Source organism: Meriones unguiculatus, chromosome 16, assembly GCF_030254825.1.
Source record: "Meriones unguiculatus strain TT.TT164.6M chromosome 16, Bangor_MerUng_6.1, whole genome shotgun sequence".
Classification (NCBI taxonomy): domain Eukaryota; kingdom Metazoa; phylum Chordata; class Mammalia; order Rodentia; family Muridae; genus Meriones; species Meriones unguiculatus.
In genome coordinates, this window is record NC_083363.1 from 58,590,794 (window position 1) to 58,834,586 (window position 243,793).

Consider the following 243,793-nt stretch of genomic DNA (forward strand, 5'->3'; position numbering starts at 1 on the left):
AAGTGGACTGAGTCCCCAGAGCTCGTTTGGCAAGCTGACTTAGAAACAAAACAACTAGAGCTGGAGAGATGGCCGGGTGGGAGTTCAGACTGCTCCTTCAGAGGACTGGAGTCCCCTCTCTCATCCATAGCAGACGGCTCACAGCTGCCGGAAGCTCCAGGACCAAGGGCTCCTACACCCTCTTCTGGCATGTGTGGGTATCTGTGTGCATAACCCCCCCCCCACACACACACACACGAAAGGGTGGAGACAGAAGGAAAGACCACAGGCGAGCTCAGAGTCCTCGTAGCTCATACAGCAGTAGGAGTGCGAGTTCCTCTCCTGGCCCTCAGTGCACGGGACACAAGGACCACAGGACCAGGGCTGCCGATTGCTGGACAGCGAAGTCTGGCTGCTTCAAATACCTTTTACTCCAAGGCATTCATCCACCCACAAAAGAACACACACATACATACGTGTGTGTGTGCGTGTACAGATGCCCATTTTCAGAGCCCATCCTTTCTTTGGCTCACATCTCCCGGCTACATAAATGTTTTTTCAAGACAGCCAGCCCAAGGGCAGCACAGTCCAGTTTGACAGCAGCTCACTGTTTCTGCCTGAGCCTCCAGCTCCGGAACCTGCAATCACTCAACCTACAAGGCAGCTGTCTGAGACGCTAATGATTTTAAGGACACTGGTGACTTTCACGCCTTGAAGGCTGGCAAAGGCTACCGGGCAAGCCAGGACAAAGGGAAGACCCAACCCTAGCAACTGTGGGACCCAAGTTCAGGGCTGTCACAGTGTGAACAAACCCACATCTTAGAGTCGGAGAGAGGAGAGATGTTGGTGTCAAGACTAGAACACAGGAGGAGACAAAGGTCAAACAGGGAGACAAGAATTAAAATCTACCTCTTCTCCTTTCTCTTCCCAAAGCCCTCATTACTAGACCAGGCAGGACCAGGCCCTCTGCTTCCCTCACAGGTGGGGGACTGTACCTATGTGACTTCGGACCCCCAGGTTGGTGTGCACCCCGGGACAGTGATATGTTGCCTAGCACCTCCTCGTCCGTGTTAGTGCTTCCCCCAAATCATGCACAGCCAAGGCTCTCTCAATGCTTCATGTTGGTCTCACAGTGAGTCCAACACGTGACCTCTCCCAGCCCCTCTTTTTTCTGTTTCTTTTATTTTCCTGGCTTTATGGAAAAGAAAACAAGAATAGATACTTGGGGTGTGACTCTGAGGACAAATAAATATAGAAACTCCAATGCTCTTTGAGCATCAATGTCAAAACGGTCAAGATGATTGCGGAAAACTGCAGCTGCCTTGAGTTTCTGAATTCTGCCGTAGCAATAGCCTTCTCCCAGCATCATGTTTTATGTCTTCTTTTGGACAAATATTTACTGGCTAGGAATGCTGACCAGGGCAGTGGCTCTGGGTCAGGGAGGACTCAGCTCCAACTGGAAGACATTAAGGACAGGCGTGTCATCCTCAGAGAAACGTAAAGCAGAGCCCAGCGTCATAAACTCCACGTCCATCAATCAGAGCGGGGCCTGGGGAACCGCCAGTGTTCCCGGAAAGACAAACAACAACTAATTCTTATGCCCAGGGAAACATTAAGAAACAAAGTATACACACACACACACACACACACACACACACACACAGAAACAAAACACAACAGGCCGCACCACGCATACCAGAAGCTGGCAGGCCTCGGCGTAGGCCATGTCCTGTTAACGTGGGCTAACCTGAGCATGGGGTGGGGGGTGATGGCCTTCTAACGAGGTCTAACCCTGAGCCATGCGCGTCCACGGAAATTTTAGAATGGACCCAGGCCAGGGCACTAGACCCGCCTCGCAGGCCCCAGCCAGTGACGGCCGCGAGCGAGGCCTGGGTGGGCAAATGGTGTGCCCGGAGGAACTCACCGGTAACGCGAGGCTGTGGAGTGCGGGCTGCGATGGAGGCCTGGTCCTGGGAGCCCGGGGAGCAGGAGGCGGCGGCCGGGAGCGAGAAGGCAGTCCCGGGCGGCACACGAGGCTGGAGCGGGGCGCCAGGGCCCGGGGCGGCGGGGGCAGCGCGGAGGAGGGGCAGTCGGAGGAGGCGCAGGGCCCGCACGCCCGCCGTTACAGCCGGCGGGAGCTGCCCGCGTGCGCGCCCACGTGGGCTCCGGGCGCACGGCCACGTGCTCGCCAGGGTGTGCGGGCTTCCAACCGGCCCCTGCGTGGGCTCCGTGTGCCGACCGTGTCGCCAGATCCCGCCGCTGGGCACAGTGGCTTCCATTGGGCAGGTCTGGGGGGCGGGGGGCCTTGAACTCGGACCGGACAGTTGGCGTTCGGTGACCCGACCTCTCCAGAGTCCAGCCGGTGTGTGTGTGTGACCCGCAGGCTCGACGCCTTTCACCGTGAGCACTGGTCACTTTGAGGACAGATCTGTTCTGCGTGTACGTCCGCGTGGGCATGCGTGAATGAGTGAAGGCCCAAGCGGCGGCAGCCCTGTCCCCGCGCCCACCCGACAGGAGCTAGGCCAGGAGCCGGTGCTTGCTCGAGCTGGGATCTCTCGTGGCTGACTGCTGCGCTGTCGGCCCTGAGCTCCAGGCAGGAGGCCGGTAGAGCCAGTTTCGCCAGCCTGTCTCCGGGACTTGGGCAAACTCTGTCTCCTGAGGGAGCCAGCCCTTCTTTGGGGACCAGGATAATGTCCCCTGTGCTGACCCAGTCTTCCTGTTTGACATTTGTTTTTTAATGGGCCAGCTAATTCATCCGACTTCTGGTTGTCACAGGCAGTTTTACTTTTAGATTAATGAACTGTTTTTGAGACAGGCACCACAGGCTGACCTCCGACTCCAAGGAAAGAAAATCTCCAATCCTCCTGCCTCGGCCTCATTAGGGCTGGGTTTACTCGAGGAGTCAGCCCCGTCCCCTCTGAACTCCTTACGGGTCTTTGGAAAGCGCCTGCCACCTTAAATGTTGAGGCAGATCCTTCTTAACGAACACCGTTTAAAAGCTTAGTAGAAACAGAGTCAAAGCCGGCAAAAGAGAAAACGAAGTTGATAACGCGCCTGGACACACGGCTTCCAAAATAGGACCGTGCTGTCCGCTAGAGGGCGACAGTGCCCCAGCCGCTTTCCAGATAAGACCCAGACTCTAGAGCCACCTACTGGGCCCAGAGCCATCGCCACCTTAGGAGCGCCCAGCCCAGTTTGAGCCTGGGGCTGTTTTTTTTTACTGGCCTATCTTTGTCCACATCTCCCAGGGGATTCACTTTAGTTTCGTGTCTTTAGGACACTCGCATTCATCCAGGGGAAAAGGACTTCCTGGGGTCTAGGCTGTCCCTCTGGTAGAAACAGGGAGGGGGGTTGGCTCACACCAGAACCCCTTTCACCAGATGACAATCCTACTGTGCCCAGTGGGTATCGTAGCGGACTCAGTGAGGCACCTCAAAATGGGGTAGGGGCGGGCTCAGGCTGCCCAGCGGTCACACAACACTCCTTTTGTAAGATGCTTTAAATAAGAGTCTGACCCCCTGAGCCCTGTGGTAGCAGGCCCCATGCTGGCAGCAATTCCAGATGACCCATTTTGGATTTGTGGTGTCTGCATAAAAATGTTTCACTCTGATCTGAAAAGGTTTGGGCTCCAGGCAGACAACCAGAGGTTCAGCCTTGGGTCCTCCTCAGGCCTCCTCCCCCCTGCTGTAATTAAAAACTTACCTGCACACATTTTCGAAAGGTGCCCAGGGCTCCTGGGGCCCTCGAGCTCAGAGTTGTTTCATGGGCAGCAGAACTGAACCTGAAGAGCCTTTTGACCCCTTACTTCAGGTTTGGTGACTCTAACGATACCAAGGAGACACACACACACACACACACACACACACAATCACACCACTAGATTTAAGACATAAGTTATATTTTACTTCCAAACCAGCCTTGGCTTTGGTCCAAAAGACTCAATATAACTGCTTTAATATTCAATAAGAATCAGTAAAACAGGCTGGAGAGATGGATCAGTGGTTAAGAGCACTGTCTGCATTCCCCAAGGTTCAATTCCCAGCAACCACATGGTGGCTCACAACCACCTATAATGCGATTTGATGCCCTCTTCTGTCATGCAGTTGTACACGCAGATAGAGCACTGACATACATAAAATAAATCTAAAAAAAAGAATCAGTAAAACAAACAGCCCCCCTAAATAAGAATATCATAATTTCAGAATAGATAACATAGTCACTGAGTGAAACAAAATAAAGAGTGAAGATATGAGCTGAGACGTTTTTGTGCCCCTGCTTCCCCTCACAGTCCAGTTCTCCCCATGGCTACCCTTCAGCTTTGCTCACAAAGGTAGCAGCTTGTGCTAATTTGTTTCATGTCCAGAAGCCACTTCCTTTTAAAATTACATTCATTCATTCATTCATTCATTCATTCATTCAGCGTATAGTCTGTGGGCAAATTCACACTGAGTGTGGAGGTCAGGTGACAACTTACGGGAGTGAGTTCTCTCCTTCCCTGTGGGTTCCAAGCGTCAAACTCAGGCTGCAGTTCTTGGTAGCAGACATCCTCACTGAGCCGTCTCCAGGGCCCCCAGAATTTCCTTTTGCAAAGCGACGAAACTATGAGCACATGGAACAGAACACCCATAGGCTAACATTTACCGCTCGCTTACATTTGCTGGGTTTTAGGTACTTGTTCTGTCGTCTGCGGCACAGTGGTCAGCAGTAGGGGACACTGTGTCCAGTGAGAAGAGGGGCGTGGAACAGCAGCAACGCAGGTCTCCTCTCATGTGGAGGATAAACAAGGCTGCCCCGGCAGTAGAATAGCAAATGGAGAAGTGAGGAAGGATGAAGATGGAAGGGAGATGCAGAAAAGCTAGATTCAGTTAGTGCCTGCCCTACACATGTGTGGAAATATCACACCATAGAAAACTCCATTAATACTTCTTTCTTCTCTTTTTTCTTTTTCTCCTCCCTCCTTTTTTATTTTTTTTTTATTTTTTATTTTTTTGACAAGGCCTCACTGTGTAGCCCTAGCTGGCTGGGACTTACTATGTAGACCAGGATGACCTCAAACTCACCAAGATCTGCCTGCATCTGCCTCCTGGGATTAAAGGAATGTGCCACCACACCTTAATACATCTTAATAAAATAATAATAATAATAAAAGGAGAACTTATCTCAAGACCCAGCTATACCACTCCTAGGCATATCCAAAATATCAAGTATACAACAAGGACATTTGTGCAACCATGTTCGTAGCAGCTTTATTCATAATAGCCAGAACCTGGAAACAACCCAGATGTCCCTCAATTGAGGAATGGATACAGAAATTGTGGTACATTTACACAATGGAATATTACTCAGCAATTAAAAACAAGGAAATCATGAAATTTGCAGGCAAATGGTGGGAACTAGAAAAGATCATCCTGAGTGAGGTATCCCAGAAGCAGAAAGACACATAGGGTATATACTCATAAGTGGATATTAGACATATAGGATAACCATACTAAAATCTGTACACCTAAAGAAGCTAAGCAAGAAGGACCCTGGGGAAGATGCTCAGTCCTCATCCAGAAAGACAAACAGGATAGACATTGAAGAAGGTGAAAACAAGGAACAAGACAGGAGCCTATCACAGAGGGCCTCTGAAAGACTCTACCCAGCAGGGTATTAAAGTGGATGCTGAGACTCATAGCCAAACTTTGAGCAGAGTGCAGGGAATCTTATGAAAGAAGGGAGAGAAAGACCAAAAAGGGTCTGGAGCTCCACAAGGAGAACAGAACCAAAAAATCTGGGCCCAGTTGTCTTTTCTGAGACTGATACTCCAACCAAGGACCATTCATGGAGATAACCTAGAACCCCTGTTCAGATGTAGCCCATGGCAGCGCTACATCTAGTAATGGGAACAGGGACTGTCTTTGACATGAACTCAGTGGCTGGCTCTTTGATCCCAGGGGGGAACAGCCTTACCAGGCCACAGAGGAAGACAATGTAGCCAGTCCTGATGAGACCTGATAGGCTAGGGTCAGATGGAAGGGGAGGAGGACCTCCCCATCAGTGGACAGGAGAAGGGGCATGGGAAGAGATGAGGGAAGGAGGGCGGGATTGGGAGGCAAATGGTCGAGAGTAGGGGCTACAGCTGGGATACAAAGTGAATAAATTGTAATAAAAATTATATTAAAAAATAAAAAAAGAACTAAGGCACAGAGTTAGTGTAAGGCGGTTTGCCCGAGTGGCGGCTCACAGAAAATGCAAATGATTGACACATATCTGAAAAGATGTGCTGGGGGCCTCCGACAGGGTTCAGGCAGCTGAATGTTGGCAGCAGGAGCAGCTCTGCACTGCTCATTCAGCCAGAGGCAGACCACAACCTGCTGGTGGGGAGCTGGAATAGCTGTAAACTGTTGGGCAAACAGCTCAGCAGAATGTGTCAAAGCGTTTCACACACACCTGCGATCCCAGATACGTGACACGATGCCACATCACAGCAGACGAAAGGCTGGAATTCTGGCTTGGTGTTGTGGCACATTCCTGTTCTCCCATCACTCAGAAGTGGACAGTAGGAGGGTCTCGGGTTCAAAGCTAGCCTGAGGTATAGAGTGGGACTGTCTAAAACGGTGGTTTGCAGCCTTCCTGCAGTTCTTTAATACATTTCCTCATCTTGTGGTGACCCAGCCACAAAAATATTCGCTGATGTAACTGCAAGTTTGCTACTGTTATGAATTACAATGTAGATGTCTAATATGCAGTATATCTGCTTTGTGATCCCCAAAGAGGTCGTGACCCACCGTTTGAGAACCGCTGATCTGAAAAAGGGCTGGGATACAGTTGACCCCTGCGAGAGCATTTGGCCAGGATAGTCCTCTGCTGCTGTGGTCTGCATTGTGCTTCTGACTTCGTGTTGCATCTTTGGAAAAAAGAATCATCAAAAGCCTCAGAAAACTGGATATTCACCAAGGGCATAGTTGGAACCATTCTAGCACATCTATAAAAAATATTAAGCAGGGATTATATATTATATTAATATATATTATATAATATATTTTATATTATATAATATATATGTTTTTCTGGAGGGATGTCCACAAAATAGTCTGTTAAATTAGAAAAACAAATTATCATTTATATTTTTACCTCAGAAGCAAACACATCCCATGCATCCACTTTCTCTTTTTTGTGCACATACTCCAGTTACTTTGTGTACATTAAGGAAATGGGGACAGGGAATGAAAGAAGAGAGAAAACTGCACCGTGGTAGCCAGGATGTGATGGAACCAAACTCTGGCTTTCTGATTGAGAACGCATTCTTGGTCTGTAACACAATTCTGGGGCAAGCAGCAGGTTCCTTTTTCAGTAAACACCTCCTGTCTGCTGCTGGGATACTTCGTGTCTCGGTCCTCCCGTTCCAACTGTGCAGGTGTGTCTGTTTCATTGATTGGTGGCCCATCAACCTGGAATCTGATCGGCCTCGTCAACAAGCCCTGTCGTCCACAATAGGCTTTCCCTAGCTTACTAAGTGGTGTCGCCTTAAACTGCACCACAGAACCATCCTGCCCCGCCACCTTCAAATTAAAATGATCGGTGTTTTCAGTCTTGACTCATTGGGTTTCTGGTCAGCTATGGTGAGCGCAGGCGTCTCCTCAGCTGCTGCTTCATATAAGAGGCACCAGGTTGGCACTGAAGGAGCACAAGAGCAGCACCAGGAGCGGCCATATATGCATTTCTTTATACTGAGTCTTTGAACATATTTGCAGAAGCTTGAAGCCTGATCTCCAGGGGCTCACACACAAGGCTCCAACTGAAGACACTTTTGTTGTCACCCTGGAGACAAAAAAAAAAAAAAAAGGAAGAAAGGAAGGAAGGAAAGAAAAAAAAATTCTAGAAGGTAGAGTCTCCAAATCCACAATACACAAAGGAGAGCTCAGCTCCTCCTGCTTCAAGTAATTTCCAGACTCAAAATGTATTTGTGCCGATGTTGAGAAAATTTGGCTTGGAGTAGGGGGCAGAAAGAATAAATACCAAGGTGCCAGCTTTTTCCTTATATATTTGTGTTATGTAATTTGTCACAATGTGCTTCTGTTTTGACAGCTGCGGCGGTTTGAATAAGCATGGCCCCCAGAAGCTTGTATATTTGAAGGCTCGGTCATTAGGGAGTGATACAACTAGACAGGGATTAGGAAGTGTGGCCTTGTTGGAAGAAGTGTGTCACAGGAATGGGCTTTGAGGCTTCAGAAGCCCAAACCAGGCCCAGTGTCTCTTCCTGCTGCCTGCAGATCCTGAGGTGGAATTCTCAAGCTACTTCTCCAGCACCTTGTCTACCTGCATAGCATACTACTATGCCTTGCTCTGCAATGGAAACACACTAACCTTTTGAAGGGTAAGCCAGACTGTTAAATGTTTTCCTTCGTGAGCGTTGCCTTGGTCATGGTGTCTCTTCCCAGCAATAAAACCCTGAGACATCTAGTCTTAGTTTTCCTGAGTGTTAACAAAAGGAGAAAAGATAGCTGAGGTAGCTGAGGGGCCTGGCTTTTTGTTTCCCCTTACTAAACTCCTAATGCAGGTATAAATCAATATTAGGTCCATGGGGGAAAATTGTTGAGCTAAGGAATGTTTTCCAGTTTAATCTTGATGACTGTAGTGGAGGTAAGGAAGTAACAATGGAACCCACACAAAGTGAAGCCCATCTTCAAACAGAATCAAGAAATTTGGGCCCTCAGAAGAGAGTGAGGATACCCACAAGAACCAGGGTAGCTCCTTTGAAGGGAAGTTCCACCAGGTTTTTTTTTTTTTTTTTTTTTTTAATAACCTACAAGCTGGATGTGGTGCCTGTAATCCCAGCATTCAGGGAGGCAGAGGCAGGTGGAGTTTGAGGCCAGCCTGTTCTACAAAGTGAGTCCAGGACAGCCAGGACTACATAGAGAAAGCCTGTCTCAAAAAGAGAAAAAAAAAAAAAAGGAAGAAAGGAAGGAAGGAAAGAAAAAAAAAGAAAGAAAGAAAAAGAAAAAGAGAGAGAGAGAGAGAGAGAAAGAAAGAAAGAAAGAAAGAAAGAAAGAAAGAAAGAAAGAAAGAAAGTCTACAAGCCTACAAGGGGTAGGTGGCAACACCCAGGTATTTAGTTTTCCTTAAACTGAGCTTTGGGAGTCACAAGCTCTATAAGCTATATATTTGGCCCAAGAGGCCGAATTTACTAAAAGCCATTTAATATTATTACGTGCCAGGCCTCTGCAAGGTATTGAAGATCCCACTACTGGAACGGAATTAGGCAAGCATAGACGCTGTATGCAGCTATGGTGTTTCAGGAATGGTCCAGTGTGAATGAAATGCTAGGGCCCAGAAGAGGACAGCGTTTGAGAGTTCCCTGAAGTCCTGCCCTGAGTGGTCACACTACCTGTACGCCACGGGGAGCAATGGAAGATGCTGCCCGTCTAAATTAGAGACCTCCAGCCACCGTAGCTGTTGTGAATTCCACGGGCACTATTACCCTTCCTTCCTTCCTTTCCTCATTGGTCCTAGTGTCCTCATTGGTCACTGGGAGGTGTCCTACAGCTACCCTCCACCTCCTCGTCCCTGGGGCCAACACCTTCACCTCCTATGACTCTAATATAAGGGGAAATTGAGGGTGGGGCACGCCTTTAGTCAGCAGAGGTAGGCAGGTCTCTGAGCTCCAGACCAGCCTTACCTACATAGCGAGGTCCAGGTCAGCCAGGGCTACACAGTGACACCAAGCTTAAAACACACACACACGGGGCAGAGGGGGAATTGAGGCTAAGACTATGTGTGTGTGTGGGGTGGGGGGTATTGCCAAATTCTGACAGGGTGGGCCAATGCAACAAGTCGCTGACGGCTACCCGAACCCGCGACTAACAGGCCTAACAAACACAATAGTCTTCCTGAGCTCACGCCCAAGTGCATCATTTGTGCTGCATTCGGCTTCCATCAGCACTTCCACCACGAGAACTGGGACTCCGGGTCGCGAGCTCGCCAGCGGAGCCGCTACAAGCCCGAGAGCCGCTAGCTGTCACCGTGACTGGCGCCACGCCCCCGACACTGCGGGAGTCTGCGCGGGCGAGGAAGAGGCCGAGCTGCGCGTGTGCAGCACCTGCTCCGGGGCCGCTCGGGCAGGCGGGCTGGGGTGGGGAGAAGGAAGCGGAAGTCTGACTGGGCGTTGATAGCCCGCCACCACCGGAAGTCCCGCCTGTCTTGCCGAGCCCTCTCCCGGAAGTGCTCTGTTGGTCTCGGGCGAGATGGCTTCAAGGTTACTTCGCGGAGTAGGCGCTCTGGCGGCGCAGGCCCTGAGGGCCCACGGGCCCGGTGGCGTGGCTGCGACGCGCTCCATGGCTTATGGAGGTACGTGGGCAGCGGGGCGCGCCAGGCCTGTGTTCCTGGCCTTCGGGGTTGTTGGTGATGGGGCGGCCGAGCGGGGTCGGCCATTGAGCTCCCTCGGGCTCTGCTGACCACCTCAGGCTTCGGGAACCACCGCTCCTCGTAGTCTTGCTCCAATTTCAGCCGCCCATCCGGTTGACCCCGCTTTTAAAGTGCCCTAACTGGAAGGTGCCGGGTGACCTTGGGAGACAGGGGCTGTTGGGATGAGAAAGTGCTGGACCGACCTTCAGGTTCTTTGCCCACCTCCAGCCAATACACTCTCATTGACCAGATTTTGGAAAGAAGTCGAAAACCAAGCTTCCGCGCTTGGAGGGGAAAACCGCTACAGTTTTGGGAGTCTGAAAACGGGTAGCTTGGGAACCCACCAAATGATCATGTGTTCATCGCGTGATTTCAGTTGACATAATTCACTTTTCTTCTTATAGGGGGTGTTCCTACTGATGAGGAGCAGGCTACCGGGCTGGAGAGGGAGATCATGTTAGCTGCACAGAAGGGACTGGTGAGGAGAAACTCTGAACTTGGATGGGATTGGAGGAGCCTCCTTGTCGGCCAGCATTTGGTCCTGAACCCAGCTTGCAGGAACAGTCCATTTGCAGTGCGGTGCCAGGATTATCTGTCATAGTTAGTCAGCTCTTGTCTTTTTCAGGATCCATACAATATGCTGCCCCCAAAGGCAGCTTCGGGTACCAAGGACGACCCTAATTTAGTCCCCTCCATCACCAACAAGCGGATAGTGGGCTGCATCTGTAAGTACCTTGCCTTTATTTTCTGGCCCATTTGTTTATAACCTACTACACTATAAACTGCTTCAGATACGTATATGTATCTGACTATATGTACATAAAAATATGTGTATAACTTGTTGTAAGGGTTCTGTCTCAAGTTTCCATAGGCAAGACAAGCCACAGGAATCAGATGCCCCCAGAGCTGCTCTTACAGGCAAGGTTGTGGGCCACCTGATGTGGGTACTGGGATGTGAACTCAGGTCCTCTGGAAGAGCAGTCTATGCTCTTAATTGCTGAACCATCTTTCCAGCCCAGATGATATATATATATATATATATATATATATATATATGTTATATATATGTATGTGTGTATTATATATAATATAGATATATGATATGTGATATATATCATATATATAACTTGTATGCCAGGCACTGGTTCAGGCACTAGGGGTACAAATTAGTACAGATTCTGCTATGGAATTCTATGTCGGGACTGGAATTGTTACCCGGATAGAAGGTTTGCCATTTTTTCATTTGAAAGAGCAGAGCTTGAAGCGATCTCTTAGAGTCACCTGTGTTTTCTTTCTGTCTCGGAAGTGTGTGCAGGGAAGAGACGAGTGCTGAAAGTCTTCCAGTGTACACTGGGGTTGGATGACTTTCAGCTGCCTTTCCCCTTTCAGGTGAGGAGGACAACTGCACTGTCATCTGGTTTTGGCTGCACAAAGGCGAGAGTCAGCGATGCCCAAACTGCGGAACCCACTACAAGCTGGTGCCCCACCAACTGGCTCACTGAGCCCCTGCATTAGTCTTTCAGAATGTTTCTCTCTAATAAAGACTAGCCATTGCATTGGCTCCTCCCATAGGTGGCTGGTCTTATGTCTATAGATTTTTTTATATTGCAAGCACCTATCTCTTAATACTGGCTTGACCAATATGGAGCTGTTAGGTTTTTATTTTAATTTAATATACAAAGTTTAATATACAAATTTAACTTCTACAAATAGGCAGAGAAGATAAAATAAGGGTTTTTGTTGTTCGGTTTTTTTTTTTTAAGATTGATTTATTATGTATACAGAGTTCCGCCTGCATGTACACCTGCATGACAGAAGAGGACACCAGATATCATTATGGATGGTTGTGAGCCACCATGTGGTTGCTGGGAATTGAACTCAGGACCTTTGGAAGAACAGTCAGTGCTCTTAACCTCTGAGCCATCTCTCCAGCCCCTATGTTTTGTTTTTTGATACAGGGTTTCTCTGTGTAGCCTTTTTTGCTGTCCAGGTCTTGCTTTGTAGACAAGGCTGGTCTCAAACTCACAGTGATCCACCTGCCTCTGTCCCCCCCCCCCCCCAAGTGTCAGGACTAAAGGCGTGCACTACCATGCCCAGCTAGCAAGGGGGATTTTAAAGGATGAAAGCAATGGCAATATTTAAACCTTGTTTGGATCTTGATGTTTTTGTTTTTGCCCTGTTAATATTTGAATAACTGGGCTGTATGCTCCCGAGCCACTCTCTTAACCCTGAATCTAGATTTCTGGAAAGGCCAACGTAGGCCTTGAGTGCAGTCTGTTCCTCACTGAAGACTGTTCTGTGATCGCTGTGCCTGTCTATGGGTCCCAGTAAATAAAGTCTGTGCACCAAGTCTGAAGGAGAGAGACACTGCTGGACACAGTGCTGTCCTGTAGTCCCCGTTACCTGAGAGTCTGCAGTGAGGGTCACCTGAGCCTGGGCAGCCTAGACCTTGACTCAAAAAAATAATAATTTGAACTCAGTATTGGTATTTGAGTATTACTAAGTTTTTGTGTGTGAGTAGTTTTTCTTCTTTAGACATTCTCCTGGAGATACAAACTGTGGAGGAGGGCAGCAGCTCAAAATCAGTCGCCATGTTTATGTTAGTGAAACTCTAAGCAAATTTCTGTAAGATGGAAAGACCTTTTTATTCTGTGTTGGAATTTGCCAGAGGTGGCTTTGGTTACTATCTACTAAACTGGTTTACCATGCATAATTTGGGGTTTGAATTTGGGATGGAAAGCCTAGGAGAAAGCACACACACTCCTCCCCCCATCTTGCCGACTGTTTGGAAGGTGTAGTCTAAGCTTTGCTGCCACTCTTTGCTGTGAGTGATGATCTTTGCTTCCAAGTGCTCAGGCATTGATTGGTCACTTGAGGCCTTTCCTGTGGGAAGGGGATCCCACATCGCTATTAAATCTCACTCTGATAACCCACTTGAAATGCTATTTCCCACTACTTGTTCCCTGAAGACCCCGCATGCTTCTGGGGAGCTTTCCTGTGTGTAGCCTCCTGCGCTGCACTTTTACTTTTCATTCCTTCAGACTGTATAGAAAGTCAGGCTATGCTCTCCTGGCTTCTCACTGCCAAATCAGAATCGCTGCTTTCCTTTTTCTGTTCTTCATCTGAGAGCTGACAGCTGTGCCCCAGACACAACAGTAATATTTTCTTTGCTCAGCCTTTAGTTATTTGGATAAACTGAGTCATACAAAATACTATGATATTCTATAATGGCACACTATAAAAGATGTTTTTTGAGACAGGGTTTCTCTGTGTAGCCTTGTCTGACCTGGACTCACTGTAGACTGGGCTGGCTTTGAACTCCTAGAGATCCACCTGTCTCTGCTTCCCGAGTGCTGGGATTACAGGCGTGCAACACTGCAACCAGCTCAAGCTACCAGTTTCCTATGGACTAAAGTTAACTGCATTGATGGTTTCTTTTGATGCTGAAGGATCTTTAACTCAGATTTTAAAGGCTCAAACTTAAGAGGGATAGAACTATAAAACCCTAATCTTATTAAGGCTACTAACTTACTGTAAACTGTTGAAGACAATTTGACATGCTAGTAGTTAATAGTCACCGTATAAATGATCAAATGCTTTAATGTGTACAGAGCTAATTAGCAGTTGTAACCAGCACAGAAAGAAAAATCTCCATGGTAGGCAGAACAGTAATCCTCTCAAGACGTCTGCATCCTAACCCCCAAAACCTGTATATACCCTCGACCAACAGGCCTAACAAACACAATAGTCTTCCTGAGCTCATGCCCAAGTTTGCATCATTTGTGCTGCATTCGGCTTCCAGCGGCACTTCCACCACTACTACGTCACCTAGCAAACAGGAATTAAAGTTGTGGATGGCACTGAGGTTGCCGATCGTAGAACTAGGGGCAGCTGGCTGGCTGGCCACCTGTCTGGCCTCAGCAGGTAAAGGTGCCAGCTGCCCAGCCTGATGACCTGAGGTCACTTCTGGGATCCTCGTGGTGGGATCCCATTAGTTGTCTCTGCCTTCCGCATGTGCTGTGGCATACATGCACACGGAAGTAAGTGATCATTTAAAAATAATGAGGGAGACTGTTGGGTTTTCCAAGTGGAACAGAGGAGACCTAATGATACTGACTTACAATGGAGGACAGAGGACTCGAGCCAAGAAAAGCAAGTGGCCCCTGGAAGAGTGATGATCTAGCCTCCAGATACGAGGGCCCACGGCTGCTTTGATTTTAGCTCAGTGAGACCCATGTTGAGCTGGTGTGTAACATTTACACCCCAAGTCACTACATTTTTGATTAACTTTTTATAGCAGCAATAAGAAACTAAAACAGACTAGTAAATTCCTTAGTCCATAGGTCTTTAATTTAGCTGCACTTTGGAATCACCTGAAGCGTACCACTAAAGTGTAGTCTCTCGGGTAGGACTTGGCTAGCAGAGCTTCAGTTCCCTGGTGCTTCTACCTCTCAGGAGTTAAGAGAGAAATGCAGTGTTCTGCATGAATGAGAGAGGCTTTATCAAACTTCTGGTTCTGTCCCGTCACCAAGGAAAAATACAGATTTCATTGAATTATCTGCAAGTGCAGGAATAAACATTTCCAGGACCACTTGCAAATTGCCAATCTGATGCTCCGCTATATACATGTGTATGGGTTTTTGTTTTGAGATAGGATCTCACCATGTAACTCTGCCTGGTCTAGAACTCCTGCATAGACCAGGCTGGCTTAAACTCAGAGATCCAACAGCCTCTGCCTTTGAGTGCTGGGATTAAAGCCATGTGCCACCATTCCTGGCGAGGCTTTTTGTTTGTTTTTATTCTGTGTGCAACGCACACGTGCAGTGTTTGTGGGCACATGAGCCACAACACACACAAAGTCAGTCAGGACAACTTTGTGAGGTCCCTTCTGTCTTTACATTATGTGGGTTTTTGGGAGGTTAACTCCTGACATCAGGCTTGTATGAGCCCTTACCCACTGAACCCTATCTCTAGGCCCTCCTGTGGCACAGCTTACAGCCTGACCTCATCCCTCCGGTGTGACTGTCAGCCTCAGGAGAGTATAGTTTATATAGTTCAGGCACCTAATCTTAGACATCAGGTTTTCCTAAATGTTCATTAGGAGTGTGTATGTGTGTGTGGGGGGGGGGGGTCGTGGAGACCAGGCTGGCAGATCCTTCTGTCTCTGCCTCCTAGTTACTGGTGTGTCACCACACCCAGCTGTTCAATGTCTTTTCTGGCAAGAGGGTCCATTCACATGTCCTTCCACTGTGATATCTGGGGCAGTTCCTGCCTTACTCTTTTGACCTTGTCAGAGGTTTTTAAATTTTAATAACTTGACTCCAGTTTGTATGATTCATATACTTCTGAGTGTTAGCCATCTACAGGAACATGGTCAACTCACCAGCAACTCAATACACTGTCTCTCCCAGAAGCAACCACTGCCCGTGGTCCCTGAGTTTAGGGGTATGGGGTGATGGTTTCCACTCCATGCTGGACTGTTGACTGCCTTCATCTCACGCAGACGGCAGAGCTGCGGTGAGTTCCCAACTGCACTGGCCCTGCCACAGCCATAAGACTGTTTCCAGTCGTTTCCAACTGAGTCTCAGAGAGGGGGAGTAACACAGAAGTTTCATTTGTGGCTGAGCACTCTACATCACTTGTCTCTGCATGCTGACCACTTGTGAGCTTGTTAACCATCACCCTCTGTACAAACCAACTTTTCTAAGGTCTGAGCACTGCACTGATCTATGGATAGAGGGGAATTTAGAGGGAGCTTGACACTGACTTTACCCTGGCCAGTGAGCTTCCTGGCCGTAGGTTCTTGGTCAGATTTGCTGCACCCAGGCACGTGTTTCTTTGATCATAAAGTGTGTGGTTACTCCCCACACTTTGTCACGATTACACCCCTGGGCACTTCTTGCCAGGCCAGGCCTTTCAGTTCACTGCCGGGTTAGACTGTTAACTCTGCCGCAGCAGCCTGCATAGTAGCAGTGCCGAGAGCTAGCCAGCAGGAAGCTTCCGGGTCAGTTCAGGTTGCTTTTCAGATGCCCTGCGACCAATGTGTGAATATCCTCAGCAATAAGGTCTTCCCTTCAAGTACTGGGGGCAGCCAGAAGCAGGCAGCACACTGTACCGAGAGCCCCCGAGATACCCCAGCAACCTTAGGGGAGGGTTCTCAACTGAGCCGTCTCCCCCAGCCCTTACTCAGTCACGTCACTGAGGACTCACAAAAATGTTATTATGCGGTTTATCACACATCACAGACTGGAGCACTGGGGTTGCTTCAGGTTGTGCCATTGTTGCCTAAGTAAGTCACTTGGGCTCTTTACAACGCCACAAGACATAGGTGTGTCTTGTATAACTGAAGGTTAGTGCCGAGAAGCCACTGGCCTGGACACTGTGCTCATTGTTTCTGGGGTGCCACTAGGCCCTCCCAGCATGAGGTAGCAAACCCATGCACTCGGACCTGGCGCTGTCTCGCACACAGACAAGTGTTTCTATCAGCATTAGCAGAGCAAAACCAGTTTGTACCTGTAACTCAGAGGCAAGGCTTAGTCTAGCTGCTTCCTCAGCTGATGCTCTTTTTCCATTACAGCAGACTAGCTCTTACCAGACCATCCCTGCCAGAGATGACTGGGGCCATGCAGGGCTTTGTCTTAAGGAGATGTGGCAGATCTAAGGGGTCACTCCTGTAGCTGGCAGGCAGCACAGGACACGGGTCGGTACACTAGACCTAATGCCGTGCAGGGGCTCCCAGGAAGTGGAGGTCTACATGAACTGAACTCTATAGAACAGAGGGCTGCTGTTCCTCCCCCATGGCTGTATTTACTCATATCAGTAAGGACTCATGAATATTTTATTGTATGGCTTATAACTCATTACAGGTTTGAGGTGGTTACCCGCGCACAGTAGATTATGAGCAAAAATATACTGGGTGGGCAGATTGGAGCAGGGTCATGAGCTAGGCTAGGGGTGGCCCTAGTGGGAAAAGATGGGTAGCAAAGGTACTGCAGGAGACCGACAAAGCGTGGGGCGTATGAGGAGCTCAGCAGTAAGGTTCCAAACAAGGTGACCAGGAGCCAGGGCCCCTCAGCAAAGGTTTCTGTGTAAGCTTTGATGCTCTGCTGTGGCCACACGGCCGCACAGAATCCCCTGCACACATCCTCATCAGTACTTTGGCCTAAAGCTTTCAACCCTTGGTTCTGGGTCACTGTTCTGGTAAAAACTTGTCACGTAGCACACAGCTAACATCCTTCTCCAGGCCTTCCACATGCTAGCCCAGCCAACCTCTTTGGTTTATGTCTCTGTGCCACAGACCAATTTACCCTTCCTTGCCGACTCTCCCTGCCTTCCTGCCTCACTATCAAAGGACTCTCCCTACCCACCAATTGACTGGCGCTCCTAGGAGCCAGCGAGCCCACCTGTGGGTTCAGGTGTCTGCCCAGTGCTGCTCCAAAATGGCTGCTGTCTATCCTCTAAGCTGAATGCTCTGAGGGGGCAAAGCCGGATCCTGTAGGTGCTGACATTCGGCATGCAGACTCCCTACTTGCTGGGCTCCCACTGCCTGCAGCGCTCCCGCAGACTGCTCTGCTGCTTCCCTCAGACTAGTCCATTCCCGGGCTGGCCCTCCCTCCTCATCCTGCCCTAAGCTGACAAGCCTGCATCACTGCTGGCACCCGCACCATCCCGGCAGGCCTGTGGAGGTGCCCCCAACATGATATGTGAGATGTGAGGCCCACCCAGCAGCCCTGTCCAGGAGCATGCAGGGAAAGCAGCCTGGCTCTGCCTCCCCTAGCAGGTCACAGCAAGAGGGTACAGAGGCAGCTCTAGTTTGTCCTGTTGCCCTGCCAACCACGGAAGGCCTCAAACTCCTGAGCTATGCCAGTGTCATGCTGAGTTTCCTCTGGTCCTTTCTCTCAGCATCCCCAGAGATGGGTGAGCAAATGAGAGCACACAGAGCCACAAGAATCAGAGCCACACAGTGGGCTTTGTCCATAATTATTACTATAATGATTTATAAAAAGAATTATTTTTCAGGCAACTGTGTTAAATTATTGTTCAGATCTGGAGAGGGAGGTGGGACCCAGGTCCCAGCGAAGACCTTTCTTGAGGGAGGTTGAGGACCCACCTACCCTTTGGGCCTAAGTCCTGATTAAGTGGCTTTTCCTCAGCAAATACAGATCATTAACCCCTTCCTGTCCAGGGCACCGAGGGAAAAGCAGATCATTGTAGCGCTTTGAAAGGGAGTGGGGCAAGCCACCAGCTGTGGCCACCCATGGCTCTGACGCTCTGACCCTGGGCCACACTCCCTCATTGGGAATGGAGGACTGTTCCCCAGCCAGTCCTATCTAGGACATTTGCCCAGCAGGACTGGGTGTGCAAGGGTCTAGGCAGCCCTGTCAGGCCAGAAAGAGGAGGTGGCACGAAACACACCAACGTGCCTCACCACCCCACAGGAGCTCCCGCTGCCCTCCCTCCCTTCAGCCACACCAGGGGCTCAAGCCCCATGGGGAGCCTCTTAGAGCAAAGGGAGCGCGAGAGTGTCTGGTCTTGGAACTTCAAAGCTGGAGCACGGAACCATAGGCCAGTGGCTCTGCCTAGAGGGTCATCCACACCAACTCAATGTTGGGTTCAACTTCTATGCTCCAGCTGGGACTGCCATCCATGCAGCTAGACATTACTCTGTGTGTGTGTGTGTGTGTGTGTGTTGAGCACAGGGGAGGGGATGGCTACAGGTGAGCACGACTGCGCCACCTGCGCCGGGGTCAGGGCATGCAGGGGACCCTAAGCCTAGAACATGAACCCAGACCAAAAGGGGTCAAGGGCTCTGGCTCCCCTTTCCTCCGTCTCTCCCAGTATGTCCACCTTCCTTGGGCATTAGAAGGTTTTGCGATGAATCGCACGGGAACCGTCTTCTTCATATTCCTTTTTGGATACCCACATCTTCTTGAAGGTGTCCAGGGAGGCAAGGATGGAGCCGCTGTCAGGATGGAGAGACTATTCTTTCGTACCTGTGGGCTGGGCCAGCTGCCACCCCCGGGTCCTCAGGAGTCCCATCCTTTCACTTGGGAAAGACACCATCGTTTCCCCCAGCCGGACTCCCCTGACGCCCTTCTGCGTGAGCCCCATCTCACCCGATCCATGTGGAGTACAGCCGTTCCTGAGGAGCTGAGATCTAGAAGGAGGGCATGGTTTTCTAAGTGCCTGTGCCCACACAGCTGGCACCCTTACACCCCAGGCATCGAGGGCATAGACAGCAGGGCAGAGTAGAAAGTGGGAAAAGGGTTCAGGGGGCCTTGCCTCCCTGAAGGTCAGCACGACCCGGCATCCCCGCCCCAGAGGTTTCGGTCTCACCTTGATCTTGACGTCCTTCGGGGCAAGCTTCTTCACCTCACTTAGCAGCCTGTCTCCAAAGCCTGTGGATACAAGGACAGCCTAGCCTGGACCACAGTCAGCCTCTTCGCCACGGTGGCCTTCAGACCCTGACTGCTGCTGCCCCTTTTCTAGCCTCCTAGGACTGGGGTGGCATGATGCAGCACTCTGGCTGTAGTGGGTACAGCTTGCTCAGAGACTGACTCGGGCTATATGTAAGGCCACGGCAGCTCCACCTCACCCCGTGTCCTCCCTGAAGACCCTGCACTGAGTCTCACTGCAAAGTCACAAACTTAGGAAGACTTCATTTTAGTGGCTGATTATTGTTTTGGCCTCTTTCTTGCACACTGCTGGCTCCAGAGAGTGACCTGAGGTGCCGGCCACCACGGGCCGTCCGTTGGTCTTGCCCCCATCTTCCCAGCAGTACCTTTAAAGAGTGTTGAGCCCCCAGAAAGCACGATGTTGGAGAAGAGCGTCCGGCGAAGATCCATGTCGGACTTGTGGATGGCGAAGGCCAGCACTTCGTGGAGCCCCTCACTCTCGTCCCCCACCAGGTCTGGCTGGAACAGCAGCTCGGGGGCCCGGAAGCGTGCAGGCCCCACCTGTGAAGACGGCCCAGGCATGGGTTCTCCAGAGAAGCCAGTCCTTTGCCCTAGGTCAGCATTGGCCACCACCCTCCAATCAGGCCCGGCCACTTACGTCAAGCGTGCTGCCATCTGGAAGGGTGTACTGCACCTTCTCTGTCTCCAAAGCCTCGTCCTTTTGTGGGTTGATGGACAGGTAGCAGGCCCGCTGTATGGGCAGGGCACACACTTAGATAGGCAGTCGCAGGGACACTTGGAGCCAGAGCTCACTTTTCCGTATCTTGGCCTCCCCGGCCCCAGCCGTGCCCACATGCCCATGCTCTCTGTCACCTCTTTGATGGTCCGGACAACCTCAAACTCAGCCGAGGTGTGGAAGTCAGCCCCCTCCTTGCGCAGCAGCAGCCTCAGATACCGAGAGACGTCACGGCCCGCAATGTCTACCCGCATGATGGAGTGTGGCATGGCAAAGCCCTCATAGATGGGGACAGCATGAGTGACCCCGTCCCCCGAGTCCAAAACCACTCCTGTTGTGCGTCCTGTTGCGTACCTGCCACCAGGTCAGTGTCTTTTACTTCAGCCACTGAGGTGAGAGGTCCTCCCTCCACCCTGCAGAGGACCCTGGGGTATTATTTTGTACTAGTCCAGAAACAGGCCTGGAGGGGATGGGGGCTGTGCCTCCTGGGACATCAGGACTGAGGGCACTCACAGGCTGAGCACGGCCTGCATGGAGATAAACAGTGCAGGGACATTGAAGGTCTCGAAGAACACCTCTGCCGCCTTCTCTCGGTTCTTACTGGGGTTCAGCGGGGCCTCCGTCAGGAGAACTGGGTGCTAGGAGAGATGAGGGAGTCACATACATACAAAGACAATCTAGGCCCTGCCAGAGCTTTCAGGGGCTAAAAGCACCGGTGTACAGCTGCCTGTCCCTCCTGAGGACTCCATCCGAAGCAGCTCCAAACATCAAGCCCTGAAAAATTTTGCCTATTACTGACAGGCACACAAGCCCGTGCTCACTCCGCCCCCATACACACATGCACCCACGCCCACACAGAGAACAGAGGTCCTATCTATACGCAGACAGGCCGTGGGAAAGGACTGTCGGGAAAGCGGGTGTGTCAGGGAGGCGCTACCTCCTCCGAGAAGGTCTGCAGCTGATCCTTGGAGTACACGTACTGCCAGATGCGCTCCATGTCGTTCCAGTCCCGCACCACCCCATGCTCCATGGGGTAGCGGATGGTCAGTAGCCCCCGGTGCTCCTGGAGGACAGGGAGAAAGCCAGACATGGAACCCGGCCTTCATGGAGCAGCTGTTCCACACCGGGAGGTGGCCTCCTGCCTCTGCCTCTGCCTGCTGGGCTTCTCCCTGCTCGGTCCAGAGGCTCCCAGAGCTCAGCTGGCCCCAACACGCTGAGAACCAGGAAAATGGCAACATACCTTACTGAACAGTCTCCTGAGCAAGACAGAGCCATTTTCATCAGCTCAGCTGTGCCTGCTGGCAAGAAACCACCACGAGCAGCTCTGCCGACTGAGCGTGGAGGGTCAGGGGGCCCTCACCCAAGATTCCTGTCATTTGTATGTACTTCTGTCCTAACTGTATGTGCCCGAGGACCCTGACAGGTGCCAGAGTGCATAGGCTCAGGAAGGCTGAGGGGAGAACTCCATCACTCACAGTGGGTGAAGACTTCCCAGGTGCTCCTCTAAGGAGCTGCTCACCCACACTCACTGTTTCCCCGGGGTACACTGATGGGGTTGTACTTTGGTTTGATGGCAGGAGCCTTCCTTGGGAAGGAATCCTCCCAATGTGTTTGGTGGTCAGCAGGATATGACAAAAACAAAGATGAGTTTGGGAAAAGCAATGGCACTGTTCCTACTCCAGATGTTGAAACAAGCAGCTAAGGCCACACCAAAGGTGCGGCTTCTGCAGGCCACTGTTTCCCAGGCAGTATGTTAGAATGCCCCTCCTATTAGTAACAGCTGCAATGGCCAGGCCCTGAAGCCCAGAGAACCAGTCTGTGTGAAGGAGGCATGACGGGGTAAGGAACACACTAACGTGGAGCTCTCCACGTTAGTCTTGGATTTAGAAAGAAAGGTGGGGAAAAAGAGAGCGGTGCTGGCTTGCTTTTTCTTAGACACGTGCGAACAAAAAGTACAACTCAGACTATGTTGAAAAGCCCTTCCTGAGATGCTAGGACTTGGAGCCGGAGGGAAGCCCTGGGTTAGTGAGCGTGATGGTTGAAGACTGGAGAGGTGCCGTGTGCTACTCTAGTCACTAGGCGAGACAAGATGCTGTTGCCTGTTCACAAGGAGGTTGACAGTGGAGTGGGGTGCAGTTTTAGTGACGTCCATGGCCCACTATGCCAGCTGCTGTGGAGGAAGCTTTTGGGAGGGGGTAGAGAGCCCAACAGCCACTTCCCTAATGAGGTAGGCAGCGACACATGCAGGTGGGGACCATGCACAGGGTGACAGGAAGCCACAGGCTGAGATATGAACTTATTGGCTCTCCAACGATGTGGCCTGGTGTGGTGGAACACACCTTTAATGAGAAAGAGACAGAGACAGGTAAAGAGACAGAGGCTGCTTCAACCTCCCCTGATGTAGCAACTAAAATGGGTGTTGGGCTATATAATGTTTATTATTAGCCCTATAATTATTGTGGTGGTATTAGTTAACCTGCTACCACAGTAAGACATGATACCTGTTAGATTTTATAACTGCCTTATTTACCTTGGGCCAGGAAGATATTCTACCTACACTGTCTCAGTGACCTCACCATCCACCTCCCAGCCCCCATCCAATCCCATCTGCCCTAACCATCCTTCTCTGGACTACCTTCCATCCATAATCTTAAAAATACTTGCTTGAATTCTTCATCTGGCCCTTTCCACATTACTGGAGTCCTTCCTCCCAGCCCATGTGGTTTCTTCTCCATACTAACCCATCGTGGAGTCCTCCTTCCTCCTCTTTTCTCATCCATCTCTCTCTTTCCCATGATTCTCCTGAACACAAAGCCTGGGAACCTTAGTCATACCTACCCCATTCTGCCCTGTCCAGGTTTCAGGCCTTTAGTCAACCCATCAGGAATAATGTCTTAGGTTTTCATAACAAGGATAGGTGTATCTGGGCAGTAACCAGATCTTGAGGGCTAGTAATTAGCATCAAAATACAATCAGACCAAGCCCCAACAATCCCCCTTTTCTGTCTAAATAAAAAGGCCATTTTTATACAGTAAGAATAATTATGATGGGGGGATACAAAGTGAATAAAGTATAATTAATAAAAGTTAAAAAAGTATAAAAAAGGAATAATTATGAAACAATATAAAAACAAATAGGCAAGATTACAAAATGTCTAATTTAAATGTATTTGGCAACCTTGAAGAAAATATCCCATCTATGAGGGTCTAAGTTTTTATACCTAAGTTATTTTTTATAGTATGTATCTATCAACCTAAAAACATCTATCTAGATGTAGAACATCTCTCTTAATTTCTAAGCAACTAAGCTAATTGTAAAACTATGACTATCTGGTCTTCAGCCCCATCAGAGACTCGAGAAGGGATAAAATTAATTACCTGAGTAAACAGAAAGTGCATGCTAGCAGCCCAACACTCCAGGCCCCCCTCACAAAACAACAAAAAACAATCCAAAAAACTATTTGGGCTTGGATGGGTGCTGGAACGAGGTGTTCTGTGGCTCCTGGTAGCACCCAAGAATTTCAAAGGCCCCAAGTGTCAGGTAATGGAAATGGGCTAAAGCAGGACAGCAAAGTAGGATTAAGTTTGACCAGACCTGGGCAACTTCCTCCCCTGAGCATGCCATCTAAATTTTTCTCTTGGGGAAGAGAAGGACAGAGGGACCCAAACAGAAGCCCTGTCAGCAGCCAGGTGTGGCAGGAGAGGCACCATCTGGCTGAGGCAGTGTGTACTGTCAACCAAGAGTGCATCAGTAGAACAGCCCTGACGGTGAGGTGGGCAGCCATAACAGATCTTGTTCCCCTTGGCCTTAGGTCTGGTCAGCCTGAGCCACTTGAGACCCACAGAGTTCACCCAGAAAAGGAAAATGCATCAGGAATCCATAAATGACCCCTCCCCCCGGATGAGGAAGCTGGATAAATGACAGGACCAGTGGGATCTTCTGAGGCTGTACTGGTCCTCGCTGATACTGTACGCTAGCATCTCCTCAGCTGTGGATCTCTGAGAACTGATGCTCGCCTGGAATGGACTTTCACAGCACTTCAGGGTTGTCCTCACAACACTGCCATGAGACGGTGACCTAGGACCCTGCTTGTCATCCTGAGCACCCCCAGTGGAAGCTTTAATTATACAGATGACATAATGCTAACCTGTGTGCTTTGCGGGTTTGCAAGCCGAACTGAAAGACTGAACAGTGCACCTAGGGAGCACGGACAGGAAGGAAGCCAGTTCCCGGAGGGTGCGAGGCCAGGCTCAAGGGGGCTTTGTGGTTGGCTGAAGCATAGACCACACCCACTGTGCTGGCTGCTCTAGCTCAACACAGCCAGAGTCCTCCAAAAGGAGAGAGCATCAACTGAGAAAATGCCTCCATGAGACCCAACTGTAAGGCGTTTTCTTAACTAGTGATTGATGGAGGAGGGCACAGCCCTGCGCTGGTGGTCCTGGCTTCTAGAAGGAAGCAGGCTGAGCAAGCCATGAGAGGCAAGTCAGTAAGCAGCACTCCCCCATGGCCTCTGCATCAGCTCCTGCCCTGCTTGAGTTCCTGTCCTGACTCAATGGCGTGGTCCCCCCGACTGGTTAGACTTACAGCAATGTAAGGTGCTATGAAAGCTGCTGGAAAAATTATGGAAGCGTCAGGCCAGGTGTGCCAGCTAGTGAAATAATGGCATTAATTATTACGGATACAACCAACTTTCTGATTAGACTTAAGGCCTGATCCACAGACAGGTACTGAGTTCAGACAGAAATGCTCCATGGATGGAAAAGTCACAGGCCCTAACAAGGAAACAACTGCAATTATTTTGTTAAATGAATGTGATGTTCCAAATATGTGTTTATGACCTTAGGTTCCTACTGCTGTCGGCTTCCACTGGATGTCTTTGTGTTTCCCCTTGCCCCCACTGTTCTTGTGTTCTGCAGAAGGAATGCCACCAAGACTATGACACGGAGAGATGGTCAAGGTGCTATGAGGGCTTGCTACTCCACTGAAGGTGGACTATAGCCTGGTATCAAATTACCCCCTCCAAGGCTCAGGGAACATTGCTGAAGGGTGTGTATGTGTGTGTGTGCGTGTGTGTGTGTGTGTGTGTGTGTGTGTGTGCGCGTGTGTGCGTGCACATGCACTCGCGTAGACTCTTAGAGCTAAAGGGAGGGGTAGAGTGTCAAAGAATGCAAAAATCCAAGCAAAAGAAGAGCCATTTTCATCAGATTGCAAGAAACCTTTGGAGCAGGCCTGCTGGGGGTCCCTTAGCAGAGGGGGTGCACCTCCCAGCCACCGGCAGGCAGGTGTGTCCCAACTGCATATGGTCTCAGGGTCTGCAAGTGCTAGTGCATACAGGCTGGGGAAGGCTAACTGAGGAGTGAATTGGGCTGTGGGCTTCCCTTGCTTCTACACTAGTTTCTGATTCCCCGGGGGAACTTTGGTAGCATCCTAGTCTGATTTCTCACTGGGGCCTCATAAAGAGCCTCTGTTTACGACTACCCTGGGGAAGAATTCTCGAAGCACGCCCATCCCGCAGTCCCTCCCCTTAACCTACTCAGTGGCTCTCTCCAGTGTCTCCTGCACAGATCAGCGTCCCCCAGCCAGTGTTCCTGATAGTCCAGGCAGCCCGAGCCCACTGTTCCTCTAGAGAACAGCTGCAGCTCTGGCCTCTGGCCCTGCTCTCCAATCGGTCCTCACCTGTCTTCTTCAGGACGTGCCACCTCCACCTGCTCCCGGATCCCTCTAGGGAACACTTAGCCTCTCTCACAACAGTGGCTGGTACTTACCTCCCAGGGCCTCTCATCTTCCCATCTACTCAGGCCTCCCTTTCCCAGGACCTTTCCCAGGACTGTGCCTTTATTCCCCAGGTGGGGACCTGGCGCCTGCCATGCTGGACTGGCTCTTCTTTCACACCCTATATAGGCTCTCTATACAGAGTCTGATCTGGCTGTGCAGTCCCCCATAGAGGAATTTCAGTCCAGCATACTTTAATCCCTCTGGCTGGAATACAGACATGCCCTTAGTACACACCTTCAATCTCAGACAGTGTACGTAAGGTTAATTTGTAGAAGAAAGCAGCCATGTTTGAAAGTGATGTCTAATTGAGGGGCAGACAAAGTGATGACTGAGAGAAAGATTTCACAGAATAGGATATGTTCAACTCTCACAAAAAAAAAAACAAAAAAAAAAAAAACAAAAAAAAAACAGCAGAGGAAAGACAGATGACTTAAGAGAGAGCAGAGCAGAGGGAGAGAAAGAGGAAGCAGTTTTACTGGGACAGTTTTACAGAGACAGGTTGCAAGAGAAAACAAGCAAGACACAGGTGAAGAAAGAATAAGCCAGAGGTTGAGAAGGAGCCAGAAAATAGAACAAATTGGTAGTTAGTTTGAGGCCAAGCAGAGCAATTCAGTCAGAAGCTGAGAGAAGCTAGTTTCAATCAGTCAGCTTGGAGAGGCATTTGAGCCAGAACAGCTGACTTGACCTAGAGTTCAGAAAGAGCTAGAAAGTGTCAGCTTATTTAGCATTAAGTTCCAGAGGCTGAAAACATTCTAGGCCTAGATTAGATTGTATGGAGGCTAGAGGCTTCCAGGAGTAGGCCTAGGTTAGCAGAGGGAGACAGTAAGCCTCCAAGACAACACTTACTTCGGGTGAATAAAAGTTAAGTTTAGAGTACCCAGGTAGGCCAGCCTAGCCAGAATAAGAAATGGCCTCAGCCCTCCTCAAAGCAGGTATCAGGTCCATCAAATCTAGGTGATTCTAATTCTTAAATCACTTTCCAGCGTAGCTGAAGATGACTCTGAACTTCTGATCCTCCTGCCTCCACCCATCCTAAGTGCTGTGGCCACAGGCTTGTGATCTTAATCAGGTCTTTCTCCTGTAGTTTCCCAACCACATTCCTGAGGAGTGTCCCGTTTCGTTTGCATCTCACAGGACGCTGCCTTGCCACACACACAGCACCAAATAACTGAAGTGGAGAGGAAATCCCAGCTCTCCTGCGACTGGGGGCCTGGGCTTAGGGACAGTTACCTCTGCTTTCGGTCCAATGAACAGGTCTCCCTCCAGGGCTCCTGCCATAACCCGCATGTGCTTCGGCCGCCCCACACTGCAAGGACACAGAAGGTCAGTGAGCTGGGCAGGTACATGTCTGTGTCCAGGAAAACTGCAGTCCCATCACAGAGCTTTAGAGGATGACTGTTCTGAGCACTGGAAAGTGGCCCAGGGCAAAGGTCAAAACCTAGACCCATGGGAATCGGAACAGCAGCATGGATGGGTCTTAGAAACACAAGCAGTCCGGGTCTGAAGAAATGAGCCTCTCCCCAGGGAGGGCTGAGTGTGAACGGAAAGGACCCCTTCGTGCCTGGCTCTGTAGCCACACTGGCCGAGCCCACCCTCGTGTCTGCTGAGAGGCGGAGGGCAGCCCTGGACTGTGTTGTGGCTTTCTTGCGCATCCCTCTCACAGTGGCCACTGGCCCTCCCCATTGCCAGGGCTTCCAGAATAGAGATTCAGTTCTTGGCAAGCACGCTTCTGGTGAGCTGCCATTCCAAATCGTGACCCACATTCCCCCACGTACCGCCAACAGCCTCCCCCGATACCCACCCAGCGTTCTGGACGGAAAGCTGAAGGCCTCAGTACTCCTGGGATGGCTTGTCCCCAGACAGGCCTGTAATAAAGCCATGCCAGGAGACTTCGGGGTATCTGTAGGCCACTGACAGATCCTTCAAGCTGACAGGTGCTCCAGAGGGAACCTTCCCGGTGGGCAGACAGGGCCCAGGCTCTAGGACAGTGCCACCCTGGTATTCCTGTCACCACTAGCACTACCTTGGGATGTGTGGACAGGGCTAGACAGGAACAGTTCCTAGATGCTAAACATAAACAAGCCCTGATGAAAACATCTCTGGGAGCTCGGGGGTACAGCTCAGAATGTATGTTTAGTTTTCTGGAGGCTAGAGGTTCACCCAAACCCGATAATAACCAGAAAAACCTTTCCAGGGAAGAAGGGGTGGCTGTGTGTCCTCCCTTACTCTCTGTGGGAAAATGGCTCTTTCCCTGGAGAAAGGTCCCTTTTATTCCTGGTGCAGCCATCACCACACCCCATCCCCAGGGCAATGCTGGCTGCTTCTCCTCCTCTCAGCCAGACACAAAGGTAAGAGGAGGCTCTGAAGAAGAACCCAGCTCTTCCCTCAGCGCTCCACTCCACCAATCTGTTTCCTCTTACTGGGAGAGGGGGCACTTGCCCTCAGAGAAGGAAACAGTGAGACCACAGGGCCCACATTCTTCCCAAAAGCAAGAAAGGGAGGCGGGCAGGGAGGGCTGCTGCCCCAGCGACACTTACTAGTTTGGGAAACAGTACTTAGGAATCTGGTCTCCTGCAAAGCCAGCCTTGATCACCCCTGAACCCTGCAAGGAAAAGCAATGTTTACGACTCCAGATGAAGTCAGTGTCCCCAAGTGGAGAGGGCTGGCAGCCCCACCAGGGCTGGGCAGGAAGGAAGCCAGAGACCCAACCTAGAGAACAAGACCATTTACAAGTACCAGCAGCTCCAGTGTAGGTGGGATGCTACCTTTCCTGTCCTGGGAACTCAAGGCAGAGGAGGAGGAGCGCTCCTAGGGTCATCTAGTGGGTGGGGGTTATCACCAGGATTACCCACACCAGAAGGGCATCAGCAAGGAGAGAGAAACCCTCTGTAAATGCTGTGGCTAGTTCCTATGGGGGATACAGCTACACTCCCAAAGCAGCTAGGTGGCCCCTCTCAGGGTCATTGTAGTCAGAGGGGCCTATCTCACCAGCAGAAACAGACCACATACCGGACCGGGGAGACCACTTGGTGTGTGGGGAGGCTGGCATCTTTCTCAAGTACCTTCCCTGGGTAGTATGAGGAGAGCCTGTCCCTGACCCTGTTCCAGCCTGGAAGCTGGACCCAGGCTTTCCACAAGAGCCTGGCAGAACTTCCACTCAGCAAAGGCAACACCTTCTCACACCCTTTGCCCACCAATCTCTATCACAACCCTCTGGGTGTGCAGAGCACAAATAAACAGATCCAAGTTACTGGAGAGGAGCTCCAAGCCCAAAGGGGGCCAGGCAGGTGCCTCTGAGCTCATGAGCTTGTTGTCACCAGGAAGGGAAGTAGCCCGATGTTCACTGTAAGGGCACTGGTCTGCCGCAAGCACATCGCCAAGTCCAGGCCTAGCCTCCTCAATAAACAAGCTATGACTTAAGGGAGCCCACATGCATGCTCCAAAAAAAGTCAGCCACAAAGGAACTCCGTCAGGGGGTCACGTGGAAAGGAGTCAGCTCCCAGAAAGAGCACAAGTGTGTCACTGTCAAAAACTCCAAGGCCTACACACCAGAAGCAGCAGCTCTGGGCATAAGCACAGAAAACCCCAGGTAGCCACGGCCTCCGAGGGTAGACATCTCCTAGGGCGGCTGACGGCAAGCAGAACCCAGGCTCTGGAAGACAAAGCCCCTGAAAGGGGACCTCTTTCCTTTCAGGCTTGCAGACAACTACCCCCAAACTGCTACTGCTCCGTCCTGGGCAAAGTGGCCCTGCACTCTCCGAAACAATCATTTAAAGTGTGTGTGTGGGGGGGGAGGTTAAAGAGGCAGAGGCCACCATGTGGTGGCTGGCAGAAATTAACATGCAGTGTTTGCCGCGGAGTGCAGCCCCCTGGGAAGTGTTGTAAAGATCACCGGGCCCTCCAAGCGATAGGGCCAGCAACGTGCAAAAGGTCAACTGAGAGCCGACCTCCATCAGGCGGCCAGAGCTGACCACCAAGCAAAGGGCCGGGGGTCGGAACTTGCCCACTGCTTCCACCCCAGGCAGACGCGTCCCCCGGCCTAGAGCACCAAGGACCGTCTGGCTGTGTCCGGCTGTCCCGCACCTCCCCGAGGCCTCCTCCTGGAGCAGCGAGTGGGCACTGGCCCCACCGGCGCGGGACACTGGGCGCCGCCGCCTGCGACCCCTGGGCCGATCACAGCCCTCCCTCCCCCCCAGTGCCCGGCCTCACGTTGTCGATGACCACGGGCTGGTTGGCGATGATGTCGTAGGACTCCATGGCCCGGCCGAGCCGGCCCAGCCCAGCAGGCGGGCTGCAGGAGGACCGGCGGGCTACCGGGCGCGCGGGAGGACCAGGACGGACGCGACTCTAGACGCCGCGGCACACCCCTCCCCCAGTGCGCGGCCTACGCGAGCCCGACCCCGCGGCCAATCACAGCTGCCGGCTGACCTGATTGACGGCGGGCGCCGGGGCGCCTTGCCGGGGGAGGGGGCGGGGCCTCGAGGAGCAGGCCAGCCAATCGAAGCTGCCCGGAAGGACTGCCGGGCGTTGCCAAGGTAGGCTGCGCGGCGTCCGTAAGGTGATGTCATGGCTGGCTTCTTAAAGGGAAGGCAGGAACTGAGGAGGTGGTGGGTCCTCCGCATTTGGGAAGTGTTTTGAGTTCATCTACTGGAAACACGTCTTTTAATGCGACATCCGTGAGCGCGCCCTCTCTTAGAAAGCCAGCCCTGAATATTTCAGCGATGCATTCTTTTTTTTTTTTTTTGGCTTTTAGAGGTAGGGTCTCTACGAAACCCTGCCTCGCAAATGCTGAAATTACAGGCATGCGCTACCATACCAAGCAGCTGCTTTGAATCTAAAAAAAATTTAAACCGTAGGGGAATGATAATTTCTCTTGTATTTTATTCTAGTATTATTTATTTAACTTACATTTAGGCCTGTGTTTGAGGTATTTTTTTGTACATGTGTCAGGTAAGCATTGGGGCTCGTTATTTTGCACCAGCCATCAATTTATTCCACTATTATTGTTGAAAATAATATGCGTTCTGGTGATGAGGTAGCCCGGCATGGAAAGGCACTAAGGTTGCCTACCTGGGGTTTGATCCCAGAGTCCCACAAGGAAGGAGAGCACCAGCTTTCACAAGGTGTCCTCTGCTACAAAGCGCAGCATGGAATGTGTACAATCACACGCACATACTCACGAACAAAATAAATAAATAAATATATATATATATACACACACACACATATAAAAGGCGGGGGTGGCAGAGAGAAGCTGGATGTGGCGGTACTGTCTTTATTCTTAGCAACAGGATGGCAGAGACAGGACTGAGTTCCAGAGGTCAGCAAAGGCTACATAGTGGGATCCTGTCTCAAAAATTATATGTTTATATAAACTTATGATGTAATGCATTATATATATATATATATATGTATATTCATTGCATTGCCTTGGTTCTTTGCCAGTAGTTGATATTTTCTGTGGACCTTCTTTTCTGTTTCATTGATCCATCGGCCAATAACACATAGTCCTGTGGTGCCAGTGTTTTGTTGCTGGGCCCAACATCTGAGAAAATCATCTTAAGAAAGGCTGTACCTCCTAAGTGTTGATAGAGTTCACTAGTGAAATTACCTAGATTTTGAGTTGTTTTTTTTTTGGGGGGGGTTGGGGAGAGGCTATGACACAGAGATTTCTTTAAAAGAGATGAAGGATGGTTCTGGTGGTGGCAGCTTCCTCCTTCCTTTTGGGGGCTGAACATGGATCCTGCATCTAGGCAACTTCTCCACCACTGAGCCACTCTTCTGGTCTTGCTGTATCTGCTTGAGTGAGCTTTGTTACTTTGTATCTGTCATGGGATCTGCAGCTTTCAGTTCTTTCAATTGACCGAACATTGTTCCTAAGGGAACCTTGTTTTTTTCTTTCATTGTCTGAGGAGATATTTCCTCATTCCACACCTGAGACGCGCTCCTTAGTTTTTTTCCCCTCTGATCAGTCTGGCCAGAGCAGTGATTCTCAGCCTGTGGGTTTCGCCGCCTTAGGGGTTGCCTACCACCATCTGAAAGTAGATATTTACATTACAATTCATATTAATAGCAAAACTACAGTTATGAAGTAGAAATGAAAACAGTTTTATGGTTGAAGTATTAACTCAACATGAGGAACTGTATTAGAGGGTCATAGCATTTCCTCAAAACACCAGCTTTGGATTTCACTGGCTATTTTTCCAAGGGTGCTTGCTTGCCTTTTTTAGTGGACTGTAGCACTGACTACGAAGAATATGCTATAGAAGAATCTGTGACTTCCAGACACTGAAGTATTTCCTGTCTAACTCTCAACAGGGCATGTTTGCGGACTCCCACTCTATGCCTTCACAACTTGTGTAAAAGCAGATTTTTTTTTTAACCTAGGTTTAGTGGTGTTTGCTTGAAGTCCCAGCTGCTGAGGGGGGTAGGGCGGTCAGGAGATAGAAAGAGTCATGTAGGATGAACTCTTGGATGTTGGCCACAGCCTGGGCCACAAAACAAGACTCTGTCTCAAACTAAACCAAGCCAAACACACAGGTCCAGAAGAAAAAAGTAGATACTTTTTCCTGGTGCCTAGTCCCAGGCAACTCTGCCTGGAAATGAGAGAAAGCAGGGGGCAGCTTGAGGAGTCCACAAGGATAACTGGAAAGCTACACAAACACCTGTGTCCAGGAGCACACCAGGCCTCATTCACTTCCTTGAGCCATACAAGGGGGTAAGAGAGAAACAAGTGAAATAGGAGAGGAGGTGGCAGGATTTGGGGATAGAACTTGTTGGCATTGCACTACAACCAACCGTTGGTGTACTTTGGTGGCTTCACGTGATGACACCAGCAGAAAGATGAAGTTATGTAGGCCTGGTCTGCACTGGGCATGTTGGGGAAGACGTCAGACTTGAGGATGTGTGTGAAAAAACTGTAACTGAGATTTACTTAGAGCTTGGATGGGGATGGGATGGGATGGGATGGGACGGGACGGGACAGGACGGGACGGGAGGGGAGGGGAGGGGAGGGGATGGGAGGGGAGGGGATGGGAGGGGAGGGGATGGGATGAGGATGGGATGAGGATGGGATGAGGATGGGATGAGGATGGGATGAGGATGAGGATGGGATGAGGATGGGATAGGGATGGATTGGATGAGGATGGGATGGGATGGGGAGATAGAAAGCCAAACATGTAGGATGAAATACTGGATGTTGGCCAGAGCAAGGGGAAAGGATAGATTTGCTTCTGGTAGGGAGGATAGGAGAAAGTTGCAGAAGTTCAGGTGAGGATCAAAGGCCGCAGCTGGGAGCCAGGGAGCACTGTTTCTAGACTTTAGCCAGCCCACTTCTTCTTGTTCTGGTTTCTAATAGGGCACAGAATTAGGTCAGAAGGTGGCTCTGTGTATAGTGAATGGTGCTTGCTACCAAGCCTGACAGCCAGAGTTCCATTCCTGGGCTCTATCTGGTAGAGGGTAAGAAATGACTCCTGCAAGTTGGCCTCTGACCTCCACATATGCAGTATGACATCACACACACACACACACACACACACACATAAACAAATACCTGTGAAAACAAAACAAGGCACAGGATTGCATTAAATCTGAAGGCAAACGACAGTCTCAGCTATGCGCAGGCCCTGCCTGGGCTGCAGTCTTACCCAAATTTATTCCCAGGTCTTTTGCACTCAGAATTGTGTGTTCTGTCTACCTGGACCCACTCCAGCATTTCTAATGTAGCGTGGAGAATTTCTCTTTTAATTTATCCAAACTGGGGAGACGGCTCAGTGGGTAAAGTATTCACTATGTCAGTGTGGGGAGCAGAGTTCTGATCCCTGGGACCCATGTAAAAGTCCAACAGGCCTGCTGCAGTTCCAGCAAATAGTTAGGAGTCAGGGCAGGGGGTCCCCAGCAAGCTGGCCAGCAAGATTAGCCAGAATCTGCTACTCCGGCTTCAGGAGGAGACCTTGTCTCAATAAACAGATGCATGCCCCCAAATTTACATAATCATTCTTAATAAAAAAATCTCCAGTGTAAGCCAGGCAGTGGTAGCAACTTTAACGCCTTTCATCCCCGCAATCGGGAGGCAGAGGCAGGCGGAGCTCTGCGACTGAGGCCAGCCTGGTCTACAGAGGGAGCTCCAGGACAGCCAGGGCTACACAGTGAAACTGTCTCAGAAAAAACAAAAACAACAAAAAACAAAAATTTTCAAATAACTATGGAAACTATTCAAAATGTAAGAGCCCGATGCAGAGCTCGGCAGAAACAATGACACAGAACATACATTACTTATATCAAGAATATTACATATTACATATACTACACATCTCAAAAACCAGTCAGCCGGGCTTGGTGGTGCACATCTTTGAGCCCAGCCCTCGGGAGGCAGAGGCAGGCGGAGCTCTGCGACTGAGGCCAGCCTGGTCTACAGAGGGAGGTCCAGGACAGCCGGGACAGAGACACCTGCTAGAACATGGTCCAAGGATGGAGTCTTGCAGGGGAACTCTTGAATGCTTGTGAGAAAACTCCAAGAAAACAAGAGTCTTGGGACCTCAGTTTCTTCAAAATCACACACTTGGTCTGGGAATGTGCTCTCGTGCCCCTCCCAGGTGCGGCGAATAGGCGTGCGCTTCCTTGACTGTCAGTGTTTATGCTGCTTTGGGTGGCTGGCCTGCCACACGCAGCTTGTCCACCGGATGCGACTTGCCCTTGGAATTGGACACACTTTACTCACGTGACTCTTCTTAAGGGCAGAGCATAAACTGTCTGATGCTCTGAAGAAAAAACACTGGCTGTTGCATGAGACTTTAGTCTACCTTATTTTTAGGCCCTACTCCCCGAGGTTCACATGGCCAATTAGAACAGTAAATAAGAGCCTGTCCCAACAAAACAAAACAAAATAAAACATTTACTTCACATGCCCCTGGGGGGAGGAGGAAGCAGCTCTCAGCACTTGTTTCTCCAGTTTCAGGGCATCCTACAATCTTTTCAGCTCCAAAGACATCCACACATTTGGCGTTCACTCACATAGACATGCACACACACACACACACACACACACACACACACACACCGTTAAAATTTTTCACTTTCTATGATCAAAGGGAAGGTATTAGAGAAAAACTAGTAAACCCTTTGTGTAATATATTGTTTTTTTAAATATGTATATCATATTAAAATTACTTAATGTGCATCTTTAAAATAAGCACTTTTATATTTACATCTAAATGTTTGGATATTTTGAACTACATAAACATATACATGAACTAGAATTTTAAGCAGTAATTTCTTTTTACAAATTTTAACTTTAATCTTATTTTTTGAGACTTCCCCTTCTATCTCCTTTCTCAAAGCCTGTCATTTCCCTCCTACTCCTGAAATTCATGTCCTCTTATCCTTTAAATATTATTGGTTTGTGTGTGTTTATAGTTCTTTTTTTTTTTTCTTGAAAGTATTCTAGAGAAATAAACTATCCCTGCTGTGATGGATTGAACTGGTCCACATTTAGGTGCTGAAATCCTAACCTCGGAGCCGTAGAGTATGAGTGTATTTGGATTTAGAGTCTTTACAAAGGTAACAAAGTCAAAACGAGGCTATGAGGGTGGACTCCAGTCCAGTGGCAAATGACGTCCATGTAAGAGGCCATTGGACCCTGATCCGTATGCAGAGAAAGTGGTGTTGCAGGCACAGACAGGAAATGGTTGCCTTCAGGCCAAGTCCAAGAAGAGCTCTCTTTCTCTGGGCTTGCAGAAATACTCAGTATACTAGCATCTTGATCTCAGACTTCCAGCCTCCAGACTGGTGAGAAAATAATCTTTGTGCTACACTTAGTGACCCTAGCAAGCTAATACATCAGGGTTAGCAAGAGCTCTGTGGCTGCTATGTGTCATGTATGTGTGTAGTGCATACACACCTCTATGCCTCTCCCTCCATGCTCCTCTGAGGGGGTCTCTCACTAATCCGGGGCTCCCATTTTTTGGTTAGGTTGGCAGTGACTGCCAGCAATCTTCTCTCTGCCCATCTTAGTGCTGGGCGACACTGCGCTCAGCACCATACTTGGTTTGTTTGTGGGCGCTGAGATCTGAACGCCAGTCTGCAAGGGTGCATAACCTTGCACAGTGCTCTCAGCTGCTAAGACAGCCCTCCGGCCCTCCCTCATCCATCATGTAACTGTCTCTCTGAGCTGTCTTCAGAGGATTTCCTCCATCCTAGCCACTTCACACGGTTTATCCCTGGCCATAGTCACTGCATATCACAGAGGGCTGGCTACATAATTTGTGGGACTAGCACTAAAGGAAAATGCTTTTTTTTTTAAAAAAAAAGTATAGTTAAATTGTAAAAGGAGCTTTTAATTTCCTGTCATCGTGGAGGCTTATTGCCTCTGTCAGCTAACCTAGGCCTCATTCTGGAAGCTTCCAGCCTCTGTACAATCTAACCTAAAATGTTTCCAGCCTCTGAGACTTACTGTTTAATAAGCTCACCCTTTCTTGTTCTTTCTGAGCCCTGGGCTAGCTGGTTCAACTCAGCTGTTCTGGCTCAAACTCCTCTCCCAGCTGACTGATTCAATCTGACTTTTCTTTCAGTCTCTGAATTGCTCTGCTGGGCCTCAAACTAACTCCAGCTATCTTTTCTAATTTTCTGGCTCCTTCTCATTCTCGGGCTTATTCTGTCTTCACCTGTGTCTAGCTTGTTCTCTCATTCAACCTTTCTCTGTAAAACTCTCCAAGTAAAACTGCCTACTCCCTCTCTCATTCTCTGTGTTGCTCGCTTAAGCAGCTTCCCTTTCCTCTCGGCTCTTGTGAGAGTTAGGTGTGCCCTATTCTGTCAAGTCTTTCCCTCATTCATCACTTTTTCTGCCACTCAATTAGACATCACTTTCAAACATGGGTGCTTCCTTCTACAAACTAACTTTACCTTCATTGTTTGGGATTAAAGGTATGTACCACCACACTTGGATCTAAGCTTTTCTTTATCCGAAATTTGCTCTATACCAGGCTGGCCTTGAAGTCAGATATGTTTGCCTCTGTCTCCTGGAATAAAGGTGTGTTTGTATTCCAGCTGAATCACAAAGACCTAGAAGATTTTTAGATGTGATCTCTTGCCAGAGCAGCCATGTTCTGAATTAAAATTCCTTTACATTAAATATATTTAAATAGTCTCTTAAAATAGTCCAATACTTCTAAAACTTAATAAAGGACATAGTGGCCTATGAGAAATGACACAATTGCATCAAAACATTTATGCTTTATCTGGTGCAATCATTTTATTATATTGGGGAGGTTAGTTATTACCTTAGAAAAAGAGCTTAATAAGAGCAAATGTTTCCTTTGACTACTGGTTTAACAGGATTTAGTCCATGGATCCAGTGTTGTTAAGCCTGTAGAGAGACAAAACATCATGGCAAGGAGTAGGAGTGGTTGCTCCCCTTCCAATGGCCAAGAAGTGTCTTAGTCATGATTCTGTTGCTGTGAAGAGACACCATGGCCATGGAGATTCTTGTAACAGTTTGAGCAGGTGAGCATTATCAGCACGTTGGGGAGCATGGCGGCACACAGGCAACTGTGGTGCTGGAAAAGCAGCGGAGAGTTCTTCGTCTGGAGCCACAGGCAGCAGGGAGAAACAGACACTGGGATTAGCATGGGCTTTTGAGGCCTCACAGCCCACCCCCCAGTGGCACACTTCCTCCAACTGAGAGACCCTAATTGTACAAGCCTGGCCGACTCCATGACAAACCAGTTCCTTGCTAGGCAGAACAGGCTTAAACTCCCATTTCTCAGAAATGAGGTACCAGTTACAGGAAAAACTGCAGAAAAGGGGCAACCAACCAGAGACGGCCAAGGTCTTTGGCCTGGGGAAGAGAAGATGGCCCAACTGCTTGCTCAACCACCAGTCTGAAGTGGTTTGAACTGGTTTTAAAGGCCCCTAACTGGCTTTAAATTGAGTTTGCGAGCTCATTTCAGGGTCACCATTCTTCCTGGTGATGTCCGCATGCTGGACTTCTGCAGAACTAAACTGTCCCTGCTGTTTACCTACTATCCGAGTCTGGGTTATTCCTTCAGCAAATTCTGGACCCTAGCACAAGGTCACACCTCCTCCTGTTGGGGCCCGAGAATCACCGAAGAAAGACCCCAGACTCATGCAGTACGCAAAAGGAAGGAGTGTTTATTCTGCAGAAATTTACCTGCAAGTCGGAGCCACCATTCTTTAGAATGAGACCACGAAGTGAGTAGGCAGGCCCAATCTAACACCAATTAAGATGATTTCCAGAAGAAGTGAGGTATCCTTTCAGCTGATAGGTTACTAGTGACTCAGGAGGTATGGGGAATTTACGATTGGCTAAGCATTTAGGAACTTTCCAGAGTTGCTAAGGACTTTTCCTCAAGTTTGCTGAGTCATTATACTTAGCTGAAGCCCATGTGTTAAACTTTAAGTTGATTGGCTGTCTGCAAGTTGCAGGTTTTTGTTTGTTTTTTTGTTTGTTTGTTTGTTTTCCCAGAAACTGATGTTTTGTATTCTGGAAAAACAGAAACTCAGGCCTAGTTAGGCAAAGTTGAAAATGAAGCCTGTCATAGAGTCAGATTAGCCAAACAGACTGGGGCCTTCTGGGGGTCTCTGGGGGCTTTGGAGTTATTAGACCTCTCACCACAACAAGGCCACACCACCTAACCCTTCTCAAGTGGTGCCATTCCCTGGTGACTAATCGTTCAAATACAGGAGCCTATGGGGCCATTCTTATTCAAACCACCACACCCCTGCAAGAGCCAGCTTCTGGTGATCTTCCAGCTCAGGCCTGCGTCCTGTAGGGTCTACCTTTTCCAATAGCCTGGCTGGTGATTAGCTCTTTAACATGTGGCCCTTCGCGTTCCAGCCTGCAGAGATTACACTTCTACCCCTTGGTAATGTGACCCTTTTTGTTTTCCGGGTGTTGAGGATGCAACTTGGGGCCTCATGGGCTAAGCAAGCCCTTTACCACCGAGGTACAGTCCCTCCCGTTACTGTGATGTGTTGGTCAATACTGTATTCTTGTTGGTTCTAGCTACTTCTAGCTGGCCACAGTTGGCTTTATCCTGTGTATCCTAAGAGTCCTATTGATACATCCCCACCTTTAGATTCTAGAGCACCCAGAACCTAGATTAAGAAGGCCTCAGAGAGCCGAGAGTGAAGAGAGAGGCTGTATGAGGCCACTCTCATCCTTCTCGGGCCCTGACTGTAGACTCAGCCCTCTCCCAGTATGATCTCACAGAGCGTGGGTTCCACAGCATCCTGGAACCCAAGGCTGTCATTGTCTGCAGGAAATCTGGGAGAATGGCTCCTTCCTGATGCTGTACTGGCTGTGGCAAAGATGAGCGACGCTGTGCTCTTCTCCTTTGTTCTCTTCCTGGGCGGCCAGTGGGGCGCAGAGCCCTACTCTATCTCTGTGACCGAAGGTACCATCACAAGTATATTATCATGGCAACTGGAGGGATGGACGAGACTCACAGGGTGCCTCAGTCAGGCCTGCTGGTGGCCCCCTCCTGCCGAGGCTGGGACGGTGAGCCCTCCTCCTGTCCTCCTTTCTCTACCTTCCTCAGTTCCCCACGAGGCCAGGTACCTTGGGAGAAGGGCATAGCATAAGAGAAGTTTTCCTTCCTGTTTTGATTTCTGTCCTAATGAACTTAACCTCCCTGTGATGCATCTTCAAATTCTAGAGCTTTGTAAGATGATTCCATAAGACTTAGCCCTTCATTAAAATAAATCTTTTCAGGCATCTCAAAAATAGGAAGATCAATAGAACAGCTATGCACAAACCCCTAAGCTATGCACAAACCCCCTAATCTTATCCATACATATGTATTATAAAAATCAGCGCATACTAAGGTGGCCATGGTGGTATACACCTTTAATCCCAGCACGCAGGGAGGCAGAGGTAGGTGGATTACTGTGAGTTCAAGGTCAGCCTGGTCTACAAAGTGAGTCCAGAACAGCCAAGGCTACACAGAGAAACCCTGTCTCAAAATCTTCCCCCTAATTAGCATATACTAATTACACCCAACGTGCATTATCAAACTTCCGTGTAATGTATTTGTTTATATTCACCTCTTACCGTCTCTTGTTCTCATCCCACTCTCACCAGTTCCCTTCCTCGTCCCAGTGAGCCCCTCTTGTAACTTCATCTCTGTTTAAAAATAGTCCAGTGCGTTCCATTAGGCTGCTTAGAGTAGGAGGGTGAGGGCTTGCCTGCAGAAGTGGCTATGCCACTGAAGATGCAATCATTGACCGCATATACCCCCTCAGGGAGTGGGTGAGCCCTCGTCAGCTCATTCCCCCTCTACGACAGGGTGTCGTGTCGTTGGGCCTAATGCAGAGGTTTTGTGCAGATAATCATGGCTGCTGTGAGTCGGAGAGTGTGGTGGCTGCGTCAGACCTGGAAGTCAGGGTTCCCCACACTCCATGACTTCCTCCAGCTCTTCGTTCTTTTCTCCCCCTCTGCACTGTTCCCTGAAGCTGGGAAGGGGTGATGTGGACGTCCATGTATGGCTGAGAATTCGAAACTCACTTATCCTCATCACTGACCAGTGTCACTGCGGAAAGGGGCTTCTGTGGCTGAAGCGGACAGCGGCACTAACCTATGCACACAGCAAGGTCGCCCGACAGTTACGCCCTAATCGCTGAGCAGAGCAACAGCAGAGCCTTCCGCACTTGGGTCCACGACCTCCTTAGCCATGGGCCTTTGACCAGGCTTGAGGTACCAGACACGAACTTTCTAACCCAGGGTGGGCCTCAAATCCAATTAGAATCTGGTTGGCTGCCTCCTATAACGACTTGCCACCGTTGTGCCCGTGGGTACAGTTTGCCTGGCTGATTGGTAGGGTAGCATGCCCGGTCCACGTCCCAGCAAGACTGGGTGACACTGGCTGGAGAAATGGCCATGAAACCCAGGTTTGATTCCCCCCCACACACGGTAGCTCACAATAACTCCTAAGTTCGGCTCCAGGGGATCTGACACACGCTCACGCTCTATTGACATACACGAAGGCAAAACATTTACACACACAAAATAAATAAGTAAGAAACGACAACGACAATTTCTCTCCAGCAGCCTGAATGGCACCTTCCAATACTTTGGGGGCTACTGCAGAGAGGGTGCTCCAAGTCTAGGCCAGCGGGAATGCTCTGTCTCCCTGCCGGAACATGTGATGCCTTCACTAACAGGGTCTCACCATGACCGGGGTCGTCTTCTGTGCGGGACTGGAGTCTTATGAGAAAGTCCTTCCCTGTGTCTAGATCTTGCAGTGTTTTTCCTGTAGGGCAGTGGTGCTTCACCTAATACAGTGACCCCTTAATACAGTTCCTCATGTTGTGGTGACCCCAAGTATAAAATTATTTCTGTTGCTACTTCATAACTATAATTTTGCTATTGTTATGAATTTAATTTTTTTTTGGCTGGGGGAGATAGAGGTTTGCCAAACAGGTCATGACCCACAGATTAAGAACTACTGCTCTGGGGCTAGAGAGATGGTTAGAGGTTAAGAGCACTGGCTGTTCTTCCAAAGGTCCTGAGTTCTAGTCCCAGTTAACCACACCGTGTTTCACAACCATCTATAATGAGATCTGGTGCCCTCTTCTGGCCTGCAGAATACTACATAAATATAAATAAATAAATAAATCTTAAAAAAAAAAAAAAGACAAGAACCACTGCTCTGGCAGTTTCAGACCTTTAAGACTTTTTTTGAGACAGGGCTTCTCTGTATAGCCTTGGCTATAGAAAGGCTAGAGGAGTTGGATCCCCTGGGAGATGGAGTTACAGGCAGTTGTAAGCTGCCTGATGTGGGTATTGGGATTTGAACTCAGGTCTTCTGCAAGAGCAGCAAACTTCTTAACCACTGAGGAAATTTTGGCTAAAGGCGGACTGAAAAGAGAGGTAAAGATATACCATTACATAGCGTAGAACAAGCCTGTCTCACTTGATGCTGACCACAAAGACCTAACCTACCAGGACAGACTATGATCTTTGGGAGGAAACAGATAAAGGAAAGAAGAGGGTGGTGAGGAGGGAGTAGATGGAGGAAGGAGGGAGAGATAAACAAAGAGATACAGAGAGACAGAGACATATACATATATGTATATAAATGACATACGTATATATGTCAAGAGAGAGAACTCACTAGAACAGAGCAGGATCAAGCTGGCCTGCTCTGCTGACATTGGTTATCAAGTAAAGGATGGCATAGAAGGAGAGAGAGAGTTGCACGGAGAAAAAGGATGTGGCCTGACTGCTGGATTCCATCAAGCGGCTCTTGTGTTTCTTCCCTGACATTTAGAAGCTGCTCTCGCTGCTGCAGACAATGCTGTTCCTCCTGTGATGGGTATTCCTGGCTGTCAGGGGAAGCAAACCAGGAAGCAGCATGCTTCCATGGCTTCGGTTTCTCCCTAACTTCCCTCAAGGATGGGCTGTAAGCATGTCCTTTCCTCCCCACGCTGCTTTTGATCATGTTGTTTGTCACAGCAACAGAAAGCAGAGTAGGATGCTCTTCCCCCATTTTGGGGGTCTGGCATACCTGTGCTCCGTGAGCAGACCCCCCTGTGCTCTCGGATGAGGATGACTCGGTCCTGGCTCCACCAGGTGCTGTGTGAGAGGAGGAGGGCGGAATGTTCCTGGTGCAGGTACGGGGGAGCGGGGGTCGTAAGACAGCGCCTCATCATCCTAGCTAGAGTGCTGCTCTGTTCCAGCTTCCGCCGACCTCAGCAGTCGGGCGAGTGTGGGAAAAGCGCTTCTCTGCGATGTTCCGGGTGCTTCCTGGTTAGTGTGTGTCTGCTTGCTTCCCTGTTGGTTTTTGTGTTCTGAGGCAGGACAGCCTGGGCTGGCTTTGAACATGCGATCCTTCTTCCTTGGCTTCTTAAGTGCTGGGATTACAAGGGTGTGTACCATTCCATCCACACACACAGAAGTTTTAAAATGACAACCTTAGGGCGGTAGCAACAATAAAAGTCACCTGTTGACATGAATCACTTCTAATTCCATCAACATTGTTGTTGTTATGCCTCTGAGTTTAAAACCAGGCTGGGCAACATAGCAATACCCCATCTCAAAAGGAAGGAAGGAAGAAAGATAGACAGAAGGAAGGAAGGAGGGAGGGAGGGAGGGAGGGAGGGAGGGAGGGAGGGAAGGAAGGAAGGAAGGAAGGAAGGAAGGAAGGAAGGAAGGAAGGAAGGAAGGGAAAGAGAGAGAGAAAGAAAGAAAAAATGAACAAAAGAAAGAGAAAATTACCCTAAAAGCTATGTACTCCTGGGGAGTTTAGTGTGTGAACAGAGAACTAAATCACCAGTACCTAATTTCAGAACACTTTCATTAGCCCTAAAAACAACTGTGGTCATTACTCATTATCTTCCCTTCTTTACCTGTAATCCTTGACAAGGCCTGCAGTGTTGTCTGTTCTATGGGCTACTTATTCCTGATACTTCCTGTGAATGGCATCACAGGACACGTGGGCTTTGTGCCTGCCGTCTTTCCCTTAGCACACTTCCAGGCTCGTTTATGGAACGTGTGCTCCTCTGTGCTCTTCAAAGACTGAGCGACACTCTGCTGCCTTCATTTCTCTGTTTATCAGCTCACGGACGTTCGGCCTGTCCTCACTGGTTTTCATGAACAGTGGTATCGTGAACACGGCTTTTCAAAGCACGCGTCAGGTTTCCTTCTTTGATTTTGATGGTCTTGCTGGTTGCTAGACTGACAGGCTGACCACATTCCGTGGACGCCTGTCAGTGGGAAGCTGCTTCGTCTGTGAGCACATAGATCATAGAAATTAGTGGAGGAAGCTCCAGTTTTGGCTCCCGACAGTTATGTATGCCAATCATATAGCATCACCTGCCACGGAAGACAAGTGCTGCTCTGTACACACGGCTCAGGGAGGCACGGCTCTCTCTCAGGCACTTTATTTATCGGGGGGAAGTGAAGATGACCGACAAACATGTTCCCCCCTGGCATATGGAGGCCAGAGGACAACTCGCAGGAGTAGGCTCTCGCATTGCACCACGTATAGCCTGGAGACTGAACTTGACAGGAGCCCCTGTATCTGACAAGCCATCTTGTCGACCCCCACAGGAGGCATTACTTTAAGCCGTGAAACTTTCAATCAGAATGGCGGCTGGAAAAGAGGAGAAAGAAAGCACTCTCCCAGGATACACAAAATCCCAAGGGGTGAGATGGCTCAGGGGGTAAAATGTTTACCGTGCAACCCTGATGACCTGAGTTCAAACCCCAGAACCCCATGAAGATGGGACGATCGATCTGATTCCATAGCGTTGTCTTCTGACCTCTACACACACACACACACACACACACACACACACACACACACACTATGGCACACATGTGCACACACCATACACATACACAATAATGAGTGTTTAAAAAATGTAAAACCCTCCGCAAGGCTCCTGTGATCATTTGCTCCTTGGCTTTGTACCAGCTCTTAATGATGCTCCTGCCTCTCAGAGAAACAAAAGCACCTTTGTGTTACTTCCTAGAAAGCCATCCTACCTGGAAGCGGTGTCCCTGTGAAGGCCTGGCCACCCTCCAGGAGGGGCGGGCTGTGTCTGTAGCCCAGATTCGTGAGAAACTGAAGTGGAAGAATGGCTTGAGTCCAGGAACTAGGACAGCCTACATCAAGCAAGCAAGCAAACAAACGAAAAATCTCTTCACGGTTTTTGCAGTTGAAAGCCACATGTGCACACATGCTTGCTTCATCTCCTCTCATGTCCGTCAGGGCACTCTGTGCAGTGAGCCCTGTCACTAGCTGTATGTGGAGCGTCAGATTTTTAGGGGCATTTCATGAATGTTCGGTGACTCTCGGAACAGGGGCTGCCATGTCCTGCGGACCACTTTGAAAGAGGGTAGGTTTCCTGGTGGGCTTGCACACTCAGAAAGGAAAAGCTAGCCCTGACCTTGAATCAAGGAGATCTGTCCAGACACTGCTCGGTCACTGCAGGGAAGCCTCAAGGCTGGGAGGTAGCTCAGTGGCGGAGCACAAGGAGCATAAGGCACTGGGGTGGCTCAGTTGGTTGACCGTTTGCCTAGCGTGGGAAAAGCCTCATCACTGTAAGCCAGGCGTGGTGGCCCACACGTGAGGTCCCAACGTTTGGGAGGTGGAGATGGGAAGATCAGCACATTGGGAGTTTAAGATGAACCCCAACTCAAACAAAGCCCGAATAGGCAACCGTGAAATGACTCAGCTCTCCACAGGTTTCCAGACTCCCCCAGTGGGAGCCCCAAGTGCCAGGGAAAGTCTGGGGTGCAGGAGTGCCAAGGGCCATGAGTTAATCCACACTACCGGCATCTGCACCTTAAACTTCTCAGTTGGCCAGGTGATGGTGGCGCAGGCCTTGAATCCCAGCGCCTGGGAGGCAGAGGCAGGAGGATCTCTGCGAATTCAAGGCCAGCCTGGTCTACAAAGTGAGTCTAGGACAGCCAGAGCTCACAGAGAAATCCTGTCTCGAAAAACCAAACCCAACAACAAAACAAAACAAAGCACCCTTTTCAGTTGTTAATGGCAACGCCAGAAGCTCTTTGTGCCCGGTTAGGCTTGGCAGCACACTGCTGTGACCCAAGCACCTGAAAGCTAAAAGTGGTAGGATTAGGAGTTCAAGGCCAGTCTGCGATACATAGGGAATTTGCCATGTAAACCCTGTCTTGAAAGAAAGGAAAAGAAAGAAAGAAAAAGGAAAAAAGAGAGAAAAGAGAAAGAAAGGAGAAAGAGAAAAGGAAGAAGGAAAAAAGGAGAAAGAAAAAGAAAGACGAGATAAAGGCAGGAACAAGGAACTATCATCAACCCAGGCTACGTAGTCAAACCCGATCTTAAAACCCAAGTCAACTCTCTACACATGCACACACACCTACCTTCTTATGCCGAATGAACGGGCTAGCCTTGGGTACTCTGAGCATCCTCACATTGCAGGTCCACAGTGAAAATGTGTGTACAGTTAAATAGCATTTGCCCTCTTTTCCCAAACTGGCCAAAGTGACTCCTTATCCACATCATTCCAAACCCTTCCATGTAAACCAACCCACCTACCGAAATGACAAAAACTGTGAAATGTGCTTCCTTTAAATAATGAGACAAACGTTCTTGGCTACAGGAAGAAGGGAATTGGATGCTAGGATGTTCAGTTGGGATTAACTGAACTCAGACCTTGAACATGGGCTATGCCACTAAACCTCAGCCACAGCACCCCCGAGCAAATCTTCCATCCATGCAATTGTGAAGAAGGCAAGCAAAATTAGTGCCTGTTTGGTATTATACCACAGGTGGTAAAAGTTATGGCCGCCATGCATGATAAGTAACAGTTAAGTAGGAAAAACACATGGGGTTTGGTACTGTGTACGGGATCAGGTACGCACTGGGATCTTGGGGTGTCTGTAGCGCGGTGGGGGTGATGCACACATGAAAGTTTGTTTTGAGACAGGGTCATGTGGCTCAAGCTGGCCCTGAGTTTTCTCTGTAGGAAAGGTTGGCCAAGAACTCCCGTTCACCCCTAAGTACTAGGGTCACAGGTGAGCACCGTCATGCGTGCCTGAGCAGTGGAAGATTTAATCACAGTGAATCTCTTTTTTTTCCTCCTGCAGGTGTGGAGAACAAGTTTTCCTCAGATTCAAAGCATCTCGATGAAGATTTGGCTAAGCTCTTTGGTAAGTAGTCCCCCGTGGAAGCTGAGGCTGGACTTGAAGACGTCGCCTGTTCCTGGTGGTTTGGGCAGGAGGGAAGACAAGCATCCTGCCTGTGGTTAAGGAGCAGTTCCTCTAGGTATCCAAGTACCCCAAAATTAAGCAAACGGATCGATAAACCAAACCCTGGTAGGGTCTCTGCTTCTCAACATGAGGGCTGCTAGTGGAAGTTCCCAGGAGCCGTGGCTCCACCTCAGCCCCCCACACCGGCCCACCACACCAGGCCTGCCTGGATGATTTCTGCTTAGCAGAGGGCATGAGGCACCAAGCTGAGTTGGGGCCCACTGGGGGGACATTAAAGGATGTGTGTCCATGTCCTCAGCATTAGGTCCAGTGGAGGGGTACTGCTAGGGCCCAAACCTGGAGCCTTACGCTTGCCAGGAAAGTACCCTACCATAGAGCTGCAGCCCAGGCCTGTAAACTTGAGGTGTTTGTTTTCTTGCTTGCTTGCTTTTGTTTTTGACATACACACACATACACACGATTGAACAGGAAGTGGGACAAAAATCATAAACCTCAAAAACCTATCCTCAAAGATATAGTTCCTCTAGCAAGGCTCTGCCTCTTAAAAGTTCTATAATCTCCCCCAAAGAGCACCCCTAACTGAGGACAGGGGTGTCCAAACACGCAAGCCCCTGGGAGGCGTTGCCCACTTAAACCACGGCAGAGGAAAAGCTTAAAATGAGAAACTGACAGGATGATGGGGAAGGCCAGAGGAGAGCCTTCAAAGAAATCCTTCCAGCAAAAGAATCTGGCTTTTATATCGTGTGTGTGTGTGTGTGTGTGTGTGTGTGTGTGTGTGTGTGTGTGTATTAGGAAGTCCCACCATTAGTGGGATTCAGTCTGTTACAGCCTACATGACAGGAGCATGGAGGAGCCGGGCACTGAGTAGAACCGTTCCTTGGGAACTGTAAAAGCCATGGCACAGCATGGGACAGAACAGCTTAACTGTCCCAGGGCAGAGCTTGGGAGGGTGGGGTTTGCAGGGAAAGGGTTGACCTGTTGCTTCAGGCTGTGGGCTCTGGCCTGTTAGAGTAACTAGCATCTTAAGGGAGCAAGCCCTAGGAGAGGCAACAAGGTCTCAGACGTGAGTCTTGTAGAGGTAAGACAGAGGTTTTGCTTGTACACGGGGCAGCGTGGGACACCCGAGAGGTCGGTCAGAATGACGTCAGAGCAGCGGCTCTCAACCTTCTAGTGCTGCAACACTTTATTACATGCTGCTCATGTGTGGTGATGCCCAACCACTAAACTGTTTTCGTTGCTACCTCGTAACTACAATTTTGCTACTGCTTCAAATCATAATGTAAACACCGGTGTTTTCCTGTGGTCTTAGGCGATCGACCCCAAAGCTGCAACCCGCAGCTTGAGAACACTGAGCTAGAAGGAAACCTGAAATGTGGGGCAGAGTTGCCAGCCTTCTGGGCTTGGTGGGTGATGCTCTCTGCCCGGGATATCTGGTGCAATCAGGATGGCCTGGCATCTCGGAGCCCAGCAGCCTGCGTCACCTGGGTTTGAGTCATTCATCCCCGTATCCGTGAACGCGCTAGGTCGGCACAGAACAAAAAGTATCGCACGTGTTGCTGCTGTTAACGATTCTCGCTTCTCTTCAGATGAGATCCTGCTGCAGGTGTTTCCCAGAAATCTAGACGATGTATCAAAAGACGCAAGAACGGCTGGCAGATTGATGACAGGGAGAGACGTGAATGAAAGCAAGTATATGTCAATGGGTTCGCAGTGTGCGTGAGCTTTTTAAACAGGCTGTGTTGGACTGGGTGTGCTATGCTCAAGACGAGCATCTTAGAGCCCAGCTTTTGGTGGAGCCACACCAAACTGAGGTGTGAAGAAAGCATATCGGGAGCCTGCAATGTAACTTTATTTATGGAGTCTGTGATTTAAAATGCGGCTGTGGCTGGTTTTTGTTTTTCATTTTGGTGTGGGGTCTCTGTTGTGCAGGGTCAGGCAGGTCCTGTCGCTGTAGATGTTGTCCAGAGGGCAGGAGTATAATTTTCAGTGAGATACATTGTTCCTGGTAACACAAGCTAGGCATAATGCTACAACTTTCTTGTCGCCCACACTTTACCGTTTCCTGCCCAGGAGTGCCCTACCTAGTCTGGGGATACAGAACTTCCTCACTACTTCCTCAGCACCCATCCCTGCCTCGGTCTTTGTAAACTCTTTGCCCTGGGGTAGAACAGCCGATTTCTCTGTTGAAACCTGCGCTCCATGCTAATGCTAAGAGAAAACAGCTGGCCACCTGCACGAAACAAAGCAACATCAAAACCGCACGCACGCACGCACGCACGCACGCACGCACGCACGCACCTTGGCCCCAAAACCTGTGAACAGCAGAGGAGACCTTCTCCATTAAGAGAAATACTGAAAATGGGTCATCACTTATCGTAATAACCCAGAAGAATGTGCTGGGTTGTAATTACACTGTAAGGAAAGCAGTTTTGTAACTCATATAATCCTGCCAGTGCACTTCGGAGGCCGCTCGATAAAGCATCATCTTGCCAGCTTGCCCTGCAGCAAGTTTTGCTGATACAGTGCGACATGTTTTCAGCAAAGTGCTTAAGGACTAGGTGTATCTGGTCCTAACGACTCCTCAGAGAGAGGAGAGCTGCGTCTTTGCCATTTATTAGCTCTAAGCAGCCCTGCTTGACACCACTGGGCGCCCACCACCCAGGCCCTTCTACCAAGTTTCTTCTGGAGTTAGAGCCAGCGTGTGCACACAAATCACTCAGTGGCTGTGCATATTGTCTGTGAGGAAACTGTGGGAAATGGCCTCTGCTGGGCTCTGTGCTGTTTGAAATGGTTCTACACACATTTGTTTCGTGTGTGTGTGTGTGTGTGTGTGTGTGTGTACGTACGTGCATTTGCTATGGTGTGCACTTGGAAGTCAGGGGCTTGTCCTCCCCTCACTCCCCCTCGGGGCTGGGCAAGCAGGGATTGAACTCATCTTGCAGACCCAGACTTTAGACACTTGGAGATGTTTCACTGATGCCCCGTGCCACTCAGACAAAGAAAGCCCAGGGTCACTGTGATGGCTGCTTCTCAACTGTGCAGGATCTAGATGCATCTGAGAGATGGGCCTCTAGGAGTGCCTGTGAGGGGTCATCTTGATTATATTAATTGATGTGGGTGGGACCACTTTCTGGGCTGTATAAGGTATGTATAAGGCATGTAGAAGGTCGAGAAAGTGAGTGGAGCAGTGCAGAGCATACATGCATCTCTCGTTGCTTGCTGACTGTGGAAGCATGCACACACATGCATCTCTCGTTGCTTGCTAAGCGTGGATGTGGTATCACCAGCCAGCATCCTGCTCCTGCCCCCTTCCCCATGTCTTCTGCCCCGTAAAGGACTGTGTCCTTTTAGAAGCACGAGCCAACACAAATTCTTTCTCCCTTAAGTTGCATTTGCTAGAGTAACCTTTTTCACAGCAAGGAGAAAGAGCCCAAGATGCCAGTTCTGAGTTGCTCCTCTTGAGGAGCCTTGCAGAGGGGTGGGGTTTCAGAGAGACTGGGTGTGGGTGCAAGGAAAGATTTAACCACAGCTCAAGTTTGCTTTCCCACAGCTCATCTCCACTATATGGGCTTCAATGACTCTGAATTTGCATCAAGTTCACATCAAGTTCAGCAAGAGGAACACTTGGCTAAGCTATTTGGTAAGTCACTTCACGCTGTGAAAACTTGAGTTTGCATTTGAAGAAGTCTCCTGCTTGTCTCTGAGGCAACTTGTTCCCGCTGCTTCAAAGGGAAGGAGCACGTTGCCTTGTGGCTAAAATCGGTTCCTCTAAGTATCCCAGTCCCAGGAAGAGAAGCGGCAAGTGGAATGCAAACGCCCACAAAGGCTCTGCTTCTCCAAGAGGGACCGGGAGGTGGCTGCAGGGCCCGGGAGGGTGGGAACAGCCCAGGGGACAAGAACAGACCAGACCTGTCCAAGTGCTCACACCTGGGCTGTGGGAAGACCTTATGTGAGGGCTTTGAAGCCCTCCAGCGCTGCCTCATTGTTTTACTCTGAAACTGTTACTCAGGTTTTGAGAAAAGCAAAGATCCAGATGTAACTTGAAGGGACAGGAAAGCTCCAGGAATCTTTTCCGGTGCTCAGACATCAGCAGAGCTGGCAAGAAGTGTCTTTTTCCTTTTTTTCTTTTTTAGAACGTCTTATTTTGTTTTATCTTTGCAAGTGTTTTCTCTGAAGGGCATAAAGTTTGACATATAAAAATAAAATCTCATGTCAATTATACAAACCTAATTAATATTTAATACTAACTATAGATATACTAGCAGAATATTATGTGGGTGTTACATTTCTTTTTACTTTTTTCGTACAGTATATTTTGATCATATTTTTCTCTTTCCTAGCTACTCCTAGATCCCAGCTCCCTAGCCAACCAACTTCATGTTCTTTCTCTCTCTTTAAAAAAAAAAAGAAAAGAAAGAAAAAAAAAAAACCAAACAAACCAAAAACCAAAAACCAAAACCCAAGCCGGGTATAGTGGTGCACACCTGCAATTCCAGCAGTCGGGAAGGCAGAGGCAGGTGAATCTCTCTGAGTTCAAGGCTAGCCTAGTCGACAAAGTGAGTCCAGGACAACCAGGTCTACACAGAGAAACCCTGTCTCAAAAAAAACCAAACCAAACCAAACTAAAACAAAACAAAACCAACACACACACACACACACACACACATGCACAAAACAAACATTAAACCCATTTCACATTGGCCAACTACTCTTGAGCATGGGACCTGCTCTGTAGTGTGGTGGATACACCCAATGTCACTCCAGTGAAGAAAACTGATTTTTCCCCTCTGAGAAGGTATCAGTTGCAAGTAGCTTCTTGGTTAGGGATGGTTTGAACTTGTACATGTCTTGTGTGTGCTGTCACAGTCTCTCCGAGTTCATACATGCACCAGACCTGCTGTGTATGGAAAATAACCCTCTCTTATTTATCTACCTCCTCTGGGTCTCAGAATCCTTTCTTCTGCTCTTCTACACAGATCCCCGAGCCATGGGGAGAGCAGTTTGATAAAGATATCCCCTTTAGAGCTGCTTCTTGTGCTAGATGATAACTGACAGAGACCCGCAGCTAGACAGTGCATGGAGGCCGAGTCTTCGGAACACCCAGCCCTAAACGGGATATTTTTGTCAACCCCCTGCCCTCAGGACTGAGCTATCTGTGTAGAAGAGGAGGCAGGAAGACTGTAAGAGTCAGAGGTGTGATGACCCTGAGGAAACAGTGTTCTCCAGACACAACATGTCTGCTGCATATATGAACTCACAGATACCGTGACAGCACACATGAGCACCAGACAAAACCCCAGCATGGAGAAGGGGAAGTGGACGCAAAGTCTTACCCCTGACCAAGAAGCTGCTTGCGACTGATGCCTGCCAGGAGAGGGAAAACCAGTGTTCTCCAAAAGCAAGAGTGTCACGGGTATATCCACCGTACTTGAGGAGAGGGCCCATGCCCAAAAACAGCTGGCCAACACAAAACAGACTCTTTTATTTTATTTTATTTTTTGGTATATTATTATTATTTTTTTTTGTCTTATTGATTTCTTTCTTTCTTTTTTTTTTTTAAGTTTTTTTGCTTTTCATGCTTTGGGTTTTCCTGTCTTGGGGTTTTGCTTTTTTGAAAGAGACAGAACATGAAGTGGAGTGGGTAGGGAACTGGAGAAAATCTGGGAAGAGTTGGGGGAGGGGAATGAAAATGGTCAAAGCCAGGCGCTGTGGGGTGCATGCCTGTAATTTCAGCCCTCAGGGAGGCTCTTCGAGTATGAGGCCAGCTTGGTCTACAAAGTGAGTCCAGGACAGCCAAGGCTACACAGAGAAACTCTGTCTCAAAAAAAAAAAAAAAAAAAAAAGAATATAGTCAAAATATATTGTATGAAAAAAATTTAAAAATCACGCACATCTTGGGAGTGGTCTCAGAGCTCCTGAGGCATGAATGGGATTTTCAATGGTTGCTTTTTGTGTCTTGGGAAAGAAAGCCTAGTAAAGGGGTAAAATAGCCACATTCCAGGGAAAAACAGATGTCTTCGAGTGTTAAAAAGGAAAAAGATTAAAACATTAAAAAAAAAATCTATCCCCGAAGCATTACACTAGTTTTTAGAAAGCTTTATTTCATGTGGACGAGGGTTTTGAGTGTTTGCCTGCATGTCTGTGTGTCACATGTAGTGCCCAAGAACGCCTCAAGACGTCTGAAACAGGTTGCGAGGCAGCATGTGGATGCTGGGCCTCTAACACCTGGGAGAGTGGCCAGGGCTCGCTCGTCTCTCCTCACTGATCTCGGCGTCTCTTACTTGTGAGAGTTTTTATGCTAAAGCCTCCCAGTGACCTTTGCCTCCCAGTGACCTTTCACACGTTTTGCCTCATCTCTGGCTCGGAACCTGTTTTTAATATGTTACACCAGGGGAAGTCTGGGGGGGCCCAAAGAGGGGGACCCCAAATGCCGCTGGCAACGAGAAGGAGTGCTGTGTCTCCACATCTGAGGCCTGGGACAGAGTTTCTAGCTGCCTATGCTGGGAGGGTGATGCAGCTATGAGTGTGTAGTTGCGACAGCATTTTAGAGAAGGGCACCCTGAGTCCTCTGAGTTCGAGTCACTCCTTCTGGTCCGAGTCACCCGTGGAGCGAGTCACTCCTTCTGGTCCGAGTCACCCGTGGGCGGGCGACGTATGTACAGAGCAAAATACCACCCATGTGTGCTGCCGCTGTTAACGGGCTCTGCTTCCTTCCTCAGATGAGATCCTGATGCAGGTGTTTTCTAGCGATCCGAAATATTTATCAAGAGAAGGCGCAAGCACAGCTGATGAACTCCTTAGGCGGAAGCACTCGAATGAAAGCAAGTATCTGTACCTCGACTTGAAGTTCAGAGGTTTTCATAGGCCGTGTCTTACCGGGCATGCTGCGCTGTGATGTAAATGTTCTGGAAGACGGCTACCGGTGGGGTACTGCCACAGCAGAAATTGAAGAAAGAGTACATCTAAGACTCTTACTGTAGTTTCTATCACCTGTGGCATCTGGGGTCTGCAGGGTCAGGCATGTTCTGCCTTTCTGGATGCTGTCCAGATGAAATTAACTCATTTTGTGAGTAGAGTTCACTGTTCCTGATGACACAAACCCCAAGTAGTACTAATAACCTCCCCTCAGTGCATTTTTATAATTTCATGTACATGAATAACTTGGGAGAGAATATATGGTATTTCATCCTTCCTTAACTACATGGTGGGTTTGAGGTCATCCTGGGCCTCATGAGATCTTGTCTCCAAAAACAAGAGAAAGAGCTGGAGAGATAGTTTGTGGGTAAGAGCACTTGCTGCTCCTCCAGAAGTCTTGTGTTCGGTTCCCAGATCCTTCACCAGGCAGCTCTCAGCCACCTGTGACTCTAGCTCCTGGGATCTGACACCCTCTTCTCTGGCCTCCATTGGTACCACATATCACAGAAACACACACACACACACACACACACTATTAAGAAGCCCAAATCAACCAACAACAATGAGCAAAAAACAAAAACACAAAAAACCCTTTCTTAGTGTTTTATTGCTGTAAAGAGACACCATGACCATGGCAACTCTTATAAAAGAAAGCATTTAACTGAGGCTGGCTTTCAGTTGCAGAGGCTTACTTAGTCCAACATCATCATGGTAGGGAGAATGGAGGCATACAGACAGACATGTGTGGAGAAGTAGCTTAGAATTCTACAGATGTATCTATAGGCAGCAGGAAGAGCAGAGAGACATGGAGCCTAGCTTGAGCTTTTGAAACTTCAAAGCCACCCCACCCCTGACATACTTCCTCCAACAAGGCCACACCTCTAATCCTTCTCAAATAGTGCCAACTCTGATGCCCAAGCATTCAAATATATGAGCCTACAGAGATTAGTCTCTTTCCTTCCTTCCTTCCTTCCTTCCTTCCTTCCTTCCTTCCTTCCTTCCTTCCTTCTTTCCTTCCTTCCTTCCTTCTTTCCTTCCCTCCTTCCTTCTTTCATTCTTTCCTTCCTTCTTCCTTTCCTTCTTCCTTCCTTCCTTCTCTCTTTCATCCCTTCCTTCCTTCCTTCCTTCCTTCCTTCCTTCCTTCCTTCCTTCCTTCCATTCTTCCTTCCTTCCATTCTTCCTTCTTCCTTCCTTCCTTTTTTGTTTTCTTGGAACAGATTTTCTCTGTGTAGCCCTGGCTGTCCTGGAACTCACTCTGTAGACCACACTGGCCTTGAACTCAGAGATCTTCCTGCCTCTGCTTTTTGAGTGCTGCGATTAAAGGTGTGTGCCACCACTCCGGGCAAGGCCTTTATTCAAACCACCACAAATCTCAAAACAAACCCCTCATCCAATGGAAGAAAGGATCTTGGCCACGGCACACCTTCAAAAATGATAAAAGGAACATGTCTTTTCCTCAAAACAAAAACAAAAACAACTTTGCGCTGCTGGAAAACAGTAGCACATTAGGAATTGATCCAATTAATAAAGAGAGAAACATGAGTGAGAAATCTGCCAACAGTAACCTTGGTAGCATGGGAATGAGCTGTTTGATATGTTGTATATAGTTGTGTATTTTAGGTCATGGGGTCATTTCCTGTGTCTGTCTGGGCTCCTCTTTTGTCAGTGGTCAGGTGATATGTCCATGTCCATGTGGGACCTTTGAGCACTTCTTCATACACATTAAATTCTACGTTAGTGTTTGGACTTTTAAAAATGTGAAACAATGTAGCTAAGGGGGTAAAGCGCCCCCCCCCAAGCCTGATACCCTGAGTTTGAGGCCTAGGCCCCACATGATGGTAGAAAAGATCTGATGTCTACTGGTTGCCCTCTGACCTCCGCATTCATGCTGTGGTATAAACGCCCACCTCCAGCCACCTACACCTTAAATAAAAATACAACAAAAAAATAAGAAATGAAACAACATGGACCCAAATGCTCATAAGGGCACTGAATTTTTATTCTCTTTCTCTTCTTCATGTGTTTCATTAAGAGAAGCCAAGCTTCCTGGAATTATCCTTAATCAGAATGTTTTATTGGCACCATGGACAATTCCTGGCAGCCTTAAATGAAAACGAGTTGAAATAAATATATGGTAATTCTACTTGCTCTTGCTCCTGTTTAGAACAGCATGAGGGTGAAGCTGAGGCTCTGCCGTGTTGCTCTTCTGCAGGGAATGCATGGCTGGAGGCTGCATTAGGGCAAGGGTTCAGTCCCTGACTAGACTGAGGGTATCAGGATGCTAAGAAGATGGAGGAAAGAACTGGCTTTGGCAGCTGACTCTTCTCCTTGTCTTCCAAAAGCCAGGAGGTCCCTTCCTCCCCACAGGGTAGTGGAGGATTTTGAGGGGCTACACACATTTCTGAGGTGCCTCTCAGAAGTCTCTCTGTCCTGAGAGCTGTGGGAAGGTGCTCCCACCAGCCAGGGAGCAAAGGCTCATCTTAGCTGTGTGACTTGGGGGAGATCTGCCTCAAGCACAGGTTGACCCTCTGGCTAGAAGCCCAAGCAAGCATTTCTTTCTTGAAAATTTGAGGGAAACATTACAATCTGGGCTGATCAATATGTGTATTTCCTGGGTCAGAGTATAGGGGTGATGGGGTGAGCACAATGGCTCCCACGCCCCAGGATGAGCCATGGGGAGCAGGCTGGGGAATGGAAGACACTTATTGAAAGTCCTCCTTCTCACAATCCACCTTTAAAAGCAGAGCTCAGGACCCTGCGTATTTCTATGCATTTTCAGAGTACAGCAGCCAGGGACTACTTCCTGGCAACCAGAACCATTGAATTAGATGCTTTGAGACAGGGTTTCTCTTTGTAGCTCTGGTTGTCCTGACTTGCTGTGTAAAGCAGGCTGGCTTTGAACTTGGAAATTTGCCGTCTCTGCTTCCTGAGTGTGCCACCACTGCCCAGCTGAAATGAGTATTTCTAATACCTTTGCTTTTGTTTCCTGTAAACGTCATGTTAATGACACATTAAATGTAACTGGACACCTCGGGCATACCTGGAGCGAGGCAAGGAGACAGTGACCTACTAAGCAGTCGGTACAGGCTAGGATGTCTGCGCCTCCCTCGTTGCCTGTGTCTGCAATGCCACGTCTGAGAAATGGTGATCAAATCTGCCGTCTTGAGGATCAGTCCTTCCATTTCTATTTGCTGTGGTAGGATTGATTTTGAGATTCATGTATTCTATGTGTATGTTGAGTACCTGAGTCTGTGTCATCGCACTGACCCTATTAATTATCATTCTTGTAGTCTACACTTTGACACGACAATGAGGCAGATCACAGCACTATTTGGTACAGGCTAAGCTCTTGCCCCGTGGAGGCATTGGAGCATAGAAAAGTGCTTAATGCTACTTTAAGACTAGATGTGTGGGTGACTGGGACAGTAACAATTATGACTGTGCCAACAGTGCCAACGTTATGAGCACTTAATTGCCTGTCAGCTGGTGGAGTTTTCACTTGAACGTCTTCATTTAATCTCCACGTGTGGCAGCCTTGTAACTGTGCATGTTTTCCATCCGGGGGATGGTGAAGTAACTGGCTGCAGGTCCAGCATCCAGCAGGGGGCAGTGCCGGTCCACAAACTGAGGGTGGCAAACACCAGTCAGGTCTACAGTTGGTGCTGGTTTTTTCGGACATCAAATAGAGTGACAGCCTCCAGCTGCTGAAGCATTCACGGAGTGCAATAGTTTTTAAACATGGGAACTTGCTCCTTGCCCCCTGTTGGTACACTAGAGGGGCCAGGTGCCCTGTTAGGCTCAGTTCCCCTGGAACAAACTTGATAGCATATTTCAAACCTTAAAGGAGGTCCTAAGCTGTCATTGATAGATTTCTTTGTTTGTTTGTTTCTTTCTTTCTTTCTTAGGATCTGCTTTTTTGGTGGTGGTGGTGGGGGGGGGTAATTTATTTTTATAAGTGCTCTATCTGCATGCACCACCTGAACATCAGAAGAGGCCATCAGATCACATTATAGGTAGTTGTGAGCCACCATGTGGTTGCTGGGAATTGAACTCAGGACCTCTGGAAGAGCAATCAGTGCTCTTAACTGCTATGCCATCTTTCCAGCCCAATAGATTTCTTTTCTAGAATCTTTGCACAGTAGCAAAGAAGACAACACCTTTCAAAAAGCTGTAATAAGCTTTATTGATATTTTCCTCCCTTAGAGACTCTTGAATCAGGACCTGGCCACTCTCTAAGTAGAAGCTGGGCTTTTTGTCTTCCTATTTCTTCCCAGGACTCAAGGTCACCTACACTAGGTTTGAGGTCAATTCTGTGTTATTTGTTTTGTAGGAATGTTACTATAAATTGATTATCACCCAACTGGTTACCACTTTATAAACTGATTATTTGCGGGGCTAGTGAGATGGCTGAGTTGGTGAAATGCTTGCTCCACAACAGAAGGATCTGAGTTCGGATCCCCAGGAGTCATGTAAGAGGCTGGTCACTGTGGTATATACCTGCAAGCCAGTGCTGGGAGGCAGAGATGAGGACCCTTGAGTCCTTTGGCTAGTAAGTCTAGCCAACTAGTGATGCCTCAGTGGTTAACAACATGACTGCTCTTCCAGAGGACCTGGGTTCAACTCCCAGCACCCACATGGCAGCTCACAGCTGTCTGTAACTCCAGTTCCAGTGGATCTGATACCCTCACACAGACATACATGCAGGCAATACACCAATCAATGCTCATGAAACAAAAATAATTAAATTATTTTTTAAAATAATGTGGATATCTCTGGAGAGATGGCGTAGCAGTTAGGAGTGCATCCTGCTTGAACTCAGGTCATCATGCTTGGCAAGACACCTTTAGCCACTGAACCATCCCATGGGCCTCACCTTGCTCTTGAGACGTGCCTTTAAGCAGGCTACTCTGGTTGGCTGGCAGGTCCCAGGGATCCCCGTCTCTGTCTCCTCAGAAGACTGAGTTAGGAAACACACATCACCATGCCTGACCTTTCTTACATGGCTCCTGAGGAACAAGCTCAGGGCCTCACCCCTATATGCCAAGCTTATCTCCTCATGCAAAACCTGCACTCCCGGTGCAGGGTCCGTACCGCTCTCTCCCCCAAAGTGACTCACAGACCGCAGTTCAATGCAAAAGCAAGAGGCAGTTTATTCCGATCACGATGGGGGTCGTCCCTTCAAAGCAGGAGACGACCCCGAGCATACAAAGCACAGAGTTTTTATTCCTAAAAAATCAGGCCTTTACATTGATTAGTCAGCAGAAAAGATAGCAGTTATGCAGTTGGCAGCTGTAGCGGGGAGCTCACAGCTCCAAGGACAGTCCTCCCCTCTTCTCCCATCTCTCGGTTCTGTAGCAGGCCACTTACAGCTTCAAGGACAGTCCTCCCCTAAATTGCCTGACTTGCTCTTTCTTTTTAGCTGGCCCTTATTCAAGATCCAGTTGTTTTTCTTTCTAATTTGGGATGGTCCCATTTCTCACTCACACAGAAGAACACGCTTCATACAGCCCTGTCAGAGACTAGGCAGTGCACCCCTCAAGACTGGCTCCATGTTGGTCATGCTCTGTCTCTGGTGGCTCCTCCCTTTGATGGGCTGCCACTTTCAAAGGCAACCGATTGGCAGGCATATGAAATCGAACATTTTCTCACTTTTCTAGGCCAACTTTCAAAATTAATGAATCCCCCCTTTTTTTCTAAGAATAACAAGAATTTCAGGGGTCTTTCCCTATATACTTAACCCTCATCCCAGGGCAGCAAAGAGTCTTGTTCCCTTTGTGGACCTGCCCAAAGTTTCAGCAAGCTCACCCTTACTTCCTCTCTCGGTCTCAGAGGCCCCTCCCCCCACCTGGGAGCTGGAGCCCAAGCTTGGCTTGAGGTTGTCTGGGGGAGTCCCTGTTCCCCACCCTGCTCATTGGCTTTGTGGTAATTTTCCTCCCCAAGTCACACAGACCACGTAGAACTCTTCAGGGCCCCATCCATGGTTCTAGCTTGTTTATCTGTAACACTGTCTCTACGGGCTTGCCACATCTGCCAAGGGCAGCACGTGGCCTCCTAGCTCTCTTTACCAAGTGTCCCCAGGCATTTTGCCAGCCCTCTTCTCCAGATGAGTCCCAGACAGCCAATGCGGAGCCAGAATGCAAGTATTTCTCATTTCCAGACCTATTGTCTTCTAAAACCATTAGGTGGTTTGGAGGCACCGAACTGTCTCAGCCTGGTGCCCTTTTCCTATTTCGTGTGGCTCTTTGTGGCTTGCACAAACATTCTACAGCCTGTAAGGCAAAAGCTGTAGCATCAAATGGTGTCAGAGATGAGAGCTCAGCGGGGCTCAAGTCCAGGCAAAAATACCCTCCGTCCCCACAAGCAGTGGCAGTATCTGTGAGACACGCACATTCTCAGGTCTACTGAGACCTGCAGAGTCAGGAACTCTCAGGTGGGTCCCAACAATCGCGTTTGACAGCCTTCCCCACGAGAACCATCTCCTCGGCCATGAGCGAGCGAATGTGTCGGGTTATAAACAAAAGCAAACACTGCTGTACTTTAGAATACTCACCGTTGCCTCCCTAACACCCCTTTCTTCTTTTCTTGGACTCTGGAAGAGCTTCAGGGCGGGGATGATGCGTTTGCCGTACAATGTGAGGACCAGGTTAGAAGCCCCGGAACTCACGTTAAGTTGTATGTGGGATCATGCGTGTGTGTAATCGCAGTGCTCCAGTGGGGAGCTGGGAGGTGACGGCAGGAAAAGCTCTGGACATTCAGGGTTGGCCAGCCTGGTATACACTGTGGCTCCCAAGGAAATCCTGTCACAAACAGTATGAAGCGTGAAGACTTAAAGCTGTCCTCTGACTTCTATACATGTGCTGTGACATGTGTGTACATGTGAGCACACACACATGCATGCATGCACGTACTCCTGTATTGTGAAAACAGGATTGGCTCAGGCCAATGAGTGTAGATAAATGGGTTAATGTTTGCTTCCTGTCCTTTTAATCAAACACACCAGATATCAGCTTGTGAGGTGGTGGCTGACGCCTTAGAAGTTCTAGTCCATGACGTCCATGTTGCTTTGGGCCTGTGGAAAGGTGGAGCAACGTGGTTGATGTGCATGAGAGAGCAAACCTGCCTATTCCATATCCAAGGAGAGTGGGACACAGGGGGTAGCTAGGATCCCAGTCCTCTTGGCAGGCACAGCCCTGGTGACTCGGCCTCACCTCCCAAGGGTTCCTGTGCCCTCTAAGGGTGCCACCTGACCTTTGCGGGTGTTCAGGATCTAGACTTTCTCTCTTGTCTTCTATAGATCATCTTGCTGAGGAGAATAAGGAGTCATCTCTATTCAACAGGGATGTCAACCGTCAATTAACTACCACTGACAATGGAATACAGCAAAGAAACACTCAAGGTACTTACCCTCAAAACACGACCTAGTAAGAGTCAAGAGTAAGGAAGGTTCCAGAAGGACTCTTTTTTAGCTGAGTAGAGTCAGTGTACCTTTAATTCACCTGTAAAAAGGTCTGGTCAGCTGGTCACACACCTGCAGTCCCAATGCTTAGCAGGCTGAGGCGGGAGGGTCATGAGGTTGAGGCCAGCCTGGGCTACATAATGAGACTGTGCAAAAACCAAAACACAAAACAGGTGGTGCTTATGTTTTACACAGTATGGATTAAATACATTTCAAAAAAGTTGACCATCTTTTCGAAAGGATGGTCATGATTTTTCTAAAGAGCCAGGGTCATTTAGAACATGGGGTCCTCTTCTGAGCCCCCATCACTGCTGGTCCCTGAAGCTAACTAACTCACAAGAGGGATTGAATGTCAGAGGTAAACCTAGTCTCTTATGCCTCTGGCTTCTTCCTTCTTGTTGGGTGGACTGAGCTCAGGCTTGTTGATTGAGGGTGGAGACTGACCCTCTGCTGGCCCCAAGCCCCGTACGCTCCCTTCATACAGCCACTCCGTCAAAATGAGACCCTGGTGTCACCTCCCCACTTCCAGAAACTGAACACTGAGCCTGACAGTTGGACATGCCTGTAAGGCATGTGTATACACACATACCTATGGCCATGCACTCACAAACTAACAACTTTCCAGATGAATTACTCTAGCGCAGCCCTTGGAGAGACTTACCTGATGCCCCTGTGTACCTGGGATGAAGCTTTGGGCTCCAATTCTTCCCCATAACCCAAGAAAGCCACTGGGCAGTATTCTCCTGCCTGCATCGCCCGCTCTCTTCAGCATTTCTCATAAACTGTCTCATTTCTGTCATTGTATCCTTTCCCCTACTCCCAGTTCCCCCCTCTTCCTCTGGCTAGATTACAAATGGAATCACAGACGATCCTGGGTCCCCAAATGCCAGCTGGGATCTCCTTCCTTTGTGATCTAACCTGAACCCATGCTCAGGGGCACTCCAGGCCCCACCCTCATGGTTTCTCAAAGTGCCCAGAGGGTTGTCGGAAGTCATGGCCATTTCTGGCATCATCTACCACAGGATGGCGGTCACAGACCTCTCAAACACAATCTCAGTCAGTTTCCTATCCCTGTGGCAAAGAGGCCAAGTCAGTCATATGAGTCAGTCACAGAGGCCATGGCAGTCACAGACCTCTCAAACTACAATCTCAGTCAGTTTCCCGTCCCTGTGGCAAAGACCCAACACGAACAAATTCAAGGGGAAAGGATTTGTCTTGGTGCCAGAGGTACCAGTCCATGTCTTGGCTTTGACTTCAGAGGTCACAGAGTCCGTAGTCAGCTGCCCCCACTGTTTCAAGGCTTTGAAGAGGCAGAGACCATTGGGGCGGAAAAGCCCCTGACTTCATACCAGCCAGGAAGCAGAGGAAAATAACCTCCCCTCATTGGCTGGCTTCAACTTTTTCACACACACACACACACACACACACACACACACACGCACACACACACACACATGCACACACACACACACACGGGGATACTTATTCTAATCTTTTATGTGTCTCTCAGTCGAATCAAGATCACAGGCAAGGCCTGTGATCATGCCTACACCCACAAGGCAGACAGAATCCACAGTAGAATTTCTAAAAGCTGCTGGGCAGGGAGGAGGCGGCAGTAGGGGGACATTTTTGTCACTGCCCAGTGAGCAGCTTTGACTCAAATACTTGATACACTGCTGTCCTGTGCTGGAGATTTAACCCAGGGCCTCTGCACATTAAACAAGTGTGTCACCGCTGACCTATACCGCCAGCCCCACCTCCGTTATTCTCAAAGCCTCTGAAGTAGGGCGTCCCCGCCTTCTTTTTCACCTCCTCCATGCTCCGCCTCTTCCAAGGACCTCTCCTCTAGTCCTCTTGCATCCTACACACCACGGTTTGTTCACCCTTCTTCAAGAACATGTTGCCCTTGCCAGCCCCTCTGCCCAGCACCTCAGCGTGTCACCGGTGACAAGGCTAGTGGCTTCCCCAGCTCTCTGAATCCAGCGGCTGACACGCTGCTGTGTTTACTTCTGCTCTGAGCAAGGCCTTCTGGAATGTTGCCCTTTCTCGTTTGGGGGTCTGGTTGTGGGTCACGTGGCAGGATGGCTGCGGGCCAGCTCTAGCTACTCTTCTCGCGTGTTCTGGTTCAGGCGCCTACACCAGCAGTCTCCCCTGCGGGCAGCTGCTGAGCTTCCTCCAGAAGAACATCATTGTCGCCACCGTAGCTATGGCCAGCATCCTCCTGGCCACTGTGTTTACAGCGCTGGTCGTGCTCACGTGTATGAGGCAGAAGCAGCCAAGGTGAGTGGCTCTTGGTGTCCATCTTCCTTTCAGGAGTTCAGGAAGGGTGGTGCTGGTGGAGAGATGGCTCAGGTTCTGTTCTCAGCACAGGGAGGTTCACAGCTACCTGCTGCTCCAGTTCTAGGGGATCCAGTGTCCTCTGCTGGCCTCTCGGGACAGTGCATGCATGTGGGACACGCTGGCAAAACACCCATACATGCAAGATAAAATAAGTTTTGTTTTGTTTTTTAACCAAACAAAAAACTCAGGGAGTTTGAAGGGTAGTTGCTTTCTGCAGATCCCAGATGTAGGAGGAAAGCAGGGACGGTTTCCTGTAGTGCTTCAGCATCTCCCAGGTGGCGGGTTTCAGGGGCTCCCTGGTGATTCTGAGGTACGATGAAGCTAAGGTGTGCCTGACTTCAGCTATGCTTGCTTCTCAAGGCCACGGACATTAGCCAGGTCTGCCCCATACTAAGAGAAAACTGAGGGGAAGGTAGCAGAGCCTCTGGTAAGAAGGTTGGAAACTAGGGCCCTCTTCCTCCCAGACATACACACATACCTGAAACAGGGTTTCTCTGTGTAGCCCTGGCTGTCCTGGAACTTGCTCTGTAAGTCAGGCTGTCCTCGAACTCAGAGTGACACTCATGGAGAAGGGACGAGCAGTACCAGAGCAGGAGGCGGCCTGCAGGGGGCTGCTTTTCCTCAGCGTCAGGGATGCAGAGCACCCTGCCTCTGCCTCCGGAGCGCTGGGGTGACAGGTGTGCGTCTCCACGTCCAGCTAGGGCACCAGGATTCCAGATGCAGAGAAGCCAAGGCATGGCTGTAAGAAGGTGCGGAGGGTCAGGATGCGGTGGAGAAGGCTGCGTAGACTATGGAGGTGTGGCCCTGCTACCTGGCAAACAGCCGCTTCCAGGAATCGCTCCTGATCCTGGGGCGGGTTAATGCCTGGCACAGTAGGAGCCTCAAGGGGCAATGTGACAGACAGGGTCCAGGCCCAGATGTGAGCCTTAGGCAGACACCACAAGAAAATAACTTGAAAGACCAGAATGCCCTGCTCTGCTTTCCTGACGGCTCCCTGCAGGCCGCCTCCTGCTCTGGTACTCCTCTTGTCCCTTCTTTTGGGTCTGAGGTTACAGTAGTTAAATTTATCCGTAAGAGTGTCGCTGCTTTCTCTAAAGGCCAAACAAGGCTTCTGGATGGAAAGCCCAACCAGGCCAGGCTAGCCAACAGCTGCCTTATACCTAGCTTACTCTTCTGAGACAGGCATGTGGCTCCTGAAGCAAAATGGGAGCACTGATTTAAGGGCCTCTGAAAACACGCTTGGTCTACTTTACAACCCTGGCCAGGGCTCATCATTGGACCAGCCATTTTCTCTCAAAAAGAACAGGTCAGGACGAGCCAGGGATGTGGATGAAAAGCTGGCGATGGAAGAGTTTCCCAGGGACACCTATCCATTAGGCAGAAAGTGGCCATCCCGTGTGTTCAGTGTCTTCTTCGTTTCAGGTATCCTCCAGCGAGCACGACGTACAACATTTTTATAATGAGCGGGAAGGATTGGTGGCAAAAGGCCCAGGAAAAGCGCTTCAGAAAACTCTCAGGAAAGCAGAAGCACCTGAACAGTGGCAACTCTTTCGTCTAAGCCGGTGGAGGGGCCAGAAAACTGCCACCAAGCCACTGTCAGAGGGCTCTTGTGCTGCCGGGACCGAAGTCGAGGATAGGCAAGAAGCTCCTCAAAGGTTGCCCTCTAGAAGCTTCACTTGAGCGAGGCTGGGTGGAAGCAGTGGTGGGTGGCGCCCTCTAGCCGCACGCCCGGTATCGGCGCGCCGGGCTCTTGGTGTCTGAGGCCCTAGACCCTAAAGACTTGGTAGCAGCGCCTGCACTTCCGCTTCCCTTCTTCCTTCTGCTCCGCCGCCGGGGAGCTCTTTACTGCTCCTTCGGGTGTCGGTGACATCACCAGGAAGACTGGGGGGGGGTACGTGCCTTTGTTGGGGCATCATTTTGGAGCTGGGGCTGCATAGGGCCATTTGGAAATTGGATGCTGGGAGCGGCTGGAATCCTGAATGGGTATTGTCTCCCACTGCAAGCCGGATCCTGGCGGACTGGTGGGATTCCCAGCCTGGATCCTTGGCAGGTCCTGGTCAGCAGCACTCAGCTTGCAGAGCTAGGTTGGCTCAGGCCTGTGGGCGCTGCTAGGGAGTGGGTCTGCGGTCTCAGTGGGCAGCTTCTTTAGCTGCTGAATGGCACACCGAGGCCTCCACTATGGCACTTCTTCAGTCTGAAGCTGGGGCCTCCATCTTGGGAACGCGTACTGCACGCTGGGCAGTTTGGAAACCTGGTGTTAGGGATTGGGACTCAGGCACTGTCAGACAGTGCTGGGCGGGGCTGTGTTTGGGTAGCACCCATTAGTGCCACCGAGTGCTGTTGGGTTCACCTACCTGCCAGGATCATTTCTGATGAAGCCTTGGCCTCGGGGCGGTTGCTTGCTCAGCTGCCACACACTAGCTCTGCTGCAAGCTGCCGTCTGCTGCCTTGCTTCCTTCTAGCTCCCTTCACACTGCTTAAAGTCAGCGAAGCAAGACCACACAGAGGACCTTACTGGCTCTGACACTGTATTACCAGAAAACAAAGCACAGGAGACTTGCCCTGGGCCACAGTTGTCCATCTACAAGGGGAAGGGCTCCCTGGCTGGCCAAAGTGGAACCGGTTCACTGAGGCTGCGTGTGGACAACGCGTGGCACACACGTCCCTGCTCAGGGCTCGGTCCTCAGCAAGCGGTCGGCTGTGGCTTCGGCACAGTTGTCCCAAGGCGGCAGCGGGGTATTTAGGATGGCTGGTGCTGCCATATGTGTAGCTGTTCAGATTGACAGTCCTTTTGCTCACAGGGGCCTTGACCAACAAGAAAAGATGCCAAAGATGTTAGGGGTCAAATTGCCTCCTCCCAGTGTCTGCTTGTTGACAGGAAGTGAGCCTCAGGAGGAGGGCTGGCAATAGGAACAGTAACAGGGACTTTAGCGGATTTTAACTGTGCTTTCCACCTGCCCCATGCCCAGGGAGGGGTGGGCGCCTCTTCTCTGCCTCAACCAGGACTTTGGAATCACAGTGCAAGGAGTTTGTCCTGGAGAGGCGACTGGAGTTAGAGCTTCGAGGTGTATTCTACAAAAATGTTCCCTCCCCCCACCCCCGCCTCTGTTGGCTGGACCACCGGACGCTTGTGCTAATGGAATATGAAGGAGCAGGGCAGGGCACTTGGCATGTGTTTGGACACTTTCCCAGCTGAGCGTGCTGTCTTGGAGGATTGAGGTAATGCCATTGGGGAGGGTGTGGATCGCTTCGGGCAAGCTGTGAGGTTTTATTCATGTGTTTATTTTTAAAGATTTGTTCTGTGATTTTTCTTGTGGGGAGGGGTATGTACATGTGGGTTTGGTGTCCTGTGAGACCTGAGGCACTGGAGCTGGAGTTGCAGGTAGCTGTCAGCGAGTTGGATCCTCTATACGGGGCAGAACTCCCTTACTAAGGGCTGAGCTGTCTCACCAACCTCCGAACTGTGAGGTTTTATAACCAATTCTATTGCCTCTTCTCATGTCACTGTGACTGATGATAGCCCGGGAGAGCAACTTGAAGGCGGGAGATCTTACTTTACTCATAGTTTTGGAAGGGCCAGTCACTGATTGTTTGGGCAGAATATGGTCAGTGGCTCCTGTGGGGAAGGGGAGCTATTTGCATCATGGCTGACAGGAAGCAAGCAGACAGAGGGTGCAGACACTCAGCTGGCTTTCTCTTTTCTTCCCTTTCTGTTTTATTCAGCCTCCTGGCCATTGGAGGGCATCACCCACTTTGAGGGTGGGTTTTTCTTCCTCAGTTAATTCTCTCTGGAATCACCCTCACAGACATTCAGACACGTTAGCAGTCTCCCAGGGAATGCTAAATCCTCTCAAGCCAGTGGTTCTCTACCTTCCTAATGCTGAGACTCTTTAATACAGTTCCTCGTGTTGTGGTGATGCCAACCACAAAGTTACCCTGTTTCTACTTCATCGCTGTAATTTTGCTGCTGTTATGAACTGTACTGTAACTCTGATATGCTTAAAGATGCTGTTAGGAATCTTACAGCACACAGGAGAGCCCACCCACCACCTGAGGAATGACTCGGCTCAAAGGGTCAGTAGCTCAGAGGCTAAGACTCTGGTATAGCTCTGACCATGATGTCCCTTCTTTACTGTCACTCTAGCAACCAGTGAGGTAACTGCTACCTGCCTCTAGGTGGGGCCTGAATGTCTCCAGATTCCTTTGTACCCAGACCTCTTGTTACCCCTCAATTAGCTGATGAGAGGCCACGGAGGCGGGTGCAGTACAGACATTAGGACCACATGGTGGGGGAGTCTGAATTACCTGCTTACATTGGATAGCCTTTGGGGTCCTTCTGCCTGTTCATGAAACTGTTCATACACGTGTGTGCATACATGCGCCACTTACTGATGAGAACACAGCCTGAGACATGTGTTAGGTAACACCGTTGTTTGTCCTAGAGTGTGCTTATCCACACTAAGGTGGATGTGACTTCTGTAGGTGGGAAAACATGGTTTATGTGGTGCTAGGGATTGAACCTAGGGACTGATGCAGGCTAGGTAAGTGATCCATCACACACACACACACACACACACACACTGAGATATGCTCCCAGACTCATGGGACTGCTGCCATACACAACAATCCACTATTGACTGAAATGCCATGAGCAGTTTCCATGAACTCTGTGCCAGTTAGGGCTGCTGTTGCTGATGAAACACCATGGCCAAAGCCAAGCTGGGGAGGAAGGGGTTTATTGCACTCACAGTTCCATATCTCAGCTCATCATGAAAAGCAGGCAGGGCAGAAACTCGTGCAGGACAGGGACCTGGAGGCAGGGGCTGATGCAGAGGCCATGGAGAGGGTGCTGCTTACTGGTCTGCTCTCCATGGTTTGCTCAGCTTTCTTCCTTTTTAAAAATTTTGTTTATTTAGTTAGTTTTTGAAACAGTGTTTCTCTAGACTCAATTTGTACACCAGGCTGGTCTCCAACTCCTAAGAACTCCTCCTGCCTCTGCCTCCCTGAGTGCTGGGATTGCAGGTGGGCACCACTGTGCCCAGCTTCAGTTTGCTTTCTGATAGTGCCCAGGACTAGCAACCCAGGGACAGCCCAATTCACAGTGGGTGGAGCCTTCCCTTATAATCACTAATTAGGAAAGTGCCCTAATGCTGAGGTTCCCCCCTTCAGCTAATTCCAGCTTGTGTGAAGTTGACATAAAACTAGCCTGTACAGACCCCCATGTGACTCACTGGATAGGACATGGCCATTATGGGTGCCCTCTGGTTTAATGCACCTACTAAGAGTCCCTTGTGAGCCCGGAGCTGCTTTCTGCTGGAGAAGTGTCAACAGAAGCCGGCTGGCCTCCCCCACCTCCAGGATCCATGCTGTAGCTACTTCAGCGAGGCTTTCTGGAGGGTCCCTGGGCCTTTCTCTTCCATTAGCCTCTCCAGAATGCCTAGGTCTGCTCAAGGGGCAGCAGCTTGCGTCCGCTGCACAGGCTGACGGTCTGGCTGGGAGCCAGGCAAGAAGATTGGAAGACGGACCCCGGCTGCGGTCTCAACGGATGAGATGCCCACTGGGCACCCTTGCCTAGTGGACCTGCCACTTCCTGGGCCGCTGATGTGCTGTGGCGAGTCCCAGACTTCCTTGTTGTCTGTCCTCTGGGAGACGCCTGGCCTCCGAAGGGACCCGTGGGACTTGCTGATTCCCGCAGTTTGGCTCCCCAGGTGCCATGAGCCAGCCTGGTTCTCTGACGTAGCTAGTGCTCAGGTTTCTCTGTTCAGTAAGGCTCGGCCTGTGGAGATCTCTCAGCTTCCAGCTGGGATTGGCCGAGGTCCTGCCGGGGTGTGCCCGTCCACTCTGGCAAGCTCCCACTTCCTGCTCTGTTCTGCCTGTTAGGGTTCCATCGCTGTGAAGAGAGACCATGACCGCCACAACTCTGATAAAAGAAAGTGTTTAACTGGGGTTTGCTTATAGTTTCAGAGGTTTAATCTGTTATCAGCATGGCGGGAAGTATGGGTGCAAATGGGCAGACACAGCGTGGGAGAAGCGGCGGAGAGTTCTGCTTCTGGATCCAGGGGCAGTCGGTAGAGACCCCGGGCCTGGAACGGGCTCCTTGAAACCCCTCCCCCCAGTGACGCACATCCTCCAACAAGGCCACACCTCCTAACCCTTTCAAACAGAGCCACTCTCTTGTGGCCAAGTATTCAAATTTGTGAGCCTCTGGGAGCCATTCTCATTCAAACCACCGCAAGAGCCAAGATTCTTAGACTCCCTTGCTGGCTGGCAGGAAGCAGGAAGCCCTGGCTGAGAGAGGGAGGTAGGAAGAGGGAAAAGCAGCCAACATTCTTGGGTCGTCTCAGTGGGAAGTCTGCCGAAGCGGAGGGTGGCCGTGACCTGCCTTGAACGGCAGGCAGAAGAGAGAGGCCATAGTCCTGAGTGCTGCCCCGAGTTGTCCCAGTACCCAGAAACTCGGCTGCAGTTTCTCCCAAAGGCCACAGCTCGACGGCTGTATCCATGTCCCCGCAGCGAGGAGCATGCCCCCATGGGGACACAGATATAAGTGGGCCATGGACTACCTCACCGTGCTGGGACTTCATGTTTAGACACTTCGGAGGATGCAGTGATGGGTTAGAGGAATGAGGTGGTGTCCATGGAAGATATGGGCTCCAGCCCAGGGGCATGGCTTGAGCAGCAGAATGTATTAGCAAGGCAGGGAAGTGACACGCTGGGGTTGTTCCTGACGGCCAGAGGGAGTGACTGGAGGAGATGGAGAAATGACTTGCGTGGCTGCATGGATGTAGCCCGCAGGCTAGGGGCCTTTCTCTGCTGCTCTGGTCCCCAGGGCATGTGAGTTAGGTTGGGCTGTGGTGGGGAATGGGTATGAGCTCAGGGAAATGGTGGGGTAGGCGGTGGCAGGGCAGGGCTGAACGGGGGTCCCTGGTACTGTGGGCAGCATGCGTGGGAGCAGTGATGACACTGTGAGGTCCCTGCCAATTCTTCATGTAACAATAGAACACGGCAGCTCTTAAAGACGTGAGAAGAGAGGTAGACTGTGGGTCCTCCAACCACGAGTGGCCCTTGTGCACCCGGTGGCCTCAGGATGCGGAGGAGCTGGGGAGCACCCGGGTGACTGTTTTGGAGGACAGCCCTTGGCAGTGGGGGGGAGGGAGGCTAGCTTACATGGCTCCAATGGAAGGGGGACAGGAAGGTCAAGGAAGGAGTTATTGTTGGGTTGACATTCCAAGTGTACCGGTTGGATTAGCAGACTGCGGGTCACATGATAACTGAGGAGCCAGCTCTCTGGCTGGCTGGGTTGGGGCAGAAGCTTAACTGACTTTATCATTACGTGGCCTTTGTCTCTATGGAGCGGAGTAGGCCCAAGCCTGACTTGGGTAGGGAGTGGAACCCCACTTCTGTCTGTTCTCTGGGAGACATCAGGTTATGGGGCAACACTACCATCCCTCATTTGGCTTGGGAACCCACAGCAGAGAAGCCCAGAAGTAGGCTAATAAGAGTCCCGTGGGGACTGAAGCCATGGTGGCCTCGGAGGACACTGCGGTTCTTTGCCAAGTGGAAAAGTCAGCCCACCTCCAAAAATGTCTTTTTACTTAACCTGGCCATTAAGTTCAAAATCGTCCCAATAGTGGCCATGCCAGTCACACATGACCTGATGTGTGACTCAGGCTGAGGCGGCTCTGCCAAGATCCCAACCCAAGAGACAGCCAGCAGTCCTGGTCTGTAGGACATCCTGTGCTCTCCTACCTGCTTGATCTCCTGGGGTCCTCGGGCGTGAGGTGAAGGACAGGAGTGGGGGAATAGGAGGGGAGGAGCGCACATCTTTAATCCCGGCACTCAGGGAGGCAGAAGCAGGCAGATCGCTGTGAGTTCAAGGCCAGCCTAGTCTATAGGACAGGACAGCCAAGGCAACCAGAGAAACCCAGTGGGCGAACTTGAAGAGGAGGCAACTGACTCCCTGTCAGCATCAGTAGCTGTTAATGGAGCTGGCTCTCAGGCAAGCATCTGATGAGCACCCTGTGCTAGCCACAGTGGCTGGTGGCCTTCACTATGGCAGTCACCCCTGACAGCTGACCTGCGTGGGTCTGGCCTTTGTCTCTTCATCTCTGTTCTTCCTGTGAGGTGAGCGTGACCCTCCCCATTTCACAGTCAAAGAAGACAGAGAAGGAGGGGCAATAGTCCACGAGAGCCAGCCCATTTATCCCGTAGCTTGACTGCGCCTGTGAACTTGGCCGTGGCAGGACCAGGGGGTGGAGGTGACAGATGCAGTGTGGCCAGCCAATGAGGGACTGCCTGAGACTTCACAATCCTAGGTGTTTCTCAGATCGAGAGCTGGGCCCATCTGGATTCTGCTGCTGGTCCTGTCTAGGCCTGCTCTGAGCCTCAGTTTCCTCATTGGGACAACAGAGGAAACAAGTGAGTGCCTGCTATATGCCAGCCACTGTGCTGGGTTGGAGACCTGTGGAAAGTGGGTACCAGGACCCTTTGGAGCCCAGATGAGATGTAGCAGGCTGGCTGTGTGCATCACCACCCTGCTTCAGTCCAGCCTCTGGGCTCCCAAGCTGCCCACCCAGGTCTCCTGTCCCCTTTCCAGGCTTTTCCTTTTGTGGGTGTGCACCCCTTGCCTGTGGGCCTAAGGGAGCCGGCCCAGGGCTGTCTACTTCATTTTTGCCTTCACCTAGAGGGGGTCCCCTTTACCTAATCATTTCCCCTTCACTTGGTGGAATTCTAGCCCCCGTCTATCTGGTGAGCCAACAGATGGCACTGCCATTTAGAGTCCAGCTGTTTTCTCTGTGGGTTCCACCACGGCCGAGGAAGACTCGAGTCTGTTTATCCTTGGCCCGTTTCTCTCAATAACATGGGCTAGCCTTCTTGCGGGGAGGGGGGGCTGTTGTACCAAATAACCCTAGTAACCCGCATACACTATGAAAGAAGTTGTTTTTTTTTCTTTCAGCGTGATGGTAATTCTGCAGGATACTGGTTCTCTGCTGTCCCAGCATCCTCTGTATGCCTTTCCAACCACTCACGCCTGACCTGGCTGCTCCCAAATCCATCCGTTGGTTTCGGAAGCTGGTGGGGACTCAGCCCCCTAAACCAATGAGCTGTGTTGGGGACATTCTCTGGGGATACTGAGAAAAATTCTTTCTCTCTACACAGGATTTGAAGTTAACTCCCTATCTCAAAGCCCAGGAAGAAAATGCGACAGAGGAGCCAGTGGGTGGGAGGCGACAACTGTGGGGCCATCGTTTGAGCTCAGAGCAGGCTGTCCTGGAGCCCGTCCCTGCGATTTTCACCTGTTACCATAATAATTATCAAACACTATGCTTTATGTTTCTGTTCTGAGGCAGCCTCGTGTACCCCACGCTGACCTCAGGCTCCCCATGTAGCCAATGGTCACTTTGGCCATCCAAGATTGCTTTCTCTTATGTGTATGTGTGTGACTGTATGTAGGTATATGCATGGGAGGGCATGTGCCCGCAGAGGCCAGAAGAGGGCGTTAGGTGCCCTGGAGCTTGAGAGCTGCCTCACGAGGCTGCTGGGAACCAACCACAGGCCCTGTGCAAGAGCAGTGTGCATTCTCAAGCAGCCAGCCATCCTCTACAGCCCATGCTTTGCACTCCTGGTCTGTACTTTCTAAGTACCGGGACTACAGGCATGTACTGCTGTGTGATGCTGGGTGTGGAACCTGGGGCCTTGCGCATGCTAAGCAGACACTCTGCCAACTGAATTGCATCCCCTGTCCTTAAACACTGCAGTTTCCAGAGCTGGAGACCCCACCTCACAGCACATTCCTGCTTCAGGCTGGTCCCACCTGCTGGGCCCTCCTCCCCACACCTCTTTCATCGTCTCCGACACCTCCTTCAAGTCTTGACTCTAGATGTCTCCTCAGTGAGCCCTGCCCTGACCCAGATGGCGTGCTAATAGATAGACCTAACTCCCAGTTTTCTCCTCAGCATTGGCATACTCTAGGGAACACATCATCATTTTGCTTAGTGCGTCTCTCCATCTCTTCCTCAATGGGGAAGAGGTCAGCATCTGCAGTGTCCGCAGCGGGCCTTTGGTACCTTGGACAGGGCCAGGCTGGCTGCCGGATTCTGAGGCACTGGCAATGGCCATGATGGTTTGATGGCTACAAAAGGAGCCATCCATTTCAGAAGCACTCGGGAAGGGGACAGCGAGTGGCCGTTGTGACCAATCCGTTCTCTTCAGACGCAGCTTGGGTTCGGTGCAAGGATGATAGGCACTTTGAGTCTTTGGAGCTCGGCAGCCTTCAGTACCCCAGAGGTTCCCCTAGAGGGTGCAAGAGAGAGTGTGGGCTGCACAGCATAAACTGCAACGACTTAGAGGCTGCAGTCCAGCTAATCCAACAATGGCTGGCTGTGAGTGGAAAGTCCAAGAATCCAGGGGCTGCTCAGTCCACAAGGCTGGATGTCTCAGCTGGTCTTCAGTATGTGCTGAAATTCTGAAAAACCACGCTCTAATGCCAGTGCAGGAATGTATGTGCTGGCGAGGCCAAGCAGGCAAGGAACACAAGCTTCCTTCTTCCGTGCCCTTATCTAGGCTGCCAACAGAAGGTTGTCTTCCTACCTCAGAGGTCCAGACTAGAAGCTGATCCATGCACTTCAAGCCAAGCAAAAAAATATCTCACATTTGTTCCCTCCATTTGTGGATTGTTCATTCCACATGTAGTCAAGCTGACAACCAAGAAGAGCCATTACGGGCAGATGTGTTTGTTTTCAGGCCTGTTTTAATATTCACAACAGCCTCAAGAGGTAGAAAAGAAAGACGGGATAGAAGGCACCCTAGCCAGGCCCAGAGGGAAGGCAGCTGAGACACGGTGTAGGGATGCAATCTAGGAGGGCCCTGCTGGAGGAGGCTGTCTTTGTGGCTGGGGGGTGAGGACAGAGTTAAGTATGGTCTCTTTTGGAAGGCTGAGGCTCCTTCCCTTCCCCTCTCGTCCCCTCCCTTCCTCCCTCCCTTCCCTCCCCACCTGTGGAGGCCTGGTGTTCCCTTAGGTGTGGAGCCAAACCTGGCCTGCCCAGCTTCAGCTTCCTGCACACACACACACACACACACACACGCCCCTCTCGCTCAGTGTGAGGCCCAGGGAGGTTCCCTGGAGGAAGCCACATTGTCCCACTAACCTGGAGCGTGAGGGCCTGTGATCAATTCCTTCCCAGGCTCTGGGTCCAGGCCCAGTTCCGTTGCTTGGCCCTTCCCCCTGGAGTCCAGCACCTCCCTCCTGCCACCTTCACGGAAAATACGCCCTTATCTGCTTCGATCTGCGGTCTCCTCAGCGAGGTGGACACACTGAGGCTGCTGCCACCACAGAATTTCCAGTCGCAGGCCTCTGGGACAGGAAAGGGCTTGTGGCTTGCTGAGGCCAGGAATCCCTTTCTCCGGCACTGGAGAGTCCCCGAGCACACGGGAGCTCCGCCCATCCAGCCGAAGAGCCCCGCCCCCTCTCTGTCCCCGCCCTCTTCCCCCATTATTGCTCCCTGCCCCTTTTACACTCACATAGCAGGTGCAGCCCCCAGCTCCCATGGAGGCCGCTCTGATCCTCCAAGATAATTTGCAACGTTTTCTCCTCCCGTGTCCTGTGTCCGTGAGCCACGGGGACAATCCTGCCCGGCCGTTTTTTCGTTGTTTTTTTTTTTTTTTTTTTTTTTTTTTAATTGGTTTTTCCCTACTCACTAATTCTCCTCTCTCTCTCTCTCTCTCTCTCTCTCTCTCTCTCAGCTATTTATTTTGTGCGTGGGCACGATGTCTTGGGGGGCGGGGACGAGGGGCATGCTATGCTATGGCCGGATTGTGAAGCTCAGATGGCTTGTGGAGTTCTCTCTCCCTTCACTTTTATGTGGGTTCTGGGGACGCAGCTCCCAGATGCAAGCAGATTCCTTCAGCCGCTGAGCTGTCTTGCTGGCACTCTGTTTTGCTCTGATTATGTTTTAAAGTTATGTATGTATGCATGCCTAGGTACACGTGAGTGCATGCCGTGGTGCACCTGTGGGCTCAGACAACAGCAGGAGACCATTGCCTCCTCCTACCATGTGGCTCATGGGGATCACACTCAGGAGGTGGAGTTTGGCAGCAGGCAGGGTCCCGTCTTGCCTGGGCCCCTCTGTTTTGTTGTTGTTGATTTTCAGAAAGGGTTTTGCTGTGTTCCCATGACTGTCCTGGAACTCTCTGTGTAGACCTCAAACTCACAGAGATCTGCCTGCCTCTGCTGCCCAAGTGCTGGGATTAAGGCAGGGTGTCATACCTGGTCCTCTCTTGTTTTTGAGGCAGCATCTCCCACTACTTCAGGCTGGTCTTGCACCTGTGGAAAGTTTGTCCTTCCGCCCCCACCAATGCTGAGATCAGTGGCGCCGGCCATTACCTTCATCTGTCTGTCATTTCAATCTGGTTTTTACCTCCTTCACGGGAAAGTGGATTAAAAGGCACCTATAATTGTAAAGCCCTGGCAACGTCTGGCTGGCTCCTGCTTTACGGGAGTCCCACGGGTGAGTTCTCTTTCCAGTGTGCATGCTTTCTTCTCTGATTGCAGGGATAGAGTGCTACATCCAGAGAGCTCGGAGTTCACTGCGTCTGTGGAGAAAGGGGAAGTGGAGGGGGATTGATGTAAAATGAAAGACTCTTAGCCAAGAGCCTCCTCCTGAATGGAGAGGGGTCTTAGACGGCCTAGCGATCACAGTAGATCTCCTGGGAAGAGGAGAGCTGGGATGAGAAAGGATCACAGTAGATCCTCTGTGAGGAGGTTCTGAGAGGGAGGCATCAGATGTGGTACCCAGGAGCCCAGCCCACTGCCCATGTGAGAGGTTCTTTCTGGGAGGGTCCCTGGGCTCCCAAACACCTTTCCAGAGCGTGGTCCAAACAGCAAGAAAGTGTCATGGGGAGAGGCGCCCCCAGAGGCCTTGGGGCCCTGGAGTGGGTACTGTGAGTGTCCACTATGGGCTAGACAGGGGTAATGGCCCCTAGCCCAGGGTGGGTGGGTGCTGTGGTGGGGCTGGGCAAGCATTAGAGAAGGGAGGGCAGGAAGGAAGCCGTGGCCAAGATGAGAGGCCTGTGGGGGGCTGGACTAGAGTGTGGGGGCGTTGGGGGATCCCTGTCTGCATGTCCTGACTCCATAGCCGATTCTTCCCAGATCTCCTCTAGAACAGTTCTGCCATCTTCGGGTTTTCCAGGTGAACACCAGCCCAGCTCTGGAGTCCTGGTGGCCTCACTGCACAACACCAGTTTTAGGGCACTGCCCAGCCGAGTGGGGCTTCCCTCCAGCTCTAGCCTGCCTCTAGGGTCCCAGCAGAGGCCAGCCCCACTACGCTTCCCCTTGGGAGAAGAAAGCTGGGTAGCACGCTGGCTAGATTTATTTCAACTGAGAGGATAATTAAACCTCAGTTGAGAAAACGCTTCTATAAGATTGGGCTGTGGGCCAGCCCGATTGTGGGTGGTGCCCTCCCTGGGCTGGTGGTCCTGGGTTCTGTAAGAAAGCAGACTGAGCAATCTATGGGGATAAGTCTAAGCAGCACCCTCCATGGCCTCTGCATCAGCTCCTGCCTCCAGGTTCCTGCCCTGCTTGAGTTCCTGCCCCCACTTCCTTTGAGTAACCATATAAACCCTTCCCTCCCCAACTTGTCTTGGTCATGGTGTTTCCTCACAGCACTAGTAAACCTAACTAGGGCAGGGGCACTCTGGGGACCCCTTCTTTCCAGCGCTCGCCCCCCTCCCAGCACTCCAGGCCCCTTCCCCTCTCTCCCTCAGGTGGGGGCTCTCTGTGGGCAGCAGCCTGTGCCCAGGAGCCCTGGCTGCCTTGCTGCAATGTTCCTTGCCTTTCTCTGGTGTTCCCAACCCCTTGTGGCTGACGCTACAGGGCCCCGGAAATGCGCTATGCCCCGCCACCAGCATGGGGCCTGTGATTTTCCTTGAACACAGCATTTTGTCGCTTTGACGTCACCTTCAAACAGAGCTCTCTTTCCTGTGTTTGCATCAAGGAAATAGGCTGAGCCGCAGAGAAACCTGTTGCCGAGAAGAGCTCCCGGGGACACCAGGCCTTCTGGGTAGGCCCTGCTGTGATCTGTGAGCTGTGGTACTGTCAGGGGCGTCCAGGTGAGTGGCCATCCTCTGGCCTTTGGCCCATGCCTTGTCGCTATGACCATATGAGGTGACTAGGGACTGTGAGTGGACAGTCCCCCATCCCCTGTGAGAGTCACTCTCTTACTTTTGTCTCTGTGGGAAAAGGGTGGATTCCGGGGGGCCCCAAGGCTGGGTGAGGGTGGCCCTGGTGGTGGGGACTGGAGACTCCACAGGTGGCCTTCTGGTTTTGACCACACATTCCCTGGTAAGGCAGCAGGGATGTGCTTGGCCCATCCTGAACGTGGCCTTCCTTCGTGACTGGCCTGGGACAGAGTGGTAGCCATGAGGTCTTAAGGGACTGAACCTCTGTGGTGGTGTCCGGCTGGGGGTGGAGCTACAGGCACCCCAGGGGGTGCAGTCACCTGAGGGGTGCTGGCCCTGGAGTACATTTGGACAAAAGATGCTTTCTGGGTTCCTGGGCTCCTGCTGGAGCAGTTCTTTCTTGCCGGAAGCAGCGAGAAAGCAGGCTGGTACAGCAGGACTGTGAGCTCGAACAACGAAACGCCAAGATGGCGAGGGGCTCTGGTCAGGCTCCGCTTGTAGACAAGCCGTACTAAAGGCAGAGGCAAACCACCCGATCTCATGCTTTCTGCTCAATTTCCATGTGTCCTTGACACGTTTCTTGGCCTCTCTGAGCCTCGGTTTGTGTGCCTGTTGAAAGCAGATACAAATTCAGGTGCCTTTTGGGTGCTTGCCTTGTTTGTCCAGTAAGAGGCTGGGAGAGGCATCCAGACAGCGGGGGCTTGGCAGGAAATAGCAGGCTCCACATGCTAAACAGGTCACAGTGACGTTAGTTGCTCTTGCCTTTGCTAGGGCGTCAAGCACATGGTAGGTACTTACTAAGGCCTTGCTGAAACATTGGGGTCACTAACTCGCAGGATGGAGGATCTTAGGTGCCACCTGCCGAGGGCCCTCTGCCAAACCCCATTTCATTGTCATTTTCTACCTGTCTTTGGGTCTCGCCTGTGCAATGCTGGCAGGTACCCTGGTGGGCGAGCAGCCTGTTTGGTGGGCGAGCAGCCTGGATGGTGTTGAAGTTCACACTTGTAGGGCCAGGGGCCTGGTTCCATCGGGATCTGCCTGCGGCTTACTTGCTGCGTGACCCTGGGCAAGTCACTCCGCCTCTCTGTGCTTCCGTAGCTTCCGTATCCTGCAGATCACAGGGGACACGCTACCATTCAGGGACGTAGTAGGTGCTGTATAGGTGCCGTGTAGTTGGCTGTTACGGTGTTTATTGTTATCATTAGCTCTTGAAGGTCTCAGGCTCTGATCACAGGCTCTGGAAACTTCCATGGGGCCTGCAGCATCTGGCCCAGCCCGTACTGTCCACCCCCGCTCAGGTCCAAGGACCCTAGGAAGGAGGGGGCATTCTGATCTAGAACCACCTGACATTCCCTGTCCCCAGGCCAGCCACTGGTGTCTGGAGAGGTTTTGGGTACTGACTTGGGCAATCCAGGCATGCAGTGGAGAGATGCTAAGAACGCTGTCAAACATCCCTCAGCACACAGCACAGCCCCACCCTCACTAGCCCCTCAACTCGACAGGGCCCTGTCCTGTGCTGCCTCTAGCTGTCCTTTCACTGTCCTATAGCTTAGATCCAGAGAGCAGAAGCTGCTTGCTTAGAGTCACAGTCCCTAGCACCCAGGCACTGGCAGCTGGGGTTGGAGGTCTGACTGAACAGCAGGGGGTGAAGGGACATTGTCCCTTCAATAATACATTCAGAGTGCTGATCTAGAGACCATCTCTGGCCCCCAGTAGCCCAGCACTCTAGGCCTTAACAGTCCAAGTAGCCGAACGGCAATGTTGGGCTCTGGGGCGACATGGAGTCCCCAGGGACTTGACTCAGAGCTCTGCATTTTGTTTGCATGGGTGTTAGACAGGCATCGGTGCCAGTTTCTGCGGGGCCTAAGAGGCTGTGGGTCAGATTAGGAGCATGGCATCAGCCTCCCTGAGCCTCAGTTTCCCCAGCTGAGGGATGAATGTAACGTTTCCCGTGCGGCAATTGTGCTGAGCAGCAGGTTAAGTGGCGTCGATCCTTAAGGACGCTATACTGACCTGTAAGGACCCGCTGCCCTTGTTCTCACTGTGGGAGGGAGCCGGGGCTTTAATAGAAAGCTGACTGCTGTGGGCTGTGCCTCGAGGAGTCGGGCACAGACAACCACAGGCAGGCACGGAAGAGCTGACCTTTAGGGCTGGGATGTGGGAGGCGGGGGCTGTGGAAGCCCCCCATCCCAGGTACCTAGTGCAGGGCGGTGGGAACGTGGGAACCATGAGCTCTCTAGCAGGGAAGGGTGTAGCTGGAAGCCTGAAGCATGTGGCCAGGACAAGGGCATGGCTCGCCTAGGCCCCTGCGCCTGTGTTCTCAGTCCTGTGTGCCAGCGGCTGAAGCCCCCGGGCCTACTCCCAGCCCTTCTTCTGACCCTCATGCTCACCAGGCTCTTGAGGGGGTGTCCCTGTCCATCACAGCTGATTATATTCCTTTTTGGCTCCCCAGTGTTAGTGGCCAATAAAAATGCAAAATTCTGCCGGGTTCGGTGGTGCACACCTGTGATCCCAGCACTCGGAGAGGCAGAGGCAGGTGGATCTCTGTGAATCTGAGGCCAGCCTGGTCTACAAAGTGAGTCCAGGACAAGCAAGGCTACACAGAGAAACCCTGTCTTGGAAAAAGGAAGAAAGAGAGAAGGAAGGAAGGAAGGAAGGAAGGAAGGAAGGAAGGAAGGAAGGGAAAGGAAGGAAAGGAAGGAAAAAGGAAGGAAAGGAAAGGAAGGAAGGAAGGAAAAGAAAGAAAGAAAGAAAGAAAGAAAGAAAGAAAGAAAGAAAGAAAGAAAGAAAGAAAGAAAGAGGAAAGAAAGAAAGACAGACAGAAGGAGGAAACCAAAATTCTAGACTTGCTGTATTGGGGACAAGGATGTCAACATATTGATACTTATGTAGCCTATTTAGTGGTGAAGGACAATGCACTGGGTTTGGGCGGAGAGTCAAGGGGAGGCTGTGCTAGAGGGGGGTTGAGACAGATCTGTGTGGCTTGGAAGAGGAAGGTATATAAGCAGCCCAAAAGCCCTGGGCTTGGACCACGGTTGCTACACCCCACAGAGGGACCTGAACAGGTACTGAGGAGGCGCCCATGGCCCGAGAGAAGGCAGAGTGGGGTGTGCTAACAAGGAAGGAGCAAGCCCCGTGCTTGGCGCTTGGAGTCCTGCAGCCCCTCAGTTCTGAGCATCCCCGGGCCCGTCTCAGGGCAGTGGGGAGCGCAGCTTCCTGGCCAGGTCCGCTCAGCCCTTCACTACCAGATCTGAGACCCTGTGATTCTAGCCTATGTCCCTCCAACAACACGCTCAGTCCATGCAACTGCGGTCGCTGCTGCTTAACACGTAATCAGGATGGCACGGTGCTGAGCAACAAATACCTGTGCTGTGTCTGTTGTGAGGAGCTCGGTGTGGCCCAGGAATTAAGCAAACATGGCTTCAGGGGGACTCTGGGCTGTAGGGTCTGAGGGAGAGGGTGGGAGAGAGCACCAAGGGCCTAGAACAGGACTCAGTGATTCTGGTTAAGTAAGAGGAGGTTTGCGAGAGAGGGGGTGATAACACATGCCTGTGATCCCAGCACTTGAGGGTAGAGGCAGGAGGATTGGTGTATAGAGGGGCCTTGTTTCAAGAACTTGTATGTTTGTCTAGGAATATATTTGAATGGTTAAAGCTTGTGATACCAGGAGGTAAGCTTGACTAGCTGTTTGTGGAGGGCAGTGCCAGCCCCGGAGTCAAAGGCGGAGGAATGGCTCCCTCTGTTCAAGCAGCAGGACACAACCTGGTCTTCCGTATAGCCCAGGATGCCTTTCAGGAGCCCCCTGCTGTCTACTTCACCAGCTACTGATGTCTCTGGATTTGGCAACTTTTTCAGGTGGCAGGTGAGAGTCACAGCAGCAGACGTATTGAGGGTAGAAACATGGAAGGCCAGTGAGCTTTCCCCTCAGTTCTGTGATGACTTCCAGCCTTCATAGTGCCGCTGGACGCAGGGACATGGCCTTCATGCTCACAGTTTCCCAGAGGGACCACCATCCAGTCTTCCGGGTGGCGGTGACAGCATAGACTGTGGTCATGAATCCCTGAATATCACAGTTGTCGTGTGGTCCACACCCACGGTAGACATAGGGGCATCCATCTAATGACAACCCCCTTGGCTCCACCCTGCAAGTTCCTTCTTTATGGTGGTGAAGACACCAGTAGAATCCATGGCATACTTGGCACCAGCATCACCCAGATGGATGCTGGTGGGCTCTCGCTTCCAGAAGATGGAGGTGATTTTCCTGCCTTTGCTGCTGCTGCATTTCCTGCTCTCAGCCTCAACTGTGCCACGGATAGAGTCGTACTGGAATGTGTAGACCATGTAGTGAGGTCAAAGAAGGGGTCACTGATGGCAGCAATATTCACTTTGCAGAGTTGAAGGCAGCCCTGGCGGGGAGGTGCCCAATCTGGCCATGTCCATTTACTCTGGCCATCACTGTCATGTCTCAGAGCACTGCGTGAAAAGCTGTGGCTATAACCCTGGAATGGGAAAAACCACAGTGGGCCTCTTAGCCCGAGCCCTGGCCGCTTTCCTCCCCTGACAAGGCCCTTGGGTCAGCCCAGGCAGGGTCCAGGGTCCTGGTGGGCTTGAAGGACACAACTCAGGACAGACAGGTGTACTGAGTGATGGGTGATAGACTGGCCCCGGGTCTTGGTTTCCACCGGGAGGCTTCAGGTGAGCCAGCTCTTGGGAGCATCCATGCCACACTGGCCTGGCCTGGCTGTGGGTGGAGACAAAGATTTGCACTGACGTCTTCCTTTGGTCTCAGCAGCTCTGGCTACAGCACCCCTAAAGACTTGGTCACCATATTGCCTGACTAGGACGGGGATGAACCAGAAGGGCCAGGGAGGTGGACAGACACAGGGATCCCAAGCCCTGGGCTGTCTGTGGGCAGGACTGTCATAATGGCTGTCACCAGTAGTAGGTGGTGGATGGGGGAGAAGCAGGGCGAACTCCTGCCTCTGGACCACCTTGGCCTTCGGTCTGAGATACCAGTTTTGGCTTATTGCCTTGAACTGGACCCCGAGAGCCAGCCTTCCCCAGCTCCTCTTCTATAACCACCTTCTGCCTACCCAGGCTGCACCTGTGGCCATGTGGGGCTGAGCTGCTGAGACGGCTTCCTGCCGCAGCTTCCTGTTCCAGAGACCAGCCTCGTTACCGACCCCCCCCCCAGAACCCCCGCCTCTGCCGCTGCCTTATCCTGCAGCCTCATATTCTGTAAAGCAGCTTCAGGAGTCACCAGGAAGGGCTGGCTGGGTCTGGGAGATGAGGGAGAGGGTCGGGGAGGGCACTCAGTGAAGCCCTGCATGGATGGAGTCTGGAAGGGTGCCTGCAGGAGAGCGAGTGACCCAGCCTGGCTGGAGCAGGGGGCAGAGGAGCTTTGACCCAATGAGGGGGCCATAGCAGGTTCCTGAGCAAAGGAGGCCATGGTGAAGAATCACCTAGGAACAGCTTACACACCCCAGGGCTCAGCTCAAGTGGAAACAGACTGCAGGGAGCTCAGCTAACCACAGGCATTCTGCGAGTGAGATCTGGATCTCAGTTTGTATTAATAGAAATGGTTGGTGGAGATCAAAGGAGGTGATGAGGACACAAACCATCAGACCTGGCGTGTGTGTGTGTGTGGGGGGGTGAGGGTACAGCTGTGCAGCTACTGCAGGATGACCAAGGAAGGAGGCGAGACTTGGGAAAGAGCGAGAGGGAGAGGATAAGAGGGAGAGAGAGGAGAGAGAGGGAGAGGGGAGAGAAAGGGAGGAAGGAGATAAAGGGAGAGTGGGGGAGAGAGGGAGAGAGGAGAGAGAGAAGACACAAGCACATAGGAAGTATCAGGGCTAAAGGGGCCAAGCCACAAGTTTGTAAGGACCAGAGAGATCAGAGACCAAACAGAAGGGAGGGACATGATGCCCATTACTCAGGGGACCTGGCCTGGAGGGGCAAGGTGCTTGCCCACAACCTGTAGACAGTGTTGTAGCGAGGGGTGGAGCCAGAGGGGGAGTAGCCAGGGGTGGAGCAGGATGCCAGGTTGGGTGAGAGGTGGGATGGGAGTCTGCCGGGCAGAGACAGAAGCGAAGCCGACTTGGCCATTATGTTTTCCTGCTTCTGTTCTTGCTGAGTGTGTGAACATGTCCACCCCGCCCCCCCAGCTGCTTTCCCAAACCTTTGTTTCTGAAAAACGGAGGTGGCTTACATACAGTGACACCTTCAGACCACCCTATGGAAGAGCTTCAGTCGGAAGACTGCTGCCTTTGTCCCACTGTAGAGTGCTCCCCAATTCCTTCAGGCCCTTGGACTCCTCCACCCGCTGCTGCTGGCGTGCTCTCTACCACAGTTCTGACAGGAGCCCTGTTTGCAGCCACTGTGTCTGCTTTGCTCGCTCTTGGCATGCTGCTGAACCATCTGCTCCGAGGCACTCTCCATCGCTCTTGCCTCTCTCTACATCACTTTCAACTTTTGACAGTTATGAATAAAACTGGTGTAACACTCCCATGGAGGTCTTTTCTTTTCTAAGAATCAGCTTTCCTTTTTTTTCAAGGAGCCTGAAACTTGGTGACTTGTTTCAAATAGTCTCATGGAATGCTCTCTTAAAAGACTCCCTTCAAGAAAAAGTTCTCTTGGGGCTGGAGTGATGGCTCAGTGATTAAGAGCCCTACTGCTCTTCCAGAGGACCTGGGTTAGATTCCCAGAAACCACATGGAAACTCATAACTGTCTATAACTTCCATCCTCTTGTGCTCTCCCAGACCACCAGGCACATGTGGTGCACAGACATACATGCACACAAGACACTCATATTCATAAAATAAAACAATGTTAAAGCATGAAAGGGCCCTCCCTCTCTCCCTTCCCTCCCTTTCACTTTTCGCTTTCTGAGACAGGGTCTCCCTAGGGTCTCCCAGGGCCTCATCTGGCCTTCACTCTGTAGCCCACTGGCCTGGAACGCAATCCTTCTGCCCCAGCTTCCCAAGTGCTGGGATTGTGGGTGTGTATCACCATGCCAGTTTGGACAGCACCCTTCTCCATGCAGAAACACAAAGGCTGAACCATCAATCTTGTGGGTTTCTGATCATTGCTTGCCACTAACTGTTGGGGTGCTGAGTGGGGTCCCCGTCCATGGCTTCCCACCCTGCATTCACACTCTGTGATCCGCAACCCTGGCTGCCCAGACAGAGGCCTTGGTCTGATCCCATCCAAGTACCTTCATCAGCTTCAGCCTCCATCCCTGCCCATCCCTGGACACTCCTGGCAGACGCAGCCTTCCTCACTTACCAAGCCTGTCCTTATACAAGCCTGTTGCCTTTGTATAAGGACACTAAGTCCTCATCACAGTTCACGCCCAGGAGGCCTTCCTGGGTCAGCTCAGAAGATAACAAGTAATTGTTATGATGAACTAATTTTTTCCAACATTGCACAAAACCAAGAACAGAGAGAATGGAAAGAATGACTCGTCTTCTCGTGGTCACCCCTGGATCCCACAGTTCACATCTTGCTCCACTTAGCACACAGATTGCCCCTTCGTTATTCACAGATTCCGTATTTGAGAATTCACCTGCCGGCTGGACTGTGCAGCCTTCAAAATAACACGGTGTTTCCCCATGATTTGCAGATATACATGGCATGGAAAGGATATTGAGTCGCTGATGATCATATCACCATGGGGCATGAGCAAGATGGGGCTCTGCTTCTGTTTCCCTGGGGAGGCACATTTCTTGGGTCTTTCCGTGTTAGGCAGAGGCCCTTCTACAGATCAAGAGCCGGTCCAACAATGTGTATTCCATCAGGTGTTTTGAAATACACACCCACACTCACACCCACACACCGTACATCGGAACCGATGCTGTTATGAAAATGCTCAAGAGGATGAGACAGGAAGATCACAAGTTCAAGGCTGGCCTAGTTTAAGCCTGCTGTTTTGTCGCAGGTTTATAATCCTAGTACATGGGATGTGGAGGCAGGAGGATCAAGAGTTGAGACAGTCTCAGCAACATAGTAAGCTTGAGGCCAACCTGGACCACATGAGACCCCACCTCAACCTTGGCTCTTAACCCTCTCTCTATGGATGGATGCTCATAATAGTTGATGCTTTCTGAAATCAGCTCAGGAAGGCAGGGCACGGAGACTGAGGACACCCCCTGTGAAGCAGGGAAAACTCCCTGAGGAGCTGTTAGCCTTGCTCAATCTCCACTCTGATCTCATCGTTTGTTTTGTTTTGTTCACATGATTTTTGTTGTTCTGTTTTTTTGTTTTCTCTGTGTAGCCTTGGTTGTCCTGGAACCCACTGTGTAGAACAGGCTGCCTCTTCCAAACTTAGAGATCCACCTGCCTCTGCCTCCCAACTGCTGGGATTAAAGGCGTGTGACACCACCAACCGGCTTCCCCCTCACATTTTTTGAGGAGCTGGTTTCTCCTCATCCTTCTGCCCTGGGCTCACAGGAGATGGTCCTTTTAGCTATGGGAACCTCTTTTCTCTCTAACATCACTCTTAAAAATTCTGGCCTCATTCTGTAGCGGCAATGGGCATTTCTAGCCTACTACTGACTGCTGCTTCCTCATGAGGTGTGTGTGACCTTCGAGAGGGCAGGGAATGGCAATATTTTATGTATAATATCCTCAGCATCTGGCCAGAAATGCAGAAGACAGCAACGTGTGTTTGGGAAGTGAAGGGACAGCTCAGGCATAGGCCTTGGGGCGTGTGCACGCTCTGTGCATGGGTCTCTAAAAGTCAGAAGTTGGCTTCAGACCCGGGTGGGTGTCCGGGACATGGCTGCTCCGCTCTAGAACTGACTCCAGCGCAAAGATGAGGCGCCCTGGGCTACACCTCACGGACGCCCATTCTCGTGGGCTCTCTCCGGGCCCGACGGCCCAGGGTTCGAGAAGGGCTGCGGGCCCTGACCGTCCTGCGACGCCTTCCGCTCCCACAGGGCCCGGCGATGCCCGACCCCGCGGCGCACCTGCCCTTCTTCTACGGCAGCATCTCGCGCGCCGAGGCCGAGGAGCACCTGAAGCTGGCGGGCATGGCCGACGGGCTGTTCCTGCTGCGCCAGTGCCTGCGCTCGCTGGGCGGTTACGTGCTGTCGCTGGTGCACGACGTGCGCTTCCACCACTTCCCCATCGAGCGGCAGCTCAACGGCACGTACGCCATCGCGGGCGGGAAGGCGCACTGCGGCCCGGCCGAGCTCTGCCAGTTCTACTCGCAAGACCCCGACGGGCTGCCCTGCAACCTGCGGAAGCCGTGCAACCGGCCGCCGGGCCTCGAGCCGCAGCCCGGGGTCTTCGACTGCCTGCGCGACGCCATGGTGCGCGACTACGTGCGCCAGACCTGGAAGCTGGAGGTGAGGGCGTGGCCGGGGCGGGGCGGGGGCGGGGCCTGGAGGCAGGAGAGGGCTTGTGGGCCGCAAGGGAGCTGCTGCTTCGTCCTCGCTGGCCTGCAAGATGCTCCAAGGCCTGGAGAGTGCTGAGGCCTTGGTTGAGCCCAGGATCTGCGAGGAGGACGGGAAGGTCTGGGCTTGGTGGCCATGGTGGCAGTTTGTCTGTGCAGCCTGATGATGCTGTGGTGCTCTGCCGTCTGTGAGAGGCTGAAAGATGGAGGTGCTTCCTGAGCTATCGGTTCCCGAGAGGACCGTGAGGGGCGGGCTTGTGGCCTGCAGCGGGCGTCAGGGACTACGGGCTGTAGTTCACAGCATGTGCCATGCCTGAGGGAGAGACGGTGTAGGATCTTGAAGCTGCCGGCTAGAAGGTGAGGCCTGGCCACGCTGCCTCCCGGGTAGGAACAGAAAGGAGACCTCCGAGCTGGCAGATGCACCCTAGCGGTGCCTGGGTGTGTGTGTGGGGGGAGGGGGGTTCCTGGTGCAAGCGGGCTCTGGTGGCTGTCCGCTTGGCCATGCCTCCACCGCGCCTTCCCTCCTCAGGGCGATGCCCTAGAGCAGGCCATCATCAGCCAGGCCCCACAGGTGGAGAAGCTCATCGCCACCACAGCCCACGAGCGGATGCCCTGGTACCACAGCAGCCTGACCCGCGAGGAGGCCGAGCGCAAACTCTATTCCGGCCAGCAGACCGACGGCAAGTTCCTGTATGTGGGGCACAGGGGCTTGTCGGCTACGATCCTGGGGGCCAGGTGGGCACGCCTGAGTGTGCACGTGGGCCCGGAGGGCGACCGTGTCTGTGTGCGCATAAAGAGAGGCACTTTGACACAGGCCCTCACGGTGAATAGGAAGGACTCCAGAGTCGGCGCGCCTGCTTTCGCCTAAATCCTGGCATTTGCCATCTGCGGGCTGTGGGACTTGGGCTGGGTATCAGGCAATGATGGGAACTAGACAGAGGTGACCACCTCGAGGAGACAGGCACTGAATAAAACCCCCATCGGATGGTGAATGCTTGGTGAGCTGGGCGGGAAGGTGCCAGGTACTGCTGGCAAGCCTGCTGGCAGGAGCAAGGGCCCAGGGGCAGGAGCTGACTGGGCATGATGGAGAGCCACTGAGGGCAATGTGCCTGATGCCATCAGTGAGGGGCTGGCCCTGGCTTTTAGACTGTGGCTGGGGGGGAGGGGGAGTGTCAGCAGTGTCTGCCTGGGACCTGTCTAAAGGCCCTCGGGAATCAATATGTGTAAGGCAGTAGCATGGGCAAGATGGCATTAGATGCCAGCCCTTGTTCCTCCTGTGACTGTGTGTCTGTGTCTGAGCCGCGGCTGCGGTCATGCGGCTGGTGGTGAGTTTGCTATGATCAGAGGCGCCCTGAAGCTCTTTTAAGAATCCCGCTGGGCATTAGAAAGCCGGGCCAGGTGCTGCTTCCTCGATTGGGTGTGTTTTGTGTAGAGATGTTATCCACATACCAGCCATGCTGATGTGGAGAGAGCCGATGCCCACCTCTCTCTATGACCCTGGTTCACCAGTAACTGCTTCCCCGGGGGACCAGCACCTCTGGCTTCCACAGGCGCCTGCACTCACAGGCACATACCCACTACCCACAAGCACAATTAAAAAATTAATAAAGTAGATCTCAAGGAGAGGGGAAGCGGGGTGTGGGGGAAATGGGAGGAATGAAGGGAGGGATAGCTGGACTTGGGATATATTGAAAACAAAAATTAAAATAAAATAACAAATCTTCTAAAAATTTGTATAAATACACACATATACATACATACGTACATATGTATATACATATATATATATATATATATATATATATATATATATATATATATGCCGTGGGCCGACCCAGCCGGGAGTCCCTCAACCGCGGGAGAATCAGGTGTTCGGATATCAGGTAAGGCACAGATAGGCGAAATGACAGAGACCACACCAAGTAATGTTGGTTTGGATCTACTGCGATTTACTGAAGTCAAGCTAACACTTATATAGTGATTATTACATAAAGAAGCATCTTGAAGTTGACATACTTCCTGGAGCATTTAGACTTTTTACCAACAATACAAAGTTTACATTTTAACTGAAAGAGTAACCTGGTAGAAGCAGTGTCTACAAAAAATCTTGGCCTAAAAGCTTTTAATCAAAGCAAATACAAAACCTTAAACTAGTGGTGTTTACACAGTTTACTGCTACTAATTAGTGGAAGGCCAGGGGCTGTCATTGCCCTCCAAACCAACTTGGCTAAAGATTTACAATCCCCCTAGAGTTAAGCACTGAGGGAATTCCTCCTGTTTGTCTTGCTAAGGATTTACAATCTTTCCTTAGAGATAAGATGCTTGAGCTATCCTGTCGGTGAAACTCATAGCATAATATAAAACCTTCTGACCTCCTATGTTTGCCTATCTTCTTTCTGCCTCATCATAGACACCCATGTTTGTAATGGTTTTGTAGTAGTTTTACTGCAGTGGGAATATCCAGAGCATTTATCCTAACAGATCCTGATTAAATATTTTCTTTAGAAAGTCCTAAAACTCTTGTCCCTTTACTACCTACAATGTTTGGTTTTTCCACAAGCAATTCCTGATGCTGAATAGGTGAAATTTTATTTTCCTTCTACTCTTATTTGCTAAAGCTTTTAGTAATCTATTAGAAATGTGTTTCCTTGAATAGTTAATTGTGCTGTTCCAAGAATCATAGAGAAACAGCAAAAAAGCTCATCAATCCAATCTTGCAACCGAGTAAGCGTGGGACTTTCAGAATATGTCTTTTTGGCTTAGGTGGCCATGTTAGGGTTCTTGCTAGTGACCTCCAGGGAGCATATTTCTGAAGAAAACATATCTCCCGTCTAGTAGCACAATCTATTGATATGCTACACTGGCGACACTGGAGAGGGTGTAGCATATATATAATATAGTATAATATAATATAATATAATATAATATATTTTGTCCTACCTGACAGTGTTAGACTGTAAATTGGAGGGATATTTCTAATGCTTTTGAGGGAGGTGGTGTTTCCCCTCTTTCATTCTTCACTGTGGGGACTGAACCCCTGACTTTGACTATTGTAGGCAAGTGCTCTACTACGGAGATGTGCTCCCCGCCAGCCTTGTGATGTCTCTTAAACGCTGGTTAAAGATGTGCTGGGGCTGGGGATATGCCCGGTGCTAGAGTGTGCACTGAGCATGTGCACGGCTCAGAGTTTAGTCCCGGCGCCACAGTTTTAAAAGACATAATGTTCAACTAGAAATTTTTTAAATTTAAAAAGTATTATTTTAATTATGCAAATATATGTGTATCTGCATGCCCATGTATGTGTTATGCCCACATGTGAGAGATTCATGAGGAGGTGAAGAGACATCAGATCTGCCTGACACTAGAGCTATAGTGTTAGTTATAGTGGGAACCAAACTGGGGTCCTCTGGAACAGCCATATGTGCTCCTCTAACTGCTGAGGCATCTCTCCAACCAGAGAAGACAGTTTCTGAGTAGCTTAGATTAACGTCCTACCTCCAGCCTAAACCTTTGCATTTGTATCAGTTAGCTTTTGCTGTGTAACAAACTGTCCCCAAATTTACTAATTCTAATCCCACCTTATTTTCACAGTTTTGCGAGCCTGCTGAGCAGGTCTGTTTGGGTCAACTCGGCTGTGGTTCAGCAGGTTGGAAGGGTGGACTAGTCAGGATTTCTGTTGCTGTGATGAGACACCATGCCGAAAGCAGGGGAGGAAAGGGCTTATTTGGCCTCCACTTCCACATTACTGTTCACCACCAAAGGAAGTCAGGGAAGGCTCCAAGTGGGCAAGGCTTGGAGGCAGGAGCCATGAAGGAGTGCCGCTTACTGGCTTGCTCTCTCTGGCTTGCTCAGACTGCTTTCTTCTAGAACCCAGGACCACCAGCCCAGGGGTGGAACCTGAATGGCAATGGGCCATTCCCCCTCAGTCATTGAGAAAACGCTTTACAGGCTGCCTACAGCCGGGCCTCATGGAGGCATCTTGTTAACTGAGGCCCCTCCTCTCAGATGACTGTAGCTTGTGTCAAGGTGACATCAAACTAGCCAGCACGAGTGGCCTCCAGTAGCAGAGGCTGGCTTGCTCTTTAGCAGAATTCTACTGCCCAAAGGTGAGGTTTGCAAACTTTTTACACAGCAGAAGTACTTTAGGACAGGCGTGGAGCTAGTAAAATTGAGACAGGAGAAATCTCAAGAGAAACAGAGTCAATAGGTGAATCAAATTGGCTTGTAGGACCAGCACTTCGGGGGAGCATGGTGGGGAGGTGGGGTTGAGGGGCCAGGATTGGGGCTGGCAGAGAGACACAATTGAACAGGGGCATTGTGAGGGACAGTGGCTCAAGAGACTAAGAAAAACTACGAAGAGCCAGATTCCTGGACACTTAGGTAAGGGCAGCTTTGGGTGGAGAGTGGAGCAGGTTCTCTTTGCTGACGCTTATCATCAGATACGAGGATAGAAATGTCTGCGTGCTTCCTGGCCCCATTTGGTTGGAGTCCTTTTGTCCACCCTTTTGTTCTAAGGTGGTGCCTATCTTTAAAACTAAGATATATTTCTTGAAGGCAACAGATAGATGGATTTCATTTCTTGATCCATCTTCATTCTGTGTCTTTTGATTGGAGAATTGAGGCCATTTATATTTAAAATTATTGAAATGTGTTAATTGTGGCTGTTGTGTTGTTGAACTTTGGTGTTGCTTGTGTTCTCAGTGGTATTTTGTGTTTCTTAATTATGGCTTTGCATCTCTTTCCAGTCTTTCTCCTATGTTCATTCCTCTCTTTAGCCTCAAATAAGGTTTTCTTTTCTGTATTTTCTTTAACTTTGGCTATAAAAATTTTAATGCTGTTTATGAGGCAGGAAGTTTTTCTTTGCCAACCATGGTGGATAGTTTTGCTGGGTATCATATTTTAGGTTGGGAGTCATAGTGCTTTAGGACATGGCATGCATTGCTCCAGGCTCTTCTGGCTTTCCAATTTTTCATTGGGAAACCAGCTCTTATTTTGATACTTTTCCTTTACATGTGACTTGTGTTTCTTCTTCTGTACTTTTCACTGCACTTTCTTTGTTATGTTTTAACTTTGAGCTGCCGTGGGAACTTTCTTCTCTGGTCTTGTCTGTTTGGTGTTCTTTGTATTCCCTGTATCTATGTGCGTGTATCTTCTTTTAGTTTGGGATGTTTTCGTCTATGATCTTGTCGAGGATCTCATCTTTGCCATTGGCATTCTTCTCTAATTCTAGGGTTTGTTTTTTCATGGTGTCTCAAATATCTTGTTTAATTTTTTTTCATGTTCCTTATTTGGTCCATACCCCCTATTTTATCTTTGCCCATAGCATATGTGTTCGTAGAGGGAACTGAGGCACAGGAAGTGCCCTCGTGTTGCTGTAGGGGTGACACTCTTCCCCCCCCCCCAGGCTGAGGCCCCGGAAGGAGCAGGGTACGTATGCGCTGTCTCTGATCTATGGGAAAACTGTATACCACTATCTCATCAGCCAGGACAAGGCTGGCAAGTACTGCATTCCCGAAGGCACCAAGTTTGACACGCTCTGGCAGGTAAGGCCGCCCATGTTCTGAGGAGAACACTGTGATGGGGCGCTCAGCTTCTGGGGGAGGGTTGAGAAGGCTCCACTGACACCCCTTCCCACAGCTGGTGGAGTACCTGAAGCTGAAGGCGGATGGGCTCATTTACCGCCTGAAGGAGGCCTGCCCCAACAGCAGCGCCAGCACTGCAGGTGAGGGGGCAGAGGCAGGAGGCAGGCCAGCGCGGGAGGCCCGGCTCCCGTGCTCACTGTTCCTTCTGCTCCCCAACAGCTGCTGCACCCACACTTCCAGCCCACCCTTCCACATTCACTCAGGTGAGCCAGCGGCACGTCAGAGTTGAGACGTGGGCATTGGGTGGGTGATTTGAGGGAGGTCGGGGTGGCGGCAACAGTGGCCGGGGTGTCCTCGGCAGGCATAGGTCTCATCAGAGGGCTGGGTCTGGCTGACTGCTGCTGACCCTGTGACCTTTAGCCTCAGAGACGTGTTGACACCCTGAACGCAGATGGATACACCCCTGAACCAGGTGAGCTTGCGGAGGTTTGGGGCACCCTGGCTGGACTGTGGGGCTTAGCGAGAGATGACAAGGTCAGAGCCATTGCCAGGAGCCTGCCCCCTACACAGCCCTCATGCTTGCCTGTGTGTCCTGGTGTATGCTGCCACGTGGGGGCGGGTCGCTCAAGGCCTGTGGCCACGCGTCTGGTGCTGAGCACCCCCTTCCCCTCCATGCCCCTTCCCCTCCATGCCCCTACCCCTCCATGCCCCTTCCCCTCTCCCGTCCCCACCCTTTCCTGAAATGGAGCGCACGGCTGTGTGTATGCCCAGCGCGCATAGCATCCTCAGACAAGCCGCGGCCGACACCCATGGACACCAGCGTGTACGAGAGTCCATACAGCGACCCTGAGGAACTCAAGGACAAGAAGCTCTTCCTGAAGCGAGAGAACCTCCTGGTGGCGGATATCGAACTTGGCTGCGGCAACTTTGGCTCCGTGCGCCAAGGAGTCTACCGGATGCGCAAGTATGGCCGGCCACTTGTGCCTCACCGCAAGGGCGTCTGGGTTGGGCAGCAGCAGGAGCTGGGTTGTCTGTGTCACAACACCTTGTTTCTGGGGTGGGGTGTGTGTGTGTGTGTCTGGAAAGCCTGAAGACTCCCAAGGGGGCGTGGCCCGTGCCAAGGAGGGCGTGGCCACACTGAGGTTGCCGAGGAGGGGCTTCCCCATTCCCTGGGTTGACCCTCGGTTACGCAGGCGTAGGCACTCCCCGGGACCGGGTCCTTAGCTGAGGCGGTCCCGGGCATCCCTGGGAGCGGGTCACTTGCGTGCTTCCCCGGGCGGCACCTGCATTGCGCGTGTGGCCACGCCCCCGAGCAGGAAGCAGATCGACGTGGCCATCAAGGTGCTGAAGCAAAGCACGGAAAAGGCCGACAAGGACGAGATGATGCGGGAGGCGCAGATCATGCACCAGCTGGACAACCCCTACATCGTGCGGCTCATCGGCGTGTGCCAGGCCGAGGCGCTCATGCTGGTCATGGAGATGGCGGGCGGCGGGCCGCTGCACAAGTTCCTGCTGGGAAAGAGGTGAGCCGGGGGTTGCTCACAGGGCGGGGGGTGGGGGGCACAGCCACGCACACGCACACGCACACAGTGCACACCACCTGCCTTTTCTCCTTCCTGGAGATGCCTGCCCTCCGTGCGCTCTTATGCCCACACTCATACTGCAAAGCAGAGCCGCTGACTCAGTTTCCCCAATGTGCACCACGGTGTTGACCGTAGGATCTGTGCCCAGGGCTCCTGTGGGCGCTTGGCCAGCCCCCTCCGGGCTGCACGCGTGCCCCAGGGGAGGCTGACCCTGCCGTCCCCCGGCCCCAGGGAGGAGATCCCCGTCAGCAACGTGGCGGAGCTGCTGCACCAGGTGGCCATGGGCATGCGGTATCTGGAGGAGAAGAACTTCGTGCACCGGGACCTGGCAGCGCGGAACGTCCTGCTGGTGAACCGGCACTACGCCAAGATCAGTGACTTCGGCCTGTCCAAGGCGCTGGGCGCCGACGACAGCTACTACACGGTGCGTGGCGATCGCGGCGCCCGGGCGGGGGCTGGCACTGTCCAGGTGGCGCCCCGGCGGGGTAGGGGTCCTGGGCCCCGTGCTAGCACGCCTGCCCCCTCAGGCCCGGTCGGCGGGGAAGTGGCCCCTGAAGTGGTACGCGCCGGAGTGCATCAACTTCCGGAAGTTCTCCAGCCGCAGCGACGTCTGGAGCTACGGGGTCACCATGTGGGAGGCCTTCTCCTACGGCCAGAAGCCCTACAAGGTGGGCGGGGCGGGGTTCGGGGCGGCGGGATGTGTGTGTGCTCGGGGACGGAGGGTACCGACCTGAGGGGGGACCGACGGGAGGGTCCCCGTTCCTCACACGCGCCTGTGCCCCGCCTGGGCAGAAGATGAAGGGCCCCGAGGTCCTGGACTTCATCAAGCAGGGCAAGAGGATGGAATGCCCGCCCGAGTGTCCGGCCGAGATGTACGCGCTCATGAGCGACTGCTGGACCTACAAGTGAGTTTCGGGTCGCCGCGGCTCACCCAGCGTGCCACCCTTTTCACGGTCCCCCGGGCGACATCCCATCCCGGGCCGGCTCCTCGATGCAGGCGGGGCGAGCGCTCGGATCCTGCCGCTCAGACCGACCACTGTCAGCCAACACCCGGCATCTAAGGGGTGGGGTGGGGTGGGGGGCCGCTGCGGGACCCCGGTCACCCGGCGCCACCCCGGGGCGCCCCTCTCTGAGCTCGGCCTGGGGTCTCCCCCGCAGGTGGGAGGACCGCCCGGACTTCCTGTCCGTGGAACAGCGCATGCGCAGCTACTACTACAGCCAGGCCAGCCGGGCCGAGGGGCCGTCGCCGGCGAGTGAGCAGGCGGCCGAGGCTGCGTGCGGCTGAGCGGCCCCCCCGGCTCTCCACACCCCCCTCTAGCGTGCCCCTGGGGCCAGGAGGCCCCGCGCCCTGGAGCTCCAGACCTCAGGCCCACGGCGCTCAGAGGGTCCCCGCCGCGTCCTTCCCGCGTGGGCTGGGGCTGCCGCGACCAGGCTCGGCGTCTCGAGGCCCCGGGCGGAGAGGCCGTGAGCGGGGAGGTCTGGTCTGCTCTGCTTCCGAGCGGAAGTCCCGCAGGGGCCGCTGTCACTGGAATAAACCGCTCTTTGCTCGAGTGTCCGCAGCTTTTCTGGGCCGGGGCGGGGGCTCGGGCGGGGGCTCGGGCGGGGCTGGTCACCGGAGAGTTAGCCGACTCTTGGCTGGCTTTCCGGTCCCCTGCCGCAGCTTCATCCCCAGGTACACGAGGTCCCCCATGGCAAACTGGGCAATGGAGGCGGGGGCTGTGTGTGCCAGGGCCTCGGCATCCCCAAGCGGAATGCCTACCACCATCACCTGGAGAGGCTGACGGAGGTCCTGCCCTCCCCAGCCAGCTGAAGCAGGTTTCCTCAGCCGGCCCTCACACCCAGGCCTCCCTGGGCCCCGGGCACTCACAGACAGCGAGTGAACTCTCTCGCGAGCCAGTTCAGCCCCACTGAGAACTCCCCAAGTCTAGCTGCCTCAGTTTCCCCAACAGGTGAGGGGGAATGGGGCCAGGATTGTAGTGGTTCCGCCTGTGCCCTCCCCCAGGGCCTCCTTCCCTCAGCCGTTGTGAAGGAATTGTTTTGGAGGGAGGGGGCGAGCGAATCAGGCTCAGAGCCAGTGAGAGGTGAGATTCGCGGAGATTCCGGGAAGGTAAGCTTTGTTTTCCTCTGGGGTGGGAGGACAGGCGCCCTAAGGCCCGTGGAAGTTTTCTGGGGGTCACAGGAGAAGAGTTGTTGAACCAGGTTGAGAGGAGCAAGGAGGCCCCGAGCCTTGACGCGTGAGCAGTGTCAGGGCAGGAACTGACGCCGAGACGACCCGGTTAGTTTGGCACCGCGCTAACTTTGATTTAACTGTTCTCTCTCTCTCTCTCTCTCTCTGTGTGCGTGTGTGTGTGTGTGTGTGTGTGTGTGTGTGTCTGTCTTCGGGGAAAGGCTGCACGTGCTTTCAGGTGTCTGGGAAGGCCAGCAGAGGGTGAGGGGTTCCCTGGGGCTGGAATTACAGGCCTGACCTTGGCGCTGGGACTCGAACTCAGGTCCTCTAGAAGGGCAGTAAGCACTCAAACCTCCGCGCCGTTTCTCTGCCCCTCCCCCCAGTCGTGTTTTAGATTCAAACAACCTGCGTGTGGAGCCACGTGCCTGTTATCCTAGCACTTAGGGGGCCGGGGTTAGAGATCAGAAGTTGCACTTGAGTCTGGCTTCCAGGCTGAGACCCTGTCTCCACAACGCCTTCCAGACGGACAAAACACTCCAAAAACCAAGCAAAAAAACCCCTCGGCGGCGCCTGGAGAACAGGGAGGTAAATGTCTGTTACTAGAAGACGATTTTCTGAGTGTGTTCAGAAGCTGGGTTACTCATTCATAAACATGGTTAAAGCTTAAACAGTCCTTTTCATTTCTTTGAAACAAGCAAGAAAACAGTTTCCTCAGCGGTAGGATTTAGTGGCTGCTGGAAAGTGGTACTTTTTTTTCCGCTAATATTTCAGTTGTATTAACATTCACTTGTTATCGGATAATGATGCCTATTATTGCACAAAGGTCTAAGACACTTTTGGCTTATATGTATTTTGTGGTCGGCGTTGTTAGTTTGGTTTGGTGTTGAAAAGTCGCCCACGCGCGTGTCTGGTACACGGGGAACTGGCTGGCCAATGTTGCCGGAATTCTTCGGAGAAGATGCAGTTCCAAACTGCGACCACACGGTGGCGCCACTGCCACAGCAAAGGCGGGCTCAGTCTCTTGCTCAGGGCCTGGTGCCCTCAGCCCCGAGTTCAGCCTCTGGGTCCCGGATCCCACCCTCCTCCAGAACACGTGCTGGCTCTCGCCTCTTCTGTTTAGTGAGGCCCCTGCTTGGGCTGCTGTTGGCTGTGCTCGCAGCTTAGCCGGTTGCCCCCGGCGGACCGTCCTCTCAGCCTCCTGCCCCGCGGTTTCTGCGGGTGCTAAAAGGGGAAGGTAGACTTAGGAGGAGGAGTGGGAAGATCTCGAAGGCGAGGAACCCCCGGGCCTCCTCCCCAGCCCCTACCCTTCTTTTATTTGCTTTTGAGACGGTCTCATGTACCCCAGGGTAGCCTCAAAGACGCTGCAGAGCCAAAGATGACCTTGAACTTCTAATCCTCCTGCCTTCGCTTCCGGAGCACTGGGCTGACAGGCAGGTGCCTGCACGCTGAGTATGGGGTGCCGGGGGGCGAGCCCCGAGTTTTGTGCGTGGTAGGCAAGCACTCTGCCTGCTCAGTCTGGGGGACAGGGCGTCACCGGGCAGCTCAAGCTGGCCTTGAACTCGTCGCCGCCTGCCTCGGCCTCCTGAGTGGATGCCAGGCCTGCGCCGCCAGCTGGGCTCACGAGAGGATGATGTGATGAGGATGGGCCGGGCCCCAGACCCGGCTGGAGGTGGCCTGGCTTTAGGGAGAGCTGTCTTGGACTCGGGGAGACTCGGGCCTGCTAGGCTGAGGTTCGGCAGTGGGAAGATCCGGTCGGCGAACAGGCTGGGTGGAGCCTCCGCGGGCCCTCTGCCCTGGACCCTGGCGGCTGATCTGTGGGGCGTAGGGCACCGGGCCACCCCTGGGCCGAGCCGTCCCGCCATGGAGCCCGTGGCAGGGAGCGTCTGCAGTCTGCTGTGTGTACCATATCGTGGGGTGGCGTTTCCTCCTGCCTTTGTTTCTTATTTTCCCTGTGTGGGTGCCCCAAAGGCCAGGAGGAGGGTGGCTGGGTGCTCTTTCCCCCCCCCCCCCCGCCCTGCCTGGCACGAAGGGGCTGGACGTTGCGTCCTCGTCCCTCGCCGCTCGAGGCCCGGCCGACAGCAGCTTCTGCGACCCGAGTGTGTGGGGCCGGGGGCGCCAGGGGTCGGCAGAGGGCGCAGCCCCTCAGGTGTCCGCGGCGAGGAGGGCCGTGGGCGGCAGGAGCGGCACTTGAAAAGGCCCCGAGGCCGGGGGGGGCAGCCGCGGTGGCCGCCGAGAGTAGGGGCGGCACCCAGACGTGGGCGGGGAGAGGCGCCTCCCTGCCCCGCCTCCTCAGCCATCCTTCGCGCCTTCAGTGTGGATCTCCACCCTCTCCAGCTTGGGTGCCCGCGCCTGGGGCGTTGTCTGTGCCTTTGGGTTTCACGTGGAGGGCAGGAATACCAAGATGTTCCGTGCCGGGAAGGATGCCCGGAGTGCCGCGCGCGTGCACACGAGCACGCGCCCACACACACCTGCAAACCTTCCATCTAATCCTCGGAAGCATCTCCGCGGGCCTGGAGTTCTCAGATCCGTCCTGCCGGTGAAGCTCGGGGGAGGAGAAGGCCTAAGTGCCCGCCCGCGGCCCCCGTGCCCGCCCGGCGCCCCCGTGCCCGCCCGGCGCCTGGCTCTTGGCTGCCCTCTGCCGGATGTCACGGCTCTGCTCGGTTCACACCGCAGAGCGGAGGGCTACGCCGCAGCAGCGCCATCTCCCGCAGGAGCCGCTTCTCGGGCAGGGAGGGGTCCGGGAGTGGAGTCCACACCGGCCAGGGCCGAGAGGGAGAGGGAACCCACAGGCCGGTGGGTGCGGGCGCCCTCCGCGGACGCCCGCGGCCCCTCCACGCCCTCTCCCCCTCCTCTGGGCATCCCTCAGAGCAGCTGTGCGCTTCCAGCCCGAGCCCCGCGCCGTTTCCTGTCCTTCTGCCCGGCCTCATTGATCATCCTGTTCTTGTTTCGTGCCAGTCAGTACCGTTTGTCCCTTCGAATCACGTTAGCGACGTTTGTCATGAAAACCTTTGACAGCCAGGGGCGGGGCAGAGGCGCACGTTCTAAATCCCGGCACTCTGGAGGCCGAGGTGGGCATAGCTCGGAGTCCGAGGCCAGCCTGGTCTCCATTCCAAGTTACAGGCCAGCCAGGGCTACACGCTAAAACTGTCTTAAAAAAAAAAAAAAAAAAAAAAAAAAGAAAATAAAAGATGGAAAACCGGGTATACAGGCATACAGGTCCAATCACAGTGCTCTGCAGGCTGAGATGGAGGATCAACTCAGAACCCTGTTCTCAGTGAGTGATAGGTTGTGTGTGTGTGTGAGTGTGTGTGTGTGTGAGAGAGAGAGAGAGAGACTGTGTGTATGTGAGTGTGCGTATGTGTGTGTGTTGTACATTTTTATTTTTATTTTTATTTCATGTGCATTGGTGTTTCGTTAGGTCTCCCAAAAGTGGAGTTACACCTGTGAGCGCCATGTGGGTCCCGGGAATAGAACCCAAGTCCTCTGGAAGAACAGCCCATGCTCTCAACTGCTGAGCCATCGTTCCAGCCGTGTGTGTGTGTGTGTGTGTGTGTGTGTGTGTGTGTGTGTAGTTGTAACCTGGTGTTTTCAGGAGACCCTGAAAGGCCTGGAGTCTGGTTGTGTGACCTGAGGCAGTCACTTGATGTCCTGTAGCTCAGCTGCTCTATGTTGAAGACTGTCAGGCCTGGAGAGGTGGTTCAGGGAACAGGCGCTGCAGTACCTGTGTGAGGGTGTGAGGGTGGAGCTCAGATCCCCAGGGGCCACCCCAGGAAGCGGAGCGCCAGCTGGTTAGCTAGAGCATGAGATGAGCTGGGCTCTGCCAGAGTCCCTGCCTCAGGGTGCTGAGGAGTGACCAAGACAGACACCTGGGGTCGCCCTCGGGCTGCCACAAGCACACAGGTGAACGCGCATACACAGGCACCACAGGCATGAACGCGAGTTTATTTATCTGTAACTATGTGTAGGCGTGCCTGTCAGAGTGTGGCTTTGTGCACTTGAATGCAGTGCCCAAGCTGGCCTGAAGAGAGGCAGAGCCCCTGAGCTGGAGTTACAGGCAGGTGCGAGGGCCAGACAGGGTGCCCGGGACTGAACTCAAGGCCTCCGGAAGAGCATGCTCCTCACGGCTGAGCACGCCCTCCAGCCCCTCAAAAACTTAGAGACAGACATAGAAATAGATCCTCGCTCCCCAACTGATAACTAAGCCAAATTCACCGTGAACATAGTGGAGTGTTATTTGGCGCTAAAAGGAACATAATTCTATCAATACTATACTACAGTTGAACTCTGTAGCATCATGCTAAGTGAAGTGACCCAGGCCTTAAAGGACAGATGCTGTATTTCACTCACATGGATTGTCTGGACCAGGGTCATCTGTGGTCACAATGTAGGCTAGAAGGAGTAGGGTGATGTCCACTGACTTTCTGTTAGAGCTGACAGGACTTTTGAGACTGGACAATGCCCCAAGTATTCCTGTGCTCACACACAGTAACAATAACACCAAAAGCTAAACATACTTTAATTTTTTCTCTTGGTTCTTTGTCACCCCAGAAGTTTACAGGCGTATTTCTTAATTTTCAAATGTTAGAATTTGCTTTCCTGTCTTTTTTTTTTTTTTTTTTTTTTTAATTGCCCTTATAGTAAGAAGCTGGGTCTTACCAAATCAAACCCAGAAGTGACTTTTAAGTGTATTATTATCCTTTGGGAATTTCACACGTGCACAGTGTGTATTGATTGTATTCATCACTCACTTCTCCCTCCAGCTCCCCCTGGAGGCCCCTTAGCTCATTCCCTCCCAATTCCATGTCTTCTTTCAAAAAAGAAAAAAAAAATACTAACCTTACACCCAGAAATCAAAGAAAGGTCACCATCATGAATGCATGTGGAGGGGTAGTACTTCAGGAGAGGACATCCAGAAGAGAAACAGAAAAGCTCCAGCAGCGGGCCTGGCATAGCCCAGCTCATGCCCAGCTTTCGGGGCGAGTTGTGAGCCTCCTTTAAAAATCCCTTAGGAGGCTGTCCGCTGACTACAGGTTCCCTCAGGTTTAATGGTCTCGAGGTGCCCATTTCTCCTTGTCAGAGCCTTTCTGCCCTTTGTTTTTTTGCCCTGGATTCCTTGGGAGTCACCGTGTGGCTCTGAGAGCTCAACCCAGGTCCTGTGCAGGGGTAGGAAGTGCTTCTCCACAGCCTGGCTCCCTGCTTTCCTAAAATCAGGGTCTTACCGTGTAACCTTGGTTGGTTGGAAACTCACAGGGATCCCCCTGCCTCTGCCCCCTGATTGCTGGCACTAAAGGTATGTGCTGTTCTTCATTTCTAAGAGTTTTGTTTGGTTCTTCTTCTTCTTCTTCTTCTTCTTCTTCTTCTTCTTCTTCTTCTTCTTCTTCTTCTGTCCTTTTCAGAATATAACAATTTATCACTACTGTCTTTCTATCAGAATGTATACTTTTGGGGCTAGGCAGGTAACGCAGGGCTGAGAACACTTACTGCTCCTTCCAAGGATCCAAGTTCAGCTCCACCTTGGGAGACTCACAACTGTCTGTGGCTCCAGGTCCAGTGATCAAACAAATACCTCTGACAGTTTATAAAATGTTCCCTCTCTCTCTCACTTTCTTTCCCTCTCTCATAATAAAAATAAATTCTTTTAAAAAATGATGCTCTCGCCAGGCAGTGGTGGCACACCCTTTTAATCCCAGCACTTGGGAAGCAGAGGCAGGTGGATGTCTGTGAGTTTGAGGCCAGCCTGGTCTACAGAGTGAGTTCCAGGACAGCCAGGGCTACACAGAGAAACCCTGTCTTGAACAACAACAAAATGCTCATGGCCAATGAGACACACTGGTCAGTCTGTGAGCCTCAGCAGGTATGGAGGATGGCTTAAGTGGCGTGACTTTCTGACCAGTCTACACAGCCGTCTGCACAGCCGTCTTCACAGACATCTTCATGTTCTCCGACGGCTTGATTCTGACATACTTCGCTCAGCAGACAGTGGCTGCTGGGTTTCAGCGTCTCCTCGGCAAGCAGGATTCCTACTGAAAGAATAGACTAACTTTGTAACCCATGTTTCTTTTAATTGCCTTGTAACTTATATTTTCAAGTTTTAGGCCCATGTTAATTAAAGCCTCTTAGTGCTTCTCCAGAGATCAGAGGAATGTAAAAGTTCCTGACGTTGGCAATGTGGGAGGGGAGAGATAAGGAAGAGAACAAGCAGAGATCTCTACTAAGTGGAGAGAAAATCATCGTCCTGTGCCTGTGAGATGAGCTTTGTTTGGAAACTGGGCCAAATGGCCCCAATCCTTCTCCTGAATAGCTCCTGACCTTTGATCCAAAGCCTGTAGCCCCCACTCCTCAGAACAGACACGGGATGAGTTAATCACTCTCCCAGCGTTAACTATATCTCGTATGGCAGGAAATTCCAAACTGACTTGAATATCAGATATTTACGACAGGGCTGACTGGACCTAAGAGTGCCCAGACCCAACCAATTATTTTAAAAGTTAAATACCTCATCCAATCATGAATTGCCAAGACGGTAACCTCTGAAAATTCCCACGCCTTGTTTTTTAAAAACCCAAGGCCTTTGTCTCCCAGTGCCACTCCTTGCTGACCAGCAGGGGTGACCCCATTGCACAATGGTCAAAATAAACCTCATACGATTTTGCATTGATGATTAGTCTCCTGGGTTCTCTTCATACCTTCTTAAAACTAGGCTCATTCTGGGCCTACCACTACGGAAAGCATTTCCACCAGGGAGGGGCTTCGGCGCCGTGTCCAAATGCTCATCAGAGTATTATCATGCTGCCTCCTATCCCTATCTGCTGATGACTGTGCAGGTACAAAGACCGGGACACTTGCCGCTGGGATGAGCCTGGCAGGCGGCTGACTCTTCGAACACATCCTGGCCATCACTCATTCGACCTGGGCTGGGTAGTTTTTGCCCCGTGACAAGCTAGAGTTGCCCGAAGACTGTCCTGATTGACGTGGGAAGAGGCGCCCAGCTGTGGGCGCCATCTTCTGGTGGAAAAGGGTATTTCAGAAGAAACATTATTGTGCCTTTCTCCCTCGTGATGCTCCTGGGCACCGAGTTGACCTGTCACTGCTGCTGACCGCGGCAGGGAAGCGCAGCCAGCGTTCCCAGGCTGCCATCATGGGACAAGCCATGTTGGGTTTTAGAGACCAGTGCAGGGTCCAGTGGGATGTGTGATTATGAAGGTTTCCGGCTCCTAGAGCCATCTGGACTTGGGCATTAGCTCCCTTCGAGATGGCTTTCTGGGATGTGGGCCACTGAACGGCGACATGAGACCCTTCTCCAAAGCAGCGCCACCGTGCACATCTCAGGTTACCCTGGAAATGGTGTGAAGCCTGGGGGTTGAAATGCCTGCAGCGTGCTGGCCTTCCCCCACTCCGTCCCCTCCCCAAAGCGGCAGCCCCACCCCCTGGCCGTGAAGCAGTATGCCACCGGTATTTTGCCTGTTGCTGTATGTTATCCTAGGTCTCTGTCTGATTTTCGTTGTTCTCCCACCTCAAAATCTAGCTTGGCTTGCTGGCTTGTGAGTGCTGAGGATGTCTGCCTGGCTGCCCTGCTTGGGTGACTACTGTTGAAAACACCTGGGAAACCTGGGCAACAGCTGGAAGCCCTTTGCTTCCCCTGACGAGCTTATGGGGTTCCTCAAAGAGCATCTCAGGGGTGAGATGGGAACTTAGGGAATAATTTGGCAACCTCAGGGCATCCTTAGCAAGATGGGATCCCCATTGTACCCAAAACACAGTAGATCTTTGCTGTTAACATCTTTTTTTTTTTTTTTTTTGTAAAGATTTAGCTTTCATTTTTATGTGTATGTGTGTATGGCTGCAGATGACAAGAGGTTGCTGGATCCTTGCAGCCGGAGAGACCCGTGGTTGAGGGAGGCTCTGAAAGAACAGTGGGCCGCCTCTGGCCCTCAGTTTGTGAGCAGCTTACTTGTGCAGTAAGATTCTTTGGTGTAGATGGCATGCCTTATTGTTGCAGGATATTTGATCCCATTGTGAACCCCAAAATTGTGAACTGTAAATCCCTGTTTCTTTGGTGTGGTTGAGCCCTAGCACACACCTTTAATCCAAGAGCTTTCTGTACACAGGATTTAATAAAGTTTACCCTAGGTCAAGAGGCGGAACAAGAAACCAGCTAACAACCCAGGAACAAAAGGCCAAAATATACCCAAAGCCAATGGCTTGCTAGCTCAAAGCCTCAAAAGCCAGAGAGCTGAGGAGCTGAAGTCTAAGCTGAAGCCAGAGCTTGAACTAATCTCCCTTCTTTTCCACTGTCTTAAACACCCCTCAACTCGAAGTCCCTCCTGCTCTTAAATCCCTGTCATCTGGTTTCCTGCTCTGTCTCTTGACCTAGGGTTAACTTTATTAAGTCCCGTGTACAGAAAGCTCTTGGATTAAAGGTGTGTGATAGGGCTCAACCACACCAAAGAAACAGGGTTTTACAGCTCACAATTTTGGGGTTCACAATGGGATTAAATATCCTGCAACACTTTCCATTCGCTAACAAACAGGACTTATTCGGTCAGGAACCAGCTCTACAGCTCAGCTCTAGCTAGACGGGAAGCTTCTACCCCTACGGCCTCTGCTGGTTCCGACGGCTTTCAGGAAAAGCGGCGAGGGCCCTACTTGACGTCACACTCTAGGATGGTCCGTATATGCACAGCACTGGCCAAGAAGGGCGCTTTGATTTCTTCGCCTTGTAACTGGCCTCAACACGTGTTCAGCAGCTGCTGCCCAGCCAAAGTTGTTCGTAAAATTCTGGAAATGCAGACAAGAAAAGCACGGTGGAGCAGGAGGCCTCCAGGGAAATGAGAACCCAAACGGATGCACCACCGTGTGCTGCCACTGGCTACCATGACGACGGGCCCGAGACGGGGTAGGAGACTCGACGCTGGAAAAGGGCTGGCTCAATTTGCTAAAAACTCTTAGGTGCGTGCAAACCTTACTTCTCTGCCTTCTAGACTCGGAAAGTCTCCTGTGCAGTTGGTCCCGAGGACTCAGTTTCCCGATGGCATGGGCTGGCATTCCTCCCCGCCCTCTCTGAGCCATGTGGTTCTAGGCCTCAGCTTCATGTGAGTTCTTCCATTCAGCCACATTTCCTGGCTACCACGCTAACGGTTCTCTCTCTTGGGTAAACGGCTCCCTGCTCCCCAAATGCAGCCGCGGGCATTCCTGCACGCAGTCTGAGCCTTCCTGTGCCCAACGGCTCCCTCACACCTGCTTCCCTTGTGGTAAACACCTGTGGGTGTGTGGCACACCCGTGCATGTGTGCGTGGGGTTATGGCAGCCATCTTCACCGACCACTTCACTTGCTAAGGCAGGTTTCTCACGGAGCCTGGAACTCGACCACTGGCCAATGCAGCTAGCCAGCTGGTCCTGTGGCGCCTGTGTCCCTGCCTCCCAGCAGAGGGACTGCAAGCAGGAGCCACACCTGCCTTTATGTGGACTGTGGAAGTCCTGGGGCTTTGATCTCAGCTGCGAGGCTTTATCTACTCAGCCCCACAAGCCCCGCCTCTTTCCTTATTCCCTGTAGCCACAGGATTTCCTGTCATCAGACTCAGCAGAGCCGGCCTCAAATGCAGCGGCAAGCTGGCACAAGGCCCCTTTTGGGGAAGGGCGACTGCTGAGCGGGCCTGTGGCTGGCCTCCCTGTGGGTGCCAGGCCATCGGCAAACACTCCGCTGGAAACTTCACAGCCTCTCAGAAGCTGAGTGCAAGAAGGAGACACGGGAGGTCTCAGACGCATGCTGACACAGGGAACGGTCAAGAGGTGTTAGCCGTTCTGTTTAGGTCGGGGTGGAAGAAACGTATTCCTGGGTGAATCCAAACCGGCTTCCGGGTCATTTCCTATCAGGGACACTGTGTGATCACCAGGAGAATTTTAGGAGCCCACAGACGCCCGTGGCCCTGAGACCCCCCCCCTTTACCTGTCAACTCCAGAGAGCCACACAATGACACCAAGGTCCACCAGGCTGTGAAATGCATCTTGTGTGTAAAAGAGCAGAACGAAACAACTCGAGGCTTTTGAAAAAAGCCTCATTTATTTCAAAGTACAACACAAAGTTGTATGTTAAGAAATACACAATCTTGTAATGTCAAGACTTGGCAATGTGCATTTCAGTTTATCTTTAAAATAAACTCAGGTATACAAATGGTACATACCTCAAGTACAAACAGCACAGAAAATGTGTGTGGTCTCCACTGGGTGCTCACACGCAGCACTGCTTACTCGGCTTCCATTTCTGTAATCTGCTTTTACACCAAGATAGCCTTACTTTAAAAAAATACTCTGGATTTTCAGCACAAAGTCCTCATACATTTTTAAAATTAGATCTTGGCGCATAATATTGTGAAATTATTAAAAACCAAACTTGGTGATTTAGTAAAATTGTCACATGCCAGGACTTGTCAATCAACTCAAATTACTCCCTTAACTGTAATGCCGAATTTGTGTTCTCACAGATAAAGAAAGCAGAAGAGCAGGTGGGGAACTGGGAAAGTCAGGATTTCAGATGGACAGGTCGAAGTAGTTTGTGGCTGAGTCCAGACTTCTGTCTACAAGCACAACAGCAAATCTCAGAGTATCATAATTGCAAAAGATGTGAAAGAAGCGAGTGGAACAAGCCTGCCCTGCCAAGAGGAAGGTGGGGAGGGGACAGCAGTAAGGGCCTTCAGAAGATGTCTTGAAAACTGGCATATCATGATCTGGATGAGGGGCCCCCACTTTGTTTTCTGCTTAATTTTAATTTTCCTGAGGGAAGTGCGAATTAGACCAAGGGTCAGAGCTCCTCCTTCCGATTGTGGGGCTCCATATCCGCCAGGGGTTGTAGGTCTGTCCCAAGTCGTCAGCTGGACCGGAGGCGGAAGGAGCGTGGGCAGTGTTCTCTGTGCCCACGAGGCTGATGCTCGACAGTGTGTTTGTTGGAGTGGAGAAGGGGAGGGCGCTGTTGAGGTTGCTGGACCAGATTGAGCTGCTGAATGGAGTGGTGGACCACAGGCCACTGGTGTTGCCCAGGATGGACTGTGACAAAAAGAAACACCGACACTGAGTGTGAGGTGAGCCCGGCGCAGCCATGAGAAGATCAGATCATACACGAATGGAGTGGCCCTCGGACTTCTTTCATTTGTTTTTTTTTTTTTTTTTAAAGATTTATTTATTTATTATTTATATAGTATTCTGCCTGCATGTGTGCCTGTAAGCCAGAAAGAGGGCACCAGATCACAGTATAGATGGTTGTGAACCACAGTGTGGTTGCTGGGAATTGAACGCAGGACCTTTGGAAGAACAGCAAGTGTCTTAACCTCTGAGCCATCTCTCCAGCCTGACTTCTTTCATTTTTATTTATTAAAAAACTATTCCATATATTTAAGCATGGGTCTGAGCAGGTATGTTGGCCTTTTTTGAGAGCGGGTCTCTCCAGGGCACAGGCATCTGCATGGATCCCAGGCATGGGAATCCGGGTCAAGACACAAGACTAAACAAGAGCTGTGGAGGAGCGGCTTGCAAAGCCCCAGAGATGGACTGACTAGCTGGTGTGTATAATCTGCTGGCCTGCTTTTAAAAACGCTATAGAAACTGATGTCAGAATTATTGCTGAGACACGCCAAACCCATGAAGCTGCCATCACACACTTCTCAACCACCATGCATGTGTGACAGGGTTCTCTGAGGCAAAATCAGTCAGATCACATTTTGATGCTGTTCTGTGAAGGATGAGTCCATTCTTTTTCTTGGCAAGAGGATCTGGTGCATGGTCTCTGCAGACCATTAGAGTGGATGTGTCTCAGAAACAAAGTACAAGCACCTTCCCAGCTTCCCCGGGACGAGTGGGGCCTTGGCCCTGGGGCCTCGGATGGCTAGAGCCACACTTGTGGGAAGAGGATCTGCTAAGGAGGGAAGCCTGAGCCATAGCTGCTCCATTTCCTCACAATGTCCCGGCCCCTACAGCTCTGAAGAATGTGGCGGGCACCCTGACAACACAGCCCTTCCTATTCATGCTGTCCCTGTTGCCTGTCACAGTCCATGTGACAGCAATCCTGGTAATGACAAGAAGGATGGGGCCTGAGTACTCACAGTGGCTGTGTGGGTTGGTGAGCCGGAACTGGCTGGCCAGGAAGGACTGGGGTCTGTTGCTGGAGAGTCCCAAAGGTAGGAGGGGCCGCTGCTGAATTCATTCCAGCTTCTCTGGGAGGACTGACTGCAGGAGCGCGACAGTTTGCTGAAAACTGCTGAAGGGTAAGACAGTGGGTCAAGTTCAGCTGCAGTCACCGTGGCAGAGGTTCTCGGCGACACCCCCGTCTGTGGTCACCGAGGCAGAGGCTCTTGCCCCCCCTTGCGCCATGCACTTAAGCTGACGCGCATCTCCACCACACTCCGGCATGTTCCGGATGTTCCCAAGAGCTCAGGCACGCGGCACACAATCTGAACACCAGTTCACTCGTCACTGGGGGCACCCCGATGCAACCGTCCACCACCTTGTGGTCTGCGAACGCAGTCTCACAGTGCGCCTGGCAGCTGTAGGCGTCACTTCTGACCACAGTCCCTTTTAGCAGCTCTTAAGCATGCACTTTCACACTGTGCCCTGCTGTGCCCGGAGGACTTCCACATGGCGCTGGGCTGCACACTGCACTCCCAGCCCTCTGGCACAGCAGCACAGCCTGCTCCACACCCACACCCACACACTTAAACCACCAGCTGCCGATGCAAGCGAAGAGGAGACACTCTGCTCAGACGGCAGCCATGTGTCCTCCAAGTGTCCCTAACACGTCAGATGACTCTCCTGTCTATAGGCTTCCTATTTACACACCTAGGGTTGCATGCTTACCGCCTGTTAGATTGAAAGAATTTCCAAAGGCCGAGAATGAATTGAGGGGGGTGAAGTCAGGGCTGCCGGGGTTGCTGACAGGACTCCACAAACCAGAGCTGAACATTGCAGGGAAATACACAACATGGATGAGGGTTAGTGAGGGGGTGACCGGGCCCCAAGGACAGCCGCTTCAGAGGGCTCAGATACCGAAGCAAAGACACGGGAGACCGTCACCACGGTGCCTGTATTCCATTAGGGAAGACGCCCCCGCCCCCGGGAGCCACCCTCTGCTGCTGAAGGCGGGCCACACACCTGTCCGAGCCGTCGCTGTCAACAGGAATGTGTGAAATGCCAAGGCTGCTGGAAAAGTCTGATTTGTTTGAAGAAATTTTAGTAAAGCCATTCCCGCCTGCAACAAGGATTCTGAATCAGTGTGGGGTGAAGGTGAATCAAGGCCCCGCCCCTCGCCCACTGTCCAGGAGCGGCAGGCCGTGGGAACAGACCACTCACCCGGGCTCTTGTCATAGCCTGCGGCGACTGCAGCGAAGGTGGGGTTGCCGTTCTTGCCTGGGAGAGAGGCTGCCTTTGTCAGCTTGCTCTTGGTTCCGTTCGGCTGCTTTGCTTTTGTGTCACTTGAGCAAGGAGGAAAACAACACTCCCTCACTCGTGGTGGCAACAGCGGAGGAGTGTCAGGCACCTGTCTTGGGGTGGGGGTAGGGCTCTGCTGCTCCGGACCCAGGGGTGACCACCCAAAATGGCTCAGCGCATAGCTAAGCCCTGTGAAGTGTTTTGGGGTCCAAGACAGCTCCATCACAAGGAAAATAAGGGGTGACTGGGAACAGGTAGAGATCACATTGTGAGGACTCTGCAGGAGGCCACTTAGCAAAGAGACTGCCAGAATATCAGCCAACTGGTGACGTTGACAGGGCTTGGCTGCTCCTCAAGCCGCCTTCCCCTGGACTCATTCCAGACAGAACCCTCCGCTGGTCATGGTCTCTGCCCACAACCATGGGAGAAGCCTGTGTCTGGGAAGCGCCCGCTGAGACGATGTTGGCACCAGGGGGGCCACCTGCCTGGGCATGTGCCACCTGTGCAGCACCTTAGCCAACAGCCACACAGCCTTCTAGCTAGCAAGCCCAAGGGCTCTGAGGTCACAGGCCTGTGCACGCCACTGCTCTCCGCTTCGGTCAAGCACTCAGTGGCTGGGATGCTTGCCTGGCTCCTGGATGTTAACAGTGCTCAGGTGCTAAGAGACTTGTTCGTGGACAGGATAAGCCACTGCTGTGGTCAGGAGCCCACAACACAGAAAGAGCTGACCTCAGGTAAAGGGCTGAATAATGGAAAACGGTCAGGTGGAACAGGACCAAGCGTGTGGCTACGAAGTGTAACGATGACAGCCAGGGGATGTTGGGCGTGAGCAGGCCTACCTGCTGGGACTGTTGACAATGCTGCTGTAGCTGCCACGGGATGTGAGCGGGCAGGGAGCGGTGGGCACACACGAAGAGGCTGGAGTTGGCGAGGTCTGGCGTTGTTTTAAGAAGATGTCTGCACTGAGCGTTTGCAGAGACAGTTTGTAAAGACTGTCAGTAGCTGGGAACGAACAAAAGGCCCATTAATGTCACACTCTGCTCTGACGCTTCTAAATCAGTTATGCTTCATGTGTAATTCAAGTGCTTCTCTAAAGAAAATAAGTTAAGACTATTTAAAGGCTCTAAAGAGAAAGGGGAAATTCGAGTCTCTCTGTGCCCTTGGGCTGTCAGGAAACACAGTGCTTGTTCCCTGATACACGATGGGGTAGTCACCTTCTTCACTGCCACCCCACGAGCAGCTGAAGCCGCTGCTGCTCGGACCAAGGGAGGCTGCACCTCCATTCAAGGCTTAAACCTGACCCGAATGCCCTCAGGTCAAACAAGATTCCTTGTGGTTAGCCTAGCTGAAGGCCTGTCTGTGGCCACGGATTACAAGGCCGTGGCTCTCCTGTGTCTTCCTGGGTCTGTAAACAACTACACAGCCGCTTTAAAAAACTTTATAAAGGTATTTTGATGTCATGTCTGCACTCAAACTAGAAAAAGGAGCAATAACAGAACATCTGTCACCCACACCTGCTGTGCGCCTGGGTGCTGCTCCTACCAAGAGCTCAGGAGAAGCTCTGCCCAGCTCTTTGAGACACCCAATGTGACACCTGGACAGCCTCCAGTGCTCCCTCCCCAGCTGCCTGCTTCTGAACCAGTCCACCCATGTCTCACCCATGCTGCCCAGCATCAGTTGCCACTCTAAATCCTCAGGGTCATGTCAGGACCCCAGTGACGCCAGTGCTAAGCAAAGCTCCTTTCTCCTGAAGCCCACGGTCCCCATTCTCCATGGGGACCTTCCTTCTATGCCCCTCAGTGCACCCCACAAACACCGTCCTCACTGTCAGCCTGCCGACTCTCGCTCTCACCACAGAGGTGGCCTCCGACTCTCGCTCTCACCACAGAGGTGGCCTGTCTAGCAGCTGTTGCTGGCACAAAGCACACATCACAAATGCCATGCTTGTCAAGCTTTAGGACGCCTTAGCACACTATGCCTAGCCAACGCACTGACGTTGAAGGGTGATTTTCTGTGCCAATGCCCAGACCCTTCCCTGCTCACTTCCTGTGTGGCGCCTTCTCTGACCTGCCCGATGGAAAAATCAGTCCTTGGGAGCAGGCCATGCTCTGGTCTGACTTAAAGGTTGGTGTGTTCAAGGCTTGCTCCAGCAGCAGTGTCCAGACACAGCTGGCTCCTGAGGCCTGTTAGTGGATCAGCAGCTAAACAGGCCATGAGGAAGTTGGGGTGGGGCCTTGAAGGGCACATCTCTCCTGGACCCTCTTCTCTCTGCTTACAAGCTTCGAGTTAAGCGGCTTTGCTATGCCACACCCTCCGACCATGTTTTTTGCTTTGCTACAGACTGAAAATCGACAGAGCCAGCTGGCATTGGGCTGATGTGGGCTGACTCTGTCACCTGTGAGCCCAAACAGTTTTCTTGCTGGGTTGTTTGTGATAGTGGCAGAAACGCTGGTAGCACCCTCTGCTCCTGAGAGCTGTTCTGGGGAAGCTGTGTGCCTATGCACTTGAAGAAGACAGATGGAAGGAGACTGAGGAAGCCGTAACAGGCCTTCTGGACTAAGGCCTGAAGCCTGAGAACAGAGAAGGCCAAAACTCACATTGTTTTGTGTAGTTTAGAGACCCTCTCTGGCTTCAGGCACTACTACTGCCTGGGAGGTACTGGCCTTTTCTTTGCATTTTATGCCTTTTAAGCCATGAGGAATATTCTTGGTTTCCTTTGTTGGTACAGGGTATGGACTGGCTGGCTTCCTGTCAACTTGACACAAGCTCTAGAGTCATCTGAGAAAATGGAACCTCAATTAAGAAAATGCCGCCAGCTACTGTGGACAGGCCACCGTGTTGGTCCTGGGTGCTATGAAATCAGGCTGAGGGAACAAGCCAGTAAGCAACATTCCTCCATGGCCCCTGCATCGTTCCTGTCCTGCCTGAGCTCCTGCCATGACTCCTTCTGAGGACAGACTGATGTGGAAGCATATGCTGAGCGCAGCCTTTCCTCCCCAATGGTCATGGTGTCTCCTCACAGCAAGAGAACCCTAACAAGACAGCGCTCCAGCCAGCGCTGCCAAATGGACACCGTCCCTGTGAGCACTGCTTTGTCCTGGCTCAGTCTCAGTGGGACAGACCTAAGACAAACAGCTGTGCCCTCCCAGTCCACACTAAGAAGGTGGGATCTAAGTGTGACAGAGGTCAAAGGGAGACACAGGAGAATTAAGAACTGAGGTAGTGGAGGTGTCCAAAAGGGACAGTGACAGGGTGAGCTGGACACTCACTGGCTCCCTCTGCACACGCTGCTGGCAGTGCAGCCCTGGTAGAGCTTTCCAGTGGGCTCGTGGGGAGAGCCGAGGTTCTAGGGCACGGGACCAGGCCAAGGTATTTTCTAAGCAGGAAAGCACTGAAAGGCAGCACAGACATGGGCCTGGGGATCCTCCAGTCACACAGGAGCTTGGCCTGAGGAGGACTTGGCAGAAGCTGCAGCCATCTTCCTTATTCTCCCTTTGCCCCCCTCTGAGGCATGCACCTGGAATACCATGGAGCTGGAGCCTATTGCCCTTTCTGCTGTGGACAGCTGCTGGTTAGGTTCAGTGACTAGAAGGCTGGCACCCTCTTCTCTCACACTCAGTTCCAAGAACTTGTTCAGTTCTATCAAAGAGCTTTCTTGACTGGCCTCAGACAGCCTATGAGATTGGACCTGGGGGTGATGATACTGCTTCCTCAGCTAAGCTGAGGCCTACAGGGGACCCCATGAGGCAATCATTCTCCTAACCTGTATGTACCACTAGTTCAAGACCTCCTGAATGACCAGACTTGTGAGAACATCTTGCTACCTTTGAAAAGGTGAGGCTGGTCTGATGGCAAACTGTGGCACTAGGCTCCACGGAACATTTCTGTCTGATTTGCACACACAGGTGCAGAGGTAAAGGCAGCGGGCTTGGCAAACAGCTCACGTTCTTGACTCGGGTCCTTGACGGCTTCTTCCCACTGGGCTGGTGTGATGCTTCAGCACCGACAGCTCCCGGGAACCTTATCCCTCTCAGCCTGGCTGGTCCAAAGCAGCCCCTGCAGGGCCACTCACACCCGAGGGGATGCTTGGTCTAGACAGCCTGACTCCCCCATGCGGACATGCTCTTGGCACAGTGGTTCTCAACCCTCCTAATGCTGGGGGACCCCCAGCCGTAAAGTTACGGTTAGGGATCATAACGCAGATATCTGATACGGAGGATGGTCCTAGGCGGCCTCTGAAAGGGTTGTTCAACCTACAAAGGGGTTGTGACACACAGATTGGGAGCCCTGTCTTAGGACCTCCTTCACTTGGTTCTTTTGTCTCCCATGTCAGGCTGAAAGGGTTGAGGACTTCCAGCAACTTTAGCACAGTAGCTTGGCAAATCTGAGACAAGGTCAAGAAAGGAGTGAGAGGCCTCCACACAGGTTGTGTAAAGAAAGCTACAAGGAGTTTTTATCTTCCCAGAGCCACGGCCCTCTACATGGGAGTCACACTGAAGATGGTCACTGTCCTCTCTAGGCACACAATCGTACAGTGACACACCAGCAACTTGGAGCAAGAGCCCTACCACGAATCTCCCATTACTCTCTCTGCTGGAAGTACCCCAATCTCCAACAGCATTCCTTGTCCCTGGCCAGAGAGATGGACTCTGGGCTCTTGCTGGCTAGCTGAAGTTGGCTACAACGGGCCACCCACAATGGTATTCTGGAAACCACGGCCTTACCCTGCAGCACCTGCAACAGGACAGCCCACGGACCACAGTGGTTTCTAAATACTCACAGCTGCTGGGCTTGTGAACTGGCACGGCATCCCACTCTGGAGGAGGAGAGTCCTTTTCACCCTCTGAGCTACTGGTATTGCCCAGTTCTTGACTGTTGGGGAGGAATTTCGAGAGAGCAACTGGCCTGTTATCCAGTAACTTATTTGTACCTGCACAGAATTAAGAAAGGGAAGTTAAAGGGGAGGGTTTTTCTCTGCTTCAACCAACCCTCAGCACAGCCTTGGCTTCATAACACAACTACCAGCCACCGACAGCCAGGAAAACTGAATGATGAAAATGAAACTATCTGTGATCAACATGACAATACCTTTTGTTTTCTGGGAATTTCGTGATTTGGATCCACTTGTTAGTGTAGCTGGAAGAGGAATCTTGGTTGGGAGATTTCTACGCTGTTTATTTTCCAGTGAGGGAGTATATGGTAGTTCGAAGGAACTGAAAGACAAACAAGGACGTAGACACCAATCTCTCCTGTTGTTTGGAGCAAGGGTGTAAGTCACTAAGAACGCACCTACCCTGTCGTTCAGGTGCATGCCTTACTGATAGGCTTTCCTAAGGCATTACCTGCCTAGCTCTAAACCTGCACTCCGCTCTAAACATTCCGGGAGTGTGTGTGTGTGTACACTTGAGAATCTGACCCCTGCTGTCCTGAGTGTGGTACCTGCTTCAGGAAATGTGTACGCAGACTCACTGCATGGTGCCAGCGATGGCAGCTGTGCTGCAAACGAGCCTTTCCAGGATGTGCACCAACAGAAATCCTGGCAGACAGGAGCCAAGTTTTAACCCCTGCAGAACCAGGCATCAGATCAAGTAATGGAACATGAGCAGCACTGCCTGTAAGGCACAAAGGTTCTTCACAAAGCTGTTTCTGTGATGCCCACCAAGGTCAGTTAGGCCCTGGACGTGGGTGAGCTGGCCACAGCTGGGCAGTGGCCCCTGTGGGAGAACCATTGGCGTTGGGTGCTAATGGCAGAAAAGCCATGCCTTTTGGCACAGAGCTGCAAAGTCAGCAAATTTTACTGTATTCTTTTTCAGTGCTGGGTACTAAATCTAGGGCTTTGAATATGCTAGTCAAGTTCTCCACCACTGAGATAAATCTTCAGCATCTTCTTTATTTTGAGACACAGGCCTACTAAGTTGCCCAGGTTGGCTGTGAAACTGCTGTGCAGCTCAGACTAGCCCTTTTGAGTTAGTATTTATTTATTTATTTGGTTTTTTTGAGACAGGGTTTTTCTCTGTATAGCTTTGGCTGTTCTGAACTTTGTAGAGATCCACCTGCCTCTGCCTCCCCAAGTGCTGGGATTACAGGTGTGTGTCATTGTGGCTGGTCAAGCCCTTGAGTTTTTGAGTCTTTGAGTAGCTAGAATTTCAAAATGCCCTGCCATACCCAGTCCTGAGCGGGTATGTTTAGAGCTGTGCCTCTCTCGTTTTCTCCTGAGTGTGCTTCCTGTCCCCAGCGCTTCTGCGTGTGGCATCAGCACGTCCCTTAGAGCCCCACCATCCTCTGGCCTTCCGACAGGTGAAGCGCCACTCTCCCCAGGTTCTCACTCCTAGGACACTGCCAGTGTCTGCTAGGCTCCGGGTGAACAATAAACCACTGCATGCGTTACAGCAGCCAACAGCAGAACAGGTCCAGCTTCTCAACCCAGTGGCCAAGTATGCACTGCTCTCTTACTCCTGGTAAACCAAGAAACTGCAGAAGGCAGAGTGTGACCCATGCAAGAGCACACACACGTTAAAGGGACCTGTCTAGAACTTATAAGGTACTGGGTTCAAAGGACGCTTGTCTTTTGCATATTTCACAAAAGTGCCCATCTTTTCCTTTTTGGAGACAGGGTCTCACTATGTAGCCCTGACTGTCCTGGAACTACATTATGTAGACCAGGCTGGCCTCCAACTCACAAAAACTGCCTCTGCCTCCCAAGTGCTGGGGGGCTAAAGGCGTGAGCTACCATGCCAGGCTCCATAAGTAGTTCTGCAGTTAGTTAAAGAGATAACCAAAGGGTCTCTGTTGGCCCAGGTAAGTAAAGTTTTAAGTAGTATAACAAACTGGAACAAAACTGAAACAAAACAAAAACTCCAACACCACTATGTATGGGCAAGCCTACCAAAACCACAGTGCTACACAACCCTCTGCCTTCCTACTTCGCTGGCAGGGCTAGTTTAAAATTCCAAGTCCTAAAAATGGCAGAAGACTCCCAAGACACACCACCCAGCCCCGGGTGGAGGCTGTCTGGGCTATATTTAGGTCAGTCGACTAAAACTGTGTGTGTGTGTGTGGGGGGGCGGGTCTATTTAACAAAGCTTAACTTCGCCACTGTAAAATTAATTTGCTTTTAAGAAAAAAAGGTGCTAGATGATTTCATTTTTTGCTAATTCAACATTCCTAAATTAAGCAAGACGGTTTTCAGAAAAAAAAGTTTAAAGCTTTTAAATAAAATGAACAACAGCCAACTGACTTGAAAGGATTCCATCTTCAAGGGTGAGAGGTTCAGATACCAGCTCTGTCTCTGGTCACGTTTTACACGCTGCATGGCCCTGCCTGGGCCACAGGGTGGTGACTGAGGCAAGGGAGGCCATGCTGGTGGATCCGGGCCAGTGTGTAAGGTGCTCAGCCCCGAGCTGAGCACACCACGAGGGCGGATTCAGAGCACTCTGCTCTCTGCAGATTAGCTATCTAAACATGCAGAGTGTTAATACACAGGAAAACAAAAGATCTGTGGGTAGGGTCTCAGAGCACACTGCGTGAATCTCTTCTCTTAATGTCAGCTCACTGAACATAGTGACTGCTGCAGCGGGTTTGTGCTGGGACATGCGAAACCTGAAGTCTTTGTACAGGAAGTAAACTCAAATCTTTTAAAGTTTTCAAGATTGAACCTAACAATAGTCAATTTATTTCATTCGGGAAAAACAATCAGTATGTAACAGCAGCGAGCAGAAGGGATGAGGGTTAGGGCCCAGGGAGCGTGGCTGCTGACACCGTCGGGGCGGGAGCAGCTCTAGGATAGGGCCCGAAGCACCCTCACGCATCTACGGCTGAGCCTAACACCACACGTCTTGTCTTCCCTCCTGTTCTCCTCCTTCCCTAATCACTTCTGTACCTGCCACTAAATGGCAGCTCCTACCATGCCAATACTGAAATCAGTTTATTAGGAAGATGCTAACCCACAGTTTAATGACAATATGAAGCCATCTTAGTCAACAACTCAACACACTCATTTTCTTGGGGCAGTCTACAGAAAGCCTCTGTACAGACACTGCCCGAATCCTGCCCTGTGGGTACTGCAGCTTTCCACTTGTCTCGTTGGAGACATTATCCTGGAACATGTTTCAGGCAAGAACGACCTCTTCCAAGGTTTACAGCACAGAACTGCAGATCCCTGCTGCATCCCTGGGCTAGTGCCACAGCAGACTCTAAGCTCTTCCTAAAGTGGCTGAGCCATCCAGGTTACCTCTGAGCATGACTAAAATGGTTCTCAGCCTGGGAATGAGTCAAACCCTCTACACGCTAACCCTGCCCTCTACATGCCTGGCATCAGAAGCAGGTGGGTGTCCCTCCTCAGCAACAGTAGTTGTTAGACACGAGAAGCCAAGAGAAGCAGGTCTTGGCTTTTGTTGCCCTTTTAAGCAGTGACTAGAAACCATCCCTGCTCCCGACAGCGGCCCCAGGACACTCACCTGCTTTTCACATCTGTTGGGATTTCTTTCTTAACATTTAAAAGCTTTTTGCTTTTCTGCTTCACTTGAGACAGTTCGTTTTCGTGTTTTTCCGGCACGGCTTGTCTCCCCTTGTGCTTCTCTGTATCCTGTGAAGACGCAGAGGCAGTCACTCAGAGGGACTGGTAACGTGACTGGAATGGTTTCGTTTGAGATGAAGACACAAACCCGAGGTGACAGCTATGCATGTGAGACGTGGAGAAATGACAATCTCCCTGTTTTGGGCAGAGCCTCACTGCACGGCTCGCTGCTGGCGGAGACTTTCCACATAGACCAGGCATGGTCTTGAACTCAAGGCTCAATATCCTGGCTTGCCGACCGCTGGGATTAAAGGTGTACAGCACGACGCCTGTCCCCATAACCCTCTTTCTTAAAATCTGTTTGTAGCCCTGTCAACTTTTCAGCTGTTTGTAACTTAGTGTAACCGTGTTCGGAGAGTCTGAATTACAAAGGTCATTCAGTTTACATCCATGTCCCACCAGGAGGGTGGCAGTGGCGGCACTGGTTAGCGGCTGCCACTAAAGTAAAGCTGGTCTCGAGCTGCTGTTCCACTGCAGCTGGCCACATTGCTGTGGTCTCTGACCCTCAGCTGCACCCTCCCCACCAGCAGGTGGAGTGTGGGTGTTCCTCACCTTATCAGCGGTTACTGGCTATCACCTCAGAGCCAGGCCCTTCCCCAGGCTTATCAAGCCAGAGGGAGGGAGACACAGATGACAGCAACGTGGCCTGTGCTGAGAAATGTTCCCTGGCCATGTACTGCTAAGCTCGCAGTACAGAACAGGCCAGACTAGAAAACATGCAATGAGTGTTTTTAGAGTAATTGACATGTTAAGGTGTCTACACATGAGCTCAGAAGAGCTGACTCCCGACCAGGCCACGAACCCACCCAAAGACTACTGATGCTGCCTGGGAAGCTATGGCCATAGTGATGTAGGAAAACCAACCTGGTTCATCGTTACACTGACCCAGGATGCCTGGATGACAGGCAGGGTGCCCTCAGCACAGTGGTCAGCCATGGCTGTGGGGTCAAGTGTGGGAGAACAGCCCACCCTCCGTCCAGCCTCAGTGTGGTAACAGGCAGCCTGAACTTCGCAGGCCAGTTTACTTGGCTGCTCAGAGTGAATAAACAAGAGGTCGTGGTGGCTTTAGTACTCACTCATGTACCCTCCTTCCTATCCTAGCCTCTGGAGACTTCAGAATCATTCACGTCCTTTCTGACTCCATCATTAGTTGGGTAGGCGCAGAGCAAGAGCTCTCCTGAAGGTAGGTTGTGAGGCTTCACAACAGCTGAGCCACTTCTCAGCCCAAGAGTGCTCTAAGAAAAGGCAAGGCCCTCTCCAGCACCACTGCCCAAGCGCCTGGCACTTAGAGGTGTTCAGTTTACATTTGGTCATAGAATGGGTAGATTAGGAATGCCCTGAGCTGGACAACCCAGGCCAGTCGTTAAGAAACACAAGCCCATGCCTCTGTACAATAAGCTCCTTCTGAGGGAGGACCATCAGGCGTGGGACTTGGAAGGGTGGGCTCTGAGCCATGTCAGTGAGGAAGCAAATGATATAAACGATGCAGGAACAGGAGACATGAATAAGAGAGGGGAATGCACTAGTGCTACAGAGAACATGGTGGCTGAGCTAGTCAGAGAGGAGCCATTGAGGGGTCAGTCAGAGACGCTGCTGGACCCCACAGGGCTAGCGCAAGTGCCCTGCTTCTCTGGTGATCTGCTAAATGGGAACCACGCCCGATGCTCCAGCACAGATTACAAGTCAAATGGAGTAGACAGAGCACCAGGCCAACAGCAAGGAAACGCAGCGGGGACAGGAGGACATGTGCACCCACGGGAAGTACAATCACCTAGTGGACACAGCTGGGCCTGTGTAGAAAATGATTCTTTAGGCCACTAGATGGAAACCAGAAGCCAGATTCTGGTCCAGGTTTGAGGGCTGCACAGACCATCTTAAATCTGAATTCACACATCTAAAAAGAAAAACGCCAAAGGAGAAGCGGAAGCAGCCTTTCCGCACCGTGCCTACAACTCCCACAGCTGGACGCCTGCACAGCTGAGGCGGGTCAGGTGTTCTGCTGCCTTATTCTGATGTTAAACTCCCTGGTGGCTGCTGACTCAAAGGGTGGGATGATGTTCTGAAGTGTCCTAGGCTGGGCATCTTGGCCCTCCTCCCTCAGGGAGAGCCACTGCTGCCCCTGCCTTGGGGGTGGGCTGTCACTGACACCCTGTTTCCAGCACGACTACACAACTGAACGAGCTCCACTCTGTCCCCTCCGTGAGGGTTAGAGCAGGGTCAGACTACACAGAGAGGCTGCTCCCTAACTCCTCAGCAGGGTTTCAGTTTCCCACTACTCTAACATTTCCAAATGCTCTTCTCCAGGGGAAATGACGTCACTGACAGCAGAGGCGGGCTGCACTCTGCAGGCAGTGGGGAGGCATGCCTGAACACAATGAGGACATGCGCTTGGAAGCTGTCCCGAGCTAGGTGCTGTGAGGTCCCATGACAGCCCCACGTACCTCCCTGAGGAGTGGCTCTGTGTCGGGGTTGGAGGTCTCTGTGGTGGTGGAGGAGCTGTCATCGTCAGCCAAAGTGTCCTTCAGCTCATCCTCCTGGGGCTTCCCCTTTCCCCTCTTCTCCTTCTCCTCCTGCTTCTTTGGAGGCTTAGCTTTGCGTTGTTGGAGAGATTTTCCTTTCCCTGGGGATGAAAAGTCGGAGTAAAAACAAAGCTCGATCCAAACAGCTTCAGACACAAAGCAATCTTCAGCTTTGTTAGGGAGTGCTAGGGCTTCTCTCTCTCTACTTTTTCCTTCTTGGGTTAAAGCTGGTCCACCAGGTTAGTCTTTGTGAGGAGGTTGTTTAAAAAGCCAACTTCCCTGAGACACAGCTGATGTGCCATGGACTATGCTCCTTTTATAGGCACAGTTTGGCAAGTTTGTATAGATTCAGCAGATCTGGCAAACATGCCTGGAAATATTTGCCAGAAGGTGCCAGAGCTTTAAAAAAAGTTACAAAAGGGAGAGTCAAAGCCTCTGAAATGTGTTGGGAGATGTACTCTCAGTGGAGAAACATATGATGTGCTTCTCCATGCATCACTTAGAGTGAAACCCTGGCAACAGAGCCTAAGGCTGGTCCAGTCCTGGCCTATCATTTGAGGCCTGAAGAGGAAGTACAAAAGCCCTAGAACAGTAGTGGCCATGCAATGTCACACTGGCGATGGCCAGAGCAAAGAGAAAGCTTAGTGTATAGACAATCTGGATGTCCCCAGAGCCAGCCCCAACATACTCTCAGCCATGCTCCAAGTGCTAGGAGTACGATACTCAACAAGCTGATCCTTGCCTCATGGAGCTCTCTTTAGAGGCTCCAGAGAGGCATGGAAATCCCCAGATTCTAGCACCACACACTGACCCACAGGATCGGCAGACAAGAGCTGCAGAAGCCACGCTTCAAAGTGTCCCTGTGAGACATCCTTCTAAACACCGGCGAAAAGAATGACCGCATACTTGACTAAACGCTGACTTGATGCTTACCTCAAACAATGCCCCTGTTAAATGGTCACCTGGGGATGAAAATTTTGGCATCTGTATCAGAGGCTGGCAAGCTCTGGGGCTAGATCTGACCTTTGCATGTTTTGTATGGGTTGAGAGTGGAGAGTAACTTAGTGGTTTTTAGATGGTTAGAAAACAAAGAAGTCTTGTCCATGCTGGGCAGGCACTTCCCCAACTGAGCTGCTCCCCAGCCTCATATTTGTCTCTACTATTAACTTCTGTCTTCAGCACCGTATGGTTTTGTAAGGTTTACAGCATTCCCTCACTTCAAAGCCAAGGCCCTCTAGCTCCTCACCCAAACATGTTTTCTGGACACTGTGAGAGTACCCTCCCTCCTCAACCATGCTGGCATCCTACCCCGCTACCGTCGGTACTTAGCTCTTCTGGTTTTATGGCTTCATATAGCTATAATAGGCCTGGCCATGCTGTGTTTTAGAAGAATGTGGCAAACTTCGGGGCTCTGGACTAAGAAAGCTGTTGAACGCTGTAGGTGGGGCTCAATGAGCCATCCTAGTAGGAGCATGGAAGATAGACCTATGAAGCTCCTGGAATTGGGGTTTGAATTAAAAATGGCCTTGCAGGCCCATATATCTGAATGCTTGGTCCCTAGTTGGCAGAACTATTGGGAAGGACTAGCGTGTCTGTGGGAGTGGCCTCGGACATGTCCCCAGCCCGTACCCATCTCAGCCAGTAATGTCTTCCTACTCTGCCTGCTGCCTCAAGCTGTGCCCACCCAGCTCCTGCACCGTGCCAGGTCTGCCTGCTACTGCCGTGCCCTGTCTCGATGGTCATGGACCGAGCTCTGGAATCAAATGCATTCTTCTACAAGCAGCCTTGGCCACTGCGTTCTGTCACAGCAACAGAAAAGCAAGCAGGATATGGTCCCGCTGGCCGTGCTGCAGCCCACGCACTTGCCGCGTCTCCCGGAGGAGCTGCATGCTCCGCTCAAGGGAGCCTTCCTCCCTCAGTCTGCTGGCCCTAACCTGTAACTCTGAAATCAAGACCTCCAAGGCTCTTGTCCTGACTCACTTGAAATGTATAGATGACTTCTGGTGGCACCACCTCAGCTGGGTGGATGAAAGCCTACTGGTAGCCATGGGGATCACATGGTGTGTGTGCCGCATTTCTTTCCAAGGTTCTGAATTCCCAAACCTCTGTGGCTCTGGATTGCTCTAGTCTGAGGCCTTGCCACTGCCAATAACCTTTATTCCTGTTTACTTCAGGCCTTAGTTCAAGCTGCACCCAAGAGCCGGTAATTGCTCATGTTGTTACTCTGAAACCTTGTCCTCATGCTTAGTCAGACCTCGCACTGCCATTTCTTGTTGCCTCGTCACCATAACTGGCCATGGACTTCCCATCCTGACTTGTTGCTCACACCTTCCCTAACCCGCACATCTGGCACACTCTTTACTCTTGGCCATCAAGACCACGGCGTGTGCACAGCCGCCACTTTCTGCTGTCCCTGCACTGTTGGACCAGCTTCTTTGGACACCTGCTTTCACCAATTATTTCCTCTTTTGCACACCTTTTCCTATTTAGAGGGGGTGTCAGTGTGTAGTGCCGCTGGCCTGAAGCTTGTGAAAAACTTCCTGTCTCTGCCTCCTAGTACTAGGATTACAGATGTGTGTCAAAATCTTTTTGTTTTTTGAGACAGGGTTTCTCTGTGTAGTCCTGCCTATCCCAAACTAGCTCTATGGACCAGGCTGGCTTCAAACTCAGAGATTCTCCTGTGTCTACCTCCTGAGTGCTGGATTTAAAGGCATGTGCCAGTACCACCCAGCCTCAAAATCACTTTTAGCGATGACCATAACACAGTTATCACAGGCAGCCAAAAGGATAGCAGGCAGTACCATCCAACAGGTTCTGGTTTGGAGAAGCAACGAAGAATATGGCTCTATCATTTATGACAAGCAGTTGCTTCTATCTGCACTGGGATACAGAAGAGCTGTGGCTTCACCCAGGAGATGTGCTGAGCAACTGAACACCTACCACAGGAGCTGCTTATACTGACTGGGATCCTCACTGCTCCTTGGTCATGCCTCCTCCCTCACATGCCTTGTTCTTCTGAAGGGGGAGGACAGGGTTACCTTTGCTTTTTGACAGTGGTGATGGAGGCTGCTCTGTAAACACATCTAGGGGTGGGGAGTCATGGTGGTCAAAGTCCTTGTCCATGGCTTCTATGAGACTGGTAATGTCGGAGTCCTCTGAGCTGTGCCGTGTGGTATTGGCTCGCTCTGGGTGGGAAGAGTGTGTGAGGGGGGCAGGAGATAGCCTTTCAGGTGGCGGCTCCTGGTGCTGAGGCACTGGCGGTAGAGACTGTGAGTGCTGCTCCAGTGGGCTGTGGCCATGGTGCTGGCTGCTGTGCTGGCCCTGCTTCGTCCCTTTGGACTTCCTGCTTGCTGTGTGACCCTGGGTTGCTACAGCTGTCTCTAAGACCAGTGGGCTTGTTTTGCTTGTAGACTGTGAGGTTCCCGCTTGTGCAGAAGTCCTGCTCGACACACTTGAACTGTTTTTCGTTCTGATGTTGTCCACATCAACTGAGTTTTTGCTGCTGTGGCTGCTGTGTGGGTGGACTGATGTGCCACACTGCCTGTGGCTCGCTGTGCCAGGCCGGGATGATGCGCTACTATAGAAACCCCTACCATGACTGTGTTCGCAGCCAAGTGTGTTCAAGCTGAAAAATGGATCAAGTGAAAATCAGTAAGCAGCAACTTCCAATTTACTCTAAGGAAAAAAAATCATCAGTATATCCATCACAAAGGGAAACTAGAAAAAAGCAGCAGGAAGGGCAAGAGCCACAACCTTCTATACTTTATTCCTTCTGAAAAGTCATAAATCAGGTCAGTGGTGTAACTAATGGCTAAGCATACTTTGTCCCTGATAAGACAGTCTCAAGTTCTCAGTAACTGAGTATCAGATACAGGCTTACGATAGTCTTTCTCTTTTTCCCTCAAGTAAAGATAGATTTGTTTCTTGTGATTATGTCAGCCAAGTCTATGTGTACCAGAAAGTGGGTTCCCAGCATGTGAACATACTTTCCTTCAGATGAGATACCAACGATTCTCCTGAGATCAAATGGCCTTCCCACATCAAAGGGCGGGTTTGAAGCTTCAAACGACAGTCGCCTTCGAAACGGCTCCCAAATTCCTTGAGCTTCTAAGTAGGCTGTTCCAATGACCAGAAGAAACAGTGCACTGCGGGCAGAGGGGGAGAGTCAGCCCTCTTTCCCAAGACAAGAACACACACTGGGCTATTACACAGTTTTTCTGATAACTACAATATCATGGTAAGAAAGAACAAACAAACAAAAGACAAACCCAAATATATCAGTAACACATTTTTAAAGAACAAGACAAAAATAAAGCAATATAGATCAAACAAAGTTTACACACCAACTAAAACTTGAGATTTACTTATTTATATATTTTATGTGTACAGGTGTTTCGGCTGCATGTATGTTGGTGTACTAGGGTGCAGTGCCAATGGAAGCCAGAAGAGGAGCTCATATCTCTTGGAACTGGAGTGAGAGGTGGCTGTGAGCTGCCTTGTGGTACTGGGAATTGAACCCGGGTCTTCTGGAAGAGCAACAGTGCTCTGCAGCTTGAGCCCTCCCTCCAGCTTCTCAGACCAGCTTTAGACGTCCAGCCTTACAGGGGAGCTTTGAGTGAAGACTACAGTGTGTCAGAAGGACACCTGCAGGTTCATTTTCCTTACCAAGAGGAACGGCATGGAGGCTCAACTCTCTTTCCCTTAAGGATGTGTAAAGTAGCTATAAACTAATTTAAATGTAAGTATATCTGATTCTCTAAAATACATAAATAAACTGAAGAAAGGATGATGATGCAAAGGGCTTCAAAAATACTTCTACTCTGTTGATGATGCTTAGGTATACAAAATTGTTATTACACATGCCCAAATAAGGTAATTTCATTTGTGCCTCCTTTCTTATAAAGTCAGCATAGACTTCATTTGTCAAACAATTTTCAAAAGGTAATAAGCCTTTTTGATTGTATATGCCACCCAAGAATGGTTCAGTTGTAAGTGTTCCCACCAGCTGACAAGCTTGACAAAGTCAGGGTGTCTTTTTGTTTGCTGGGTTACCCCATCCCTGTGACCAGTGAGAGGCACCCAGTGGACACTCGGTGATGAGTGAGAAGCAGCCCTGAAGGAACACACTGTACCTCATCACTCCTGAGATGATGATGTACAAAGCTAGCTCCCAGTTGGGTCTGGGCAGGGCTTCGGCACAGACTGCCAACATGTGGTATGGGAGTGAGGCATTCAGCACAAACACAAACTCAGACCCGCTGGCTGTTACCAACTTCAGTTCCCGAGTAACTCTGGAGGCTGTGAAGTCCGGAGTAAACCTGAGACATAGGGACAGCAGTAAGGACACTTCAAACAGACACACAGTTTCTTCTTTTCTGTTCTATCTATCTATCTACCTATCTACCTACCTACCTACCTACCTACCTACCTATCTATCTATCTATCTATCTATCTATCTATCTATCTATCTATCTATCTATCTATCCATCCATCTATTATCTATCTCCCATCATCTACCTACCTACCTACCTATCCATCCATCCATCCATCTAATTTTGAATCTAGGCTTTATTCCTAATGACTTTGTTAAAACACACCACACCACACCCACTCCCATCCCATTCCTAGTGTTGTTTTGTCACCTTCTGCATACTGTGTAGAGTCTCTTGTAATTTCTTTTTTGATTAGCTAAGCACACTATGAAGAGTGCTGCCTCCTTCCTCCCTGCGCATTCAGGTGGCAAATGTTATACTGTGCAAGCAGCACTGTATATGGAGGTATTGATTTAACAGTCACAGAAGGTCACAGGATTGCTACTTAATCAAGGGGCAGAAGTCATACCTATTACTTTGTAATAAGTTATCAGTTACTAAAATGGTGCATCTAATCCTGAGGCTGTTTAAGGGTAAAGCTTACATCTTAGACCACACAGAAACAATGGCACATGTAAGTGAGTGAGGCACAGGTCTCTGCTCTGTGGCTGAGACACCTCCAAGTCACACGAACGTGTAATGCGTTACAACAACCTTAGAAATAATAAAACTCATTTCTAATAAGGTAGCTTCTAAGATTATCTGATCCAATTTAAGGGCAGAGGAAGTTTTACAATGTTGGAAACAAAAATCCGCAAGAAATATTTTAGCTCTAGTAGGGAAAAATAAAATAAATATATTTATGATAGACTTTTTAAACAGTTATTTGGGTTTTCTCTTGTGTGTACGGGTATTTTGCCTGCATATCTGTCTGTACGCCACATCCAGTTCCTGCAGAGATCAGAGGAGGACAGAGTCCTTCAGGACCTGGAGTTACAGAAGGTTGCTGGCTACCGTGTGGGTGCTGAGAATCAAGGCTAGCTCCTGTGGGAGAGCAGCAAGTGCTCCTAAGGGATGATCCATCTCGGTGGCCCCTGATTTCAAGTCTGGGACAGTATGAAATGACTCTAGTGTGAGCAGCAGTGGATAGTGGCCACTGTAGTGAACCAGACACGCGAATACTTACAGAATGACGATGTCCCTAGAGGCGTTGGCACTTAGTGTGAACTCCTGACAGTTGACCACTTTAAAGCCGTACCCTTCACAGGCATAGCCACTGATTTCCATGGTTTCTACATGGATTTCAAGTTGTCCTGTGTTCTCTACCTTGAATGTTCTTTTCAATGTGAAATTTGGTTCTCTTAGTTTCAAATCTAAAAAAAAAGGAAAAAAAAATCAGGAGTATGGATAAATCTTGCTATCTCACATGCTTCTGGTGTGAATGAGGTCTGTGTTGTGTCTGTATGCTGGACATTATGAGTAAACACCTCATGCAAAAGAGATCAGCCATTCCTCAGGTTTCACTGGAAACACGCCATTAGATCTGCTATTTTACTTAAAATTAACTGATGTCATTTATTTATTTTTGGGCAGAAAGGTCTCTGTATACTCCTGACTGGCTTGATGTCACTAGGTAGTTTAGGTTGGCCTAGAACTAACGACCCCTTGCTTCAGCCTCCCAAGTCCAAGGCTTACAAGAGTCCCTCAGGCTGCTAGGCTTTAGTGTGCCACAGCAAGAATGTTTTACTTCTCACACTTGGAATAAACCTGCAAAAGATCCAAATCAAACACCTCTGACTTTAAGACCTGGGACTCCCGTAACATCATACACTCATGACTGAAGGCAGGTATGTGCACAGGGAAATACTCTCACGATGGCGGAAAGCAAATGCTAGGGGCCGGGCCTTCACAGTTAGGGGTACTCACTGTCTAGACAATCTTTTAACAGTGCTTCTGTGATTTTAAAGCGTAAGGAGCTTCCTGGACCTGGCAGCTTGCCTGCTACCCTCACGTTCTCGGTTGTCCCGTGACCCTGGACCATCAAAGCATCCATCACAGTCAGGTTGTTTCTGTGAAAAATAACAATTACAGATTTTCTCCAGTTAACTTTGTATTTCTTTTGATTTACAAGTTCTAACATTTTGTAAGCCAACCACAAAGAAATTATTAACGTGTTGAATTTAAGGGTGAAATTTTCAAAAATTCACAAAAGCACATTTTTCATTTGAAGTCACATATGGCTAGAAGATGCAATTCATGGTTTTGAATGACAAAAAGACTTTAAGGTAAGTTCTGAAGACCAACCCACACTCATATCTAGAACCCACCTGACTATGATCAGTGAAGACACAGTTCTGTTGTGAAGTGGAGTAAACTTTACTTTGACAGATTTCTTTTCTCCAGGTTTTAAAATGAGGTTTAAAACGAAATGCCGAGAGAGACCCTCTGTAAATCCTGTTGGACTTTGCAGTGGATGAGCCTTGAATCATTGCATAAACAAGTAGGAGTTATTATATGGTTTCTGGGAAAACCATTTGTCCCATATCCCCTGTAGGCCCAGAACAGCCTCTCAAAGTGACAAGTTCCTCCTTCATGATTTAGACCCTGGCACTGAGAGCTGGGAGCCAGTAAGGAGACTTCATGTTCTGCATTAAATTAAAAAACAGACTTTATTTCCCAGGTTAGACAGCCCTCGAGTTTGTGCTATGCATTTTGTATCTGTATCAAGATATTTTTAAAGTGTGTTTTTTAAATTTGAAATATAACTCACACACAGGAAAGGACACAAACCTGAGATAGCTTGAAACATTAATACAAAGCCAACACTCATGACTGGAAGGCAGGCAGCCCCACAATTAGCACCCTAAGGTCCTAGCGATACTGCAGCCTGGGCACTGCTGTGCAGGGAGTAAAAAAAGCCAGGCAAAGGAAGTTCTGAGTGTGTGCTGTGGACACACGCACGGCCTGACCAATCTGTAGACTTATTCTGAAAATTATGTATCTGACCATTGCTTTGCGGACACCTCATTTAAGATATAACTTAGTTTGAAATGTAAAATAAGGCTTTATGACCAGTTATAAATGATTCAGAGTTTGTTTTGTAGTTCAACGAAAAGACACACTATCCTGGTTTTTGAAGACCAGGTTTAAACACTCTGGGGGAAGGGCTGGCATGGTTGTGACGATACATGGGAAGAGTGGGTCGCGTAGCGTTCTGCACTTTCCCTGGCGTAGGTGGGGCTAATACACATGGGTCCCTCTATTTCTGTCAGCAGGGGTTGGCACACACGATGTACCACACGGACTTGATGAAGCACACTACATAACTCTTGCTTATGAAGTAAAATGTTTTCTTTCATAGCTAACACTGTTCTCTATCAACATCTGCTAGGATAACAGAACACTCTGATTGTACCAAAGTGCCTAGTGAATAAATCCCCCCACTTTCTGAGACAGGGTTTCACTATGTAGCTGTGGCTGGCCTCACACTCATAGAAACCCATCTGCCTCTGCCTCCTGAGTGCTGGGATTAAATGTGTGTGCCATCATGTCCAGCCTCATTCTTGGTGATTTCTAAGCACAACGAAAGACTGTATGTATTCCAATAAATAACAGCTTATTTAAACTCTGATAGCCTACGAAGCACTCCAGGATGGTGTCATGCCCTAAAACAGGATTAAAGGCCTCCATAATTGTATAGTGCTAGGCTCTCAGAATAGCCAAGAAACCCCTAGGTATCTCAGAAATTCTTTCTGCAGTAATATAGACAGATGAATTTGCTTTTCTTGGGATGCCGTTTGTACTGCTGATCAGAAGAACAGTGGAAGCTAACACTGTCAATTCACAGGTGTGAACAGAGACATTGTTGGTAAACCTCCCTTGTAGCCACTGTTGAGGGTCCCAGGCCACACTTGTAATGAAAAGAACATGCCTCTGAACAATAACAAACCTAACTTATTAAGTTTCACCATGAACTCATGTCTCTTTAGTATGTATATGATGGAAAGGGAAGCGTGGTTAAAGGATTCACTCAGCAATTATGTTTTCACCCTTAGAATTCTTTCTTTGGAAAACCCCTGAGGTCCAGAATACTCATTCACCTGTTACCTAGAGCCTAATTCGGTCTATCATGTCCTGCAAATGCTACTGTATGAAATCAAATTTAAAAATTAAGTGTCAGCTCACTTACTTCTGTACTTTACCCATAAAGGCAGAAGAAGCCAAGTTCTATAACTGAGCATTCTTAATGCTTCCAAGGCTCTGCTCGCTACAATGGCATTGAATGGATGCGGCCAGCAAGGCAAGAGAAAGACATGGGGACTGCCTTTCTCATGAGGACTGTCTAAACTACTGTTGGTGCTCCAGGCTTTCCAACTGCAGCCGTGTCAAAGAGCTGAACAACTACAGGGCAGCTGGCCGGAAAAGGCTATGGAGCCCTTCCTAAACAGCACTAAGTGGTCCAACAGGAAGGACAAACGTTCGGCATCTAAATGATGCTTCAGTCTGGTCCTGGGCAGAAGAGCCGTGATGCACAAGCCCCCAGGCAGCCTGCAGGGGTCTGCCTCCCAGTGCTGTCTTCCTAGCTGATGTGCATCAAGGCTTGATGCAGTAATGAGTGGTCAATATTATCTACTGAGGTAAACATACACAGGGCTGAATATGGCCAGCTATAGCTCTCAAATTCATGGCTTTAAAATTTTTGTTAGGAAGCTCACAGGAAGAAAGTTTAAATGATTCAGCTGAATCTTTGAATTCTTAATAAAAATGTCACATTGTCCTGCTTCAAGTATACCCTCAATGAGGAGTCACCCCAGCATGCGACTGGAGCACCTCCAACCACCCCCTCTTCCTGTTTCTTCTCCCTCTACATCAATTCCTGGATGTCTCTTCTTCAGCCGGGCTTAAGGGCAGCCTGTCGGCATCCTTCCCACCAGCCCTGGTCCTAGCAGAGAGTAAATGGTGCGACACTTATACTTACGCTGTTTCTGCAGACTTGGAATTCAAGTGTTCTCAAATCTAGCTTGGCCACCTTACTCAAGTTAAACCTATAATAATAAAAAAAAAAATGCGTGTTTATCTCCATTAACATCGTAACTAGAATTGTGAGGATTACCAAGCTTGAATTTAACTTGCAAATTTATCTTTTGCCAGGTCTTGGGACCAGCAGTACTATACCACATTAATAGTATTTAAAAGGCTAAAGGCTATTAGTTACAATAAATATCTTGTTCACTTTTTAAAAAGGAAGTCCTGGAATTACTTGGTCTCGTGTCTCTTTACAAATCTATTAAACGGGAGCTCCACATTTACTTTCTACTGTAAGCTTTTCTTGATGCTCAATTCAGTAACAACCCAATCCCAGGAAATGTCTCACAATTTCAACTACAGAGCCAGATTCTAAAGAAATGCTTACCTTGAGACTAACTTATCTACAAAAATGGAGGGGTTGGAATACAAAGCCAAAGGAACAAACTGGACGTAGACAGGGACATCTGCAGGATTTTCTAAGGTGATCTCTTCTTCCTTAAAGCAAAGCCAAGAACATTAGTGGGGATTCCTGCGGAGGAGTTAAAGTGGCTGCTTATTAACCGGAGCACATTTCTGAGTGCTCGTGCCATTTGAATACTTACTGAAGAGCAGTTTGTATTAGTGAGTGGGAACTTCACATGCCGGGAAGAGCTAAGGATGGAAGGCCAGGACAGTTCTGCAGTGATTTTTGATACTATATTTTTTTGAAGGTCTGTATTTACTTCAAACACAGCATTTAACCTAGAAAAACAATTTCTAAGTTAGTATACAAAAATAAAACATTTGAGTTTTCTAACATAAGAAACCGTACTTGAGAAAGATTTTCTTTCTAGTTAAAAAAAGCTTACTCATCTTTTTTTTATCAAATTTCTTAAACTTTAAAATATCAATATTGCACAGTGATGATTAGTTTTACTTTCATACATATATTTATTTCATATATATACATATATTTCTTTCAATACTCACTCTTCGTTTACCCTGTCTTGCCCTGTCTCCCATCTTCTTTCGTTTTTTTTTTTTGTTTTGTTTTGTTTTGTTTTTTGTGTGTGTGTGACCCAATGTGTTTCATTACAGTATTTTACAGGAGTGCGGGAGTGTGAGTCTGTCTGTGTACCTTATGTGGCTAGAGCACTGGAAAACATGCCTCTCCTTCCCACATTAATCATTATCTGTACATAAATCCTCACGGAGCTCACCCCATTCCACAACAGGGTTAGGACAGGCCTGGTCTTATGGAGATTTTGTACAGGCAGTCACAGCCCTGAGCTCAAGAACACAGGAGATGCTGGGCATTGTGGCACACACTTGTAATTCCAGCACTCGGGGAGGCAGAGGCAGGTGGATCTCTGTGAGTTTGAGGCCAGCCTGGTCTACAAAGTGAGTCCAGGACAGCCAAGGCTACACAGAGAAACCCTGTCTCCAAAAAAAAAAAAAAAAAAAGAGTGCAGTAGTTGTGTCATGCCTAGAAGTCACTGTGGCTCACCACCGCTGGTAATGCATGGATGTTCTTTCACTTTGGTGATCTTTCCTCAGAGTCTCAGGGCAGGTGACATAATGCTGCCCTTAGGACTGGGCATGCAGCTTTAGTAAGCTCTCAATGATACATGTGTCTCTACTTTGGCACAAAGAGCTGTCAACATTAAAAAAAATAAAATAATCCCTGCTGTAGTTCTGTACTGAGTCTGTAGAGGAGGACAAGCTTGAGTTCCAGTAGCACAGTGAAATGTATGTAGATCTTCAAAGTTCTTTTCCTTGGTGGGACTGAGGACTGAACCCAGCGCCTCTGTGTGCTAAGCAAGCATGGTGCCACTGAACTACATCAATGATCTAGTCCTCAAAACTATTTAAAAGTACAAACGAGGAAAGCTGAACTACAGAACACTTGGGACAGATACGTGTATTATTCAAGGGTTGTAAGATTCTTTCCCGGCTGATATGGGGAGGGTGTGGACACCCTAGCAGGGTGCCCCAGGATTTCTAGCAGAACTACCAACAAGTGGTGCTGCATGAAAAGGAAACCAAGACAAAATCTTCACATGATGAGGACATCAACTCAAGAGGTGAGAGAGTTTTCAGTCATACTCAGGACCTCATCTGAGTATGTCCTGACTAATGAGTGTTTAAGAGTCAGAAGTTCAGGACTCCAAATGTCTTTGTAAATGGGGCTAAGGTACCTGGGACCAAATACTGAAGCATCCTCAAACCCAGCACTACTGAATTCTGAGCCTGGGGTACTGACAAGCATACACATAGGCACCCTAAAAGAAGCAGCAGAAAGTTCTTGAAATACGTGTAACAACACAGTAACCCAAATATAGGCACATGGAGAATGTACTCGTTGTCAGCCAGGAGAGGGAGGCAGAGGGCAGCTGGGAACCCAGGTCTTGGCTAGGTGCACATCCGGAGACATGGTAGTGAAGAGGCTCCCTGCCTGCTGACTGAGGGCGGCACTAATGAGTTATTCATCAACGCCTGCCGACTGTCTCTGCTTTAAAAGGTCCACTGCGGGACACAGAGGAAAAAGGAGAGTTTCAATCACTGAGCTCTTTGTGAGGCTATTACAAGCCTTCCTGTACTCAGTGGAACCATGTTTAATGGGAAAAACCAAAACAAAACAACCAAAAACCAAAACAAACAAACAAACAAAAACCCAAACTTTCTTTTCTTTAAGGAAAAATTTCACAATACAGAAACTCTCGTTTGTAATAGTTAATGGTGTGAACCATCTGGTGGACAAATGAACTCATGAGCTGAGCTGAATAGACAGTTCTCAAGGGAAGAAATGCACATGTTCAGAAACACTTGAAAATGTGTTCATTTAAAACACACACACACACACACACACACCCACAACTGACTAACCAACTAACCAAACGCCAACAGAAACTTTAGTGAGGAAGGGTGGCATGGAGCTGTATTTGCTGCAGGTGGGAGCGTACGCTTGTCCAGCCACTGCGGCAATCAGTATGGAGATTCCTTGAAAACTAACAGCAGAACTGTTGTATCTCTACTCTTCAGGGGATATTCCTTAAGTTTGCTAAGTTAGCATACTGCAGAGATACTTGCAAAAAGCTGTATTTATCAGCACACTATTTAAAAAAAGCCAAGAGTAGAGAGGGAATGAGAAGGGAAGAGGTCTCAAGGAAGGAGATGGGGTACCAAAAGGAGGTAATAGAAAATGTCATGAGAGCAGAAGGAGGGGGTTCTTTTAGGGGGAAGAAAGGGCCAGGCAAGGGGTAGAGGAGTAGTAAGAATAAAGTATAATCATATATGCAGGAAAACGTCACAGTGATACCCATCCTTTTTACGCTAACCAATGAGTTAATAAAAAAAGTAGTTAATGGTTTAAATTTTTCGTAATATGCTTACGGAGGAATATTTTAATTTTGACAAATTATATATCTATATATAAATTATCTATCTATCTATACATATCTATTATATATCATGTAGACCAAGTGAGAAAAATGCTTATTACTTGTCAATGTTTCTATTTCTGGAAAAATTCTTTTCTAATGTGTATGAAATGGCCAGGCTTCTGTAATGCCAAAACTACAACTTAGTGTGTGAATTCAGGTATAATACTGGTTTTCCATTAGCATATTTCTACCTGCCAAAGCTGCAATAGGAGTCAACTGAAGGGGCCCTGTATGCCTCTGGCAACAGACTAGCGCATGAAGAGGAAGGAGGCAGCTTTTTCCACAAGGAACAGATAAATTTGGTCTCCTGTTGGGAGTGTGCCTCACTTGCCTTTTGGAGAGGTCAGTGACAGACAATCTTTCTTCTCATACATAACATGTGTCTAAGGTAGAGACGGCAGTTACTATAAATACGGATAATTTCAAGTAGTTTCTTTGATTTTAAGGACAGACCTCACCCATTGGAACAAAGGGGAAATAGTGTGTGTATTTCTTAGCAACATAGGCTGCCAATGACCATGTGACGACAGTCTGAACTAGGCCCACTATCTTGACTGTGAAGTAAAATAAGGCAATCTAAAAATGCAGTGGCGTTTAGAAAGCGGTAACACCAGAGCGGCCCATGTGCTGCACGCTAAAATCAGAAAGCAGAGAGAGGCTCGTACCTATGACCTGCATTCTCCTTTATTCCCATCCAAGCTTTGAACAAGCTCTGATGCGAATCCCAGTCAGCATCCCACAAGTCTTCCTGCATGGCCACCCCGGGCTGCACCTTGGGTTCAGCTAGAAGAGGAAGCACAAGTCAGCATGCACTCAACCCAGCCCACTTGCCAACATCCCTTGTAGTGCCTTCTCCCGCACGCAGGGTCAGGGGCACTTGGAGTGGCAGTGTAGCATCACGTTTTGGTGGGGATAGCGACGGAACGGGAGGGAACGGAAGACTTACATTTGGAGAGAAAAGGCAAGCCAACATAGCAGTGATCCCCACACTGCAGCCCCGGATCAAAATAAATGTTTGCAATCTATAAGGAAGCACAGGGCGGCCATGAGTCCTGACTCCACCGACAGCCACAGTCATCAAGTCCTGACATCTGAGAATTTGAGAACATAACAAACCTTTGACTTTTTCCCTGGCTCCAAGTCCTCCCTATTACCCCGTAATCGTTTGTAGTAGAATCGTACATCTTCTGACAAAGACCGTATTTGCTGTATCTTCACCTTCTGTGAGAAGGAATTCATAATATTTAAGCTCTGATGAACTATTTTTCCCTGAAGGAAGAAAAACACAATTTCAGAATTTTCTTCAGTTGATAATCTTTAGATTTGTAAGTGACCCAAAAATCCATCCCCTCGTTCTAAAGAAAAACACCAAATGAAAGGAACTGAAATCACAGGGCAGCTTCTTTGTTGTTGCTGCTCTGGCGTATCACAGAAGTCCTGAAATGACGACACTGAACACACCAAGAAGGCTCAGAAGGGAGCTCTAAGTCAAGATTTGGGTTTGTAGTGCAAAGTCTGTTAATACCAGCGTAAGGCTGCGCCAAAAGAAAGGAATTCTAAAATCTAACCAAGTAAAAATAAAACATAGTCTTTAAAAGAAAATGTTTTCTTTATAAAAACAACAATGTCATTTTTTGCCATCAAAGAGAAAATTAGATCTCTTTAAAAAATATAGACTTTCAGCTGGCATGGAGGAACATGTCTGTAATTTCAGATACTTTCTGACATACTGTTTCCCCCAACAGCTCTAAGTCCCTTTCAGTACTTAGCAGAGAATAAAGAGATCAGTGTTCTAAAGGTGACTGAAGGAAGAATATGGTTCTTAGGGATTAAATCTAAAGGCATGGATTTAATATATAGTCAAGACAAAGTGCAATACAGGGAGGAGAAGGTTTAATTAAAGTCCAAACTTAACTATGTTGAACTTATTAAAATTTTGTGTCAAAAGGGGCACAGTCTTGGATTTAGGCTCTGTTAAATATGCGCCCACATCTCCTACCACCAGACCTCTACTCCAGGAAGAGGGCTACACATTTCTACACTTGCTCAATTCATCCTGACTCAAAACCCCAGCACCTTCCCCACAGCTCAATCTCTCTACCCCACTCCAGCTCCCCAATTTGTTGACCTCATCAGGACACTCAGGAGTTGATCCATGTGTTGGAATCTTCTGCTATGTCCTCTGCACATTTCCCTCACACCTCATCTACTAAGTTCCTGTCACTGGAAATAAACGACGTCTCATTCCTTTCCTAGAGGACCCCAGAAACACAGCAGGGACATTAATGTGTAAGAGCCTAGTTATGGAACTACAAAAGAATTGTTGCAAGTGTTCTAGATTCACATGTCCAACTCCTACTATCTACAGCAGTCAAGAACTACTCAGAGCCGTGAAGTTCCACGAGACTCGGTAACCTATGCACACGCTGCATTGTAAAACGTTCTTTAAAATTAACAACGTTCACATTATTCACTTGTGTGTACGGTGTGGGCTCATGCAGCAGGTGTGTCTGCACACGGCTGCAGGTGGAGTCAGAGAACAACTTCCCCATGTGTGCTCCAGCGAGTTCAGGTCATCAGGCTTGGTGGCAAACACCTTCATCTGCTGAGCCACTTCCTCAGGTCAACTTAAAACATCCTCATAGCATTTAAATGAAAAAATAACTAAAAAGATATTGATTCCATCTAGAAAGAGATTTTATACTTAAGTTGCGCATATCCAGTTTTATATGCACAATCCCACACATTTATTTGTATGTTGTATATATTATGTGAATACATACTTACTTATATTTCTGTATAGGAACGTTGGGCTTTGAAATCAAGGAGGAAATTTTTCTTTTTTTTTTTTTTAATTTTTTTTGAAATTTTTCTTATTGAATAAAATATATGTGAATTTTTTTAAGCATAAAGACTTTTTTTAGTATCTACAAAATTTTTTAAATTGTCTGTACATGCCTTTAACACTAGAAAATTTCTTATCAAGCTGAAAAAGTTAGTAATTCTGGAGCTTTTCAGATGGCACAGCAACATTCTGATGCCAATTAACTTTCTGCAGCAACAGCACCTATTTTTATTTTCTGTGCGCTGAGCGTCTGTCTGCAGAGAGTCACGTGCACCATGTGTGCCTCGATCTCACAGAGGCCAGAGAAGGCACTGAAGCCCCTGGAACTGGAGTTACAGACAGTTGTGAGCCACCAAGTGGGTGCTGGGACCTGAGCTTGGGTCTGTAGTAAGGGCCCTTACCTGCAGAGCCATCTCTCCAATTCTAAAAAGGACTCTTTAAAAATGGTCCATTGTGGAAGCCCTCACCCTCCTGATGGAGATGCTTCTCTCTCTGACAAATGAGATGTAGCCTTACAAACTGGTTTGTAAATTGCTAACAATCTAATTAAACAGTTTCATATGTTAAAAAATTGTTATCCTGTGTGCGTACAAAGCATGTTTTGTTGTTGTTGTTTGTTTGTTTTGTTTTTTTTTTTTTGTTTGTTTTTTTGTCTTTCAGACAGGAGGCTTGGAAGCAGGAAAGGCTTTGCTAAGTCAGGCTGCACGGTGCTTTCTCTCTAAGTCCCCTTCTTTCTTTGCCAGACAACTTCTACCCTCTGCTTATACAAATCAAGGCTCCAGTTCCTATTCTTTATTTACAGAAAATCTTTTTGAGGGAGTGGTCTATTTCTTATCCAACTTTACTTTCTCTGAAGAACCTGGTACAATGCTTCACCTTGCAATAAATGATGATAAACAGTAAATGTCTTTCCCATTTGAGCTACAAGCAACAGAAAACAATTAGCAAGAAGTATAAATTGTCTTACTGGGAAGGAAGGCGGGAGAACCATGTGTTTTGGGAAACAGGTCAGTGAACCCACGGCTATCACAGCTTTCACAGGAATGGTTAGGATCTGTGGAGTGAAGAGGCAGACCACCATCAATTCGGGGAAAGTCTGGGATGTTTGGTACTGACAATCAGCTTTAGGGGTTAAAATAACTAAGTTTATTCTGTCATATATTGGCAGTAACTCAAAACCGGTATTAAAACTCACCCTGGAAGCTCTTTAATCTGCCCAAGGTTTTGTATAAAATCAAAACAATACATTTCCAATGACTACTCACTTACCTGCTAAAAAATGTTTAAGACCAAGTCATAAGAAAGGAATAAAGACTGATTTTCAAAATACAAGTCCTCTATAGATTAAAAAGGAAAGCTGTACCCTATAACAATATCTATAAAAACCCAGGGCTTCTACAGCTATATAATTCAGTATTGTTTTGGTAGACAGAAATAGATTCCAAAACAAGTTTTAAGGACAAGTTGAAACATTCTGGAATTAGAATTTCAGCTTACTCCTAATTAGCATCACAAATGAGCTATAAATGCAATTATGAGGAAATATTTGTGTTCAGTTTTTAAACATTTATTTTTTATAATTAATTTTTATGCATATGGATACTTTGCCTGCACACCTACCACGTTCATGCCTGGTGCCTGCAGAGACGAGAAGAGAACTGGAGCCACAGAGAGTCATGAGCCACCCTGTAGGTGCTGGCAGCTGAACCTGGGTCCTAGAAGAGCAGCTAGTGTTCTAAACTGCTAAGTCATCTCTTTAGCCCCTTGTGTTTAATTTTTATTCTCATCCATTAAAAAAAATCTGTCTCAATTCTGAAAGGCACTTACTTCTATATGAATAGCCAATTCTTAGCTTGACATGGTGGTGCATATCTGTAATCCTAGCACTCAGGAAGGTAGAGGGAGGTGGATCCCTGTGAGTTAGAGGCCAGCCTGGTCCATAAAGCAAGTCCAGGACAGCCAAGGCTACACAGAGAAACCCTGTCTCAAAAAGCAAAAATAAATAAATAAAATAAAATAAATAAAAAGTAAAAAGAAAGAAAAAGAAAATAATCGACTAGCCAATTCTGTTTATTTTTGCCACTGAATTTGTCTGTTGGTGAAAATACTCAGGAGGACAAAGATAGCAATTTGTGAGTTTAGCAGTACTCAGCTGTCCAAACAGCTTTTTAGTATTAAATTAAGTATTTAGGTCTGAGGCAGGCAAGCAATCCTACACCTCTAATCCCAGCAGTCGAGAAGTAGGAAGTCTGCTAATTCAAGGTATAGGCTTTACATGGAGTTTCAGTCCCTTCATCAAAAATCAAAAGTATAAATTAAAAAAAAAAAATCAGATCCGTCAGAAACACACGCATTCAGCATCTTACTGAATACAACGAAACTCTACGGAGTGTGTGGAAGATTCAATGACTTCATTTGAAGACTGTTCATCGACACGAACACAGAGTACTGCAAAAGGACACTGATGAGTGAGGGGTCAGACATGTGGCTCAGGAAATCCAGTCAGAACTGTGTTGTGGAATAACCTCTGTAGACAGGTTGTTAACAGGTAATTCTAAATACGCTAAGGGCATTTTTCTGAAACTGTTTTAGTTAGAAAGTATGCATTTTAGCAGAAATCTGGGAACTAATGAACACCAGTATTCTAAAATGGTTCTTACGAGATCAGTTTTAAAGGCATGAAACTGGTACACTAACTTTAAATAAACGTAGTTCTCTGCTTCTACAGAAACTAACAAGCCTTATAAATACGCACAATCAGTAAGAAGACAGTTTCAGAACCCCTGCGCTGCACTCACCTCATAGTCTGTCGTGATCTGTATGGCTCCGTCGTGAGCCCCTTCTAGTTTCTTAGCTGTAAGTCTGACTCTGAACACCGCAAAGTATCCTGAGGCCAGTGTTACCTGAAGCAGTAAAAATGGCGTCACTCACTAGCCATGCAGTGAGCGAAGCGGAAAGGAGCACTCTGGTGGTGTGCTATCCCCACCCAGGCCCTGTGGCATCAGATCTCCACGTCATGCACAGAGCCTCACGACAGTGCGATACAGATGGTCCCAATCTCACTTGCTCTGTAACTCACGAGAAGGTAGGTTTACTGTCTTTGGGCATCAGTGCCCGCATAAAAGAAGAGTATGGGAGTAGACAGTCTCCACGAGGCCCTTCTAACGTCTACCAGTCACCGCCATTAGGAAACACATCAAAATACTAGCTGAGTGTGCCCACGGCAGTCTCTCTCACTTGCGGCTTACACACCCACCCTAACCCAAAGAAGCAGTAAGAGTGCTCACTCACTGGGGACTGGTCAGGCAAAGAGGACTTCTCCAGCTCTGGAAGGCTTGCAATCACAGTAGTTCTGTTGCCTCTCTCTGTAGCTACAAGTTCTATTGATAAGCCATCGCCTATGATATGCCAACTTTTTATAGCCAGCTTCAAAGAGAAAACACAAAAATGACCTTGCAACACAAACATGAAATCCTCAGTATGATTGAGAATAAATATAATTTCTTTACCTCAATTGGGTTGCTGTTTATTATTGCAAATAAAATATTACTTGCTTCTGTAGCACTCAGTACTCCAAAATCTATGAAGCGTTCTTCTATTTTGGGGGGCAATACAAAGTACTAGAGAGACAGAAAAGGACCGCATTAAACATCAAATCACATGTGTGTACCAAAGACAGTGACCACTAGGAGATAGTCAAGTTTCTGTATCTTATGTCTATGTGGACAACTACATGATACAGTGAGAACTTTGGACAAGGACAATCAGAGGAAGCAGGGATGCAGAGAGGCCATTTCCTAGCAGCTACTTCCCTGAAGAACTAGGCTCGGGCTAAGGAGCCCTTGGCAATCAGGCAGACTACTGTGGTCTCAGTAGGCACTGATTACAGTACTCACTCACTGACTAGATGCAGAGCTGAGCCCCAGCTCTACAAATCTAGCTGATGTTACATTCTGGAGGCACTCATGTCCCATCTTTTATTTCCTCCTGACATTTTTATTACTTATCCAAATTTCTTTCATTGGCCATATTCACCAAAGCTTTGTCTGGAATTTTCCCACTGGTTTATTTCCTGCACCATCAAGACCCTTATGCCTTACTTCTGGGTTATGTTTATTTCACTTGCAAAAATATCTTACACCCACTCAATCTTCTCTGGTTCTTTGCTTTGTCCTGGTATTTTCAACTTTAACCAAGCAAAGTTACCACTTTATTTCCTAATATTACCCTGACTCATTATTCTTCCATTTATCTTTGTTTTGGATTTTCTGTCATTACAATTTAAAAGTAAGAACAATATAGAAAAGCTCTAGAGACTAGAATTAAAGAAGTAAAAAATATATCATAAAAAATACTGATGGGAAAAATTCCAGAAATAAGTAATTCATAAAGTTTTCAACTGCATGTTACTCTGAGTAGTTAACAAAGCCCTGTGCTGTCCAACTGGGGATGTGAATCATTCCTTTCTCCTATGCATCCATGCTGTATATGCTACCCACTTATTAATCATCTGGGTTTCAGAAAAAATACTGTGGTAGTAACACAAGCAACCTTATTTTGCTTTATAAATGCCTCAAAGACTAAAGGCAGGGATTCCAGAGACTCATATATGCCAAAGAAAAACCATAAAGTGCTTTCCTTACAGTGAAAGCAAATAGTTTAATTATAGAACTATAGCACTGTGTTATATATTATCCTGTGTTTCATTTTACTACTACTTACTCTAATTTCTAAATTAAACTTAGTTGTATGCATTAAAAGAAAACACAGTATGGACAGGCACGCTTCCCTAGCTGTGGGTTCCACATCCATGGACTTCATTGTTTGTCTACAACTAACACTCTGTTTTTAAGAGCTTGGAACACTCATGGATCTGGGCATCTGCAGTAGATTCTAAGACCAACTCCTGTTGCACACTGAAGGACAACAGCCCCTACCTTCGGAATTCTCTGGGGATCCTAGAAGCAGTCCTTTGCAGGTGTGTGTATGTGTGAATGTGTGGGTGAGAGAGAGAATGAGAGAGAAAGAATGTGTGTACTACTGGATCCTGAAAGCAGTGACTGGGGAGGAATCAGATCAATGCATAAAGCACAAGAGTACAGCCCAATTGCCTGGCAATATCCAAAAGCACAGAGACAGAACTTTGACAACATACTTACATCTAAAAAGCCTGTGTACACCCGCACAGGTAAATGAAACTTAGAGGCATTGGTAACAAGTAAAATGTTGTTGTCTATGTGCATGGATGATGTGGATGGCATAAAAAACAGGGTAAAAATGTATCCTGACTCATTAGGAAGAATTAAAACTGGTTTGCTGAAGTTGTGAACCTGGGGAACGAAGGAGAGAAAAAGCAAAGGTTAGTATCACCCAGCTGGTAGAGCAGCAGCATGAAAAGCATTGGGGCTCAAATACACCTGAAACATTGTTCTGGCTTCTTCTGGTAACAGCACATCATGAATGAGGATGGCAAAACTAAAAGTGTTGGTCAGGTAAATTGGCCTCTCCACTGGGTCAGCAGGACTGTCCTGGATATGAAACAGCGTTGCGGCGTGATCAAAACCCAAATAACTATTGGAAGAAAACAGAACAAGTTGAATCCTCCTATCCCACGTGTTAATTCAAGGCTCAAGCTCTTTGTTATGATCAGTAGTCTACACTTAGCATTAAGGCCCACCGCACAGAACTGCAACTATAGCATTTAATGGTTTATTTTACAACTGAACCTACCACATCACTTAAACTGAAATACGATAGAAAGAAGGGTTCCCTACTGCACCAAATCAAACCACTGGAACCAAGAACGCAGTAGCAGAAGCCCTGATGAGATCACATGAGCACAGTCAGAGCGAGCATCTGCCAGGCTGTATGTTAAATCCAATACTCACTGCCTGCAGTGCAATGAGAAAGGAGCTCCATCTCAGAGGCTTAGCATAAATGAGAGGTTAGAGGTATTTAGGAGTTAAAGGAACAGAAAGATCTTGCCTCAAGTCCCAGAGGAGTGACAAAAAAGAGTGTGACATATTACAAAAAGAATGACAGAACAAAAATGATTCAAATGACCAATATTCCAAAAGATTAATTTCTGAATCATTAAATCTAACACAAACCATATAGTTACATATTCATTTTTCATCTTAGAAAGTCAGAAATAAACAAAATACAGAAAGATTTTTACAGTTGTGGTGGGTTTTTTTCCCCCCCACAATAATCCCGTATCCCGTTAGGCTAGATGAACTCTTATCAATAAGCAAAAAGTTACAAACAAAAAAAAGTTACAAAGTTTCTTTTAAGACAAAACTCACCCATCTAGAACTTCTGCTTGGTAGGGGATTTCAAGTTTAGAATAACTCTTTTCCTTTGCTTTAACAGTTATTTTCCCAGAAAACTGAGATGGTTTTTTTGCTCTTGAAGCTGAAAGGAAGCATTAAACAAAACAAACTGTCATTTAAAAATATCACGTATTTATTTGTGTGTGTGGGTATCTTTAAAAGTTTTTTCATTAAAAAAACTTTTCTGTGTGTGGGGCTATCTTTTAAACTTAAAATCACATTTACTTACTTTGTGTGTCTGTATGATATGTTTGTGAGTGCATGTGAGCCTGTCAAAGTGCACACATGGAAGTCTGAGGACAATTTGCAGGAGTCTTCCCTCTTTCCCCCATGTCCATTTTCAGGAGCTGAACACAGGCTGTCAGGCCTGGAGGTAAGCAAGGACCTGTACTCTGATCCAGGTAGTCAGCTCTCTTACTTCTTAACGTCTATGAGTCTGGGTGATTTTATGCAAACTGAAAGCATCTTTTTAAAAAAACCTTTCATGTTGGCAAGCATAACACTCGCATACACTGCATATATTTTATATAAATACAGGCTATTTTCCTGTAGTGAGACAGACAGTCACTAGCAAGTGGACCAAGTCACTTCTCTCTAGCGTGAGGCACTGGCGTCATTTAGGAGAGCAGGTTCCGTAGCCTCAGCACAGAGAACACGTGAGGCGGGCACTGTGTAGGCATCCAGTAGCCCCCCGGGGCTCCTCCTGCTCCATGTCAGGGGCGTCCCTCAACTACAGCAACTGAAAATGTCTCCAGACAACTGTCAAGTGTGCCCTGGAAGGGAAAACTGCCGCCTACCGAGCACTGCTGGCTCAAGGCTGTACTGAGAAAGAAAGAATACTCCTGCTTTGGTTCCAGTCTTGCCGCAAGTATTAACAAGGCAGTGTGGTACAGAGAAAAGCCAAGACTAATGGGCTCTGACTTCTGCCACTAACTAGCCGGCCTGGACGCTGTGCACGTGAGCTGAGGCAGCTTCCTGCTGTCATCCATTGTCTTTTCATATTGTCTCACTGAGGAAGTCAAGCTCCAGATTTCTGGAATCAAAGAAATGATTTCGAGCATCCAGCCTGGGTGCTTTCAAAGGAACTAAAGAAGCAGTTCAACCTTCTCTCCCCTGAAGTCCCTCAGGTGCCATCCACCTTCAGGCCAACCAAAGGCCATCAGAACGCCCAGCACCTCACTACTCAGGCACTTCAGATTTAAGTTTCTTAACATCTTTTAAGTTTCTTAACATTTTCAACAGCTACTTCTGGATACTTTAAAATTTTCAGTGTTCTGATGTCAGCCTAATTATGGAGCTGTAACCTCAAGAAAGTTGAGTTAAACATCATGGAGTGAGTACCTTTTGGGGAGAAGGATGTCGGTCGGAAAGATGAACCTGGCAGCATTAACATATAGCACACTCTGAAAAAAACCCAAAGGTAAACACAACTTCCTGACTATAAATGTGTGTGTGTGTGTGTGTGTGTGTGTGTGCGCGCGCGCGTGCGCACACACCCTCAGAAGCGGGCACTGCATCTTCCCTGGAACTAGAGTTATGGGCTGCTGTGAGCAACCCAACACGGGTACTGGGAACTGAACTCAGGTTCCCTGGGCAGCGATGCCATCTCTCTAGGCCTCTCACAGCAGTCTTCGAGAGGCCTTTTCTGTTAGGAGATCTGAAGGACTGGTGAGTAGGTACAGGTCAAAGTGTTTCCTCATGACATTAAAGAAATTTAGCAACTGTTTGAAAACATTTTTTTTTTTTTTTAAACACCATGAGAGCCCAAGAGTACAGATGAAGGCTATAGCACTTGCCAAGCATATGTGAGGTCCTGGGTTTAACACTTGGTACTGTTAAATAAAGAAATAGATGAAACACTTATAAGAACCACACAAATGGCACCATATTCGTCTCAGTGGAGACATTTGCTGGGATAAAGGAGACAGAGGAGAGGAGCCTCCTGTCCTCAGGGATAAAGGGACGGTATGCCATAGTACCATGGCTAAGGGCTCAGAATAACTTCTGGCCACTCTTTTCTCTGGATGGGAAGAGGTGGCCTTGCTGGTCACGACTGTGTTCTCTCAGCATCACAGAAGACATTTACCTTAGATGCATCTAGAAGTGATAGCAAGACCTCCTGTAATTCTAACTTTCTCTGTACACACTACCAAACAGGCATTCGATTTCCACTCGCTGGGAGTTCTCGTGGAGGCCCCAGCCTGTGTCACTGCTCCAGAGTTAGGGACATACAGACCCTCCCACAAACACTGTGCTGAGCTAGGCAGGCTACCACACTCACTGACTAAGCCATCTGATGAGCTGGGCACATGTGGCCGTTACAGTGCCAGTGTCTGTTTTATGACTCCTTGCTTGGTGAGATAGGTGTATCAGATCACACAGGGATGCTCAGGGTGAAAAGACTAGCCCTTTTCTGATTTTCAGTCCTTATTTAATTAAACAAATGTTAATGTCGTTACTGAAAATTTGCAATAGCAAATTAGAAGAACTTTCTCTTAAAACAAGCAACAATGGACTAAAGACAGACCGTAAAAATGCCGATGCTGAGCTAATGTCTCAGGTGAGACTGGGGACATGCAGGGTGGTATGGTAGCGGGTCTGAACTAACATTCCAAATGACACAGAGCACACTCGTCTGAAATACGTACTTTTGACACTTACAACATAAAGGCTATTAGTTTAGCTTAGGCAGAGCTGTCTGCGTCGATTAAAAAATTAACATATAAAAATGTTATAAAGAATATATTTTTACTGTGTACCTATACATGCTTCTGAAAGCTAAAGACATTATCATTTAATTAAGACAACCAATGATTAGGATAAATTATGATAGCTGCTACTGGTTATCCCAGATTAGAAAAATTTCCAACTATAATGCATTTGCTAATGTTTCTCTTTTTTTGTTAATGTTTCCTGATTGTAAATACTGACTTAAGTTTATAAAGTTATGATACTTTATGAATTAATAAAATAAGTTGATGATATTTTTCAGGGGAAAATCAATTGAAGCAGTAGTATTAAAATAGTCTGGATTTCTTCATTAACTCATCAACAAAGAAAGCTTTCTTTCCGCCTTTCTTTTATTGAGACAGGGTTTCTCTTTGAAGCCCTGGCTGTCCTGAACTCACCATGTAGACCAAGCTGGCCTCAAACTCAGAGGTCCACCTGCCTCTGCCTCGCTGAGTGCCGGGATCACAGGTGTGCGACACCACACCTGGCAACACAGCAGCTTTCTAATTTATCAAAAATAATAGCATTCTATGAGAGAAAAGAAAATGGATATTTACCATCAAAACTAATGCTTGCAACCTTGGTATATTTACTTTCAGAAGCTTTTAATGTAACTGGTTTAAAATGTACCGTTATAGCGTCATTTTGTGGTGTTGGTCGAACACTCTGCAAAGAAAAAAAAATGTTATTTTAGTCTAGTAGTTTAGCTAGGAAGTAAAGCACACTCAAAATTAAGGCTTAATGTCTACAATAGCTGTAAATGAATCAGGACAAGTGCAAAACCTTACTTTTTAAGAATAGCTTATGAAAGAAAGCGATGACAAAGAGATTAGGAAGTATGAAATCTAAGGACAAACTCACACATGCAAACTTAAAGGTCTTATTTTCTACATGAATGACTACTCTGTAAGCCACAGGGACATGAAGACAACTTAAGACTCATCCATCTTGAGAAAATTTATACCAAAGGTGTTATGGACCTTCCTCAAGTGGGGAGAATGAGCACCCAGCAGGCCTCTGTGACCCCCATTCGGCCTCTACAGCTGTTTCTGCATGACCCGGCAGTGTAAGCATGGCCGCTGTCAAAGGGCAGAGCTACACACCAGCTGAGCACCGGGCACTGAGGGCAACTAGAGACACTTAGCTTGGAAGAAGCGAGATGCTTTCCACTTAGGAAATCAGGTCTACTCACACAAACTTAAAATGAAAACAAAGCAAAACCAAACAAAACTCTAGTAAATGGTATAGTTTTAATGTACATTTACAAAACAAACACATTTTAAGGTCTAGTTATTTATTATCCCCAGTGCTACAGATCATTTGAACTGAAAGAGACTTCAAAGATGCCAACCCTACCCCCACTGTCCAGATTAGAAAGCTTCATATTATAAAGGGATATTTCAACAGTCAGGCTCCAAGAGGAGGACAGAAGCCAGATTTCCTAACCTGGTACAGGGTGTCTTCATGGAATCAAGGATTTGCACATTAACCCTAATTTAAAGTACTTCCCAAATTATCAGAACTGGGCGAACTTGATGCCAATGCCTATCATCTCCCTAAGAAAAGGCTCTTCCACCTGTGAAGCTCATTGGGCACTGCCAGGAAGTTCCCAGGGCTTCAAGTCATTCAGTTCTTCCCCACTCTAGGCTGATCCTTTCTGTTCACTCATAAAGAAGAATTCTACCCAGACTGAACGTCAGATGGGAATCCCTGAAGACACAAGAAAAGTGTGAGAAGGATGTGAAGAAGGACACTGGCCCTGTAGCTTGCTGTTTGCTCTGGCAAGGAACAAAGATGACTATAATAACTCCAGGGCCTGCCAGGGCAGCTCACTCTCCCACGCACTGCCATTAGCCTGGGTGGCTAGCAAGTCCTTACAGGCCTGGGGTGACGGCCCCAAGGATGATGCTTGCAGTTGCTTGTGTTGGAATTCTTAATAGCGTTGGCTTCTGGCCTACAGCTCTCTCGGCATTTTATCTTTTTCATTTGCCTCACTCTGCCTTGAAGAATGCTTTCTCAATTGAATCTCAGACTGGGGTTGAGAACTGGATGATTTGTTCATGGCAATATCTTACTTATCAATAAGCTACTGTTATTAGCAGCCACCTGAAATACAGATCTCTTCATTCCCGGAAGGGTGTGTATTTTTGAGATTAAACACCTGCTTAAGCTGTTAGCTGGGCTACAGATGGAGGGAAGCTTCACTTGCTTTCGTTACACTATTTTACCACACTAACAACTTTTTCCTTGAGAGGAAAAGCAGCAGAGTCCCCACGGCAATCCAATAGCAGCACATGCTGGCGGCTAGAGCAGGTACTTTCTAAGGCATTATCTGCCCAGGGTTTGGGGACTGCATCTATCTGCTACTTTGATCCTGAGCTCACGGACTGCTGGAGAGCTGAGGTCTGAGGGCTGTCAGGGCAAAGCCACTGCCTTCACTGGCCACTGCGTGAACGAGCAACAATGGGACCACAGCCACGTCCCAGCAAGCTCTCACTGAAGCTGCTCATCAGGAGCCACTGCAGCACGTTCTGAGAGGCTGTAGCCTGTACAGAGCCATTGCAGAAAGAACAAGTCATGCCTTTTGCTAAGACACAGTTGCTGTAAGCAAGAACAACCTAAAACAGATGATGAAAAAATGATTCTCTTACTTCAAAGGCAGTACTTTCAGCATTTCCAAATCAGAGGAAAAATTTACACTCAATTGTCACCTCAAAACATACTGCAGTAATAGTAAACAAATATACAGTTGATGACTCACTTTACACAAATAGCCTGAACTGTTCACTCATTAAAAATAAACCTGAATCTAAGTGAATAAATTGTAATAAATAAATAAAAATAAATAAATAAACCCCTGAATCATCAGGTAAAACTCATTTGTCTAACAAAATAAAAACAAAGCAAAGCAAAAAACAAATCAAAAAACTAGAACAAAATACCTAAAGTTCATTCTGGCAACTTAACATGAAGTATAATACAAAATCATTACCTTGTAATAAACTTATTTGCACTAACTATGTTAGTTACAAACTAATGCTTATCCAAAGATGATTAAGAATCGGGAAGTTTGCTAATATTCCCAAGAAAGGTAACTTGCATATATTCTTAATGGTTTTTTTTCACCTTTTCTCATGATATTCATATCAAATTCCAATAATTAAAGTAAGACATAAGAGTCCAAGAACTCAGGTGTGGTGGTACATGCCTTTAGTTCTAGCACTTGGGAGGGTGAGATTCACCTCTGTGAGTTCAAAGCTAGCCTGATCTACACAGTGAGTTACAGGTCAGCCAGAGCTATACAGTGAGACCCTGTCTCAAAAATCAATCAGTCAAGACACAGAGCGCACAGAAGCATGTCAGCAAACCTGTCAGTACATGGCAACTGGATTCTTACTATTTCTGCATCAATTCACTAAAGCAAACAACAAGCTGATACAAGTGATTTCTCCTCGTCAGCTATCACGGAAACCTCACGCAGACCTTCCTGTGAGGACATGTGAGGCGCATCAGTGTGTCCTCAGGGCTGCGTGGCAGTCAGGGGCCCAGATATGAGTCTCTGTCCATCGCCAGTGAGGAGTTTACATGTGGCGTCACCGGCACTATTATCCTGCCTTGAGAAGGACTACAGGGTCTCCGAGACCAGTTCTTGGACAGGAAATTAACAAAACAAAACTTCAACATTCAGCAATGTCTAACGAGAGGACAACTCTTCTAAAAACACACCAGCCTCCAAGCTTGTTATAGTATGCAAAAGAAATGCTGAAATAAACAGAAAGCAAAACAAAGCAAACTTAAGTTTTCTGAAAACTCTGTTTGCAATGTATGTCAGAGAGAAGTCTTAAGCGGCTGCGACCTCTCCAGCTGAGCCCCATGACAGCTCTGGCTGCTCTTTATCTTCTACACTTGTGCCAAAGTGAATGCAGTGTCCTCCAACGACTAAGTCTGTTTCTGCTGCTCTCATGATCAAATCCCATTTTCTTCTCACTGTACTTAGATGGACTCAAAAAGCCTGGTTTCAGAGTGAGCTCAGCGGTAGAGCAGACTGTGACGTCTGACTCAGAGCTCCAGGACACAGTCTAGTGCACAGTTGATGTTTAAACAATTATTAAATGATTGACTTAAGGGATGAATGAAGACCAGGAATCTCATACCCCACATAGAACCAAGAGTCTACAGGCTACCACAATACACAGCAAGGACTTAACTCTGCTGTTAATCACACACACACACACACACACACACACACACACACACACACGGTGTGGGGAAGGCAGGTAAAAACTTACTGTTATCGGCACATCCTTTGTTCCTGAATTTAATAAATGAAGATTTAAAACCTTTGGTAGATCTGTTAAAATGGAGGGAGAAGTGTTTCTTTAAAAGGTGTGCTTCACAGCAAACTAGAATCTTTACCTTACTAGTTATCAGGCTGAAGTTATTCTAGAATGTGAGATAAAACCACAATCATGTAAATAAAGGAACATTAGCAGGAACCACTTTACTCATCAGGACAGAGCTGCCCTGACCACATCCAGCTTAATTATCAGACTGAAATAAAACAAAAATACAGAATGTAACTTTTAGTGAGCTCAAACATTGTTGAAAACTAAGTTTTCAACAAGGCAATTACAGTGTAAATTTACCATATTAAAAGCAAATCAAAATTTCAAAATATTGTCTTTAATCCTGGACAAGTAAGTCTTAATTGCAAATTCTTCAAATCAATCTCAAGTTTTGTACTTTTTCCTTAATAATCTTAGCTTGGTTGTTTATAATTTTAGAATTAGAATTCTTTCTTTGACCACTTAGGATAAATAATATTATGCCATAATGCGATTGAATAATTCATGTCTTTAAAAAGACAGAATTTTGACTTCCTTCATTTTACTACTGAAAATAATATTCATACAATCAAATATGTGAGGAACTAGATTAAGAAACTATTTTCTGCCTCAGCTTTCTACTTGAAGATTCAAGTTATTTCGATCTTATTTTCCCACCTGGGAGGCAGGTTTCTACAAGATCATGTGACCCGCTGAGAAATAACTTTTCAGAGCTGAATTACAAGTACAGCCATCAGAACAAAATCCCAGGTGCATTTTTCAGGCCTTGTGGTGGTGGTTTGATCGAGATTGGCTCCCACGGGCTCATATATTTGAATGCTTGGTCCTGGCCCCTAGAGGTAGAACTGTTCTGAGAAGGATTACAAGGTGTGGCCTCAAAGCCCACCCCAGTCTCTCTCTCTGTGCCTCCAAGCTGCAGTTACTACTCCAGCACCATGTCCGTCCACCTGCGGCCGCGCTCCCACCACGATGCGCATGGACTCACCCTCTGGATTCTAAGCAACGGCACTCCCACCCCATGAAATGCTTTCTTTTATACGTTGCCTTGGTCATGGTGTCTCTTCACAGCAACAGAAAAGTAACTTACGACAGACCCAGGAAGACTTTTATTTTACCTTGTGTTCGAAGTGTTCCAAAATCTAACATTTCGGTTGAGGAATAAATTCCAGGAGCTGGGAAAAGAGAACAGTGAATAATTACTGTTCACGCAGCCAGGACAGGGCGCACTGGAAACAGAACAAACCTTGTGTCCTTCAGTTCCTCACTGACCTGTTGTGACTTCAACCTCAACGGGGAGAATGATGAACTCCGTACTGTCTGAGGCATTCGTCTTTATTCTTATGAAGGCCGTATGATTGTCTGCTTCTCTGGAGGAAAAGCTGGCTCTCATCACTCCCTTGGTTTCATAAGGAGGGATTTCCTGTGAGCAAACAGAGCATAATATAGCACAGCCCCTGCTACATGACTACTTTGTTTATTCAGCTAGGTGTACTATTATTTACACATCTGCTAAGAAAAAATAGTACATTACCTATTAAGTATGTCTCACTGGCTGTAGTATATAACATCTCCAATTTTAGAGAATGCTACAAAAGTAAGCTTGTAGAACTGCTCATATATGTGTGTCAGGACAAGTAAATCAAGCCAATGGTCTGAGAAAAACTCTGTGCCGCAAAAGCCCAAACAGTCTGGAGAATCAGTTACTTCTAACATGTTAGTTGTATATTCAGTCCTGAAATTATCCAGTGGAAGAGTCCTCATGGGGGTAGTATTTCCCAGCAGTGCATAGTGTTCTCCAGATGATAAATAACCAGGCTGGCTTGGAGTCTGCTTTCTTTTCATTTAAAACCTATCACTTCACCTAATGCCTTCAAGTAAAACTCTTGGCACAGACACAGAGACACACACAGCATAATCTTCCAGTCTTCTAAATGAAAACACCCACACATATTATACTAGGAGGCTTACTGGTCACATTGGGAGGGGGGAGCTGTAAATTCTTTTTCAGGTTTGAGAACTTACTTGGCTGCCTGGAAATCACTGGGATTTTCCTGCAAACCACTTCTAGTTTATTTTAGGAAAACCTCATCTTCTAGAACTTACTAGTCCTCACCTACCCCTAACTTCCCGAACTCTAGAGTCTCAAAGTAGAAAAGAGGTAACTGAGGTGTCCTGGGGAATCTAGACGTGTCTTCCACCTCTAGAAAGCTGGCTCAGCCCCTGGGGCATTCTGACATCTAGTGACATGGGCAGGGTGCCATCAGGAAGAAGACAGACAGGAATGACGAAGCTGGGCGACAGGATACCTACAGACAGCCAAAGTCCTGCTCCTGTCTTTACAGCCTGCAACCTCCTGTAAAGCCCTGGCTCAGAGCTTACACGATAAAACCTTTTGTCAACCACAGGACCCTGAGCGGAAGGTTAGGGGCAACCACGAGAGTTGCAGCTGTCCCTCGCTCGGGAAAGACTCTTTGTGGTTAAGCCTCCTTGAGACTGAAACAGACTGTTCCTACTAGATTAAAAAACAAAACACACAACTGAGGTGCAGGCACTTTCCCACACACATGCACTAGTGAAGGGCCTGCATCCTCGGAAGCCCCTGCCTATGTTAGAATATCATTTTCATTGTAGTTGAGCTCTATCCCCTTTCAGGGCTTTCTAAAGGATCATGGGAAGAAATATCTATGGTGCAGGCAAACCTGCACCATATTCTAAATGTGCTATGATGTGGGAGGGAAAAGGACCACTTTATTTCACGAATATGCCACCTACTTCATAAATACTCCTAAAACTTACTTAAACCCCACAACACAGCATCTATTACTGGGCTGTTCCCTCCAGTGTAGGGACTGCCCACCCCATTGTGCCTTTGCTCAGTAAACCTCTGCTTACCCTGTCCAGGGTCTCAAACCAAATTCCTTGAGAAGGCTCCACCTACTAGATAAGGACCAAGATTGCTTTTTCTCACTCAAGGCTTACCTTCTCACACAAGCAATCTTTACTGGTTATTTTTGCAGTCACTTGGGGTATTAAAAGGCTATGCTAATCTCTGCCAGGGTTCATTATAGATCCTAGCGATTCAGAAGTCTAAATTCTTTCATGTTCACTCCCAAGTTTTCTAGTCATTGCGTATCAGTTTCTCGAGGAAGAAAAAAATAACCTATGATGAGGAATCTTGACTGAAGACATATAAACTCACACTCCCACCAGGTGCAAACTACAGAGTGGGCCAATACCCTGCAATACAGAAAACTCAACAGAAAACTGTAGCTGTAGCCAAGTCTCAAAGTTGAATGTAAACTTCTCATGTAGTGGAATTCTACAACTGTGCGAAAAATCAAGTATCTGATGTAAAGTAACTTGTTTAGAGCCCGCCAGTAGTTAAGGAGCCTGGAGTACATGTTCTGAAGTATACTGTCCTTATCGGTGCTGCCTCATTCTGTTCTCTCGTTCTCTCTCTCTCTCTCTATCTCTGTGTGTGTGTGTGTGTGTGTGTGTGTATGCGCGCGCGCACATGAGGGCAGATCTCTTGGAGCTGAAGTTGCAGGTGATGAGCTGCCTGCTCAGGTACTGAGAGCTGAACTTGAGCAGCAGCACGTGCTTTAACTGCTGACCCATCTCTCCAGCCCCAGTGGCTCATTAGAGAAGATCTCTGGGCTACATATTTCTAATTCCACTCTTGAAAATGAATACTAGATGGAAAGATTCTCAAAGGGTTGTTTTAACAATGTATACAGAGCGAGTTTTATTTCTTCTAAAATCAAGTCACACATTACACCGCTGCTTCTACATTAAGACCTGTTGACTCTAAGTGTGACACGAAATGTTCTAATTCACTAGTAAGCTTTAAGTAACTGTGCTTAATAAGTCATTTCAAAATGACTTGTTCACTGTGAGGATAATGTGATATATATCCTCTGACAGATACTTCTATACATATATGTTCTTTAAAACCATCCTGTTTTTAGGTTGATTTTTTAAAGATTGATTGATTTCTATTTTCTGTGCATGGGCACTTTGTCTGCTTGCACGTCTGTGCAGGCATTCTTCCCTGGAGTATGTGGAGGCCAGGAGGGGGAGCTGTGTCCCCTGGAACGCCAAGGAAGGATGGCTCAGAGCATCCATGTAGTAGTTAGGAACTGTATCCCACTTAGAGGGCCAGTGTTCTTAAATCTGGTCATCCCTTCCTCCTGCACCTAAAGATGTTTTTGATGCACATTTTCTTTAAACAAAATTTTTGGATATATTTTCTGAAAGTGTCTTATTTCAAACAGATTAACAAGATTAACTTTTATGTAAAAATGCTACCTTTTTATATACTGAAAAGCTATCTGAAAAATAATCATAAATTAGATCAAGTTTATAATTTTGCCCATTTTTCCTTTTATGTTGAACCATTATTACTATTTAACTACAACTACTTTGTTTCTTTTCATTCTGTAAACGGTTTCATGTTTATATTGTTTCAATTTATTATGTTCATAATCCACTCCTCAGGTTGTATATCAAAAGATCACCATGTTGGTTTGAATATCCTCTTGCCATAGACCACCAGCATTTTGTCATACGGTAGGTAGTGGACCATTAAGCAAATGGCCGAGCGCCCGTGAGCATTTGGAGCGGGCGGTGTCTCCACTCACCCACAGTTTTCTGGTCCCTCCTTGCTGGCCTGTGGGGAGCTCCAGGTGAAGGTCTCCTCCACTGGAGTACATTTCCACAACCTGGAACAAAGCACACACAGTGGCTGTGACCGGAACCACTCCCCCCCAGGTGGGCTGCTGGCTCCAAGCAGTTAGCACCCTCACCCGCAGAAGCAACAGTATTCTTTAAATTAAATGAAGGGATCTTTGAGAAGCAAATTTGAAGGCAGGGTAGTTTCAGAAAATAGACTTTAGGAAGCAACAGGAAACTTTTCTTTTCTTTTTTTTTTTCCCAAATAAAAACACATGCAAATTATGAAGTGTTGGAAACATAAATTTAAGGGCAAGTGTGGCAGCACCTGACTATAATTTCAGCTCTTGGGATGTTGAGGCAATTTTTAGTTATAAAGGTCATCTTCAGCTGCATAATCTGAGGCTAGCTTAGGCAACAGGAGACCATCTCAAAAAAAAAAATTACATGTACATCAAATTTTATATATAGTTAGATGCAGTGGTAGATCCAATAAGCACCAGAACTGTGAAACAATGAGAAGATAAATACTCTGAGATACATCAACAATTCAAATAAGATCAGAATACTTGGTTTCGGAGATGAGAGTATATACACCTAACATGTGCAAAGCCCTGGGTTTGAACCCCAGGACCAAACACACAGCTTTTCCTCTTCCTTCCTTCCTTCCTTTCTTTTTTCTCTTTCTCTTTCTTCCTTCCTTTTTTTTTCCTCTCTCTCTTTCTTCCTTTCTTTCTATTTCTCTCTTTCTCTCTCCTTCCTTCGTTCCTTCCTTCTTTCCTCCCCCCAAGGTTTTTCGAGACAGGGTTTCTCTGTGTGGCCTTGCCTGTCCTTCTGTAGGCCTCAAACTCACAGAGCTCTGCCTGCCTCTGCCTCCCAGAGTGCTGGGGTTAAAGGTGTGTGCCGCCTAATGTGCAACCAACTGCGCAAGGCTGGGCAGGACAAACTTTTCATGCCTACAGCATGTAGGATAAGTACTTTTGACAATAGTTAGTTGAGTATTCAAAAACCATAGAGATGACTGTAAGTGTTTCTAACACACAAGAGTAGGAGGTGATGGATAAGCCAGCTACTCACAATTTTTCATTATCTACTGTAAATGTGTACTGAAATGTCAGCGTGGTCCGTGAATATGTGCAGTTACTATGTTTCAGTTAATACAAAGATGTTTGGTTTCTATTGGCAACCTAATGAAGGCTTCTGCTTAATGTTTTAAAAAAAATGGCTTTATTGAAACATCACTATTGCATAATAAATGACACATATTCATACTGTATAACTTGGGAATGCTAACTCTTCCATATAGACATGAGGCCATACACTGAATATTTAGAAAATATATATACACATACATACATAGGCACTGCTCCAAAAATTACCTTGTACCCTTTGGAGCTTATCTGTTTCCCTCTATGGCCTCCTCTTCCCAGGCAAATATGTTCTTGTCATTGCAGATTCTTTGTATTTTGTAGATTTTCCCCCGCCTGTGTGTGGTGCATCCATTTGTGAGTGTGTGGGTGTACAAACCTATGTGCATGCATGAGGAGGCCAGAGCAGAACGCTGTGCTGCCACACTGCCGTGAGGTGATCTCTCGCTGGGCTAGAAGCCTGCTGCCCTTTCAGATCTTCTGGCTGGCTTACTGAGCTGTGATCAGCCTGACCCCATTTCCCCATTGCTAGGATTACAGGCAAGTTCTGCCATGCCAAAGTCCTTAGGTGGGTGCCAAGGATTGGAACTCAGGTCCTCATGTTGGAGGAACAAGCACCCTCATCTATGGAGGCACCCCTAGGAGCCCCCTTTCTAGAGTTTTCTACAAACACAGTATGTACTTTTGTATCTGACCTGTTCTGTTTTGTTTTCCTTTCAATGTAATTACTTTGAGATTTACCATGTTATATAAATAGTTCATTCAGCTTGCTTTCTGTTTTGTTTTTTATTTTGCAACACAATCTTGCTATAGGTGGTTTGAACTCATAACCCTTTTGCTTTACATTCATTCACTGATGCATGTCTAGATTGCACAGGTGTTGCGCCACAGTGTTGGGTGACATAAAATTGATGGAGGTACTGGCTGAGGACACTTTGTATGAACTCTTGCCTTCATTTCTATTGAGTAAACATTAAGGAAGAGAATGCATAAGATGACAGGAACTTTCCCTTAATGGCAGTTAACTCTATATCTTACAAAGAACAAAGACATTTTATTAACTTTAATACATTTGGGGCAAAGTGATGGAAAACTTTTGTTACTTGTTTTTTCATAAAAAGTCTTCCAGAAAGGAATATGAAAGAACAAAGCAATAAAATCTTCAAAATTCTAATGTAAGCTGAAAGGGTTTTCTGCTTGCTTGCTTTTCTTTGTGTGTGCTGGGGAGGGCCATACACTCTGGCAGCTCGAGAGTTCCAGTCTTCCTGGGTACTGTTACCTGCCATTTGGCACAAATGTCTAGCAGAATGTCTAGCAAGTGTGAGGTCTATATCAACCCCCACCTTCAACAAACAAACAACGAGTAACTGGGAAAGAGGTCAAAAAATTAAATTCAAACTGAAGATAACTTAAGTAACAACAAAGACTGAGAAAAATGGATGATACTTAAAACAGCGATAGACTAACCAACATCTCTTCAGCCCACCTATAAAATCTTACTATTTTACATAGTTTTGGCTACTGTGACAGACTGAGATTTCATGCTAGGCACTAATTCCCACCAAAATGAGGATTAAAATTAAAATTACCCTCAGAAACTCACCTGTAAAGGCTCACTGTGAGGGTTGTGTATGTTTATGATGGGTGAAAAGCTGCTGTTTACAGGGACCCTGGCCCCAAGAAATGGCCTTAACCGATACGGATTTGGAACCCCAACACCAAATACCTGTTTAAAAAGGAAATAAGAAGCTTTTGAGCTGCTTTTTAAACTAGCATTTTCCTAGTTACAACTCTATTTGATCTATGAAGAACAGCTGATCTAATTTTGATGTGAGACATGCTGACAACCTTCTGAGAGGACGTGGCACAGATCTGCTTTACTCTGTGCATCTAGAATGATGTCAACAGCCCTTCAGCAGACCATGGACTGTACAGAGGAGCAAACAGGTAGCTGAAAAGGTTCCCAGTCCAACCATTAAGAGATGGTGCAGGACGCAGACAATCCTCATACCAAGGCCAGGCTCAGATTAACCCCACACTGGAACATCTTACCCGTGACTAACAGGGTTCAGCAGCTATTCAAATGACAACTGTTTATCGTCTATGATGTGCCAGGCACGTGTGCACGCACGCACGCGCGCGCGCGCGCACACACACACATGCAGTTCAAGAGTAAACTACTAAATAATGTGCCTATACTCATGGCACATACTCTAGTGCTGGGCAGATGTTGTAAAGACAAGAGATTCTTTTTTTTTAATTTTTTTTATTTATTATAATTTATTTACTTTGTAGCCTCCTCCCTCATCCCCTCCCAAGCCCCTTCTCCAGTCCATTGGTAGGGGAGGTCCTCCTCCCCTTCCTTCTGATCCTAGCCTATCAGGTCTGATCAGGACTGGCTGCACTAACTTCCTCTGTAGCCTGGTAAGGCTGCTCCCCCTTTAGGGGGAGGTGATCAAAGAGCCAGCCACTGAGTTCATGTCAGAGACAGTCCCAGTTCCCACTACTATGGAACCCAGCTGGACACTGAACTGCCATGGGTTACATCTGTGCAGGGGTTCTAGGTTATCTCCATGAATAGTCCTTGGTTGAAATATCAGTCTCAGAAAAGATCCCTGAGCCCAGATTTTTTGGTTCTGTTGCTCTTCTTGTGGAATTCCTGTCCCTTCCAGGTCTTTCAATCTCTCCCTTCTTTCATAAGATTCCCTGCACTCTGCCCAAAGTTTGGCTATGAGTTTCAGCATCTGCTTTGATACCCTGCGGGGTAGAGTCTTTCAGAGACCCTCTGTAGTAGGCTCTTGTCCTGTTCCCTGTTTTCTCCCTTTTCTGATGTCTATTCCATTTGCATTTCTGAATGAGGATCGTGCATCTTACCCAGGGTCCTCCTTCTGCTTAGCTTCTTTAGGTGTACCACCCTGAGATTTCACCTTACACCCAATCAGATTAGCTAAGATCAAAAACTCAAGTGACAATACATGCTGGAGAAGATGTGGAGAAAGGGGAACTGTCCTCCACTGCTGGTGGGAATGTAAACTTGTACAACTACTTTGGAAATCAATCTGGCATTTTCTCAGAAAATTAGGAATAGTGCTTCCTCAAGATCCAGCTATACCACTCTTAGGCATATATCCAAAATATGCTCAAGTACACAACAAGGACATTTGCTCAACCATGTTTGTAGCAGCTTTATTTGTAATAGCCAGAACCTGGAAACAACCCAGATGTCCCTCAATTGAGGAATGGATACAGAAATTGTGGTACATTTACACAATGGAATATTACTCAGCAATTAAAAACAAGGAAATCATGAAATTTGCAGGCAAATGGTGGAAACTAGAAAAGATCATCCTGAGTGAGATATCCCAGAATCAGAAAGACACACAGGGCATATACTCACTTATAAGTGGGTATTAGACATATAATATAGGATAATCATACTAAAATCTGTAGACAAGAGATTCTTTTAAAATTTGCTCTGATTATAGAGTGAGTCACAGACTGTAGAAGTGTTGGGGAAGAGTGAACAGCCAATAACCATAGCTTGAGAAAGAGCAGAGCAATGCCAAGAAATGCAGACAGACGAAGTATATTTAGGACAAAGACTTAGAGGAAAACCAGGTGTGGGAATGTACAGACAGCGCACTAGAATACGGCGGGCCAGTGAAGTTCACCTTAAGAACAACCTGATTATGAATATCGGAAAAGACAGACTGGCCATGACTGCCTGAGTCTGCTGTTAATGAGAAGGAAGACCCATGGCCTTCATTCTTGCAACAGTCTACTCATTAAGTTAACACATGTGGTCAGGAGCGTTGCTTGGTGTATAGCATATGAAAGAGCCTCATTTAATTTCCTAGTACTATAAGCAAGCAAACAATAACAAAAAGCAACAGATTAAATGCAAACAAATAAAACACAAACCCTACGCTACAGTGAGTGTAAATACCCTTAGTATATCCTGAGTCTAACGTCCTGTGTTTGCTCTTCTCCCCAGAGCTTACAAAGTGGGCTCCTGAAGGTTATCGTATCTGCTGGCTACATCTGTAGGGAAAAGGAAACACAAGCTCTGGTTCTTACCTGGTAAGTGAACACCCCATGATTAGATGTATTAATAAATAAAGTATTTTCTACATTTCCCACTACTCTTGCAAGAAAAACTACATCAAATGATGTGTTTCCTCCTGGAAGAATTTTCTGAAAAAGAAAAGCAAGAGAGTTAAGTTGGTTATCAAAGAGTCAGAACATACTGACCAACAGTAGACAGCTAAAGTTCTACAAACAAATTTCCACAAACCAGCTTTTCCCCTAAATATGTAACATTCAAGTTAGCTGCACTGTTGTACAAAGAAAATAATAATAGAAGACGCCATCGCCTATCTTTGTCCTTTGCCAGCCGTAAAGCCCTGTTTAACACTTAGCTCCTTTGGACTCTGCTCATTCAAAGGTTAGTAAACCGGAATGAAGTGCCTAATTGCGCACTGTCAGCTCCCAAAACAAACAGCCCAGGACCGAGGCTGAGCTTTCTAACAGACTCACAGTTGTACTACAGACAAGAAGCTTGGGCCTCAGTCCCCCCACTGCTGCCAGCAACTTAAATTAGGAAAGAAGTTCACTCCTATTATTTCCTGTAGACTGAGAATACCATCATAATCAGTAAAAGGGAATTTTATTACAACAAAATAACAGAGGTTGTTTCATGAAACTCAAGACTAACCAACGCTACAGTCTTGCCTACAGTACAGCCTTAGGAGCATTTGCTATGCAAAGCTGCCAGTCTCTCTCATGTTGCTTCTACTGTGAGAACCCACAAATGCTATCCAAATTCCAGCTCAACACATACGGCACTGAGGCTCTGGCTTGATCCTACGATGAAGAAAGGTAAAAAGCACATTCCTCTTACACTAGAGGCAACAACCCCCACCCCAAATATCCTAACTTTTCTTAACTACATCACACAAAATGGATGGATGATGAACACATCCAAATAGAGATAGAATGTAAATACTATCTCGTCATGGCAGAGAATGGTGACAGGGCGATCACACCAGAGTGCGAAAGGACTCACCTCAACTTACACTCATTGTTAAGGGCTGAGTGTAGGCTCGAGTGGAGTCCAGTACCCCTCCAGGTATAAACACTAGAAAGAACTCACCCTGAGCCTGCATTTAAAAATGAAGCTAAGTCTGGTAAATTTCCTACAATTCTAAAAAATCCACTGGCCATTTCAGTAGTCACATGGTAACATGAATATTCTGAATTGATACGAAGTGAAAATACAACGTATTAAAATGTATAAGCAACAGTTTCAACAATAATTAGAAGAAAATTTATAATATTACATACTTATTTTGAACACATAGGTCTTAAACCAACAATTTATATTTCTGCTTTGAGAAACTAGAAAAAGAGCAAATGAAATCCAAGTTAAGTAAAAATAATAAAGCCAGGTAAAATCTGATGACGTAGAATGCAGAAAACTGTCACTAAAATATGTAAAATAAAAGCTGGGACTTCAGATCCACAAAACTGATTTTATTTACTTGATTTTTCCAGACAAGGTTTCTCTGTGTAGCCCTGGCTGTCCTGGACTCACTCTGTAGACCAGGCTGGCCTGGAACTCACAGAGACCCACCTGTCTCTGCTTCCCCGGGTGCTGGGGTTACAGGTGTGTGCCACCACTCCCAGGGAAAACTGGTTTTGAATGTGTGAAGAGAGAGAAGACATGAGGAACTCAACTATGCATGGCATTATACATGCTCTAGTTCCGTACTATACACTACACATCTGCAAACTGCGGCAGGGCTAAAGGAACACAGGGCTCCTCTGAGAAAGCTGGTAAATGGCCTGTGCTTCCACGTAGCCTGGTGAAGGAGAAGCATCTGCTTAACAAACAACAAGGCTATTCCACACGACAGAGGTCAGGAAACTAGAGGAGAGGATCTTTCAAAAGAAGGGACAGAGCACTGGGGAAGGAGTTAAGGGAGCAGCACGGATGAAAAGGAGTGGGGGTGGGAGGGCAGGGTAGCAGAGGGAAAATGGGAAGGGATAACTAATACTAAAAGCCCTTTGAAAAAGCCATTTTCTCTACTGTAGAAACGTCTTAAAAGACGTTTGTAGATATATATACACACGTGTGTATTTATACACACACACATATATGTATATATATGCATATAAAAAGTTTAAATGGAATTATCGTATAACTGGCGACAGTACCCTAACTAGACACCACATGCTAGCAGATAAAAGCCCCAGCACCAGGAACAGGACACCTCTTTTTGAGTTATTGGCAACAGGTTTCCATACTCCCCCAAACATTATAAGCTATAACCAGTGCTTTTGGTTATCATCCAGACCTTGATGGCAAGACCCTACTGCTAAGGACACCCCGTTCTTGAGGCACGGAACATAAAAAGGTCTAGCTGTACTCACCTACTGGCTAGCTTTCACAAGGTTGGAAGGTGCTATGCATGCTACCAGAGAAGAAAAGTAACCATTAATGTCATCCAGCTGTTGGAATGACTTGGAGCTAAGCTAAAATATTTGGGCAAAACAGTGGTGGCCCATGCCTTTAATCCCAGCAGAGCAGGCTGATCTCATGAATCAGTTGTTCTCTAAATTCTAGAGTGACAGTGAACAAGGTGGCGGTGTTGCACGCCTTTAATCCTACCATGCAGGGACAAATCTCACACACAGCTCCTAAGTGGTGTGTTGGCACACCAGAGAAATCACATACCATAGTTACAGATTATTATAAAACCCTCAACAGGGTGACTAGAAAGGCAGCTAATTTCCAATGGGGCCAGGAACAAAGCTTTTCCTACTGCCAGGAAGCTCATCCTGACCAATATTGAACCAGATGATACCCTAATTATGGACATCATATTTGTTGGTGAACTGGCAACTAGGGACTCTTATAAAACCCAAAGATGTCAATCAACCTTTGCCTGTTGCCCTTTATTGCAAATGCTTTCCATATATGAACATTGTCTTTTTGAGAAATAAATCTGGTCATTTTACGAGACAGAGAAGCTTATTCTTAGTTATTGCTAACTACCCTATGTTCATAAGTACGTCCCTTACAATGATGGACTGAAGCTGTTTAAAGGCAGAGTCTTTCACCAGCTCAGCCATGGAAGGAAAAGTATTACAGTGGAACCAGTTCCTGTCTGAATTCCTCTGTGACCAGGATGTGGTAGCAAAGTAATCTATGCCTTCTCACACCTAGGAAATAGCTCAGTTGCCTATAATCCCCTTCCACAAACAGCTCACCCCTTCCCCAAAAGAAGTACCTATTGACCTGTGTGTGTGTGGGGGGGGACCAGCAGAATGTCACAGCATTTGGCTACTGTATGGTTTACTGATGGTTCACCAATCACTGACAGAACCAAAACTAGTGGAAAGTGGCACCTATAGATGGGGGATGGAGTGGCCAATGCTGAGGAAGGAACCACAGAGTCAGTGCAGCACTACTGGCTACAAGACAAACAACTGGGAAAGCAAAAGGAAAATCTCTGTCTTCTCCAACTCATGGTGCATGTGCAATGTTATAGCTATATGGCCAACAATGGAAAATCAGTAACTGGCAGATATACGGCAAATAAAATAGAAAAAGATAGTGAAACACACATGCACGAATTGCAACACGGAGGCACAAGAACCATAAAAAAGTGAAGAAACATGACTCCTCCAAAAGGTCACAGTTCCTCAACAGTCAGAATCAGATACTAAAGTAGCTAAAGCATCTGATGGATATCTGAAAAGCAAAAAGCCCCAAAGGATCAATCATATAGATGAATGAGCTAAAGAAATCAATTCTAGATTGAGAGAAAAAAACAGCAACAAAGAAGAGGAAATCAACAAAGGGAAGTGAACATCAGCAAGAAAATTGAGATTTGAAAATACAGTTACTGGAAAAGAAAAGCTCTACGTATCAAAACACAGTGTGCTAAGCATCGGTGAGAGACTTGCCCAAGAAGGAGGAGGAGTCTCAGGGTGGAGCATGAGGCTGGGGATACCACATTCAACCAGCCACTAAAGAAATAAGCAAACTCAATGGCAACAACCAAGAACTCTAGCAAATGATTAAGAGAATGAACCTAAGCATCCTTGAGGTAAAGAACTGGAGAGGAAAGCTTAAAGCAGAGAGAACCTACTTCATAAAATTATGGTGGAAAACCTCCTAAGTGAACCACTGGAATGCAAGAGACACTTAATGTCTAAGTGAGCACAAGCAGAGACGTGGCACTCCAGAACACACAGTCAAGACATCAAAATCACAAAGCAAAGATACAGTGAGAGCTGAAGGAAAAAACCCCAACACATGTACAGAGCGAAACTCATCAGAGTAGGTATTGGCTCTTGCTTCAGCAGCCCGATGGTGAGAAAAGTATGGGACAAACACTTCAAGCCTGTAAAGTAAATAATCAAGATGATTTGTTCAGCAGAGCTCGCTTTTAAAATTGATGGAGAAATCAGGACATTTCAAGACCAAACAAACTAGGCCAGCACCACAGGAGAGCTTCAAAAAGAACACTCTTCACAGAGAGAAGAAAATCTATAGCATTATAACTCTGAGAGAATAAATTCCATGAGGGAACAGATGATCACAGGCAAGCTAGGAAGAACTCCTAGCTTGTATGTTTGTTTTTGTTTTTCAAGAGGGCTTCTCTGTGTAGACTTGGCTGTCCTGGACCTGCTTTGTAGACCAGGCTGGCTTGGGACTCATGGAGACCACCTGCCTCTGCCTCCCTGAATGCTGGGATTAAAAGCTTGTGCCACTGTGCCTGGCTGTCAACAAACTCTTAATACTAAGAGGAAACAAAAACCAAATAATAACCCTTTAATATCTCTCAATAACAAGTTTAAATGTTAATGGCCTCAATGCATCAATAAAAAACTCAGATGGGCTAATTTGGTTAAAAAATTCAAGACACTCAGAGAAGTAAACTTACCACCAAACAGAAGCTGGTGCAGCTATTTCGATATGTGCACCACAGCCAAGTATAAGGCAAATCACTAGACTGGGAAGACTCACACAAGGCCAATCTTTGGGCTCTTGCAAGTTACTCACAACTAAGGCAAATCCTTTGAGACCTCGAGTCCCCCCAGAATTCTGTAATTTAAGACTGCTGATATATTAATAAAAATTGTGAGCTGGGAGTGGTGGCGCACACCATTAATCCCAGCACTTGGGAGGCAGAGGCAGGTGGATCTCTGTGAGTTCGAGGTCAGCCTGGTCTACAAAGGAGTCCAGGACAACCAGGGCTACACAGAGATACTCTGTCTTGAAAAACAAAAAACAAAACAAAACAAAAATTGTGAAAAAATCTTTTAGGTAAAAAGAAAAAAAGCAATATGCTGACTTTCAAACCCTTTATTTATAAAAGCTTCCAAAGAGGGGAGTAAAAAACAAAACAAAAACCAAAGCCATAGCCACTTTTTAACCCTAGAAGCTACTACCAATGACACATAATGAAACAGTATTTTAGAAAGGAGAATTGTAAAACTTGAAGTTACCCAGCAGTTTATACGTATTTTATATGTTAGAAAAGATGCTGCTTATTTTCTTAGTCACAGCCCTTCAACAGCCAGTGAACCCCTGGGAAAGACGAAATTAGAATCCATTCCTCTACTCTCTCCTCATATTGCCTATTCATTATGTTGTAAGCCTACATACTAAAGCCTAATGTATCTCCTCATTAAAATAGAAACAAAAATCCTTGAGTTCCATCTTCTGTCGTTTTGAACAGAAAGGCTCTTCCTTACATAACAACACACACCTTACAAGTGACAGCATCAGTAAAAGTTGAGAAGATACTTGTGGTGCACAGAACTCAACCATGACTGTGACTACAATGAGGTCTGACACTTGTGGTTGCCTATGGGAAAAAGGACTTTTTTTCCAGGTGTAATTCAGGTCAGCTGACCACATTGGTGGTCCTTATCCACTGTCATGACTTTACGCCACTAAGGGCAGAGGCAGCAACCAGGAAGATAAGGAGTGCAGGAAGGGAATGACACTGTTGCTGGGTCCATCAAGCTGAGTGAGGGGCTGGTCAGCAAGGAAATGTTCTGCAACCAAAACTGATTTATTTAATATTTAAATAAAACTGATTTATTTAATCCCACTGAAGATCCGAATGATCCGAAGATGCACTCAGAGCCTCCCAGCATGCAAGGGCTGAGCCCAGGCTACATGATACACTATGTTCCTGAGAACCAGCTTAAGCCACTGGGCTTCTGCTAACACTACACAGCATGAGAAACCTTACCAGTGCTGAGGACCTGCCTGCTGTTCAGACAGAGATGGTGGCACACATCATTAATCCCAGCACTTTGGGAGGCAGGGGCAGGAGGATCTCTTGAGTTCAAGGTCAGCCTGGTACAGAGCAAGTTCCAGGACAGCAGAGCTACAGAGAAAACTAACAAAATAAAACAAAACAAAACGAAAGAACCAGCTATGCAAAGGCTAGAGTTTTTTTCAGAGTGCTTAAGATTCCTAGAACAGTTACTATTACTTGCTGAAGGAAATCAATGGGCATTTAAGGATAGAAATTATAAATCTTATAAAGGAACAAACAACTGATATTCAAGAAAGTAGGGAAACACTAGAAACAGATTTTAACTATAGCAAAATAAAGCTATTAGTAAAAACGCAGAACTTCAATTTCAAACAAAAGAAATATTTTCAGTAAAAACTTACCCTATTTTGAAAAAATGATGCATGGAAATGTGATGTTGTGGCAGATATTGATACTAACGTAATAGTCTCTTCAGAACTAGGGTTATGTAAATAGACCTTTTCCATCTTTGGCATTCCAACTGGCCTGCAAAAATAAAAACAAAACTGTCAGAAATAACTCAGATCCTTTTAGCTTTTAGGATAACTGCTAATTATTTAAAAGTCAAACATAAAGATTAGGCAAATTCATATGCACATACAGTAAAACACACATAGTCAGCCAACAAATACCTGAGTGTCAGTTCTGTGCCTCACGCTGAGTCAGGTGCTGTAATTCATTCGATGAGACAAGTTTCAGCTGAACAACACCTACAATCTGACAGTCTGTGAGGAGGCCAGTCTGGGACAATGTATCTCATCCTTTCCCCTTGCTAACACCACCCTGCCTGTCTCCCAAAGTGCCATAGACACAAAGTTGGTGGCAAGATCATAAAGAGATCTTATGAGCGGGGGACTTCTGCTATTCTCATTTAATAGAGGACACTGAGATAGAAGGGGGGGGGAAAGCTTTATTAATTTGTCCAAAGCCATACTTTGAACCTGAATTGGCATCTAGTCCATGAACTAACCCCACAGCAAACTGCCTCCTCTCAAGGGAACAATACGAAATACATACTCAGTGGCTCACGGTTCCATTTAATGTTCCCGTTGGTGTCCCTGAAAAGCAAAATCTTACTATGCAGTTGAACTGGTATTTCTGCTCCCAATCTCACTGTGTATCCTTCTAGCTTCTACAGCATTGCAGAATTCTTTTCTTCAGGGCTAAAAATCTCACTGGCCTTGATCCTATTTACCTGTCAAGACTATCAGGGCTTAGAAGACAAAAGCCACAGGCATGTACTTACTGCGCACTGCACACACCATTTAGTACAGTAGCAGGCATGTGTGGGAACACACTTGCGCACGCTCGCTGGCTTTGCTTCCTCTCCCTGCTTCAGTATTAAAATGTCCTCCAAAACCTGAGGTTTTCAGCCCAAGTAAGTAACTTGTGAAGTTTTCACAATGCAATCTTCCGCTTGATTCAGGTGCTGCATGACCCAGTTCCTTGCAGACCATCTGTCTTCCCTGTTCTCTAGACCAAACTAATTTTCTAATTCAGATCCAACTTTCTTCTATAAGGTGCTTTTCCCATGCAACCCTTCTAGGCCACACTTCTTCAAGTCTTGTTTTACAATTCCAATACAATGTCTGCATATAAACCTCAAATCCTAAGCAGCTGAAACACAGCCAGAACTGTGCCTTGTATTTGCGTCAAGTATATTTTCCTATCTTTTATCTCTACCTTTTCTTCAATTCAGTTGTCTGACTAATTTATTATTTGGAAAAATTTAAAAAGCAAAGAATAGCTTGATAATTTTCACCAGTTTAAGAAAATGAATTAGGGGCCCTAAGTTCCTTCAGAGATGATAAATTGTATTAGGATACACAGGCTAGTCCTGCTCCTCCCAACTAATGCCCCAAAACAATGTTCAAATTTAGAAGCTAGAGAGAGCTCAATTCACAATGGGCCAAAATGTAGAGAACTGATCACTGAATGCCCAACCCTAATTAATGGACACATCCAGACAACACAACCCCTACAAGGCTCAAAGAATATCGCTGAAGAAGAGGTGGAAAGATGGTGAGAGCCTGAGGTCCGGGACGCTGCTCTGACGCACTATCTTCTATATATGTATGACAGGCTGCTGCACTAAACAAGAACAGCACAACAACCAGGCTGTGCCAGTTGGCATGCCTATAAAAATGGGGAGATCCCACCCCTACAAGAAGAGCTGCAGCAATTAATGGCTACCAAGAGGGGGACTCAGTTTTCTCCATGGATGAACCCTCTGAAATACCCATATGTTCAGTCCTAAACACACACACACACACACACATGCAAAAGTAAATGAACTCTGCAGGTTGTGTATATGCATGTGATACACACACATATTTATTTATACATATAAAGGAATTTCATTCCCTTTGATGCTATTGTAAATGGAATTTTCTCCTCATCCTCTATCCCAGCTCTATTTATTCAAGTCTGCCTTTGAACTCATGTTTCTCCTCCCTACCTGAATGCTGAGTTACAGGCATATGGCTGCCGTATCTAGCTGCAACTGTTTTTCTCTCTCTTAAAAAGTTTTCAATGCTATTGAAAAAAAATATAGTTTAGTTTTCTATTTTGGTCTTGCATCCAGTGCGTATTAAACTTATTACTTCTAGTAGCCTTTATTTAATATATTATATTTAGACTGGGTATCTAGTCTATAGAAGAGGAAACATTTGCAAGCGGAGATTCTTGCTTCTTTTTTGTGTGCCATCTGACTTTTTTCCTACCTTATTACCTGAATGAGAATAAATATGATGCTGAAGAGAGGTGATCTTGCTCTTGATGCAGAGGACAGTTTCACTCTTACAGAATTGTGCATGAAATTGGGATTTCACAGATGATCTTCATTAGGTTGGCACATTCCTTTCTGCTCTTGGTCTTTTGAGAATGATTGCTATGGACATGTACTGTATTTCTTTTGCTACATTTATTGATATGCTCTTACGTATTCTCCTTTATTCTCTCACAATAGTATTATTTGCTTATGGGCACAACTATCTAACGTGCTGATTACTTCTGTTTGCTGCCGCTTTGTGGAGGACTTCTGAACCTATATACAAAAGGATGCTTGTCTGTAGTTGGGTTTGTCTTCCCAACAGAATCTTTGGTTTGGAATCGGGACAATAAACCAAGCAGACCATATTAGAAAGGCCCCTGCCGTCTATCATTTGTGCACAGCTTGCTTTCTAGAAAGTTTTTGTTGGATTGATTCATCTTGTTTTGCTTTTTCCAAACATGTACTCACAATTTTTGCTTTTGATTTTTGACTCTTTTCAGATTTTCTACTTATTTCACATACAAAATAAAAACAAATGAGTGTATGGCTGTGTTCCAACAGCTTTGGGGTCAGATACAGAAACAACTGACAATAGGAGAGGGACACAAAGACCCAGCCCTCCTTAACCCACTGGGGTACTACACCCGAAGACAGGGTAGCTCCCTTTCTGAGGAACCCAGACACTAGTTCACAGGCTTTCCTAGGAAAACACAAAGCAGCCATGCTGAAGCTATCACAAAAACCTGTGGCCACCAACTCTTCCCTGGCACAGTGCAGCACAGTGAATGGCTTCCTGGTTTCTTGTGGTAAGGAAGAGGAAGGTTGGACTGTAGGGACACAGTTTTCACAGGGGGTACTTGAGAGACAGATTTCCACAGATAACAGCAGTGCTGGTTTAGACTACCCACACGATACAGATAGTGTGTCGTACGCAGCACATTGAAGCACAAAGTTAATAATTCATACAGGAATAGACTTTTTACACATTGAAGTATCTCAAAAATTTAAAACACTGGGCAATTAAGTTCAGAAGCACAAAAAACTAACAGTATTTAATTGTCTACGCATAGAGAGTACAACTATTAAGAACCTTAGAACTGATTACACAAGTACAGGAGAACAATGGCACTGGTCTAGCGGGTACAGTGCTCACTGGGCACCCTATTTCTCCAGCTGTGTGGCAAATGTAAGATATACAGCTATCATGTATCTTCTGTATGTACACTTTTCATTCAGAAAGGAAAAACTACTCTGACTCTTGTGTAGTCACCACTATACACTATGATACAATGCCCCCATAATGAATCTGATTCGAAAAGCAGACTTAAAAATAAAATATCAGAAATGTCATTAGCTAACCATTATGATAAAGTACAATTAATTGCCCAAGTAGAAACTATAGTGTTTCCTTAAAAACTTTTCCCCCATCATCAATTTTTCTTTAAAGCAACATCTTCCAGCTTACTAGTTGGTGGTAAGAATTCCATGTGCTCAATATATATTTCACATTAATTTTCATATTCTGTATTATCTAAATAAAGATTCAATTCAACATTTCTTATTTGTTCCTTTTCAACCCACAGCTGACTTTTGGACTCAATATTTTCTGTTGTTTCTGGAATAGAGTAAGAATATTTCCTTGAAACACTTAAAGAAATGCTCAACGTCATTAGCCATCAGGGAAATGCAAATCAAAACGACCCTGAGATATCACCTTACACCCATCAGAATGGCCAAGATGAAAAACTCAAGTGACAACACATGCTGGAGAGGTTGTGGAGAAAGGGGAACCCTCCTCCACTGCTGGTGGGAATGTAAACTGGTACAACCACTTTGGAAGTCAATCTGGCGCTTTCTCAGACAATTAGGAATAGTGCTTCCTCAAGACCCAGCTATACCACTGCTAGGCATATACCCAAAATTTGCTCAAGTACACAATAAGGACATTTGCTCAACCATGTTTGTAGCAGCTTTATTTGCAATAGCCAGAACCTGCAAACAACCCAGATGTCCATCAACGGAGGAATGGGTACAGAAATTGTGGTATTTTTACACAATGGAATACTACTCAGCAATCAAAAAAGAGGAAATCATGAAATTTGCAGGCAAATGGTGGGATCTAGAAAAGATCATTCTGAGTGAAGTATCCCAGAAGGAGAAAGACAACCATGGAATATACTCGCTTATATAGACCTAAAAGATATAATAAACATAATGAAATCTATACACCTAAAGAAGATAATCAAGAAAGCAGACACGGGGTATGATGATCAATCCTCATTTAGAAAGACAAATGGGATATGCATTGAACGTATGACAGGAGTCTACCGCAGAAAGCATCTGAAAGACTCTACCTAGCAGTGTTCCAAAGTAGATACTAAGACTCAAAACCAAACCTTTGGCAGAGTGCAGGGAATCATATGAAAGAAGGGGAGTTTGCTGTGGAAAGGATAGGAGCTCCACAAGGACCAAACATATCTGGGCACAGGGTCTTTTCAGAGATGGACATTCAACCAAAGACTATGAGAGGATAAAACCTAGAACCTCTGCTCGGATGTGACCCGTGATAGCTCAGTAATCAATTGGTTTCCCATAGTAAGGGGAACAAGGACTATTTCTAACAGGAACTCAATGACTGGCTCTTTGACCTCCCCAGCCCCAAGGGAGGAGCAGTACTGTTAGGCCACAGAGGAGGACTTTGCAGCCAGTCCTGAAAATACCTGACAAAACGGAGTCATATGAAAGAGGAGGAGGTCCTCCCCTATCAGTGGACTTGGAAAGGGGCAGGGAGGAGATGAGGGAGGGAGGGTGGGATTGGGGAGGGAATGAGGGATACAGCTGGAATACAGAATTAACAAAATATAACTAATGAGAAAAATAAAATTAAAAAAAAGAATATTTCCTTTGCATATTACCAAATATTCTCTCTCTCTCTCTTCCTTGAACTCACAGGGAACCTCCTGCCTCTGCCTCCGGAATTCCGGGACTGAAAGCGTGCTCCACCACCGCCTGGCTACTCTTTTTCTAAGAATTATATAAATAAGAACCCTTCCTTGCCTTTCACAAACATTTAACTAAGCTGCCTTTTAAGGCTCTGATATTGGTTTGAGTGGCACTGAGAGTTTCTTCAGGATGCTGGCTGGTGTGCAGTTTTGCTGGGGTGAGATTAGACATATTCTGGTACCCCAGAGGCCTAAACCAAACCCAGATTTCTGAGAGTGACAGGACCCACCACCTTGCAGATACCAAACAGTATGAGAGATGAAGTCCCTCCAAGTTTCTCACTGTGGGCTGATGCGCCTGCTCTCTCAGCATCGCTGAAGGCTATGCCTTACAGCTAGACTATCACATACACAAAAAAAGTGCTTCTGTTTTATATAGAGAAGCAAAAGCCTAGGCTACTTCATTTCACAGCTTATAGCACAGCCATCAGGAGGAGGTCCACAATAATTCTTTTGTTCTTGCCTAACTTTAGTACAACTAATCTAAGATAAAGACACAGGAAACAAGATGGACAGGTACTTTAAAATCTCTTTCTAACAGGCTATGGATAGCCTGCTATAATGACAGGGCTCAAAGAGACAAGTATGGAGTTCCCAGGAGCCTGGGGACAGGGTGGTGATGAGAGGTTTGATTCACAATTTGCTAGCCTGGCTTTGTCTTCTTGAGGCACCAAGGAGGACAGGTTCTGGGCCACACTGAGTAGAGATAAACACTTGCTGACAGAGGAGTTCTGGAAATTAGGAATAGAGAGGATAAAGAGAAGATGGTGGGAAGGGCACCAGCAGTCCACTGTAGGTTTGCATGTTCACGGAAGACAGGCTTTCTCAAGCTCTGGGCAGTCCACATCACAAAAGTAGAGGGCTCCATTGAAGGAAGAGCCTTCCCTGTTCAGCCTGCCCTTTGCTCTCTTGGTCCAGGGTTCTCTCGCATCACTTTTCCCTCTCTATGCTCTATACTACCACAGGCTCCTGAAAACTGTTAGCAGGCTGGGTCCGCACATGAATTGAAAGCCCTCAGCTAAATGCATTTCATTTATTGGCACAACTCATGCTGCCCTAAATCTCTTGCGTACAGCTCCTCTATTTCCAAAACTGGCAATAGTTAAACCTGTACCAAGTTCCTCTGCTACTTCGAATGTCCAACATTTCTGTCATGATTCTCAAGCCAGAATCTGAGGGCTTTGGAACTAGGTCTGGCCCACCCAGATATCTCTCCATTTTAAAGGTCCTATGACTCAGAAGCTTCATTCCAGTCACTCCTGGTGTAGTGCCTGATTGTAAAGATGCATATATGCATGCATATTAGAAGCCTGAAATCCTCCCAATCATTTTACAGTTCTGTCTACCACAAGGAGCATGTGTGATCTGCTTGGCTAGACAAGCTAAATTTAAAAATAAAACTAAACAGATGTCCAGCCCCTTGACAAAGTGGGTCCTATTTGTTTGGCTTCTCCAAACAGAGGAGTCAAACAATAGGAGGTATTTATAGGTGAACACAGCTGAAGCCATCAGACATTTCTCTGTGCTTCAAGACAGATGAATGTCCAGATTCTGGACTGTCAAGATTCTAGGAGTCTAAGGCTCCAAAGAATTGAGAGGAAATATCTAGAAACTACAGACTAACTTAGAAAGTAAGCTGCAATTCTGTGGTCAGTGGCACATTTCCTATGTCACATAAGAAGACACTGCACTATCAGGAAACAGCTGCAGAAATGGTTTTCCAAATATCCTTAGACAGACCTTATGAATGGAAATCTCAGCATTCTGTTGAGCAGCCGTGGGCGGGAACCTGGGCCAAGTCAGCATCAACACTCCGTACCATTCAATCACCACAAAACCCTACAGTTCTCACAAACACATCAGAAAACCTTCAAACGAAGAACCAGAAGTAGAAAAACTACAAGGCACCAAACAACTCTTGAAAAAAGGAGGCCTCCTTGATTTTCCTGGAATACCAAAAAGTAATTAGGAAAAAATATCTTTTATAGATTGAACTTATTTTAACAAAAGGTTCCTGTATCTAGCGACAACCTATTAACATACATGTTAAAGTCAGTTAGTAATGATTTTAAACTGAAGATTTGAAGCCATTTTTCCTGCATCTAATAATTATATGAACCAAAGAATTCAGTGAACCAAGTCTCTACCCCAAACATCCTTTACTGTTTGCAGTGAGTGTTGAAAAAACTGGAAATGAAAAACACTTTAGAACACTGGCATAAATCATTTGGGGGATGGGGAGTGAGGGAAGTCAGGAGTGTATAGATTGCTACAGAATGTTATTTGGAAACCAGCAGGAAGGCAGAAAGGAGAAATTAAACATTAAAGACAAAGTTAAATTTTAAAAAGTCAAGAAAAACCTATCTGGGAGGCTGGAGCGTGGTTAAGAGCACTTGCTGCTTTTGCAGAGGACTTGGGCTCAGTTCCCAGCACCTAAACACTTAAATAGGGCTCATATTTGGCTGAGTCTCCAGGGAATGCAGTGCCCTCCTCTGACTTCTTCAGGTAACAGGCACAATGTGGCACATATATATGCAGGCAAAGTACCAATACACATGCATCTAAAAAAGGGCCCATTTTATCGGAGTGTCCACCTGGGGTGACCACTGCTCTATGCTGAGACTTTTTTAGACTAGAGAAATAGAAGCTAGTGTCTCCCTGTGGTAGAAGGCTACAGAAGGCAGGGACGGAAGGAGTCAGTAGGGTTTTTCTCGTCCTTGTAGGGAATAAGAGAGTAAGTAAAGGTGAGAGACCGCTTGTCTGTAGTGGCGCTGAATCTGTCCCATTCTGCCTTCAGGACTTTCAGCTAGCATTCTCACTTACAATTAAACAAGTACAGCACTGACTGACGCAGAAGTGCCACAGGCAACCCGTACTTAACGCCAGTTTTCTCATTCTAGCTGGTTTCTCAGGGTCCTTATCTGTGGAAGGGACAGCTAAAAGCCTAGGACTGAATCATCATGGTGCCTGCTGCTTTCAGATGTGCATACAGCTACAAGGGCCTGGGAAGACGGCTGCCTTGGCTTGTCAAGCACTTGCTGTTTGAGCCTGAGGTCCCGAGTGTGAGCCCCAGCATCCACATACAAAGCTGGCACATATGATCCCAGCATTAAGGAGGCAGAGACACAAGACTGCCCTGCACCCCACAAAGTACTAAGAAGACAAAATGGTGCCCTAACTGAAGGCCCCAGGCAGCATGGCCACTGGGTTTGTGAGCTCAGCATGCCAGGTGCACTGCCCAGGGCACACACCCTTTCATTTCTCTGGTGTGAGACACAGGCCCTGGCTCTATTCTGCCGAACATTGAGGACAGGACGCTTGCCACAGCACCCCCGCCAGCACTACAATACCTAGCACAGAAAAGGGGCACTTCTTTCACACACATTTAACGGTGCAGAGGAACAAAACCTCCCCAGAGCTTCCCTAGGCCTGCTCTCATATTCCGCAGGTCATATCTGCCTGTGACCTGACCCCAGACTAGAATGGGGATGCTATAACCACCTTAAATAGAATTACACGGTCACTGTCCCTAAAGGTTGAACAACTGAAAAAACGCTGGACATACATTAACAAAAACCGAAGTGGGGCCGGGGAGTAGGTGTCAGCGGGAAATGTACATGAAGCTCTCAGGAGTTACTCTAGAGCAGTGTTCTGATCTCACGTTTCCCGCTTAAGAAAAGCACAGATGTTTGAGGGAAGAAAGAAAATAGATCAATGCAGGAAAAAATTCAATTAAGTAACAATGTTTTGTTTCTAAAGTGGGGAAGAAACGTAACTCAAAGAGGATGTGAACTCACATTTGATTTCCTTTAGCAACTGGCTACTTCCTAGAGCCACTTAGGAATAATATTCTGTAGTGAAAACATTTTCTCAGTTTCTTGTCATGAAGCTACTCTTGAGTCTCCTAAAAACCTAGGTTCTAAACTGCCAAACACAGAATTTCAAGCATAAGATCTTCCATTTTTAGAGACAAGAGCACTAAATTTAAAAATCTTGACGTCTATATTCGTACAGTGGCTGGGTGCTAACCCTGGGCTGGACTAAATTACAGTCCCTGAATTCCTCTCCAGCGCACTTCTCCTTGTCCTCTGAATCTCTTCTTCAGGCTGGAGTTGCTAAGAGAGCCAGCACAGCCTGTAGCATACAAACCTCCCCAAGCTACTGGAGCACCAAGGCAGGTGCTGCTGGGAGTGCTTCTGCAGATGTGATTAAGTCCTTATCACTGACTTACATCAAAGGGGAGCTCCCTCTAGGCAGGTCTGCTAATCACTTGGAAGTCCTTTCATGGACAGCTGAGGCCCTTTTCTTGAACCAAATGGACTTTCAATTGCTCTCCCTTGCTCATGATCCCCTGCTGCCTGCCTGGAAAAGATCAGCGACATGACTCAGGGTTGTAGCTGTTCACCATCTTCCTCAATGTGGGTGTAACCAGCTCCTACAGTCATATATGCCAAGCCTCTCGTATGCCCTCCCACACAACTAAACATATACTTAGGCACACACACTTAAGATCCCCAGCAGGTTCTGAGTCTCCAAATGAACTACCATTCTGCATGTTTTCCCATGTGCCCACAAAGATCTACCTTCTATAACCCTAGTTCTATTTTTGTGAAATAAAATAGACAACGTTTGATGTTCTTAGACTGGGTGCAGATATTTTTAAATAATGGAAAAACAATGTCTTAGTTAATTTAAGAAAATGTAACAAAATGCTATACACTCAGTGGATTATAACCACTAGTAACGTCTTTCTCACAGTTCTAGTACCAGGAAATCTGAGCATGGCCTACCAGCACACTTGGGTTCTGGTGGGTTCCTCTTTGTGGCTCACAGATGTACCTTCTTGACACACAGGGTAGGGCAGCTGTAAGCACCCTGTGTATGAGGACTGTTTTCCCTTGTGCCTACTCTCTTTGCAGACTCCCTTTCCCCATACCATCATATTCTAGATAAGGTTTCGACCGTAGTGAGCTGGAGTGCAGACATTAGCCACAGAGAACACTGCTCCTTTCTGCTCCCTTCTCTGCCTTTGGAGCAGCACAGGGTGCTGCCCTTGAGATCAGCTCCTTTCCTGTGTTTCTGATAGTTTTCCTCACCGTCACCTGCCTTGTTCGTGCTCTGCTGACGATCATCTGCCCTGGATCTTCATGAAGGCTTACAAAGGTTCTCTTAGCTCCTGAGCCTCCAGCTGCTCTCTGATCAGGGCCAGTCTCAACGAGAAAGCCCACCTACTTCCTCCCCAGGCAGTGATAACTTTACTATCCTACCACCTCCTCTGTCTAGTCATAATCATCCAGGACCGTTGTTAAAGGCTAACTTCAGTGTTCTTTGTGTCCTTTCAGTGGGACTGTCCTGAGGGAAGAGTCACATTGTAAGTGACACACCAGTTTCAATACGGACTGCTAACAAAATATTCAAACAATTAAGAATAAACGAATTTAACAAATATGCCCATAGAATGTGATGCTAATACCACATAAAATAGTAAGCAACAAGGAGGTTCACAATATACTGAGTTGAAAAGCAAGTTAAACGATAGTATATTTATAAAATGTGGGATATGTTTTTGTGAGTCCATAAATATAAATGCACAGGACATGGAAGACAGTACAAATGCAGAGGTTCTAAATGGTCAGACTATGATAACTCTTCACTTTCTTGCCCTCCCGAGTATTTTGCTTTTATGTTTATTACAGTGACCATATACCACTCAGGTATACCAACCTTCACAAGCTCTTAAGGGTCAAATTAGGAACTGTGAGGGAGGTGTCTCTAAAATGCTACAACCTTCTCCTGTTCCAGCCTCCTGAATACTGTTATGTGCAATTGTGTGTTTTAGAGAAAAGGAAGCAAGAGGGTCCATTCATTCTCAAAGAAATACAAGATTCAAAAAGGAAAGAAACAAACATTTCACAAACAGATTAAAATCATCATTTCAGAATCTCGCTTAACTTTATCCCAAGTTCTCCTGCTCTGGAGATAGAGCGTTAATAAAAAAATTAAGAGGCAAATAATTAGGAAAGGAAATTTCAGCTTCTGTTCAGGTATTTTTCTATAATGAAAGGTTGTTTGTCTGTTTTAATCTAAAATCTACAAAACACCCTCCACAGACACATGAAAGGCTGGGAGAAGGGCTCAGTCAGAACAGTTCTGCTGCCTAAGCACAGGGAACTGAGTTCAGATCTGGCGCCTATATAAAGGGGCAGGCATGAAGCACACCTTTGTAATCCCAGTGCCGGGCAGGAGACAAGCAGATCCCAGGAGCTTGCTGGCCAGCCAGTCTAGCTGAATCAGTGAGCTCCAGAGGCAGTGAACAACCCCGCTTAAGATAAGGCCAACAGTAATGGAAGAAGACACCAACAGTGCTCTCTGACATCAATCTCTAGCCACATACACAAACATACCCATACACACACAAAGCAAAAACAACTATATAAAAACTTTGAAATAATGTCTCAAAAGTAGTTATTGATTTTTTAAACTGGAATTTTCACTAAAAATTTGGTGCTGGGAACTAATTTTCATTTTTGCCTCCATATCCCACAGAATTGCATCAATATTATTTAATGCCACAGTGTTAGCATGGAGCTCAATAGTCTATGCTTCCCTTCTCTGAGAATACACTCAAAGATAATTTTACTAGAGAAAAGAAAGCCTATTTTTAAAAAATAATTAACCATACTGATAAACATGAAATACAATGCCCCCTTTCACTAAATGGTTTTCACTTAAAGAAGACTGTGATATATCTGTAACTGAATTAAGAACTTTACACTTCTTGCAATGTTCTTACTGCCCCTGTCTTAGTGCATTTTGTGCTGTTAAACAGAATATCACTGACTCTGTAATTCAGAAAGAATAGAAACTCTGGGTCTATGAGATGCACACACACACACACACACACACACACACACACACACGCACACGGTAGTGGTAAAATACTTCATTAACATGCACAATGTCCTGGATTCGAACACAGGCTGGAGAGATGGCTGAGCAATTAAGAGCATTTAATGCTCTTCCAGAGAACCTGAGTTCAGTTCCCAGTACCCCCACTGGGTGGCTCACAATCAACTCTAACTCCAGTTCCAGGGGATCTGACAGTCTTTGTGCCTCCATGGGTACACAATGTATAGACACACACAGACACACACACACAAACTTAAGTATGTGTCTATATACATATACATAAAATCAAAGTATTCCGTTTTAGTTCCGAGAAGCTGGGGGTTCATAACCATAGAGCTGATTAAGGTCTCCCTGATACGTCCCCACACTGCATGGGAGCATAGTTACCCAAGACAGCAACATAAATCATCAGAGTAGAGCCCTTACTACTTAGTTCAAACATCCTACTGTCTCCTGAGTTTTACTGTCCTAAAAGTACTTAAACCTTTTGCAAAACAACATAATCCTTTAACTCCTATCTGAACGCCACAGTCTGTAAAACTGAACACCACAGACGCATTTACTTGCATAATGGCTACTTAATGAACACTGACCCCATGTAGAAGCACACGAAAACTCTTCTCTGCATGCCCAGCCCCTCCCCCCGACCCAGGATCTCTGTAAAAATATCGCCACAAGCCTGGAACCCCAGCACTGGGGAAGTAAAAGCAGGAGGATCTCTATGAGGTCAAGGTCAGCCTGGTCTACAAAGTGAGTTCAGGACAGCCAAGGCTACACAGAGAAACCCTGTCTTGAAACACTCCCCCCCCCAAAAAAAAAAGGAATCTCATCACCAGGAAAAAAAAGGTTATTAAGTGTCTTCTGATTCATACCCAGCCATGTTTCAGAAAATACAAATGATATGTTTGATTTCTAAATCTGAAACTATGAAAAATGTACTTAAACTTGTGTTTACTACAGCAAGAGAGGCTAAATGAACATCAACAGTGATAAAGAAAACTAATTTTTACTTGTTCAGCCAGAGTAGACCTAAAACACTGATATAATCAAATGTCTGAGGAGGTGGAATACAAAGTGTTGCTCTGGCAGAGGACATGACACCACAAAGGACGGTTTAGAACCTGTGACTCAGCAAAGCATATGTGGTCTAGTACCTACTACCTATTTATCAATCTCAAAATTTGAAACACAAACTTTGGCCTTCTTGCTTAGAAATTCACTGTAGAGGCAACATAAAGACAGAATAAGAAAAAAGAAAAGAAACAGCCCATATTCCCAAAGGCAGAAGAATAATTAAACCAAAGAATGTGTACAGCATTTAAATTTCATTTAGGACAGGCTTATAGCATAAACAATTACTTGAGAGGAAAAATAAGATGACCATTACCTGCCCACACCGGAGTAAAACATACTTCCAAATGCACGCACACACAGAGCCAAACCTGACTGCGCGCTCTCCTAGTGCAGACTCTAATCCATGGTGCTGCACACATGGCTCGCTACAAGCAGGGTAAGATGCCCTCTTCCCCCACCTGCAAGTGCAGCCCAGTAGGGTGAACACTTGTTTTAACTCGAGACCTGAGGGGGGCGACACAAGCATCCCAAAGGCAGGAGGTGACTGCCCCAAGAGAGCTGTGGGACCTGCTGGGACCTCCCTGGGGCCGCTGAGCACACTGTTGTCAGTGTGCTGACAAAAGCACCTTCAGAGCACCGTATCATGCAGTTTCAACCCGAATGACTTGAACCAGAGACAAGGTGCCGCTCAGAGCAGGCCTCAATGCGCACGCTACTTCTCACAGGGATCCTCTGAACTAGAGTGGAGCATGTCGGAACGTTTACACTTTCAAAGTCTGTATCATGTTACATTCTTTTTCTTTTTTAAAAGATTTATTTATTTATGTAGATGAGTGCTCTATCTACACATACACCTGCATGCTAGAAGAGGGCATCAGATCAGTATTGATGGTTATAAACTGCCATGTGGTTGCCGGGAATTGAACTCAAAACCTCTGGAAGAGCGGAGAGTGCTCTTAACCACTGAGCCATCCCTCCAGCCCTCAGATTCTTAACAGACACTTGTTTTCTAGTTTCAAAGGGCTTCACATCATTTGCTTTGCTAAGACGTAAAAGTGTAGCTTTCTCACACAGCTGACACAGGCAAAGGGCAGGAAAAATGCAAGGAAAACAGTCCTACCATTCCAAATTACTTACTGTTCATGGAAATCCAGCATTGGTGGTTCAAATCGTATGGGCCTGCAGTTACCCCGGTACAGGGAAATGCTGGAAAGAAAAAGAAGTGTAAGGAGCAGTTCTCAACTCTGTACATCATAGGTGTGTGGCGCTGTAAGAGAACAGGACTCTGGGAGGGGCGGTGGCTCCGCTGGCAAAGCTTCTGCCTTGCGTGAGCACACAAGCCGGCCAGGAAACCCACGTTGAGAAGTCTGAGCATGGCAGCAATCCGAGGAGCGACACCAGCAGGTCCCTGAGACTCTCTAGATGGTTAGCCCAGAGCACCTGACGACTTTCAGACCAGAGAGAACTGGCCTGAAAAGCAAGGTGATGTACCTGGCAACAGCAGCTCTGAGTGACCTTTGGCCTCTCGGTGCACAAGTGTAACCTGCACACACAAACGTGCACATACGCTGACACATTCGTGGAACCCAATGTTCTACAACTCTGGGTACCTGTAATTTCAGCACTTAGAATGTAGAGGCAGGAGTACTATGACTTCAAATCCAGCCTTGGTTATCTAGCAAAATCCTATCTAAAACAAACAAACCAAGGAAGAAAGAAAAGGGGGGAAAAAGGGGGGGGAATACTTTTTTTTTTTTTTACAGAAAGGTATATGAAAACAGACATGTTTCAGTAGACTGCATAATGAAATTTTCTTTATTTTTAAAATTTATCCCTTTATTTAGTTTCTGCATGAGTACTCTATCTGCTTATATACCTGCATGCCAGAAGAGGGCATCAGATCCCAATATAGATAGTATGAGCCACCATGTGGGTGGTGGGAATTAAACTCAGGACCTCTCCAGGAGCAGACAGTGCTCTTAACCGCTGAGCTATCTCTCCAGCCCTGAAATTTTCTTGATTGATATAATTAGTAACAATATAGTTTAACATGTTTTCTTAGCTCTTTGATACAACATGATGAATAAGTTGTAGCAAAGTTGCATAAATTTGACAGAGATAAAAATCACATTCCAGCTTAGTGGCAAAGAACTAAAAACAAAATGAATTTGGGTCTAGGGCTTTCAAAGCATTGGAACACTCAAGACTTTGGAACACAATGGTGTTCTGGCCTAAATATCTGAGTACCATTTTTAAGAGGATTTTGTGGGACTCAGATATCCAGAGGTAGCATGTAATGTGGGGTATCAAGGAACTTGGGGAGCAGACAGTACTGACATACCTACAGTCATATGTTTAGACACCATGAAGTTAGAAATGCAGTCAATTACTAAAGTAACTTTCAAATTGGATTTGGATGTGTTTGTCTGAAGAAATGAGACACAACCCACCAGAGACTACTGTATTCCTACCACTTGCTCAGATCACACAGATGTAAGTTTCCAAATTAGGACATACATACTGAAAATGGAATGGGGCTACTGAGCTGACATGAATCAACTCCAAAAATGTTCTAAGTTCTGCCAATTTGGACTATCTTTTTGTGCTGTTTGATTTTCCCTCTTTCTATATATGCATGTTGAACATAAGTGACAGAAATGGAACAGAAAGAAGACAGCAAATCTCAAGATCATGACACACCACGACACAAAACTACACACACTAGGATGAGAAGGCTCAGCTCTTTGTAGGCAAAAGCAGACACAGCTGCATCATTTTCTGTCCTTTGTAGACATGACAAAGGGACAGCATTCTTTGGCTCCTCTAAAATAAGAGATATTAAGCTCACATGTTTAAATTTTTTTTTAATTTATTTTGTTATTTTGTGTGTGTGTGTGTGTGTGTGTGTGTGTGTGTTTTCCCTTCACGTATGTCTGTACACCACATATGTGCCTGGGTGCCCAAGGAGGTGGTGAGCCTCCGTGTGGGTGCTGAGAACTGAACCCGGATCCTTTTTAAGAAAAACAAATGCTCTTAACCACTGAGCCAACTCTCCAGCTCCGGCTCGTGTGTTTGAACCTATTCTAAAACCTTATCAAGTTAAGAAAAGGAAAATGTAATGCCTGGCATAATCACCTGAGTTATTAATTCACATACATATTTGTGTACAATGTTACAGGTACAAAGGAGATTAAGATACAGTTCTCCCCCCTACAGAACCCAGAATCTATTTTGTAAGTTGCAAATGAAAAATTGTAAAGTGGTAGAGGCCAAACTTCACTCAACACAAACCCAGCAGAATGGGTGAAAACAGACGGTAGAGAAGTAGGGTGGAAGGTAGGAATGGGTCTGCCACGATGGAGAACAAAGACAGAGAAAAGACCAGAGTGAAGGGAGGAGAGGGAAAAGGTCAGAGGTCAAACTAGGAGTGTGGCTATTATTCTAAGTGTAAGAAACACCCTCTAGAGCTTCAGTGGACTCACATTCACCAGGCTCGTGCATGTGAACACTGGGTCCCCAGCCAGCAGCACAGTTGTGGAACTTTCAGGAAGTAGAGCTGTCCTGGAGGAAGTGGGCCATGGGGGTGGGCCCTGAGGTTTTGTAGCCTGGTCACACTTCCTGTTCCACTCTGTGTTTGCTGATCCAGTATGACCAGCCACCTATGGCTTCTCCCCATGACAGGACTGTACCCCCTCAACGGGAAACTTTGTTTCTTGTCAGATATTTTGTGACAACAACGAGAAAAGTTAACTACTACAATAGTGTTTTAAACAAATAAGTCCTAAGATTTGGCATTGTTTTGCATGGTAATTCTGGGCTGCAGTGTGAAGAATACATTGTAAAAACTCAAGACAGAAGCAGGGTAGTGCTAAGGCAGCCCAAACAGAGAGGAGAGCAGCTGCTTCCCCGGCCTATTTGGAGCTTAGACAACAGTTCCACTGACTCTGGATGGTAACTGAGGATGATATGCAGACACTGACGATCTGTGAGGGACTAGTGAAAGAAGGGCAGGCTGTGTGGGAAAATGTTCAGGAGTATCACTTTGGAGCATTTAAATATAGTGTCTTGGTTAGATGGAGCTAAGCAATAGTAGCTAGACAGACATGGCGACTTACACAAAGAAACTTCCTGCCAAGTTTTGGTCCTCCCAGTAGACAGTAGCCTTGGCTGAGTTAACCCTGGTAGCTGGCCACTGTCTCTGTATGTGCTGCCCAAACACTGGACAGTTACAGTAGACACCATTTGCAAGTAGCACTTCCCCTCCCTTTCCTGACACATCCTTAGAAGTAGGCTTCAGGCCCTGTGCCAAAGTTTCCTGTAAACTCAGCAGAAGGCAGCACCCCACAACTGCTAATGGGACTGACAGACAGACAGAAAATGAGAAAGAGGAAACAGTGAAAGACGAATCCTTTATAAATGTGTATTTTCAAAACACAGCAGAGTCACCTCTAAGGAATAATTTTAAATGGCTCAATACAAGCAGGCACAAATATTGCCTTGTTTAAAAAAAAAAAACAAACAATGCAGTAACACAGTTGTCATGTATATGCAGATGATGAAATGATTCTATCATGTTGACTTACATATGCCAAGACACAATTTAATACTGATTAACAGCGTTCAAATGTTTGAAAGTGATGCTAAAAAATAAATTGAGGAAATAGATAATATGAAAAATGATATATATTCCTTTGTCGATTTCAATGCAAGCCTATCTGGGGTGTTGTCATAGCTTTCATGTTTTCTTTAGCAATTATTTCCTCTGAATTATCAATACACCTGTCTTCTAAAATTTCATGAAAAATTATTTGCAGGGCTGGGGAGCTTTCTTAGTAAAATGCCCTGTAAGCAGAAGGACGTCAGTTTGATCCCCAGAACCAACAAGAAAAAAAGTTAGGCATGGTGAAGCAAAATGATAATCCTAATACAAGGGAGATGGACAGAAGTCGGGTCCCGGGGGCTGTCTCTGGTCTGTCAGCCTAGACTAACTGGCCAATCACGAGGCAGTGAATGATTCTGCCTCACAAAGAAAAGGTGCAAGACGCCTAAAGAGCAATGTCTCAGGCTAGCTTCTGGCCAACACACATACACTCGCGTGCACACAGACAGAGACATACACAAAGACAGGCAGACACACACAGAGAGACACAGACAAACACACACACACACCCCTCCAGATTTGGAGACACAGAAATTGAAGACTTTTCTGACTTCAAGCTAGCGAACAATGAAATCCTGGGGAAATGAACTCTATTGTTTGGTTAACTGTTGGGTTAAAGTTGAGCACATCACTTCCAAATAAAATCTGTATGACTTCCTTGGTGCTGAAGAAGTGTTAAATTAGGAAGTCTACAGTTGTCTGCTTAGAATTAACTACTAACTAAAAGAAGGCACTCTGACCCACTCTGGGGCAGGGTTTGAGAGAGGGTCTTAGTCTGTATTCAGGCTGGTCCTGAATTCTTGTGCTCTTCATGGCTCAGCCTCCCAACTGCTGAATTTACAGCTGGTGGGGAGAGATACCACACCTGGACACAGTATTTCTTAAAAGAAAAGTGGTCCACGTTAACCCAAACACCTAGAAGTCCTAGAAATGCCAACTACAAGGTCCCGCCTTCGGAACTGGATTCATTCTGTGTCGTACAGAGAGCAGGAATGTGAACTTGTAACCACAGTCTCTCACATCTGTCAACTACTTTTCTATATGCTGACTCACAAAGCATCATTACAGACACAGACGGAGGATGGGCAAGTAAAAACTGACAACCATCAACAATTAAGTAGTTTCCGATCTGATTTTTCTTAGAGACAGAGGAGCGGCTCCTTAGATAAGCGAGCAGGGCTCAGCCCGTGTAATATACGGTATGTATCGACACGCTGCAGTTTGACGGGAATTCCACAGACTAACGATGGCAAACACCTTCTCTTTACTTGTTAGGCTACTTGTCTTTGTCACGGGGTGTGTTCTGTGCTGCCTCCTCTCTCAGATGAGGTGCTGTCTGAGCTCAGGCTGCCTGTGCGTGACTGACACTCTGGGGTATGGGTGCAGGCGACACGCTCCCCTTGACCTTTTTCATAGTTGTATCTTCAACAGCAAAAATTTTTAATTTTAATGAAGTCTAATTTATCATTTTTCTTTTATGGTACATGTTCTTGATATCTTAAGAAAAATTTGCCCAGATTGCAAATAACTCTAAGGACTGACTGTTATAATTTTAAAAACGATGCCACAACAGATATTACATGAAAGAGTTTATTCAAGGGAAGGGAAGCAGAAGAGAGTTAGGGCCAGAGTGAGCCATGAGGGCAGAGACAGAGACAGAGAGAGACAGAGGGACAGAATTGGGGGTGGGAGGATGCTCTGACAGAGAAAGGGAAGAGAGCAGGAGAGAGCAAGAGAGGAGGAGAAAGAGAGAGAGACAGACAAAGCAGCAGGCTGATCCTTTTATATCTTGTGCGTAACTGAGACACACACCTGGTGGGGGACACACGATGACATCATAGGTTACCAGGCAGCCCAGAAGCAGGCTGCCTATACGCTAACACTGACACTTTATCCCAAATATTTTACACTTTCAGCGTTTATGTACAGGTACACTACTGTCTATTAGAAATGAGTTGATGACTGGCCTGGGCTAAAAAAGTAAACACTGCTTCTTTTTGTTCCTTTGTTTTTCAAAGTCATTTAGAAAGATAAGAAAAACAAATCATTTATTCCATGTAAGAGTCAGGAAAATTAAATATAAGGAAAGACATTAGTGAGACAATTGACTGTGGTATGCTCAGCCCTACATGGAACATTCATATCACATCCCTCCTCTCAAGGTTCAGGGCTTCTCAGAGAGGAAAATCTTAAGAGCCAAAGGTGGTAGAGAAGAAAGGAAAGAACAGGGCAAATGCAGATATGAACTCAGAGCAATTATGACATCATGCACACAACCCAAACAAGCTCCAGCCCAATAAAATCCCAGCGCAGAGGTGGAGAGGGTGGGCACAAAATCCCACCAGTCGGTGTGCTATTGACATCTGGTAGTTGCTAGGGGAAGGAAAGTCACTTTTCTTTATGATGTGACCTATTAGGTATATCATGCACCAGGGCAGGAGCCACTCCTACGGCCAGCTGAGCAGCACAAACTGGATTCCACTGGAGAGGGAGAGGAAAGAAACAATAATCTCAAAGTCGGGTGGGAAGGAATGGGAGGGGGGAGAGGAGGTGAATGTGTTCACAATACACTGTGAAATTCCTGAAGAATAAAACACGGTTACAAAGGTGAAGTATTAAGCACAGGTTTAAACAAAGCATTTCTTTGTACAGAACACGTGCATGGTTCTTTCTTTTAATGAAATTTGACACCTGATGCTCAAACACTTCATACTACTATTGTGGGTGTAAACATGGTTTTTGTCTGGGTCCCGGGTGTGGATGGGGGACTGATTCAGATGGTCCACAGCAGCAGACTATTTGTCTCATGCGGGCTCTGAGAGGAGCTCTTTGCCAGCTGCAGAGAGTTTAACTCCGAGGATTCTGGAAAGACAAAGTAAATGCCAGGGCCCAGAGAGTGTAGAGCTCGGAGAAAGAGCAGACTGCTGCTTCCCCCTTGCTGCCCCTGCTTGCTGTTGTGAAACAAAAAGATGGGAGATTTCCTGAAATGAGGATTGGCCTGGCTCCAAGGAACCTGACGACCCTGACCAGCAGGAAGCAGCTAAGAAAGAACTGCGCCTCCTCTCCCACTAACCATTCCTTCCTCTCTCCTACCTGGTGTTGGAAGGGATTGGGGTGCAGTAGGGAGAAAAGATAAAAGAACTGCAAATAGAAGAGTTTTTAAAAAGTATGCCAACATACTGTGTCACTCACTGGGTCTGGACAGTCTATCATGCTGCTGCTTGTTTTCTAGTTTGTTCGTTTTAACTGCTTTTTGGTCCCTTTGTTCTCCTCTCCTACCTTTTAAAATATAACAACTGAACAATCTTTTATTTAACATTTTATCTGTGACTAGTATATTAGCTGTATGTCTTTGTTCTCTTTTAAAGTGATCTTAATAGTTCCAGGGTTCATCTTATCACTGTCTATCAATAATGTAGCACTTCACAGACAACGTCAGATCAGAGCTCAACTCTTCCATCCTCTGCTCCTGTCTTTCGACTTTGTTATACAAGGGATGCATGCCATGCAGTACATCTCATAAAGTTTATTTTATTTTTTTTGTTTTTATAAATCATCTACCAATTAAAATTTTAATTAGGAAACATTTCTATATGTATCAACACATTTTGACTTCTCTGACGTTCTTCATTCTATTGTTAAATCTGGAATGGCTTAATTATCTTCAGCCTTTAACACTTCCTAAAGTGCCAGTTTGCTAGACAAGTGTTTCTCTCTTAGCCACAATAGTCTTGAAATGTCTTCATCTTTAAAGTATATTTTTGAAGAGTGTAGCATTCTACAACGGCAATTTCTCCATGTGACACTTCAAAAGATGTTATCTTATGTGCATTTTGGGGCATGTATGTAGAGCGTGTGTGCATGTGTGTGTGTGCGCAGAAGTTGAGTGTCTTTATCACTTTCCACATTACACATTGAGGCAAAGTCTCTTACTGGAACCTGAAGCTTACCAATAAGACTAATCTGGCTAGCCTCAGAGATCCTGCCTGCCTCCCCTTCAGAAGCACCATGTCAGAGAGGGGCCACCAAGCTCGCCCAAACTCCAGTCTGCAGCTTTGGATGGCATCGTGTCCTGACAGCTTATTTTACTGCAACAGAGAATGACTGTCAGTGGTTAGAACAATGCCTGCTGCACCTAAGAATCCAGATAAATATTTGCTGAATGACTGAATGATCAAAGCTTGCAGTCATCTGCTTAAAGCCTGCAAGCTGCTAGTACCTGAAAAAATGTTCACATTTCATCTCAGAACAGCCTTTAATTGCACTGCTTACACTAGATGTAATATATGCCACATGGTGAATTAATTATCCAATTTGTAAAAAAAAAAAATTTGCCCAGAATTTCATGTAAGGACAAACTGGTGAACTGGTAACTCAGGTGCTCTGATTCCTAATCTCCCACCAAAGGCTCAGTCTCTAACAGACCATGCAAAACAGATGCCCTCACGCCAGGCAACGCTCAGTCAGTAACAAGTTAACCGTCACCTTGGCTAAAAGACTATTTTGAGGACAGACACCATTCAGGGCATTTGTGTCTAGGGTGCCATATCCCAGAACAACAACGCCAACACTGATTTCCATACACTTTTCCAGTGCCCTGGAGTCCTCCACAAATGAACCACGTCAGATTTGTATCTCTGCTGTTCTCCAGGAGGGTACATGTACAACTCTAGCATACAGAGGACTCTAAGACACTGCTGACCAATCTCTCCTTTCTTTCAGACACTTCCTTACCAGTTACTATTAATCACGGCAACTTTCTTTCCCAATGCTTCAAAGGGATCCTCACCTCCTTCACATTTTGTTGGTTTGTTTGTTTTGTTGTTTTTTTGAGACAGGGTTTCTCTGTGTAGCCTTGGCTGTGCTAGAACTTGCTTTATAGACTAGGCTGGAGATGCGCCTGCCTCTTCCTTTCGAGTGCTGGGAAAAGCTGGGCCACAGAGAAAATAGAGAAAATGCTGAAAGATTCCCTGTTCAATGAGACAAATCAAAGAGAATACAATGCTAGACTGTCAGGTCAGAAGAGCCATGTAGGTGATGGGACTGAACCCAGGTCCTCTGCAACAGCAGACACGCTCTTAACCACTGAGCCATCTCTCCAGCTCTAAGCCCAGACTGTGATAATGGATGAATATCGCCTCCATAACCATAAACCCGCGTATTCCATGGCTAATTTTCAACCTGCTGGAATTGAGGTGTGCTTTTCTACTGTGCTGGTTCTAGATGTGTTAGTTCTAGAACTCAAGAGAAGCCACTACAGACTTACACACCTGATACTCTGATAGGACAAGGGCACCTCTGCTCTGAGTAAAGACCTTTCTATATGGCCGGGGCAGAGCTGCAGCTTAGATCTTCCATGTCCCTGAAAGGCCCATGTTTGGGCTTGGTCCCAGAGAGACTGTACAGGCTGGACTTGACACGAGGTCTCTCGGTCACAGGGAGTGTGCCTTTGAAGGAGCTTGTGCGACCCTTTCTCTATCTTTGACGCTGGGGATAAGGAGCAGCTTTGTTTTGGCGTGCTGGGCTGGGCTTTCAATTTCCAAAACTGTGAGTCAAACAAACCTTTTCTCTTTTCCAGTCAACTACCTCAGGTCTTGTTACAGTCACAGAAACAATTTTAGAGCAGTGTGTTATATCTGTACCACATGAGAACTCACATTTAAACTTGGTTTTCCACACACAATATTTAGAAATACACAGCATAAAGCCAAGTGTGGTGGTGCACACCCTTAATCCTAGCACTTGGGAGGCAGAGGCAGGCAGATCTCTGTAAGTCTCAGGCCAACCTGGTCTACAGAGACCGTTCCAGGCCAGCCAGAGTCCAAAGCAAGCAAAACAAACAACAAAATGAAAAACATGACAAACTGTTTTTATAACATTGCCTGTTTATCAGAAAACAGTCCCAGAAGGTGAGCAAGAGTCCTGCAGGAACTAACTGCAGAGGAGAGGAGACATGTTTGCGTGCTGACATATATAAGCCCTGCTTACCTCTTCTGCTGATATGAGCTGAGGCCAAGTGTTGTCTCGGTCTATAAAAGGAAGAAAATAAGAATGAAAATGTTAAAACCAAAGTTTTATATTATAGATAGAAGAAATATCAAAATATTTCATTGTATCTTTTACTTTCATCCTATTCCTACAGTTGATTTTCAGGTTAAACCTGGTCCCATAATCATATCAATAATAGGCCACACTATGTAATTAAAATGAGAACAATTTGATCCAATCTTAGGTATATATGGAACATCACAAACTAATGTTACTGATTTCCTTATGTTTGGCAAACAATGCAAATCCTGTAGGGAAGTCTCCTTTACAGCATGTGAGGTCATGAGCCCCAGGCGCTTACTCCTCCAGTGCGGTGCTGGTGTCTTTGGCTGCTGCCCTTATGGAGCTGAAGATACAGGGGAAACTACGTAAGTGATATATAAGTATTTATACATTGAGAAATGATTACAGAAATATTGGGAAGCTGCTGTGAAAGGGACTGAAGAAGTGCCATACACGAGGAAAGTATGTCTGAGGAGCTGATGGTTACAACTAAACTCTGAAAGAACAGTGACACGGAAGCCACATAGGGACTATAAGAGGAAAGAACACGGTACATCCAAAACACAGAATGCAAGTTTATTTGGCTGCAGAAAATAAGGTTGCAAGGCCAGGCGGGAGCCGCAAGATGTCCACCTTGCTAAGCAGCCACGGCTTCCTCCAGCAGCTGACGGGAGCAGATGCAGAGGCACACATCCAAACACTGCACTTGGGGAGCCACTCAGAAGAGGGGGAGAAGGACTGTGGGAGCCAGAAGGATGAGGACACCAGGAGAACAAGGCCCACAGAATCAACTAAGCAGGGCTCACAGGGCTTCACAGAGACTGAGGGACAAACACAGACCCTGCCCTAAGTCTTCTGTCCACACGCTGTGGTTGATTAGACTGGGTTTTTGTGAGACCCCTAATATGGTTTGTACCTAGTCTTATTGTAACTTGTTATGTTGTGTTCAGCTGATACGACTGGGAGGCTTGCTCTTTTCTGAAGGAAAACTGAGGAACAGTGGCTCTGGGAAAGAGGGGAGGTGGTGGTTGGGATGCACTATCTAAAAGAATGAATGAACGAATCAATGAATGAATCAATGAATGAACGAATCAGTGAATGAATTTAAGGAAAGAAGCCACAGCAACATTTAGATCGCATCCTCCATATGGGTAAGGAATCTGAGCTTGGAAGGAAGAAGTTAGATCATGGTGGGCACTGTCCAACTATGTGAACACAGCTGAGCTGCAGACTTAAAAATGGCAGTTCTATGTCTGAGTCGCATGTTTTCTACACAAAATCCTCTAGTAACAAAGGCAAGACAGTAGTAGTGGCTAAAAATAGATTAATGAAACTTGGCAGGTCCAGAAATGGACATGTGTACAATCACCTAATTTTCAACAAAGCCATCAATGACAGTCAATAGAGAACCAAATGTCTTCTTAGCGCCAGAAGCCCCAGATGATGTGAGGAAACATGAACGTTTAACCCTATTCTATACAATGGATACAAATTAATCTCAGAAAAAAAATATTGAAGAAAATATAGCACCTGTGTGGAAGTTCTAGAAACAAAAGGATTATTTACACAATGCCTTGTATAAGCATGTTAACAGCAGCTTTTCGATAACTCAACACTACAACAGCCCAAGGTTTTGCTGCCAGGTAAACGACCGTTCCTCAGAAACAAAAAAAAGTATGTAAAAAAGTATGTACAAGAGCGTAGGGAAACCTCACAATTAGCATGGCGCATGCCGGAACTCAGGACGGAAGCTGAATAGACGCTGCCTAGAGATGGAGAATGAGAGTTCGCGGGGAGGTGTGCGTGCTCACTATTGGACTGCAGCTATGACTGGCCAGATGGAAAAGCGCATGCCAACCTTTCTTTTTCCGTGTTCCTTTTGGCTTGTTCAAACTAGGGTTTTCTCTGTGTAGCCCTGGCTGTCCTGGACTCACTTTATAGACCACTCTGGCCTCAAACTCACAGAGCAACGCCTGCCTCGGCGGCCCTGACGGCTAGGATACAGGTGTGCACCATCATGCCCAGCAGCAACCTTTTCAATCTGTGTAATTTAAACATGTACACTGTGTGTTGTTCATGGATCAATAAAGGGTGACCAAAAAATGTGAGCATGAGGAGCTGTGCTCCCATGCAAACAGAAACAAAATGCAAGTAACCTACTACCCTGTGCGCTTTTCGAGGAATAAAACATCATAAGGATAATGCAGCAAAAGATCACAGAGACAAAAAAGCAAAATCACTCATGATGATAAATTACAAACCAGGAAACCATCCGTGGTGGTTTAAACAGGTGTGGCCCCTACAGACTCATGTATTCGAATGCTTGGCCCACAGGAGTGACACTATTAGGAGGTGTGGCCTTGTTAGAGTAGGTGTGGCTTTGCTGGAGGAAGTGTGTCACTGTGGGGGCGGGCTTTGAGGTCTCATATGCTCAAGCTCTATCCAGGGTGGCTTACAGCCCCTCCAGCTGCCTAAGAATCCAGATGTAGAACTCTCAGCTCCTCCAGCAAGCACCCTGTCTGCCTGCTTACTGTCGTGGATGTAATGAACTAACCCCCTGAAACTATAAGCCAGCCCCATTAAATAAACATTTAATTTTGTAAGAGTTGCCGTGGTCACGGTGTCTTTTCACAGCAATAGAAACCCCAAGACATCCTCTTATGAAAAATTAGTTGATATTCAATAAGAAATAAGATTAGAAGAAAAAATAAATACTTCTAATTGAAGTATAGGCTAGACACAATGGAATATCATTTAGCTATACTAATTAATGCCTCAAAGCAGGCAGACACCATGCCCCAAGTGCGGAAAGGAGATTATAGTAAATGCTATTTTGATTATGAGGTAATTTGAGAAATAAAAGCTAAACTTGCCTTTAACGTGTATCTTAAAATTGAACCTAAAGATGGGGCAGCACAACAAAAAGCATAAAAATTAGGTGGAAGAAACTGAACACGCCTTTAGTAGACTGAACGACGTCAGAAGCTAATGTGTAACTACAGACAAGGCACATCAGAATGAACAGAGACACGGCACGTGGCAAAGCGACGTAAGAAAGCAAATGACAGCTGTGAGCAGAGTCGCTGCACCACAGAAGGTTTTACACAGCAGTGAAAGAAAGGGGGTGGGGACTGAAATGTAAACAAAGCACAAAAATAGCTACCTCACTCCAGAAGAGCAGGGGCTGGAGAAACAGCTCAGAGGTAAAGAGCACTTGTTCCTACTGAGGACCTAGACTCGGTTCCCAGAACCCACACGGTGGCTCACAACCATCCAAAACTCCAGTTTCAGGGGATCTGATGCCCACCTTTGACCTTCGTGGGCACCAGGCCTGCAAGTGGTGCACATACATACTTGAGGGAGATTATATATAGAAAAAAGGAAACGGTCCGTGGCCATCTGAAAAGATGATTGCTGCACTGAAGAGTAAAGGTCTGCAGGTAGTAATCAGACTTTACCAGCTGAGGGAAAGGACCTTTGACCTATCACACCCCAAGACAGGGCGGAGCAGTAGTACCTTGGGCCTAGAAAATACCTCTATCATGTACAGTTACCTGGCTACCACCAATGACCGCCACTAGTGTAATTCCCGAGTCAATCCAAATTAGCCTCCTACCCTGGCTACCCAGAAGCGGCCATCAGGGACTCCTTCCCACCTGCAGTTCACAGTGCTCGCATGCCGCGCTCACCACTGGGCTGCCAATTCCAGACCAATGTGAACATGACCTCTCAGACAGCTCCACCTCTCAATAGGACTCAGGGGAGAAAAGCAGAGGATTCCAGTTAAACACGCTGGCCTCTGCGTAAGCACATATGTCATATGCTCTCAGGCACTGTCGGTTCTCATCATAAACGCCATATAAAACAGCCAATTACTTCCACAGCTAGGACACAGGGACCCATGCAGGCTGAGTGCGGTCTAGGGGCTTTCAGGGATGGACCCAGGGCCCTGCACATGCTGGGCAGACCTCAAGAAGCATGTTTAATTGCTGCAAGCATGTACTAGTTAGTACCATCATGTGGACAGAGAGCAGAGGTCTAATATCCACTCTAGGATGCACAAGGCAGTCTTCCTTTAACTCCCCAAACAATGAACTACTCGGCTCAAAACGTAAATTTTCCAAGACTAACAACACCTGAACTTTATGAGATGTTACCAGTTACAGTTTTCATTTGTATTTCTGTGTGCACACACACGTGTGTGCATGTGTATATGTGGTACAGGTCAATGGGTATTTTTCTCTCTTGTTCTCCATCTTATTTCTTCAGACAAGGGTCTCTTCTCACTGAACGTGGGGCTCACAGATTTGCCAGTGGGCTCCAAGGATCCTAATGTCATTTCTCCCTGTACCGTGGGCTCAGGTTATATGCATCATGCCCGCATGTTTTTAGAATCCCAATTCAGGTCCTCAGGTAGTTAGTACTTAATTGACTGAGCCATCTTCCAGCCCCCGTAATTTTTTATTTGTAATAACACCTTTTTGCTTTATAAATCATACCAATTATGAATATTTCCAGTAGCCCTTGTCTTGATGATAAATAGCTATTTGTGGTACCAAATTAATTGCTATGCTGGAAAACTGCATAGCAGTAGTGTAAGAGAACAAAACTATGCTTGCAGAGATAAGCACCAAAAGGAATTAATCCAGACATCACTCTTTGTCATATTTGGGTAGTGGGACATGGAATAATTCTCTCTGGTCCAAGCACACAAATTTTGGAGGAAAAATGCTTGGTGCTGAATCCTTATTTTATCACTTTCTAGTCACTTATTTGGTTAATTTACTTACTTTCTGTACATTAATCTGCTCACCTAAGCCTATAGCACACACTTGAGTTTTAGAGGCCAGGGCCATCGCTCAATGACAATTGTGCTTGTCCAGCACAGACAAGACACTAAGACTGATTTCTAGAGAAACGACAACAAAAAATAGAGCATGCCTAGGACTTGGCAATACCCAATAAATATCACTTTCCAATGTTTTCCAAATTTTCTTTAAGCATTCACAAATGTCTCTTTTGTAATCCAAGGCTCCAACCTTATTAAAATTGAAGGCGAATATTCTCAGGCTTTGAACAAATCAGTCCCAGATCCTTCTCTCTTGCTAAAGACTGCAGCCTCTTTCTTAGACGGTGAAAGGGGCAGCAAGTACTGCAGCGCTTCATTTCCAAAGCGACGGCCACCTGCCTAAGACAATCCCTCCTAAGACAGCAAGACAGCATGGCCTGACACTTCTCCCCGTGAGAAGCAATGGAAACGCTACTCCTGGGGGATTCAAACACAATCCCACTTCTAGGTAGGCGGAGCCTAACGAGACCATGCCGATGGAGTGAGCCTCTCTGCATACCCAGCCACACACCCTGGGGGCCCTGGGCTGTGAGGACAAGTTGCCCAGATCTCCAGGCTCGGTTGTTCACTGCGACAGCGACAGAGCTCAAGTAACACTCCACTGGACAATTCTGGTTTGGTCCCAAAGAGACAGTGTCCTGAACACAAACGTGTGCTTTCTGTCATCAGCACACCCCACTCTCCCACCACATGGGTAAGTTTACCAAGAAGAAAGCTCTCTCCAAGCTCTGGTACACAGAGCTCTGATTAGGTTCTCGTTACACAGATATACAAAAGGCAATTTCTGAGACAACGGAAGAAAAATGAGTACAAAGCAGCCAGGTTTCAATCACACTAGTATTCTGGAATCTACTGCTACAAAGTAAGCCTCCCAAAGTTTGGCGGCTGAAAGCAACTTCATATCATTGCCCCCATCCGGAGTTGATGGAGCCTAAGTCACCAGTTGTCACACATGTCTGCTTTGTGTGTAAAGTCAAGCGTAATCTCAAGTTGCAACCATAGGAGGGTTCGGATGTGCTGGTGAGTTGTCCAGAAGCTCATTCACAGGAGGGATGAGGGATGCTGCTGTGAGCTGGCAGCTCAGCTGAGCCTGCTGACGGAAGGCCTAGAGATGCCTGCCCGTGCACAGGAATGACACAACACGGTAGCTGAGTGCCCTGCAGGAATGATTCACAACCAGCAACTCAGAAGCTACGGAAGAAGATGCCAACTTCTGTGCTCTGGCCCCTAGTGCTGACAGAGTGTTCTGCACACTGCATTTGTCAGGGTGTTATTACTACTCTGCACAGCATATACTGACTTAGTTTCCAACAAAGATTTTTAATTCTCTCCAAACTTTTCTCCAGGTCCTATGTAATCCTACGTAAACCCCCAGAGTGCACATGAATTTTGGAAGTGCACACTGAAGGCAAAGCACGTTAGGACAAGGCACTACCAAGAACCACATCTAAGTGAAAGGAAACAAAGTCACAACTTTAAAAACTGTAATTGGGAGATAAACAGGCCGTGGCATTAGGATGGACAAAAACTGGTGCCCAGAAACAAGATCTCACATGCACGACCAGCTGAGGAGGAGACGTGTCACTTAAGTAACAGGGTAAGAAGGGACTAGAGAACACCCCGTAAAGGAACTACAGCAACTGAATATGAAAAAGGGAAAGCTGATCTCTGCCACCAATGAAAATTACTTCAGGGACTGCAGCTGAACTAAGGAGAGTAGAGGAATGAAATTCTAAATTTAAGAGCATACTTGAGAAGCGCTTCATTATCTTTTTGAAATTAATTGGTGTGTGCATGCACGGTGTGTGAGCTCACACATGCATGCTGAGGCCCGGAGTCAGCCTTGGGTGTTCTATTTAGGAAGTCATCCATTCCCTTGTTTTTGGGAGCAAGTCTCTTCCTTGGACTTGGAGCTCACTGACAGGCTGGGTTGGCTGGCCAGTGAGTGCCAGCTCTGGTACTACAGGTGTGTGCCACCATGCCTGTAGTTTCTATGTGCTTGCTGGGGATCTAACCTGATGCTGCTGGTTCCTCAGCCAGACACAAGACATATTAAATGCAGCAAAAGCTGATAGGCTACTCTTCATGAATAAAGCATTTATTTGAAGTCACAATTACCTAGGTCACAAGAACAACCCATCCAGTAAGAATACTGACAGGGTAAAGAGGCGAAGGGAGGGGTGCCTTTGGCGGCCCTATGCCAAGGTGTGCCACTGAAAAATTATGGAACACACAGATCTAGTGTAAGAGGTTTACTTGGGGAGGGAGGAAGAGCAAAAGGCCATCTCGGAGTAATAGAGACAGATTAGGCTGACAGGCAGACAGGGAAATGGAGGAGAAGGGGAGGAGAGAGAGACAGAAACAGAGACAGAGACTGAGACCTGAGAGGCCAAACGAGACAGGCACTAGCCCGCCTGATCCACCCAGCAGCAGCGGGTGAGAACAGGCAGTTGCAGCTAGGTCCCTGAGGGCAGCCCAGTGGAAATGCGCGATTGCTATCAGATAGACATTTCCAAGACACACAACCACTAAAGATTTAGAGAGTGAAATTAAGTTTGTTACTGATTGATTAGGGTCCCAATAAAGAGCTTGTATCCAAAAATCTATAAGGAGTTCCTACTAAACAATAGAGAGAGACAGAGCATGCATGAGACCTAAACTAGACAAATGTAATTTATTGAATGTATTTACGTAAACGTAGATCAAGGAATTTCTGACAGGGGGAATGTAAACTAGAAACCCCACTCTGGAAAACTCCTGGCATTGTCTATTAAAACCCAAAGCCACAGATGGCTTGGCAGGTAAAGGCATCTACCATCAACACTGACCGCCTGGGACCACATGGCTGAAAGTGAGTAAATTCCCACTGGCTATCCTCTGACTTTCACAAACACCCACAAACACATACACATGCAAAACAAAATGTGAAAAAAGATTTTTCAGCTGAAGACATGTAACCTAGTAACCACAGCTTACTCTATGAGAAACACATAGCGTTACCGTGAAAAGGCTTTATTCATAATTAATAGCTGAAAACTAGTTTCCTTCTGCAACCACAGAAACGATACACAAATGGAGCATATCCATATACTGTGGAAGCTGCAATTAAAACAAGTCTGTCATTCATACATAAAACCTGACAAACATAATTCTGAATAAAAGGAGCCAAAAACAGTATAAGTAACGTGAACTTGAAACCACAAGTGAAACTATAGCATTTTACAGCTTAAAGCTCAGATGGTTACAACTGTAGGAAAAGGAAATTACCAAGAAATTCAGAGTAATGGCCAATGTCTGAGATCACTGGCGACTTGTTGCTACTCTTAGTACTTAAGCTGGGTGGGATGGACATAGAGATTGATGTACAAATTCCCTGCCACAGTTTATGCACCTGCATAGGAATTACAGCTCACAACTGATCCTTTAAAAAAATAAATCAATCTTAAATCAAACTTAAAGGCTGTAATTTAGGTGCAAATTAAAAAAAAAATTAAATTGTATATACTCTACTATGAAGGTACTAAAGTCATACTCTAACACTTGTGTGTGTGTGTGCTGAGACAGGGTCTCTGTTAGCCCTGGCTGTCCTGAAACTGACAAAATGGGAAGCACCATTCTAATCCACGAGGGTGAAATTCTGTGTAAAGTGGGCAGCCACTGCATCCTGTCCTGCTCAGTCTACTTCCTGCTGTGGTACAGATTACTCTGGATCTCTGCCCATTTCAGGGATCCTTTGGTCCTCACCTATTCTCTATGGCAGATCTTAGCAGCCTGGCTAAACAGGAGGGACAGGGCTAGAGTGCAACTGCAGAAAGCACAGCTAAGAGATTATGCTTTCAGGCCTATTATGGTAAATGAAATGGGTACACCCGAGAAACCGCACGCCTCGTGCTACGGAAAGCGTTCTGACAGTAGGAAGATGGCTAGCAAGTTGAGTACTAACCAGGTTACCTTTGTGCAAGTTATTTTTCCTTAGCTCATAAAGACAGAAAAGCAAGATTTTGACAGTTTTTTAGTTTGGCACGCTTTACTATCAGATTACCAATTTGCCTGAGCTGAGCAAAGGGGACACAAGGTATAGCTCACTGCACACAGCAGGAGTCTTAGGAAGGTTCTCTTGTAGCTGAGGCAACAGCAGATGGCACCTCAGCAGAACTGTTTCCTGTACTGTCCCGATCCGGATCAGGAAAGCTTTTACTTTCCTGCCTTTATGATAAGCCACAGGAAAGTCTTTTCAGACTTTAGCCAGGTGTGGCGGATCATACCTGTAATCTTAACACTTGGAAGGCTGGAGCAAAAAAAAAAAAAAAAAAAAAAAAAAAAATCATGTTTAGTCTGTAAGCGAGTTCCAGGCCAATCACAAGCTACAGTGTGAGATCCTATCTCAGAAGATTTAAGTCATTTAATGAGACAGGAGTCAAAAATGTATCCTGTTCACACTGGGAGAAAGAAGATAGACACTCTAGGTCAGTCTCAGGCCACAAAATTATGGGATCTTGGACCCTTTTCTTAAACCTCAGTTTCCCTTGAATATAAAATGAGTGAAATATTATCAGGCATGCTACCTGACAACATAGTGCCCATCATTACGGCAGGTAAGTGATGGCAAGCATCTGGTATGTCAAATCTTAGGGAAAGGGAGGAAACAGTCCAAAACCCCAGAGTTTTGGCGCGAAATCCCACACGGCCCCAGTGAAGGCCTCCACAGCCCCACAGATGGCCATGGTCAAACACACTGGGTTCTTAAACACAAGAATGAAAAGGACCTGTCTGTGGAGAAGAAGGGGAGGGGGGACTGAAGAAAGCACACAGAGGAGGGTGGGGTGAGAGTCATCAGAATGCATTGTTTTCATGTATGAAAATGTCAAAGAACAAATTTAATTTAAAAAAGCAGAAAGCTGAAATGGACATGAGACATATACCTGTAGTCCTACTACTCAGGAGGCTGAGGCAGAAGGATCACAGGTTTGAGGACACCCTGGCTATTAAAAAAAAAAAAAAAAGATTAAAAAAAGAGGCTTCTCAAGAAAACAAAACAAAGGCGGCCACTGGTGAACTGGTGAAGGAGCCTTCTCAGCTCCACAGCTCTGGAGAATGAGTTTGCAGAGTGCCTGGACTAGGTTTGAGAGGAAGGGCAGAATATAATCAGACTCCACATTCTACTTCATGCCGAATGCCGTTAAAGATAGAGCATGGCAAGCGAAGGATGCCCAGACAGAAGACACCAACATCCACTCAGCACAGCTGCTGCTTCCTAGACAAGTGCTGAGGCCCGACAGACCCAGTGTTTCACTCAGTGTCTATCCACCGGACAGCTTAGACTCAATCTCATTTAACCCGCCTCTCACACACCCTCATATCTACAGGACACACACTTACCAAAACCATGACTTACTTATAATCTCCATACTACAAGGAGTTTACTTTTTAGAGAAATGCTCGCTTTAAAAGGTAATTCTAGTAGGAGGGTTATGCCATGACTCCACTGACCACCTACAGCTAATAAGCTGCACTTGAGGAAATGCGGCTACATTTTTAAAGAAAACTAACAGTGGCGTCTCACTCAGGAGAATTACCTGCAGCAGCCCTCCATCGTCAAAGCGCAGCACTTCTATTATGCTCTCCGACTGAATGAATGCTGCAAAGGAAACAAAAACAAACATCACTGACAGGAACAGAATCCAATTCAGCAAACTGTTACCTTGAAGTAAAGACAATTTTACACTTTAATATATTGCTTCCTAGGGAATTCTGACCGATGGTAGAGCATTTGCTTTGTATGTGTGAGGGCCCTAGGGTCAATTCTGGCATCCAAAACAAACCAATGAAATACTGCTTGTTTGAAAGTAATGATTACAAGGAAAACACAATTAGCTCCTGAGAACTTCAGTGACTTTAATGCTTTGCTATGTAATGGTGATTGATACTCGCAGCAAGACAGCTTCAATAACCTAGCTGTGCACGCTGCCTTGAACATCTCCCCCTGCCGCTGTAGGGAAAAGCTGAGTGGTAAGACTATCAGCACGCAGGTGTGTATGGCACCTGACCTCATCAGCTGGCCTTCTGCAACATCTACTGCAATGACATGATGACTTGGGATGGGCAGCTGCTAGGACTAGTTGAGTAAGTGGAGAGGGAAAATAGCCAAAACAAAACAAAATGAAACAGAAAACCTCTATTGCAAGAAACAGTGCACAATAAATAAAGCAACAGTAACATATGTAAAAGCCAGTACAGCAGTGTTGTACAATATGGCAATGATGAGCTTAAACATGAACCACAATCATCTGAAAGCTGTCTACGTGTAAATCTGTATGAAATTCCTTGTAGCATTTTTATTCATAACCATTCATCTATGCTGTATTACAAATATATGAATCAACCACCATCAAACAGGAAGGGGAAGGGCAAGTGGACCTAAGAATTCTGGAAACAAAGAGAATCTAAAGGATGAAAGTCCAAAGCAGCCGGGAAGGCTGTTTCCACAGGGTTAGTAACTCTCATGCCCCTGTACTGTGCCATGGAGCTGAATGACTCAACACAGACAAGGCTGGGTTAAGAATTTACACAGAAGCAAGGGGTCGGGGAGGCCAGAACCATCCATGTAGCAAATGCATTAGATCTGGTGATAGTGGCATGAACTCATGTTTGAGATATACTGATTGCCACATATAGAAAGGCAGGTGTTGGGCTGAAGAGGTGGCTCAGCATTAACAGAACTAAACTGGCTACTCTTCCAGAGACTCCAGGGTGGATTCCCAGCCCCCACAGGCACCTAACAACTACCTGTAACTCCAATTCTAGGGAATCTGATCCCACCTTCTGGCCTCTATATGCACTGCCACACATAGTGCAAAAACAAACAAGTAGGCAAACACCACACGTGAAGATAAAAATAAACAAATCTCAAAAAAACAAAACAAAACAAAACCCACACAAAAAACAAACCAACCCCTAAGGGAGAAAGCCAGCTGTATATATAAATGCTAGAATAAAGATATACAGCTCCTTCTTCAGTGACACTCCGGCAGCAATGACCACATCTACCAACTAGAGCCTCAGTTCTAAGACTATTCTCCAATGAAGTGAATTTGGGCTTTAGAGAAATGTCCGCTTCTAGGACCAGGATGAGACAGACATACACACAGTGGGATCGGGGCTTCCTAGAGTGTCAGAACGCAGACAGTACTAAGAAGAAAACTATCCACCTATTTAAAACAAACGGGTGAGAATCTCTATAGAGACATAACAGTTGATGAAAGAGTTCCTACATGACCAAGCTAGAACAATCTGAGCACCACACCTTGTGGCACTGGCGTAGAACTCAGTACAACCTGAGCAAGTGGCACTGGGCTAGAACCCAGCACAGAATGCCCATGAGTCCATACTGAAATGAACAAATTACTGAATAAAAGTTTGGAAAGAAGAGACAACTCTCCATTCAGAAATACAAATAACATATAGAAACTCTGATATCAAGAAGGTAACTTCTCCTGGATATGATATGATGGCACACACATGTAACCCTAGCTTTAGGAAGGTGAAGGCAGAATGGTCAGTAGTTCGAGGCCAGTCTCAATTACACAGTGAGTTCAAGACCAACCTGGGCTTAATGAGACTGACAAAGGAGCAGGGTGTCACTCCTCCTTTTTAAAAACACAAGATGGCTCCCTTCTGAATACAATATGGGAAGCTGGGCATGGTGGCACATGCTTAATCCCAGGTAGCGGCAGGTAGATCTCTGTGAGTTCAAGGACAGCCTGGTCTAGGACAGCAAAGGCTACACAGAGAAATCCTGTCTCCAAAAACCAAAACAAAACCAAATACAAACAAAAACCACAACCACCACTACCACCACCAACAAAAACAAAAAACAAAAACAAACAAACAAACAAAAAAAAATACAGTATGGGGAGGGAGAGACCTCAGCTAAATCAAGAGCAACTGTAACTGTGAAGTCACATCAATAATATGCACTCTTGATAAAACATAAGAAAAATTCTCCCCATAACATACAACTTCAGACCAACTGTGAGAAAAGTCCTACACAAATTCCAGTTAAGGAATGTGACCTACAAATACCTGTTAGTGATTCTCAAAACTGTCAAGGTCATCAAAACACAAGGAAATCCTAAGGAGCCAGGGCTATAAATGTGGTCTCTTAGGTGGGATTCTAGAACACAAAGGCAGCAGTGCACTAAAAGTAAAGAAATCTGAGTAAAATATGCTATCTTGTTAATAAGAACGGCTTAATACTGGATTGCTAATTGTTTAAAAATGCAAAGTACTAATAATGTAACATGTTAGTGATGTGGAACTCTGGAAGGATAGACGGGTACTCAGTTATCTGTATTCTTTTATCTAGAAGTGTCTAAAACACAAAGCTTATTTTTTAAAGCATGTCAGTCAATGACAAGATTATTTGGCTGAACACGGAGTACATTGGCTCCTATCCGTCGGAGTGGTGAAATCCAGAGATGAGGCTCACCATGCAACCTCACACACCTGCCTTCTGTAACAGGACAAAAAGGATGTCAGGCAGTGGTAAGAAATCAGCTAAGCAGACTGCCTAACTGGAGGGTGTTTCCTGGTCACGGAGCATTCCAGACCTCTTCAGTGATGTTATTTTTGGGAAACTTCATACATTATCTGCATTTTTTTCAACCAAAGAGCCAAACGGTTCCATGTCTGTTTACTTTTTCCAGTCCTTAGCATATACACTGTCCAATAAACACTATCATGTAGACAGACCCACCTTTTTGCTTGGGTGGCAGTGCTGGAATTTGCCCTGGCACAGGTGACCTTTCCTGGCTATGTTCCCTCTTACTCATAATGTAATCTCAAACTGATTCACATGCATTCTGTCCAAGGACATCCCTGACTAAAGTGACAGACCTTCAGGAGGAAACACTGGGAGCCCTCTAGCTCACCCTCTCCATTCTTCACGCCCCTCATCGCTTAACACACACTTAAATTCCAGACCACTCAGAAAGCATCTCTGAAGATACGCTTACTGACATAAGAACACTGGACTAGTTAAGAGTGGCCTCAACAGGGAGAGGCTCAAAATGTGAAACACAGAAGGGGTTTACTAAAAAGCTCTGCACTTAGCAGAGGAAATCAGTAAGAGGTGGGCCGCTAAGTCTGGAGCCGGTTATCAGCTGCTCGGCTGGCCTGAGCCATACTTTCATCTAACTAATGAGCACAGCAATCATCAGAGTGCACCATGCTGTTAATTAGGTGAGTTAAAAGAATACCATAAACTTTATCAGCTGAGAAAATTAATAGCAGTAGCTAGGATAGTTGTAAAAGAAAAATATTGTATTATACATCAACTTTCTTTAAAGATACATAAATAAACAGAATTTATTATTTGATAAAACAAAATTAGGATATTTGGCTCTAGGTAACCAACTATAATAAGTTTACATTACATGCCCAAGACAGGAAGACATTAGTTACCTACTTAATCCTTTCAAGTATTGTGGTGGTTTGAATAAAAAACGACCCTACAAGCCCATAGGGAACGGCACTATTAGGAGGTGTGGCCTTTTGGAGTAGGTGTGGTTTGTTGAAGTAGGTGTATCACTGGGGGTGGGCAATGATGTCTCAGATGCTAAGTCACACCCAGTGTGGCACTGTCTTCCTGCTGCCTTAGAATCTGAATATAGACCTCTCAGGTGTCTCTCGAGCACTATGTCTGCCTGTGTGCTGCCAACCTAAAACTGTAAGCCAGCCCCAGTGGAATGCTGTCCCTTATAAGAGTTGCCGTGGTCATGGTGTCTCTTCACAGCACTGTACTGACAGTTACTAGCTTATAAAATTGAGCAAATGTACAGAGTAGTCAGCAGCAGGATATAGCAGCACATACTTGTAGTCCCAGCAAAGGCAGGAGGATGAAGAATCTGAGGGCAGCCTGGTCTGCACATGAGAAGGGAAGGACAAGGAAACCAAAGAAAGGAAAGCAAGTTTCCAAATCTAGATTCAAATCATAACTAGTACTTTTTTCTCAAGATACTTCCCCTGATTTTATGTCTTAAGAAATCCCAAACTGTCTGTAGAAGGTTCCTAGGTTGTTTCCTGATTTCTTCTTCTTCTGATGTCCATCCTCTTTGCCTTTCAGGATGGGGATTGACCGTTTTAGTTAGGGTCCTCTCTCTTGCTTAGTTTCTTTAGATGCACAGATTTTAGAGGCTTCTGAAAGCCAGAAGAAGAAAACAGGAAACAAACTAGGAACCTACCACAGAGGGCCTCTGAAAGCCTCTGCCCTACAGACTATCAAAGCAGAGGCTGAGCCTGATGGTCAACTGTTGGGCAGAGTGCATGGAATTTTATGTAAGAAGTGGGAAATAGTAAGAGCTGGAGAGGACAGGGTCTCCACAAGGAGAGCAACAGAACAAGAAAATTTGGACACAGGGACCTTCCCAGAGACTCATACTCCAACCAAGGAGGAGATAACCTAGAACCCCTGCACAGATGTAGCCCATGGCAGTTCAGTGTCCAAGTGGGTTACATAGTAATGGGAAGAGGGACTGCCTCTGACATAATCTGATTGGCCTGCTCTTTGATCACCTCCCCCTAAGGGGGGGGGGGGCAGCCTTACCAGGCCACAGTACAGTAGAGGACAATGCAGCCACTTTTGATGTGAACTGATAGACTAAGATCAGAAAGGAGAGGAGAACTTCCCCTATCAGTGGACTTGGGGAGTGGCATGCATGCAGAAAGGGGAGGGAGGGTGGGATTGGGAGGGGAGGAGGGAGGGACTTATGGGGGGATACAAAATGAATAAAGTGTAATTAATAAAATAAAAAAAAAGAAATCCCAAACTTCCCAAAAAAAATCAGTAACCAGGTATAACAAAAATATAAATAGCTAATGAATATTAATATTCATTGTTATTAAACTCCAAGCTATGATTCGGATACTATAATGTCATTGAAAGGTTTTGTTTGTTTGTTTGTTTGTTTGTTTGTTTTTAAGATTCAAGAGGCAAAGAAAAGAGTATTCTGAGTTTGAGGCTAGCTTGGACTACATGACAAGAACCTGTCTCAAAAAACAATAAACGTAAAATCAAAAAGCACACTCAAGTGTCAGATGTGGTGGACACCTCAGAAGAAACAGGTGGCTGTCCATAAATTTGATACCAACCATGTCTACATAGTGAGTGTTAGAACAGCCACGGCTAAGTAAGTTATAACCTGTCTCAAAACAAAACACCAAAAAGGCACACGGCTGTCTTCAGCAACAGAGTGAGGGTGCACCAGATTCACTCTCCTTGCTGTTATGACAAGGCAGGCAGGAAGAGCTTGCTTTTGGCTCATCGATTTGAGGGGATATGGGCCACCACGGCAGGAAAGGCATGGGGCAGAAGCATGAAGCAGTGGTCTTGTTTTGTCCACTCAGGAAGCAGAGAAATAAGTGCTGCTTTGAAACCCAAGCCCAGGAAATGGTGTTATCTACCCAGGGAGTGGCTCTTCCTTCCTCGTGTCCCCTAGGTGATTCTAAATCTCCAGGTTGACAATGAAGATGAACCACCACAGTGCCTAAAGATGTACTGGAGATTTCATTGATGAGATCTCAGAACCTAGACTTGCTGAATTGCTTTTACTCTTGTTTTGCTTTGAAATCGGGTCTTGCTATGCTATGTTGCCCAGACTGGTCTCAAACCACAATCCTGCCTCAGCCTCCAGAACATATAATCTATACTTCCAAATCCATTACTACTTCCAAGTGTATATGACATAAATCCTGACGGCTAACAGCACCTTTGAGCAAGCTAATTTTTAACCCTAGGCCTATTTTCTGAATGTGAGGAAAGGAGGCTCCATGGATCAGGGGGACATGCAGTCTTGCCTGCACTCACCACACTCTGCTTCAAGCTCCTTAGATCCAACCACATCATCAGTTCCAAGTGCAAAAGTCTCCAATACCAGTTGGTAATGATTCCCTTTCCAAACACCAGTTCAGAGGCCAAATGTGCTTACGTTCCTATATTTAGTAAATAACCCTGGAGCTGTTGCTCAATAGTAGGGCACTCTGCCTAGTCAGTACAAGGCTTTGGGTTCAATCCCAGAATTAAAAGGGGAGGGGGGGCACTTATGCTTGAAAGGCAGGTCTTTCTTTACTGTAATTTTTTGGGGGGAGGGTGGTTCGAGATAAGGTTTCTCCATGTAGCCTTGGCTATCCTGGAGCTCATTCACTGTAGACCAGACTGGCCTCAAACTCAGAGCTCTGCCTACCTCTGTCTCCCAAGTGCTAGATTAAAGGTATGTGCCACCAACACCTGGCTTGTACTATAATTTTGTAAGGAAAAAAATTCCAAATGTTGCAACTGATGACTAGATGAGCCCTTCTTAATGACATTCTCTGATGAAAGCAGCAATGTAAGTAACTACTCAGACACAAACTGTGTACTGAGAGTGTGCTCAACAGTCTTTACCTTCAGATCGACGGGGTCTCTTTCGGCTGAAAGAGGAAGAGGGCCCCTAATTCTTCCACAAAACCAAAAAAGAAAAGGCCACACAGGCAGGGCTCAGGAGGGTCCTCAATTCCTGTGTCAGGAACCCCTCTTGCCTAGGATGTCTTTTTCACAGTGCTCTCTTCTCCATTCACGCACTGACTCCCTCCCTGACTGCTCCTGGCAGTCCCGCCACCCCATTTTAATGCACCACAGTCTACTAATTTCTCTAATCAGACCTGTGCCTTGCGGAAAGCCTGAAAAGTGGGAGCTAAGACTGGCTCCAACAGTGGCATTGTGTTGATGACCTACATATCTCCTTTAAAGTTGTATTTGCTCAAGATTTTGTTTCAACAAGACTGTGTAACTGCAAATGTTTATACCCTCTGGTTTGTATGGAGACCTTCAGGTAGGAAAGACACCCTGTGACTAAATCTTTTTTCTGCCCTCACCAGTTTTCAATATGGAAAAATAAAACATCAACTTATCTTTCACCATATTTAAAGTCCAAGCTGAGCTGGTGAGATGACTCAATGGATAAAGTGCTTCCTGTGTAAACCTGCTGTCAATCCTCAGAAAAACTAAGGCCACCATTTTGGGCCAAATTTGAAGCAAACTTTTAAATACTAACCAAGAGATGGCCTGTGGTCAGGCCCATTCCCTGAATGTAATATCCAAAATTAACCTGTACGCTCCACCTGCCCAAGAACCAAGTAACTGCCTGGGATGCTGGAAGTTGCAGTTGTTGGCATATAACAAAAGCCTCAGGGGAGAGTACGGTGGCCTATAGGTTTGTCTGTATAAACCCCTGCAACACAGCTGCAAGTTCCGGGAGCGGTCCTGACCAAAGCCCATCTCTTGGACAGTATTTCATATTTAATAAAGCTTACTTCAAATTTGGTCCAAAATGGTGGTTTGGTTTTTCTTTGGCAAATCTCAGTATTAACACTAGGGACCTAAATTTGATCCCAGTGTTAGTTCCCAAACTGATGCACTAGCCTCCTCCTAGGCTGCCTAGCGACCTGACATCATCACCTGCTGCAAGGACTGTGCCAGACATGCCTCAGCTGTGCACCAGCACCAGAAAGACTGACTGGTCACTGCATGCTCTGCCTCGGGTTCTCGCCGTCTCTGCCTTACTCTCTCGGGGAGCCTTGCCCACCTCCTTTTCTCTCCTCTCCTCTGCTCTCCCACTGTCTCTCTCTGTTTCTCTGTCTCTCCCTGTCCTCAGGGCTCAGTACACTTCCTTGTGCCACACCTGTTGTGCTGCGTCTAACATTTGTATTATTAGACCTAGAACTCACATAAAAGTAGATTAAGAACTAACTCCACAAAGCTGTCCTCAGACCTTCACAGGAGTACTGTGGTGTGTGTGCATTCCTCCACAGCACAGCACACAACAACAGCAATAATAACAAAAACAATTTCTTAAAGTACAAAGTCAATTTGTTTAAGTCTTGTGTGTGTAAGAGAGTGTGAGTTCATGTGAGCGCATGTGGGTGTGAGTGCGCAAGCATAAGCGTGTGCAAGAAAATCTCATGTGCCATTCCTCAACGTCTCCCACCTTATTTTTTAGGCCTGAAGCTGGCTGACAAGCTGGCTAGCAAGCGAGCCTCAGGGATCCCAGGCTCCTCCCCAGCACTAGGATTACAAGTGTTTGCTGCCTAGTTTTATGGCCATGTGACACAAGCTAGAAAGGAGGGAACCTCAACTGAGGAAATGCCTCCATGAGATCCAGCTCTCGCTGCCACTTTTATTCAACATGCTACCAGAAGCCCTGGACACAAGAAAATTAAAACAATTTTTTTCAAAAAAGTAAAACTATCTCCATTTGCAGATAAGTGTGTACATAATACTAAGGAGAAAAAAAAGGAAAAAAGGGGAAAAGAGAGAATTAGAGTAAGTAAACTTAGCCAAGCCACAAAAACAAACTGAAACCCCCAAACAGAATCACGTTTCTATATATTAACATGAATATGAGAAATTACCCAAATAAAGTAAGTACTTAGGAACCACGCAGTACATACACACTGAGATCTACAGAGACCAAAGCCTAGGTAACTAGTGAAGCAGCTGCTGGCAAGCTGCCCTGCTTGAAAACAGCCCTAACTCTACCCTGTGGCTCACAAAGTAACAAGACGGGGGTGGGGTGGGGGGACAGGGGGCAGCAGCCTTTTGGAGGAAAAGGGTTCAGTGGGAGCTGGAGGGTAAAAGAGTGATGACGGCTGAAAAACCCAAATACACTATTTACACATATGAAGTCAATAATTCTCAAAAATATTTTCAGATGGAAAAATACTTTTAAAAAAAGTCCAAATGGGCAAACATACCATATTCATGGGCTAAAAATGTAAAATATGTCAAATCTTTTCAATAGATCCATGAGTTTAAAACAAATCCTATGAAAATCTCAGGACAGCTTTTTGTAAATACAGACTGCCTGTGACAGTCTTTCAAACAATTTTATGCCATTTATGAAAATGGCAACATGGAAGAGCTTTGAGAATCCCTTCTATCACACACACACACAAAAAGACAATTTAAAGAGTGCTGGTTCACGTCTTAAAAGAGACCAAAAACACCCAAGGAACTTTGTGGCATTTACCTGTCTCTGCTCCCACCCTCTTCTCTCCATCACCAGTCACCACATAGTGAACCAGCCTGGCAGTCGCCTGGGAGGTAGGCAAGCCTGGAAAGGCCCATTTCCAGAGAGCTGTCCATGTGACCTGTACATTGAGTCCCTGTACATTGAGGGACCTGTGATCTGATGCGGAGCTGTCTCTCTGTGGAAAGTCTGGACCCTAAGAGCACTGGTCAGAGAGATGCCAAGTGTTTCAGTTTGTTTTTTAATCTAAAGACATTTCATTTCCAAGGGCATCTAACTTCTAGGGGAAACCATTTCTGACATGTTTTGCTGTTGTGAAACACTTCAGCATAGCAACAAGCCAAGCATCTAAGCCTAAAGGAGGCAGGGCCTTGAGGCTGCCCGTCTACACATGCATCCTTGTTACCCAGGGTTACTCAATGGCCCTGGGAACACTTCACACACACAACTCCCCTGGCCATAGGTTTCTCTGCTGGAATGCCAGCGATGGCTGCTAGCATACTCTGATGTCCCTCGTGAATGAATCACGCCCTGCACTACGAGGCCTTTGCTGATGTCCATCACCTGGCTGCATAGGCCTTCCAGAACTTTAAATTTTTTTTTTAAAGAAACAGAAATAAACATTGTCTTTTAAGGAAATAAAAAGTTTATTAGTTCTCCAGTGTGCTCACATTTGGCTATGTACAGCAGAGCCTCTGGAAACCACTAGACAAGAGGCCCAGAAGCTGGAGTGGAGAGCAATGAAGTACTAAAGGAGAAAAAAAGTGGAAAACCACAGTGGAAAATAATGTGACCTAGGGATGGACAAGGATCCTCCCTCTGGTACAAGTAAGAGCCTTAACGAACACACACACACTCGCGCGCACACACACTCAAAACAAAACAATAACAAAAAAAACCACACACACTCAAAACAAAATAATAACCAAAAACCCCAAAACTGTATTATTCTCCCTTTTTTTAATTTTAACAAATTTTTTTTATTATTATAATCTATTCACTTTGTATCTCAACTACAGCCCCCTCCCTATTCTCTCCCAATCCCACCCTCCCTCCTTTAAATCCAGACTATGTACACAAGAGGGCCGGAAGGATCCCACAAAGAGCCAGGGCCAGAAGGTAAACCCTGAAGGCAAAGGCTGTGCCCAGGCCAAGACACTGTGGCAACTTTTCATCAAGGAGCTCGGTCTCTGTGAACAAGTGTGACCCAACAGGCACACCAGTCCAGCTCAGCTTTGCCTTTGAACTACAGTACAAGCTCTGGAGTTTTATTGTTTGTTTTAGTTTTTCCTTTCTTTTTTAATTTTAAGAAAGATCTCATCGTGTAGATCAGGCCTTGAAATTATGATCCTCCTGCCTCAACCTCTCAAGTGCTGGGATTCCAAGTGTGCTGTCGGAGGCTCTGCTCGAGGCAGTTGTTTTGTTGTTCTGTCTTGTCCTGTGTGAGGCGGGAAAGGGGAGAACGAGGTTATCTGGTGGGGATCAAAGCAAAGGCCTGCCAAGCACGCTCTTCACCACTGAGCTGCAGCCCCAGCCTCTCAGGATTTCAAGTCAACAGAGAAACAATATACGGTTTGTGTTCTATCTTTTAACTCTTTTCTACAAAATTCACCTTAACTGCATTTAAATACTATATAATCATATAATACAAGATAATCTCTACCCCAGAACTTCACACTTTTATGTATAAAAATTCTCTTTGTATCACATGTGCATGTGCGTACAAGCCAGAGGACAGTCTTAGACGTCATTCCTCAGAAGCCATCCACCTTGGGCTTCTGGTTGTTGTTGAGACAGGCTCTCTCACTGGCCTGGAGACCACCAAGTAGGCCAGGCTGGCAGGACAGTGAGCCCTACATTCCGCCTTTCTCTGCCTCCCTGGTGCTGGGATTACATGCATGTGCCACTGTGCCTGGTTTTGTCACGTGGATTCTGGGCAATAGATGGCAGTTCGTCACGATTGCAAGGCGAGCATTTTACCAACTCTACAGCCCATAAAGACTCCTTACACTGCTTGCATGTATGGTAGGAAAAATAAACAGCAAACAGTAAATCAACTGTGGGATCTGTAAACAATAGCTCAATCTATTTTTAAAGCATGGTCCTCCCCACACTCTTCATTTTTATAGATTTTTTTAAGTTTGAAATTGTTGCAAATAAGTTTATATCAGATGTGATAGTATACACCTGTAATTGCCAACACTCTGGAGGCTAAGAGGGAGGATTTCAAATTCTAGGATAGCCTTGCTACAAAAAGAGGGTCCGGAGGAAAGAAGAGAAAGAAAAGCACTTACAAAGAGAAGAAGGCACTTATGTAGACATAAAAAAATAAATAAATAAATCTAACATTAGCTAGGTAGATGTATTCTTACAAGACATACCAAAGTAGAGCAGATTCATGTAAGCACGCCAAGTGAGAAATGCTGGTTCCTGGTGACTGGTGTCCTCACTGCTACCAGAAATTAACTGGGACAAGAACAGTAAGCTGTTTGGCCCTATCCCTCACTGGCTGGTGCCCTCAGGAGAGTAGGCCTTGCACCTCGCCTGGGCAGCACAGTAGTGCTGACGCTGGTGGCACAGCAGTGGCTGAGGCTGCCCTGACCCTTACCGGCTGCACCATGGGGTGAGCTATCTGAAGCAGTGCTGGAGAGCTGGGGGTGCTGACCAGCTCAGCTACCACCCAGGTCCAGATCCAGGGCTTGGAGCTGGTCCACCCCAACATCTACCCCATCTATGAACTGCTGGAGCCTGTGAAGTCCAGTCCTGCAGATCTAAAGCTGTGGGGTCTCCATGACAACAACAGGAAATCAGAGGAATCCAGGTAAGGATCCAGTGTTGGCAGTGCAGCAGAAGCCAGGGGCCTCAAGCCAGGCTAATGAATGACTCACTGCAATGACCGTTTGCAAGTAAAGATGTGTGGACAAAAGAGTGTACCGTGGGACACACTGTGACACCACAGCTTCCACAACAAGATGTTTTGTTTTGTTTTTATTTTATCTTTATTTTTCTTTTTTTATTTGTGGGGAAGGTTGTAAGGGTAAAGGGTGGACAGGATAGGAAGGGGCAGGGTGATGAATGGGTTTGGACTGCATCATGTAAAATTCACAAAGAGGAAGAGGGGGAAGAGGGGGAGGAGCAAAAACTTTTGACATATCTGTAACAACAGTGGTGCTATAGCTGTCTTGAAAGTGTCAGTTAAAGCCAGGCATAGTGGCACGCACCATTAATGCCAGCACTTGCTGAGGCCAAAGCAGGAGGATCTCTGTGAGTTTGAGGCCAGCCTGGTCTACATAGTGAGTTTATAAGAGACCCTGTCTCATAAAAAAACAAAAACAAAACAAAACAAAACAAAGCTGTCAGTCCACGATGTGACCAATTCTGTTAACACAGGCAGCCAATTCGGATTAGAATATGGGCAGATTCTTTCAAAGACTCAAAATTCCAAAGGCTACTCAGGAAAAAAAAAAAAAAAAGGTTAATTTGAATAATCCTCTATATACCAAATAAATTTATTTTGTAGTTAAAAGCTTTCTCACAAAAAAACAAACAAAATTAAACAACAAAACAACAACAACACCACCTCCAGGCCTACACTGACTAATGACAAATTTTCCCATTTAATGTGTCTAAGTGCTTTGCCTGTACGTGTGTATGTGTGTACCATGTGTGTGCCTGGTGCCAGTGGAGGTCAGAAAAGGGCATAAGACTCCCTGGGACTGAGTTACAGTGGCTGTGAGCCACCGTGGGCACTGGGAAGCAAACGGGTCCTCTATAGGAACGAGTGCTCATAACGGGCGCTGTCTCAACAGCCCTTCTCTCAATATTTAACACACACAAATCACTACAGGAACTCTATGAGAAAACAGACAAAAACAAAATCCTCAACTCATTTAATGAATCAGTGATCACTAAACAGCCAAAGACATTAAGAAAAGCTGAGAACATTTTCATATCTGTGCAATCATATGTGCAAAGCTTTTCATCAAAACATCAGTAAATACAATCCACCCATATGTACGCACACCCAACAAGTCTTTAATGAGAAATGCATTACTGACTTAAGATGTTCTGGGGCCAGTGGGGTGCTCAGCAGCTCAGGTGCATGGCACAGGCCTGATGACCTGTCCACAGGTGTCCTCTGACCTTCACAGTATATATGACCTTCACACATATATCACCAAAAAAAAAATTTTTTTTTTAAATCTTAAAGGCTTTTCAGGGGTAAAAATTTAAAAGATGATTTTACCATGTGGGAAAATAAAGGAGCTAAAAGCAGTAAAAAGGATTTTGAAAAAAGACAAAAAAAAAAAGTGGATGTCTTAAGTCTGTCTGACCTTATACATCAGCCATAGATGTCATTAAGACAAGTTGTCATTCTGACATAAACACAAGAGCTAGCACAGACTTCAGAAAACAGAAACTCATCTCACAGGGCCAAGTGGTTTTTGATGAAGGTTTTGTGGCAATGCAGTAGGGGAAAATAATCTTCCTAATAAGCCACACTGATTAAAATGGATAGCAATAAAGACAGCGACATTCCCAGAACTCGGCATTTATAAACATCAACTTGAACCTTGAGACTTAATGTGAGAGCTAGAGTTCTGGTTCTCTAGGAATCGACGTAGAAGGAAGCGTTAGTGACCCTGAGGTCTGAAGTTTTAATGTACAAACACACACACATGAACTGCCATGAACTGAGAGGAAAGCCAATGTTAAAATTAAAATAAAAATTTTACTCTTAATAAAAACTACAGTAAAAAGACAAGCCACAAACTAGAAACAGTATTTGCAAAACATTCATTTGACCAAGAACTTAGATCTAGAGTATGTAAATAAAGCTTTCAACTAAATAAGAAACCTCAAAAGTAAAATGCAGAAAAGATTTGAACAGAAGTAAAGACAGCATGAATGGCACAAAATAAGCACAAAGATGCTCACGTTCTGTTGGCCAGGCTGCAGGGGCATGCCTGCCATCCTGGCACTCAGGGCCCAGGCAGGACTGCCCAAGAGTTGGACTACATGAGACTTTTGTCTCAAAACCTAACAAGAAAGCTCCCCGTCACTAGGGAGAACTACACGGGGATACGACGACAGCACCAGAGCAGTGCAATGACTGTGCCCACTGGGCTGCCACGCCAGGTGCTGGCGCTTGAATGCCTGACTCAGGGAGACCATGTAAATGAATGGGACCTGGAGCAGGCACTCTGGAAAACAAGTCCTGGCTTCTGATAGGGTCGAGTGACTACTTGCTGGCATGCCATTACTGTGGATCCCCACAAGACACAGTGACTTCTACAAGGATGTTTACAGGTGACAGCCACACTTCAGACCATGGACAAACAGCTGACAACTGTGTGACAACTATCCCAAACAGAACACTGTGCAGCAGTAAAAGAACCAGAACACAACTTGACAGATGAATCAAAAAATAATTACTATGTTAATAAAACATTTAGAATATGCTCAGTAACCTACAATAAGAGAAAGACAAGACGTGTGGCCAAAAGATCACACAGAAACCAGACTTATTTCTTTAACCTCACAGTGGCATAGTTTCCCGGGTGTTCACACATACCCCTCAAAACTATGTACTTTTTTAAAAAAAAAAAATGTGTTTATTTATTTATTCACGAAACAAACGTCATTTTTTTAAAGATTGATTTATGTATGCGAGTACTCTGTCCGTACACCTGAATGCAGAAGAGAGCGGCAGAGCTCATTATGGAGGTTATGAGCCACCATTCGGTCACTGGGACCTGAGCACCGACAGGGCCTCTGGAAGAGCAGACAAGTGTTCTTCACCACTCAGCCATCTCTCCAGCTAACATGCACTTTATATGTCCCTCATTAATTTTATTTTGATTTATCTGCTTTTATAAAGTCAACATTCCTTCCCACATTCTACACAAAATTACTTTGGTTGTTTTTAAGCAAGTTTTTGGAAGATCCCAAATAACTTTCTTACATCAACTACAGGAAGAATTTTCTCCAAATGCACAAATGTCTCCATATCCAATGAGTTTATTACTTGGAAGTTCTCTCTGCTTCAGAAAGCCATACTTATGCCATATGATAATGGTGGCATCCATCCTCAGTCACTAAGTTAAGCAGTATTTACTTGTGAAATATTCAAACTTTCAGCACAAGGACACAGAAGAAAAGCACACGTATACACATGTTTCAAGCCAATACTTAAAGGTGGTAAGCAGCTGAAATATTTTCCAATGAAACTTATGGCAAAGCTGGACGGTCTATAAATTTTTCCATGGGAAGCTGGAGGTAGCTCCGGGTTAACAAACACTGACTGCTTTTCTAGAGGACCCAGGTTCAGTTCTTCGCACCCACACGGCAAGGCACAACTATAACTCCAATTCCCTTCTTGCCTTTTAGGCTCGGCACACATGTGTACCACAAACACAGATGCAAGTAAAACATCCAGACATAACAACACCCCTCTACATAAAGAATTAATAAATCTTAAATAAAATTTAAGAGGTTTTTACAAATATTTTCACATATAAGACAATTCAAAAGCCATATACTTAAAATGTGCTCCAAATGCACACCACGCCTCCACTGACGCGTTAGTCCAACTTGAGAGTAGCAGCACTCATTTTTCAAAGTCGTTTACGCCTCTTCTCCCTCTGGAACTCTGTGTTTCTACAGACAGCCATCTGTCCAGCAGCTACCATCTTTATGTCCCTTCCTTTCCCCAACACTATCACACCTCTATGAAGATCAACAGAGCGGGTCTACTGTTGGGATATTTCCCTTCAGGCAGAAAGAGACTATAAAAGCAGATACTGGCACTATACAAGAGGAATGCTGTATTTTTATTTTTTGTTTAAAAATCAAGGGCACCTCATAAATCAGCTACAAGCTAGCCCTCCACTAGGGAAAAAAAAAGTCCAGTATGGTGACTGAATTTTATAGATTTCATCCTTTCCTCTTCTCTTTTTTTATTTGCTTCATAGGTATAATTAATATATAGTAAGATTCACCAGTTTTAAGCATTCTTGGATTAGCTTCACAAACATGCAGCTGTGGAAACGGAAGCACGTGTCAAGGTCCCCCAGAGGGGAGCTCTTAATCCCCCTACCACAGCTTCACACTCTGCAGACAGACACAGCTGTCCCTTTACTTTTGTCTGTTTGCAATCTCTTGTGCTGTATTTCAATTGCTTTTTACCCTAAGAGCCCAGTAACTAACTAGTCAGCTTTAACTTCTGAGGGGCTGTAGGTATGGTGTGATGGTAGAACATGAGTAGAATGTATGAAAACCAGAGTTTAGTTTCCAACACACACAGAAGAAAGAAAAGAGAAAGGAAGGAAGGAAGGGAAACATAAGGAAACTGTAATTACTAGAACATTCGTTTGGAACTAGAACTAGGAGCAGTGGTGCAGGCCCCCGATCCCAGAACCTGTGAGGCTGAGGCAGGAGGACCACAAGTTCAAGGCCAGCTGGAACTAAAAATAAAACAACAAAAAAAGCAACAAATAAATAACAGTTAATGTTAATACTATGTCACATTCTTACAAGTTCTAGCTCAATGAAAGTATCTATGGTATAGTTCTCTTTAAAGTTCAAAATATTTGCATATAGGGTGGATTAACATCTGAAAGAATAAAACTTTTTTTAAATTAAAATAATTCTCCAGGGCTCGAGAGATGGCTCAAAGGTTAAGAGCACTGACTGCTCTTCCAGAGGTCCTGAGTTCAATTCCCAGAAACCACATGGTGGCTCACAACCATCTGCAATGGAATCTGATTTCCTCTTCTGGTGTGCATGAAAACAGAGTGTTCATATACATTAAATAAATAAATAATAGATAGATAGATAGATAGATAGATAGATAGATAGATAGATAGATCTTTAAAAAAAATAATTCTCCAAATCCATTTCTCTCTCCACAGGCTCAGGTAGTTAGTCTGGGTATAGGAATGCTCTCATAGTCTAAGATAGTCTAATCTACTTCCAAGACCCCTGCACACCCACTGTTAACTCCTGGATGTCTCACTGTAGATGGCAGCATCCCCAAAGCTCCTCTGCACAGCACAGCCATCACCCCTGCGGCCAGCCAAAGGCTTCTTTTCCTTTCTCTAGCACAAGAGCTTCAATGTGCCCAGAACCCTGCTAAGGAATGTGGCAAAGCGCTGTGGCATTCCACTCTTGCGCTGTCTTACTCACAGCTGATCTCTCATCTCTACTTCCTTGCAATTTTTGCTCAAGTCATTTCCTATTCCTGAAACTAGTCACAGAGTCACATACTACTCATTTGGAGTAAACTCAGCCAAAATGTAAGCAAGCCTCAAGGGAATGCCATTAGGAAGGAAGTCAGTTTTTCCATAATTTCCTTAAAATAGTCAAATAAATATTACTGAGGAAAACAAAACTTCCATGCAGCTAAGAATAGGTCTATTTTTATCCTATTAAGCTTTTTAATACACATTAGACACATGTCCTTCCTTATATTCACCTTCACTTCAGGACAGGAGAAATTAAAATGTGTCTAGCAGGACCTACTATGAGCTTTCTATGCTACCGAGTGCTTCTGGGTAATCTGTGTGCACTAGCTTCATTTACTGGGGAGAAGGGCATAGATTCCTAAAATAGAAACAAACCCAGTACAGACCGAGTGTCCCATGCTGGAAACACTTAGAAACAGGAATGTTTTAGATTTAGAGTTTTTTTTTCCCCATGTTTTTAATGTTTTTAGGGATGAGACCCAAGTCTAAACAACGACAACAACAGAAAACATTTGTGTCTTACATCTACCAATACACATGGCCTGAAGGAAACTGGAGAGTATTCTGAGTGAGCCTCCGTTTGCTGAGGGTGGTTCACAGTGCTGAAGAGCAGACCCAAGTTCTCATGTGAGTGAGCAAGTGCTCTGTCTCAGAGCCACACCCCAGCCATGTACCTGTATTATGCCTGTGACCTCTCAGATGAATGAAGTCAGGTATAAAATTATCCACTTATAGCAACATATCAACTCTCAAAAAGACTGAAAAATTGAAGCATTCTGAATTTCAGACTTTGGGTTAGGGGTGCTTAACTGACAGTAAATTTAAACTGTACTCTTAGCTACTCCTGAAGAAAGCTGGGAAAACATCAACTCTTGATTAGACCTGGCTCCTCTCTACAAACGATGGGAAGAGAAGTCTGGTATGAGAGCCACACCTACTAAGCACTTACTGTCAGAGACAGTCATGGGACCCTCTGCTGAGCACTTACGGGACAACGGGAATGCAGACTGTGACAAGACCGGCACAGCTTAAGGGGGTGTGGTAGCACACGTCCTCAAACTCTGGAACACTGGGATGTATTCCCTACAAGGCGATACTACCACAGCCTGCTCTGAAAATTACAAAGTTTCAATGCAAAGTTACCAAAATTGAATTCTTTGCTATCATTATCTGATACAAATATATGTTTTTCATTGTCATGAAGCTGACAATGCATTTACTGAGCATGTTAACCTTACAAAGCAAGCTGGCTGTTCTCACTGCAGCGAATAAACCAACAAGGGGTCCCACATCCAACTCACACAGAATCTTCTTTAGAGTGGTAATAACAAGGTCTGAGCAGGGACAATTAACCTTAACCTATCTTATAAGTCATCTTTAATGGGTGGGGGGAGGCGGGACTAGAGTGATGGCTCAGCAGTTAAGAGCACTGGCTACTCTTACAGAGGGCTTAGGTTCAATTCCCAGCACCCACAGCAGCTCACATCTGTCTGTAAGCTGAGTTCTGGGGAATACGATACCCTCACACAGACTACACACAGGCAGAACACCAACACACATGAAAGACAGACAGACGGAAGGGTGGATGGATGGACAGATGGATGCCTCCCCCAATTTTTGGAATTTCTCCTGCTTTTCAGATAGAAGTCTTTGTCCTAGTTTTGAAGGCACTTTGGGAAGAACACAAATAAAATGAACAAAGAACACCACAAATAAAATGCACAGACTCTTCGAGGTCAGGGATCTCTTCATTGCTGAGGTGCTGACAACCATCCCAATGTCTGGCACATTGGCCCTCAATGAGTGTTTGCTGATGGAATATCTTCAGGCCAAGAAACCGGCCTAAGCCAGCTGAAAATAACTACAGCGTAGCCTGCCTGGTGTTGCATAAGGTCTCACCCTGAAACGCGCTATGAATATGTGGCAACAGTAAGAGCTAGCCCTGGCCTAGTACTTCCGACTGCATGCCACGCCTATGCCTGCTCTCATTCGGGACTCACGCAATCTCAAAGGTCAGTACGCCATGGTACCCATCCCATCCCATCAGATCAGGTAGCTGAGACATGACGGCTAGGCCACCTGCTCAAGGTCACAGGCAAGCTGTCTACTGCATAGAGAGTTTAGTTTCTACAATAGACACAGGAGCCTGTCTCCTCCTACATAAGGGTAAGATGCTCATTTCTCAGAAAGATGGATGTTCTCTCTGACCAAGCTTTTCTCAGACTGTTCATAGATCAGTCAACTACTTAAAACAAAACAAGACACACTTACAGTTGGAAACAGTGGCACACAGCTAAAATCTCAGCATTAGGAAAACTGAGGAAGAAAGGTGGTAGTTCCAGATCACTTGGCTTTTACAGTGAGACCCGGTCTCCAACAACAATGAACACAAAGCATACTTCCAAGATAATGGCCAGGGCGGTGAGTCAGATGTAAGTTACAGAGCTCTGTTTTGACTTTAGTAAACCTGACCAGCCTTGATTCAGCCCTCAGCAGGGCTGCTCTCTCCATTAGAAGCTGGGCAACACACGAGTTCACGTACACAGTCAATTCGGATCCCTCCTATGATACCACACATTGCTAGGCATCTATAACCTTACGCTGTAATTATCTGTAGTGCCTGTCACTCTAACAGGAAGTTCTCGGAAGGTAAGGACTATGTCTTAAGACCAACAGCATATTCAAAAAACACTGATGGGTGAAGGATGCTCACTGATGAGATGAAGCAGACCATTAAACAGTATGATAGGTAAATCTATTCCTACATGACCATAAATTCTGTTATCTGAGAAGGCTCCATTTAGTTCAATTCCAGATCAGGCCAAAAAGAGGGAACACAAAAATCAAAGTATTAAGATGGCTCTGCAGTTAATAGTGATTGCTACTCTTCTAGAGGAGCCAAGTTTGGTTCCCAGCACTCACATGGGGGTAGCTCACAACTGCCTCTAACTCCTATTCCAGAGATCCAATGCTCTCTTCTGGCCACTGTGGACCCCACACATGCGCACACACATACATACACACACACACACACACACACACACACACACACACACACACACACACACTTAAAAAAATAAAAATAGTAAGATAAAGGAAAGATTTATAAATAAATAATTAAATTACTTATAGTAAAAATGTATACTCACTAATTAAAATACTGCATTGGGAAACTTTTCAAAAGGGTCGAAAGTGAGGAGAAAAGAAGGTAGAAAGGAGGAATCTTTAAACTAAGGGTTATTCCCATTTCGTCTGAGGGAAAACAGACTAAAGATCTTGGATTTATCCAAGGTCAGAGTTAGGGTACCAACACTGTTCCCTTTAATCCTAATGTTTCGTCTCCCACGTCCTGTAGCCACGTCTTAGCCATTGTTTTGGCTGGTTATCTTTTCTTGTTCTGTTCTGTTCTGTTCTTTTAGGTAGGAGGCAGAGAGCAGAGAAGAAGCCCAGGCCTGTGCTGAGACAAAGTCGTTAAAACAGATATGGTGTCATCCTGCCCAGACGCATCACTCGTTATGAGCGAGGACAGCTTGGAAGTCACCCTGCTTACTGGGTCCCAAAGGCTTTACTAAAAGCTAAACATTTGGCTTACAAGAAAACAAGCCTGAAAGGAAACACACAAACTACGCTACACCAAGTGTGTCTGCACAGACAGCCCTCTTACGATGAGCCTTCCCAATGTTGCCACCAACTTAGACAGCCCTGTCCCCAACACCAGGACTAACACAGCCGCCACCGGGAAGTCAAGGTTCACCTGGTCCAGCTCAGGGCATGGTACTATTGAATAAAATTCAGCGGTAAACATGCCAGTGTCCAGTCTATCCTGGTGACTGGATTAAAACAGAGAAGGTGAACGGGGTGGAGACGGAGCTCAGTTGGGACAGGGCTGTCTACTTAGCATGCATGAGGTCTCTGCGCCATCCAGCACCAAATACACAGGGTATGGTGGTAGACACCTGTAATGCCAGCATGTGGGAGGCAGAGGCAAAGCAGATCGGGGTTCACGGGTGTCTCTAACTACACAGGGGTTAAGAGGCCAGTCTGAGCTACCTGGGACCCTCAAAATAAAAAATGAGATTTCACTATTAGCCAGGGGCCCACAGAATCTGGATATAAACTGAAAAGGTCCAGTGGAATGAAGTACCAGGTAAAGGCACTAGCTGCCAAGCCTAACTACTGAGTTTCTAGCCCCAGAACTCACATGGTGGAGCCAACTCCCACTCCCAGGGGTTGTCCTCTGACCTTCACACGACCCTCACACACGTGCCATAGCTTGTGTGCGAGTGTTTGTACACACATACACACAAATAAATGTAAAAAGGTTAATTAACAATTGAGGTGGCATTTTTAGTATCAAGACTAAGAGCTTCCAAGGTGCCCATGAGCCAGTCCTTAAGTACACGCACAGGCCATGTGAGTACAGATAAACAGCAGACCCCTCGCTCCTGGCAACTCGGCCTCTGAGAGAAGTTCCCCCTCAGGAAGGAGCTGCTTAGATGGAACAGGAATCTTCAGACACTGCCAAGCAGTGCTAGCTCATCGAGATGTGCAGAAGTGGGGGTGGGGTGGGGTGATGACATGGGGACACACGGTGCAGACAGATAGTGACTATAGTAAGCTTCCTGGCTACTGCTACCAGGGACTACACGCCATCTCCAACCATCCACTTAAGCCAGTTTTCTAAGGAACATCCCTCCTACTACAATAACGAGGATATAGCAACATATATTAATTAGCTGATAAATCCACTCACGAAAGAGCCACTTATAACTACTGGGTAGGTCTAAGTTAAGCCCTTTATCTTCAATTGTACAAGCAAGAAGTCACCTAGAACAAGGACTGTGTCTTAGAGCCATGCCCTGAGGAGAGGAGTGGCTGAGCATGTGCGCTTAGATAAGCCCTGCCGCTCTACCACCAGGTTCTTCCAGGCTCTAGGCCAGGCTGCCCGTGTTTGGGCCCTGCTCCCAGCTACCTCCTTCCATAGGCTTCAGCTAGCCTGTTACCTCCCACTCCTCTTAAGGCAGACACTCAAATGCCTAGCTCATGTTTTCAAACACATTTCCTTTTCAGGTCCTCATGACTGACCCTTTCAAGTCTCTGCTATCTTCAAGCGCTTATCTCTGGGCTATTCCCAGGTCTCAGTGCTCTCAGGCGGTGAGTCAGAACCTATCTCCACAGCCAGCTGGTGAGGACTGCTCCATCCTTCCCCATAGACAAGTCAATCTGCTCACAGAAAAAAAGCTCGTGTGTGAGTCTTTCAGATACTCCAGGAACAGAAGCAGGAAAGTGAAAGCCTCGCGCTCACACTCTCCAATGCAGTCGGCACCCATCACGTTTCCCCTTCACCCACCCCGGGGCTACCTGATGGTATCATATAATACAAATCATTCACTGCTCTAAATTCTGCTCAGCACCTTTCGAAACAACCTGTCTAGGGTGGAGCTGCGCAGGGCCCTGGGCACCTGCCCCCAGGTCAGTCTACCTCTGCAATACAAGATCTGGCAACGGTCCATTTCCACTCCTGCAGACTGAGATACTATAGTAGTGCAGCTGTGGCTGGGATTGAACTGTTTCCAGGCAAGTACTGCTGTGAGCTAGATGTTCAAGGCAGGAGGCTCAGCCTCCAGGGTGCACACCAGGAAAGTGGCTTCTCTACCGGGACATTATATAAGGGAGCAGAGTGACAGGCTGGCACCACTCGAAATGGAAACCTCTTGAAGCAGTGTCCACTGGCCCGATGGGGTCCGTCCTCAGGCTTCACTCAAGCTGTGGACTGCGCAGTCAGAATGGAGACATTAATGGACGATACAGTGCCTTTATGCAGAGTGCCTTTATGCAGCTTTACTGCGTAGTGAGGGCGAGAAGACGTGAACAGAGACACAAGCCAAGTTAACAGTACAGAGAAGGCAGAGCAAACAGCAGTGCCTCCTATGTAAAAAGCTCCCAGAAACTGACATTACTCACCCTATTCAAGGCACCTGAGGATGGCAGGCACGCCTGTTTCGGAGGCAAGGAAAGCCCACGTTTTCGGAGTCCCGCTAAAGAAACACGTGGCTGGTAAAGACAAACCGATAGATAAGGGCCGTTCACGTGGCAAGCCTCAACTCACCCACGCAGTGGGCAATGACTGTCAGGCAGAAACCAGTGAAGAAAATAAAATGACAGGTGCTCAGCTGACTGGGTCCCAGGCCAGGGCCAGCAGAGGAAGGGTGACAACTCAAACTCCTGCCACAAAGACAAAGCATCAAACATTTTGACCAGCTTCCAAGAGTCTGCCCTTCTGGGCCTATCGAGCCCATCGTCACCAGGGATGTGCCAGTGGCAGCAGAGAAGAAGAAAGCAAAGTAGCAGCAGGTAAACCGGCCCCACCCTACCGAGCCACAGTCCCTTTCTGACTTGTCAAGTGTATCATGCAGCGGATGGAGAGAAGCACGGAGAGTGGCGGACGTCAATGCCTCACCTTGCACAGGGACTTCTGCATTAGAGCTTTATCAGCTGTTATTTAAACACAACAGAAAGTCAAATCCTGCTCACAGAGATCGCTGTAGCAATGACTACGGAGTGACAAGTGAAACCAAAGACAACAGCGGAAGCAACCTTGTTAACTTAATTGTTCAGGACTGCGCACGTAGATCATTCTGTCAATAGCCAGGACAGAGCTGCCACACAGGAGCCCGTGGGACGGTGTGGAGGGAAAGCCTCGCTACAACACCACCATCTGCGAGAGCACTCTGCAACTACTGGGTGAGGCACAAGGCTGAAGGCTTGAGAGAAAAAGAGCACACGCAAGTGAGCAGTTGCTCTGGCTGATGAACAGCAACAAACAACACAAGTTAGCCACTGTAAACAAGCAAGAGGAACACCATCAGATGATTTCTAAGAGGAAAAAACCCACTGACATAGTTCCTAAAGTTGTATTTGTGATACTCTTTTCATAAGCTTGAAAATTTTGTAGAAATTAACAAACACAAAAGCTTAAGAAAAATCTCAGCATAAAAATCAGAGTTAACAGCCAGGCACAGTAGCGCACGACTGTGATCTCAGTGCTCAGGGAGGCAGAGGCAAGTGTGTCTCTGTGAGTTAAGGCCAGACTGGTCTACAAAGTGTGTCCAAAACAGCCAAGGCTACACAGAGAAACCCTGTCTCAAAACAAAACAAAAACACCACTAAAAACAGTAAAATAAATAAATAAATAAATAAATATTGGTGTTACACCTAAAGTTAAATAAATGATAATATCTATGGCTGGGCGGTGGCGCACCCCTTTAATCCTAGCACTCAGGAGGCAGAGGCAGGCAGATCTGAGTTTGAGGATAGCCTGGTCTACAAAGTGAATTCCAGGACAGCCAGGGCTACAAAGAGAAACCGCATCTCAATGAATTAAACTCAACTAAACTAAACAACATGTAACTTCTATTTACAAAGGAAAAGCTATCCATGATCAACATACTGAAAAGCAAGCTTACAGTCTTGCTGTTTCTAGTATGATTTCATGCATGTAAGTTAAGAAATTCCTACATAAAATCGTATTTATTATAAAAAGAAATATGTCTGAGGCAGAGTTTTCAGTTTTTAGTTTTTGTGGAGAACAGAATGGTGTCTACAAGCCTTTCCTGGCAGGCCCACGTCACTGTCTCAATACCCTGTGACTATGGCAGGTCACATGATGAGAGGTAACTAACAGTGAGGTGGATTCTAGGTTCTACTCGATAATTTTAAGACAGGGAAATTACTTTGAACTGTCTGAGTGGACCCAATATCCTGAAAACTGGAAGCAAGAAGCAGAAGGAGACTAAGAAAGACAGCAATCTGAGGAAGAGTTGGCTCAATGTGGCCTTGCTGGCTTTAAAGATAGAGCAGGAGGCCCCAAGCCAGGAAACACGGAGGCCTCTAGAAGCCAGGAAAGTCAAACAATATTCTCCCCCAGCAAGCACAGAAAGAAATGGGCCCACCAACATTTCATTACAGGCCAGTGGCATGCATTTCCGATTCCGGCTTTCCAGAACTGCAAGACAGTCAATCTACGCTGTTTTACAGCCACCTTGTCTGTGCTACTCCGCAGAGTAACCATCAATCCAACCATCCTGTCCAACGTCAATTATCAAAAAGGGGTTTGCTTTGGTTTTTTGAGACAGGGTTTCTCTGTGTAGCCCTCGCTGTCCTCCTGGATGTCTCTAACTCCGAGTTCTACCTGCTTCTTCCATTTCCCAAGTGCTGGGATTAAAGGCATTACCAAACTTTTTATAGGTTATTAGAAAAAGAAGCCTGAGGATATGTTTATCTAACTCCTAGCATTTGGGAGTCTAAAGTTGTCTCTATCTGAAACAACCAAAAAAATAAAATAAAATAAAAATGTCCTCAATCCACAGACCATGTTAGGTAATGCTTTGGTACACAGGACGAACCAAGAAAGCATGTCCTAGGACAGCCTAACTCACTGCCTTCTGAGCACCCCGAGGCCAGGGGGAGCCCCGAGGCCAGGGTGGGTTCTGTAAGACACTGAGAACGGGCAGTGAGGACCCTTGGCAGAATGCCAGTAAAAGGACCTGCTGCACTGGAGCCTCAAGAATGAGGGCCGGGGAAAGAGTTAGCTCAGCGGCTAGGAGCACTGGCCACTCTTCCAGAAGACCCCAGTTTGATTTCCAGCACCCACATGGTGGCTCACAACAACCTGTAACTCCAGCTCCAGGGGGTCTGACACTGCTGGCTTCTGAGGGAACGCGTGTGCATGCACACATACACACACACACACAAACACTAAAAATAATAAAAGTAAATGTGAAAAACTAACACATTCTCTTAAAATATAAAAAGAATGAGGGGGTCCCCACTGAGCACTCTGCTAACTGCTGATCACACACGTACCTGAGGTCACTAAGGCTGAGGAAGAACTGATCAAAAGTGTTACTAACACTGTGGCTCGTCAGGAACAACACCTACTTCAACCTGGAAAGAAAGAAAAGAAAAGAAAAGAAAAGAAAAGAAAAGAAAAGAAAAGAAAAGAAAAGAAAAGAAAAGAAACTCCCAGAATAATGGAGGGTCCACTTAGGATGGTCGCGCCTCAATTCTGGAGAACAATCCAAGCCTGAGCCCTGATCCAGACCTCAAGGGACTGGGAAAGCAGCTCAAAGGGCCAGAGCCTGCTTATCCAAGGTCTTGAGCTTGATCCTCAGCATCACCAAAAGCAAGCAAACACAGCTGAGCAAGAAAGAGTAAGACTTCAATGGAATGTAGAGGCTTCCAAGTCACTCAACCGCATCTTCCACCCAGGTTCCACAGTACTAACAGGAATACAGCCACCAGCACTGACCAACGTAGGACCCCTCTCAGCACGGGCTCCAAGGCTGCTAGGTGCAAGAGAAGATGAGAAGGGCAGTTAGTCAAAGCTCATTTAACCGGCCCAGGGGTGCAGCACAGTATGACATCATGTGCTCTGGGTGTTCAAAAAGAAGATCAGGGCCTCAGCTGTGGCACAGGCTGCAGCACCAGCCTCTCTAAAGGCTGTGGCAGGAAGGCGGCAAGTTCAAGTTCCAGCACAGTCGAGTGCGAGTTGAAGATCAACCGGGAACTCACCGAAACACCGTCTTAAAAAGGAAAAGTTTAAAAGGCAGATGTCAGACCCCAGATTCAGTCTTAAGTACCAAAGAACTAATTTTTTTAAGTAGAAAGATGAGGATTGAAGCTCAGTGCTTCAGTGCTTGCCCAGCATGCCCAAGACCCTGAGTTTGATCCTGGCACCATAAAAAGTGTAGAGAGAAATAAAATATAGAAAAATAAAATAAAACTGCAGTGAGAGGAAAAAAACCTATCAGTTGTAACAGTATATTAGAGCCTGCAAAAGACAGATCAACAAGCAGAAGGCATGCCAGCACAACCTATGTCAAATGTGACACAGAACCCCAAAGTTCAAAAGGTCAACTTCAGGCTCTGCTCTGCAGCTCTTGAAGCTTCTAGACGGGGTGGGGAAGGGCGAGACAGGAAGCACAGCTACAGAAGTAAAATTCGTGCTAAACTTACAAACTAGTAAAACCCAAGAAAATCCTTGATAAAGCAAATCACTTTACACCTTTTGAAAGGCTTCAAATCAGTTTTTGCCCCCAAATTAAAAAAACCTAAAACACAAACAACAAATTATGTCCTAAAGAAGCAAAACCAACAATACAAATGCAAGCAGAAATAAACCTAGCACCAAGGAGGTTGAGGCATTAGGTCTTCAAGAACAACTTGGACAACAAAACTCATCAAGACAAGAAATTATAAATACCAAGAGTGAGAGAGGCCTTGCCACCAGATACTGCAAAGAGTGAAAAGAAAGTAAGAAAATATTAAGAATAATTTTGTTGACAAATTCGGCAACTTAAATAAAATAGTTGAATTCTGTCATCAAAGATCATCCACAAGGGGAAAAAAAAGCAAACAAAAACTAAATAACCCTACACACTAGAAGTTCACATTGTGCCTCAAAACCTCCAGAGAAAAAAATTCTAGGTCCAGATAATGTCAATGGTACCAATTCTGTACAAACTGTTCCAAAGCAAACGATAAGGAGAAACAGCTGTCAACATGGACTATGAGGCCAGTCTGACTGACTCTAATGTCAAAACTGTTGGAAGAAAACAGACCAGCAGTAACCCTCGTAACCAATGATACAAAACTCCTAAACAAATTCTAGCCAAACTATCCCAACAATACATTTAAAGGATAATATATGATGATCAAGCAAGACCTGCAAGGCAGGTAATTCATATTAACAGCCCCTCACAAAAAAACAAACAAAACACCCAAACACACGCACAAAGTTAAAAGCTCTCATCAAGCCAAACTTCCTCAATCTGAAAAGGGGTAACGATCCCACAGATAGCCAAAAGGAAAAGAACAGGAGCAAGAAGCCAGGAAGAGAGTCATGTTAAAAAGGGGTGATGAGCCAAGGAGTGTGGAAACCTCTCCAAGCCAGAAAACGCTAAGGCAGACTAAGCCCTGAAGGCAGACAGCCTACCAACACCTTGCTCGAAGACTTGTGCCCTTCAGAGCCAAGAAAAGGGATTTGTGTTGTTCTAAGGCATATGGCTGCGATGGTAACTTAGCAAAGCCTCAGCGATAGCGCGGATCACACGGGTGCCCTCCGCGCATTACCATGTCTCGGCTGGAACCATGTGGACTTGGGGCCCACTGCCCTGTTCCACGGCACTCCTCTCGCTGTCAACACCTCACAGCTTGCCCGAAGAACTGCTTGCGCACAGCCCTCCCTTGCACTCCCCCAGCATTTCCACATTCATCTTCTAAGTACACTTCTTCAGCTTTCCGAAGGTAAGAAAAGCTCTGCTCACATTTTTAAGGCTTTATGTAGCCAAGCGTCAGTGTCTTTCACCGTCTGAGTCTACTGTGTTCTTCAAGAATGCTTTTCCTGGGAGTCTACATGGTTCTTAAGGTCTGTTCTTGTTGCTGCTATTACTAAAGATAGCTCCTGCAGTGTTTTCACTATTTTTAAACACTTACAAAAAAAGCTGCAGTTGTTTAGGAGCTACCCTCTACAAAGATGCACACCAAGCAGCTGGAGAAGGGGGCCTGCGACCCAGCTGCGGGGACCTGACACGAGCTGGTCTCAAACAAAACACCCCGAACCCAAAAGACAAAACACTGACAGGTTTCCTCGAGGAAACAGTCTTAGGGAGACCTGACTCGGGAGCCTGCCAAAACTACTATCAAAACTTTGCCCAAACAGTTTCACCAGATAAAGTGTAGCCTCTCTCCTGAACACTCAATCTACTGAGAACGCTCAAGACTGAAGTATTTCAGAACACAGTATCAAGAACACCTAGCTCCAATCACACTTCACAGTGGACCATCTAAGGTGTCTCTCCCTTAGGGACCAGGACAAGACAAGATGCCTTTTTTATTACTTACATCTAACATTGTTCTCAAATCCTTGCCAATGCAATAATTCATACAAAAAATAAAGATCACCGGTGGCACACGCCTGTAATCCCAGCACTCAGGGAGGCCGAGGCTGGAGGATCTCTGTGAGTTCCTGGCCAGCCTGGTCTACAGAGCAAGTCCAGGACAGCCTAGGCTACACAGAGGAACCCTGTCCCCAAAAAACCCATAGATAGATAGATAGATAGATAGATAGATAGATAGATAGATAGAGTAAAAGCCCTAGAATGCTTTTTAATCATATTGTACCTATAAAATGCCAGTTTCATGTAATACAACTTAAAACATGCACATCCGTGCTTTATGGTATGTATCACAAAACAGAAACACAAAGATGAAACATCAATGAACATCCAATCGTTACACACAGGGTTTTGTTTGGCTTTTGAGCAATAACAACATAGCTAGAAAAGCAAGAACTACAGATTTGACTGATTAAAAATAATAGAAAAATAAAAGTAATTCCTAAATAGAAGCTTAGAAAAATACTGTCCTTAATTATTTAAGTTAAAAAAAAATCAAATGTTAATAGGGAAAATAACAAAAGACAAAATCAAGTAGGAATAGCCAGCAAATGAATCAAAGTGCCCAGTCTTACCACAGTAACTGTTTCATAATGAGACTTAATGATTCTAAATTTAAAAAAAAAAAAAAAAAAGGCACCAGTCAGTATGTGGAAGTGGCTGCCCTCAGTATGCTGCACCATAGTTTCCTTCACAGGCAACCTGGCAATGTCTGCTTTTGACTGGGAAGCAGAGGGGCTGGAGATGGCTCAGAGCACTGCTTGCTCTTCCAGAGGGCCTAGGACTGAGTCCCAGAGCCCCGACTCACAACCAGGGGACCCTGCTATGCTGCTATGCTATAAGAACCAGGCACGCAAGTAGTACAAAGACATATGCTCATGTAAAACACTTTTTTTAAAGGGGGAGGGGAATGCTCATGAAAAGGAAACAGACCAATTTTCTACCACTTACTAAACATTATTTAATATTTCTTTTTATTTATACAATCAGTATGAATTTTTAATTAAAAAAAAAAGTTCTGCCAGGCAGTGGTGGTGCATACCTTTAATCCCAGCTCTAGGAAGTCAGAAGCAGGTGGATCTCTGAGTTTGAGGCCAGCCTGGTCTACAGAGTGAGTTCCAGGACAGCCAGGGTTACACAGAGAAACGCTGTCTGGGGGAAGGGGCAGGGGACCCTCCCAAAGGCAATCTGTAGGTTGTCCGCATGGAAAGAACTCCTGCATATTACACTGCCTCTCCCATGGAAGGCTAGGATCTTGAGGAAACAGGCACAAGTCCCTCCAGCCTACTTAGGCCAGAGGCAGACTACGGCCAAGGCTAAACAGCTACGAAGCACAGACGGCCATCCATGTGAGGACTGAATGTGATGAGGTCTGCAATGTAAACAGCACCAGGCACAGTAACCCAGCAGAGTATCAGGTAACCCGCGGCAGCTTCAGTTACAGGCAAGTGCAACTGACACATGACCCTAAACAGTGAAAAGCAAATGTTTAAAAAGGTTATCAGTTCAGAAGCACTTTCTATTCATTCTGGGTCACCTTTAAGAGGCCACTGTTTTAGATTCAGATGTGCTACAGAGAGGCCCGGGTCTCAGAGGCAGCTTCTCTGAAGTGATAGTTCTAGGAGTGGAGAAAACGGAGACGTGGCACCTATGCTCTGCTACATCCCAAACTTTACTTTTAGCTGGTGCTTTCCTTGACACAAATGCGGTATCATAACTACACAGAAAAGTTAAGTTTTTAGGAACATATCTGCCAGGGCTGGAGAGATGACTCAGCAGATAAGCTGTTCTTGCAAAGGACCCAGGTTTCCTTGCTGGCTCCCAGCTCTAACTCCAGCTCCAGGGGACCAGGCCCACTCTGGCCTCCTCAAGCGCTTGCAAGCACCTGGCACAGGCACTGTCACCTCCCTGTCCCCAGCCCACCTCACTCTCCTCTCTTTCTCTCTTTCTCCCTCTTTTCTGAGACGGATAGATAACGTTTCACTATCCGGCCCTGTCTGGCCCAGAATTCAGTGTGTAGACCAGGCTGGCCTTGACGTGTGCTATCTTCCTGCCTATACAGTATACACCGCCATGCCCAGCTCAGACAAAAAGTTTGTTCATTAAAGAAAGCAGTAACTGAACGAAAAGTTAACATGCAGAATGAGACCATACTTGCCAGTCATTTGTCAGATAAAGAATTAATACCCATAATATGAAGAAAACGTAACACAAAAAAAAAAAAAAAACAATCAGAGTATAGGCAAAGGACTTAACTAGACATCTTTCCAGAGAATATGTATAAATGGCCAACAAGCACATAAAAAGTTGTCCAACACCTCTAATCTTCAGAGACACAAAAATAAAAAACCACAAAGGCCTATTATCATACACTCTTAGGATGGTCACTCTCTGAAAATAAGTGAATAAGTGAATGAATGAATGTGTGCCACAGATGTGTTGAAATTGGAACCTTTGTGTACTACTATTGATGTGGTTGTAAAATAATGTGGCTCCTACGAATAAAAATGTGCAACTACTAAAAAAAAAATAAAAACAAAACTACTATATGATGCAGAAATCTGTTTGGGGCAGACACTGAAGAACTGAAGAAGTTTTGAGGAGCTCTGCGCACACCTGTCCTCGTGGCACTATTCCTAAAACCCATGAGGCACAAGGAGCCCACGTGTCTGTGGATGACTGGATGGATGAAAAAGGATGCTATACGTGCACATAAAGGAGTGCCATCCTGCCTTAAAATGTCAGGAAGGCATGGGTTAGGAGGACAGCAAGGTGCCTGGAAAGCGCAAGCACAAGGACCTGAATGTGACTGCTAACCCCAAGTAAAAAGTCTGGCACAGCATCCTTGCAATTCCATGGCCAAGGGGGCGGGGGTCACCTCGTCAGCATGTCCCACGACCCAGGGAGAAACCCTGTCTCTAAAAACAAGGTGTGGACTGGGCACAGTGGCGCACACCTTTGATCCCAGCACTCAGGAGGCAGAGGCAGGCAGAGCTGTGATTTTGAGGCCAGCCTGGTCTACATAGTGAGACCCTGTCTCAAACAAACAAACAAACAAACAAACAAAACAACACACCAAGGTGGGGGATGTAGGGATAACAGCTGAAGTTGTTCTCTGACTTCTACATACACACATACACACGTGCCCACAGCCACACATACACATACCTGCACATATATACACACAAAGTTAAAAGAAAAAGAGGCTGAAGAGGGTAATAGTGGGTAGGAAAGGCAAAATACTGTGTATTTTGTATCATACATGGCATGTGGATTGAAATTCCTGTGACACAAAAGCAGAATGGGGAACTCTTAGCAGGGAAGAAGAGGCAGGAAGAGTTGTTGAGGAGCAAATATTAACAAAGCACCATGGCCTCTGTGTGTGAAAACGTCGTGACATTATCTCTCACACTAGAAACCAGGCTGGGCGGCCACACACAAACATAATCCTTACACTCCGCAGCTTGAGGCAAAGAGATTGCTGAGTTCAAGTGTCCTGGGCTATAAAGATCCTGTCTCTTAAAAAAAAAAAAAATCCACATGATGGCACATGCTTAGAATCTTAGCTACTCTATTTTGGATGCTGAGACAGTAAGGTTCCAAGTTCTAGGCTTACCTAAGCTACCTAGCAATCTCAAGACCAACCTAAGCAACTGAGGGAGATCCTGCCAGAGTCAAAAGAAAACTTAAAAAGAGCCAGGGGAATAGCTCAGTGACAGAGTACTTAACACGGCCCTGAGTTCAACCCCTAGCATTAAGGAAAAAAAGAAGAAAGTGTGACAGTGCCCTCCTATGGGCTCAGCATTGCAGAGCCTCAGAAAGGAGGTGCTCAAGTCTAAGGCCAGCCTGGCCCCACAGGGAGAAAATGGAAACTCCAACACAGGCAACATAAGCTGCACGGACGCCACGCCAAGTGAAATGAAACAAGTCAAAAACGCCAAGCTGAGGGAGTCCACTCAGACATGCAGCAACTATCATCACATCCAGACAGCATGGCTGGGGCTAGGGGAGCAATGGAGAGAAATGGGAGGTGTTTATAAGGTCAGAGGTCCCAATTCTGCAGAGTGAACGAGGTCTGGAGACCGACTACACAGCATGGGAATACTTAATGTAGCTGATGTACACCTAAAATGACTAAGATGGTAAATCCTGTAGGGTTTTATCACAATTAGAAGAAACTGTACAGACAATGCAGGTTTTACACTCTCATCGGGACAGGCATGTCAAGGATCCTCTCAGACATTTTCCAGGGCTTTGCCTATGTACTATATGCAGCAGAGAGAAGCAAATTAAAGCTCCTCATTTGTCTTTATAAGAGAAGCCACAGCACTAGAGGCATGCCTCTTCTGAACCCTTGTGTTTAAGCTGGAGTCTAAAAAAACTTCCCTCTCTAGCAAGAGCAAAACCTCTCTGGCATGGCGGCATCTACCTGCACCCCTGCACTCAAGAGGCCAGCCTGGGCAACACAGTTAGGACTCTGTCTGCCTCGCACTAAAACAATGGACAACAAAGCAAATTCTACTCCTGGCCTTTGGTTCTCTTTAGTACTTTTTAATCTAGGACCAACTTCTGAGATTACTGCCCAAGCCTAGACCAACCTGCCACACCAATCAAGAGCCAAGGTGTATTTGCAGAAGACAATATTGCTTAACCTAAGTAACAAAGCCTAGCTCCTAATCATCAAGTACATCAGTCAGCAGCTACCCAGAGCCAATATTCAATACCCCAGACTACCCACTAACAGGAAAGTTTCTTTTGAAGAACTCTGATGATCCGGAATGGGCTACTTTAATGTTCACCAAGATGACAGAATATGATTGTTTAAAACCAAGAAATGAGCTGGCTGTGGTGGCACACACCTTTAATTCCAGCCCTCAGAAGGCAGAAGCAAGTGGATGTACTCTAGCTCAAAGCCAGCATGATCCACACAGCTAGTTCCGTAGAGTGAGGGAGAGACCCCGACTTGGAAAGTAAAATAAAATAAAGCGAAGTGGCGCACTGACACGTTTGCTCTTTCTCCACCTAGTACGTAACCGGACACCCCATGCATGAATGCTCACTGGGAACTAGGAAACAATGGCTTGCACGGAGGGGGACCCTGGCCTCCTCATGTAGCTAGTACTTGAGCACTACGCCAGCCTCACTATGCTGAGGATCTGAAAAGCTTAAAAGTCCTAGAGTCCTGACAGTGACAGTTGATTATTTTTAATTATGTGTTTGCTATGCATCCATCTGGGATAATGTGCCTGTGAGTGCGGGGGTGGGCATCAGATCTTAGAGGAGGTACTGGCAGCTAGGAGCCTCTCATGTAGGTCCACAAGAGCAGTGCACATCCTTAGCCCTGAGCAACCTGAGCAGCCCCGTAGTGAAGGGTAGGTGAGCGGACACACCTCATTTTAGTTATAAAGGGAAGCAACATGTGGGAAAAGAAAGATGCCGTACCCAATAGCCTACTCTCCTGGACATTTCCAAAGGACAACTATACCTAAGTTGATGTTCCTACCTACTCCTGACTCTAACCTCCAGGTCACCCAGGCCACAGGTTTCAAAAAAAAAAGTCGGGTGAGATTATCTCAGGCAAATCTTCACTCAAAACTACATCCATACTGTAGATGCCTCACAGAAATTCTAGACTGGGGGAAGGTGCCATGGGATCTCTAAGGAAGTGACTGAGGCAGCAGTGCATAACTGTTAAGATAAAAGGATGAACAAAGACTCAAAGGAAGCAGGGCTACACTGGGCGATGGATGGACACAGGCTGGGAGGCAGGAGGTTGTGCTCCAGGGCGCCCTGGGCTGGGCGACAGAAGTGGTAGGAAGAGCTGACCAAAGGAAGGGGTCAGCTCACAGGCACCACCTGGTTAAGGGTCAAAAGTAAGTCCACTGTGGCCAAGGACTAACAAGTGGGAAAAGGGAGGTAGTGCAAGCTAATCCTGCCCAGGCTTTAGTGCATGCTTCTGGCCAGACACACAGACGAAGACAGACATCCAACTGGCACATGCACAGCAGTGACAGCTGGCTGGACACAGTGACAACCCAGAAGTACAAAGTCCATTCGTCACATAAGGCCCAAGCTGCTCTCAACAGACAAAAGGGAGAGGTCAGACCCCTTGGTTTGGCAAACCAACAAGAAATCTCAAACCACAAGGAGAGAACATTTCTAAGACACTAAGCACCCAGTGAAGACATATTCACTGCACTTCCAAGGGGAACATGTTTTTACCAAACTCAAGATAACAAATTAGATGGATTTACTGCTGCTTTCACAGCTCATCTCTTCAGGGGTGCCTACCTGGACTCACTGTAAGAATGCAGAAACGGGGACGTACTGGAAAGAGGAGGAAAATGCTTATCAGTAACAAAGGGCGCACTTCTTCCCACTACAGGACTCCAGTGTTTCTCACTACTAAACAGCTTTCACAAAGGGCGAAACAAGCTCATTAGCAAAGTGTACATTCCGCACTACCCTATTTAACAGGCTCTAAACTGAAATGCAGCCATTGCACCCAAAGGGCAAAACATCTCACGCTCAAAAATCATTAAAAATATAGCTTTACATTAGAAAGTACATATTTCTCTAATCGATTTTATGACCCCAAGGCAAATCACTAGCAGGCTTTTACCTCCTCTCTTCTGGCCTAAGCACTTGGTTCTTAGGTTTGTATAGAAAATACCATGTTCTGTATTTATGACACAAATACAGCTTAAATAAAAATTTATGCATGAAGCCACCATATATGGGCAGAAAAAAAATTAAAAGTCTTGACACTGCAAACTTGACCTTGCCTTTAACTACCAATTAATAAAAACACATGTGGCTTTCAGACTGAAATTGTCACAGAATGAAACAACATTCCAAAAAATCAGCCCAAGCTTTATTTACTAGATATGTAAATGGTTCCCGCCCATTTACAGTAAATTAAAAGGCACCACAACTTCCAAAACCCATTTCACAATGAAACGAATACATAAGATGTTTTAAAAACTTATTGGTGTAATGGCACACACCTTTGATCCTAGTACTCAGGAGGCAGAGGCAGGCGGAACTTTGAGTTCAAACCCAGCCTGGTCTACAAAGTGAGTCCAGGACAGCCAAGGCTACACAGAGAAACCCTGTCTCGAAAACAAAACAACAGCAACAACAAAACATATTGGCAGAGGTGAGTGACAAGACTGCTTGTCTGTTAAAGAGCTCTTCTTCTTATAGAGAAGCCAGTTTCAGGTTTGAATACCCAGCTCACACACATCTGTAACTATAGCTCAAGCAGATCTGACCCCTCCTTCCTGTGAGTACCAGGCATTCATTCAGCACACATACTTGCATGCAGGCGAAACATTCATACACAAAAAGCAAATCTTTTTTAAAAAGGCTTCTTTGCTTGCATAATGGCTGATTTATAACTCAAGACTCCATCAAAAGTCTAAGTATAACATACATATATGTATCGTCATTATGCATATTTTAATAATTGATTTTATTATAGAGAGACAGAAACAGACAAAAAGAGACTTTCCTATTTTCAGTAGCTAAATCTTACTCTCACAAAAAAATCCTGACACTAACCAGAATACACTGGTTATCTGTAGTAATTATAGTAACTTTATGTCTGGCAACTATCTCAAAGTTTTTACAAACATCCAAGCACAATCAAAATGGTGTCAAAGGTCCCTTTCCTCTGGACCAGAGATAACACACGTCATAGATCAGTTAAGATGTGTGTTAAGATAGGAGTTCTGAGACGTAATGATGTTAAGACAAGGAACGGCTCATGTACTGTCAAGAAAATGAGCATCTAGTTCAAACATGAAGAGCTGCATGAGGCAATCCAGCTTCGCCTGCAGCTTTTCTTGAGGAGACAGTGACTTTTACTGTCTCAGTTTTCTAGTGAAAGTCTACTGCAATGCAGGAAAGATATACAAACATACAAAATACCCAAAGAACCACCACTACATTTGCTGGTAAATCCCTTCGTGGAAATTTCACTCTATACTACTTGACACAGAAGGTCCTCAGGGAATAAACAGATAAAGTAAACTTAGCTCTCTTTACAAGTATGACCAAACTTGCTGGGAAACAAAACAAAACAACTCAACAGCACTCTTCTGGGGCAAATGTAGATGCCAAAGACACTGTGTCACAATCCTGGGAGAAAATCAATTCCACTTCTCCTACTTATTCAAAATTAAAACATGACTGGAATTTGATCTAGAAGCATGTTTAGAGAGTAGAACATTTATTGGGAGATCGTTCGGAACATTTGATTTAAACCAGACCTACCTATGTATGAAGGCCCAAGGCCTATGATCTATATTAATATAATTACTCTTAATATCTTAAATAACTATTTTGTCCATACAAATTGTCCCCCAGATACAGCGCAGTCGAAAGGGTCTGACTCAGCCAGGCCCGGGCTGACTGAACCACCTCTTTTCATACTTAGTTCTTTGGCAGCTATTCTACAGGCTCAGCCTTTACAGACTTATGCACATTAGAGAGGCGCACGGACACTTGTAAATTACGCAAATAAGAGTAGGCAAATATATAATTTTAGACTGATGTCCTCCAACAAGAAATTTAACTACTTAACTGTAGCCCAAAAATTAGCGCTTAAATGTCAGTTGGAAAAATAAGCAGCGTTAGGAGGATAAGGCAAACTTAGCCTACATCACTTTAGTTCCCTGTGCTACAGTCCATGAGAAGAGGCATTTATTCAAAGACTCGGTGCCTACAAGGCAAGGCCATCAACAGGAAAGCAAAGCAAGTGCCCCCCCCTCAGGGAAGCACAAGCAGACATGCCCACCTAATTGTCAAACTCTGAAGGGTTTACTCAACACTCATGTCCAAATGCTGGCCACCATGGCCACCCAAACCAACACTATATTTAACAGGGGGTCAATATGACAACCTCAGGCCTGACCACCTTAAAACAGCATTTTTATGCTTAACAGAATCTTGCCTCTGCCAAATCCTTGCTATTCTGATTAGTGTTCTTATGCTGACTAGACTGAGGCGGTTTATAGAATTAAATGAGGGAATGTAATGTTTCTAAGAAAGATAAATAATAAACTGACAAATAGTTGCACTTTGACGCTAATTTGGTTAACCTTTGCAGCTGCCAGTCAGTAACAGTAAAAACCAAATGGCTTTATAACCATACAGGAAAACAACTTCAAAGTTATACGGCACGAAATTATTTTCTTGAAGAGTTCCTCTGGTGTGTAATGAAAGATAGTCGAACTAGTTTTCTTAGTCTAAAAAAAAGCAGCATTCACTGTGAGTGATTTAATTCATGAAGGCTCTAACTGCACACATTCCCTCGGGCTTACGTTCAGAAACAGGTAGTCCGGTCTTCAAGATTACAAAGTAATTTCTGACCCCGTCAAAGTACCAGTTTTACAACCTTACAATAGCAGGGTTTGTTTGTTTGTTTGTTTGTTTAATCAGAGTGAGCCTTCAACTGTGAATTACAGGTGGAAGGTTTGCAAGCTGAGAACTTGACGTTGGTTCCTAAGGGCTCACACATCCAAGAGAAAGGCACAGAATCTTACACCAAAAATGTAAACCGGCTTCCAGTAGCTTACTAGAGGCAAATGAGATTCTATTTAGGGCTAAAGAAGCAAACAACCCTCAACACCGCAAAGGGACGGCAGCGAAAAAGAAAACTGGAGAAAAAGAGCCTCTTCAAAGAAATGTCCCAGCAAATATAAATCTTGGAAGCTTTGTTTTGAAGCCTTTCCACCAGTCTCACTATTTTTGTTTTGTTTTGACCACCGCATTTTAAAGGGTGCTCGGTCTGCATACCCGATTTCAAACCCGACAAAGGGGAGCCGAGGCAGGCGTCCAGCGATTTACCTAGCAGGGGCCACCAAGAAGCCTAAAAAGCGGGGTGCCTCGTCGCATAGCGGCCCCGGCGGCAGGCGCAGACGAGAACTCGGCAAGTTTTGAAATGGCAGTGACAGGAGACGAGGGGAAGGCGAGGGGACGGCGAGGGGCAGGAATCCCGGGGCAGCAGAGCCCCGGCGCGCGGCCGCCGAGCCGAGCTGGCTGCCGCCGAGCCGGGACCGGGCTCGACCCAGCAACTTCGCGCCGGCGCCCGCCGCGGGCCTCCCCGCCGCCCGCCGCCCGCCGCCCGCCGCCGGCCACCCACCTTCCTTCTCGGCCCGCGCCGCGGCCACCACGAGGGTCATCACCAGGTGCAGCGCTCCCAGGAGGCCGGCGGCCGCGCTCCGAGGACCCCCGCCGCGGCCGGCCGCGGGCTCCAGCCCGGCCCCGGAGGACGCGGAGGCGGCGGCGGCTGCTCCTCCTCCGGCCCGCTTCCCCATCCTGGCCGGCCGGGGGCCGCCGAGCTCGAGGGCCGGCGCGACCCTTCTCCGCGAGGCGACGGCAGCGGCGCGGGAGCCGTGGTCCGGGCTGTGGCCGCGGCGCCGGAGGAGAGAGCGGTTGTGGGCCCAGGGCTCGGGCTGCCGGCGTGGGTCCGGGTCGGTGCGTGCGTGGGAGCGAGAATGTCAGTCACAGCCTCGGCATCGGCATCGCCTACGGAGAGCCGGAACGGAGAGGCCGCGGGTCAGGCACGGCGGGCGGCCATACTGGAAACGGGCAAGGGCCGCGGGGCCCCGGCGCTGGCCTCTGAGGGGCGGGGCGGGGCCCACGGTCCCGCCCCCTCCGTGCCAGCACCTGGGCGGCCCGCCAGCCGGCGCCTCCGCGGCGGAGCCCTGGAGTTCCGACCTCCTCGTCCCGCCCTCAGAATCCCACGGGCTTCTCCGACCGGACGGGCCGGGGCCACCAACCGCACGCTGTCACAGGTGCCCGGCCCGGGAGGAAGAGGGAGATGGGCCCGGGCCCGCCAGGACTTAAGATGGCGGCCCCAGCTTCAAGGAGGCAGTGACGGCAGTCACGTGGGAGACGGGGTGGCCACGCTGCGCAGCCGCATTGGTGCGTGGGCGGGGCCCGGCCGCGCCTCCGACGCCGGGGACGAACCCGGGTCTGCTGTACTGCAATGTCGGAGCCTTCCAGAGGTCTGAGTGCGCATCCGGAGTCCTGCCCCGACAATCCGTGCCAGTGACTCCTCCGGGGCGCACCTCTGCTCCTCCGTGGCTTTGACGTGCGGAGTGTTCAGGGTCTGATTCAGTTCCTGGCAGTGCTTCCTTGAGAATGGGGACCCACTCTGTTTGCGTTTGTGTCTTCCAAAGGGGCTTAATGGGATTCTCGTACCTCTTGGCCACAGGAAGCCCATTTCATGTTATTTGTTTGCTTGCTTGTTTTGGAAACTTACAAGGTGTGCAAAAAGCATTAGTGTGGGGGAGGTGAAGGTGGCGGGGCGTGACTCTGGAAGCCAGACTGGCCTTTCTCTGTCTTGGAATGATTAAGATGTTTCTATGTACATACTCCTTTCTAAGACCCAGATCAAACGCTGTAAGAAACCATCACGTCTCCCAGGTTAAAGTTCTTGGGGTGTGTGGTGTGTGCTCTCCACAAGACTTAATCTAAGCCCTTTTGGGAAGGGGAAGGATGTTGTCACAGTTTTCTGGTCTGCTCACTTCCCCCCAGAGCTTAGCCTCAGAGTCTCTTTCCTTTTCTCAGCTTTTGGTTGAGTTGGCTGATCTATTTAAAAGGCCACATTTGCCTACTGTATGTCTTAGAACAAGCTGAAAAAAATAAAGTAGGATTGCAGAAAGTCTCTAAAAAGGAACTCGGAGTGCTCCCCTCTGCCGTTGTCCTGTTTGTGCAGCAAACATGTAAATTAATAATATATTTTGAAGGCGACTTCACCTTTGAGGGGTTTTGGTTTGATCCCCACCCCCAAAGCCGAGCCTAGCTTGATGTAGAACTCACTGTGTAGCCCAGGCTGGACTGGAACTCACTTCATTCCTTAAAAGTCCCTAGAATTCTGGGAATTGAGCCGTGCACCACCATCCCTGACTGTGCCAGTGATTT

The 243,793-nt window shown here is 47.3% G+C and overlaps 5 protein-coding genes across 6 annotated transcripts; 3 read left to right on the plus strand and 2 right to left on the minus strand.

The window, feature by feature from the left end:
- Positions 1 to 10,105: 10,105 nt before the first annotated feature.
- LOC110545438 (cytochrome c oxidase subunit 5B, mitochondrial) lies at positions 10,106 to 11,936 on the plus strand. Its single transcript, XM_021631537.2, has 4 exons — positions 10,106 to 10,308; positions 10,770 to 10,843; positions 10,991 to 11,090; positions 11,755 to 11,936. The coding sequence occupies exons 1-4, from the start codon at positions 10,206 to 10,208 to the stop codon at positions 11,865 to 11,867; spliced, it is 390 nt and encodes a 129-aa protein (XP_021487212.1). The 5' UTR covers positions 10,106 to 10,205; the 3' UTR covers positions 11,868 to 11,936.
- Positions 11,937 to 17,185: 5,249 nt separating this feature from the next.
- Actr1b (actin related protein 1B) lies at positions 17,186 to 30,660 on the minus strand. Its single transcript, XM_021631575.2, has 11 exons — positions 30,481 to 30,660; positions 28,809 to 28,873; positions 27,502 to 27,577; positions 21,434 to 21,559; positions 21,010 to 21,134; positions 20,634 to 20,850; positions 20,419 to 20,511; positions 20,147 to 20,321; positions 19,702 to 19,763; positions 19,482 to 19,522; positions 17,186 to 19,327 (listed from the first exon to the last, which is right to left on the minus strand). Exons 1-11 carry the CDS (start codon positions 30,526 to 30,528, stop codon positions 19,225 to 19,227), a joined length of 1,131 nt encoding a protein of 376 aa, XP_021487250.1. The 5' UTR covers positions 30,529 to 30,660; the 3' UTR covers positions 17,186 to 19,224.
- Positions 30,661 to 30,703: 43 nt separating this feature from the next.
- C16H2orf92 (chromosome 16 C2orf92 homolog) lies at positions 30,704 to 65,544 on the plus strand (the record flags this gene model as incomplete). Its single annotated transcript, XM_060368959.1, has 8 exons — positions 30,704 to 30,806; positions 46,859 to 46,921; positions 48,568 to 48,666; positions 50,532 to 50,621; positions 53,701 to 53,835; positions 61,191 to 61,292; positions 63,482 to 63,632; positions 65,115 to 65,544. Coding segments are annotated over 8 exons (879 nt in total), but the record flags the coding sequence as incomplete, so codon positions are not given.
- Positions 65,545 to 77,674: 12,130 nt separating this feature from the next.
- On the plus strand, positions 77,675 to 95,976 carry LOC110545437 (tyrosine-protein kinase ZAP-70). Its single transcript, XM_060369868.1, has 13 exons — positions 77,675 to 77,795; positions 86,803 to 87,213; positions 87,790 to 87,950; positions 92,665 to 92,803; positions 92,898 to 92,982; positions 93,062 to 93,105; positions 93,263 to 93,314; positions 93,614 to 93,806; positions 94,159 to 94,365; positions 94,657 to 94,849; positions 94,953 to 95,093; positions 95,218 to 95,330; positions 95,584 to 95,976. The coding sequence occupies exons 2-13, from the start codon at positions 86,812 to 86,814 to the stop codon at positions 95,708 to 95,710; spliced, it is 1,857 nt and encodes a 618-aa protein (XP_060225851.1). The 5' UTR covers positions 77,675 to 77,795; positions 86,803 to 86,811; the 3' UTR covers positions 95,711 to 95,976.
- A 10,657-nt stretch (positions 95,977 to 106,633) lies between these two features.
- On the minus strand, positions 106,634 to 242,181 carry Tmem131 (transmembrane protein 131). Of its 2 annotated transcripts, none has more exons than XM_021631574.2 (41): positions 242,007 to 242,181; positions 202,171 to 202,232; positions 191,683 to 191,723; positions 182,172 to 182,240; positions 167,639 to 167,762; positions 161,011 to 161,127; positions 158,537 to 158,659; positions 155,755 to 155,835; positions 152,384 to 152,534; positions 152,230 to 152,286; positions 151,058 to 151,119; positions 147,326 to 147,434; positions 144,012 to 144,120; positions 143,124 to 143,277; positions 142,866 to 143,036; positions 141,216 to 141,326; positions 140,998 to 141,132; positions 140,505 to 140,609; positions 138,674 to 138,760; positions 135,978 to 136,130; positions 135,808 to 135,883; positions 135,527 to 135,644; positions 132,042 to 132,180; positions 131,825 to 131,934; positions 131,390 to 131,456; positions 128,739 to 128,890; positions 128,338 to 128,480; positions 127,598 to 127,784; positions 126,232 to 126,417; positions 125,086 to 125,244; positions 124,138 to 124,724; positions 121,022 to 121,200; positions 118,462 to 118,589; positions 115,094 to 115,218; positions 114,786 to 114,935; positions 110,845 to 111,007; positions 109,928 to 110,049; positions 109,730 to 109,826; positions 109,436 to 109,533; positions 108,685 to 108,836; positions 106,634 to 107,632 (listed from the first exon to the last, which is right to left on the minus strand). In XM_021631574.2, the coding sequence occupies exons 1-41, from the start codon at positions 242,179 to 242,181 to the stop codon at positions 107,354 to 107,356; spliced, it is 5,613 nt and encodes a 1,870-aa protein (XP_021487249.1). In that variant the 3' UTR covers positions 106,634 to 107,353. The 2 variants fall into 2 exon arrangements, with proteins under 2 accessions (XP_021487249.1, XP_021487248.1); XM_021631573.2 differs by having other exon boundaries at positions 108,685 to 108,839.
- Positions 242,182 to 243,793: the final 1,612 nt, after the last annotated feature.

What these genes read in the sequence shown, in the direction of transcription:
- LOC110545438 (XM_021631537.2), top strand. Translation starts at nt 10,206, where the DNA reads ATGGCTTCAAGGTTACTTCGCGGAGTAGGCGCTCTGGCGGCGCAGGCC. An exon ending in TAGCTGCACAGAAGGGACTG is followed by an intron (nt 10,844 to 10,990) that starts GTGAGGAGAAAC and finishes TGTCTTTTTCAG; the next exon opens with GATCCATACAATATGCTGCC. An exon ending in GCGGATAGTGGGCTGCATCT is followed by an intron (nt 11,091 to 11,754) that starts GTAAGTACCTTG and finishes TTCCCCTTTCAG; the next exon opens with GTGAGGAGGACAACTGCACT.
- Actr1b (XM_021631575.2), bottom strand. Translation starts at nt 30,528, where the DNA reads ATGGAGTCCTACGACATCATCGCCAACCAGCCCGTGGTCATCGACAAC. An exon ending in CAGATGGCAGCACGCTTGAC is followed by an intron (nt 20,322 to 20,418) that starts GTAAGTGGCCGG and finishes CCGTCTTCACAG; the next exon opens with GTGGGGCCTGCACGCTTCCG. An exon ending in CGAAGGACGTCAAGATCAAG is followed by an intron (nt 19,523 to 19,701) that starts GTGAGACCGAAA and finishes CCCTCCTTCTAG; the next exon opens with ATCTCAGCTCCTCAGGAACG.
- LOC110545437 (XM_060369868.1), top strand. Translation starts at nt 86,812, where the DNA reads ATGCCCGACCCCGCGGCGCACCTGCCCTTCTTCTACGGCAGCATCTCG. An exon ending in CCGACGACAGCTACTACACG is followed by an intron (nt 94,850 to 94,952) that starts GTGCGTGGCGAT and finishes CTGCCCCCTCAG; the next exon opens with GCCCGGTCGGCGGGGAAGTG. An exon ending in ACGGCCAGAAGCCCTACAAG is followed by an intron (nt 95,094 to 95,217) that starts GTGGGCGGGGCG and finishes CCGCCTGGGCAG; the next exon opens with AAGATGAAGGGCCCCGAGGT.
- Tmem131 (XM_021631573.2), bottom strand. Translation starts at nt 242,181, where the DNA reads ATGGGGAAGCGGGCCGGAGGAGGAGCAGCCGCCGCCGCCTCCGCGTCC. An exon ending in ATGCTGGATTTCCATGAACA is followed by an intron (nt 167,763 to 182,171) that starts GTAAGTAATTTG and finishes TTATTTTTGCAG; the next exon opens with GCCAGTTGGAATGCCAAAGA. An exon ending in GGTATCTCATCTGAAGGAAA is followed by an intron (nt 124,725 to 125,085) that starts GTATGTTCACAT and finishes TCCATTTTTCAG; the next exon opens with CTTGAACACACTTGGCTGCG.